General features: G+C 33.8%; 3 protein-coding genes across 7 annotated transcripts; 2 read left to right on the plus strand and 1 right to left on the minus strand.

Moving 5' to 3' along the window:
* The first annotated feature begins 62273 nt into the window (after positions 1-62273).
* Positions 62274-112580, plus strand: LOC128998748 (uncharacterized). The gene is made up of 5 exons (XM_054425081.1): positions 62274-62292; positions 109319-109457; positions 110676-110822; positions 111390-111474; positions 111868-112580. Exons 2-5 carry the CDS (start codon positions 109319-109321, stop codon positions 111908-111910), a joined length of 414 nt encoding a protein of 137 aa, XP_054281056.1. The 5' UTR covers positions 62274-62292; the 3' UTR covers positions 111911-112580.
* Positions 112581-117126: 4546 nt separating this feature from the next.
* Positions 117127-212644, minus strand: LOC128997891 (erbin-like). Of its 5 annotated transcripts, none has more exons than XM_054423675.1 (14): positions 212553-212644; positions 204343-204503; positions 203809-203944; positions 191495-191784; positions 185175-185249; positions 170139-170264; positions 169404-169623; positions 157723-158007; positions 153597-153811; positions 146094-146183; positions 142748-142886; positions 129061-129689; positions 120570-120632; positions 117127-119562 (listed from the first exon to the last, which is right to left on the minus strand). In XM_054423675.1, exons 2-14 carry the CDS (start codon positions 204490-204492, stop codon positions 119389-119391), a joined length of 2592 nt encoding a protein of 863 aa, XP_054279650.1. In that variant the 5' UTR covers positions 204493-204503; positions 212553-212644; the 3' UTR covers positions 117127-119388. The 5 variants fall into 5 exon arrangements, with proteins under 5 accessions (XP_054279650.1, XP_054279649.1, XP_054279652.1 ...); XM_054423674.1 differs by having other exon boundaries at positions 204343-204500; positions 212553-212639; XM_054423677.1 differs by lacking the exon at positions 212553-212644 and adding an exon at positions 210219-210269 and having other exon boundaries at positions 204343-204500.
* An 8073-nt stretch (positions 212645-220717) lies between these two features.
* LOC128998486 (WASH complex subunit 3-like) lies at positions 220718-232212 on the plus strand. The gene is made up of 3 exons (XM_054424635.1): positions 220718-220807; positions 229532-229841; positions 231801-232212. The coding sequence occupies exons 2-3, from the start codon at positions 229554-229556 to the stop codon at positions 232086-232088; spliced, it is 576 nt and encodes a 191-aa protein (XP_054280610.1). The 5' UTR covers positions 220718-220807; positions 229532-229553; the 3' UTR covers positions 232089-232212.
* The last annotated feature ends 17903 nt before the right edge of the window (positions 232213-250115 follow it).

Here is a 250115-nt window from a genome sequence, read left to right on the forward strand (position 1 = left end):
GTTACACTGAATCTGTCACAGGGAAAATAATTAATTGTAACCTAACTTACTACTAGCACTAACTTAGAGTGTTGCAATTAGCAGTGTGGGATGATTGCACTGGATAATTTAGCTATCTATTTCAGAAAAATAAAATTTAAAATAGATCAAACACTAGGATTTGTTCTAAAGTTTAAGCCGTGTTGAGATGGGTCCTTTCAGGTTATCCTAGCCTGAACAACTGGGTTAGTAACTTAGCTTGACTTGGTTGTTCATCCATGTTTTGTTTATTCACACTAATCAATGGCTACTAGATTAAAAATGCCTTGTTCTGTTATGTTTTGAAACCAATATCCATAGGCCTTAAGCCCTAATTTTTGTTTTGTAAGTACTGGCACTGGGTACATCATTAGGTAACTCGGTAAGGTCGATTTTTATAAATGGATAATTTCATGAATCACTAATATTCTATATCTAGGTGTGTTCAGTACATAATGAAACTCTAAAAAATTACTAATCCTAACCCAAATAAAATATAGGAAGCTTTAGGCCTACAGAGGATGAGTGTTTATATTACTTCTCTGTGGTGTAAGTTACGTATGCCTTAAGATGGCTATAAGTTTATGACTAGATATTAAATAAACTCCCAATTAACTTATAGGCCTAGCTTATTATTTGTCAGTGTCAATAAAATAGTGCAATTAGGCATATATCGAGGACAGCCAAACTTGGATATACAACCATGTTTATACCTAAGTTTCCTTTTTGGTACTCACCAACATGGATCAACCCGGGAAACGTTTACCCCCTAGTCGAGCTAGACCTAGCCTATGTGGCTTAGCTACAAAACTTTACGTTTTCAAACTGAGCTAAGTTTGGCAAATTGATATGATATAACATATCCCAAGTTAAAGCATGCGTCGCCTGTCATAAAATGTTACAAACCGACAAATGTCACCAGCTCGAAATTTCTCTGGAGAGTGGAGGCTATCTATTGTATTTTAAGCATTATAGCCTATGTTATCTGTACCCTACCCAAGACTGTGATGATTTTGAAAAGTGTGTAGGGATTTTTCTCCTAAACTGCCTAAAAAGTTTTAAAATTTTTGTGTTGCAGCGTGTCGTGTGTTGACAAATGTTACAAAACGACAAACGTCAAAACTTGAATTTGCTCTGGAAGCTATCTATCCTTAAGCATTATAGCCTATATTATCTGTAGGCATACACAAGAGTGTGATGACTTTAAGTGTCAAGGGCTTTTCTCCTAAACTAGACTAGGCTACCTACATTTTTGTGTGAATAGGCCTAAGTAATACAACTAAACCGAGCCAAAACAACAACTAAATATCCAGGAAATATTTGTCAATAGAAACCCCAATCAAGGGCTGCAAAAGATTCTTCAAGGTTAAAACTACTCATTATCCAATCCTAAAGTGTCTTTTGTATAGATAAAATAAATACATAACTCTTGATTTGATGTCAATCAATATTTTCATTAATTATGCCATATACACCATAACGGTGTTGTTATTAGGACAATTTGTTCTATGAAAGCGTGTAACATAAGATATTTTAAATTAAAGCTTAAATTTATTATTATTTATTCTTTAATGTTTAGTTTCCCGAGCAAAGCTCGGTCCCCAGGTACTTTTCCTTAATATTCCTAGCTTTACTTAGTAACATCTTCAGACTTCCAGTATTTTACTCCAGCAGTCCTGTCCCTGAATTTTCTTTGTTTCTTCCGTTGCAATCTGGTTCTCTTCCTGTTTATTGCTGTTGACTTAATTTTGTTCAGAGGTATCCTTACTATTATAGGGCTTCTGTTAGTCGGGGTGTTTCCCGAAAGGGTTACAACTCGTTCAGTAGTTGAATGGTTTTCTTCCGCTGGGTGGATTGTCTTCGCCACTGAATGTTCGCCTACTTCTACGTAGTTTGTCCAATGCTTTGAGTCCGAAGGGGGAAGGGTCGTATCTATGTTTCTTCCAGGGGTTGGTGGGTATTCGTCTTCCACTGTGTCAGTGTCTTCCAAAATGTCCAAAACTTCCCAGTCATCCATTTCGGATTGCTAGCTCCTTTGTCTTCAAATACCTCATCGACTAATGCGTCTAGTTCTTTTTGTAAATCTTTATTTTTACAACTCCCTTCGCCCTCCCCCGACGCTACCTCTAGAGGGTGCCCTGGTTGCTTCTCGATGGGAGTGGGTCCAGTCTCTAATTTTGTAACTGTTGACGAAACTGGTATCAGACGAACTGTCCGATGTCGATGAGCTGGCGGAACTTGCACTTGAGGATGATGACGATCTGTAAAGCTTTTGGGGGTTTCTTTTTGCCGTCTTCCGCTCGTCCTCTCTTCTTGTGGTCCTGTCTTCTGCATCTCTCATCCGTCCTGTCAGTTCAGTGAACATAGGGGAGGTGCGCTTCTCAATATTCCTCTGGCATTTCTTTACTGGTGGGAGACTAACACCGGGTATTTTTGGTGGTGGCTTCTGGTGAAACAGTTTTACCACTTTTTAGTTCTTCTACCATGATCCGTCTCAACTATTGTATGTCTCTTTGAGTAAACCCGAAGGTTCGGTCTGCGGCGTATGCTTCCACTGTGACAGAGAAATACCCCGCAGTACAGATTGTTGAATTGGCGTGGCCCCAGATTCTCTTTAATCTTTCATTTTCTAGTAGTTAACACTTTCTTGTGTTTGTTGACCGCTACATAACGCAGGAAGTCCAACAGCTTATTTGCAGCTCCCGTATGATTGCCATGTAGGCTGTCGTACACCAGGATTTCTTTGGTTCGGAAATCTATTATACATTGAACCCAATGTCGTATTTCCTTAATAAAATAGGGGATGAGTACCATGTCGAAAGAAAAAACATCTTCATTCTTCACCCAACGTAATGTATCTGCTGGGGAACTTTTTAGCAGCTTCTCCATGAAATGCGTGTTGAGGGGAAGTATGGAAGGCCATGCCCTTTTAATTTCCTCTTTTTTGTAGTAGGCTTAAGTAGGTACTTATGACCCTATCGCTCGTCCGTCTTCCTTCTTCTAAGTCTGTTAACTCATTCTCTGGGAGCACCGACATTTTACCTGACCTTCCAGACACCTCTTTATTACTTTTAGTATCCCTTACTGGTTTATTGTAAGGCCTTTTACATGAACTTTTGCCGGCCTTCCATCCTTTATTATTTCGACTACCACTGGTGACAACACTTTACTTATGGAATGAGGACCTGATTATTTCGGTTGTAATTTTGCATTTATATCCTTGCTTGCATCATATAAATGTCGTTCCCTACAATAAACCAAATCCCCTACTTTAGGGCTGTAAGGTCGTCTTCGTAAATTATAATAATGCCTCTGATTTCCGTGAGACTGATTGAAAGAATTACAGTTCGGAGTACCTTTATCGGCCTAATACACCTGTTTGCTTGACACGTCTATCATAACTCCCCAATCTTTCATTGTTTCCAAACCAATAATTATGTCAACATTTAGCCCGGGAAGGATAAACAGCTTAATATATTTATCTGTTTCATAGATTCTACATCTAGCATCAAATGAACGAGCTATTGGAACAATCTTGCCATCAGCCAAAGTAGCATGGTTATTATATTCAGGTTTGTGTAAAACTCCTAACTTTTCTATTGTTGAAGCTACCAATTTACTAGCATAGTTTTTAACTGCTCCAGAGTCTAGTAGTGCCCTAAACATTTTCCCTTTTATGTTAATATCCAGCAATATTCTAGGGTCTGTGACTGCGTTGTTTGTCAAATCGCCTGCCTGATTGACTATTTTATTGGGGTTTATCAGCCTCCTTGCTGGTACCTGGAGTACCCCGATTCCTCCGTGCCCCTCGATAGTTTTCCGCCCCACTGCATTTGGAATTTGAAGTCTTTCCCTCTGTTCTGCATGAGCTACACCTATCTCTTTTAGGTAGCCTACATTCACGAGAGAAGTGTCCAGACTGATTACAATTCCAAAAATTCATTCGGTTATCATATGAAGGGTTCTGTCTTCTGATCTGGGAGATTTCATTATTAGTTTGTCGCTCACTTATCCCTCGTAGGTTCTGGGGTGTAAATCTTCTCCCCGAGGTAGTTGTTGGGTCCTGTTTATAACCAGTTTCGGGATAGAGAGCTTGAGCCGGCTCTTTTGGGGGTTGATACTCCTTAGCTGACTGTTTAATTGCCTCATATTCCCGAGCTGCAGTGATTAGTTCTGTAATGTTCGACACGTTCCCTCTTAGCCCATATTGAGCTTATACTCAGCCAACATATTTTCAGAAATTTGTTTGAATTGTTCCTCTGTGCTAAACCAACCGTGTCTTCTCATCAATGTCTGGATGGCTACTAAATAGTCTTGGAAAGGTTCATTTGGTCCCTGTGTTCTAGCCCTGATCTCAATATAAAGCTTTTCTCTATAACGTTGAGGGAGAATGGTAGCTTCAAAATATTTAAGAAACCCTTGCCAGGTGTTCCATAGATCTTTAGAATTTCGATACCACAAAAGTGCTTTACCCTTTAAGAGCTCTGGGAGAGCCTGTAAGAGGTCATCGGCTGGAATTTTATAAGCTTCTCTTAGCTCCTCAATTCTCTCTAAAAACAACACCAAGTCTTTACCCCCATCGTCAGTTAGGTTCCATTTTCTTACAGTATTACCATTGACTATACACTTCTACCGGTAGAGGTGTATAGTCAATGGTATTACATATAGAAACGTTATCACTAGCACTCACAGCTGCAGCTTTACTCCCTGGCTCAGTGTTAGAAGGTCCTGAGAGACTGAATCCTCCCTTTAGGAAAGATGATAGGGCTTTCCTCCCTTCTCTTACGTTGCCGCTGACGGGAAGGCCGAATTTCTTCAGCTCCACTAATAGTTCTGCCTTCTTTAGGGTGTAAATAAATAAATAAATAAAAATGCCTTTTATTAGCAAGCGCTCCTCAGTACAAACTGTTTTACAGCATGACTCTTGTCAATCAACTAATCCTAACTTAAAACTAAAGACAAAACAAAATACTGATCCCAATATTTACAAGATTTTAGCTATTTACAAAAATACACTTCCTTTAGCCTGTAGATCAATCCTACTCGGGGATTCTGTCTTGTTTCGTCGGGGATGCTTTCTGACTCTGAATCAGTCATTATGTTGGCGTATTGGTCCTCCTGGGAATAACAATTAATTATTTTCATAAGCCAGTATCAAATTACTAAAAGTAATAACTTAGAGGTCGTTCCTTTGTTCGTCAAAATCTTTAACTTTTTCAAAGTTCTTAATTCCTTGAGTTAATTTGTACTGAGTTTACATTATTATAGTCCCTGTTCGGGCGCAAAATTATGTAAGGAAGTTTTCCCTTTTGAAAGGAGAAAAGTCCCTTTCACACTCTTACAAAGTATTTCTAGCTTTTTCCTAGAGGGGTTTTTCCTGGGTTAGTGACAACTCATTGACTACTACAAACTGATCTGATTTATTGTGCACGATTTACAATATTTACAAAAGTTTCTTCAAAACGTAATAGGCCTTTTATTACAAAGACAACTATCAATTTAGCGTCCAGAGTTCACCGTCATACTGTCCCTTGTGATCCTCTGGAATGCGTCCCAACATCGTACTTCCCAGAGAGCAACTTATCGTTGCTGTCACCTCTCGTCGGCTGTCTGGCTCCAACTGCCCAGCCTTCTAACAGTGATTTAGATTCGTTGAAGAGTGCGGCGCTGTCTCCTGCTGACACCTCTCGTCGGCTGTCTGGCTCCAACTGCCCAGCCTTCAAATAGTGGTGTAGACTTGTAGCAAAGCCGCGCTGTCTCCTGCTGACCGTTCTCGTCGGCTGTCTGGCTCCAACTGCCCAACCTAAAACAGAATTTCCTATTAAATAGCGTCCACTATTGTACGGAGTGGAAGGGGAACATTAAAAGGATGGCTGGGGGCTCAACACGCCCGTCCAGCCAGTGCGGGCTCAGCACGCCCGTGCACTAAGGTGCTGGGGGCTAAACACGCCCATCCCGTACCGGAGAGAGGGAAAAGTACTGGGGGCTCAGCACGCCCGTCCTGTACCGGAGAAAGGAAAAAAGTACTGGGGGCTCAACACGCCCATGCACTAGGGGAAATGGAATAGTACTAGGGGCTCAACACGCCCATCCTGTACTGGAGAGAGGGAAAAGTACTGGGGGCTCAGCACGCCCGTCCTGTACCGGAGAAAGGAAAAAAGTACTGGGGGCTCAACACGCCCGTCCAGTCAGTGCGGGCTCAACACGCCCGTCCTGTAATGGAGGGAAAGGAAAAAGTACTGGGTGCTCAACACGCCCATCCAGCACCCAGGGAAGGGTCACAGGGGCTCAACACGCCCATCCGGAGGGGTCGGGCCCGAAGGCCCAACTGACCCATCTGCCAAAGTTCGCTCCCTTATATACACGGATTTTACCCCTAAAGGGTGGGGGAAAGTACTCAGTACCGGGCCCTGGTACTGAGCTCCTTCCCCAGCACATTGTCCTGAGAGAATTTACCTGAGTGAAAAGTACTGGGAGAAAAGTGCTGAGGGAAAAGTGCTGAGGGAAAACGGCACAATTATATGTGTATTTATATTACTTTATTACAAAATCTAACATCAAATTCATAGTCTATAAAAAACGACAGAAGTCTTCGCCAATAAAGACATCGATACATAACGTTAACATTTTAAAACAGAGAAAACATTTTAATAGACTGAACATTCTAAATCACAAGACAAACCGACGCAGGCTGTAGGGGGGCACGACGCAACTAGCCGATTGCAATTGCTGCTTTAACAGTTGGTGCTTTAACCTTGGGGAACTCTTACAAAAATTTCTTTCTTTGTGTATTTCATTGGTTGAAATGGCCTTGAGTTTTGATCGTTATTGTGCAAAACATAATTTGTGCCGTTCTCATCTGAGATTTTGTCTATCCCTTTTTCAGCGCCGAGTATTTCAAAAACTGGGAAACAGCTGATTCAGTTTCTTTAAATTCTGCTGCTTAAATGTACTCATTCAAAAAATAGATAGGTCATAATGATTTTTTGTCAATACTGTACGTGCTGCTTGTTGTTTGACTAATTCGTCTTTTTTTCTGGGGTTTAGCCTTTCTTTAAATTATTTTGGCGATTACATTCTGTATAATGGAAAATTCCTTGTTACATTGAGCAAAGTTAATGACGTTCACATTTAATTTGCGTTTTCTAAACAAAGTATTTAACATGTTCTTCTTTGTGTATAAGAATTGTATTTCTTTTTTCCCAAGGTTTAAATAAACACACCGTATATTTTGTCACCGACTTGATCTGACAACGGTTGAGATATCACTACCGGTGAAACCCTTACATTTCAGTCCAAATTATTGGGCCGCTAATGGTACGACACCTACCCTCTAGGCGCAAGTCTTTCAGAAGAAGACACTGTCATATGCACAGAAGAGAAGGTTGCATTTACAGAGAGTATTCTCATCCAAAAAGCGAATACATTTGATGAGTAAATATTATAGTACAGTATATTCTTGTTTTCTCCGTACAAACATCGAACTTGGGCGTCATTTACAGTTTATTAACTAAGTAAGTCAGTACTTACAACATTGCCGATATTGAGCTTAGGATGATCGACTGCCTCAACAAAACTTGTGTCAATTCAGGATGTTCTGTAATGTGTAATGTGTTGCTTAGACTTAAGTCCTCGATCCGTCAATTCATGAAACTTAATTGTACCGCTCCAACTTTGGCTATTGCTATTGTTCTCGTCGTTCCATATATTATCAACACAATCCCAGATGTACAAAACATATGCATCATGTATACTAACATAAACATCTGCCCGCCTCCCGCATTATGGCAACCATTTTGATTCGGGTTTTTGGACGAGAACCCCATTTATACTATACATATAGCTCTTAAAATATGCCAAAAAACACTTAAAATTGAAATCAGTGTTTTATTCATTTGTATTTTACTCATAAATATGAATCATTCTTTAATTCTTTCAAATACATGGTTACATGATTCGTTTTGTAATGATTCGTTTTTTCACTGATAAAATACGCTAGTACATGTGTTAAAAGGTAAAGCAAATATCACAAAGTATATTTAAATTTTATATCAATATTTGGATCTCTGTTGATCTGTTCGTCGTCATCTTCTTCGTTCACATTTTAATATGCTCAAAACATAAGACAATTTGTAATGGTAGGTTTAAGTTTTCTTCCCACCAGTAAACATTGACTGTCGCATACAAATTCAGCTGTTTCATTTTTCGTATTGCGTCATCTAGCTTTAATCATCTATCTTTAAATTTTGTAAGAGATCACATTTACTTTCAGAAGAAACGATACATAAAATACAATACAGCACAGTAAAAATATATTTAACCACGTGATCGATGGTCGATTGTATCAATCAATACTACAAAAAGAATGTATTTTTGTAAATGGAGTTCTAATTTTTTACTGCAACCACATATACAGATGAACCTGGATACAAAATGAAAGCTTTCGATCTCTAGATGCAGCTTTTCTTGTTAAGACGCGTCCTCGATAAAAAAAACTGTTGATTTTATTTTGTAAGTTTTGAGTAAACTCTAAACAAAAAGGTGTAGAATTTATAGTCAGCATGTTTAGTACTTATGATGAATCTTTTTGTATTTTTAATTTGTAGATTTGAGTAATTAAGTCAACGACATCCATACGTAAAAATATATGACGTAAAATCCATACAATTTTAAATACCCGAATAACAAGTAATTCTTCACCCGACAGTTACTTCTATTAAATTATGTAAAATCATAAACCTTAATAAACGATTTTTATACATGTTTTGTCTATCCTTTCCACGATACCTTATCCTATCATGTCACATTTTGTCTGAGGATTTCAAGCCTTACAATGCGTAAAAGAGCATAAATGTATATACCCTATATAATGAACTATATACAGTATATGCTGCAAAATGGTCTTTGCCTGATATTGTAAAATTATCAAGTGAGAATGAAATAGCTTAACTCCTTGAGGATAAACCATTTCAATTGAATTCAGATTCAGATAAAAGGAGGGCGGATGGATAGATTAATTTATGGCTTCTTGAGTCCAAGGCTTACTCAGGTATTACAGACCGTAGGCTTTAGGCTGTCGCGTCACTACCTTTCCTCGACTGTCGAGTGAGAATATATGACTACGTAAATACTGTGGATTCAAGATGTGCCGGGACTTATAAATAAAATAATCACCAAAATAAAGCCACTTAATTTATCTGCTGAATTTTTTGATGTCATGTAATTTATTTGTTAATAAAAATTTAAATGATAATATTAATACAAATCGTTCTGTATTGATATCATTGCAGTCGTAACGTTGTTGGTAAGACTTCCCAATGCCAATGAGTGATACATACATTTTTTAAAAAGTTTTGGATTATAATATAAATAATATGTACCATGCTCTGTTTACTACTTCTACACATATCACTAGATGGTTTTCAGCTATATCTTTATTGTGTTCACTAACTTTTATTAGGTTATATGCATCGTATAACCTCGTTGAGGTAAGGGTCTAGAATCTTAAAAGTTGTGAACACTTGTGTTGGACATTTTAGCGTTAAATCTATTTCGAAACCTTAAATTGATCATTACTTTCATGTTGAAAGAGGCAATGCTAAAGGTTATCTCAATTTCCAGTACAGGATGAGTCCGTTACACATGACGTAACATACTGACCGTAAGTCTAAATATTGACCATGAGAATGTCAGAATCGGTCGACGAAAGCACCAATTACAATACTATAACAAGCAAACCTAACCTGGCCTTCGTAGAGTGCGTTGTGTAAACTGGTACTCTGTTTATGGATTATAGCTTGCTTTGCTGTAAAATATTCATCTTATTTGACGTTACATACAGTTGTTTACATAATACACAGATTGGTGGATTTTGAAAAATTTGCATCCATACGTCATGGATCTCATGTAACAACCATTTAATCGATCATGATCTTGCGGTATATAATATATATAATAGCTGTATAATATAATATATTATAATAGCTGATTTCCTATAAACTTTCCTTCCACTTGTAGTTTTTTTCACATGCAGATCAATTAAATCAAGTTAAATAAGTAGAAATGCGTAAGAAAAACTTTTTTAAATGCTCTTTGATAATTGCGATGAGTAACAATTTTTAACTATTTCCTTATTAAAGAACTCGTATTTGCACTTTTAGTTTGTAAATTTTTAAATCTATTTGATTACGGTACAAATTAAAGGAGATAAAGTAAATAGTCTAATTGCTCTAAATAGTGTAGAGTAATTTTACCTGTGTTTTATCGAATTGAATGAACTCCGTTAAAGAAAAAGTAGGGTGATCTCCAATGCCGCTGAAGTGTTCTAGGGCTCTCGACCACAGGTCAAAGTTCACGCTTTTACCTGTCAAATGTGGTCACCTTATGTGTATTCTTGTGTTTAATACCTTGCCAACAACACTCAATATTAACCGTTGTGCGTTAAAATGTTATATTATTGATTCGTTTGATTTAATATTTAAAATAAAATCGGAATATTTCATTAAACCCTAATAAACTATTTTAAACCAATTATGTAGTGGCTCAATAAACATGCTGTAAATAAACTAAATGCATGACTATTTTTGGCTTCCTTTGTTATTTTTGTAGAATTTTTATTATTATCGCAAACTATATGGAGCTTTATTAATAACGCTACATAAATCCTCATGCTTCCCTTATTCTGTCAGTTGAGACAAGATATGTCAAAAATTACCGCGAAAGGAAGTGTTTTCAAATTAAGTGCTTCAATTTGTGAAACAAAGCATCCATTCTGCGCTTACACTAGTAGTAATTTCGCTCGCAAGTTTCTCTGTTACATTGCAGCTCGTTAGGAAACATGTAAGATACATCTAAGAGTAATTTTGAAAAAAATTGGTTTAGTAATTTCCTTAATGAACCACTTCATGATACAAAAACCTACCTTAAATTTAATGGGCAATAGTCTATGAGGAAGGATAACTCTATATAGTACATAAAACTTGTCAGTGGTCCTGTTAAATATCTCAAACTCATTCTATTAAGTCATGGCATTATACCATTGACTATATACCATAACATACAGTCAATGATTATACTCTCCCTATAATCGGACACTGCTACAAAGTATCCACACGAAATCAGTCACAGTAAATTTCGTCTTGTATAACGTAACAGTTATATTAATTCTCATCAGGTCAGTTGAAGTATGAGTATTCGTATTATATTGACTTACTAACTTAGGCCAAATGTTTAATTCACTGTTAATGTATCATACCTAGTTAACAATTTTATAACTGAACTGATGAATAACTGAAACTCCTATGAAACACAGCTCACTACTTTTGAAGCGAAACACTCACATAAGGATGAAAATAGTTCGTCATCTAACGAGGACTAATTCATAGTGGATGGAAAGTGAAAATCTGATATGCAGAACCGACAATTATGACGGTATATAATTCAATTGTTATTTAAACTGTGAGTAGATCCGAGTATGACACAACCCAGAATTGTCTGTATCACTGATTAAAGTATCCAACCAGATTAGTCTTTCCTAGGATCTTTGATGTCCTGTAGAAAGGCTCTAATATACAGGGTGGTAAAAAAGTCCCTGGACAGTTAAATATTTTAAAAAATAATGTAGATAGAGCTACAATACTTGGTACAAAGTTACAGGGCATAAAACGCTATTTTAACACATATTCAGTGATCCAATAACTCTTCAGGGGGACGGCCCACAAGGAGTCGGAAGAAAATCTTAAATAGAAGCATAGGTCAATATGTACATCAAATTAAAGGTCTTTTTTAGTAGAATACAATGCCGCAAACCGCACTTCAAAAAGTTGATCCTGCGCAAAATGGCAGATGTTCAATTACTGGTAATAGTAGTATATATTCTGTGGTATGAGTCAATTCTTTTCCTTATGTGTTGGTTGTATTCCTGGGGTGATATTAGCATATTTATTCTCATATGCATATGTTCTGTTATTTAAGCTGAAACATTGCAATGGTCAATAAATAAACTTCACGTCAGCAATGTAATGTTGAAATTTATAACCACAAACCTAAACCGCAAGTGTAGATAAGGTCATTATGTACACTCTATGAGCTTCAAACATTTTCCCCTTGTTGTGTTATTCTAAAGATATATACGAGTTGCATTTTGCATATGATTGTCTAATGACATTAGAGCACATTTAAGGTTCCTGGATCAAATGATCTGGTTGGATACGTTAATCCGTAGATGTTGACACATAAAGTCTAGAGTGTGTCATCATTGACTATACACCTCTACTATATAGTAGAGGTGTATAGTCAATGGTGTCATACTCGTATTTAAACACAGTTAAAATAATGATTGGATTAATTACTATCATAATTGTCGGTTCTGTATGTCAGCTCATCCGTGGAGATTAGCAATCTCATTTGCATATTTGCATTTGAAAGAAGTCAATTTTGATTTAGTACCTCTTATTGTTTTGTGTACTCTGCATTATTTATTTCCATTATTGGGACTCTATTGTATGTTGGTCTTCAGTAGCCTACTAGATAAGCGAACCTTACTACCCAAACGATTTTACGGGACGGTGTCTGCTTTCCCAAAAAAGTGTGATCCTTATAGAAAGCCTGCCTACCTGGTTCTTTCAAAATAGCAGAATTTAATAAGTTTGTAGTATTTAATTACACTCATTAATGATAGTAATTCAATAAATGCGTCTAAATTTGTTAATTATATGTTAGATATACAGTACCGGAACCTAATGTTTTAAGACGTATGTGTATAGTACGCTAATTTGGATATTAAGAATCGTTAGATGCTACTAGCAAACAAGTTGTTCTACCTTTTGATGTTATACATTTCTTTCATTTATTACTTTGGTTGACTATTAAACTGAAAAATGATTCCTTACTTTCGGTTTGTACGGCTTGGTTTAAATAATTTTTTAGATGTGAGCCTAAGTATAATACTGTAATAAGACAAGGGATAGAATGAAATAAAATTCACACAGAGTATTTTTAAACAAATGAAGACGTCGATTCATCAAGAGTACTCGAGACCTGTTATGGAAAATTAGAATCGCTAATGTTTTATTTAAGAGTCGGAATGCGGGAATATTTCAAAATATGCTCAGCTTAAGTCACTGTTTTTATTATTACAATTTAAAAATCTTCCCTCTTCATTAAATATTCTTATTTGTTTACTGGTTTTATCCAAACTGTAAAAAAATTAAATAAATAACATTATAATGTGGTTCGTACGCTCAAAGTTGGTTATCAGGGTTAATGGAATAGGTTCAGAGGGTTAATTTAGTTTAAAGGCATAATATATTTTCTAGCGAGAGCGTTGAATTTTAATTCAAACAATCTGAAATAAATTGATTATTGTCACCATTTCCAGTAATTGTTTGTTGTGAAATTAATTCGTAGTTATGAACAGAATATAGTAGTTACAATGATTGCGTGGTATGCAAATGTTAAACTAATGGTTTGTTTAGTCATTAGTACACTTGGGCCACGGAGCGCGTGAGGCACCTCTCCCATAGCGTTCGCTTATTGTCACATAACACATATTATGCGCATAAATCATAGCAAAACATCCAATTAAAATATACGTATCAATTCATAATTGGGGTTTAGTTTTTGAGTTCGATTATTGGCTACTTCATAATTTTCTCGAATATCGAATATTTTTAGCGAATATTTTCGTTCATTATTATATCCACAAAACAAGTTCCCAATTAAAGGCTTTGACTTATACTAGGGTTTATTGTCCAGTTATTAACAAATATAATATTTAACGTTACACATTTCCTAATTATGGCTGTATGTTTAAATGTACAAGTAAGTCAAATTTAGTTTTATTAAAATATTTTGAATATTTATATTTGTTCTTAATAATAATAATTGTATAAATATAAAATACCAAATATCATAAAAACTAAGGAATTTACGTGATGTGTCGGATTATACGATTTCTTGTATTAAACCTTACAGAAAGGTGCCATCACACGGAATCATTATATTGCAGACAGAAAAATGCACATATACTAAACCGTAATTTAGGATTTAGAAGATAAAATATAAATTCTAAAACAGTTATCACTTTTTAATTTTAATTTTTAGGCCCTGCCTTTTAAACAAATTTAATGCTGAATGGCTCAGAGTGGCTTTTACACATAGTAAGGCTAGTTTTGACATAACATTTTAATGAGTTTCTGTGTAAGATACGACAATGCCGTTGCCAACAACACATTTCCAGTTAAGAAATTAAAATATACTTGTGGCTTGTAGAGATAAATTCATTAAAAGAAAACCATATTTTGTAATATAGTAAATAAAATGAACTAATTTAGACATGATTTATTTGTCAGAATTCCCTAAAAGAGGATATAGCATTGACTGAAAATGAATGAATGAATGAATGATTATTCCGTTAAATTTGCTACAAAGTACAATGTTTACATTTTTTACTATACTATTAAGTTTACAACATAAAATAATCAAGAACAGAAAAATTTAACAAAGTTGTGAACTTAATGTTGAATTATACAAAAAACTAGCAAAACGGACATAATAAACTTATAATTTTGTAGCTAATTATAATTGATTGGTCTTATGGAATCAGCAGCCATAGACGAACTCTGGCTGTGCGTCTGCATTGTTTATGAATACTACTAGTTTCACTAAAATTAATAATACGAGTTTTCCGTTGCTATATTTTCCATATAAAGTGACAGCTTAAATTATCCATTCGTACTAACAGCTTCTCAAACTGTTTTTATCAAAACGCAAATAAGATTGAAATAATGATTGGAAAGGGAAAATGCAAAAAGGTGGAATAATTCAGTTATGAAATTGAGGGTAAATATTTAGCTGCTTAAGGCACTTTCAATATTTGGCCATGGAGGGGTGTGCGCCTGCGTACAAATATACTTGTGAACCCAAGAGGAATTTCCAATAGTAGGTTTAAGGAGACGTGGAGTTTAAGTGGGTGTAACAAGTTTAAGTCAGAAGTGGCTTTCAATAAGAAGTTCAAAAGCGCAAGAGATGCGAGGCGCCAGGATCCCGGGGGCCCGGGCCACTTAAACCCACTTTTGAACGTTGTCTTACTCATTTCCTAAGTAGATTCGACTTAGTTCCCATGAAATAAAATATTTTCTTCTGTAGAAACTACTTAGTTCAATAGAACCGGTCAATGTAGAATTGTAATGCACTGTAATAATAATAAAAAAAATCTTTGACACGATTGTAATTTTTTTTTTTGAAAATAAGCTTGGCTGGTATGTTTCATCGTATTGATAACGAGTTGGAAGCTATTTATTTGAAAAGGTTTTAAAACATAAATTAACTTTTAACATTAACTCATTGAATGGCTGCAGTTAAATATATAAACGAGGGCAATGTTTGCTACGATACTTTGTAATACTAATTCAAATCGTGCTTATTTTCATAAAAGTTATGTCAAAGAAAAGGTTTTATAAAATAAAATACAATGACAGTAATTTGAAATGAATATCTTAAATTTTTAAACTAAAATAAAATTGAAACCTGGAAAACAATAAATAATCAATAAAAAATATGAAACAATTTCACGTTAGGACTACTAGGAATAGCATGTTTCTACTAGCTATTCCGCATGATGAAAGACAACTCTTCAACTACTTGAAAAACAATCATATTTAGAATGAATAACTATCATGTTCGCTCTTTACCTGGTTGAACGTCTGCAAATACCATATAAAATAAACATCTGTTGGAATATAGTATAATTCAAATATAAATATGTTGATACAGTTCTAACCTATGTTACAAAAAAGTGCCGCAGTCCCAAAAAAAAAAAAAAAAAAAAAAACTCAATTATTGTATTTGTGAATAATGTCCTGAATTTAAAGCAACAGTATTGGATGTTAAAAATTATGAATTGAAGCACAGTGATAAAAAAAATCTTATACAGGAAAGTCTCAATGATCCTATTATTTATCCTTTAATACCATGTCCGTCTACCATGTATATCAAGGCCGAATAGCACGGAAACTAATGGGAAAATAGTAAACCCATTGCAAACATGTTGAAAATCATTAAATTGATACATGTTTTCTGTTGTCAAAACTATATAAGGATTTTGCTTCCATTGAAACCATCATCATAAATATTTAGTTTACATACTTAGGTGATTTCTGGATTTATTATGTTATGTTGGATGGTTCATTTTTTACTCTGAAGGCTTACTGCTCGCGATAAGGATGCTACGCAATGTATAGACTTACTCTGAGTTATATTGAACATATTTCAGTGACAAATGCGGAAAATGAAACAAGTATGGAACCACGAACTTGATTTGCTTTTGGCTGTGTTCAGTATATTCAGTCGAGTGTTTTCATAAAGTCTATCTTGTTTGAAAAAGGTATTACGCGATTTATTATTCCTGGGCTGTTATATAAGAGGGAACTGCCTACAACTATTAAGTTTACTTAAGTATCCATTGCATATTTTTTTGCATTTACATTATTTCGATATGAGTTTTGGACGTGTAAATTACTTATTTATAGATTATTTGTAGCACTTCATTCGATATTCGTATGTTTAAAAATTTACTTTTTCAGAATAAACCATAGTATAGTACCGGGAGGCTTAAGTCATGTTCGGTTGTGGTTAATTTGTTTGGGTGGTTAGAAAATTGTAATAAACATGTCCATAACTGACAAAAATGTTTAGTGAACATAATTCTGGTTTATAAGTTTGATAAGTAAGAACACCTGTATGTACCCAGACCAATCAATAACATTAAGAACCTTCACAGAACTATTATAAATATTTCGATGAACTTTGTAGGTTAACCTCTGCTTATAAGAGTTTCATGTGACAAAATAATTATATAGTATTTGACGGGGAAAAGAATTGTCAAATTTAATAGATTGTCAAGCAGCTGGAACTAATGAATAAACAAACCAACTAATTAATAAAAGAAATTGCAGTGCAGTTATGTTTAAGCTTTTTGTGCAAACTAATTACAGAAGTCCATCCCTCGATGGTAACCTTTATGAATCTTGATTTTCTTTGGATTTTTCCTTGACCTTCTTCTTGTTCTCTACACGTTATCCCATGGAACCTCATGGACAAAAATAACAGGGCTGGACATTAAAACCATTAGTGGAGGCTTTTTCATACTTTACACAGCATCCGATGCTCAAGAGGCTCAAAGTGGGAATTTCCAATTCCTTCAATACCCACGACAGCGCCTTTGGCCTCTAATTATACTTAAGTTTTCGTTAGACACTCTCTGTTTAACTTTAGGGCCTCATGGTTAGCTGTGGATTATTACAGTGGCCTTATTTAAATGCTCCTCATTTCCAAAATAAGATGAACAACAATTCTTTAAATATGGAACCTCGAATTTGATTTCCTTTTGGCTATTTCCAGTATGTTTTACAGTATTTGGTTCTCTAACCAAAGAACAAAATATACTGGGAAAACTATGAAACCACTAAATGTTCTATGTACCTCATTAGTGTTCACCATCACACATACACACCTTATAGATGGTTTTTGCACTAGTACAACACACACCTACCAAATACGTAGCTCTAACCTCATTAGCCTGGGTCAAGACAGGTTGTACAGTGAATGATAGTGTTTTACCTGGCTGGACGAGCGCACCGAAACTGGTCTTGCGCGATTCCTACAACCTTAAAATCAAAATGGATCGACAAAGGAGAACAAATATTGACACAGTTTAAAATACACGAATTTATTTCCACTTCATATTAGGAGCCAACACATTCAGTAAATGTGATCAGGTCGATTAAAAAAAAATTAGTTGTATTTTATTATTTAGAAATCCTGCCACAAACATGTTTTCTTCAGACTTTTCGGCTCTTCACAATAGGACGCAATATCAAGTCTAAGAGTCCACTGGCATGTTGAATGTGGAAAATTTGTCCTTAAAATTATCTTTTTCTCTTCGATTTATCACTTTTGAACACGTTTTAAACAATACCAACAAAAAAAAAACTAATTGAACAGTTGTTCATAAACTATAGACACAACTACTATTCACTTCTCTATACTAGGTTAATATTAGGGCAACTTTACTGTTTACTAGTTCAACCAGTAACTAGAATTTGTAATCTTAAGTGAAAAATTACGATTGTTCAAAGTACCCAGTTGCGAGTATTATTAAACATTTTTGGGGATTAAATCGTTCAGCATAGTTTAGGCGTTCCGAACTGGATAGTGCCTCCACTGTCCATTACACCAAGCCCTATGGTAACTGATACGACAGGTCAGAGGGAACCTGGTTGCTCCACTGCCGTGGTCTGGAGAACAATATTTTACACTTTCCTTCATCCAGGAAATTAACTTTCAGGGTACACATTCAGGGGTTTTGCCGTTCCCAGAGATGTTACAGATTTCAAATAACTAAACACATGCGGATTTAAAGTTTATTATATTTTACGGACCACAGAACTTTGTTATGAAAGCTTAAGGTATTAACGGGGTAATTGTGTTTTCAACTTTCACGTTCAAGTGTAAAACTGTAATTACAACAGACGTTTCAAAAAATCTGGTAAAAAGTTTTAAATATGTTACTTTTGGTATTGTGTTATCGCCTTTTATTCTGAAACAGTTTTAACACATTCACTCAATGTACTGTTTGAAGTAAAACTGGCAAAAGAACCTATTTTGGAACCTCTGTAAATGAAAAATCAATTTTTGGACTTTTCGCTATGATATACTATTGATTTATTTAAAAGTAATCATTTTTATGATAATTTCGTTTAAATAATATATTACATGCGTTTTTCTAGAATTACTCTGATGATTTAATATAACAAAGGATCAAACCGATTTGTATTTGTATTTATTTGTGTCCATTATATGCAATAAGTGAAACATTCTTGACTACATTGTGATGTTATTAGTTAAACGTGTGCAGTTTTCAATTAAAGTTAATCTAGTTAAAAAAATTATACTTACAATTCACAAACTAGAATAAAGAACGAATTAAATTGTATTGTGTTTTAGCACTAAAGTGATTCGTTGCAATTGTGTATGGCCAACATACAGCCTTCAAAGGTTTACAAACACAGATTGCAAATACATTACTGTACTGGTAAAGCATTGAACATTCTAAAATCAAAAATTATTAAACTGATAGTAAATTAAATTTAAACATAACATGGGTCGCTCGTTCATCAGAAATCATAAACCAGTGGCTAATCGACAGTCAATCACAATCAAATCCTTTAATCGAATTTCATGATGAAAGAGGCTTGAATATATTCATTTTGACTTTTTCAATTAATCTAAACTTTTGTCAACCCGCGCTTGAGTACTGTGTTTGTGTTATGTATGATCCGGCTATAAACGTCGTTTTGTGAACGCCGACTCTAAATACTTAAAGTGGAAAAGTACATTTATATATTAGTAGTCCATCTAAACAATGTAAACTAGATGTGTTCAATGAATGAGATTTTTATGTAAACATATTATGTTAGTTTGTATTTAAGCTGGTCTATTTTACATTGAACAGATTTATAATTGTCTGAAAGGATAAATACTAATGAAAGATAATATTACTACACGAATACTTTTTTTAGTCATAAAAGCCTTTTGTGTGACTTTATGTGGCTGTTTAATTCGAGATATGAATGCTGATCTCCATTTTCATATGTAAATGAAGGTTGCAGTAATAAAAACCCAAGTATAATCAATCACTGTTCCGAAATTATACTATATTTCATATAAGTTAGGAATAGACACATAAAAACCTTATATTTACTAGGAATGCAATGAATATATTTCGTACAATCCTACACAGATTGATCCCATGGAATTTTGCGTGAGGAGATCAAATATTAAAAAAGTCTATGTTATTTCTCACTACAAGTTAGTCAACGACAAATAAAAGTCTTATGAAACGCTCTGGCCTTTGACAAGTAGCTCTATTGGTAGTGTTAAAAAACAGAACATAATTCTTCCAAAAACTTTATTTCTTCTTCGAAAATCTTTATTCCTTAAAAACTATTTTATCGTTATTACATAATTTTATTAAACTGCATTATTTTTCTTATAAGTTTATTGAGTATAATACTGGTTTTATACTTATAATAATATAGTTTAACAAAATAACATCATGCACAACAATATAATCAAAACCGCTGGTATATACAAATTTTTAAAGCAACTCAAATAATTGCAACAACTGTGAGCCTGTAGTTAACGAAAAAACCAGCTTATATGATGTTGGTATCCCTGTTTTCTTTAGGAAGTTCATTACTGATCAGCTGATATGCATTGTTGCATAGATATCTATGAGGTTTAGTGTTATGATAATTTATTGTAAATAAGACTCGACGTGGTTTTTCGCAACCTCAAATTGAGTGTGTATAAGTTTTAACTTATTTTCTACACGTACGGTTTTTCTTAGATCTTTACAATTCTATGAATAGTTAATTTTTAGGTACTTGCATAACACATTGGAACATAATTTCAAACTTTTCTTGGAATTAAACCATTGATTTACTTTTGATGCACAACACAATAAATACTCTTTGAGCTTTGCGAAATCACATAATTAATGAATTCTCAATAACACTAAAACCACAGAAAACATACTACTATAACTAATATAGGTTATAGTAGTATATTTTCTGTGATTAAACTCTTTGATAACAAACTATGTAAAATGTGCATTTCAGCTGATTGACAATGAGATGCCAACAAGTGAGCTTGATTTGTTGATAAAATGCGTCTTACAGTACTTGCAGTTTGGGTTTCGTTTAAATATTAACTGGTATTTATGCAAGTAAATAAATATATATATATATATATACACACACACACACAGTATGATAAAATGGAGGTGATGTTTTACTATCAGCAAAGAATTGGTCTAAGCATGCAAAATGTCATTTACTACAAACTGTAACCTACAGTAAACTTTTTATGGTCAAACTTTCAGCAATAAAAACCGTAACTTCTTCAAAATTCATACGTTTCGATCCATGATAATAGTGGTCTGGACAATCCAAACACATCAACTTCAGATTCAATAACCTTTGTAACCCACGATCATAAAAAATCAATCACAAAAGAAGACATCGCAATGTAATAATGCTAAGCCAGGGTAATGTATGGGTACTTTTACCCAAATAAAAAGCTACGCAGTCTATGAGTTAGTTAATTTCCGACAAACGCGAATATTCATAGCTGTCGTTCACTTCTTTACGTGTTTATAGGAGTTTGACTTCCAGAAGACACAATCTAGGTTTCATCCTATCTTAGTTGTTATTCTTTCATTAAATGCATTGGTTTGTTTAACTACTAATGTATTACCATGGAATAACAATCCATTTTACAGTCTCTCGACACGTTATATCCAAATTTTCATCTACAACATGTTGACTAGTTTTTTTTTTCACATTTCGTTGGAACATTAGTCAACCATCTACGGAACCATGTCCCTTCCGAGGCTGTAGTGAAGAGGGGTGTGCCACAGGGGTCCGTCCTGGGGCCGATCCTCTTCCTTCTGTTGTTCATTAATGACCTGCCATCTAGCGTAAATGAGGCAAATGTATGCCTATTCGTGGACGACACTTCCCTAACTGTGTCCAGACCGAGTATGGAGGAACTGGAACTTGAACCTTTCTCGAATCAAACTCCCTTCTTCAGTGGTGTGAAGAAAATTACCTAATCTTGAACACCCAAAAAACCCAAATAGTCCAATTTTCCATTTCTAACCGGTCAAAACGGTCCCACTATGACTTGAACATTCTCCTCGACGATACCACTATCTCCCCTTCTTCAGAAGTAAAATTCCTCGGTCTTGTCCTTGATGAAAACTTCAAATTCCATTGCCACATAGAGCACGTCAGCAAGAAAGTATCGGTAGGTATATTTATGCTGAGAGTTCTCAGCCAATCAGCCATCACTGATGTCCTATTATCAGCCTATTGTGAGCTTGTTTACCCTTATCTGACTTATGCGGTTCCTGTTAGGGGGTGCGAAAGTGAGAGGACTAGGTTCTTGTTTAGGCTTCAGAGAAGGGCAATTCGAATTGTGTTTTCTATTTCCAAACAACAATCATGCAGAGATTATTTCAGAAAATTTAAAATTTTAACCTTCCCATTTATTTACATTCTCGAAACTCTATCTTTCCATAGCAAAAATACTTCCTTTTTCTCATCTGCAAAAAATTCCAGGTATCCATTGTGCAATACTTTAAATCTACCAATTCCCCGGCATTCCACTTCTTTTTTTCAAAGAAACTTTCATTACAATTCCGTAAAACTATTTAATAGTCTTCCACCTCAACTGAAGGCCGAACAGGATCCAAAAAAGTTTAGAACAGGTCTTAAGTCCATGTTGTTAGACAGATCATTTTACAGCGTCCGTGAATACCTACTTTAGTTGTAATTCACAAAGTCATGTGCGCATGTTTAGTTATTTAGTTGTATAGTTTTTTCAGTAAGGAATTTTTGTTACTAAGATGTGCTAAATTTATTTTTTCTTGTATTGACTTGGCTAATGCAAGTATTGGCAGTTTGGCCCAATAAATGACTTAAACATTAAACGAAAAAAAATAAAAATTAATTTTTTATAAAAATTTAAAAAAAAACTGAATGATTTTTTAAGGAAAGCGAACCAAACCCCTCAACCCTTTTGGATATGTCGGGGCTCGTACTTGTCCTTTTCACACCAAAGGTCAAGACATTAACAGATAAGCTATATGCCCATTCTTATTTGAACCTCAAACTAGAAGCCAATTTTCTGAGCTTTTAAAGATTTGATATCATGGGCTTTTTAAATTTATGGTCATTGAAATAATAAGGTAGATCATAGAGGTTGGCCTAGGTTCGACACCTGAGGGACTGAAGGATCTGCCTCTATACTGGCTTGTGAGATTCATCATAGTGTTTAAATTTTCCGAATGTTCTCTGCCTCAAACCCTTCACTTTATGATTTACTTCTATCTTCTAAATACGCTTAAATATGCAGGGACAAAAGATTCAGAAAGTATACCCCTATTGGCAACAAAGGCTTTTTGATTGTGTAAATCACGAACCCCTGTTGGCCAAATTTGAAGCTATCGGACTTAATAGTCATTGGAGGCTAGTAGCCATCTTGGATAATTTCAAACAGCTGCTGATGAGTTATTTATCGTCCGAAAAGATTTTTCAAACACCAAAGTGATAGTATTTTAAAGTCGGGACCACGTAAGTTTGCAGTTGAGGCAGGAGCCTATTTACCATATAGTTTTGAATGCACCAATGAGAACCGTGCGGTGTTGCCAAATCTAATAATACCAGCTGATTAGAAAATATTGCTTAGTATATTTTAATTAGTGTTGTCAACAGGTGATGTGGCAACGTCGCACTAGCCTTGTCTTGTGATTGGTTGCCACCAGCTGCAAACTTACGTGGTCCCGACTGTAAATATCTAGTATAGCCTACTGTGAAATTAGAAATGTTCTTTTTAGTTTTGAATTGTTCTCCAAGGGAGTCCATGGAAGCTAGCAGCCATCTTGGATTTGTCCGCCATGAGAGCAATATTAATTTTATTAATTTCAAACAGCCACTCGAGAGTTATTTACTGTAAAAAATATTTTTTCAAGCAGCAAAGTGATTGTAATTTAAATATCTAGTATACTGTGGGATTAGAAATTTTCTTTGTAGTTCTCGTAATTTAAAAATGTTTTTATCTCCAACCCTTCAACGCGCTCAATTTTTCACATTTTGAGATTTTCACACACCTAGTAGGTTGAAAGTTAGTGCAATACAGGTTTAGGGATCTTAAAACATCACAAAACCGATGTTATTAACAACCTTAAACTAGATTAAACAGGTACAATTCTATTGTTACTTAATGTAGTTTGGATTGCTAGTATTGTATGTAATCTGTAGCGACATGCCTCTATATAAGATCTTCCAACAAGAATTTGATATATTTTCCATTTAGAAAATTTACTGACTTAATTTTCCCTTAAGACGGTTATCATTTATTTATATTCTAATGGACAGTTTTGTATCACAGAGGTGAAAATCTGTGTAATAATGTCACCCGTTAGATGGTCAATAACAAACAACATAAATTGTGATCTGGTTTGATATGCATGGAAGTGTCCATTTTTAAGGAATGCTGACTTTCCATTTTCTGTCAGAAAACTCACATTTTATTATGTTTAATGATTTAATACCCCCTAAATATTTAACAGGGCATTATTTAATTATTTTTATAGATAATTTAAAAGCTCTATTAAAATCAATTTATGTAAAGCTTGCTATATAAAAATTTTAAATGTAAGTTGGTGTTAACATGTTTGTTTAAGTTGGTCAGATTTTAATTAATTCATGTATCCTCTAAGCAAGGTAATTGTCATAAGCACTGATCTTCAAAGAAAAATCTAATTGTTGCTAATTTAATTATACTAAGTATAATAAAGGCGTTATTGTTCATTATACAAGTAAAGTTTATATGATAACAGATTTATTAATACTCTATTGCCAAAACCGATAACTAATATTAAGGAAATATTATATAGTAAATGTATATCTGCTCCTTGAGCACCAAACGCTACTTGAAACATCTCTATAGTAAGATCAAGTTGTACGGTTGTCCAAGCTTTTGCATTGAAATGAGGTTATTTCATATTTTGTAAGGAGTCGTTATCGTCAAAAGCATTTTAATTGGAATGTATGGCTAAACTAGGCTCTTCAGAAAGATACATTCTCAATTGGAGATTAATGGAAACCCTAATGACCAGTAAGGAACTATATACTTATTTTTATGAACGTATATGCGATATTATACTATACATAACATTTGGGTTGGATAAAGCCGATTACTTTGTTTCCTGACCACAGGTTAAATAAATTAATCCAAATTTTTGGAAGTATGAATTACAGTTCTGAGTTTCAAATAGCTATACAAATTTAACTCATACTATCCATACACATATTTGACATTTTATAATAACTGACAATATAACATTTTTCTGACAAAACTACATACTGTAGCTAATAATTCTTGCTCCTGTTTTAATTTATTTACCTGAAAGTAACTTGAAGTAGGTTTGGTCTGCGATTTTATGAAAAGCCACTGATTTAAATCGGTAAATGAGTCAAAACAATGACCAACACACAATTAGACATCCAAAAGGATCGGTGAAATTCCTAATATTTTAAAACCATCTAAATGTTTAAAAAAATTATAGTTAGCAGTTTGAATCAAAACTATGTTAATTAGTATTATTCATCACAATGTCACCATAAGATAACTCAAAATTTGCTTGTTCTCTTTGTTTTTTTTTTTTAAGAAGTTTTAATCGAAGAGTCGATTTATTTGGTCATGCGACCTTCACTGCGTGGCCACGGCCCCCTGCCGGTCACCATTGTCTTGAGTCTTTGTTGCCTCAAGTGGACACCTCTCACCTCTACACTGCTTTGTTCATCATCCCTGTCCCAAGCTCTTGTTATTTTTACTACGTCCTAATGCTCTTCTAAGTGAGAAATTAAAATACAACTGTTGCCCTAAATGACAATTGTTATAGAGTATGATTATATTTAGTTTAATTTAATGTTTTTATGTTTAACTCACTCACTCACTTATCAGGTATACAAGTTTTAACATATTTATAGAATAACTAGAGGTCTGGATATTGAAAGATTGTATGTATCTATTTATATAAACATATAGGTACTTACTGGAGGAAAAATGAAGAAGTCCCGTGAAAAATATAAATACCACAGTATTTTAGTTTAGTTTACGGTACCTGACAATGAAGTAATCTCCGAAACGGCTGTAGTGCTATAACTACTGGATTGGATATTTATATTTATACACGCTATCTATCTGCCACACTGAAAAAATCATCATTGTATGTATTGGTCCAAACTAACAGAAAAATTCCATCGAGTGGCATTTTGAAATTTGTACCCCCAAAAGAATTTAAAAAAAGGCCCATTTTTAGTTTAAAATGTGTTTTATACAACACTTATTTGGACTTAACCTTTGTTCTAGTACAAAATGGGAAGCCCCTAGCGTCTTTTATTTAAAATTAGCTACAACTTTGTAATTTAACATTTTTTCTATCTCCATCCCTTCATCAATAGATAGCGCTCGATCTTTCACATTTTGAGATTTTTACTTAAATATATCCTTGTTTAGGGGTGGTTTTAGCCACAATACTAAATATGTTAGCTCAATTAAAGAGCGTAATAACAATATTTATCCTTATTACAAAGTGTTTGGTCATTTATAAGTTATTTGTATCTCCATACATACCTTATATTAATATCTGTCAGATATAAATTTTAGGTCACTTTGGAATCCTGTACATATCCCCCTTCACTCAAAAAACGGGGGTTATAGTTAAAGTGGAATTGAATTATAACCATTTTGCAAATTACCATCAATGTAAAAGTGCATATAAATAAGTTTATATAAATACCAATACATGCCTTGCATGTACTTCTTCAAGGCCACCTTTAACTCCAGGCCGCGGCCTGGTAGAATTGGCAACGTCGCAAGTAGGGTTGTTTAGTGTCAGACGTCCCTTAAGATAAAATGGCAGACAGGTGACATCAGCTCATTAATACGCACTTTATTGATTTAAATTCGAATTTATGAAAATAAATTTATTAAAATATTGAAAATAAAACCTACAGAATTGAAAACCAAAACAATATGTATTTAAAATCTATATCTGTACATTTAAAGCGGAGTCAATATTTTCATATTCCAGTAACCAAGCTTTCGTAAATACAAAAATACCATTAGCTGCTTCCAAACAAAACAGCTGTTACAACCCTACTTGTGACGTTGGCACTTCGAAGGCCGTGGCCTGGAGTTAAAGGCGGCCATGATTTCTTACTGGTGTACATTTTGTTCCGTTTTTTTTTACATTTTTAAACTATCTTCAGACCCAATCCCCTCAAATACCCTACGTTTGAATGTTGCCTCTTTAGACCTTTGGGGCCTCCCGGCCAACTAAGTTATAGCAAAGGTACAATTCCAAAATTTGGTAGGGGTGGTGGTCTTTGGCATAAATTACCCTAGAAATTAAAAAAAAATTCTAAATTAATTAATTCGGTCCACATCCCCAGATTACAAACGTCCCCCATAATATTCTTAAGGGGAAAAGAAATAAATGCAGTTTCAAGCATGGTATGGATTTGTCACTTTAGGTATCTTGGTCATTGGCATAAATCATCAGGAAAAGTTCAAATTGCCATCGCATCTCAAGCCTACCATACTAAAAAATCTCCTCATGGAGAATTAATGTTGAACTGGTCCTAGACGTGCTAATTCTCTGACAGTTTACTCGTTTTTGATCGTGGCACTGAAGTCAGCTCCCTAATCTTTGTCCCGGAGGGGCCCAATTTAATCCCTCCCCCCCAACCCTGGAGGGGACCTAAGACTGTAGAACATTTGTCCCCTCTCCCTAGTTCCTATTATCGTAACTATTTTGCTACTAATCCATTTAAAGATCGTTTTCAAGTTAATCCATCCTTAACACATTTCAATATGTACTGCTGCTACCCTACATCGGGACTCTAACATGTCAAAACTTGTTTACTGTTCCACTTAAATGACCCCACAATACAACTTTACGTCTTGCTCTGTGGGGTCAGACATCCAGACCATATACTCGTTCTTGGCCATCCCGAACGTGTCCGAGAAGGGTTCGTATGTGAGAAAATGATAATCCATACTCCATCCATACTGATCATACACGGCTCGTGTATGATGATCCCCTTCCACAAAACCGAATTTGACTTTAGCAGTAGACAGTAGACAGGGATCTGACAACAGGCAGAATGATTGGGGGCCTGCCTTGTCAAAAGTCCCCTGTCTTGTACATATTTACTTTCTTTCTTATTTAGACATAAACAGTAGTGTAAATAGTTTTTACTTTTTACGTAATGTGTCTGTATATATATTCCAAGCTATATTCATTATATTCTATTTTCTTATTTTATTTGTGGTGTGTTTAGTTTCCAGTTTAGCAGTACGATATGGGATTTGCTAAGTCTGCTGATGTGGGTTCTGATAAGTTCCCGATGATTTGTAAATAGTGCAGACTGTAAGCTATGACGCTATTATGTGTTTTCTATGTTAGTGGTTTTGTAAAAAAATGTAAGATACAAACGTTTACATAGCGTATAGGGTATCTTTGTTAGTTCGGTTTAACACTCAACTTGGGTGCATTTTTAAAGTTTTGATTAAATAAAATTATCTAAAAACTAAAATATTGAGTTATTCTTACATTACATGATTTACAACAATCCTGTGTAATATCTTGTGATATATATTGCATGTAATCTCAAGTCATTAGTATTGTTGTTAATTTAATTTTTTATTATTGTTGTTCATTTCTTTATTTATTATTGTTACGCATTGCATTGTCTATTATTGTTATCAATTTCGTTTTTATTTTTGTTAAACTAGTCATAAGCACAAACATTCACTGTCGAAGCTGTCAAACTACTGATATCTTTGTAAATTGGTGTATTGCCGTTGGTAAATAAAATAAAAAATAATAAAAATCTTCATTTGATTGGCGAAAAAATGCGTATCATGTTAAATGTAAACTAGTAAGATGGTACATTTAAGAGATAGCCTAGTTATTTATTTCATAATATTGGTGCATTAGAAAGAAATTGTAGGCTAATGTTTCTAAGATGAACAACCAACAAACTATAAATAAGCAAAAGAATTAAATTTATTAGAGCAAGCTAGCGAACCAGTAGAAGCTAGTCACAGTGGTAATGTTTTATTACGCATTTATTTACTTATGTTAACGTCTTATTCTGTTTATATGATGTGTTTTATAAGATTTATTATAGACTAGCAACATAGGATTTTCCCACTTGGATAAAAGTGATCAAAATTTCCCGGAATAAGCTGCTGTAGCGGTGATAGACCCTTGATATCGTAAATTATAACTTTTATTCCGCAGATGTTTCCTCCAAAGTTTTGTGTGCTCAGAGCTCGCGAATTACAACAGGTTCCTGAAGATTATTTGTTTTTGATGATGTTGTTTTTCAAACGTAAAACTTAACAGGTGTGATTTGCTATCACATTATAATGTTTATATTACATTATAATTGTTGACCGAGAAGAAATAGTCTTGACCTTGTTTATTAGTCCTCAGAGGAAATATTAGGCAGTGCCATTATGCCCATTTACCAAAGGAGTACTCATAAGAAATTAATAAGGGATGAGCTATAGAAGATAATAATTGTCTATATGATAAATACATCCCTTTTGTAAAGCCAAGTGAATAATCGATACTATATAAAACATGCATACTGATAATGTATACTGTAAATATGTCCTATAAACACACTATAGCAATCCCCGTATAAATGTGTCTAAGCTCTAAATAAGTTACTACCTGTTCAACCATAATCTGCAAGTTGAGGTCCCTTACTTCATTTGTAAGTCATTACATTTCAGATAAGATATCCGATTACGGAGCCAGTACAATGTATTATGCGCATGGCTTAAGACAGGTCGAGTGTCTTGAAAGTATCGAGTTATACAGTAATGTTACAAATGTTTTGTAAGACAGATAATGGATTATTTGGGATGGTATTTGTAGTATATTTGAAGAACGGTGAATCGACGAGAGTTCTCTTGGCCCTACCGAGTGTTCTGTATGGTAGCGTCAACAAATTAAGAGAATCTGGTTATCGTCTAGCTGCTTCTACTGGTATACTGAATTGTCAGTCTTTCTCAACCCTAGAATTTAATTTGAAGAGCTATACATACTTTTTAATGTATGCAATATTTTGCTAGTAGCAATTTTCCCATATAGAGAATAAGTTATTACCGTATTACCGTACACTTTTTCGTTTTTATGTCTCCAAAGGCCAAAACCACCATACTTTCAAATTCATACATATATATTGAAAATATCTTTAATTCACTATTGAGAACTAATAGTATTATTGACAAATAAGTTAAGTAACTAAAATGTAGCAACCATTGTTTAACCAATCGGTCATGTCTCGGCTTTTAGGCTACGATCATAGTTCGTTGAGTAACGATGAAAAAATAATTAAGTATAGAGAATGTAGATGGCAATCATAATTAAACTATCATATGATTTTGGGATGTTATCTTCTTGTATGAGAACTTTCTGTTCATTTGCTTTGTAAAGATTTTATACAGGGCGTCCTATAATTAAGTACAAAAATTCAGGAATAGGTTTGGTTTATTGGGTCAAATTAAAAGGAAATTAAAGTGTTACATGTTTTCCAAAACGTGTCATTAGCAGAACAGTATATCCGCCATTTTGTTTTTTGTGTTTTACATTTCTTTCTCAAAAACGGTTAAAGATATATTTATGAAAATTAGTATAAAGATTTTTAAAATTTAGTATATCTTGGTATTTTACCAGAAATAATGATTGCAGAATATTTTTGGTTTCAAAATGGCGGTCATATTAATTTTATAACTTAAATAACTAAGAATCGGCCGATCTTGTGAAAATTGCCAAGAACACGTTTATTGAGCAATTAAAATTACGTATCAAACGACACCAAGCTCAAAAAGATCAAATAATAAATAGCTGAGAATAATGATTTTCAGATGTACTGGCCTAATAAAAAAGCCTTGCGGTCAAGGTTCGCCTCATTTTGCGCCAAAAATTGTTATTTCTCAGCTAATTATTATTTTATCTTTTTTAAACTGGTGTCGTTTGATAGGGGATTTTAAATGCTAAAAAGTGTTCTTGGCAAACATTATCCGATTTAGATGAAATTTGGGATAAACTTGTGAACCTACATTTATTCGAACGATTTCGCGAACCAGCATGATCGGACCATGGGAACGGAGGTTTATGGGGGGTTTTATGGGGTAAAAATTGGGTTTTCTCATTTTTTTACCCTAAAAACAAAAAAAAATAGCAATTTCTTTCCAAACCATTTTGTAGAGCTTAAAAAACAAATAATTTAGTATATTGATGCGTTATTATGCACCTAATGGTTACGGAGAAAATTCAAAAAAATTTAATTTAAAATTCCCATATTATTCTTATGGAGAATAAGTGAACTATTGTTGTTTGCTTGTTTATGAGCATATTTTGATCACATTCTGAAATGCATTCATTTCATACTAATCTATTAACATAAAAAAAACATTTACCCTCCCTGATTCAGAAACCCTAGAGTATTCGTTAAACTAATGCTATTTAAAAAGGGATTTTTAAAGAGACATTTTAGTGTAAATCCAATCAGGCAAATGGAAATTTGCTTACTCTGCAGGTTTGCTGTGGCAGGGGTATTGTTTTGAAATTTAAGTTATAAAATTAAAAACTGCCACCGATTTGAAACTCGGAGTAGAGAGAATTTTTCTACTAGAAGATAAACTGCCCATACAAATAACTAAATTTAAAACTTTTAGGCATACCATAAATTATTTCAAAATTAATTCATTATCTTCATATTAACCTGACAGATTTCCCTATCAAGAGCCAGATGCAGTAACCTAACATAAATTGTGATTCCCTGAAACACCAAAAATATTACCCCTTATTAATTGTATTCCTTAATTAATTTTGAGATTTGTTGAACTATTATAGTAAAATAATTTGTGTTGTTTACTAGAAATATACTATCATTTAATAACAGTAGTCAAATAAAATGATTACAAATTATGAAATCATAAACAAATTAACCTGAAAAACAATCACTTTTTGATAAAAGTTGCAGTTAAAAAATTTGATGTTCAGATGTCATTGAGTCATAAATATTTTTTTTCCAAATGAGAAGGGATGTTAAAAGTAGATTCAAAATCATATACAATCACACAAATAAAAAATAATGACTATAAAATCAAACTATGCAGAAAACTTTAAAAAACTAAAAAATAAGTATAAAGCATAAACAAATTGTTGCAGAGGTTGAAATGAAAAAAAAAAACCATTTGTTTGAATTTATCATTGAATTGTTTGAATTTTGTTTTCCCAATATTGTTAGTTATCCCTGTGAAATTACCCTGAGTCCAGTAACCTACCCAAAGACAAGAGTGAAATCCGGAAATTCCGAAAAACCTTTAGTGTAGGTTGATCCGATATGTTTGAAAAGTTGACAAGTAGAGATCCGACACAGATATGACGTTGATGAGAGTAATCTTAGTAAACGTTGTCGTCGTTTAGCCACTAGTGAATATTTTATAAGACGGAGAACGCCTGCTTAGAATTAGCCTATGCAAAATAGATGGTGTCTTATGATTACGGTGCGACAAAGTAGGCGGTGTTTGAGTAAGTTTATTGACAAAAACTAGCACAGTAGTAGCTTCCCGTTCCCAACACGGCACGAACCGAGCCTGTGACAAACAATGATTTGGCTAGTCTTATTAACCTTCTGAAAAAACAAATCCAATCCAATTAACACCATGGAATCTATTGTGCAATAGGAGATATGCATTAATTTGTGGGGGGGGATGAATTGTGCAAACTAACCTGAATCATTTTTGTTATTGAGGTATGTATTCTGAGCTACGCGCAGCGGCCCTAGTCAACTTAAGACTTGTTAACATTTAAGAATGCATCAGATCCAATTAATGCCTTCTACATATTTGCATTGTCATAGATCATGTGTTCTATAATAAATAACCACAGTGATAGATGTTTATAAGTGCAGTAGTTAATATGGTAAAATTGGCAAACTGACATATAATGCTTTATCCGATACTAAATAATAAATATGGAAGAAGGGTAATTTCCTTTATCGACATATGAATGGTGAGGACCAACGTTCTGTGTTTACCCATAATACTTCTTATGTATCAAGTAATATTCTTATGTTACTTCTATCGTATCAATTATCTCAGCATATTTTAATTTTTGTAAAATGTTAATTGAAAACAAGATCAAAGTGTTTGTTATTGATGCAGGGGCAACAGATATACTCGACATTAATTTATCAATTTATAGATTGTTAAATCAACTTGTTTGTGCATACATTGTGTTAAGTAACAGACATAATTTTAACAGACGTTATTGTGGATAATGCCTTCTTGTTTATAAATTAAAGTTGTTTCTCCTGCCGACTACTCACTCATAACTAAACTATTTCTGTTATATAAATTGAACATATTTTATGTTTAACATATTTATATTTTATCATATTAACATATTTACATGTTAACATATTAACATGTACTCACAGTTACATAGTTACATGTTAACATATTTTATATTTTTGTAACATTTTTTATGTTTAGGCAGATTTAGATTTCCTATCATTTATACCTCATAAATATTTGGCTTTATATTGCTCGTAACTCTGTTGTAAAATGACCACCGAATTTAATTTGTAAAGAAAGCCTAACTGCTTCAACAAATTCACACAACATGCTTCAATAAAGTATAGTTTGAATAAACATGTCAACGTTTTCATTTTTATTTCTTTATGATTTGATTTTACCTTAAATTTAATCTAATTTTGATGCTTAATACGTTATTAGGATATTTATGATATTGTTATTTAATGTAACGTTCCTTTGAATGTAATAATTTAATGCCTAGCTAACTTGGAATGAACATGTTAATTTTCATTAAAGAAGACTTAAAATGGATTGTTTCTTCGGAGTGTTACATACAGTATAATGAAAACGTTACGTTATTCTTAATACATAGGAGGGAAATTATTTACTAGGAAACACCGCTAGTCAATCAAGCAATCAATATTCCAATCTTAACAATTAGCCGTGCTATATGACTGTTTTGGCATTCATCCGTGTTACGTGTTCCATTTGAACCCGATATTTAAATGTCTTGGACTGATTTTTCAATTAATTTCTTAGTGAAACCAAACAGCATACGTTTAGAAAATTATAACAACACGAGTGAAAAGTTTTCTTTGGCATTGACATTAATTAAATCCAGTGAATGCTTTGTTTGCTGGACTATCACCGGCTTCACAGGCATAGAAACAAAGTGGTGACTGTTGTAAAGAGTTGAATAAATTACATTTCTAAAAATATATAACCAATTTAAATTCTTATAATTGAACTGACTACAGTTTACATTGTATTAGCTTTCTTTCGACAAAAGTATATCTTTAATGAACATGTCTACTCTTTTGTAACTGCAAAAAGACAACCGTATGATAAAAGGAGAGTTTAGATCTATATGGAGTAAAAAACATCGTAATTGGCAGATGAAATAGCTGAACTATATTAAATTAAGTTTCCTATTCATTTAGCTGCGGGAAAAGACGAAGTACTGTTTTCAGGGTAAAGATTTAATTTACATTTACTCTCACTAATCTTCTTAACACAAATCAAAGCCCACAAAAATACGTTAAACTAAAAATATATTATAAAACATTATATATATCATAAATATACTTTAAGCTAAATCTCAATTCGGTTTTGAAAAATTATCTAGTCATCCCCGAAACGCAACAAGGCAATTTAGAAAATGAACATTCGACTGTGGCAATCTCCGATCACGACTGCAATGTTCATTTACCGACTGACAATCGCAAGGTATTAATCGTGCAGTTCCTCTTTTTACTTTTTAAATAGGTGCATTATTGTATTTATATAATATTTGTTATTCATGTTATGAGCTTATTCATTAAAATCCGTTGGGAAATATGATGCGAATTATAAATTTATAATAATTATACACAATTAAGGGCGAATTGACTGTGTTTATTTGTATTTGAGGAAGACAAATAAAAAAGGTGTTGTGTTTGTCTTTTCTTCAAATTTTTGAAATTAAAATTAACTTAAGAGATTTTAAGGAATTATAAATTAATAAAATGCATTTTATTTTGCTAAGTCGTATATTTTACATGGCGAGAGGGCAATATGTCCCAGGCACAGTAGGGAACTAGACAGTTCCCTCATGTAGACACAGCGAGTAATTTATTTATTTTATTTGGGGACGTGAAAGATAATGTCAATATAATAAAAGCGAGAAGAGTAACACTGATCTATAGAGTATTTGTAGGCATTGAAACCCAACGAGGTTTTCATTGCACCATTTGTAGCCCTTTCAGTTGACCTTTTTAGGGGTTTCCTTCATTTTGGGTTTCCCCAAATCAGCAATGCTATATGTCTTAGTTTCCATAATAATCATTAGTATATTGTATATAATAATATATAATATATATATAATATATATATATAATATATATATATAATATATATATAATTGTATATAATATTGTATATAATAATATATTAGTATTGATAAGGTATCGAAACGATTTTCTTCATTATCATTAACAACATATTCCCAGATATCGTTAATCAACACGTCTGGCTGGTAGTTTAAACTCGTCATTGCCGTTGTCAAAAATCTGGTAATCTGTAGATCACCGTCAGAGAAAAGGCTCCTCTCAAAATCGAGGTGGGTGCATTATTTCTCCTCTTTTATAAAGACATTTGCTTTCTTCTTCACAGTGAAAGGATAGTATACAATGTAATCCTTCATGTTGTTAGTCTCCGGATCACTGGTATAGTAATAAATAATGGTTTAAATACCTTACACTGTCAAAGTGATCCTTTGTAGTCCAAATATAGGCTACTGCAGTTTTTTCCCAATGATGGGAACTTCATCAGGCAGTCAAAGACATCAGAATGAAAACATCAATGACATCAATGAAAACACGAACAATAAATTTATTTATTTATTGTTCGTGTTTTCGTTTGTGTGCTAAATTTATGACATCGATGGATTTTCATTTTAACCTTAACGACTTCCTCTGGAACGAAATTTGATGTCTTTGACAGCCTGATGAAGTTCCCATCATCGGGAATTAAACTGCAGTAGCCTATATTTGGACTACAAAGGATCACTTTGACAGTGTAAGGTATTTAAACCATTATTTATGAATGTAATCCTGTTTGTCTCGGATTTGGACACGTGTAAGAGTAAAGATAGGAAATTAGGTCCTTCTTGAGTTTCTTGGCAAATTCCTGGGGTTGAGTCAGCTTAGATGACGGTGAAAGTCGCATTGTTAGCTGTTGATATTCAAAATAATGTATGGTCAGCTAGTATGTTCAGAATTGTATGAGTGCCTCCATATCTGAAATGTGCAAATTGCGAATTAGGCAACGATGATCTACAGATTACCAGCTTCTCCGACAATGATGTGTCGTTGTCATATGCAGCCAGACGTTTCGACGAATGATATCTGGATATAATTGTCAATTATTATGAAAAAAAATGGGTTTAATACCTTATAATACCAATAGACACGATGGAAACTAAGAAAAAGTGATACTTCCTTATTGTTGAATAGAGAAAACCCAGGTTGAAGGAAACCCCTAAAAAGGCTACAAACGATAGGGCTACAAATTGTGCAGTGTTAATGCTTACTATAGCGATTGGCGCTCCTCTTATGGTTTTATTGTTTTACTTACATTTTTTTACAACTCTAAATTGCAAATTGACATTTCTCGCTGTATATAGTGGAAGTCCCTATAGTGGAATTGTTCGTTTTCTATACGTCATGTAAAATAAGCCTAATCAATTCATTGAAAACGCTCTCAAAAATATATTTGGCTTTTTATTTCAAATATTTGAAAGCAAGCTTTTTTTAAATACTTAACGCCTTTATTTATTTCGTGGGTTACAACCATATTCAATGTAACAACCTTTACGATATTTTCTAATTGGAGATCAAGATTTTTGTTGGGTTAAGCTTAATTTTTTTTGGATGGATCAGTTGGACTAAATCGTTCTTAGTTTTCAAAATATCTAGGTTCTTTGGGAATCGCCTGTCATTAAACGAAGCTAGAAAGCAGTGAAACGGATGTTCTGCTCTCTCAAATGATATTGCTAGTTTTAGAGTCATACTCTTTTTCTTTGGTAAACTAATTATGTAAGGTAGTGAAGAGACACAATCGATGTGCATGAAACAATTAATGCTTTACTGCAGTTTTGCACTATTAAATCTATTTTGTATTTATTTTACTTATTGCTGGTTTATACTAAATGTATTTTTCTGTTTTTATTAGGCATTAATATCTTTATAGGTATTTTGGAGGTATCTCGCGGAAATGTGGTGGCGGGGAGGGAAGGACTGCTATTGGCTGGCGTGTATTACTACTTGAACCGGAAGTGTGGCTAAATTGATACAAACGACGCAACCGCTTCCGTTCGGTCGCTACAAAGGCAACAATAAATACAGCGTGGGTCCTAACAGTGAACTAATAGTACCTTTACGTGGGGATAGTGGAAAAGTTGCTAAATATACATTGGGGACCAGTAAACTTGTCTTCCTACATTCTCAATATCACCACATCTGAGCCTTATATTAGTCACGTATTTGTCCAATATCTGTTTCTAAACATGCTTCATAACCATTGTAGGCCTATGGCTTTTGGTGGGCGAAGCTCCATAATACAGTTTTTCTCGCCCGAAAGATTTATTTGACTTATTTTTTTAAAAACATAGATTTACAATTACAACTTAGAACTATTGGTTTGCGATATTTTACAGAGAAGTGGATATTTTAACAACATACATAAAACCCATTGCAAATGCAAAATGTTGAACCTTTGTTGAAAAGACGGGAGTTACGAACCGATAGGTTTTTGGTAAATTGAAAATGTCCTTCTGAAACGTTATTTGTTATGTAAAATTTGGCCACATATATTTTAATATTTACCTATTATAGTAGTATAGTCATTTAAAATTTACCCTAATTATTATAATTTGTAATAGCTATTGGAAAATTTCCATTCCATTAAATGTTTCGATTGTTTATTTATAGCACAATATTATATTGATCAAACTATACTTTGGTACTCGATGGCTTACATTCTTTGTTAGATTCCACATCCGAACCTTTATTCACAATTTACGAACCTTTTACGTTTAGTTTCACATTTCAATTTACAATTGTTTAAGTTGCATTAAATTATTCCGTTAGAACAGGTTCGTCTTCGGTGACGGAGTGAATGGCCGTCAAACATTTGCGAACTGTTAACGCCACCAGCTAAAGAGGATTCTGGTTGTAATCTGAGTTTGTAGTCTGTCACAACGCTATACATCATGTTTTAATACTTCAGACCTGAGTCAGAATTATAATTATTGTTACAATACATGAACACTGAATTTCCAACAATCAAAATAAATGTCTCATGTATGTAATATTGACACTCTGAAATCAATAAATGTATTTTGCTCTGATCACTCACATATGGCTCACGGTATGCTATACATAGCGGGACTAGTAATAAATCCGTATGCAAATTCTGAAACCGCAAAAGAAAGTACGGTATTAGGCCTACAAATTATTTTGGTTATTATATTTAATTTTTTAATTATTATTATACAATTATTTTTAATATAAAAATCCACAAAACCATATGTTTCCAAATTAGGCATAATGACTGTTTACGAACTACGAGGCATGTTTTTTTAAGTAAGTACCGTTTTTATATTTCTACGTTCCAGCTCTGCGATTGGCATTTTGGACATTCTCACTGTGTATGTGAATCTATTGGCAAGCTCTAGTCGGAAATTTGGCAACAATCGGCCGTGTTTACATCCGGTTTCGAGCATTCAAAATGGTGCCGCCAATTTGTCGCCGACTGTGAAGTGCGCGCTGTAATTCGATTTTTAAGTGCTAAAGGTGTGTAAGCCATTGAAATTCATCGACAGATTAGTGAAGTGTAAAGCGTGAATATTTTGAGTGACGGAATGGTACGCAAGTGGTTAAGGGAATTTAAAGATGTTCATTAATACATTGTTTACTAACACATTAATACATTATACATTAATGCGTTGTTCATTAGGAGCAACGCGCAACGCACTGTGCGGGCATCTGCCATTACTGATGAATTGGCGCGTTAAGTCGATGAAAAAGTGAGAGAGAACATACAGTTTACGATCTCATCATTATCTGATGAGTTTCCTGTAGTTTCGAGAAGTGTGCTTATTAATATTGTGACTGAATTAGTACCGAAAATTGTGCTCACGCTGGGTGCCGAAAATGTTGACTGAGATGCACAAACCAATCGTCTGGAAAGTACATTGACTTTTTCAGCACTGCGAAGAGAAAGGCGATGATTTGTTAGTTCAAATTGCTACAGGCAACATGGGTGCCTTATGTTACGCCAGAGTCAACATGTTGGTGGTCAGCGCCTGGACAACGATGATCAAAACGGCAATGACACAGTGGTTATCCAGTCAGGCGGCTGAATACTTTGAGAAAGGAATGCAAAAGCTCGTGGAACGATATGATGTATGCCTTAATATTGATGAAAACTATGTTGAAAATTAAATAAAGATACTGGCTTTCAAATAAAAATATAATTATTACAATAAGTAGATTGGTTTTATTTGTAAAAAATCAAACAAACAAAAATATTGTAAAAATTCACATTTATTCAGACTGAGAAATCACATATCTGAGGAACAGCATAAAATATTACAGATTTTTAAAAAGAAAACTACTTTTATTGGCACTAAATTTCTTTATAATCTGCCTAAAAATACTTTTACACCACACTACATTATTTTGACGAACTTCCCACGCAAGGATTTAGTCCGGAAAACAGCTGTTTGCTGCCAGCTTGATCAAATAAGGTTTCATTGTGTACTACTGTACACAATAAAATGATAAATGAAATGAGTTTTACCGGACACCAATCAGCTGATTATATTGTATTTGGGGGGCAATGAGTAGTTATAAACAAAAACATAACCTCTCTTAGAGGTTATGACTAGTGATTTTTAGTCCTTTAGCTGGAGGAAATATATAAGGATTTGTACAGAATTAGTAGTATGGCGTAAACTATCGTACGTAACTCGTTCAAAATGTGTGTACCGGACTCGTATGGTAATCCCACTACCACACTCGTCCGGTAAACACCTATTTTCATAACTAGTAACGTACTATACTATTACATACGACCGTTTTTTTTAAGTAGCCGTTTCAGTTCATTTCTTAGAATTGAAAATTTATAACAGCACAACAGCATTGTTTACTTTTTATTTATAACAGCATAGTTTTACTCATAAGAACAGATTTTAGATTTTTAGATTTAGATTTGTTGTCATGAGAGCCGAAGCCCCCTGACTGCTTACCCGGTACCTATCCTACAGGACATACCCGGGCCCCATGATGTAGGCCGAAGCTTACGCATCAACCTTTAGCACATCATGGGCGGATGACTTAAGGTCATCAGGCTCGCCGGCTGCCGAAGCAGACCCTTCGGAAAGAGGGTTGCCCCTCAATCCTAACCAGGGATTCCGGCTGCTTGTTTAAGCGTCACTCCACCTGGGTTCCACTAGGTCGGAACCTAGAGGTCCATAGTAGAGCGCCCCGACGCATTTAGTGCAAGCAACACTCGGGACCTATCTCATCCCTGACAGGCAGAACCCGCCATCTATAGCCAGGAGGAAGGGGACCATCAGCACGCTGACGGGGGGAACCCCAACCTCCCATTTACACCGCTGCCCGATCGAGGCCTGACCCATAACTCATAAGAACACGGGTAACGGACCAATGAGGTTCAAGGATTGAGAGAGAAGAAGTAAAATTGTAATGATTCGAACTTCAATTAATCAGCTCTTCAGGCCAATTTAATTGTTGAGAGGTGCAATTAGTGTTTGGTACAATGTTTTGTTGCACCAGTGTCAGTGGCAATGAGAGTTATAAATGAAAACATAACCTCTAGAAGTTATGAGAAGTGATATTTAGTAATTACAACACTGTCGTACATAAAGTAGTGTACACAACTAGCGTAAATAGTTTTAACGACACTCGCAGAAGTGTTTAAGGTACTCGCCAAGGCTCGTACCTAAAATTTTCTACTCGAGTCGTTAATACAAGCTTTACGCAATCGTTGCGTAGACTACTATTACCGTGCAGTCCACGGTAAAAGTACATTACGTTACTTTTCCGTGTGTAGGAACGGCAAAGGGCAACTTTCCAGCCTATCAATACGGATGGAAAAGTACCCGTTTCTGTGTAGTATGATGTAAAGACTTGTGTTTGAAATTAAATCCTACGGTAATGAGTACTTTGTAATAGAGAGATTCGCTAAAAATCTGTATAAAAACAAAATAGGAGTAGTCTTCCTGTATATCTAGACCAGCATAATTATATCCGATGTCTTACATATAATGCCGTTATAAATAGCTAAAACGGCAGTATTATAATAATAACCCTCCACAACAAACCTGCAGCCTTTGCGAATTTTCATTTACCTAGCTGGAATTCCACTAAACTATTCTCTTAATTGTCAGATTTATTTCCTATTTTAACATACAAAATTTTAATGAGTACTTTGGTTTGTTGCTACAGGGAAGACAATAAGGTAGGGTTTTCAATTGAAATATTTATAGCTTAGTATGATACAAACAAATTTGCCAAATGTCATCAAAATATGTCCATAAACAAGCAAACTGCAGCAGTTAATTATTCTCCATAATAATAACGTTAAGATTTTAAATTTACACTATAGATTTTTCCCCTAACCATAATGTAACCGAACAACGCTTCAATATACTACATTATTTTAAGCTCTAGAAAATGGTTTGAAAATTAATAGTGAAATTTTAGGTTTTTAGGTTGAAATTGGGAAAAACTCATTTTTACCCTTATAACACCCCTATAAACCCCCGTTCACATGGATTATGTGAATTAAAATTATATGATATCGGACTGATCATGCTAGTTCACGAACTTGTTAGAATAGATGTAGGTTTACACGTTTATACCAAATTTAATCCAAATTGTCCTCTGGGGACTTAAATACGAAAAAGCAAATCGGTCTCCAGTCCAGGTCTAACCCAGCGAACACAGTCTAACCTTGAGACCTACGGCAATAGCTTATTCCTTATATGGGAAATTTGCTAAAAACTTAACCACATTAATTTATTTATCATCTTAAAAGTAAATTTAACCTAAAAAAAAAACTTGTTACACAATGCACTAAAACAAAAGTGAGTTAAACCCGATTTTAGCGAAGTGTCAGCAAGCAATAAAACCTTTTTCCTGACGAGAAGCCTTCGCTTAGGTATTTCAACTAGGAAAACTTGCATCTAACACTAGACGTATTTCGTTCAAACGTTTATGGCATAGTTTGACTGTAACGGTGCTTAACTACTTTTACCTTAAGTACCATCTTAAAAGGCTATAAAAGTCTCATCGTTAACGCTTCCTATCTTATTGTTTTCTTTTTTTCATTATATTATTCTCATAGTAAAAGATATAAGCAGACTCCTAAAATTATCACGGTCTTGTTCTTGTTTCTACAACCATACGGACACTGTAAACTTAATAATAACCTTTGATAGTTATTAACAGTTTTAATTCCTTGGGGGAAACAGCATTGAGCTCTTGAATAGGTTACCGGTATACGCCTCACAATACATAATCATTCGTTCTTTTATTTTAAACAAAATACAACGCTGTTGTCTATTGTTCTTGAAAAAAGGCTCGACGATGCGTGTACACACTTTTATATATATGTGTGACTATGAACCTTAAGACACAATCAATTTATAGTAAATTATATACAGCTATGCCATAAATTTCCCTCAGCACGTTATGTGTATTTACCAATTTACACCAGTAACATTGGGCATTTTTACAAAATCATGTAAAAAGGGCTGCTACAAATTGTATATGTCAGCTGACTTAGCTAGGTGTGATAAACAACTACCTCGATAGTTTTATTTCGTTCTGTGATTATTTTCAAGGTCTAACTAACTTCCGAATAGCTTACGCTATTGCAGAAGTAGGTGAGGTGAATCCTTCTCGGGAGGAGTTGCATTTCCTAAACCACTTCCGCACAGGGAAGGGAGGTGTGATTGTAAGATATTTCTGATTGCAAAGTTTAACTATGGAACTCATAGTCAACGATTTTTGTCTCACAGTTTTTTTTTCTAGAGTATTATTTTGTCTTCACTATATAATTGATGCAAGACTTTGATGGCATTATATCTTGGTTTTAGCTCTTTGAATGTAACAATTTATAAAATTTATTCTGTTCCTTTCTATTTCGGGCTTTTTATATATTTTTATATCAATATTGTAATTATAGCATGTGTTGGATTAAATAAGAACTTAATTTTGACCAAACTATACATATTTATTAAACATAAATAGAAAGACAATATTTGACGTCTACATAACGAAAACCATTTCATGAAGAAGGATGTAAAGTAACCTTCTTGTTCTCAAATCTAATACGCATTGTAAAATAACCTAAGTATGTATTTATAAAACAGCATGGTGTGTAATTTTATTTATAATATTAATTTACCGAATGCACAATGGATCTCCTGATGAAATAATTTGTTCTCCAATGTTATTAAATTTAATCGTTTTCATGCATCGTTAACATCTTTGAGTAATTAATTGCATTAAGTTAGTGTTTGTGGGCCAAAACATGGCGGTAGGAAGGAATAAGGTTCTGTAAAGGTCGCCGTTTAGATCAGCGTTCAGATAAGGTTACCCTGTGATTATTAGAGCTCTAATAACTAATCTCAACTCTTTGGGGAACTACTATTTTAGAGGTTAGTTAATTTAATTGTTTTAATCTACGACAAAGTTTGTATACGTTGTTTAAAAAAAGCTTATTCGCATAGAAGATTAACAATGTCTAAACCAACCCCGATGAATCACAATCGGAGAAAAAATAAACTTTAACAGTATTTGGGGCTTAACTAAGTCCATACACACAAAGTTACTTTTAGTGAATGAGAGGGTGGTATAAAGTAAACATACCTATATGCCTATTTGTATTTATAGCCTTATATTACCCTGGGGTCGTTGCTCAACTGCATTTGCGTTAATAATGGAGCTGCATCGCGTATGTGAGCAACAAATACAAATTCAGTAAAGATAAAATTAAATTGTAGAAGTATTTCATCAAATAAAATATCTTATCTAGTTGGAAGTAATGAAATTTGCATCTATTTTCTTCAAATGCTAAGAGCTGTTTATGTATAATTAAATTGAAATGAAATTTTCATAACGAGAAGCCTGACTTAGCTACCAAAATGGCCTCTCGTAGCTAGCTCAAATTTCCATAAAATTTGTCTCAATATTCCCTATTGGGAATTATAACCCCAAAAAAATGGTTATATCGAAAAATATTGTTCATTGCCAAAAATGTTTACCGGCCCTCGCTCGTATTATGATCATGGTAATAGTGTCATGTCATATAGTACCCTCCTTAGTTTGTTGAACAATTTTCATTTAAACTCAACAATACTGTATGCCGGGATACTGTATCAAAACGCAGTTTTAAGCGACTATGCTATTGAATTTAATCCACTTGTAATAATAATACATTCTTGAATTCAAATAAACACATAGCTTGGCGTTTGGTAAACTAAAAACATGATATATTTTATTTCCCATAACTCGACCTGAAAACTAAAACACCATTAGTCAATCAATCATTGCCAGATGAAACAAACTATTATTAATACTTGATGCTGGAAATGATACTCGTTTAAATTGATTCCTTTGGGTTGTTTCAATAAAACGCTCCCCGTTTGGTAACCATAAACACATAGCACAGTACTCGATCAACGCTGACTAGACAAAAGTCAAGAGATTTTCGTAATTAAAATATAATTGAAACTAGGATAAACGTGGTGGAGGTTTTATTAGAGTTGTCCTTTGCCCTTTCTGTTATTGATATATTCGTGTTTGCGAATTAAAACGCAAAGCGTCACGAGCAAACAGCCAGTAGCGATTTCAGTATTCATTGCGATCTGCTAATAAGGTTTTCCTTTTCCTAGCATGTGGAGTAAACAGGAACTAACTACCTGTCATTGTAGTTAACTGGTGTATATTGAATTCCTTTAAATAATTATGTTTAAGTGTAATACTGCAATCTGAAGTCTTAACAACTCTTTAAAAATGAAGTTTTGCTATTACCTGCATAATTTAGATTTATCTCAAGTATCGTTTCTAAAATAGAACAAATCTCATCGAACTTGGAATTAAAAGCTTGGAAGCAAATTATCGTACTGATAAAGTACAGTATCAATAAATTAATTTAACTGAGAATGGCAGATGAAGACAATCCTTGCATAATCGTTAGTCTTATCAAAACATGGTACCCGGCATACCCTTATTTACGCGGTTAGTAGGCCTACGGACATTTGCCATTACAGTTAGTACAAAACAAAGTTCTCAAAACGTTTCGGATCAGGAATCTATCTCGTTCTCTTGTGAGGAAGTACCTAAATAAAAAGGTTGCCACACAAACCCTGCCAAAGCTGGAAAATCACAAAAGACAAACAAAACACAAAACTGTACAAAAATAAACAAAAATCTTTGTTAAGACTATCCATTGTGTTCGCCTACACTGTATACTGTATTTTATAATTATTCTTATTTAATTAATTAAATCGTTTAACTTAGCAAAATAAATTTAATACATTGTGTATTTTGTTATATTTATAACCTCTAAAACTCTTTTTGGGCGTTGTAAGGATGCTATAGGAACTACTATAGAACTCGATTTAAAGCTTCACCGTTGCACAATGAAACGCTAAATTTGCTGTTTGTGAGTAAAAGAGCGCGTAATATGAGCCTAGTAAACGTTTAGTAAAAACGGAATGACATCTTTTGTCCATGACGCCATTTCATCTGTACGCAGCCCACCGCCGCGGTCTGTGCCATTGTACTTCTATAAAGGCAATGTACGTTGCTTTACTCTTCACTCTTCTGGGCTTGTCGGGTAGAACGGCTAGATTAACAATCCGACTTAACTTCATTGGACTTAGCTTTTGCTGTTGTACAAAATAGCCTAAGAGCCTATAAAGATAGATTGTATTGTATACTTAGAACTTAGGTATTGGTAATACGTTTTGTAAGGTATTGGTAATACGTGTTGTATTAGCCATTGGGTATTTTTCACTTTGTTGTATAGGCTTAGTTGTTTAATATTTAACTATGGTTTAAGATATTGGGTTTTTTTATTTATTTCATTCCCTCAATTTGCAAACATGCTATACACCAGGTAAATGTAACCAAATTACTGGATAACATAATATACACTTCAGATTTGGAACTTAATAACTTACTCCACATTACAAAAACACAGATTAAAAACAAATTAACTGTAAACAAATAAGAATGATACAGATTATATAAATACATATTTGGATAAACACTATTAGGCCCAAGTGTGGGTCAAATAAATTCATATTATCAATATACAGGGTAGTATATAAATACATATTACTTCGGTTCATGTCACCATTAAGACTACGGTAAGTGTACAGCTTTCCTGAAAGATAAAAATATAAATAGAATAACATACACTATCTGATTGATACAAAATTTTAACCATATAAATGGTTTTGAAATCATAATCCTACGTAGCATAGGTAAAGCAAGGGGTCATTCCTATTACTTTTTTCAACCTAATGTAAATCGGGTTCTGTGGTTATGGACTCTCATATATTAAGGTTTATTCAATTGTACATAAAAACTGTCTTATTCTACGACATGCATTCAAATTAGTAAGACGATGTTTACAAATTCATTCTATGCTGAGTTTTTAATCACCCTATATTAGTTTGATATTTTGTGAAAATATTCCAGAAAACTGATAGCGATTTGACTCTGACGGATTCCCTTTGTGGTACATGTTTTACATAGAAAGGTTGCCTAAAGCTTAATAAAGTAAACAATATGGCTAAGACCTTTGAGTTGAAATTTGCAAATTCTTTACCTCTGGACTCCTTCATACAGTAAAAATATTACAGTTATACAGTTAAATACAGTTATATTACACAGATATTACAGATACTATACAGTGCAAATTTTACTGTATGGATTCAGATAGGATTCAGCTGAAAAAGCATTATGGCGGACAACTTTACTGTACTACTTTAGCGGTTAAACAATCTTTAATACATCAGTCGATGTAAAACACGATATTTTTTTTATAAACATTCTACAAATATGTACCAGTTGTTTTGCAAAACAATGTTTTGTTGTGTATATTTAAGTGTAGTGTTGAGATCAATGCAGCGATGGAAAGTGTGCAATGGTAAAAGCGTTTGAGGATTTGGAAACGTATATTCGTAAAACATTGCAAAAATCATTAAAACCTTTTGTATCACAAAGGCATCAACGAAATACTCTAAATAATGTACATGCATGATAATGACTTTCCAATTGGGATAGGATATCATTATTTAATTGGGTATTCGATTAAATAATGTAGTTCATGTAGGCTCAGTTTTGGTAGGGTTATTGGACAATGCAATGAATGCTGTGCAGCAAAAGGGGCTGTTTCCAGAATATGCTTTGCGAGTCTAAAGTAGCTCCTTTCCCCCCAAAAAATGTGATATCTTGGTTATTCTCAATTGGATTTTCAAGGTATTTAATAAGTTTAAAGAATAGCGTATTACAACTCAAATAGTGTTCATCACATAAACCAAAATCCACTTTCAAAACCTTGTCCATTTTCAGAGATCTTGTATCACATCACCCCCCCCCCATTCCAAAAGGAGGACCCTAGTGATAAAATATACTATTAACTTGCTGTAAAATGTTGTAAAACACTTAATATGTCCCACTGTATGGCTTAGCTGATTTAAGTTTTAGAGTACATTTTTAACGCTATATTTTTTTTAAATGATCATTTGGAAAGGATTGAAAATGCATTACGCACTGCGGAAATTTAGATAAATCAGTTCTTTACCACATGATACTCGTACTTGATGCAAACAAAAAATCAAATTCTTTCACCAATTTTGTAAACATCATCAATTGTGGATGCATGGGAAGCGTGCTCTTTCGAAACGTTTTAGTCCTTATTTTCGTAGAGAAAGAGGGGAAATAAAGACACTATAAATTAGGTTTTAAGAAGAGAGGTTGACTGAATGTTAGGCATAAGCAGATTGGCGACGTCAAATTCTATCTACTAACGTAACATTCACCTCCTGCCGCGAAAAATAAGCGATTCTTTGAGAAACAGCGAAAACTTCACGTGCTCGGTAGTGTATTTGCCAATTTCGTTCATTACGTCACATGAACATGTTGTCTTCTTTGACTTAAATCATATCACTATGGTATTTATTTACTTGGAATTGTAACTGTAGGTTAATGTACTCTTAGGTGAACAGGTTGTCACATAATCATGGATAAAAGGTTTACATTTTCCATTATAAAAACCCTTTCTAAATTATCTTTACATTTACAAAGTAAAATATTTCCCACACGTCTCAGGCATTCAATTCCCAAAATAAATGAAAATTGTAGGCTGTGATTAACGTATCGGTACTTTAAATAAAAATATAAATTACCCAGCATATTGCCTAGTAAAACTACTTTGTATAGTTGCTACTTTGTAGTCTTGGCTGTAACAGGATTCTCAATAAGGTTAACATCCATTAAAATCAAACTAAAGTATTTTGTGAAGTTATTATTTTGAACACTAAATATCTCTGTAAGATTTTTCCAGACTCTCCTTAAATGCCCTTAGGAACATTGATTCTTTAATATTTGCAGCAAACGTAGGAATTCAAAAGACTAAATTCATGTTTGATTTACACCGTTATATTTTTATTAAAAACACTTCATAATGATAGATGGTTTTAAATAACCTACAAGAAAATAGCTTAAAATTAAAGGACGTTACTGAAACTAAATACTGCTAAGCTTTTTATTGTGCTAATTGTCGCAAAATATATCAACGTCCAAATTATTTAAAAATAATAGCAAAAGCTGTCGATTTTGCTAACAGTAGTTAAGCTATGTGTTTACAAAATTTAGAATTTATAAGGACAAGAAATCAACACATAAACAACACAATCGTATATTTAAAAAGAACTGCTTGGATCAAAAGTTGAGGAACAAGAACTATTAACGGGGGCGTATCAGAAAAACAGTCTAACTTTCCCACCCACATGAATGGACTCATACAATCATGTAGGAGCCGTAACAAGCTTAAACAGTTTCCATTTAGTTTAGTTCGCTTCAAAAAATAACTTGGACGCTGGTAATGCAAAGTGTCCATGACGCAATAATGGAGCTCTAGTTGTATGTAAACTGATTTAGACGGATTATGCAAAATTAAAGAACTGTAGGTGCTCGGTTACAAGTAGTAAGTCTTTCATATAGCTAAAAAAAACTATGTTGTTTGAGGTGTAGCCCAGTAATTCTAGTTTTCATTCATGTGATACAAATGTATAAAGCTTTCTGGCAATTTGGGTGTGTTGCTAGCCTAGTGGTTATCGTCTCGGACTTAGGTGCGGGAGAGACGGGTTCAATTCCCGGCAAATCCACAAGTGGGGGTTGGACTGCTTTCCCTAAAAGCGTTTAAGTTCTTCCTCCTGTAACTCTTCAAGTAAAATGTCAGCTGGCGTATACATAAATAAAACGAGTTATAGAATTATTAAACTTATAGGAAAAGACTTATGATACTCAGATACAGACACGGGTTTTTTTAATCATTCGGCTTTTCGTAAATTGTTCTGGACAAAGAAACAGCTTATTAGTCAATACCTATCCATTCTAACTCACACGCCATTCAAAATCAGTTTTATATACGCACACACGAGTACGTAACAGTCTTGAACATTGATTAATCGCTCACAAAAAAGATTATTGACACTCGTGTTCATAATCAAAGTACATAAAATTGAAAGGGTTGGAAAAGTAATGACTGTTTGGCCATCCAAAATATCACGTATCCTAGTTTGGATAATCGTTCTACATCTAAACGTAGTATTAGGATATATGTTGTACTCTGGTATGCTCAAAACAAGATTTGATTACAGTGTCCATCCCTCACATTAATAGTCCGGTAATAAAAAATGCCACCTGATTGGATATAGGGCCAAACAAAAGGTAAACGGTTCGGTCCCGGAAAAAAATCAGTAGATTTTAATAGTATGGTATCCCAGTATGGTATCCCAGCTATCCTTGATTATTTGCCTTTTAATAAAGGATCCTGGTCAAAAAGAACAAGCATCTTAGTCAATACAAGCATAGACAAAAAGAATTAAGTCCATTAACTCAACACTCATCCATAGTCATCTTCGTCTTAGGCCTATTTCACATACATCCGGCTGTCGGTTGTCGTTCAACCGGCAATCGGGTGAAGAAGCATAAATAAATGGGACCGTTCATAAATGCACGTCATGTGCCTACAAAAGCTTGTGTGTCGGCGTCGCGTCGTGAAATTTTGATATAATCTAATCCTGCGAGGTGATTAAGAGCCAGTTTGACAATGTGTTTGTTTAGCCTGCTCTAGGTTAGAGCAAAGGCTCACTACCTTCTAACACAGGCTAAAGCCAATAGAAAATATTTTATAATTTGTGTAATCTTACTACATCTACAACATCCCATAAGAAAGAACCCTATACTAAATTTGTATTAAGATTTTTTTTATCTTTTCATTGATTTTTTTGTTTTATGTTTGTACATACATTTTTATACGCAAGTTTACACCCGAAATGTTAATTAATAGGAAATTCACTGCAGTTTATATTACGATTTGTTTACAATTTGTTGTTGCACTGTATGCAGCTTTATCAAAATCACAGTCCACACAACATTTATGTTAATATAGATGTCATGTTTTTAGCCTTGTGTTTTAAGGCTAAATCTATTTTGCTTGGTGTTTCATGTACTCCATTGTTTTTTAAACTATACGACTAAATGCCCTCTATGAACGTCGGAGTAAAGGACAATACACGATTATTTTCTCGACGGCGCCAGAAAACCCATCAATTAGATTACATAGGCAATCAAAGCCATAATTTGTTATATGTGATCCTCTAGACAGTAATCACTAATAAAATGTATTTATCGTGTCCAATGATGACAACAATGTAATATAGCAATATTACAATCCATACATACAAGCTACTAACCCAGAACGGTTATTCAAAGGTTAATGACAGTACATGAGCGTGTGTTGCACATGTTTTGAAGAGTTACGTTTAAACTTGGTGTAAATCATCCTGGCCGTAAACTATTTCATTTGTTTGTTTAAGAAACCTGAGTTTTAACTCGTTCTGATTTCACGTTTATTAAAAAGTATTAAAAAATTCACATTGCATAAGTGTCCTAAATGATATTACAATTCAAAAGTTAAGTTTACTTTATTTCTCAATACAAATTAGGATCGATAATTTACCTAAATACAACTTCTCAGTTTTATGGTATCATGTATTTTATATTTGCCTGAATACGATTTCACAATTTATTTCTAGCAGATGGTTTTTAAAAATTCTATAAAAATACAAGTGTACAAATGTTTATGTAAAAATGATTTTATAAATATTCTTCATGTTGTTTCTATGTTAAAGGTACATCTTTAAACATTTCATTTGAAAACAACAGGTGCAATTTTTTATTTTTGAGAAAGTTTACAATCCTTCACATTAAATGAAATTATATCTTTTCAATTGTGCTTGACAATTTACAAAATGTATTACGTCCTCTTGCAGAGTTTACCGTTTTCACTCCGTCGCGTAGCATCTTAGCAACTAGTGCCTTATTGAAACTTATACTATTGTACAACTACAAAGAATTTGGAAGCATCCATTTCCCAAATATAGGAAGTTTTTCTGACTTCCCACCGATCTGTTCAGCATACCAAGTGAAGGGGCGTGGAGTTCCCAGTTTGTAGGTACTAAAAGGTTCATTTGCACAATTCACAAGGCTCACGCCGTTAAGCACATTAACGCCCTCAATCTGTTCTCTTTCAGAAACTGGAAACTAGGCTAAGTAAACTGGCGTACCAATGTATAAACAGATACTGTATCCAGTTATACACTAACATTAATATTCTGCATACTGCAAAACGTGATTTTTATACGCTGTAGAAATAAAGTAATTATTTTCATCACTATAATAACTAATCATCAGCTGTTCATTATCCACTTGTTAACATCACCCCCTGGTTTTTGACAGATAATATGCGATTAAACATTATTTAATTATTCGGGTTATGCTTATAGTTATTTTGCATCGTATATTTACACCTATTACTTATGCTATTTTGGTACTATAGCAAATACCCATTTATCAATATTGATCGGTTACGGAAATGTAAAATATATTTAGTGAAATTTAATTTGGCATTTAAGTTGCGTTGATGGAGTAATATCTTACACATTCACCTTCTACAAAAAATTAAATCAACTAAACGTTTTTTGTATACCAAAACAAGATATAAGAAATTCTGGAGATAATTAACGAAGATGAAAAATATACAACATTTGTTGTATGACTTTGTCATATTTACACGATTCAGTATGATGAAATATACAGGGTGATCAACTCAAGGAGGCCACCATTGGGATATCGGAAACGGTAAGAATTAGAGAAAACTTTAAATGGGGGACATTCCTTTATTTTTTGTGGCAGTTAAAAATATGATTTTAGTTTTTCAAAATTCAGCCGCCATTTTCCAAAATGGCGGCCAACTTTGAAATTTCTTAGGGAACACCCTGTATTTTATCATGTTTTCGGATAGAAACTGCAATTTAAAAACTTTTTTATTCTTGACATTTCTTCGATAACCACTCGTTTAGGAGTTACAGCCTATGGAAAAATGATTTCCGGTGTACATTTTACATCATGTAGCTCCAAAAAAGTAGGTTTATAGCGAAAATGCGAAGAGAAAATAAGTCAAATAAGTCTTAAAATTGCATCCACATTCCATTAAGACCATAAAATACACAGTTTTCCACTTTTCAAGTTTGCCACCATTTTGGAAAATGGCCGCCATTTTTAAATAATAGAATTAATATTTTTAAGGAATTTTATGGACTTTTTGGAATGTGGATGCAATTTTAAGACTTATTTGACTTATTTTCTCTTCGCATTTTCGCTATAAACCTACTTTTTTGGAGCTACATGATGTAAAAATAATGTACACCGGGAGTCATTTTTCCATAGGCTGTAACTCCTAAACGAGTGGGTTTATCGAAAAAAATGTCAAGAATAAAAAAGTTTTTAAATTACAGTTTCTATCCGAAAACATGATAAAATACAGGGTGTTCCATAAGAAACTTCAAAGTTGGCCGCCACTTTGGAAAATGGCGGCTGAATTTTGAAAAACTAAAATCATATTTTTAACTGCCACAAAAAATAAAGGAGTGTCCCCCATTTAATGTTTTCTCTAATTCTTACCGTTTCCGATATCCCAATGGTGGCCTCCTTGAGTTGATCACCCTGTATAGTATAACTTGAGCCTCCATCGGGAAATTCGATTGAAATTAAGTGATGAAGTAAAAATATAACATTCCTCAAATAGGAAAAATACACGTGATGGTATTAAAATGCCATTTAAACAACTTAACTGAGGATTGATAATCCATTATACAGTATTAGGAATTAAGCAATCTTAAAAGGAAATTAATACTAGTTCTTTAATTCGTGATAAGGTATATAAAAGAAATTCAAGTTTTTTTTACAGCATATTAGTAGTAAATAAGTTTGATGGGTACAAAACTACCGGACGATAAATGATGCGAATCTTACCTTTAATAAATATATACTTACAGTATGTATTTAAGAATAATAATGTTATAGTACACTATAGAGTCCATTATAAAATTGTTTTTGATTCGTTCAAATACTTCCCAGATCCCTTTATGTTCCCCGGAAAGATTGTATACACCTAAACACCCTGCTTCTGTAAAGAAGAAAACTTTTCTTCCTCTATCACCTCATGCTTTAAGCATAACTTATAATTTACTAAGAATATTTGCTAAGTAGATGTTAAGAACGTTCACGCAAACGTTTGTACCATAAAAACCGAAATTTTACAGTTTAATTAGTATTTGTTTGCTACCAAACCTACATTGCAACCTAAACCTATTACATACTACATTTTAATACCAGATTAATTTGTTAGAATGGAATGAAAACTCATAAAGTTTAAATTATAGCCTATGTTTGAATGTAATAAATGTTATAAGGATTACTATTTACATCACTTTGAAACTCGGTATGTGTTTTTAAAGTAATATAGGTGACTGCTTCTTTGAATTCAATCTTAAATAACCTTCCATATATTAAATTGATATAATTTCAGTCAATAGACCCAAAACTGCTCCTTGGAATAACACAAATCTATTAATATTGTATTTATTTATTTTTCCGTAATTAATTTACTAATATTTTCTTATTAAAGACTGTAACATTACTACATTTCTTGTTTTGAAATGTTTCTCGCTGTTGTCTATAATGTTGTGTCTTAAAAATACACAAATTTACTGACTGATGTTTGAGCTTTTTTAGTGTTATGTGCATACATTAGTTTTTATTACTACATTTTTTAAGAAAAAAAAAACAGTCAATGTGTATCATTTAATATGATTTATTACAATATATTGATAAACTATCCTACGAAGTATTAAGAATCAGATTTAATAATTAATTCGTGATTCTACCCTTTTTAAACTTCACTCTATCGACTTATTTTATATTATACATTTTCCACTTTATATATTTTCCACGAAAATAAGTAGTGATGTACACAATAAATAAGATTAAAGAAAGAACTCTCTAGACAACTTTAAAACTTAATCCATAGATCAAGTGGATTATGAGTAAGTTGAGTTTCTAAGATGCAATGAAGGTTGGTTAAACACAAGTTGCCAAACTCACTAGACTTAAGTATCGGCTCCTTTAAATGTTTAAATGAAACGTCCACTCTAACGTTTTCCGTCTTACAAGATCCATTAGTGTGAAGCAACAACCAACAGAGCCAATGGTGCAGACCAATATATCCAATGGCGTGCTGCAATCCAATGGCGTTTCCAATTTTCAATCAATTTTATGAGAAACTCTCGAGAAATTACTATTGTGTTCATTTAATTTAACCTTTGATGTATGTGGTCTGTTTCCGCTTCTTCTAGCTATGAAGTAGGTTTGCGTAAACTTGTATGCTTTTGGTTCACATATATAAAAAAGTACGGGGTTGTTAGGTGCAGAGAACCATGTCTGTTTTGTAAAACCCTGTGCACTAAAAGCCACAACATCGTTTAATTTTCACAAGTTCTTGTATTACATGCAAAAATAAACTGTTAAATTTGAACTATAAATTGCGTTGATTTAACCTTTTAGTAGTTATTTCATCTATATTTCAAAACTGTTTCTGCATTTCTCAATATTCTCAAGTTTCTAAATTCACATTTTCAAGGTTTTAATTCCCTTCTTATCATCTTTTAACTTGCTTTGTACTCCCAAAAATGTATATGATTCGTAATATAATCAACAAGTACATGTACTAAAATATTTACAAATTTACAAAGATATTTCAAAGATAAATGTATATACATTCATTTCATTACTTATTCATTTATTTATCTGACGAGCCCAAAAACCACAAAATACTTGTTACTTCTATACTGAACTATCTTCAGTTAAATAATGTTTCAATAAAACCCTTGATGTAGTTCATTAAATATTGTAAACTTACATTTACCATTGTATTTTAATCTTATGTAAACACTATTTACCATCCCAAAAAAATGTAGTTTAAACGAACCTTCCAATGTTTATAAACAATATACAGAACCAAAGCTCATTACAGGCACCAAATAATCCTCTCACTGGGCCAGACAAATTACCTTGAATGCAAAACGATCCAACCCGACCGATGGAATAAAAGGTCATGATTGAGGTTGACTTTTTATCAATCAATCAATTTCGGTGGATGCGACAAGCTACTCTCTTCTCAGCTACTACGAGAATACAATTATTTGTTGAAAATAAAATAACAAGGCTGCTATCATGTTAAAAATAGAGAGGTCTAATTGCTTTTGCACAAACATCTTTGGTGATTTTATGATTCTTATGAGTATTCCTAATTATTTTACTGGTGAAACGATATTTGTTCTGCATTGTTTCTCTCATTAAGCAAATTTTAGTGTGTTGATGTCATAATTTGATCGATTTTAGTTTAAATGCAACAACTTATATGCAACAACAGCATATATACTGTTTTGTGATATTTTGTATGTGTTTGTGGTTTCCCTATTGATGTTTTTTTAGGTTAATCCAGGCAGTGCTAGATATTTTTCGTATTAAAAAAACATGTAATACTCTGATTGAAACTTTGTCAGTCACAGATTAAGTAGGTAGTTTTATTCTTTCAAATATTTTTGTGTGCAATAAATGGTCCCTCTAACACAGCTTTATGCATAGTTTTTTTTTGGGGGAAATTTCCCTATAGGGAAGTAGCTATTACCGTAAGTGCCACGGTAAGACCTGTAGCCGGGTCCGATATACTTTTTCATTTTGATGTCCCTAGAGGCCAAAAACACTATTCGTTCAATTTTTTTATATATTGTTACAAGTCAGGAGCCCCGCACAACAATAGCCAGGCGCCGTCTCAAAAGGGTTGTTTGTCAAAACGGGATTTCTCCGAACGCACCAGTGATAGACAATAGACCTATGTCAACGGACTACGTGAATAGGCCCTCCAGAACCTTCTACAGTTCTACGCCGGTTTGTAAACAACGGATACTCGAACTCTCCACTCTAGAATGTTCCACGGCAAACTTATATAAGGGACCGTCTTCCGGCACACGGCAGTTGAGTTGAGTCGAGCCTTCCGAGAATCGTGGCAGCAAGCGCCCGTCGGTGTTAGTGACCAGTGCTAGTGCTAATGGCAGTGACAGTGTAGTGACAGTGAGAGTAACAGTGTAGTGACTCTAGTGACAGTGTAGTGACAGTATTGTAACAGAAGTGATAAATCCTGTAGAGGCTAGCTGTAAGTAGAAACATTGTAAATTAGAATAGGCTTTAGCTAGGTTTAGATAGGGTTAGTTAGGTGCTAGGTAATTCTAAATATCTGTAAATATAGATAATAATTAGTGTAAATAAATAGTTATTATAAAATCGCCAAGTTTTTATTGTAAAGAACCCGTTAAGCCCGCAACAATTGGTGTCAGAAAGCGGCATTTTTTTGGCGATTTTATTTGTAAAAAAGAATTAAGGATTTTGTTAGATATTAGTAAGATTCAAGGTCTTTGTTACATATTAGTAATTTGTGTCGTAAATTTGTTTACAAAGGATAAAATCATTTATTGTAAAATTATTGTAATTGTTTTGCATAAAAATGGCTTTCAAAGGTGTAAAACTTGATGAATTAAAAGTAGCTGATCTTAGGAGAGAATTAGAAGAACGAGATCTAGATACTAGTGGAACTAAATCAGCCCTTCAGGCACGCCTTAAACAAGCTTTAATTGATGCAGGTGAAGACCTAGATAACGTTTTATTTGAAACATCTGATTTCAATAAAATGCTTAAAAACTTAGAGTCAAAAATGTCAGAAAATAGTAAAACTTTAGAAAACCTAGAAGCTAATATTGAGGCAAAAATGTCAGAAAACAGCAAAACATTAGAGTCAAAAATGTCAGAAAACAGCAAAACATTAGAGTCAAAAATGTTAGAAAATAGCAAAACATTAGAGTCAAAAATGTCAGAAACTAGTAAAGCGTTAGAAAACCTTGAAGCTAATATTGAAACAAAAATGTCAAATGTAGAATCGAAAATGCTAAACAAGTTAGATGAGTATTCTAGCAAAGTTGATGATTTAGAAAGTAGGATGAATGAAATAGATGAGAAATTTAATTGTATAGAAAAAAATCTAGAAGATAGGTTAGTTAAGCTTAGGGAGGAAATGGCTGCATCGGGGAGCTTCACACCTGCGTCATCGGCTAGCACTGGCGAACTTCAGCAGGATAACGCCCTAGAAACGATCTCCAAGCCAGCGCCCACCATTGCTGCCGTTGCCCCACAGAACATCGTTCCTCACTTCGATGGCAAAACCCCATGGGATGACTACATGCTTCTCTTCGAGACAGCGGCTATGGTACATGGGTGGACTGAGGAGACAAAGGCTTCAGCACTGTGCCTTGCACTACGGGGCGATGCGTTAGCAGTTCTGCATGCTATGCCAATGGCGGAGAGGAAGAATTTCCCAGAACTAGTGAGGAGATTGGACATGCGCTTTGGGCATCGACACATGGACCAGCTTTACCGATCTCAACTGCGGAACCGGATCCAGAAACCCAGCGAGTCACTTCAGGAGTTTGAAGCCGACATTGCTCGTCTGGTGAGAAACGCCTATCCATCGGTCACGGATGATGTCTACGAGAGTTTGGCAGTGGATAAATTCCTAGACGGTCTACGTGAACCTGAGACTCAACAGGCAGTGAAGCTCGCCAGACCTAAGACCCTGAGTGACGCACTGACACAGGCACTGGAGTTCGAGGCTGTACGGCAGTCGGTGAGAGGTCAGGCCCGAGTCCGTGTAGCAGACGCAGAACCTACATCTCCGCTCGACATCGAGGAGCTGGTGAAAAGAGTGCTAAAGGCACTCAAAAATCGTCACCGGCAGGCACGCTGTTGGAACTGCGGAGAGATGGGGCGTCCCCGGAGTAAACCTCATTCAACCCCTCCAGGATCGAAGCAGGAGTATGACTTCGAGTCAAATCATCGAACTGGGCCGAGCCATAAGAAGGCGGATGCACTCTTCAGAATACAATGTGGAGACAGCGGCAATCATTGTGCGCGCAAGGAAGACTATAGTGCATCGGTTCGTCGTGTGACCGTCATTAACGACGAAGAGGACAAGAAGAAGCTTTCAGAGGACCAGAAGGGGGACCCAGACTTAAAACACACCAAGCAATGGAAGATGGACAATAAAGGAAGATCATCGTGGCAGGATGTAGCTCCCTTGTCTAAGAACGGGAAGATGATAGACGAGATACATGAGCAAGTCCGTCGCAACATATCTGGAGCAAGCGACAGGATGAAGGAGAGGTACGACGTAAAGGCCGAGAGAGGAGGGTTCACACCTGGTGATCTCGTGTGGCTACATAATCCCCGAAGGCGTCGTGGATATTCACCTAAACTCCAGAACTCGTGGGAAGGACCTTATGAAGTTATTTCCCGTCTAAATGACGTCATCTACCGGATTAAGAGGCAACCATACGGCAAACCCATATTAGTCCATTTCAACAGGCTTGCACCCTACAACGGAGATCACGGCAAACAAGAGGAACAACAAGTTCGGAACCTCTCAACTGAGCCAAGAGACATCGTGCCAGAGAGACGTGGAAATGAAGGACCGAGGCTGTTATACAAGGACCTCTTCACTTTGCCAGTGGAATATGCCTTGGCCCACTGCGTAGCAGAAGACCTGAGAGCGTCGCGAGGTATAGCCACAGTCTTCAGGAAAAAGTTTGGAGGGACTGAAGATCTCGAGCGTCAGAGACCCGCCATTGGCACCACCCTTCACCTGAAGCGCAATGGACGGCATCTGTTCTACCTCGTTACGAAAGAAACGACAAGCCGGAAGCCCTCCTACGAATCCTTGAAGAAGAGTCTGCAAGACCTGCGAGACAAACTTCTTCGGTTAGCAATCAAAAAGCTTGCTATTCCCAGGCTGGGATGTGGTTATGACGGATTGGAGTGGAGGATCGTGAGGAATATGGTGCAGGAACTTTTCGAGGACACTGGCATCGACATTGTGGTCTGTGTATACAACCCGTGGGGGACCGGAGACATTATTGGTCCAGAAGAACTCAAGCTTCGAGAGAAATCTGTTCTGGGGCAGAACAGTCTTAAGGAGGGGGTAGTGTTACAAGTCAGGAGCCCCGCACAACAATAGCCAGGCGCCGTCTCAAAAGGGTTGTTTGTCAAAACGGGATTTCTCCGAACGCACCAGTGATAGACAATAGACCTATGTCAACGGACTACGTGAATAGGCCCTCCAGAACCTTCTACAGTTCTACGCCGGTTTGTAAACAACGGATACTCGAACTCTCCACTCTAGAATGTTCCACGGCAAACTTATATAAGGGACCGTCTTCCGGCACACGGCAGTTGAGTTGAGTCGAGCCTTCCGAGAATCGTGGCAGCAAGCGCCCGTCGGTGTTAGTGACCAGTGCTAGTGCTAATGGCAGTGACAATGTAGTGACAGTGAGAGTAACAGTGTAGTGACTCTAGTGACAGTGTAGTGACAGTATTGTAACAGAAGTGATAAATCCTGTAGAGGCTAGCTGTAAGTAGAAACATTGTAAATTAGAATAGGCTTTAGCTAGGTTTAGATAGGGTTAGTTAGGTGCTAGGTAATTCTAAATATCTGTAAATATAGATAATAATTAGTGTAAATAAATAGTTATTATAAAATCGCCAAGTTTTTATTGTAAAGAACCCGTTAAGCCCGCAACAATATGTATATATATATATATTTTATATTATATGTACATTTACATATAATGTGAAAAATAGAATAATAGGGCTACTATATATAAAGGAAGATTAAACATTAATAAACTTAGTACCCAAGTAAACATTATTTATTAAAATATTTACTGACTATAGTTTCGGCTCTAAGGCCATTTTCAAAGTTGACTAGGATCAAAGTATTTATGTTCCCTACAGCTGTAGTAGTAAAAGTTAAGTTTCAATCCACAATTATTCTGATTAGTTTAATGTACTTGTTTTAAAATAAGATTTAATATTCGTGAATGTCTCTCAATGGGACTTGGATTTGCGTAATCATAAAATTGAAGATACAGTAAACGTAGTGCAATGGCAAACAACTGAAAATTAATTATCATTCCGAATGTATACATAAGGAATTCACTCCTACTTGTTTACCGGTGAACTTCATTAAGTGCTTTTAATGCTTATTTAACAAACAAAACCTATTATATGTGATGTGTGATATTTTCCTATAACTACAAATAATATAGCCTACATATTCCTCGTCCTGAATAGATGAGTTTACATTATGTAAATTAAATTGTCCATAAGGTGCAGCACTATGGAAATTACAGTTTCAAAAATTAAGTACACTAATTTTTATAAAACAATAAATAAACACCATGTTTATTTATAACAACCAAATAAAGAAGTAGAAGATACATGGTTATTATATAAAGTAATCTAAAGTAATCTATAAATTATTCTATAAATACTTATAGAAAGCCCATAAGTGGGGTCCCCACAAAAAGGTTGCTATTTTACCACTAATATACCAGACGCATCGTACAATTCTTCAATAACTCCACAGCTGCTACAATCACATATGTGAAAAAAAAACACTCCCGAGTCCTTTTGATTATGACCAATCAAAGTTAGGATACTGGTAAACAATTAATTCAAATTAAACTGCTGCATAATTGCTGGCATAGCCTTTCATTCAAACTGGTGTACATAAAATAAACCAAACGAGACTTAAGGTTATTTTTTACGTCCGTGTTTAATATAACTATAAAGATAAAAGAGTCTAAGTGAAACAACCAAAGCCTTATATCTATAATACAAAATAATTTGTAAGTTTATCAATTAAATAAAATACTTGCAGGAATTTTTCGTCTTACTTCTATTCCATGAATTGAAAGAAAATAGTGAGAGATAGAGATACCATATGATATCTGACTCTTATATTTGAAGTCTAGCTATTTTCTAATATATTTGTAAATATTTATAATCAGCTTTCATTGACACAGCTAACATGATTGTGTATTATAGAACTATGTTGAGGAAGGTTATAATCAATAGGATTAAGAATTATGCTTTTAGGTTAATCAAAATTACTTAATGAATGAAATGAAAGTCCTTCATTTTTTACATGAACCTAGGACTACAGTCTCTTAACAGTATAAAGTAAAATAGTTTTTTGTAGCTAATTATTAAACCCAATACCATTACATTTAACAAAGTTGAATGTTCGTTTCAGAGGAAACATCTCGCAAAAGGAGGGCCAGGTTTTCAGGCCGACTGCCCAGAACAGGGACTAGCTGCGGCAACCGTGAGTATATAACTATACCCAGAAAAATTACAATTCGTTGAGCCTATTACCATATCAATATGCAGAACAGGGACTAGCTGCGGCAACCGTGAGTATATAACTATACCCAGAAAAAGACAAATTCGTGGCACCTATTACCATATCAATATGCAGAACAGGGACTAGCTGCGGTAACCGTAAATATATAACTATACCTAGAAAATTAACAATTCGTGGCACCTATTACCACATCAATATGCAGAACAAGGACTAGCTGCGGCAACCGTGGGTATATAACTATACCCAGAAAAAGAAAATTTCGTGACACCTATTACCATATCAATATGCAGAACAGGGACTAGCTGCGGCAACCGTGAGTATATAACTATACCCAGAAAAATAACAATTCGTGGCACCTATTACCATATCAATATGCAGAACAGGGACTAGCTGCGGCAACCGTGACTATATAACTATACCCAGAAAAATAACAATTCGTGGCACCTATTACCAAATCAATATGCAGAACAGGGACTAGCTGCGGCAACCGTGACTATATAACTATACCCAGAAAAAGAAAAATTCGTTGCACCTATAACAATATCAATATGCAGAATATGGACTAGCTGCGGCAACCGTGAGTATATAGCTATACCCAGAAAAAGACAAATTCGTGGCACCTATTACCATACCAATATGCAGAGCAGGGTCTAGCTGCGGCAACCGTGACTATATAACTATGCCCAGAAAAATAACAATTCGTGGCACCTATTACCACATCAATATGCAGAACAGGGACTAGCTGTGGCAACCGTGACTATATAACCCAGAAAAATAACATTTTTTGGATCCTCTTACCATTTTAATATGCAGAATAGGAACTAGCTGTGGCAACCGTGAGTATATAACTGTACCCACGAAAAAAACAATTCGTTGCGCCCATTACTATTTTTTTTTTTTTTTTTTTTTTTTAAGAGGTTGGCGGCCTCTTTTAACCTTGAATTTGCCCGTCCACATAGACTAAGCGCCCGTGCGTGGATCGTTTACAGCAAAGCAAGGAGTGAGCCGGTACAGTACAAAGGTGAACTGTACTGATAAAATGTTATCGGCAGTGACCAGGATCCGAACCCACGACATCGCTGCCTTGGGCCCGAAGTCCGCGACGCTACCGACTGAGCCACCGACTCACTAACTATATAACTATATAAAAAACTATATAAAATAATAAAAAACTATAAACTATATAAAAATGCAGAACAGGGACTCGTTATGCCAACCTTGACTATAATATGAAGAACAAGGGCAAGATGTAGACACTATGACTATGTCAATATGAACTTTAATAAGCTTATTATTATATGACCTGAGTAACACTCTAAAGCAGGTTGTGTACTAAGAGAAGTTCAGAAATAAATGCATTTTATTTATGCAGAACACTGTCGAATTTTGGTGATTGTTACCATATAAATACTAGTTTTGCTGACCGTGACTATCTTTATGCTCAATAGGGACTATTTGTGGTAACTATGGGTATACCTTCACAAAATTAAACTGTGCTTTCTCCAGTATGAAGTAAATCACAAGAGAGTAATTATATGCTAACAGTTTCAAACAAACAATTATTATAAAGTTTTTTTGCACGATCTGTAATGATAACAAATGAGAAATGGTATATTAACTTAAACACTCTAAATACAAGTTTTGCTAATCATTGACAATCAATCTTTAAGCCCCGTTATTGTTAATTAAAAGTATGGACTAATACAGTGTGTAAATTAAGTCTGGCACACATTTTTTATCTTTTTTCTATAGTAGATAGAAGAAATCAATTTGCGGGACTGATTAATAACAAATGTTAGGCACTTTTTACAAATTTTGAAAATAAAAATTCCCTTAAGGGCAAGTGGGGGTCGGGGGTAACTAAAAACTTTCAAATGACAACCCCCATCTTGTGACCCCTCATTTAAAAGATATTTGAAAGACAAATCTAAAGATGTGTCTGAAAAATTTTTTTTTGCACCCTATCCAAGATGGCGGTTTAAAATGTACTTAGGGTTGAACGGGTAAATTAGGTATGGCACACATTTCTTATCTTTTTTACTCTTTGTACATAGAAGGAATTATTTTGCGGGACTGAGTAAGAACAAATGTTTGGCACTTTTTCATAATAAAAAAAGAAAATACCCTTAAGGGTAAGGTGGGGGTGGGGGGTCATTAAAAATTTTCAAATGAAACCCCCATCTTGTGACCCCTCATTTTAAAGGTATTTGGAAGACAAATTTAACGATGTGTCTGAAAATTTTTTTTGCATCCTGTCCAAGATGGCGGCTTTAAATGTGCTTGCGGTTAAATGGGTGGGGTCTGGAACACAATTTTATCTTTTTTGCCATTAATAGATAGAACTTATCCACTTGTGGGACTGAGCCAAAATTAGGCACCTTTTTATTTATTTGAAAAAATCCCCCTAAGGGTGTTTCAGACTTAATTTACTTGTTCAACCCTAAGCACTTTTTAAGCCGCCATATTGGACAGGGTGCTTAAAAAACATTTTTAGACACATCGTTAAATTTGTCTTCCAAATACCTTTAAAATGAGGGGTCACAAGATGGGGCTTGTCATTTGAAAATTTTTAGTTACCCCCCACCCCCCCTTTGTCTTAAGGGAATTTTTATTTTCAAAATTTGTAAAAAGTGCCTAACATTTTTTATTAATCAGTCCCGCAAATTGATTACTTCTATCTACTATAGAAAAAAAGATAAAAAATGTGTGCCAGACTTAATTTACACACTGTATATTACAAAAAGGTATTGATAGATTTATTCCGTCGGTGTGCAAAAAACGCTGTTCAAGCAATTAATTTTATAAAATAAAAAACTTAAACTGTTGCAAAATATTTATTACTATATGAATGTTTATTACACTTTTGGATCCCTTGGATAAACATATTGGATTACTAACAAAATTTTACTAGTTAGCCGATTTTACATATTGTTGATGTGATTATAGTTTACTTTTGCACTAACATGGTGACTAATTTAACTTTTTCCATTAACAATAATTGCATTGCAAAGCCTAAATAAACGGCCACAATAAATACAATCCATATAAAATGTACTTAACGCTCTATACAGGGTGACCGTTAAGTCTTAGGACGACTTTATTACTTTTAAACGACAAACGATATCACAACCACATTCAGTATACCGTTACTGGAAATTGTAAGCTACTTTTCTGTGTACATGGTGGTCGGATATCACCTTTGGGGGACGGCCCGTCGGGGGTCAGAAGAAAATCTTAAATGACAACCTATGTTGAGTTGTATATAATTTTAAAGGTCTACTTCAACTGAAAATAATGCCGCAAACCGCACTTCAAAAGGTGGATCCTGCGCAAAATGGCAGATGTTCAAAGATTTTCAAAATTAGCCAATTTCTTTAAATTAAAACACTTTTTAAATCTCTAAACAACTGTCATTTTTTAACGGATGGTCCTTTTGAAGTACGGTTTGCGGCATTCTTCTTTGCTTAAAATTCTCTTTAAAATGATCCCCATAACTTCACATTCAGTGACCCAAATAACTCTCAGGGCGAAGGCCCACAAGGAGTCGGAAGTAAATCTTGAATGGAAGCATAGGTTGATATGCACATCAAATTAAAGGTATTTATTAGTAGAATACAATGCCGCAAACCGTACTTCAAAAGGACCATCCGTTAAAAAATGACAGTTGTTTGTCGTCCTAAGACTTAACGGTCACCCTGTATATCTATAGCAATGAATTTAGAGAACACTGTTTGTGCGTGACTTGTCACTTAGTTATATTAAGTTTATTTATAGCATGTTCTGCTGGTGAGTCAGAATTAGTTTCATAGACGCAGAACGCTTTGTGATTGCTGCGTTAGGCAGGCCCCCGAGGCGAGAGTGGCCAGCTAACTTTTACACTTTGAAACAGCATTATCACTAATTTGGTTCACAGCAAACAAAAATACCGTGTTTACCGTTGATAGTACACATTTATGGATTTTGTATTCCTTATTCCTTCCTACATTGACACCAAAATGTAACGGATTTCAGTAATAAACTATAAAACTTTGTTAATACGTGAAACAATACAATTTGCAATAATTTGAAGAAACTTTGTTTTATTAAAGTGATTTGTTTTGTGTTGTTAATACTTATTATGAATGTGTTGTTAATAATGATTATGAATTGTATTTTACATTGTGTTTTATGTAAGTTAGTCTAGTCTTTAAACAATATGTTCTCACGTAAAGTTCTGTTTAAAGTCAACATCCTCAAAACATCGTGCATACCTCTTTAGGATATTTTTTAAAAGTACTATTGTGAGTTTTGTTTTTATTTATTTTCCAATATTGGTTTTGAAACTTGTATGTAGTGGAACATTAACGCAAACGTTGTTTTAAACATTAAACATGTAACAGATTGTATTTGCTATATGTAATTGTATAGTTAAATTTTCAATTTAAGATGCATATGTAGTACTCAAAATCAGTACCACTTTGTCCATTCGTCTGTCAATTGTCCATTCGCCTGCAGTTCTATCACAACTTGTTGACCCTCATAAAATACTGTATCAGTAAGATTTTTGCAGTAATTCATTACAGCAGTACGCAGATAAATTGATGAAAAATTGTTAGTGCGTGATTTTTCTCTTAGTTATATTAAGTTTATTTATAACATGTTCTGCCTATAATGAACTATAGTTTCCCTAAAGGGAAGGATTTAAAGTATAGTGTGGGAATCCAAAGTACAAAAAAAATGAATTATAATTTTCTAAAGATAAATTGCAATATGTAATACAATCATCACATTTGACCCAATCCCAAACAAACTGATATATTTTTATGTGATTATTGGAGAGCACAGCCATAAATGTAAAATATACATTCAAAAATGCTTAATTGATTTACAACTATAGGTGATAATAAAAATAATACTCTAAAGTAATAGTTTTCAATTTTCCAGTTACCTCTAACTAAAACCATTCATATCAATGTTTAGTTGAAAAACAACATTTTATTTTGTAATCAAATGCGTATTCCTTAATTAGAGGGGGGTGAAATGGCACGACCCTATTGTAAAACAACACAATGTAAACATCCTGTATGCAGATGATAGCAGCTGCATTCAGTTGGTCTTAGCCTCTGAATTCGGTTTGGAAATGGGTGAACGATAATAGCAAACTTTATGATTAGTTAACTGTGCTTATAATTAATCTATAAATGGGTATGAGGAGCCGTTGGTTTATGTATGTATACATATGGCCTTTTCATTTGAGACATACCTACCTATATCCTAATATCTTATAGAGATACAAAACCTACCATACGATTGTTGGAAACTATGAATCGAAATTATTATAGTAGTTCCACAAAAACGTGGTCCATTGCAAACCGAAATGGTCATTTTAAAATAATAGCTATAATCTATAACATATCACGCCTTTTTTCTATCCCAGTTTCAAGAACTTTAATTATAAAAGATATATGCTCTACCTTTGTTGTACCTGTGATGCCTGAGTTCTTGTAGGTTAGTATTTTGTGTCGCCCTAAGTGTCGCGTTGTCCGATCGACCCGACCACGATAATAGGGACTGCACGTATAAATAGTTTTGTAAATACAGCCTATAGTGTTAGTGATAGAAAGGTGAATTCACATGAAGACCCCTGAAGATGCCTTACAAGTTGGCGAAATGCATAGGGTGATACAAAAATCTTACCTAGGAGAAATCAGGCAACAACAAAAAAGGTAAATCTAATATTTCAAGACTTGTTTTAATCCCTATATTTGTCTATTTCAATAATTAAAAAAAACCTGTATCATGTATCTTTTATTTACTTAGGAAATGTAATAGAAGAAAACTAATAATTAACAATGCCATCCCAATACATACAGTACTATAAACGTAATCACTAATATAATCAATTATACAAATTCTACATTAGGTTATATGGGTGTTATGGGGATAATTTAACCATGATTCGAATAGCATATTTAAAAATCGTATATTTTACGGATCGTACAAATTAAAATCGTACAAATTATATAGATTTTACTGTACCACAGTTATAAAACAACCCTGTAATTTTACTAGTGTAGCCTACTGCCCTCAGTTTTCATTCGCCGATGATGGTAAATTAACATGTGATTGGCATAGATTAAATACCTAATTCATATTTATCATGTTAAAAAGCGTACAACAATATATTTTGTACAATATATATATACTAGCCGAGCACCCGTCCTTCGTACGGGGTTGGCATTTAAGCATAAAATGTTTATTGCAGTTACTCAAGTTTTGCGTTTGCAATGGGGGGAGGACACAGTTTGATAAATTTTTTTCATAAATTTACGGTATGATATACACATCTACCATTGCCATAATGTTCTACCACTGCACCTAAACAATAGAAAAAATAAATTATCAAACATTCGCACAATATCTCAAATTATTCATTAAATTAAAAACTCAAACCCAACTGTAAACAATCCTACTTTGACTTGACAGTTATCGTTGTGTATCACAGCTTTTTGTTGCTGCTTGGTTCAAATTAGCTGTTGTCATATATGCAAAAATAAAATAATAATAGTGCTGCACCCTGTTGGGAAACCTTATAACTTTTTAAAGCTATTGCATATTATAGAACCAACTTGTAAAGTTGAAACAGCTGACTAAATTCTTCAATTCCCTTTAAATATGAATACTCATATGGTTAACATGGGGAACTACAGAGCCACTGGGGCGGAGTCTGAGGGATTTTTGAGATAAGAATGTGACTAAATGTTAATAGGGAATGTGAGCTATCGTCATGCCAAATTTCAGACCAATCCGTCCAGTAGTCTATGCGTGATTGAGCATACACACAAACTCACAAACTTTCAGATTTATAATATTAGTAAGATACATATATGATATATGTATATGATTTTATACATGATACATGATTATGAAGGGCCCACAGATATTATATTTCTTTCACCTAAGTTCACACCAAAAGATTCGCTCGATCTTGGTTGTTGGAGATTCTATAATAAATTCAACAGAAGCTCAAAGAAGACACAAGAATTAAGTTTCCCAATTAATAGTTGACACTCCCCCCACAACATCAAAGACGATATGCTAAGTAGGGTTTTCAATCTGGACCGATCACCCGGCCCGCGATCCCCCTTTAGAAAACTGGGTATCAAATCGAACGTCCATGCTCAACTACAATTTTATGATACGTATAAGGAGATAGATTAAAGTGATTTTACATTAATGAATTGTGAAACTTGAGGAAATTTTTAATTAGCTATGGAAATGTGCAATAATTTACTGTGAACAATTTAAATACCTATCGTACTAACACTGGTACGAATGGCATCGTTTGTACAAATGTTTTACATTATCCTTGTATAAAAATTTTCAATTTAATGTTATAACAACTATATCCTTTTTGTGGTTTGCAAACTTATCCTCGTGAATAATTTATGACGAATTACATTAATTGGATGAACTTTCTGGATCCAATTAGCTCATTGATAACATTTTCTGTGGCTTTCGAAGATATAAAATCAAAGACAATATTTTTCACTTTGTATTTTTCACTTGGAAAAGGGTACTACCAATATAAAAGAGTTATTACATATTAAAGTACACAACCCACCTTGTTTAGGGTAAAGATCTTGCCTATACTTCTTTAATTTAAAAGTAAGGTGCCTTAACTTTACTGTGTTTAGAGCTAGAGTAAAGCTGTCAGAACAGGTGTTGCTAATATGCAAACAAACAGTTAATGAAATACAACACAGATTGTTAGTACAGTATTTTCAACTAACCAAACTTTCAAGCTCGTAATTAAGAAAATCATTAGAACTGCGCTTAATTTATCTGTTTTCCTATTTCCACCATTACAGTGTAATACACGTTTAAGGTTCAAAATGCTTTAATATGAAGTTTCATCATAGTTTTGTGCCAAAATCTCTAGCCACTGCAAACCTGGGATTAACCATCCTTTCTTATTTAAACACATGTAAATGCAGTAAGCGTGACACTGAAACTTTGGGAGTAACTACATTTTTGTATTTAAGCACAGTTTAAAACAATAACTTTTCAGTTTTCTTTTAAAAACGTACAGGAAATAAGCTATTACTGTACGTCTCATTGTAAGAACTAAACCCGAGACCACTTTACTTTTTCCTTTTGATGTACCAGAGGCTAAAAACACCATCATTTCAAATCCATACAGCCCGATAACACACACACGGTGTCCGTTAGCACGATAACTGTACGGTAAACGTTCGGTAAGCAGTTGGCTGTCGGAGATTGGGCTCGATCAGTCTGAGACACTTATCAGTTCAGTATACAATACCTAACAATAATAAATACACAAGTACACCAAACAATATTTAGCGTACAACCATCAGTAACTGCAACTCCATTCACTCGACTACCTGTTACTTAGCAATTATTTTATTGTTGACTCGTGTGTTGCACATCTGTTTCGTGCCCCCAGTGCCAAACCTGTTTTCTTTTCAGACCACCATTTGCTATCAGTGCACTTGTTGTGTGAACGTTTTGGTGAGGGAAATGCAAATAAAACAGTGAAGAGGAAATTTACAGCCTCGACTTTTGAAGCCTTCCAAATTTTATCTAGCAGTGAAGCTTGGATGCCAGAACCTAATTTAAGAAATATTACCTCTAATGATTTATTTGACCACTTCTACGACTCGTTCATGTATGTTTTTAATGTTAGTTTCCCTGTGTCTACTTCAAAGACAAAGAATGAACATAGCTCTTCTTGGGTCAGTCATGAAGTATCGCAGTCGCATGAAGCACTCTTGGACCTGTACTGGAATACTAGGTCACCTCACTGTTCTGTAGATGGGAAAAATGCTTATCGCACAGCTAAACAACGCCACTCTGCACTTGTCAACAAAACAAAAAAGGCCTTTTTTGGTAACAAAATACTTAATTCCAAAAACACAAGCAAAGAATCTTGGGCAGTGGTCCGTACACTATGCGATGAAAAGTATCAGACCCAATCAAACCTGATTCTCATGATCGATGACGTGGAAGTCAAAAATCCTCAGACAATAGTAGACTATTTCTGTAAATCTTTTCACCAGGAAATATGTACATTGGCTAAAGATAATGTAGCCCCTGTGTTACCCACTGATCTCGAAGCGAGTCGCTTTGTACTGTCTCTTACTTCTGCCTCTGAGGTTCGTGAAGTTGTCTTATTAATAGGATCAAAAAAAAGTTCTGGCATTTATGAAGTCCCATGCAGCCTTCTCAAACTTTGCAATGAAAATATCTTTGAAGCATTGGCCTGCGCTATTAACAAGTCGTTTGAAACTGGTTGCTTTCCTGATTCGATGAAAACTTCAAAAGTTGTCCCTGTATTTAAGAAGAATGATCCCCTTAACGCAAGTAACTGCCGGCCTATTTCTGTCCAGCCTTGTTTTGGTAAAATCTTTGAGATTATTTTTCTTAAAAGACTGCTAAGCTTTATTGAAGCAAATAACATCTTGTCAAAAAACCAATTTGGGTTCAGAAAAAACATGTCTACCTGTGATGCCATTTTCGCCCTTTTAAAGGAAGTATATAACCACCTTGACATATCTGACAGCTTACTATGTCTCTTTTACGACATGACAAAGGCTTTCGATCTTCTTGACCATGGGATCCTTCTGGATAAGCTGCGAATACTTGGCATTTCTGGAAACCCACTGCGATGGATTTCATCCTATCTTAAAGATCGACACATGATTGTATCCTTGAAGCACAGAGGCCCTGACAACATCCTCCGGACATATAAATCGTCTCCATCACCAGCTCTGAACATCGGTGTCCCCCAGGGATCAAACCTTGGGCCCATCCTATTCCTGTTATACGTGAATGACTTGCCCGGCTCCATATCTTCTGGAAATTTATGGCTTTTTGCTGATGACGCCTGTCACCTAGTCCCAAGCCCAAATCGAAACGTCACAATTGAAAACACCCAAACTGGCTTACTTGAAATGTCAACTTGGTGTAGCAAAAATCATCTGGTCCTAAATTCTAGTAAAACCAAATTAATGGAGTTTTATAACAGGAAGAAGCCTGAACCACCTCCGATATTGACCTTGGACGGGGTGCCTCTTGAAACCTGTAGTGAAACCAAATACTTGGGTCTACACATTACGGAGAACCTAAATTGGGGAACACATGTCGATGCAATAGCGCCCAGACTGTCATCTGTCACCTACCTGCTGTTTAGACTACAAAAGCTGGTTGACATCGAGATTCTCCTTAAGGTTTACTATGGCTGCTTTCATAGCATAGTTTCATATGGTTTGGTATTTTGGGGAAGTTGTAGTGAGGCAAAACGTATCTTCATCCTTCAAAAACGTGCGATTAGAAGAATATGTGGAGTCCATAGACGGACACACTGTAGACCTCTGTTCCAAGAACTGAACATTCTCACACTTCCGTCTCTCTTTATATTGGAATCTGCATTGCTCGTTAAGAAGAATCCTAATATTTTTGTAACTAACAGCATGGTCCACAATTACAATACAAGAAGAGCAACAAATCCTCATGTACCACAAGTAAATTCCACCCTTGCAAGCAAGAGCCCTTACTTCAATAGTATAAAGATTTACAATAAATTGCCTCAGTACATTACGCAAGAGCCTTCTATCAACAAATTCAAGAACCTGCTTAAAACATTTTTAAGTCAAGCGGCCTACTACAGTGTTGATGAAATATATGTCTAGGCCATGTGCATGAAGAGGAAATGAATCAATTTTATATTAATTAAAAGCAAGAAAAGTATAAAAACCTGACGACCACGTCGCTGATGCGATACCAGTGGAAATTCTCCAAGTATCCAAGTAAGTATCCAAGTATCATAGAAACAGGGTTTTATGGGAGTACAAATTTTAGTTTTTTTCATTTTAGACATTCAAACCATACGATAAATTTGTAATGCAAGTAAAATTATGTAATTTAAAGAGCTGTAGAGCATAAAACAACCATACAAAAACGTATCATCAACTAAACAACTAACAAAGTATTTGAGAACTAGTGATAGTATATTTTTGTTATTCAAGTTATTATACACATTGCCATTCTTTCCTACTTGTTAGAAAAAGAATTTATGTCTTGGTGTTGCGTGTTAAAATCCTGCCAAACACTAATGACAATGCAGTGGCTCGTTCCCTCTACTGTATCTAGAAAACATAAAGCACAGAACTGTTTCTCCCTCAACTGAAATTAAAAACCATAGGTTTAATTGTTATCCATAACAGTTCTTCCATGATTTAATAGTTTTATTGTTGCCTATTGATTCATAGCTCTTATGTCACTTATGAAGAGGCAACCTTTGCGCACATCATATATGGGGAGAACTTATACAGACTGTCCCAAAAGTCCCGGACCGGTTTAATATTTTCTAAACGACAACAGATTTTCTAAACTAATACTTTCTATAAGATTTTGCACATCAACACCACACTTAAAAATCTACTTTTTTAAGGAACTATCAATTTTCTGTCATATCATGGGGACGTCCCGCAAGGAGTCAGAAGAAAATCTTAAATAGAAGCATAGGTTGACATGCACATCAAATTGAAGACCTTTACTAGTAGATTACAATGCCGTAAATTCAAGCTCAAAAGAACGCCTGAGTAAAAAATGGCAGCCGTTCAAAGATTTCTTGAACCTGCCATTTTGAATCTTTGAACAACTGCCATTTTTTACTCAGGCGTTCTTTTGAGCTTGAATTTATGGCATTGTAATCTACTAGTGAAGACCTTTAATTTGATGTGCATATCGACCTATGCTTACGTTAATAATTTTTTTCCGATTCCTAGGGCTGTGCCCCCAAATGCAAATTAAATTAATCTTTAAACCACTGTCATTCTTGACTTGGTTGTCCGTTTGAGTTCAAATTTGTGGCATTATATTCTGCTCTTTACTTTGATGTACATGTCAACCTATGCTTCTATTTAAGATTTCCTTCTGACTCCTTGCGGGACGTCCCCATGATGTGACAGGAAATTGATATTTCCTTAAAAAAGTAGATTTTTAGGTGTGGTGTTGATGTACCAAATCTTATTGATTTATCTGTTGTCGTTTAGAAAATATTAAACCGGTCCGGGACTTTTGGGACAGTCTGTATATTCGATTTAATGTCTGTATAAACAATGACTATCGGAGAAAAGGGACTTTCTCCGTGTTTGTAAGCACCATTTGCTAAAAGCCTCGGTTTTAAAAAGATTTGTAGTAATGGTTTTATGATCAAATAGCTCATAGTTCTATAGCAACAGCAAAATAATTCACATCTTTAGCTATAATTCTCTTAGATCTTGCTACTATACGATTAATGGTTCTCTAACTTCAGAATAAATACTAAATAACCATGTATGGGGGGGGGGGGGTAAATAATAAATCATAAAAGTAATCAGGAGTACATGGCATTTCATGAACGTACACTGCAACAACGGTCGGTCGTCACGTCTTTGCTGTAGTGCCTGGGTATGAGTTTTCAAGCTACATAATTATAATTAACACAACGGAATTATAATTTTGTAAAGTGTTTTGCCTGACCCTTGGTTAAATAGCATCTGTGTACCAAGTATATAGGGGATAAGCTGGACGCTAAATTTGGTCAAGTGAAGTGGCATGGAAGAAAATTGAATAAAATGGCAATTTGACTGTGGATTACCAAAACGCTGTCTTCACAGGTAGAGATTAAAAAGTATAGCATACTAAATATACGTTTTTGTTTTATTAGTTAAATTTCCCAAAACTTACGATTAGGCCGATAGGCTTAGAGGATAAGTCTCAGCACAAATTGTTTAAACGCCCTTCTTCGAAAGATTTGGCTTTTATACCTGTACTTCTCAGGGTAAATAATGATTTAGTGCGATATTTGTGATAAAAAACAATAAATCTGTTTCCAAGCACGGGAGTAATTGATTGTGATTGTGTGGAGAGGTTCGATTTGTGCATCAAATACCAAAATAAAACAATTAAAGTATAATTTTGACTTAATCATTGTTTTTCTTATTTCTGAAAGCTATTTGTAATTATTTATTTTCAAGTAAAAGATAATCATCCACAAGCATTGTCCAAAGATACCCTAATTAGTTTCTCTTTAAGTTGACATGAGCATATTTATTTTTACTCTACACATGTGTTATTTTCCCTGTTTCAGTTTATATTTTACACTTACTATAGTAACTTGTTTTTGTAAGAGAAACAAGTATCCGTAGATAGGTGAGCCTATTAGATGTATTAGCGAATTTCCCTATAGGGAAGTAGCTATTACCGTAGGTCTCATGGTAAGACTTAGGCCCGGGACCGATTTACTTTTTCATTTTAATGTCCCCAGAGGCCAAAAACACCATTCGTTCAAATTTTTATATATGTATATATATATATATATATATATATAGGTATATATATAGATTTATATATAGGTATATATATATATAGATTTATAAGTAGATATATTCATGTCACTTCTGGGCCAAAAAAGGAGCCACTCAAAAATTAAATGAATTTTCCTATTTTTTTATACAATATGCTATATTTTTTACCCTTTTAGGTCAATTTCTAACATATTCATATTTTTCTAGAAAAAGTATATAATTTTGATGAAATTTTCATGAATATGTCTATATTTTACATAAAATTGACTACAAACTGAAATGTTTTTAAAAACAAGTAAAATTTTATTTAATGAGTAGTTTTTATACAAATTTAACCAAAACAGTTTCTTTATCTTTGAATGTTTTAATTTCAGTAATAATTAAGTTTAAATCTTTTTTATTTAATTCTTTAATTGTTTTTTCATCAAATATATTAATAAATCTATGAGGTAAATGAACTTTACATTTTTCTAATTCAACAATAATTGTTGGTCCATATTTATCTTTAACTTTTTCAAATTTTTCTATTTTATATTTTGTATTCAATTCTAAACTTTTTATTGGTTTATATTCTTTGAATTTACATTCTCCAATATTATTAATCTCTTCTAATAGATCCATTTATTACAAAAAATAATTATAGAAATTTTAAACAGTTAATAATTGAAATATATGAAAAGAATTTTAAATATCACACAACAGTTCTAACAAACTGTTGTGTGATATTTAAAATTCTATTTTTTTTAATAATATCTGATGTATCACTTATGTTATCAGAAAAACCATTATGTTAATTTATTATGCATGGATCATTTAAAGTTGATAGATGTTTTAAGAATTTTAAAAAAATATCATCAAATTCTGGTTTTATATAAAAATTTTATTCTAAAAGTTTAAAAATCATTGGTAATAGTTTTTTAAATGATATATTTCTTTTTGTAAAACTGAAATATGCATTAAAAATTACTGTAATATTTCTTTTATCTTCAAAATTTAATTCAAAATCAATATTGAATATTTTGTTTAAGAATTGATAGTAAAATATCCAGTTTGTATAATTTCTTTGTTTTAAGAATAATTTTATATTTTTAGGTGTTATTTCAAAACTATTGTCTAAAATACATAACGTATAGATTTCATTGATTAATTGTTGTGTGCGATATGGTTGAAAATGATTAAATTCTCTTAAAATATTTATAAGATGTTTGTTTTTATTTTTTCGTTTATTAATCTTTTTTTCAAAAATAATTTTTTTACATATATTACATCCTATATAATTTTTAGTAATTGTAAAGTTATTAAAATTACGACATTTATAACATATATCCATTTATATATAAAATGTTTATATCTAAATGGAAGAACTTATTCAGTGTCATAAATGTAAGAAGAAAACTAAAAATATTAATCCAGAAATTGTTGAAATGAAGAATGGTTTGTTTAGAATTGCTACGAAGTGTTCAATATGTAAAACAAATAAAAGTAAAATAATAAAAAAGGAAATTAAACCAATAATAAAAAAGGAATTAAATAAAAAAGATCAAATAATTGAAGCTAAAGAAATTCATGCTCTAATAAGAAAAAAATTTCCAAAAAGAAAGATAGTTACATTAGGTATTGATGATTTATGGGCAGCTGATTTAATCATTATGAAAAATTATGAAAAAGAAAATGATGGTTATAAATATATGTTGAATGTTATTGATACATTTTCTAAATATGTTTGGTCAAAACCTTTAAAGAAAAAAGACTCAAAATGTGTATCTATAGCATTTGAACAAATTATAAAAGATGCAATAAAAATTGGTCATAAATCACCAAACTTATTACATACAGATAAAGGACTAGAATTTATAAATAAAGAATTTAATGGAGTTTTAAAAAAGTATAATATTAAATTGTATCATACAGAAAATGAAGAAAAATCAAGTATTATTGAAAGATATAACAGGACTCAAAATGAAAAAATGAAAGTTCTATTTGAAATTAATAAAAATTTTAGATGGATTGATATTCTTCAAAAAATAGTTAAAGAATATAATAATTCATATCATTCAACAATTAAAATGAAACCAATTGATGTAAATAAAGAAAATGAAAATGATTTATTAGATACAGTTTTTAAATATATCCCACCAAAAATAATTACAAAATCTAAATTTAAAATAAATGATAGAGTTAGAATAGGAAACAAAAAATCAACTTTTTCAAATAAATATAAAAACAATTGGTCAAGAGAAATATTTGTTGTTTCCAGAATTAATAATACAAATCCTGTTACATATAGTATTAAAGACTTGAATGATGAAGATATACTTGGTAGTTTTTATGATTACGAATTGAAGAAAACTAATTTGTAAAATTTTATACTATATAAATGGAGAAAGAATGTTCAAAGTGTAAACAATTAAAAAATATTAATAATTTTTATAAAAATAAAAAATATAAAGATGGATTACTTTCATATTGTAAAGAATGTGATTTAATTTATAGAAAAAAGTTATATGATAATATTATAGTAGAAGAAAAAAGTGAAAAAGTATGTTTGAATTGTAAGGAAACAAAAGATATGGAAAATTTTCATAAACATTATTATAGTAAAGATAAAAAATTTGCAATTTGTATTGAATGTGTTAGAAAAATGATGAGAGTCACAACCCATTGTGAATGTGGTAAAGATTTAAAATGGCTTAGTTATCTTCAAAAACATTTACAAACTAAAATCCATAATAAAAACATAAATAAATTAGAAAATTCATAAAAATAATATTAATTTTTGAAAGTATTATTTAAAAAAAATTACTGGTTTTAAAAAAGTTTAAGTTTTATTTAAAATACTTTATAATTTTTGAATTAACACATAAATATTTATCTTAATATTCATATTTTACAACAACAATTATTTTCAAATAAAATTATTCTTAATAAATCGTGCAAATTTTTCCCCTAATAAATGGAGCGTACAAATAAAAATATATTATGCCCTTATTGTAATAAGAATATATTATCTAAAAATTATAATAGACATTATAATTCAAAGAAACATTTTGAAAATAAAACTAAATATGAAACTGAAGTTAATAACTTAAAACTTTGGTGTAAACAAAATAAAATAGTTGATTATCAAAACGAAAATTTAGATCAATTAAAAGAATTAAAGAAGTCATATGATCCAACAAATTATTCACTATTTAACAGTGAAAAATTAAAAGAAATTGCTAACAAATTATCTGTTAGAAATGTTGACAATTTAAATAGAGATGAACTAATTAAAAGATTAAATAATATCAAACAAAATCCTAATAATCTAAAATATAGATCATTACAATTTATTCAAAATCTATCAATTAAAAATGGTATTAAAATAAAAGATAAAACTAGAAAAGAATTGATTGGATTATTAACTGATCATTTAAAAAATAAACCAATTCCAAAGGAAAATGTAATAAATATTCAGGAAGTGTCATCATTAAAAGGTTATTTTCAAGAGTATTATTTAACAAATTCAAATGATGATTTAGATATATCTGAATATTTAGAATCACAAAGAAATGAAATTAAAAAATTGATTGAAAAACAAGAATTTAAAAATAAAAGAGGTCAGTTATCATTATCTTGTGAATATGAAAGACAATTAGTAAATGGTGATAGTCAAAAAACCCAAATGTATTATCCTTTAAGAAGTTCAGATATATTAAACACTGATGAATTTATTGATGATCAATTTAAAAAATTAATATTAAGAGAAAATTTAAATCAACCATCAAAAGGATCTGGTTGGTCATTAAAAAGATGTTTAGATTTAAATTTAAAAATAAGTAAACATAATTCATTAAATGGTGGTTCATATGTTGAATTACCAATTGAAATAAAAAATAAAAAGTGTTGTATAAATTTCAAAAATAAAGATGAATATTGTTTTATTTATGCAATTAGATGTGCTATTGATAAATATGAAGATAAAAAGTTTGATCATCCACATAGAGTAAAACAATATAAAAATTACTTGAATGATGAAATTTTTAAAGAATTTGATTATCCAATGAGTTTAAAAGATATAAAATTTTTTGAAAAAAGATCATTTGATTCTAAATATAATTATCCATCCATGTCAATTAATGTATACAGATTTGATGAAGATAAAAAGATTGTTCCATTACAAATATCTGAAAATTACAATGCGAGATTAGATATTGATCTATTGTATATAAAAAATGATAATAATTCACATTATGTTTTGATAACAGATTTAAGTAAATTTGTTTCTACTCAATTAACAAAAAGTAACAGACATAAGAAATTCATTTGTAGAAGATGTTTAACACATTTTTACAAAAACAAAGATTTAAGTGAACATTTAATAATTTGTAAATCTCTTGAACCTTGTCGACCAATTTTGCCATTTCCTGGTGAAATTGTTAAATTTGAAAATTATTGTAAAAAACTTGAACATCCTTTTGTAATTTATATGGATTTTGAAAGCATTCTGAAAAAGATTAGTACTTGTGAAAATAATCCAAACAACTCATATACAAATAAAATTCAGAAACATATACCTTATGGATTCACAATTTATTTAGTTTCTAGAGTGACTAATAAAATATATAAACCAATTTGTTATAGAGCAAAAACAGATGAAGAAATGAAAAATGTACCAAATAAATTATTTGAATACTTAGATGAGATTTCAAAGTATATAGCTAAAAAATATAATTCGAAAAACAAAAAGCCTATGAGTTTAACTAAAAATGAAGAAATTGAATATCATAAAGCAAGTGTTTGTCATATTTGTGAAACTAGTGGTTTTGATAATGACACAAGACGAAAGGTAAGAGATCACTGTCATTTAACAGGAAAATTTAGAGGTGCAGCACATTCAAGTTGTAATTTAAATCTAAAATTTCCACAAAATATACCTGTGTTTTGTCATAATAGTTCAAACTATGATACACATTTGTTTATCAAAGAATTAGCTAAAAGATATGGTAAAATTGATTTAATAGCAAATACTGATGAAAAATATATAAATTATTCAGTAAATTCAGGATATGGTTATGAATTTGAAGATGATAAACCTAGAAAATTTGTAAAATTCTCATTTGTAGATACGTTTAGATTTATGGCCTCATCAATTGATAAGTTAGCTAAAAATCTGAAAGAATTTAAACACTTGACTAAATTTATAAAAAACATTGATATAATTGAAAAAGATGATGAAACATTTGAAATATTATCTTCTAAAGGTATATTTCCTTATGAGTTTATAGATGATATTGAAAAATTAAATTATGATAAAATATTAGATAAAGCACAGTTTTATAGTTCTTTAACTGATGAAAATATTAGTGATGATGATTATAAATACTATCTAAAAGTTTGGAATAAATTAAAAGTTAAAACATTAGGAAATTATTCTGATTTATACAATATTCAAGATGTGATGCTATTAGCTGATATATTTGAAAATTTTAGATCAGTTTGTTTAAAGAACTATCAATTAGATCCTGCACATTATTTAACATCACCATCATTAGCATGGGACTCTATGTTAAAATTAACAAAAATAGAATTAGAATTAATAAGTGATTATGATATGTATTTGATGATTGAAAAAGGTATAAGAGGTGGAATTTCTCAATGTGTTACAAGGTATTGTAAAGCAAATAACAAATATACCAAAAATTATGATCCTAATAAACCTGAAAATTACATGTTATATGTAGATGCAAACAATTTATATGGATGGGCCTTAAGTCAAAAACTACCATATAAAGATATTAAATGGATGAATCCAAATGTATATACAACTGATGAATGGAAAGAAACTATATTAGAATTAGATGAAAATGCTGATTATGGTTATATTTTAGATGTTGATTTAGAATATCCAAAGGAATTACATGATAATCACAAGGATTTACCATTAGCTCCTGAACATTATAATAATAAGCTTTGTACTACATTATTTAATAAAAAAGACTGTGGTTCATTCAAGAAACTTAAAATATTACTTAAAAAAAGGATTAAAATTAAAAAGAGTCAATAGAGTGATTGCATTTGATCAAGACAATTATATGAAAAAATATATTCAATTGAATACAAAATTAAGAGCTCAATCAAAGTCAGATTTTGAAAAAGACTTCTTCAAATTAATGAATAATTCCGTATTTGGTAAGACAATGGAAAATGTTAGAAATAGATGTGATATAAAATTAGGTAATGAAGAATATTCATTAAAACTAGCTAAAAAACCAAACTTTAAAACATTTAAGATATTTGATACCGATTGTATTGCTTCTCACATGATTAAAGAAAAAGTAAAATTTGATAAACCAATTTATATAGGATTTTCAGTTTTAGAATTATCAAAGCTATTGATGTATGAATTTTATTATGAAAAATTGAAGAAATTTGATCCAAATATAAAACTATTATATATGGACACTGATAGTTACTTTGTGGAATTAAAGAAAGATCCTTATAAAATTATTAAAGAAAATATAAATGATTTCGATACAAGTGATTATAAGAAAGATCATGAATGTTTTAATGAAAAGAATAAAAAAGTAATTGGAAAATTTAAAGATGAATTAAATGGTGAAATTTTAGAAGAATATTGTGGATTAAGATCAAAGCTATACAGTTATGAGTTTGATAAGAAAAATCCAGTTAAATGTAAAGGAATCAAGAAAAGTGTTGTAAATAAGTCAATTAGTATGAATGATTTTAAGAAATGTTTGTTTGATGATGTGGAACAATATAGAGAGATGACATGTATTAGAAGTTTTAAACATGAATTATACACAGTGAGAATTAACAAATTAGCTTTAAGTAATAAAGATAATAAAAGATTTGTATGTGAAAATAGAGTAGATACATTACCTTGGGGACATAAAAATATTACTAAATGAGCGATCAACCACATGCATTAATTATACCAAAAGAAGTTTTAAATATAAATGATAACCAAATAATATATTTATATCCAAATATGACTTATGGTAAAATATTTTTATTTAGATATAAAAATTATAATATATATCAGAATAAAGAAGATAAAAATTTAAAACCATATAGAACTAAAATTAAAGAATTTATTAAAAAATATTTTTAATAAATGGAAATAATAATTATACCAAAAGAATTAATAAATAGTAAAAATGATCAAAAATTATATTTATATAAAACAAAAATATCAAATAAACATTTAGTTTATCTTTTTAAGTACAACCAATATTATGTTTATCACTTAACATTTAATTTTTGTATTATGCCATTTTTACATATAGTTTTAAAATATGTTAAAGATAGTTTTAAAGAAAATGATCAAAATATAATTAATATGTAATATTTATAGTTGAATTATTACAATTTATAGGTATATTACTTTTTTCCAATTTATTAAATTCTTTCTCTTTTATTGAGTTGTTTTATATCATTTTTAATAGAACTATATAATTTACATTTATCATTTTTATAATTTATTTCTTCAAACTCTATATTATTTAGTTTTAAAACTTTTATAAACTTATATTTTTAATTATTTAAACAAGTCACAATATTAGTGACTTGATTATTTCTTAATAAATTCTATAAAATCTATTAGTTTATTTAATAATTAAACCTTAAATAAACCTTTACAAACTTGTTTTTTTAATCAATTAATCTACTTCAAGATTTTTATGATATAAAAAACTTTAATAATTTTGATAAATTTCATGTGTTTTAATAGTTTATTTAATAATTAAACCTTTATAAACTCATTTTTTATCATTTATTCACGCGTCGCGATTTTTGCGACGCGTCAAATATTTAATAAATTCCATAAATTTAATAATTTATTTGATAATTAAACCTTAAATAAACCTTTACAAACTTGTTTTTTTAATCAATTAATCTACTTCAAGATTTTTATGATATAAAAAACTTTAATAATTTTGATAAATTTCATGTGTTTTAATAGTTTATTTAATAATTAAACCTTTATAAACTCATTTTTTATCATTTATTCACGCGTCGCGATTTTTGCGACGCGTCAAATATTTAATAAATTCCATAAATTTAATAATTTATTTGATAATTAAACCTTAAATAAACCTTTACAAACTTGTTTTTTTAATCAATTAATCTACTTCAAGATTTTTATGATATAAAAAACTTTAATAATTTTGATAAATTTCATGTTTTTTAATAGTTTATTTAATAATTAAACCTTTATAAACTCATTTTTTATCATTTATTCACGCGTCGCGATTTTTGCGACGCGTCAAATATTTAATAAATTCCATAAATTTAATAATTTATTTGATAATTAAACCTTAAATAAACCTTTACAAACTTGTTTTTTTAATCAATTAAACTGGTTGCAATTTTAGTGACTTACATCTTAATAAATTCCATAAATTCAATAGTTTATTTGATAATTAAACCTTTATAAACTTATATTTTTAATCATTTAAATCTAATTTTATATAGAAGATTCTTTTTTTAATTTTAAATACACAATCGATCTTACATTTTCATTATTCAATAAATTTCCTTCATTATCTTGAATAGTAATTTTAATATTTTGAATTTTATTTATATTTTTTAAAGGAACATAATTAATTTCATTTGGCTTTTCACTAATCTTTAAACCATATTCAATATTTGGAAAGAAAGAATATAAAATTTCAGATTCTCTATGTAAATGTAAATGATCTTTATGATTTTCAATGCTAGGTTCAACTAAATTACAATGGATTTCAATAACATCAAAAGGTCTTAATTTTGGTAATTTTATTCCTTTTATTAATACATTTGGTTCAATCATTTCATCTTTTAACCCTAATAGATCAATTATGAAAGCTGTGACTATAATTTTAACAGGTGATTTTATTACAATAAAAGGACCATTGTTTTCTAATAAAAATTCATTTTCATTAAATTTATCATATTTATTTTTAAATTCTGTTAAACTTTTTGTAAATAATTTTTTTATGTCTTCTAAGGTGTAATATCCTTTCTTTATATTAAAATATTGATCAATTGTTTTGTTTTGATCAATAATACTAAAACCATATATATTTTTATAATCATTTGGTACATTTAATATAAAATTATCTGAATAAAATCCACAAAGACCAATACTATAATTTCCATCTAAATGAATTGGATGTTCTAATCTTAGTTCAATCTTTGAAGAATTGCCTATAATTTTAAATAATTTCATCTTATTTAAATGGAAAAATTTTTAAAGGAAAAAAATAAGATAAAATTTGATACATATGATGAAAAAATCAAGAATAATCAACCAATTAGATTGTTAATAATAGGATCAAGTGGTTCTGGTAAAACAACATTACTATTAAATTTTATCTATAAAAGATTGATACCATACACAAATTTATATGTTTTTAGTAAATCACTAGAGCAGCCTGCATATATAAAATTACAACATAGATTTAAAAATATTGAAATGAACATTAACAAAAAAGTTGCAAATTTCTTTGGTTCATGTGAAGATATAATTTCATTAAATGATTGTAAACCAAATTCATTAATTGTTTTTGATGATTGTATTTTAGAAAATCAAGATAAAATAAAAGAGTATTTTGTAATGGGTAGACATAAAAACATATCATGTATTTATCTTTCACAATGTTATTCAAAAGTTGACATTAAATTAATAAGGAATAATTTAAATATGTTATGTATTTTTAAGCAAAATAATCATTATGTAAAACAAATTTTTGATCATTTTGTAGGTTCTGATATGTCATTTAATGAATTTAAGGATATTTGTAATGATTGTTGGAAAGAAAATTATGGATTTTTAACTATGAATTTGTTATTAAAAACAAATGAAGGAAAATATATGAATAAGTTTTCTAATATAAAATTTTATTCTAAATAAATGTGGTGTATGCTTGATTTAATTGTTGATAAAGTATTTGTTATAATAATATTTGCCTTATCTTTAGTGTTTATTTTTCTTATTAAATTTACAGAAAATAAAAAATGATGTGTTTGTGTTTAATTTTAGATTTACTTATTATTTTTGTTTTATTTATATTAATCATTAGTGTAGTGTTGATTGTGCTTAATCTACATAGTTTATGTTTATGTTAACATGGTTTATGTTTATGTTAACATCATTTATGTTTATGTTAACATATTTTTTCTTTTAATAAATGGATAACATAACTGTCGACAAGGCTAAGAAGTTAGATGAAATTGAAAAAAAATTAATAAAAGAATTTAAAAATCAGATTAAAATTGATGAAAATTATGAACAAATTAAACAAAAAGCATATGAACCAATAACATCTGCAATTGGTAAAGTAGAAAATAAAATTGGTGATGTTTTAAATGAAAATAAAATTTAATGGATTTAGTACCTATTGTTAATCAATTTGCAAACATATCAATACCACAATCTGAAGAAGAATTTATGTTACCTTCAAGTACTCCATTTAGACCACTAAGAGAACAAATTATTGAAGAAGAATCAACATTTATAGATCCAAATATTGTTTCACCTCAAATATTAAATAAAATCATTGGTCCAATTGCACAAAAATATTTACCTAGAGCAAAAGATGATAAATTTGGTTTGTATTGGGATAAACATAAAAAATCATTTATGATTGGTGATAAAATAACAGTAATTGATAATGATGATTTACTTGTTAATGGTAAAACATATACTGGCACTCAAGGTTTATGGAGATTATTGACATATAAAGACAAACCAGATGATAATTTATATAGTCAAGATGATTTAAATAATTACTCAAAAATTTTATGGGAAACAGATTCAATTTATAAAAATAATGATCCAAGTACTAGAAAACCAAAATCAAGTAAAGGTAATAAATATATGAATTTGATTAAATTTATTTGGGATTCTAAAGGAAATATTGAAGGATCTGGTATAAGAAAATATTCAGAAAATAAAATTGAATACAGATATATTGATGATTTAAACAAATTAGAAAGTATAATCAATTATATATATGCTCAAGAAAAAGCTGGAAATAATAACTTTATCAATGAAAAAAGGGCTATTAAAGATTTTATTTCAAACAAATTAGATGAATTAATTGAAAAACCTGATGGTATAAAATATTTAAAAAGAATATTACCAACTATAACATCACCAATTATAGGTTCAGGATTATTAAATGATTTTATAAATAATTTACCATTTGAATTGCATGTACCTGGTTTTCAATATCTAGGACCTGGAACTAAGCTACAAAAAAGATTAAAAAGAGGTGATCCTGGAATAAATGATTTAGATAAAGCTGCTAAAGAACATGATATATTTTATAGAGATCATAAAGATACAGAATCTAGAAATGATATTGCTGATAAAATATTACAAGATAAAGCATGGGATATAGCAACATCTAGTGATCATGATATAGGTGAAAGATTAGTTGCTTTACCAACATCAGGTGCTATGTGGTTAAAAAGAAAATTTGGAATGGGATTAGAAATAGGATTAAAATTTTAACCTATATAAATGGAGAAAGTTAAGGTAAATTTAACTGATTATCAAAAATCTAAAATTAAATCTGCTTTTAAGAAAAATAAAAATTTGACTATACAATTTGAAATAGATCAATTTAAAAATGGTAATGATGTATTATTATTAACTAAAAGACAATTGAATAAATTAGAAAAACATAAAAAATTAAATACTGGATTAAGACTTGAATTTTCTTACAATCAACTTAAACAAATAAAAGATGGTGGTTTATTAAATGAAATATTAAATGTTGCTGATTATATTCCTGGCATAAATAGTTTAACACCAAAAGTTAGAAGAGGAGCTAAAGTAGTAAAAGACAATGTTATTCCAAAATTTAGAGAATTTATAAATTGGTTAGATCAAGAATTAGCTAATGTAAAAGGATCTGGATTAGATGAAAAAACATTAAAATATGTTAAGAAAAAAATTTCAACCCATTGACTTTAGCTGATTTAGAAAAATTATGTCAAAATATTAAGAATTTTAGAGGTGTTTTTATGAGAGATATGCTTCCAAAAACTGTTAATAAATTTGAATGTGGTGTAGTCAATTTAGATTCTTTTTCTGGTAATGGAACTCATTGGATATGTTATTATAAAAAAGATAAAATTAAATATTACTTTGATTCTTATGGAAAAATTGTTAATAAACCTTTTAAGGAAATTGTTAAATATTTAGGAAAAGACAATATATTTTTTAATGATTCACAAATTCAAAATTATAATGATCCACCTATATGTGGTCATTTGTGTGTTTTTGTATTAAATGAGTTGAATAAAAATATAAGATTTGATAACATAATCAATAAATTAATTCTTAATAAATATGGATTCATTAAATATATTTGATCTATTTGGTAGACAGAAAAAAGATTTAATTGAAGTAAAAAATGATTATATTAATTCAAAATTAAATTCCATTTTTAATGATATTAATAAGGATTTAAAAAACCATATTAAGAAAACTAATAATTTGGTTAATGCTATTAGTCTATCCAAAAATTATTTAAGTATTAATTCTAGAAGGATTGTTAATGTAAAACCAAGCATTAACGACTATGATGTTGTCATAAAATCTGAGTTAAATGAAGTTTTAAATTCTATTATTAAGGTTGGTAATGATCATTCAAAAACTAAACAGGATTTAAATGAATTGGTTAATTCATTATTTAATCTAAAAATGTATGTTGAAGATTTAGAAAAACAACTTGAAGATAAACTTGCTGAAAAAATAAGATTAGTAACTGCTGGATTAGCACAAATATTAGAAGATAAACTTAATACAGAAAACCAAGAAGATCAATAATTTTTACTATATAAATGGAGTTTATTTACTGTCTTAAATGTAAACAAAAAACCAATTCTAAAGACATTCAAGCAATAAAATTAAAAAATAAAAATATGATTAAAGCAAAATGTTGTATATGTAATTCAAAGAAAAGTTGTTTTGCAAAAATTTCTTCCTAATAAATGGCAAACTATAACTCATTTGATCTTTTTATTATCAGAAACCAATTTATGTTGACCAATGAAGATTGGAATATTATTTCAGAAAAATATGAATTGAATGAAGATATGATCAGATTGTTTCAAAATAAACTAAATTGGGAAAAAATTGCACAATATCAAACATTAAGTATACAATTTATTGATGAGTTTATTAATTATCAACTTAATGCTTATATTAATTTGGTTTGTAAGTATCAAAATTTAGATGAAGATTTTATTGATAAATATAAAAATGATTTGGATTGGGAAATAGTGTTACAATATCAAAATATATCAGCAAAATTCATCATAGATCATGCACTGAATATTGAACAGTTTAAAGAAAAAATGGATTATGACGAGATTGATTAAATTATTCCAAAAAGATTTATAAAACTATTCTTTATTACAAAAATTTTACTGGTTTTAAAAAACCTTTTTCTTTCCATATTTTTTTCATAAATTTCTCCTTAATAAATGGCTAATACTTATGAAATTGAAAGAGCTGAATATAAAAATTTTTATCCTTTATCTAAACTACATTTGAATGAACCAAACAAAAAAACTGAATTTAATATTGATTTTGGAGATGGTTTTTGTACATCTAAATTTCAATTTTATATTTCAGGATCATTAAAAAAATCTGATGATAAAGACTATAGTGCTACAGATAATGTAAAGTTGATTAATAATTTTATACCATTCTTATTTTCAAAAATTGAAATTAGAAAACATAATAAATTAATTGAGGAAATTGAATATCCTGGACAATTGAGTACAATAAAAGGTACTGTTACTTATTCAAAAACAGAAGCAGTATCCAACATTTGTAATGGATTTCAATCAGATTTCAAAAAAACATTTGAAGCTGTGGGTAATCTATCACATTTTGGATTAGGTTTCTTTGAAAATGTTAATGTTCCAATATACAAAGGAGGATTCAATATATGTTTTGTTAGATCTGAAGATAATGATGCTATTTTTAGATGGAAAACTAAAAAAGTTGATGGAACTTTTGATGATACTACATTACCAGGTGTTGGAAAAGTAATTATTGATGACTTTTTTATTAGAGTTCCAATAATTGAGTATAAAACTACAAGTAAAATTCAATATATTAATGAAATAACTAAAAAAGAAAAAATACTATTTCACTTTAATCATTGGCAATGTATTGAACAAAAGACAATAACTGGAAAAACAGTTAGTTTTGATATAACAAATATTTATCGAAACATCTATAATCCAAAATTTATAATAATTGGTTTTCAAAAAGGTAGAACTAATGATCAATTATATGACACTTCAAAATTTGATAGTATGTATATTAAAAATATTAGAGTAAAATTAAATGGTCACTATTATCCTGATGAATTAATAAATCTAGATATAAATAATGGAAAATTTAGAATTGTATATCAAATGTATCAAGATTATAAAAAGGTTTATTATAACAATAGTGAAATGTATTATGATCCAACAGAATTCATTGAAAATAGACCATTGTATGTGATTGATACAACAAAAACTCCTGTTAATATTTCTGGTTCAAAGAATGATATTATTATAAATATGGATTTTGATTATGATATAACTGTTGCTAGTAAAACTAATTGCTATGTGGTTGTTGTGTCTGAAAGATTATTAGAGTATAATGTGATTAAAAATGATATAACTGAAATCAAATAAAATTATTATAAAAACCACCATTTATTTACTACTTTTTGACATATTTTTCAAAATATTATTATATTTTATGAATAATGGGACTACTATTGTTAATTTAAAATTTGTTTCATAAAAAAATATTAATAAATAAAAATTTTTGATTTTCAAGGTCACAAGAAATAAATATTTTAAATTTTATTATTTAATAAATTTGTACTTACCTTATAGATATATCATACCAAATTTCATGAAAATATCTTTAAAAACAAAGAAGTTATTAAGGTTTTTAGTTTAAGGGTAGTTCACCCTAAATTGGAAAATTTTAGTAAAACATTGATTTTAAACATAATTTTTCATAATTTTTAAGTTTTAGAATTATTCAATAATTTTTTACATTTTTATAAATAAAATACAAAATAAGGGATGAAACTACCCTTAACATAAGTCAAAAACATTCTTTAATATTCAATGAGTGTATGTTTCAAATTTGGTTAAGATTGGTTTAAAAACACTCAAGTTATAACATACAATATATTTCAAATAATTTCATTCGATACTAACAATCGAATAATAAGTTGAAACATTCGATATTAACAGTTAAATTACTGAATATGAATTCAAAATAACTCACACAAACATAAACAAATAATATTTACTGAACATTTCAGATTTATCAAAGCGTGCATTCAATGCACGCTTTCGTTGAACATCATTTGGTTTGGCAAAAAAAACTGTCAAATAAAACAGCACAGTCACTTAAATTTTTCTACACAAAATATTTACTGTACAATTCAGATTTATCAAAGCGTGCTTTAGAAGCACACTGTCCTTGAATGTCATATGGTTTGGCAAAAAACTATCAAACAAAGCAGCAATCACTTGACCTTGAAAATTCTGATTGTTTTATAAACAAGTTATGATTACAAACAATAAAAATAGTCTATAAATAGTTCAATAAATCACTTTTACTTATTAAAATATTAGTTAAAAACACTTGAACAATCCAAATATGGTGATGAACACTTCAAACACATTTCACTTCACAACACGATAGTTTCACAATTTTCATAGTTAATCTTCTTTATACTTCATCTTCAATCAATAAATAATAAACTTTTACCATCAATAAACTCTTATTTTAAATATTTCTTCATAAAACAAAATGAGAATATACATAGAAAATCAGCCAGTCGACAGAGCCACACCCATTATGATAGCTAATGACGAGATTTTTGCTAACTTGACACTTTTTTTGTTCAATCGGCTAGTTTCATTAGCTAACTATTTAACCATTGATTATACATTTTAAGCATTAATTATAAAATACTTTTCGATTAGTTTAGATAAATCAAAATAATTATTTTAATCCACACTGCATTTTACTAACATTCTATTAGTTATTATTTTATTCAATCACTTATTTTCATCAAAAGATCAACCAAACAAATTAGGCCATAGACTAATATTCCTTCAATAACATTATATTTACAACGCAATTTGTTTTTGTTGATTTTTACATTATCTTTAATCGTACAGAAATGTATAATATATGAAATAGCATTAATTTTTAACAAGCTTTTCATTGGTGATATTTATTTTCAATTTAAATCAATACTTATCTTTTTATCTTAAGATTATCATTTTTGATAACATTTCTTTTAAGTTTAAAATTATTTAAAATGAAATATGGACTTGTAATACATCAAATATCATTAGAATTTTCTGAGAAATTCAATACTTTTGATAGATTTTAACTAACTCAAATAGGAAAAATATTATTTACAAAAAACAATAATTTAAATAAAATATTTAGAATATTTGAATAAAAAATTTTAAAATTTTACTTGTTTTTAAAAACATTTCAGTTTGTAGTCAATTTTATGTAAAATATAGACATATTCATGAAAATTTCATCAAAATTATATACTTTTTCTAGAAAAATATGAATATGTTAGAAATTGACCTAAAAGGGTAAAAAATATAGCATATTGTATTAAAAAATAGGAAAATTCATTTAATTTTTGAGTGGCTCCTTTTTTGGCCCAGAAGTGACATGAATATATCTACTTTTATATATATATATATATATATGTGTCCGTGAACACGATAACTTGAGTAATTTTTATCCGATTTTGATGAAATTTGGTTTGAAGGTGTAAGGCGGGATAAACTTGAATGAGTTCGCGATCCAGCATGATCGGACCATGGGAACAGGGTTTTATGGGGGGTTTTATGGGGTAAAAATTGGTTTTTCTCACTTCTTACCCTCAAAACACAAAATTTCCCAATGTTTCTCTAAACCTTCTTAAAGAGCTTAAAAAAAACAAACAATTCAGTATATCAAAGTGTTTTTGTACGGATATTGGTTACGGAGAAAACTAAAAAAATGGTAAATTTAAAATTCCCATGTTATTCTTATGGAGAATATTGTAAAATGTTGTAGTTTGCTTGTTTATGGATATATTTTGATCAAACTTGGCAAATTTATTTATTTTATAGTAAGCTATCAATATTTTACTAAAAACACACTACTTTATTAGTTTCCTTGTAGCAGCAAACCTAGGTACTCGTTAAACCTAATGTTATTTAAATAGATCAATTGAAAATCAATTCGGCCAAATGGAAATTCGCTTAGACGGCAGGTTTGCTGCGGCGGGGGTATTTTTATTTAGTCTAGTAAGAATAACGGACTTTTTTAACTTTATTTTTTTATCAAGTAGATTTTTTATTAATTTGGATTTGAATGTATAATAATATTCTGTGGTCAAGTAGCATGTAAAATGAGTAAATATACTAATATCCTATTAAAAGGAAAACCTGGACTCTAGTCCATCTATCAAAGAACGTACATACACACGTTAAGGTATTAATATCGTTTATTCACTAATATAAAAGGATATATTCTCTTTGACATTTTATAAATAGACTTATTTAATAGACGGTGTCTCAAAAACCCCCGTAACAATATTACAACTGTGTATAGTTAGATGTACCCAGCAAAGCATTGATCGCTAAACGTTGATGTTTGCTTGTGTTTATAGCTTCATCGTAAAGAGAGTAACTCACAGCTTCAAGAGTTTATTTAACAGATTCAAAAGGCTTAGTTGCTATAGAAACTATGATATTGCACGAGTATTTTGAATCGAATTAAAGAAACACAGCATGACATTTAGAAAAAATATCATACATGCTACAGATTATGAAGTTACTTTAGCCATTTACAATATCTTAAGAAATTGGTGTTAGTTTATATCTAAAATCTACAATAAAAAGTATAGTAGTTACTAAACTAGAGCAAGCGTGAACTTTTCCAAATATGTTTTAGTAATTAAATATAGAAAGGGTAATACATTAAATAAATTGGTATTGTATTATTTATGATTTTTGAAAGAAGAAAACTACGTCAAAATGTCTATAAGTCTAATATTTATAATATTTATTTTTTCCAAAAATGATTTTATGCATTCAATAATTAATCTTCAACAACTTGCGCTTGAGATGTATAAATCATAAGTATAAATATGACAGAGAAATCAGCTAATTGAACAAGAAATCGTAAAATTTCATGTGAAATATCTATTAATATTGCTTTAGGTTCAACCGTTAATATCCCAACTAGAAACCATGATAGTTTAATCAGTCATATACATGTTTGATATTAATCATCAATTCGTTGTTATAATTTTGATAATCAAATAAAAGATACCCTTTTAAGTTGTGATGTTGGGTATATATCGTGCGTTTCATAACTAATTATAATACCCTTGGTAAAAAATCATAACTTTTCTGCAATTTGATGAACGAAAATGATTTATACAACAAAAAACTATTTGCCAAAGATAATAAAACATTCCCAGTCCTCTTTGACACAAGGTGTTTTACCTGTGACAGAGGAAATACTAAATAGAATTGAAACAGATAAAATCATAATCTGACATGAAACGGGCTTACAACGCGTCCATACCTTGGTGACAGTACCGACGCCCCCAATGAAAAAATAACACTTTTATCTCGCGTGATGAAAATATACTGATTCAGTAAAAAAAAAATGTTTACTATTGCAGAATTGTTGCCAACTTAGGATTTTTAACAGGCCTATTTTCATGCAGCTATGAGACTAAAATATTAGACTTCACTATTTTTATTGAACTGCAGAAAAAACTGCTGTTTTCGATACATGCTTTGTATGGCTAAAGCAGTATTTTCATCCATAACGCGAAAGAGTTTGTACAAAATAGTTCATATATATATATATATATATACAGTATATATATATATATATACAGGGTGTCCATAAAAAAAACGTTTCAGGACTTTGGGAAATGAATCCCCATACTAAAAGGAAGAAAAAAGTTTATGGGAAGGTATGTTCAAAAATCCATATTAACCCATATATCCGCCATTTTGTTTTTTATACAAACATTTTTTTATCTGTTAAGTTTTTTATCCGATGATTATTAAACTTGGTAAACATGTTACCATAAACAAGACCTATAATAGAAAAAATAATAAAGTTGTTCCAATTGTTCGAAAAAAAAGATCGAACAATAGATAACTGAAATATAATGGTTTTTGGGTAAAAATAAAGCAAAAATTAAGGGTTCCCCGACTAACTTTGCCTTATTTTTACACAAAAAGTCCGATCTTTTTGATCTTGGTATCGTTTAATAGGAAATTAAAAATGCTAAAAAAAAGTATTCTTGACATTTTTCATAGAATTAGCCGTTTTTGAGCTATTTAAGTTAGAAAAATTCAAACGGCCGCCATTTTGAAATTTACGATCGGAACAACTTTATTATTTTTTCTATTATAGGTCTTGTGTAGGGTAACATGTTTACCAAGTTTCATAATCATCGAATAAAAAACTTTACAGATAAAAATATTTTTGTATAAAAAACAAAATGGTGGATATCTGGGTAAATATGGATTTTCGGACATACCTTCCCATAAACTTTTTTCTTCCTTTTAGTATGGGGATTCATTTCTCAAAGGCCTGAAACGTTTTTTATGGACACCCTGTATAAGAATATTTCAGTAATTTGAAATGGAATTCATTGTGTTGGTGGAATAATATATAAAATATCTAGTATTGCCTGTGTATTTCGTACCTTCAATTTATCATTTTTTTTGTTAATGTTTTTGCTTATGGATTTAAAATTAGTGTCTCGTGCATCCATTCTAGAAATTGAGGAGTCCAAATTTCAACCTATAGAAACAATAACTAATTGTTGTTCAGGGAGAATATCATACTGTTTGGAAGTACTTGAACAATAGTAGTAAATTCGTTTTAATTGTAAGATTGATATGTCAAATTGCCTTATTTTGTACTAAAATTTTGTTTTATTTTTAATGTCTGGGTCAACAACATTTTATTTCTTTCATTTTTAGTTTGCCAATGCTATAGATAATAACTGCATGGCAAAATGTTATCTGATTTTTTAAAACAAAAGATAAATAATTGGGTTGTATGAATTAAAAATACGTTATTGAGTTAAATAATACAATATTCGTATTTGAGTGATATGGCTTAAATACTGTTTAACTTTAACAAATATTTCTCCAAGAGAAAATAGTCCCGGAATACTGTTCCACTGAGTCTTACCTCAGAGTTTTCCAGATGTTAAGATAGTCCTAACCAAGTAAAATAATTCCTCCTTATAGTATAAAACTGACATGTGAATTAGATTTGAATGACTCTAATTTCATCCTAAACTCAATCTCAGATTATGTTTTCTTAAATCTTTTCCCCGATTTTTCCTACTTGGTAAAATTCAGATCATAACTGCAATTTGTGTGATGATCTAGAGTCCCAGCGACCAAACATAGTTATTCATTGGAAGATTTGTTTAGAGGGAGGAGACAAATGCCTTTGCGCAATCAGGTGGTCAGCCAGTAATGTGAGACTCCTGAATTTATCAGAATACTTACTAAAAAAAAATAAAAATAAAATAAAAAACCCACGTCTGTGTTTAACAGAGTACTATTTTTCTCCGTCCCATGGGATTGTTTGTTATATTTCTTCAAGTCGTGTCAACATTTAACCAAGCCCTAAAGGCTCACACTGTTTCTGGAATTCAGCTCTTTTATGACCTAAACTGCATCTCGGTCCGATTGTCCTCACCGGGGGGTCCGGTCCTCCTTTATTTTTGGGGAGACCGTATATCCACCCACAGCATCTCATACATGGCATTGAGCCTCCAGGCGGGACCTTTCCTAGTCAAATCATCAAGAGAACACAGGCAGTAGATGCATATGAGCGACACGTCCTTGTCCATCCTGCAAAGGTACTACCGAGAATAGCCGTTACTTGTCAAAAACTGGGTGAGGTAATAGCCATCCTCCTCTCCGTACCGCCGATTAACCCAATGTTGGATTTGCTGAATCAGTCACCTGGTCCTTCGTCCCCATATTTCCTATTCCCATGTCAGTAAATGCGGGTGCACTCCTCAGTTCTTGGCTCGACACCACTGATAAACTTCCTTCCTCTTCGCCACCTAAATTTCGACATAGATGACTTCAGTGACCACCAGGACGGTAGGCTCGGACAATGATCGGTAGGCGGATGTGTGCTGCCTAACGTTGCATGCAGTCGAGCCGCATGCTGTATACCTCTTTACTGAGCCTGTATGCCAACACTTCCACATCGTACAGGAATACGGACTGAACCACAGACATAGACATCAACAGCCTTTTCCAACTTGACGAAACCTCCGAAATTGGCCATTAACCGACCAAGGGATGAAACCACCTTAGCGACCTTGTACGCCGCATGGAAAATCTGGTCCCGTTAGCTTACTGTTCACCATTACCCCCAAGGTACTTTGTGGCACTAACGGTTCAGCTTTTGACGGCCCCTGTCCACAATGGTGTATAACCGCTTCAAGGGTTGAACCATTGACTAGTATAGTCAATGGTTGAACCCATATGGAGCAGAGCCATATTCGTGGAAAAATGCATATATTTTATGAGAATGGCAAATATGTTTGACGTTAGCCACCCTGTCACATGGCGTACCCGAACGACCGAGAAGGGTATAATGAAATGAAATGAAATGAAATGAAATGAAAATCGTCTTTATTCTTGAGCGTTTTTCATATTACAACATATGTTTTTCAAAACAACTCACGTCAACATAAATAAATAATATAAAACAAAAGCAACTCTCAAATCTTAAGTTAGGCTAATTAAAAATTAAAATATGTTCTCTATTCCTAATTATTTTACCATTCTTCAAACCATTTGTAATATATTTTTTAAATGACTTTTCACTGTCCAACACCCCTGGCTCAGTCCTGGATGACAATTTATTCCAGATTTTAGGGGCAAAATAAGAAAACCCACAACGGTCGGACTCACAGCGCACACGGGGCATCTCCAGCATGTCATCCTGCCGTGTGCATCGGGATCGCATCTCAGAGCGAGCTCTCAGTCTTACCTTCAGGTACTGAGGTCTCTCCTCTGACAGTACCCTCCGGATGATGCAGGAAGTGCGTAAAAGGCACAGGTCAGCCATAGGCAATAAGCCAAGAGATGTGAGGTCTGATGAAATTCGATCAAATTTTCGCAGATCGCAGACGTACCTGACGCACATGTTTTGCACCCTCTGCATCCGACTCATGTCTCCCAGTGATATAACATTACCATACACCGGAAGACAGTAATCAAACACAGACAGTACAAGTGCCTGCACAAGCCGAAATATGGTGGGTTTGGGGAACAAGTCACGATGCCTGTACAGCATTCTCAGACGACCTATTGCTCTCTGGCATGCGTAACTCACATGATCAGAAAAGGAGAGCTCAGGATCGAAATGAAGCCCAAGAAGCTTGGGAGCTTTACACTCTTTGAGCGGAATTCCGCCAAGGCATACTCCAGACAGGGGCTCGGACCGAACAACCCTGCTGACAGAAAAAGTCACTAATGAACATTTGTCTCTGTTCAGCTTGATGCCATGGGACATAGACCATGCAAAGACAGAATCCAAATCAGAATTGAAATCAGAGACTGCCTGATTTGCTGGGTCAGCGTCATGCTGAAAAGCCAGCTGAGCATCATCAGCGTATGAATACAACCGACAATGACGCAAATCTCTTCCCATAGATGCGGCAAACAAAGTAAACAGGACAGGTCCAAGACAGCTGCCCTGTGGGACTCCTTTGGACTTTTGCATGGGGGCGGAGATCTCAGATACAACTTTGGTCTTTTGGCATCTTCCGTTCAAGTAGGAGTGAAACCACGACACTACCTGCTGGTCAAATCTGTAGTGATACATCATGGCCAACAGTAGGTATAGCCACCAGTTGGTATACCCTCTAAGACAAAGCCCCTTTCCCAGTTTTAGGTGCCGGGACTCCGTTTGCCTAGTACCAGAAATCCTGACATACCAAGGATCATCCTCAGAAGTGCAGAACCAATTTCTGCACCTATGTCGCACTCCCTGACTAGGGATCGTAGGAACTGGTCTCTGACTTCCCACTAAAGGGTCCCTTAGACAGTGCGATGCACACACCAGCCAATCTGCACAAGAGGGACACTCCCAGAGCCCCATAGTGCGTGCGCACCAGTTGAAAAAGGACAAATTCCGGAAATGTGGTTGAAGAAAGAAGGAGACAGGATAGAAAAGAACACGTTTTCGAGTCCCAGCTGAAGATAAGACAAAAATAGCCTTTAAAGAAACTTGAAAGCATGAAAATAAGTATCTTCCAACCCCAGTTAGTTGCCTGAAGACAAGCCAGAGAAAGCTGCGGTACTAATGTAACCCGTGAAATTACAAGGAATTATTCATTAGCAATACATATATTATATGAAAGTAAGTAATTATAATCCAGTGTAATAATATTTTTATCTTACGGTGAAGTTATTTGTTTCCCTTGCTTTTATTATTTAGTGAACTAAACAAATCGATTCATTTACAACTTTTTTAAACTATTTCAATATTAAAGTACTGATACCTATTGAAATTATAAATAGGTAGTCCCATTGACTATATAGGTAGTACATTAGTATAGGTTTACAGTTTTTTTGTTTTTTTACCAGACAATGAATAGATAATTACTTTTTTATTCTTTCGCTTTATAGGCTGGTTACTACTTTCTGCTTATCGAACAGATACAGACTTACAGTTAGAATTTTAATAATCTGATTATAAATATCTCCCAAATAATGTTGATATTCATATGAAACTCAGGTGAAATCAAAGACTCCCTCCTTCAATCGGTAATTCTCTTACAAAGCCTGTCAACATGTAACAAACTGTCAGATGGAGTTTTACCCACTTTTTCATTCCTGATGTAGCAAAACAAACAACATTTGCCACTCCCCTCCTCCTCCCTTACCCCCCAAAACACTACAGACACTTCAACGTTTACTTAAACAAAGGGAACCTCAGCTAACAGCTTTTACATTTGAAGAGCTGTTTTCAAGTAGCTGTTGGAAATGTTTAATTAGTTGTATGGTAAAAAATTAAGTAAACCCGTTCTATATGTCAGTACCTAGGTCAGATAAAAAATGGTGGTTTGGAAACGTGTGTTTATATTTATTACAATTATTTTTTTTCACATCAACACTAAAATCGGGGGAAATGAGTTGAATAGTTATTTGTTTAACTAGTGGGGGAAAAGGCACTTTGCTGTACACGGCGAATGTTTACAAACGTGCCATAGGCGAGTGTGGAAAGTTTCTCGAGTGCAGCAAAGGCAATTTGCACTCCTATTACACATTAAGTTTTTCCTGAAGTTATTATAAAGCATAGAAATAATTCTTTCAAACACTAAACAACACGTTTTAGGTAGGTAAATCCAAGCGTTGAGCGAAATGGGAAACGCTGCAACAGCTAATCGTAGTCGTAGTATATTTAAGTGTTGCCAACCTATTTCCAAGAGTACACGGATTACGTGCATAACAAAAGCACGCTGTTTTGTGTTGCTTGGCTGGAATACTGGTGTGTGGCAAAAAAAGCGTGTGGCAAAAGTAAGTAAATGCCGTAATTAGCAGCTTTCTGTACTATCATCAGTGCAAGGAAGCCCACTTTGTCGGGTGACTTTTGAAAAATAAATTTGATACATTGAAATAAAATTTCAAAATATTCACAAAATAGTTAAAATACAATATTTTCCTCTAAGCAATTGTAAAGTTTTTTTTTCAAATGTCCACCCACAGGCAATAGCGTAACCTATCATTGTCTATGTTACTGTGCTACTATTACTGGTTACTCTATTGTCTGTGATCCAAGACTATCTACAGATATATGTGGCATCTATGTCAATTTACACAGGGAAATCCCGCTACAGGTAAGGTACTCGCATTAACGGGCATTTCGATTTCTGATGGCACAAATATTTAAATCATCAAGTGTTGTCATTTTTCTGTCATCCCTAGCTGTTGTTTAACTGTTTTAACTGTTGTTATTTTCCTGTATTACAATTTAAAATATTTTCCTATGGATTATATTACCTTAGTGGTAGAGTTCTCAAAGACAGAGAGAGTTCTTCTCACCTAATCTTTTGTTGTTGTTTTCTAGACACTGACCTACAGCTTAATGTGGGTGAACCACTGAGTTAGGGCAAATGTATCTAGCTAAAACAAGTGGTGATTAGCAGGATTCAAACCCGGACCATAGAGAATTAACAACTATATTAACCACATATATTATACAGTCACAGACATATATTATACAGTATATTAGCCTACCACAGACTGTTATAGTAATAGAAATTTATAATACCCAACCGTTTAGGCTTGATAATCTATGTACGGGTTTTTCTTAGTTAAAATCATCTCGTTAAGAGTTATACAATTTCTTCAGACCAAAACGCAAAAATTACACTCTATCAACACATTTTTGGATTAAAATTAGCGTAGTTTGCTGACAAAAAATCTTTAATCTCCCACACCGTCCAATTGTCACGCTCAAATATTTATTTAAATTAAATATGAAGTTAAATTAATAATAATTTACTAAATAACAATACATACAGTTATTTATTTTAGAAATAAACAATACGAATTTGGCAACTACAATTATAAATTAAATACGATATGCGTTCATAAACATAATTATGAATTAAATCTATAGCAATCAAAGTAAATTGCTAAAGGTTAAATCAACCTATATATACTAAAACTATTATAATGTACTTTAAAATACTATCTGTTTTACACCAATAAATAATTTTTCTCTGAATTCAAAATTGTTAGAAAAATGTAAATTAAAAAGGAATTCATTATTATGGAGTTGATTTTTTTTACTGTTTATTCTAAATAATTATTGTAATATGAGCTTGAAATTGTAATCCCAGGCTCACGTAGGGTATTATTTTAAATTCATATTTGACGTAAGCTTGTAAGCTAAACGTTACATCCTCTTAACATATTCAAAACGTAGTAAATTAGCTAATACATCTTATGAAAAACTATCATGGGTAACGCGATGTTTGTATGTACTTTTTTATTGCGTTTGTTAACGATTAAGATATGTTTTAACTGTTTTTTTTTTGTTTTTTTTTTTTTTAAATTCATACATGCGAAGAATTAATGTTGGTATTTACTACGACTTAATCAGCGGGTTATTTCTTTCAGATAGACAATGCCATTAATTTCATAGATGCTTCGATGATAAATAACGTGTCTTTAAAAAATATAACAGCGTTCGTTGATAATTAAAAATTGAACTTCCTTTAAACAAGTTACTTTATTTACAAAGGTTAAAGCCAGAGGCGTCATCCAAGGAGGGGTGGGGGTGAGCTAAGATGTATGGAGTAAAAGCATGAAATTTACCCCATGCATCTTGGGGGTGAGCCCCCCAATCATCTTTGAAAAGAGTAATAGTTGGGAATTTTTGGGTATTTGAAAGTATGAGGGGATTTTAGGAAGTTTGAAACTGTCGTTAAACTGTCGACTTAAAGGTTTATCTTCAAACTAAGCAGACATCTAGCCTTCTGAATATATTAATAATTAAAGTAAAAGGTGTTGGAAATTTCATATGTTGAGTAACTACAGTACGTTTTGTAACGTACACAGTAGTACAAGTAGAACACAGTAATTCAAGGTTTTTTTTAGGAAAAATTTCTTTCTTAGCTGTAGGTGGAGAGGAGTATCCACTGAGTGTTTATTAAAAGATATATTTTAAGAGGCTGTAAACTCGATTATTATTATCAGTAGGCCTACTGTATAGTGTAATGATAGTCAACTTAATGATGTGTGAGAAACCTTAATTTCATTTTAGCGAATATCCCATTTGGGAATAAGCTATTACCGTAGGTCTCATGGTAAGACCTAGACCCCGGACCGATTTACTTTTTCGTTTTCAGGTCCCCGGAGGCCAAAAACACCCTCCGTTCAAATTCACATATATATATGTATATATATATATATATATATGTATATGTATATGTATATGTGTGTGAGTGTGTGTCTGTTGGCGTGATAACTCGAGCAAAAATGATCCGATTTTGATGAAATTTGGTGCAAACGTGTAAACCTACATTTATTCGAACGAGTTCGCGAACCAGCATGATCGTACTATGGGAACGGGGGTTTATGGAGGATGTTATGGGGTAAAAATTGGGTTTTCCTATTTTCGGCCCTAAATACACAAAATTTCACAATTTATTTCAAAACCATTTTATAGACATGAAAAAAGAAACAATCTATCTATACTATTATATAAAAATCTAATGGTGTCTGTCTGTATGTGTGTTACTAATAGGTGCAAAAACTACTGAACCAACTGGGCTTAAATTTTACAAAAATATAGCTACCATACCAAGGACCATTATAGGACTATTCACATTTTGATACTGACCGTAGGCTTTGCCCCTTTGGCTTTAAAAGTTCTGAGGTGAGGATTTTAAAAGTAAATATTGATTGGTCTCCATGGCTGCGATGAGAACATTAACAATGTTTGTTTACCTTTGCTTTGACATTTAAATGTAAACAAGAAGAACTGCTAAACTGCATACATTTAACAATTTCAGACAGCTGATACAAAGAAATTAAATATAATATTTTCCATCACTATGAAGTAGGTTTATTTTAATCTAACCTTTTATCATGGATTATTTATTCTAAATCTATGTCAATGGTTATAGAAAAAAAAAGATTCTATAACCGTTGCTGTATCAACTCCGGCTCTGCTTTGGATTTTTTTTAAAGCGTCTAAGTTATGAAAATAATGTTATTGATATGTTTTCATGGAAACAGTATGAAAATTACAATGTATGGATGTTTTGTATGAATTTTGAGGCTACTTTAAATAAATTCTAAATGCTTAACATGTGTTGGATTAACTTAACATAACTTGCACATCACATTGTGTTTTATATGTATATTTAGGTAAATTAAGTTTTTGTGTTTTGCTAAACCTATGCTTAAATTAAACTAAAGAATATCACCAATAACTAAATTGTAGTCGTTGATTTTTGTTTTCTAAAATCTGTTGTATATGTGTAACTATATTTAATTATCAAACGGTAATACAAAATACTCTTATTTTATCTTAACATAGCTTTCAGTTCACATTTCCTTTATTTGATACATTTATTATTTGTGTTGTGCCACACCACTGATTAAATTAAACTAAGGAAAATATCATAAAACTAAGCAGTACACAGTGTTCTTTTGTTTCTAAAATCAATGAAATATCTATTACTATGATTACTTAATGGTAAGTGTGAAAATTTAATGGCAATGGATGATGGAACTGCTTAAAAGAACTGGTTTGTATATTAAGTTGTTAATTGATATTTTTGTAGAGTAGAATCAGAGATGCAATGAAACATATACTGTATTTGCTATTACATTTTTTACTCCTTGATTCTTTGATAATCATATTAGTTTTGTCTGCTGTCTTAAATGCTAAATTATTTGTTTAACATTTTTTATAGTACCTATAGATATAGTTTCTTTAATATTTCAAAAGACTGTATTGATAAGGCACAGCAATATTTCTAAAGTTTATAACAGCTGACTTAGTTTTGCTAATGATTTATTGTGAGTGAAGAAACTGAAGATGGAAGGATTTGTAATTTAATATAAAGAAGAAAGAAATTTAAAAAATGTTCATTTAAATTCAATAATTAGTATTTTTGCAACTTCAAAATTGAAATTTAAAATGTCAATAATAAATTAAAAGATAAGTAATTAAGGGAGATGAAGGTAAATCATGTATGTCAAAGTTTTATTCGAAGATTTGTTCAGTTTTTCTCATATCAGTCTACACAAGATTCAAAATTAATCAAAACCAAAATGGTGGTATCCACTACTTACCAGATATAAAAGTCATAACTTAAACGTTTCTATTAAGGCTATAAAAGTTGAATTTTCTTTCTAAAAGCAATGGCGGATGTGTAACTATTATATTCAACAGATGTAAAGATTAAAATGTTTCTATTTTGTGTCCTCTTCCCGTTGCAAAGCACGGGTACAACAGCTAGTTTTGTATATTGTTGTATGCTTAACGGTTACGGAGATAGTTAAAAAATTGTAAATTTAAAATTCCCATGTTATTTTTATGGGTAATAAATAAACTGTTGTAGTTTGCTTGTTTATGGATATGTTTTAATCAAATTTGACAACTTTTTTTATTTCATAATAAGCTATCAACTCTTCAATGAAAAAAAATAAAAAAAAACACCTCAATACCTCCCCTGTAGCAGCAAACCTAAGTACTCATTAAAATCATTTAAAAAGGAAATACATCTGAACATTTTAAGGGAATACAGTATTTTAGTAGCCAGGTAAATGGAAATTCTCTTAGTCTGCAGGTTTGCTGCGGCGGGGTTATTATTTGTGTATCTCATCTATAAAAAGGCTGCAAATATAATCTAACCTTCTTAGGTAAAACTTTATATTAATTAGTTGGTAAATCTGAAATATAGTTTAGAAATTCAAAGTTTCTCCCCCTCCCCCCACATTTTTTTTATAATAGTGGATATGTGATTTTTATTATAAATAACAAATTATCAGGTTTTAACATATGAATATGTACGGTTTTCATACTGATAGTGTTGCAGGAATATTTCATTTTATTTATTTACGAGCAATACTATTTTTTAATCACACACCCGTTCAAAAATCTAATTAAGAAACAAATTTAAGTATTTATTTTCACTAATAATTTTTATGATTTAAGAAGGGGTGGTGTTGCAACGAAATATTGTCATAAAATAAAATTGACATAGTAGGATATTTATCCAGTTAAACATTTCTCCATCCAATCCTGCTCTTAAGATTGGATGAGTTGTATTGTCATCAAACAAAGTATTAACGTTCGTTATTCGTCATTGGTTATTTTAGATCAGGTGTCTTAAATTGGAAAGTAATAAAACTTGCAAATGGCTAAACATAGAAACAACTGCCTAAGAAAAAAGTCTTAAAACTGTAAAGAATTACTAATGCATTTCAAATGTCGAGATAGACATGAGCCTACATTAAAAATTAAAACTAGTAATGGAGGCTCCACTGTGTTTTATTTTCGTTGTTTCAATTGTCAAGATAATGTTTCTTAACTTTGGTTAAATTTTTCAATAGGCTATTTTTTCTAAGAAACCAAATGTTGAAATGTGAAATGAAATATAATAATATCATTAATTATGCATAAAAATGCAGTTCCACGACACAATAAATCCAATAAGCAGTTGTTTATTCTCGTGTACAATGCTTGAAAATATTGACAATTTAAAGCGCTTATATATTTTATTACGAATTTGTCATTTTATCATACAGTACTGTAATTACTAATCTTAAATCAATTAAGAGCAGTTCATTAAATGGGAACAATGAACAATTATTATAAAACTAAATATATGATATAAAGAGAAAATTCATCGATGTCCATATTAATAAAACCAGGGCTATAAGAAAGACGTGTTCTCGTACCTTTATAAGAAAGTTTCCACGAAAAGCATTTATTCAAAAACAGTTTAAAGGTAACTGTCATCATAGCATAAATGGGCCTACGTCAATTTATATTTTACACTATGTTCCTTGAATTTTTTCTCAGTTTGTGTGCATCACAGGGAAAATCTATGCATTCTCTTAGAAAGATATTTTCCCGTAAATGTGTTGAATCCCTTTATAAATTTAAATAGGCTCAAAAAATAAATTTTAAATCAAACAAAAATTAACATTGACCTTATGCGTTGACATGCTGGTAATGAAATAACAAGGAAATAAAAACAGAAAATAAAAACAAATATAATAAATTCCAATCACATCTTTTATTTACAGCATGTGGTAAAAATATATAAGGTTGCACAAAACATCTTATTGGTAGATTTTTCGACCACGGGGCGACCTCTAGTATAAGGAAAATGATTATCGTATTACTTTAATATATAATTCGATAATTATTTGCTGTGTAAAATTTGACAACAATTAATTTCTGCATAATAACCAATTAGAATTGGTTTTGGCCTATGTGGCAGGTTGAAATTCCACGAAAAGATTAAACTAAGTCATCTGCCAAAACCAGAAAATAATTTTATAAAGGAAATTACAACGCGCTTGTTTTACTTTTAAATTTAAAAGATAAATTTCATGTGCCTATATATATATATATATATATATATACATGTATAGTTTTTTTGTTTATTACTATATTTCTGGAAACTTGAATCTGCTGACTAAAATGCCTGTACGGTACTGTAAAATAACAAAATGTAAATCAAAAGGTGTAACTTAATTTATCATTTGGTTTGAAGTGTAACTACATTAATAATTTATTACACTAAAAAGATTAAAATGTTGACTGAATAGACAATATAGTGCGAAAGATGAGCTGAGAATTTAATGCCATAGAGAGTGGTTCAAATTGCATCCCGTTTACATGGGTCTGTATAAAATAACCTGTTAAATAATGTATACATTTCTTCTAAAAATGTTATTTTTGGTCGAATAATAACTGTAGGGTTGTATCAGGGAAATTAAACTCATTATTATTGTAACAAGGAAGTAAAAAATACTTTTTGATCTGTAAGACAATTTTGGCCGGGACCCCAAAATGGGGTATTATTATAATTATAATTTATTATCTGCTTTGTAAAATTTGAGAACAATTAATTAAATAGGTAACCAATTAGACATAGGCCTAGGTCGCAGGGTGATACCCCACAAAATGATGAAACGGAGTCGTCTTCAAAAACATCAGAAAATAATTTTACAAAAGGAAATTACAATACGCTTGATTTACTAGTAAGATAAATAACAAATTACATGTGTATATATATATATACATGTATCGTTTTTTTATAACTATATTTCTTTCCATTTTAATCTGCTGACTAAATTACCAAAAGATTAAACATTAATTGTTGTGTACACTTTGACTATACTAAAATAACCAATTAGGCCTTTGTGTTGAGTGGAAAAGATGAAACGCGTGCGTCAAACAAAAAGACTAGACTTCATACTAATTTAGAAAAAGAAATGACAATTCCGTTTATTTACAGGTAAGTTGAAATAATAACTAGGTAAAATATAAGGTTGCCTGGTCAAAGTACTCCAGCTAATTATTTTTAGTAAATTATAAAATGAAACATGATCGTTCTTCATGTTTCGTCACTTCTTCAATTGAGTGTACAGTATTATTCACTTATACGGTAGATAAACGTTTTTCAGGCCTAAAATAAAAGATAAACTTTAAGAGGTCAAAAATATATTTCTTACTTTAAAATTCTCTTGAAAAAACTTATAGGCCTGGGCCTAATCAGTTTTATAAATTGATAACCTAATTAGATAAATTGATTTGTTGTGGAAATGTATTAAAACAAAATTAAATGTACAAAATAAACTATGATTACTCATTAAAATTGAAAAGGCGTCTAATTTAAAAATTGGTTGTAAAAGAAAATAATATTTTTGAAGAACGAGAATATGATGGAATCCACGTAATCCCATTGAGTATATGTGTATACTCAAACGAACCTCGATACCTTGAAACTGAAAGGAGAACGGTCGAAATTCCATTGTTGCATTCTAACAATTAGGTACAACCTTCGTAATTCAACTTTTATACGCTAACGCCTTTTACAACTAGAGCTCAAACATATTTTACTCAAGCATCAATTGCAATCCAAACAAGGCTTTACCTTTGTGTTCAAAAATGGTCTTATGGTCTGTTAAATATTTATTAGAATATCGTTAACAAACAAAACCAAACATTCATATAAGAAATGTAAAATTGTAATTGAACTGTACCTGTTGGAATGAAAGGAAGTAAATATAACTAAATTAAGATATGTAATAGAAACCTCAATAAACTCTACAAACATATGTAAATCATGTTAAAACAAACACACAGAATATACTAGAATGACCTTTTGATATTTGACATATTTTAATCGGTTAAGGCATTCAGGGAAAGTTGCGGGTTACTCGGATCAGCAAAGTCCCACAGTTTGCTACTGCAACAAGTTTTATCATTAGATTACAGGAGTTTAATCATGCACCAACTCAGGACCTTTTGGATCCCAAGAGGATGAAGACTTCAGGAATTTCATTTATCTTTCTAGTATTGCTTGAATGTGCAATATCTCTTGAAATGGATTATTTGACTTTCAAACAAAATTACACAGTTACAATGGCAATTACTCTATGTTTAATCACTTTCCTACATGCATCTTATTTGTAATACATCCTTACATGTGGTAGTATACATAAAAAATAGCAGATCCAAATTTTTCTTTGTTGACTATTGCTATTGCTAATCCGTTACTTAAGGGAGAAGTAGATTACCAAAAGTGTCAGATTATCGAAAATAGTATAAAACTTTATCTATAAGCTAACAAAAGTCAACTTGAGAAGTTTAATTACCCCTTGACTATTAGGTGTACGGATATATCACTTTATTGAATTTTAAAAGCCATAATTATTGAATCTAAAGCTTATTTGATCCAGCTCACCAATTATGAGTAATAATGGCAAAACGTATCTTGTCGGACAATCCTTAACATGTACTTTAGTGTTGTATTTTAAAATTGGCTTCATATGTTTAGGTGGTTATTTAACTCCACCATCGTCAAACCAACAAAAGGATTTACTTCTGGAGGTGCCGTCAGAATAAGTTATAATCATTAGTCATAAAACACAATCCTGGGGCTATCAAAATGAATTATAATTATCAATTATCCTGTACAGCCGTATATTTTAGTCCAAAATATTAATAAGTATAACCACAGAGTAATTTTTATATTACTTCTTTGTGGTATAACCTTGGATCTAAATTAACTCAGACCTACCTGTATTCTCTAGAAAATTCAGGTACGGTACAACAGCTCAATTGACAAATTTAAAAAATCAGATTGGTAGACTACACTTTCATTACAGCATCGGATTACCAAGTGTGTTGGACCATCTATCTATTAAAACCAATGTTTTAGCTCCTGAGCTGTGATATAACTGAAAATAGGTTTTATTACCTTTCGTCAACAGCTCAATAGTCTGAGATACCATGATTCTCACAGGTATATCATTGTTATTGTTGTTTGCAGATGGTGAGCAACAGATGTGCCATGTGTCTGCTGTGCCTCGCGTCCCTCGTGGCACTATCTACGCAAGACATCTACGCCAACCATCGCAAAAGAGCAGAGCTCCTGCAAGAAACATTCTTGCCGGATCATCACTTCACAAGTGAGAACACCTTCTTAATAAAACACTATGGTTCTTTGTTCTTTGACTTATGTGTCATTTAACTAAGACAACTAACAGTACCGGTATGTACAGGGTGAGTATAGAGTGGAGTGAGCTGACTTGTAGGCTTGGAGCTTGGTTATGATTAAGATCAACCAGCAATCTTCTGATGTTTAAGCAAGTACCACTCAGCCCCCAGCTATAAAACAGATTCAACCATACCTACATCAAATAATTTGTGTTAACAAATCGTTAATATTTTCATTTTTGGAGTCATTAACTTTGGCTGGACTCATTTTGTAAAATTTTAGGTCTGTTCTGAGGTGTGTTCATATTGGATAAGGTTTTAGTGTGTTTTTATAGACTATCATATTTATCTCGTGAGTTGTGAATTCTTTCACAAGAACTTCACTTTGGACTTCTTTCACTTTGGGCATGCCAAAGGACAAGCAACCATTCATACATATTACTGAATTTCCTTTTAGTAAAGAAACTATTACCGTAGGTTACACGGAAATATCCAGATCTGGGACTGATTTAATGACTTTTTCATTTTGAGGCCCTCAGCTGAATCCACATTATTTTTAGGATACCAAAACACTACAAAATGCATGATGTAGAACTTCCAAGTGCAGTGCCTTTTATTGCACTACATAATAAAGTGGGTTAGTTTGGTTTAGTTAAAATCCAATAGGAGAAATTGAAATCCGTTTAGTGTACAGGTATTCTGCATTGGGGGTGGATTTTATTTGTTAGTAAAATAACAATACACGAGTACTAGTATATAAATATTTAATAGGAAAGAATGGGTGAAATGGGATTTTATCAATATTTGAATTTAATGTATAAATCAGTACAGTACTGTACAAGGGAAAAATACTTTGACTGGCTGAACACATTCTTATTTATATTTCAGATGGTTCATTGTTATTTGAGCAAAGAATACAAATTCTATGTTATGGTACAAAGGTGTTAAAGTCTTCAACTATTAAATCACAGACCATCAATAGCAAAGCTTCTTGAATGGTCTTAAGAAAAATATTTCCTTTGTAAATATAATAACATTTGGTGGGGTTTGAGAGTTTACCTCAAACTCAAGTGCCTCAAAACATTCCTAAGTCAATAAATGGGTTTACCTTGTGAAATATTGTTACTATACATATAACATACATCTAAGATTTTTGTGGATATAATGTTACTCTTGTCCTGTTTCCACAGATCGCGACGTCAGGCAAAGCAAGTTCTGGAGTGGGAGTCGCTACGGTCGAGGGGGTCACGATATGCCTCAGCCGAGACTGGAGGTAGAACCACGCGGAGATCGTTTCTTCATGGGCAGTCGCTACGGAAAACGCAGTACCTGGGCTGGTCAGTATTCTTCACTATTGACTAACATAATTTGTTGGGGCCCCAACAAAAACACGTTGAAAACAGCAAATTTATAATAAATATTTTAATTCCAAATTTAAGTTTATTTATGAGGATAAAATGTCAAATCTGAAAGCTAGTGAAGCGGGGTTATAGGAATTTCAAAATAAAAATAGGAATATGTCCACCTCTGGTATATTGACTCAATTCCTGCTAAACTTTACCTCAATAGGTCCAGAGTAGTTTTCGTGTGATTGTCTATGTGACATACTCACAAACATCCATAATTTCAAACTCATAATATATGTAAGATAAGATAAGATAGCAGATTTCAAACTATTCCCATAAAATTAAATAAATTATTGTAAAAGAAACACCATACTATGAAGAGTTAGAAAAATTACTTAATTCACTATTTAAAATAGATACGCCTAACAAATATTTCTTTTACTTTTTTAATGAACATAAATAACCCCCAACTTTAAAATTAATCCGCATCAAAGACCTTAAATCCAAATATACGTAAAAAAAATAAAAATGAAATTGCTTAGTATACTTTTGTTGTAGAGACAGAAGATGGATTGGTACCAGAAAAAGTCACTTGCCTCTACACTGGCATAGTCAATTTCTTCCGCTGCACTAAATTTAACAGGTAATCATACATGGCATACTGAAGGATTTTCTTGATATTTATTACTAAAAATAAATTACTCTCCCTTTCTTGAAACTTAAAAAAACAAATTTGCAAATCGCCTATCTATTATCCAATTAATAAAGAATGCATAGAAAACAGTTTGTAGGCAAAGATTTTTTTGTATGACAGACTGATATACAGCTGAATTAAAAGCAAACAACATAACTCAAGCTTATCGAGATAGCCTTATAACAAACAGTAGGAGCATACACATATAGTACAAAATTGTAATCTGAGGTTGGCCATGATGATGACAAGAGTGTGAATTGTCAAACATGATTCAGTATAATATATTTTATATGAATCATGGACAGTGATTATTGTTACTTATGAAAGATGCGTTTGTTGCAGCAAAATTACAAGAGAAGATTCAGAAGAGGATGATGTCAAATAAGTCCCCCTTTCTCACCCCCCAGCTCTTGCATTCTCTCCTAAAGACAGTGAAACCATCAAGTGAGAATGTGTATTAAGTTGTTTTTATCATTAAAAGTAAAAAATGTTGTTTATTTTCACAATTAATCAATTGTTAAATATGTATTATATTTATAAAAAATTATCTTACTTGCTCATTATGAATAAAATAGTGGAAATTAAGCACTCCGTTCAATGAAACCTTTGGTAAAGTAATAATGAGGGAAGAGATATATGGTACTTCAAATAAATCAATACCAATCACCTGTGTTATAGTCCATTACATTCATAATCTAGTCTGACAACTTGGGGAATTTATTAGAGGTATATCTAAACATATCAATCTCAAGAGATATAGAAAAGGTCAGCCTGTTAAGCGGATGGACAGTCATCAAGATATGAAAATGGCTAACTGGAACATTCATTTATAAATCCATCCATGATAAAATATTTATTATTATCAAAAATCAATTATTCAATAATTAATTGGTTGAAACTGATTGAAATCTTCAGTGGTTTTGAGGATTTTGTAACAGAGAACATATTAGCTGTTTCAAACCAGAACTTTATTAGAGAATTTGACCCTGTCTTATTTATATTAGGTAGCTTATAATTATGTTTGTATTAACACCCTAAAGATGAAATAAGTGGCACAAAATTATAAAATATAAGAGTGCATTTATATTGTAATCATATTTTATTTCCTATCAGTCTACCACTAGAATAATTGCAGAGAGAAAAAAGAAGATACACTAGTAATATAATCATATAAAAAACACTTATATGATGAGGTACAAAGGACTTTCTCTAAAAAAAAACTGTAAATGAATATAATTTAACTACAATTTAAAATAATGGTACATTGATGGTACAGTGTCTATTCAAATACCATGAAAAGAAGCAATAACAATCACTTACAAAAAAATGGCTACTCTACAGAATCAAGGTATTTCCCTGCAGAAGTGGTGACCCTACATTCTTCATTAATAAAGAGTATTGATTTATCATCACTATAAATATTGGAACTTTTATCAAAGGATTTGTTATGGATAAACTTATTGAGTGTTTGTAGTGAGCTACCCAAAATAAATTCTTACAGATGCTAAAACTAAGCGTGTCAACATAATCATTTATTCATGTTGGCGTAGCCAATGTATTTTTGCCAAAACCCTCCTTGTATTCACTATGCATAACTGGATTTTTCAATCCTGAAACTGTTTTGAATCTTATCATGTAAATCAGTGGTTGTGGTTGTGGGATTTATATCGATTGACGTGGTAATACCCAACATATTATAACAGTTGTGCAATGTGATCATGACATGACATTTAAAGAAAAATCTAACTTTACTTATCAGACATGGAAAGGTTTAAGATATACGAGGGTTGTCAGTAATTTAAGATCTCCATTAAGCTTCAGTCATAGCCAAACAAGAAATGAGACCAACGTAGTTTTTCTTGCTTCACCTTCTACTATTCTGATGAATTTCCACCACTGTGGGATGATTTGAACTTGCCATAGTATTAAAAACGTTTTGAGAGAAAATTGATGCTTTTGCAATGTATGAATCACATTCTGTGATAAGGTTTCTGTAGGGAAGGGGTCCACCCCAGTTGATTACTATTGCCAGTTGACAGATGTGCATGCAGAAAAGTGTTTTGGAAATACAAAATGTGCAAGTGGCTTAGGGAGTTTCAGAAAGCTGTACACACATTAGCACAACAGTCCAGAGCAATGGTGATCATCTGTTTCTATTGAGGCAGTGATTGAATTAAGCTCATCGCACACTACAGACAGACACACCACCTCGCGCCGCGCCGAGCCGCCGTGAAATAATTCTGGCCGAATAGTTTGTATGGGATTCAGTGATGTGATAGTGCACACACTTGAGTGTGACGCGCCGTGCAGCCGTGAACACCGCGGAATAATTCCGTTTGCAGAACTCTCAAGAGAAGTCGCAAGGAATTGTTGTTCTGAAGGCGGTGAGGCGCGCTGTAGTGTGCGATAGGCAACGGAACCGATTTCTGACTGTGGCCATCTTCGCGTGTGCATCTTCGGTCAGCAAGGAAAACTCACTGATCACAGTCACAGTCTGTACCTGAAGTCATTCTGTTCTGTTTACGTTCACGTACGTGCTTATAGCGATTATCGAGGAAGTTATTTCAGGTAACAGTCTGAACCTGAAGTCTATTCTGTTCTGTTTACGTTTACGTGCTTTATAGCGACTATCGATTAAGTTAAATAAAATAATAAAAAATAAAAGAAAGACATATCTTTGTCCTCAGAGCTGCTCATCTAAAAAAATAATAAAAAAAAATACACTTAACAACACAATCACAAGACACACAACTGCACGCCAATGTAGAACTAGAGGCACTGCCCATGAGGTGCGGAGAGGGACGGCGGCGACTGCGCCCAGTATGTGCGATCTCACAACGGAAGTTTCCACAGGGGGGTGCGGCGCGTTTGACTGTAGTGTGCGATGTGCTTTAGAAGAAACTTTGCTAACTGATTGTGTGTTTAAGACTTTGGCTGATCATTGGCCTTGATAAGTCTTAGAGACATCCTCTGTTTAGTTCGCCAATCCCTCTCGTTCAGTCACAACACAATCCACATGCAAAAATTCTCTTAACTTTAGTCTTGTTTCAAACGAGACTGATGAACAATAGCAGACAATCTACAGCAGGAAAAATATCATGCAAGTTTCTACAATAAACTGTGATCTCTCTCCACCTATTAACACAGAGCTTGGATGGTTACTGGTTTGTTGAGTAGTTTGGCTTTAAAATACTATCAACAAAGTCATCAAAAAAAGGAACAGAAAAATTCCTCTTTTCATCAAAAAATGCTCAGCACACTAAGACATACTTACATCCTCTGAGGAACTTCCAAGTCTAATTTTCTACCACAAAAAAAAATCTAAGCTCAAACCACTTGATCAAGGGACCATAAAGAACTTAAAAGTGAACTACAGGAGAGAGGTGGTAAAATGGTCTTTGAGGGATATGGGTAGCAAGCAAAAAACTCAGATCAATCAACTTGATGATCTTTGGGTGGCGTCAAAAGCATGGAACTCTGAAACCATTAAAATTGCTTTCATGTTTGTGGTTTAAAAGTATCCCTACCATAGAAAATTAACCGGATGAAGAGGTAGAATCATTGATTGCGGACATTATTGAGACACCAGACCAATAGAGTGTAATATTTAAACTAAAAGTCATAGTTATGTATTAACTCTTGCATATATAAAAAAGTAAATCTTTTAAAACACAACATAAACAAATGAACATTAAATTAAACATATGTTATTTGTCATTTTCCCCTTGATTTGCCCCATATTTTTTTATGAATCTATTATTTCTTCTCTTTAAACCCTTATCTTTAATAGAGACTAAATAAGATCTGGGTTGTTGAAGTTTCTTCTCTATTACTCAAATTATTAAATTATTTTGAACTAAGGAATTTATTATTATTTCGGCATACACTAGCAAAGTGTTTGGCTTGCCACATTTTTACAGATTCTTCCTATTGCAGGACAGATTCCATGATTATTGATATCAACTAACATTTAATTAGTTGCGCTCGCAACTAGGGCTCATCACAGCTGGCAGCCGCCATCTTGCTGAAGATTAGTGAAAAATCACTACTATACTATAGCCTACTATAGCCTACTTCACTACTATAGCCAGCTTCACATCGCAGCCAACGTGCTTCATCTATTGGTCTTATGTGATCGTTGCATGTATCACAGCTCCATGACCAAATTAAATTAAAAATCCCGCCGCAGCGAACCTGTAGACTAAGCAAATTTCCATTTTCCTAATTGGATTTACACTAAAATGTCTCCTTAAAAATATCACATTTATTCTTAATTTAAATAGCATTAGTTTTAGACTACTCTAGGTTTGCTGCAACAGGGAGGGTAAAAAAGTGTTTTTGTAAAATTTTAATAGTTTGGTATGAAATAAATGCACTTTCCAAATGTGATCAAAATATGCTTATAAAGAAGCGAACAACAACAGTTTTGAGTTTACTTATTCTCTATAAGAATAACATGAGAATTTTAAATTTAAAATTTTTTTGAATTTTTTCCGTAACCATTAGGCGCATAATAACGCTTCAATATACTAAATTATAAGTTTTTTTAAGATCTACAAAATGGTTTGGAAAGAAATTGTTAAATTTTATGTTTTTAGGGTCAAAAATTGGAAAACCCAATTTTTACCCCATAAAACCTCCCATAAACCCCGTTCCCATAGTCCGATCACACTGGTTCGCGAACTCGTTTGAATAAATGTAGGTTTTCACGTTTATACAAAATTTCATCAAAATCGGATCATTTTTGCTTGAGTTATCGTGCTAACTGACATATGTAAACCAACTATTTTTGTTTTTTATATACAGTTGAGCCTTTATAAGACGAATTTCAAGGGGTACGGGAAAAATTCGTACTATAGAGGTATTCTTAATAAAGAGGGTCGTTTTATCGAGGTTTAATGCTGCTGTTATTCTTCTTATAGAGGTTTCTCCTCGCTCCAAGTTTTTTCCAAACAATGACTGAGGAAGGAGGAGGGATGGGTGGGGGTTTCATGTTGAGACAAGCTTCTGTTTGTTTTGAAAACTACGTACTATGGAGGTTAAGATTATGATAAATTCGTCTTATAGAGGTCACGTTCGTCTTGTAGAGGTTTTGTGCTAAGAATATTTGTTGTATAGAGGTTAATCAGTCCTAGCCCATGTCACAAACAAATTCGTCTTATGGAGGTTTTTAACTTAATTACTACGTTGTATAGAGGTGTTTTTAGCATTGACCTATATGAAAGTGTCAAGGGGATTAAAAAAAATTCGTCTTATCGAGGAATTCGTTTTATCGAGGTTTGTACAAACGAGGTTCAACTGTATATGAATTTGAACGGTTGGTGTTTTTTGGACTCTAGGGACCTCAAAACGAAAAAGTAAATCGGTCCCGGGTCCAGGTCCTACCATGAGTACTACAGTAATAGCTTATTCCCTATATGGGAAATTTGCTAAAAACTTCTTCAATCTTAAACACAGATAAAAACAAAAACAAAATTCAGCGTCAGAGGTTTCCCATGCATAGAAAAATTAAACCAAAGTTCATGAGAAATGTATTTATTCATTTAATTGAATTAAATGGGTAAAAGAAAATCTTCATTAGAATCAAGAAAATAATACATTTTTTAAGTTTTTATTGTAAAATAAAATTGTTTCTTCTTCTTAGTAATAATTCAAAATATGAAACCAAAATATCTATAAATCACAACCAATCTAAATTTAGTCACAACCAGTAGGTATATCTATTGGAACTTAATACAACTTTTTTAATTTGTTTAAACAATAGAACAACTTTTAAGGTTTTTAATTTAAACAAAGAACATGAAAAACAATGAAAATAAAAACTGTTTTGATAGAAATTAAGACACATAAAAAAGAAAGTTACATTAGTCAACAGAATGTAAAAACTCTAGGGATTACAAACTAAACTTGACTATACATAAAAAATAATACTATTAGTCAAAGCACACTTATGTTTTAAATACTAGTCATTTTGTTAAAAAGGTGAACATAACGACGTTTTGTAGTCATATTATATACTATCTAATACTGTTAGTTTTCAGACATAACTTTTATTAATCAAACTAAAAACATTGTCTACGCATTAAACTAAAATCAATAACCCATCTTTAAAATGTATGTCCAGCATTATTTTAGATTTAAATTTAACAATTGTCTTTTCTGAAGTTACAATAAACAAAACAAGGTTGTTTGGATAGTTTCTCCTGGCAATAGAATATAAAATTGTATTTATTTATAAAAGAGGTTGTTTGAATTAAAATATACCGACAAAAAATTCAAACTTTCAAATTTTTACAAAATCTATTTACCAATGTTGGTTTTGTAATTAACAGGAAGTGATCCTGACTAAATATATCATCAAATTGTCAAGTTAATTGAGTCCATGCTGGATAAAGTAAAGTTTAGTTAAATATTTCAAAAATATACCAATGTATACAAACAATCTATGTCTTCAACATTATTGGTTGGTTGTATTATAGTTGGGGTTATTAAATTTTAAAACATAATCAATATAAGACAAATAAACCTTAACTTTCAGAACAATTAGTTTTCAAATTGTTGAATAAGTACTCTTTTATCAGCCAACATAGAGCTGCTACTTTTAGTAACAGTCACTGTGAGGGCTTTTTTTACACATAATGAATTTAGAGAGAACATATTAACTTCTATCTCCTCAAGAGACACTCACCAAGTAATACCTCAAGAGAACTGAAAACCTCCACTTGGGGTAATACAACATAGACTTAGATCTCAAAACTGGTCATCTAAATAAAGCTATCTTACAACAGGGTTGAGTCCCCTAATACTTAGAAGGAATGAATTAGCTAAAATGTTAATACAATTACATAATAATATGTACAGAATTCAAACTATTTAACAAGTACTAAATGCACCCTGGCACTTAAAAAAAAATTGTATTAAAAAATATGTATTCACAAAAATAAATTACTTACAAATAAGTACCTTTTAACTACAAAACAACAAAATATATAACAAAACAAAAATACTGCTAAGATTCCCTCACATTTTATTGTGACCTCAAATTAGTAAGATGTTGTTTGAAAAATATTTTTAAAAGCACTATATAAATGTATATCACTAAACACTAAACAGTTTAGAATAAAATTAGCCTAGATTCTGGATCTGGACAAATACAATGGAGGAACACCAGTTGGATGGAATACAAATTATGAACTATTTTTTTGGCCATCATAAAAGTCAATATGACTGAGAAATTTTTAAAATGCTTAAGGTTTTGGATTAAAATAAAATAAAAATGAAAGCCTAAAATTAGATAAAAATACACACCTATTCATATGATAGAAAATCTTTTAAATTTTCTAAACAGAAAAGGTTAAAACTAAGTTAATTGACAAGAAAAGTTAAACAAAACTTACTTCTTATTACTTGCATCAACGTCACCTTTTTTAGGTTTAACGAATGTTCAGCCTTTACCTCATAAAACCATTACTTTCTAAAACGTAGATCTGTAATAGTGTTTAAAATAAAATTATACCTTTTATCTTTTCTTTTATCACAGAAATTTAAATCAAATCCAAACTAAACTTAGAGATCCATCCCTAACAAGTACTGAATAAACTATTATGGACTATATTGATGTTAAATCAAATTATTTTTCTTACAACATTAATGACAAATACTGTTAGTGTTTACAAAAACATGTAAACAAATAATACAAACTAGAGATTAAAAAATTAATAAATTTAAAACAAAGTCTTACTGACCAACAAAACTACACAGACATATCTCAATATGTCAGTTTCAACAAAAAAAAAAACACTATGTCAAAAATTAATACTTTGGTCATTTGTTAAAATAGTTGAGACTAGAAGACTAACCGAGTTACGTTTGACGTGAGATCATCATGGAGAATGGACCGACCATACCTTTAAGGGCATTTAAAATTTGTAGGATGTTGCTGGCATCATTCACCTCAGGACCCTCTACCTGAAGAATCTTGTCCCCCTCCTTCAATTTATCCATCAAGTGTGGCGAAACATTTTTTATGAAAACACCCTAAACAGAAAAACAACAAAACATCATTAATATAGTTTGCACAGTAATAATGATTACAAACATTTGCGTCCAATATCTGTTTTTTGCAGTAAACTATACTTAAAGAGAATTGCCCACTGAAGGATCTTGTCCTGTCGTTTGATTTATTTCCCAAGTGTGGTGGATCATTTTTTGCAAAAAAAAAAAAAAACAACAAATAATCATTAGCATTGTTTGTAGTGAGAGCAAGCTGGTCAAGTGGTAGAATGTGAGGTTTCAGTCCCCGAGGTCTTAGGTTCAAAGGACAATGCCGCGAGGCTCAACACCATGTAGGACTTCTGTTGGACACAATCATCGCAATGATAGAGGGTTGCTTACAACTGGACCTGTGTGTCACAGTTCCTCCAGGGTATTCTCCACGCCAAGAAGCTTGACCTTGACTGGAATGCGGTATAGGACATAAAAGAACTGAATGCTAGAAGAGTTGCGAATCTTGAGGGCTTAGGTCACACAAAGACCTGACTTGTGACAAACAATCCCAGATCTGTGTACAACAGAGTAGGTTTTTTTATTGACTTGTCTGATCAAATCAGGAGTATCACCCTGCAAGCTGTGTGCATAAAAGCATTTGATCTCCTCTCTCAAAAAAAGTCCCCTACATGACATAGCTAACAACTCCTACCCTTAAATCTGTATTGTCCAAAACAAATAGGAACGGATTACTTTGCCATTTCACATTCGTTCATTTCACTGTATCCATAGATTTTGTAAACCAAACATTGCTAATAACATAAGGTAAGGACTAAACTAAAGACAGATATTTTTTTAGAAAATGCATGACATTCACCTATCTGCAGGAAACGCTGCACATGAAGTAAAATACTTAACTAATAGAACAATATTTATTCAGTAGGCCCTACTTATTAATTAAGTAACTTATTATTTCTTTTGTTTATTTGTTTGGACATATTGCAAAGATGAGTGCAATAATAAACATAAAAAACACAAGTCAATATTTGCATACTTACAGCATATGAAGCTGAGATCTCGAATCCCAAGTCTGGTCCAGTTTTGTTGATTACTACCTCTACCTGAAAAAATAATAGGGCAATCAAAGACAAATACCAGCCACCAGAATTAGCCATTTTAATAAAATGTAGCTCATGTTTTGAGGACACTTATAAAAAAAAGAAAGCCCCATTCAAAAACCTTCTATGGACCCTTTTATGGTATGTCGGTTGATATGTTTTAACATTGGTAATAATTAACTAATCCCGTATAGGTAGTATATACAGTTAAGGATACATTTTATTTGACGAGTTGTGTGAATTGTACCTTCTGAATTTAAAACATGGCAGTGAAAACTGCTGTACAGAATTATCTGTGGTGGACGGTGGTACATAGTGTTTGCGTTTTTACTAATGACAGTACCCTTAGGCCTACATTTTTAGTTTTCCCTAGTAGCACAAATATGTATTTTATAAATATTTTATATATTCAAAGTTGTATTTGATATAACTTTGAATAAAATATATAAATAATCTTTAGTAATAGTTTGATATCTACAAATATATATTAAAAACTCGCCTTTGGCTCGCCCCCTTTTTTGGTCGGGGTATTGTTGGAAGTTCCTCGGAGAAAATCTATTATTGAGTAAAATAATACAATAATAAGAGGTTTGTAAAATACTAAGCACTGTAGTCTAGTGCAACTGAAGTGTTTTTGATACAGATATATTAGGGGGGTTGATTTAGTGGGGGGGGGGGGGGTAAATTGTATACACTTCTAAATTATTCCTTGATTTTAAAACGAAGACTAGTAACTGAAATATTTCAAGTCTTTACCACGACAAAAGACAGTGATTCAAGAAGTTGAGGGTTTTTAATTATTTGGTATGGGGTAAACATAAAAAATGCTAAATTCCTTTAATATAGGGGTTTTATTAAATAGGGGGTTTATAAGAAATAGGTGGCTTTGAGTTATAGAAGTTAAAAAACATAATATGACGTTTTCAGACATCCGCCATGTTGGATTTGGGGGGGGGGGGTTAAGACTTTAAAATGGGACTTTTGAAAATCGTTAGGGTTATTTTTTGGTATCGTTGTACCATTGTTGTACACTATTGTAAAGTTTTAAATCCCTAGCATGTTTCCAAATGGTTTAGATCCGCATACCTAAATGGGAAGGATTGGCGTGTCTTTACAAAACACCTTAGGGAAGCTTGGAAGTATAGATGGGAACTTATAAGTGAGTTTAACTTCTAAATTTTAGGTAAATAAAACAAAAAACAACCTTGAAACTCGTTTACTTTTATCTGATATCCTTAATTCTGTATTATGTTTTGTAGTCTATTGAGTACTCTAATTATGTTTTATTATAATTTATTTTATGTATAGTCAAACTTTTTCATTTCTTTTTGTGCTAAATGTTTTTAAAGACTCTTATTTATTTTAGAAGGCAAAAAATGTGTCAACCAAACAAACTGTTGTTATTAAATCATTGTTTCAAAGTGTTATGTTTTTGGATGTACATATTACCTTATCGTTTGGTAAAGCACTTACTCATTTCATTTCATTTCAAAAGTTGTAAAATATTTCAAGTTTTTAACATAAACTTAAATTTTGAGGGTCAAGGAGTAGGGTTACGAAATAACCCTACATGTAGTACCTGAAATTCCAAGTAAACTAAGGAAAATAAAAAGCGTTAATAATATTTGAAAAAGAAAATACTCTGGTAGAAATAAGAAGCAAAAACCGTAAAAACTTTTAAAGAAATTTAAAAATTTTTGAAAGTATGACGTTTTTGGTGGTAAAGTGGTGCGATTTTCGGGAAACGCCTGAAAAAGTTTTGTAGAAATAGTTATTTGTGTAACTAGTGGTGAAAGTGGCACTTTGCTGCACACGAGAGCAACGTTTACGCACGAGCCGCAGGCGAGTGTGGAATGATCTCGAGTGCAGCAAAGGCCTTTTTCACTCGTGTTACACATTATATTTTTCCTACAGTCACTATAAAACATAAATAATTAGTCTTTCAAACACTATACAACACGTTTTTAGGTTCAGCTAGCAACACAATTACACAAATGGTGCCCTGGAGAAAGTAGTACCCGTGGTCCGTATCACTCCGCTATTTTTCCTCGGCAAGAAATGTGCTCCGTCTTTTGAGAATATAGTTCCGTATGTTTTTGTAATTTGAAGTGGTTTCCGCGCCTAAAAAAATGCTTTAAAGGTATTTTCTTGTTTATTAAGACCGTAGGAATGTTTTAAAAACGTTTAAAAGAAAAGTCCAGAAAGTTCAGAAATACCAAAACTATAAACACGAAATGACAGGTTAAATCGTAGTTATAATAGTCAATCAGCTGTTCATAGTATTATTATCTTTAAGTGTTGCCAACCTATTTCCAAGCGTACACGGATTACGTGCATAATAAAACCACGCTGTTTTGTGTTGTTTGGTTGGAATCCTGATGTGCGGCAAAGTATAAACCGTGCGGCAAAGTATAAACCGTACGGCAAAGTATAAATATGCAGCAATTAGCAGCTTTCTGTACTTTAAACTTTGTCGGGTGACTGTAGGAAAATGTTATTCCTGACCATGAAAGTTCTTTAAAATATTGGCTAGCTCTTACCGTTTTTGAGTTAGAGCCGTTAAAAAAACGTGTATTATCGTTTTAGGATGTCGACCATTTTGGACTTTTGGAGGGTTAAAATTTTAAAATGGGACTTGAGCAAATTTTACCATTAATTTTGGATCCCATACTAGAATACTAACAAAATTCACGTCTCTAGCCAAAGCGTTTCTAACCAATTCACATGATTATACCTAAGTCATTAAATTTCAATGCTTTCTCCAGATAACATAGGGCTCGCAAAAGTTGTAAAAACCTTCAAATTTTGACATTAAACTTAAATCTCAAGGGTCTAGGAGTCAGTGGCGTACCAACGGGGGGGGGGGGGGGGGGCGGCGGGGGCGGTCTGCCCCAGGCCCCACACCAACATAGGCCCCCAAATCAGGGCCGTATTCTCGAACACGGCCATTGCTGAGGGCCTCTTGGCCTAGGAAGGGGCCATACTTGGGTCTCAAAAATTGGAAAATAAATTATGCTGTTGAATATAATCAATTCATCTGTTCTCACAATCACCGGAAGCGTCTGCAAAGATTGCGCGATCAAAAATTACGACTCCCAGCGATCGCGGGTGACGATAATAAGGTCTCGCAAGCGCAAAAGATGTTCTGTGTTCACGATTTCGCCGCGATTGCGGGGGACGATAATGTTGTCCAAGCATTCGCTGGAGATGTTAACGATTTCGGAATGTAGAATATATCCCTGCTTCCGCGAAAGATGTTCACTATTCCACCGTAAACATAGGGCATGTTTACGATTGCTCCGCCGTCTCGGAGATAACCCGCGCGACCGCGGCAGATGGAGATTATAACCCCACAAACACGGACGCTCAAGATTTCGTCTTCACCGAGGATAATATCGTTCTTTTTTGCCCCGATCACAGAAGTCGTTTGGACCAATTATAGTAAAATATAATGTATAATATAAAGATAGGCTAATATAATTATATAATGTATTTTATACAAAAATAGTAGGCCTATCTCCTAAATAAAAAAAAATTGAAAGAAGTGTCAGAAAAAACCTGATTTGTATTAATTCTTGGAGTGCTCGTGCTTATTTTGAATCTCCAACTCATAAAAACTTAAAATGTTAAAAACTTAAAGGAAAACTTAATTTAGCATCATTCAATTTTTCTAAAATACAAAAATAAATTACATTTAAAATAGTTGAAGTAAGCTCATTTAATTAGTGATACAAAATACATTAAAAGCGTATATTTCTTTTTAGTTCTAATCACTGTTTAGGGTTACTTTTTTAATAAACACCATGGTACCCTGTTTAAAATAATTTTAAACATAAAATTATTTTAAACAGGGTAGGCCTACTATGGTATTTATTATTTCACTTGTATATATATGTATGCAAAAAAGGCCCTCTCATCTAAGCCGCCCCAGGCCCCCAACTATGACAGTACGCCACTGCTAGGAGTAAAGTTACAAAAAAAAACATGTAGGGAGTAAAATTTTAAGTGAACTAAGGAGAATACAAAGCATTAATAATATTTGCAAAAAAGAATTATTTAGGTATGTAAAAATAGCAAAAACCGTTAAAAATTCGAAAGAAATTAAGTAGTAGGGCGTTTTTTTAAGGTGAAGGAATGTGATTTTCGAAAAACGCATGATGGTGTCTTGTAGAAAATTTAATTCCTGACCGTGAAATGTCTTTCAAATCTTCGCTAGCTCTTACCGTTTTTTTAATTATAGCTGTAAAAAAAAGTGTTTTGTCGTTTTCAGATGTCCGCCATTTTGGATTTTTGGGAAAGTTAAAATTAAAAAATTATATCTTCAAAAATTTAACGTTACTTTATGATCACGTACTACAATACTGCCAAATTTAAGTCCCTAGCATGTTTCTAAATGGTTCAGATGAGCATACCAAAGTCGGTAACTTTCAATGTTATTCCATGTAAGAATAACGTGGGGGGAAATTCTAAATTTTTGAGGGGTTACCTAGTTCTTCTAGAAGTATGCTTATTCTTCATAAGAGTTCACATATTGGCTTAAAATGCATAAACAAACTTAAAAATTTTTTTTATCATCCACTATTTAAAAATTGTTGGAGTCACAAATGTCAAATGCAACTTTTTGGACTTTTCTGTCAGTGTTGGGAGCATTAAAAGTACACATATATGTCCGAAAAGTAGTTAAAACAATTAAAAAAGGTACTTACTAAAAAAATCTGTGAAATTTTAAATATTTTGGGAAGTAGGGCACTTTTTGAGGGCGAAAGGGTGAGATTTTTGAAAAACACATAATAGTGTCTTATAGAAAATATCATGCCTAAACATGAAAATTATTTTAAATCTTTTCTAGCTCTTACCATTTTTAAGTTATAGCTGTTAAAAAAAAAAACTTTTTTAGTTCAAAAATTCGCTATTTTGAAATTTCTTGAAGGGGCTAAAATAGGAAAATGTAACTTTTTGGAAAAATTATTTTTAATCTGTTCTAGCTCTTACCGTTTTTAAGTTATAGCAGTTAAAAAAAAAAAAAACACTTTTTTAGGTCAAAAATCTACTATTTTCAAATTTTTGAAGGGGTTTTCATGCCCCTCCATGTAATTTGACATGGAGTTTTCTGGTTGGTTTAGGAGACCTTTACAGAGACCTATATTCGTAGCTAATTTAAATGTCTAGCTCTTCTAAAATTATGAAAAAAAATTAAAATAACTAAAACGTCTAGAAACAGTTTTACAGTAAATGAAATTTAAGTTCTTAAAAGATAGATTTTGTGGGTGGGGAGGGGGCATAAGATGAGAATGGCTTCTTTTTTTCACTTTTACAAATGATTTACGACCATGAATAAGTTACATAATGGTTACCAAGACCTTAATATGCTTGAAATCGCATTTTGTTCTCTGCACGCTTATTCTCCATAATATTAACATGGGTGGTATTTTTAATCAATGGATGAGGGTTAAATTAAGAATGTGAGGATTTTAGAAAATGTTTAAGGTAATTTGGACCGAATACCAACACCCCTAACAAATTTCAAAGTTCTAGCTCTAATAAGAGTGGGTAAGTGGGCTTATGATTAAATTCTAAGGACACAACTATCAAAATGGTGTTTTTTTAGGGGTTTGGAGAGAAGATACGTGAAAGGCGCAATGGAACAAAATGTACACTATAAAAATTTGTATACAAAACATTAGTTTTATTTTATGTAATCTTACGTTTGTGTAATTTTAAATTGAAGGAAAACTTCAAAATCGGGATTTTCATAAAAACTTAAATCATCCCTCCCAATTTTGAGGGTTGAGAAGGGTGATTAAAAATTCCAAAATCAGTTAAGAATAAACTTTAGACATATGTAAAAATAAGTGTTAGGTCAAACATGCCAAAAACGTTTTTTAACCAAATACAGGGCAGCCAAAACCCCCAAAAACAGGGGGAAAAGGCAACATTTCAAGTTTACGCTTGAATTTGGGGGCGAAAGAGTGAAAATTGAAATAAATGTTAAATTACAAAGTTGTAGATCGTCATAAATAAGGAACCAAGTTTCTCTTTGTTTCTTGTTTAGACCTACGGTTGAGCCGCAACAGACGTTTGAATATAAAAAAACATGAGGGAAATACCAAAATTTGAAGTTTAGAGCGATATATAAGGATGAAGGGGTTGAGATAGAGAAAGACTTTATATTACAAAATTGTAGCTGCTAATTTAATTCTAAATACCGGTACAGTAAGTGTTCTTCGTTTTTTGATTAGACTAACGGTTTAACCACAACAAACGTTTGAAAAAAACGCATTTCTAATACTTAAAAAAACCGCCATTTTGAATTTTTGGGAGGGTTAAAATAGGAAAGTGTAACTTCTTGAAGTTTTCTGGGTGGTTTAGGGCCAAGACCTATTATAATCGTGCCAAATTTCAGGTCCCTAGCTCTTCTAGAAGTATGTTAGAATTTGTATACCTGATCAGTGAGTGAGTGAGTCAGTGAGTTACACATGCAGCTGTATATTTAATTAGATGTTACCAAAAAACAATGCAAAATATCAATTAAAAGTTTTGAATATATAAAATAGATTCATAATATATATTGATAAAACTAGAATAGAATCTATAATATACATATTTTATATGTATATTTTTCCTTTTAAATATTTAACAAAATTATGAGTTGAAAATATTTTAAATATATAATAATTTGCATCTTTTTGTTTTTTATAGTGTCTATCAATTTATACGTGCATTTTTTGTATGACAATTGCTATTGTGAAAGCGTTAAAATTAAGTAAATAATAATACATACTCTGAATGGTGTCACCCTATCATGCACGTAAAGAAAAAATTATGCATATAGTTAAGAGGCAGTATACATGTTCGACAGCTACATGTGGGTCAAACGAAAGAGTGTTGATAGGTTTTATTTTTTAATTGCAATATGTGACAATGAATGTGATCATATGATTAGCTAGAAAAGTGTGCTAGTGACTCTAAGAAACTAATTGTATATGGTGTTCTAAAAATAATTATTTGATTTACTTATGTCATAAATTACATAATATTTGTCATAGTATTTAAATTAATTTTTGTAGTTTACTGTATTTGTATTCGTGGAGACTACTCACTATTCACTACAGCACTATTCAACTCAACTACTTGATGCCAAAACAGATTAACAGTATCATATTATACTGTAGTATCAAAAATATTTTAAGTATTGCAACCATTGCAACTGTCGGCTACTCTTTGACCATTTGAAAACTTAGACTAACAACAATCACAGACAGCTCGGAGGTAAGGTAATAGGCTCATGTCGGAGGACCCAGGTTCGAGACCCATCCGGGCCAATAAAATTGTACTGTATCTAGTTTATTTTTCAAAATTTGTTTTTATGAACTATTTAATCAATTTACTCAACTGATAATTGTGCTTTTCATACTAAATCTTTATTATTTTGTGTTTTTATGTTTAGGCCCCATAGGATGTTTGAAAGTGTAAAAAGTAAGTGTAAAGTGTAAGTATTTAAATATTATTCATTAAAATATATTATTGGAACATATTTTTTTAATATTTAATACATTTTAAATATTATATAAAAATGATATTAATACACACTTGAGATATATTAAATAGATTTTAAATATATTTATTCATATGTATTTAATATATATATTTGTGCTACTAGGGTTGGCATTTCATAGATTCTAACACATTCCATTTTTATACTTTCAGTATTCCTTTATATTACAGAAGTGATGAATTAAGTGCTTTCAGTATGTTGTACGGCACACAGCTCAAACAAGTTGGTAGTTATGCTTACATTTGTATTTTGATCGTGTATTTTTTCATTAATGAAAGAAAACTGGTAATGCTAAATCTAAATATATTAAGTTTTGTGGTGAAATGTAGTTTTAAGTTTAAAACCAAGTTTTATAATTTTTAAATACAAAAATTAATTTAATTAATTTTTATAAATGTTTTCAATCAAATTACAATTGAATATTATTACATATATGAGCTTTTAGTACAAACATTTTTCTACAAAACTAAACAATAATTGAGGTTATATCATATTTACAAGGGAAGTTAAAATAACTTTATAAAATCATCACATGTTTTTGCCTGGCAAGGACATGCAGTGGCCATATGCTAAATAGTGTTGGCAGCAGGGTAACACACACTGCTATATCCGTTTGGCAATTTTGCGATGCAAAATAACAATATTCCCCCCCCCCCAAGGATTAAAGGATTATTTATTATTGAGGCTCTGTCAAAATCTATTACTTAGAATAAAAAACAGTAGCCTAACTGGTAGACACCCCATTGTATTCATATTAAATAGAGCTAAATCAATTAAACTGGGTTAGGCTATGGTAATTGTTCAAATGTTTTTGAATTTTCAGAATTTACTAATTTAAATTTAAAGTCAATCTCAGTTATTTAAAAAGTTACTTACAACTTTGGGATTCTTATGAACTCCAAACAGCCAAGGCTTGGCAGGCCTTACGACGTCTGGTGACAGAGGACATTCTTCCTGCTTCTTATTGATCACAGCCATAGACGAACTCGGACCTTGAACTTGGTTGCTATCATTTTCACGGTTTTCACACGGGTACATATTTATAAACTCGCAGCCGCTTTCAGTGTTCACCGGACTTTTGGTTTTTGATATCAACCAACTACTCACTTTTGAAATGGGGTAGTTGCTGAAGTCATATTGTAAATCATTGTTTTCCGAAGGTAGATCGTTGGACGGACTTTCCGTAATGACTATTCCCGGGTATGCCGAGTATGTCCCGTCACTCACGTACTGACACGGCCCTGGAGTGTGGTTCACAGATCTGCTTACTTCTAATGTTCTGTAATTAGAGTCGACATTGTCCACAAACGCACTGTCGACGTCACTCATCGCCACAGAACACACTCGGTCGCTGCTGGTTTCGTTGGCCGGAGGGTAGATCAGTTCTACACTTCCTGACTGTTCAGACTGTGACATCTGGCAGTCGTTGGGAGGCAGACTTTGTAGTAACTCGTCTTTTAGAGTGGACAGAGCTTCACTGTCAAGATCTGTCCTTCTTTCTTCTTCTGTAAATAAAAATTAAAAGTTCAGAGAATTATCTAATGTTTAACAGAGAGACACAAGATGTAGCCAACAAACTATGAAAGCATACGAACACACAATGAATATTGTATTGTGTAAAGCCGTTGTGCTTTAGACATCTCTTAGTTGTCAACATAAAATATGGCAGAGTTGTGCAAACTATATTAATGTGTGGTGACTTGTCAAAACAGAAACTCAAACCTCCACTGAGAATGTGAAAAATTTGAGGGCTTTCAAAAACACACAGTTGCCAGTTTCATACACAATTTTGACAAATGGATGGATGACCAGAACTCGTTTTTCGGAATGGTTTCATAAAAATGTTGTTCCATCGGTAAAATATTTTGAAAACACAGAAATTGCCTCAAAAAGCACTTTTGTTGCTTGATAATTGTCCTGGACATCCAGATGAGATGAGTTAAAAAGTAGGGGTGGAAAAATCACTGCTTTATTTTTGCCCCTTAATTAAACCCCGATACTCCAACCCAATGTGGTGAGTGGCAGACAAGTTGTTGTGGGTTTGTGTCATAGGCGTTACGGTGATTCTCGTCGCTGGTTCGTGTTTGCGACATGAAAATTGATATTTAAGCGAACGTAGTGTTGTGTTAATGACAGACAATAAGATAATCAATTACTTCTCGCCTTCGCAAAAACCTGTCAAACGTCCGATATCGCGTTCCTCGCCAGCATCACTGGAGGATTCTTCTACAGTTTTGATGATGGTAATAATGGAGAACGACGACAAAAAAGTTTGTGATTTGACTAATGGACGGTTAAGATTTTCTCTGAGAGATGTTATGTCCGATCTCCTGAACTTGAAATTGTCTAGGTTGGCCACAAAATCTGACTTGGTTATCCTCCAACAAAAAGTGTCACATTTGGAGGAAGAAAACCTTTCAAAAATTGAACAGATAGGCTAGGTCACCTTAAGCGACAAAATAAAGTAATTTTGGATAAACTTTTAGATTTAGAAAGTCAATCCAGAAGGAACAATCTGGGATACAGTTTGAGGAGTTTGTGCCTTATTTGAATGGGAGAGATTGGCGGGGCCTTGGGAGTTTTTTTAAAATTGCATGGAAACGTAGATAAGAGTTAGTTAGGGAATTAATTTTTTTTTTATTTTAGGTACTTTTTGAAAACTATTTTGAATGATTTATATAATTATGTAATAGACGATATAATTTAAATATGTTTACGTCTGTTTAAAGTATACATATATGTGAATGTATGCATACACGTGTATGTGTAATTGTGTATATATGTATGTATATATGTTGTCTAAAGAAGGGTGGTTTTATTTTGTTTTAGTGCTTCGTATGTTAATTATATGGGACAAATAATATTGAATGGACATTATGCCAACCCAGCAGACGGCCGTAAGACCATTATGTGCGCTATATAACAAAACTACAGTATTTTTATTTTTTATTTTATGTACTGTACTTTTAATACTTTTCAATTTCAATTGTACATTATGTGTAATCAATTAAGCATGTTTATATTCTATTCTTCTATTCTACTCCAGCCCATGGACCAAAATGTGATCCAAACTATAAAAACAAATTACCCCTGTTGTACAGTGTTTTGTCAAAAGAGGGGAGTGTTTACAGCTCTGAAGGAAACCAACCTGAATGATGTTTTTAATCTTGCAAGTGCATGGGAATAACTTTCAACAAAAACAATTGTTACTTCATGGGCGAAGTTGTGGCCTTCTCTTGATTTATTAGAGGATTACAAAAAACAACAACAAAAAACTCAAAGGGCAGTGACGACAGATGACAGTGTTACAACATACGCTGAGCTAAATGACTTGAGAGAAGCAATAACCGAACAATTAGTAGACGATCCAGTAGATCTGACATCAGCCGATGTTACCGCCTGGTTAGAAGGAGCAGACGACAAGCAGTGTCAAATCATGACAGACGATGAGATCATCGAAGATGGTCTAGACGGCAGTGACGTTGAGGATAGCGGAACCAGTACATCGTCAGCTGCATACACAGTTAACATGGATTCGGCACTCTGTGCCGACGCAACTGCAATAACTTGGGCGGAAGAAAACGGTGCTTTGGCTTCCGATATTATGACACTAAAGAGACTCCAGGAAAATGTTTTAAAACTTTTTTTTAATGCAAAGAAGCAGAAAAGCATTACAAATATTTTGCTGTTGTTTAAGTAGGCCTACAGATCTGTAATTTTCATTTTGTACACGTACAGTTTTTAGTGATTATCTTTGTTCATTGATTGAAATTGTACTGTACTGTTGTTTCCTGTTTCATATCACTGTTTCTTTTTCATAATAATACACTAAACAAAATTCCATTAGGCCTATACTGTACAGAGTTTCAAATTATTGTTATCATAGTTTTCGTAAGCAATAAAAATGTTGTTTATTGTAAAACTACTTAATTTTCTGATGCGTTTCCACTAATCCGGCATTTTCTATAATCCAGCCCTACTAATCCCCATATAGGGCCGGATTAACGAGATCCTACTGCATTTGGTAAAATTATGAGAGAAATCATTTGAATAATCTTAATAAGACAATGTTTAGTTTTCATAATTGTACCAAGGCAAGCAAATAGGGTTTCATGGTTTGAATTTTCTGGTTTTGACGATCACTAATCCATGCTTATCTTTTGCTTATTATAAACCATCGGCTTTTTGGTTTCTTTTATATCAAGAAGCCAACAGCTGCAGGTATTAAGTTATTGTATCAACTACCAAAAGAAGTATTTGGTATTATTATTATTAGTATTATTATATAAAAAACTTAAACTGTTTATAATTGATAGAGCATTTTACTCATTATTACTCATTAGAAGAGTTTTACGACATGTAATTACATTAATAAAATTTTCCTGTTTTATTTATTTGACGCCATTCTGTATTTTTTTATGCATATGTTTCCTCACCTGTGTACATGGTGAGTCTTCTAAGCTGTCCTAAACAGAATACAGACGAACAGCTTGACATACAGAGATGAAACAAAACTTTTCCCCACTAATTCATACCCAAGGAACAGCGTAAAAATATTTTTACTATTTTTAAAGTACAGGGTGTTCGAGAAACTGGGGGTCATGGGTTCAAATCTCAGAGTTTTCAAACGTAAACATATGTCATGTTATGCTTCAATTTAAAGCTCTAGACTAGACAAACAATTTAGTGAAAACAGAACTCATTTATCTTTGTCCGTACCAAAATGGCGGCCATTTTTAGTGAAAATATTGATATTTACAGAATACCCTGTATCTTGGAAACCACTAAACTTATTTTCATTCTGTTTAAAAATTCTTAATCCTCGTGAGTTTAGCTTTAATTCGATATACGACATGTCAACAATTTTCAAACTAAATATTTTTTCAATGATTTTAATTTTATTTATGTTGGTAGTAAATGAAAAAATTTAAATTGTAACATATGTCAAATTGCGTATCATTTTGAAGGTCTTGCAAAAACAAACAACTTTTAATTTTAAACCCACCGTCTATCTTTGATAGTTTTCTAGTAATTACAAAGAAAACCCAATTGCCCTTTAAAACCCATGTTAAACATGCAGTACTGGAGATTGGTGGATGCAGATACACTATTCCCATGGTACCGCACGTTTAACATGGGTTTTATATGGGCAATTGGAGTTTTTGGTAAATTTTTGGACAAAGATAAATGAGTTCTGTTTTCACTAAATTGTTTGTCTAGTCTAGAGCTTTTAAATGATGCATAACATGACATATGTTTACATTTGAAAACTCTGAGATTTGAACCCATGACCCCCAGTTTCTCGAACACACTGTATTTTAAAAATAGTAAAACATTTTTACGTTGTTCCTTGGGTATGAATTAGTTGGGAAAAGTTTTGTTTCATACCTGAATGTCAAGCCGTTCGTCTGTAATCTGTTTAGGACAGCTTAGAAGACTCTCCCTGTATATTGTATAAATCTTGAATAACGCTTTTCTGATTCTGATTCCGATTCTGGTATTATAGCAAAGTCTCAGCTATTGTCCAAACTTTAATGAGGACTTTCCCAATAATGGTACGCCTACAGTAATGTAAAGGTTACCTTGATGAGTGAATAGCGACAACTGGTTCGCACCCTTCACTGAGTTACCCTATCATTTTCAATAAAGGAATTTGATTGAACACAGACGATCGATACTTTAGATTATTTGAAACGAAATTAATATTGAGTCGAATTTCAGAACAACAATATTTTGTTGATTCATATCGACCCCTGGAAATTTAAACCCAGCACTGCTGAACTATCTTTGGCAATAAGGTAACTAAATCGACACACACACAGAAATTCCCTCACATATTTATGGCGCCCGAACAGGGACTACTGAATAAGTAGTTATTGACGAGAATTTGGAAATAGTTGAGTGAAAAGTAGAAATATGGATTTTAGACGATTTATTTGAGGAACAACGATGTTCTATCACGTAGAGAGATTCCTTAGACCCTTCAAGATTCTCCTGGCATTGAATATAATGGAAGAAGGCGACAACGGGAGCGCTTCGTCACAAGGAGGCGAGCAACAACCTATCGCTTCGGTCACAACCTCGTCTGGAGGACCTATGGACATCCACCACTACGACTACTAGCTCTACGGCAGCTGGAACAGCTCAACGACCACCTTCGGAGACAGAGGTAAGGGTCAGCTGGGTCTACAAGTTATCAAGATCGCAGCTTGAAGACGAGTTAGGCAAGCTGGGAACTGTGCCAGAAGGAAATGCTAATCAGCTTAGAGCAGAACTTGTTCGACGGTTACGACAACGGGCTGGAAAGGAGGCGATTGAAGAGGATGATGAGTTCCACCACGCGTCTCAAGAAGTACCAGCGAGTGCATCCTTGGAGTTAGAAGCCGTGAGCATCCGAGAACTTCTGGGTCTTCCACCTGATGCCGATTTTATTTTAACGAGGTCAGACGGCTGATGACACAAGCTTTAAAGCCACGCCAGCGACCTTGTCAACTACACACCAGACAGCTCGATCAATTGAGGGGGTTCCCGAGAGGCGAACCTCGGTGCTTACTCCGATAAGGATGAAGTCTTATGCCCCAGTCTTCACACGCACCCAATCAAACGATGAAGGTGGTTTGGCAGAACAATTGGATTTTGGCTTTAACCACACGAGTGGACGCGAAGAGGCAATGGTGGCAGGTGACGTTGACTCACCATGACTATCAAATACTGCCTCCCTTTGTAATACCGTTAGGAAATGGAATTTGAGATTCGATGGAAGGAAAGAATCGGATGCCATCTCTTTCTTAGAGCGCTTGAATGAATTGATGGAATCGTATAGTGTAGGCCCTGAGTTGATGTTGAAAGCGTTGCCTGAGCTGTTGAAAGACAGTGCGATCCTATGGTATAGGAATAATCGGGAATTTTGGGGTGACTTTATGGACTTTGTCAGGGATTTTCAAATCCAGTACTTACCTCCCTATCTACTTCACTTAGATGACGAAATTAGGAAGAGAACACAAGGGGAAGGGGAAATGTTCAAACTCTACGTTGTAGCCATTTCGACCTTGATTCGAAGGACAGGAGGATATTCGCAGCATGAAAAGTTAGTTTGAATTTATAGAAACATGCACCCGAGCTATAAAACATATATTTGTAGGCGAGACTTTGTAAACTTGCCAAGTCTGATCAAAGTCGCTGAAGATTATGAGACCTGCTTACGAGAGCAAACTGAATATACTCCCCCGCCGAACCCAGCCCAGGCATTGGTATCCGAAACTGCCTACCATGGACGAAGTAGATTGGCGCCGAAATTCTTGCATCACACAGCAACAGTTGAATCCAAGAACCTATGAACAAAGACCGATATCCGGCAAGGACCATGGCTAAAAGGGGATATCAGAATCGAAGGTACGGCGAGTATGAGAGGCGACCGGCTGATTTGAGGACATGCTGGAACTGCAAAAAGACAGGCCACATCTTCGCTTTCTGCAAAGAACCAAAAGTTATACGGTGTTTCAACTGCAAGAAGCTAGGAGCGAGAACAACGTCTTGTGACTGTAAGAGTTTGGGAAACGAGAGGCGGACGATGGGCCGAGGAGGTCACCGGAGTCCGAACCCCGACCAAGTGCGACGACCTCCAACTTCCAGTTAGGGACTATGAAGAATGTTGAACCGGGGAGGGCAACGAACGATCCTAGGCCCTATATCAGTGTCATGATGTTTGGGAGAAGTTTTAAGGCGTTAGTCGACACTGGCTCCATGATAAACCTGATAGGTGATGAGGTCTCTGATTTTATCGAACGATATGTGAACCCCGAATATAAAGAGGTCAGAGTTGCCATGGCCAACAATTCTGAGACAACGTTAAATCGATGCTTCTCCCTGCCGTCCGTGATAAGAGGTGCCAACCACGAACTGAAAGTCGTTCACCTTCCGGGTTTGGGGCCACCCATAATTTTGGGGATAGACATAATAAGCCGCTTGAACATAATAACAATAGACTCGGACAGGGATGGCGACCCAGACCGATGCTAAATGGTTTCGCACGTCATCGACTCCCCGAATTCATCAAATGAACAAAGCAAAGTGGAAGAGGCTGCGATGCGTGATCTCGAGGACGACCAAAAGAAAACATTGAACGATTTTTTGGAACAGGAGTTGCCAAAATTTTAAAGCACGACGGGCCGCATGTCCTTGGTGGAGCATACCATCAAGATGAAGATCGATACACCGGTGAAGCAGTGATTGACGAAGAAGTAGACCGAATGTTAGCTGAAGGCGTAATTGAGCCGTCTTCGAGTCCATACTCAAGCCCAGTCGTTCTAGTTAAGAAGAGTACGGGGAAATATAGGTTTTGCATAGATTTCAGAAAGATTAACCAGATGAGTGAAAAGGACGCGTATCCCTTACCTCAAATTAATTCGATCCTGGAAAAGCTACGAGAAGCCCGAATTATAACCACTTTGGATCTGAAGCAAGGATATTGGCAAGTACCCCTTGCCACAGCTTTTACCGTCCCTGGGAAGGGACTTTATCAGTTTGTGGTCATGCCATTTGGGTTGCATTCAGCGGGGCGACGTTCCAGCGGCTGTTGGATAGAGTTATCGGTCCCGAACTGGAGCCACGGGCCTTCGCCTACCTAGACGACTTGATCATTGTTAGCAAATCGTTTGAGGAACATCTTCAGGTATTGGGAGACTTTTTCACCCGTTTGAGGACTGCCGGCCTGAAGCTTAACCCCGACAAATGTCAGTTCTGCAAACGTCAATTGAAGTACCTCGGGCACATCGTAGACGACCGAGGGATCCGTACTGATCCGGAGAAGGTTAGGGCGATCCAGGAATACCCCACACCACAAAATGTACGGGCACTTCGAACCTTTCTGGGTCTGGCATCATGGTACCGGAGGTTTGTGGATAACTTTGCGAAAGAAGTCACACCGCTTACCCAACTGCTGCGTAAGGATGTTAAATGGGACTGGACCGATGAGCAGCAAAGGGCTTTCGAATCTATGAAACGGAAACTAGCCTCCACGCCAATACTAGCTTGTCCGGAATTTGAGCACCCATTTTGGCTACAGGTGGACGCTTCAGGCGAAGGTTTGGCGGCCGCACTCACACAGAAAATTGATAAGGAAGAGGTGGTCATTGACTACGCGAGCAGGCTTTTGTCCGACAGTGAACAGAAATTCACGGTGACCGAGAAAGAGTGTCTTGCACTCGTCTTGGCCGTGAAGAAATTTCGCCCCTATTTAGAGGGTTACCGGTTTGTTGCGGTAACCGATCATCAGGCACTTAAGTGGCTAATGAATCTCCAGCAGCCCTCAGGACGATTAGCTAGGTGGGTTCTCGAACTACAGCAACATGACTTTGAGATCCAGTATCGGAAGGGAAGTTTGAACAAAGTGGCAGATGCACTTTCTCGCCATCCCGTTCGAGAATTAGTCGAACTCCAAGTTTGTAAGGTAGAGGAGGCGGTCCCGAGAGATAAAGGACGCCGGAAAGATTGGTATGAACGAATGTTTTATAAGGCCAAGCGAAACCCTAGATGCTCGGAGGATTGGGCCATTAGAGGGGGCCAGCTGTATACCAGGAGGAATGCAAAAGAAGGAAAGGTGGTGGATCCAGCTATAGTGTGGAAGCTTTGTGTTAAGCGTACCGAGAGGGACTTGGTCCTTCATCAAAACCACGACCTCGAGACCGTCGGACACCTTGGGGTACGGAAAACTGGCAAACGAATACAACAGAGAAACTATTGGCTCGGGAAGATGAAAGATGTGCGGTCATACGTAAAGAGTTGCAAAGTATGTCAAGCTCACAAGGTAGAGCAAACGAAGCCTGCGGGTAAGATGGCCTTCCGTAAACCCCAGGGACCGTGGTACACGGTTACGGCCGATTTGATTGGACCCCTGCCACGTTCAAAGAAGGGGGCGAGATTTGTGCTAGTGGTTCAAGATGTCTTTACGAAATGGATAGAGTTGGCACCCCTCAGAGCCGCAACTGCTACCGCTGTCTCCGGTGTGTTTCGAAATATCATATTATTAAGATATGGGGCACCCGAGATAGCACGGATTTGATCGGATCCAGAGACACCATAAAAACCTCAGTCTTTGACTTTGACATAATCCTCGTCCCCGTCCATGAACCTCGATTGGGTCGTGAGGGACATTGGTGGCTGATGGTGGCAGACATCAGGACGAAAACAATCAGTGCCTACGACTCCGTGACAGGGCGGGACCAAACCAAAGATTTGGAGGTCATGAGGGCCTATCTGGACTTCCAAGCAGAAGTTGCGACTCCAACTCGCGCCAAACAGGAATGGCTATTGTGGAAAGGGCGAGAGTGTCCACCAATGTCGAACACCATGGATTGTGGCATTCTACTGTGTGCTGTGGCTGTGGAAATTTCACAAGGTAAATTAGTAAATTTTACTGTAGATACGAATGAGATGCGACGGAAAATATCCAGGGCACTGCGAGTTTCCGCCATCTGGGATGACCAACCCATGGAAGAAGACTTGTTCCCAGGGGAGGTCGATTGGGACTATGAGACGTTAGCACGGGAGTTGGAACGTATCGCACCACCTGTCCCAATGGTAATTGTACCGGCAGACATAGATAGCCAAAGCGAATGGGACGATTGCGCCCTGGATGACCCTTTGCCTGATGTCGCAGCGATGCCCGTGGAAGGGGGAAGTGATGCTCAGAATGAGAAAGAAGGTTCACAGACGAAACCGGATTTACTGGAGATGGCTGGGATGACGGAAGAAGAAGTCCGCGTGGAGCAGATGCCGGCGTCACCTACCCTGTCGATGTCACCTGGGAGGCTAAGTGATTGGGTCAGCGTGACTTCCACCGAGAGTTTCGAGATTATAAGCGAACCGGAAACCAAGTCGAGTCAGCTACCTACGACCCAACCCATGGAGATCGACTTTGAACCGACAGCAATTCCTCCAGAGATTCTGATGCAAAGATCAGCAGTAGGAGGCGAGAGTACTAGCACCCCAGCCGCGAAGCCCGAGGAGGGTGCCACCAACCGCCCTGCGAAGACGCGAGGGAAAAGAAGAACCATGAAGGGGCAAATTCCTGGTACCAACACCTTCAAGAGGATTAATATTCGTAAGTTGGGGCTGGTGCCCTACAAACGATGAACCCGTCAGAAGAGTGAAGAGTTTTGTTTTGTTTGAGAGAAGTTTTATTTTATTTGCCCCGTAGGAGATTGCGGAGGTTTATCAGATCCTAAGGAATTGGATCCAAACAGCGAAGAAGATAGCTGAAGACGGTGATTTTGAGTTAGAAGAATTTTTATTTGTTGATTTAGAAGAAGATAAGGAGTTTTTTTTTTCTTTTCTGTTTCTTTTTTTTCTTTCCACGAAGTGAGTGGAGGATGTAAGGGTTGTTTTTTTACATCTCACTTTTTTAAGAATATCACGATGGAAGTCAGAAGAAAATGTTTTTAGTTGAGCGTCATCGAAAGTAGTACGAAAGACCAAAGGGTTTTGAGGTTAAACACAGTGAGGTAAGGCTCAAGCAGTTAGCGCGAGCGCCGATGGAGCCGCCGCCGAGGCCGAGTCGGACTGCCAAAACTGGTTTCTGCGCATGACCGGCCCAGACGTGCAACAAAACCACTGGGACCGGGCGCCGCCAGACAGTCTGTGCCATTTTGTGACCTGATCAACACGTCTCTCTCTAAGGTATAGTGCCTACTTGACATCATTTTATGATTCAGGGAAACTAGTTGTTTTACGTTTGGATATTCACGATCGATATTGATTAATTGTTTGTGAAATTAATATTGAGTGGAATTTCAGAACAACAATATTTTGTTGATTCATATCGACCCCTGGAAATTTAAACCCAGCACTGCTGTACTATCTTTGGCGATAAGATAACAAAATCGACACACACACAGAAATTCCCTCACAGTAAAAATATTTCCGTCCAAAAAATGTTAAAATCCCGCCCAAAAAATAATTACAATTTTTTATTAAATTCCTAAGATTTGTGATCTTTCTATGAAAAACTGCTTATTAATTTTTTTCTTAGCTGTGTAGTAGGAAATCAGTTTGTTTGATGTATGTTGCATTATTTTTTGACAGTAAAAAATTTGTGAAATAAAAAAAAAACATACAGTTTTATTGGAATGAATGATTAGTTACACAGATGTTATACAACAGGGGTGCCCACAAGGGGGGGCTGTGACGCAGACTGTGTCATTAAAATTTTGGGGGGGTTGCAAAAAATTCAAATGGAAATATATTACAAAGTCACCAGATAGAAAGTCTATTAAGTATTAATTAATGACAATAGTTATATTATTGAATTCAATTAGTTAAAATAGGATTCTTGGATAGTTTAGGGTTCGTGTAGGAAGTTATTATTCAAGATTAGCAAGACGTGAGATCTAAGAGGGAGGGCACGGAATGACTCAACTGCTGTGAGCTGTGATAGATAAAGATAACGCGTGGTACAGACACGTCCAGCTACACCGCGACTTAGCACAGAATGCTTTGTTCAACATAAAGCTCGTTAAAACACAATCAAGTAGCATAGGCTACAATACTTTACAATATTGTGTAGATACCTTCTCGATTACATGAGTTAATAGGGAAGGGCATGTAAATCATTTGGGGGGTAATGAAAAATATGGTTAATCCAATATAGTATAAAAACAGATGACAAACCCATTAAAACGCTGTAAACAGCCATTAACGTCACGATTTGCATTTTTATAAACAAAATTCAATATTGCACAATCATTTTAAAATTATAGCTAACTCAAACTCAACTAATAACTAGCCAAACACTGCATTGATATAAATAACGTAAATATTAAAACTTAGAAAGTGTTGTAAGCTACTGCTCATGATAGACAGATAGGCTACCGGTAGGTGCAGTATAACAACATAGGAATTGATAGATAAGTAATAAAAAAGTGTAAAATTATTTAGAGATGATAAAAACACTCTTAAAAAAGAATGTAACGAGAACAATCTTGTTATTCTTTTTCTTTGTTTTTCTGTTCTTTATTAGGTTTCTCTTCAATTCATACACAAATTCAACAAGTCGCCAAATTTAGGCCTACTCATTGCCCAATCACAGCCTTACTAAAGTTGCCATGGTTACTAATCACACTAATGGTCACACAAATGGTCACTCAATCACAGTTTACTAAGCATTATAGTGTATCGTCATCATTCCCCAGCTGTTGTATCTGAAATCTGTTGTAACATAGCACAGAACAGACAGTAGTGTAAAACAGAGCAGACGATTGTTGGCGCAAGCGTTGTTTCTGTCATATGTTTGTTATTCTGTAATATTGATTTGGTAATTATTAAGATCATCTGGAGATTGTTTTGTATTTACAAATAATTCAGTATGTAACATTTATTCCTAAAATAAAAGTTTTTAATGCACTATAAAACTTTATTATTTGACAGTTTCCATTTCGTTTTCATCAAAGGAGCTGTGATGTTTCCAAAGGGAGGGAGAGGGGGTCGTTATATCAAGAGAAAGACGCTGACAATTCGTTAAGCAGAGGTTACGAACGCTATATAGATATTCTGGCAATAAAAAAATCATTAAATTGAGGTGACTTAAAAAACTCTAATTTTATTTATATAGAAAGATAAGTTTTCCAGTCCTGTACAACACTGACTCACGGTCTTTTACCCGGTATTCAAAATTCAAGTACAACTTGACACACACAGAATATCCGGTTCCCGACCTGGATGATGGCTAGTTATTTAATTTAATTTACAGTTACATATTAGTACCCGTGATAAATAAAACCTGTTAGGTAAGCCAAAGCCACACTGTTATTAATTTCACTTGGTTTTGGATTTGCTTACAAACGTGATCAGAAATGGTTAGGGCCTACACAGTATCCGTAAAAAACATTTATGTAAACATATCAGTCACAGCTAGAAAAAGGAATCTTTATCAAAACAGCTGTTCGTAATTTCATATATGACGTGTTTTCTCAACAGATTATTAGTATTTCACAAATTGTAGTAAACATGGAGAAAAAAAACTTGAAAAATCACACAAAATTGGGTTTTTGATCGTCCGTTATTTTATTTCCAAAATAGTGAGGCCATATTTTAACGGCTAAGGACACCCTCGCCAATCCTGTGAGTGAATACAATTAAACCATTAGAATCATAATCGGTACTCTAGTTTTCTTTAGAGTAGGCTGCGTAAAATGCCTTCTGGGCCGTGACAGAGGGACATAAATTGAGATAAGTACATGTTTCAACTTCTTCAATGTATAAAACGTAAAAATAACCCAAAATATGTTCTGAGCAATTCTGAGCAATGTACAGACAAAACTAAAACTTTTTTTAATATAGATTATCTGGGTTTGAATTTTCAATATTAAAAAAAATGTATAAAACTTCTTTTAGTTTTACAAAATCGAAATTATGCTGGACATTGGAATAATGTTTCTCATTTGTTGTGTACCTCATTTATGGTGGGGGGGGGGGCTGTTGCTCAATTGGGGGGGGGGGGGGTGTGACATGAGTCTAGGGGGGGATGGGCACGCCTGTATACAATTATTGAAAGTAATGACTAACTTACTGTGAAATGAGCTGTCGTTCTGGAAGAGGCTTGCTTGTTTGGAGAAGGTCTTGGCTATGTGGTATGGCGGCGGGTGATGACGCCTTTGTGCTGGAATTTCTGAACCTCTGGGTAAGTCATTCGTTACAGAACTATTAGCCTAGAACATAAAGTCAATTAAATTACTACCTTTGATCTAATATATACATATACTATGTATTTAAAGCACCGTAGTGTTTTATTCAAAGTTTTGAATATATATAATACAGGGTGTTTCAAAACTCCCTACCAATATTTTAGGGCATTGTTCCCGGGTAAGAATCATTTCTAAATATCATTAAATCGTCCGGAAGTTCTTAATTACTCACACAGCTGCCATTTTGTTTTTTCACTTATCAATTTTTTCCTACATAATGGTTGGACGTAGGAAATTGAAACTTAGCACAAACATTTATGACAACTAGACAAAGCTACAGAAACATTAGGACAACATTTAAAATTCATAAAACAAAATGGCGGCCATTTAAACCTTTTAGACTGAGTGTACACTTTAAAAGTGAGTGTAAAAAGCTAGAGGAACATTGAATAAACAATAAAATCTTCATACAACAAATAAATCAGCTGATTAGTTTTTAAACGAGTACGTTGACTTTCACCACAGCTGATATAAAAGGTTTCGTTGTTTTGTGTGAATTTTTAAGACAGTAAAAAGGTGTGCAATTTGTAAGCCATTCTAAGATAATTGGAAAAAATACAGTTTTGGGGTTGTGTAACATTTTATTATTGTTTTAAATAATCTAAAATCGCTTAAAAATAACTTTCAAAGAGGACGGTGATTGTTGTATTGTTGGGGCAGACGTTATCCGTATGCCTTGGCATGCACAGCAACTAACCTCCAGCGGTCATGTATCACTAAAGCTGCCATATCTCAGTTAATATTCGTCCAATATTAATAAATAAGGTGTCAATAGATTTGTAATTAGATTTCCTAAAAAAAGTTATTCTTGTAAAAGTTTTATAAAATCAACGGTTTTTAAGTTATTAAAGAAACAAAAATGTTAATGGCCATTTTGTTTTATGAATTTTAAATTTTGTCCTAATGTTTCTGTAGCTTTGTCTAGTTGTCATAAATGTTTGTGCTAAGTTTCAATTTCCTACGTCCAACCATTATGTAGGAAGAAATTGATAAGTGAAAAAAACAAAATGACGGCTTTGTGAGTAATTAAGGACTTCCGGACAATTTAAATATGATATTTAGATATGATTCTTACCCGGGAACAATGCCCTAAAATATTGGTAGGAAGTTCTGAAACACCCTATTATTATTTACTATTTTAGATAATTATATTACAGTAGAGTCTCAATCGTCTAACCTAAGCCGGTTGTAGCAAAGACAGATAAGCGAAAATGTCTGATAACACGGAATATAACAAAAAAACCCATTGTAATTATGCTAAAAATTATTTAATTAACGTTTCTCTGATGCCAGCCATTTTTAAGGTTTTGTATTAGTCTCCTTCTGTAAAAACTAACATGGATTTTTGAAGCTATCTTTATAAAATTACATAAAAAAGTAAGTGATAAAGTAAAAACACTACTTCTGCAACTTAAAAAAAATAAGAATTGTTATAACGATACTCAGAATATACTAGAATGGATTGCAGAAAGGTATGCATATACAACGAGTGGACAACTAGATTGTTTTGACGTACCCACTTTAATGTACAGTCATACTAAATAGAAATAGCACACAATTTCAAAGTTTAATCGATCGTGCGCAGGGAGGGTTCGATAACCGAAGGTTGAATAATCAAGACTAGGCTACTGTATTTGTATTCTATTTAACAATTTAGTCTTACAAACAGTGTATCCACACGACCAAAAAAAATAATCCCGCTTGCCGGGTCGAGAAATTCTGTTTAATCCCGCTTTTGAATGATGAAATATCCCGTTTTATCACTATGTTTTTTTTTTTTTTTTCAATCCCGAGCGTTATATTTGACGTACCATGTTTAAATAGTTGTTTAGACATTGCTATTATCTTCTGCTACAGTAGTTTAATCTATCGAGTTCGTTTTTACCTCAAATTAAATAGAAAAAAATAAAAATTTACTTCATAGCTGAAAATCCCGTTTTATCCCGCATCCCGTTTTAATCCCGAGAATGGAAACACTGCTTACAAAGTCTTTTTTTGCAAATATTTCCATGTAAATAACAAAAGTATGAAAATCTGTGATTTTTCATACTAGTAATTTTTTATGATAAATCTACAGTTTTATGGGTTATTTTTCCCTTAGAGTTAATTTTGTTTATAAGAAGAGATATTAATTTTTTTTAAGAAGTTAGTTATTATTTTGTGAAAGAATAAATGTTTTATTCTGTTTCTTGTCTTTAATTATTCCTATGGTTATAACCCAATTGTTTAGTTAGAAATAGGATTATTATTTAATCAAATTATTCTGGTATTATTGGTACATAACAATGGAAGTTTAGTTGAATTGTTTGAATGAAAATAGTGTCAGTCTTAGAGAGAGAGAGAAATATAGAGTTAGAATTAGAAGTAAACATTGAGGTAGCGGCCGAGCTTATCAAAGGCCGAGTTAGGGCAAAGGTCGTGCGGCAATGCAACTGGGCTGCCAAGCCTACCTCCCCTATCTTGGAGGGTACATACCCTGCCACAGCAAAGAGAAGGTAGGTAGTTTGAGAGAATACATCGCGGCGATGCTAGGCTGCTTGGTGGGGATGTACCCCTCCACAGCAAAGAAGAGTTAGGTACCGTGAGGGAATACCTCGCGGTGGAGATGAGCTGATTGGAGGGGCAATACCCTGCCACAGCGAATTGTGTTCGACCGGATTTGGACTATGGAACGAGGTAAGTACCATCTCATGACCGAATAAGTCGTGACACACAAGTTAGGGTAACGCATAGTTACCTTAACCTACAAATCAGTCGGTAGGGTCACGGTAAACATTAGTTACCACGAAAATTTGATCTTAAAGACCATATGGTCAAGTCCAAATTCGAAAACTCGAGGTGGGCGATGATGAGTCCATTGTAGGCGTACTTTGTGGCCGCGGACTAAGCTTAAACCTCGAGATATATAGGGAAATCGATAATTAGGCTAACTTTAGACCCCTGGATAAGACAGCCATACTCTAAACTTTCTGGGAAATTTGTAGAAATCAAAATTTATCGTTAAGGGTAAAAATCCTTCACACAGTCTAACCATTTAAAGCGAAAATAATAGCATAAAGGCCTATCAAGCTCCAATTTAATTCAAACTTAAAATACATATGACAGGGACTTTATGAATTGAAACATAATTTTACAGGGTATAGATTGATAGATATAGTGTAAAACTTTTACCACTGAAGGAGTTTGTTTCTTGACAGCAGTCCGAACTTGATCCACTAATGGGTTGGTACCATTGGCATTTAATACTTGAACTTCTCCTTGCTGTAAAAAAGGTGGAATGATTATAGTTTTATGAGTTTAACAAAAAAAAAGTTTTTCCAGATTTTCTCTAGACCATTTTGAAGAGCTTAAAAACCAAATAATTTAGTACATTGAAATGATTCTATGATTATTGGTTTACGGAGAAAATTGTTAATTCAAAATTCCCATGTTATTCTTATGGAGAATTAGTAAACTGTTGTTTTTTGCTTGTTTATGGGTATATTTGGATCAAACCTTCAAATCGATTTATTTTATACTAAGCTATAAATATTTTACTAAAAACACACTGTATTACCCTCCCTGAAGGCAGCAAGCCTAGGTACTCGTTAAACCTAATGCTATTTGAATAGATTTACAATAGAACCTCGCTAATCCGTCACCGACAGGACCGGGAGCATGGTCGGAACAGCAAAAAGGTTGGATTATCAGAGGAACACGTTTATTGACATAAAAACGTAGTAAAACTGTGTTTTGAACAGACCACGGATAACTGATAACCACGGTTAATCCAACATGACATAAAACAGTTATTTCCAACTCATAAACTAAATGGACGTTAATGTAATATTTTGCATATTACATCTAAAAATACAATTAGTAGGCTATTGTGAAATCATGATAATTATGTTATGTCATTTCCTTGGTTCAGTAATAAAAACTTTAACGTTTATAATCACAGCTTTTTCAAACTTTTACTCAAGCAAACAAATTGCCAAAACAAACATTGTACAGCAAAGTAAAGAACAGAACATTAGAAACTCTAGTAACCTACTGCTAGTTATAGGCTACTGCTACGCTGGGGGTAGCGAAATTCTACCCCCGGATATTTACCCCCATGAAAAAACGCCTACGTCATTTTGACGTCACTAGGGGCGGGGCCTATACACGGTCGAGAATCAGCCCGCGACTGGAAATCTACCCCTCGACATCTACCCCCAGAAGTCTACCCCCGGACATCTACCACAAGACATCTACCCCCAGAAATCTACCCCTGTGGTCAGCTACGCTACGTATCGGCCAAGATGCATTGTTGTAATTGATTTTATCAATTGGTTTATGTAAATCAACGGCCCTTCGGTTAATCATTAGCTTCTAATATCCAGTAAAATATAAGTTGAAAAGATATTAGGAAGACAGATAATGTTAAACAAGACAATGACATATCACATGCTTAATACTAGATATTAGAGGGTAATGATTAACCGAAGAGCCGTTGATTTACATAACGCAAATAATAAAATCAATTATGTCGTAACCTAACGTTACGCTAGAAAAGTGGACAGTAATTATAAAAGAACCACTTACGATCGCTGTTGGACATAGAAGAAGGAGCCGTGACGAATCATCCCACTTCAGGGCTCAGTGCACAGTGCAGCCACCCCGCAAAACATAATAACTCTTCCGTTACTAATAATTATGACTGTTCATATATGAAACTATAATGACTTCTACTACACTCGTCTTCCCCATAAAAAAAGTCAATATCATAAATTCAAAATTAACTCAACTTTCAAAATAAAATAAATTCACTTTCAATAAAATGCAACCAAAATTTCTTCTTCCCATTATTCATTAATAATTTTACAAGTCCAGCCTGTGAGGCTTTCGCACAGTCCGTGCAGACTTCCTCAGCGAGGGTGGTGGGCTGCACTGTGCTAGCGGCGACGCAGGAGTTGGCTGAGGCTGGGCTTGCCCTAGGCTCTCCCTGGGACTGGTAGTAGGCCTAGGTACAGGTGACATCATCATGGGACTAGTTGGTCGATCCTCCGGCGGGGGTGAATTCTTGGGTACTTGGGGTGATACAACGGGATCCTTGGGTGATACAAAAATCTCCTCCTCTTCTGCATACCGAGCTCTCAAGTGATCCGCATGACAAAATCGGGGTTTTCCACCAATAACACTCACCAGATAGGTGACCGGACTTCTCTTTAGAATTATTTTGCCAGGAACCCAAGATATCTTTTCATTTCGGACAGTTTTGACATAGACTGCCTGACCTTCTGAGAAAAATCTGCTTCTTCCCCTAAGCCTATCAGCTGCATCTTTTTGTTCCCTGTGTTTTTGATCAATGGATGACTGGAGATTGGGTTTTAACATAACCAACTGAGTACGAGGCTTCCAAGACAGGAACATTTCTGCAGGGGTTAAGCCAGTAACTGTATTTGGAGTGTTGCGGTACGCAAACAAGAAATTATCTAATTTCATTTGAAGAGTGGTACGCTGAGAACGCTGATGTTCCTCAATCACTTGACGCAAAAGGTTTTTCTTGACCTCCTGAACACTTCTCTCCGCAGATCCATTTGAAGCCGCATGATACGGGGGAGTTAATGTGAACTTCACATTGTTGTTATGCAAAAAGGTTTTGAACTCTTGACTAGTAAAAGATCTTCCGTTGTCCGACACCAGTTCGACAGGCAATCCATACGATGAAAACAAGGTACGGAGTTTCTCAATAACCTTGGAAGAATTCATGGAACTCATGATAAATACCTCTAACCATTTAGAGTATGTGTCAATCAAAACTAAAAGTTGCTGTCTCGACTCTGGATCCTCCGCAAAGTCAATGTGTATCCTCTGCCATCGGGTTGATGTTGTAGGCCATTGCTGCAACGGTACTTTAGGTACCGAATTCCTAGTTAACTGACAAGCAGAACTAGAAGCCACTACGTCCTCAATCGACTTTTCCATGCCTGGCCACCAGACATAACTTCTCGCCAGCATCTTCATGCGCGTAACTCCCGGGTGTTGATCATGCAACATTTGAAGCACAGATGAATACAGTTTCTTTGGAATCACTACACGAGAACCCCACAGCAAACAACCTTGTTCCACGGACAACTCGTCCTTCTTCCTTAGAAAAATAGCTAGTTCCGGCTCAACCGAGCTCGTCCAGCCGTACATCACAAAATCTCGGACCTTCGAAAGAATCGGATCCTTATCCGTCATTTTACCTATATGCAAGGCAGTAATAGGTGCAATGTCCTTGACAACACAGAAATTGTTCATCACTTCTGTACACATATCTACATGTGAAACAAAATTAGCATCCAGCTCTATAGGTTCCGCTTCTGCTAAGGGTAACCTAGACAACGCATCAGCGTGAGGGACATCCACTCCCTTCCGGTACCTAACCTCCAAATCATATGCTGATAGAATCAAGGCCCATCTCTGCAGCCTAGCTGCCGCCATACTAGGAACGCCCTTTTTAGAGCCAAAAATAGCCGTCAACGGCTGATGATCAGTCTGTAGAATACAGTGTCTTCCATATATATACTTATGAAACTTTTTGACTCCAAAGATCAAAGCCAGAGCCTCCCGATGTAACTGGGAATAATTCCGTTCACTGGAACTTAGCGTTTTCGATGCGAAGGCAATTGGCCTTTCCTGCCCATCGATAAGATGAGATAGAACAGCAGCCACCCCTCTGGGACTCGCATCACACGTCAGAACTATGGGCTTTTTAACATCATAGTGAACTAACAAACTTGAGTCCAACACCCATGATTTACTCTCCTGAAAAGTCTTAGAACACACCTCCGACCACACCCATGGATGATCCTTATGTAATAAGTCATAAAAACAGCTTATTCTAGCAGACAGGTTAGGTATAAATGCATGATAATAATTTATTAGACCAATATATGCTCGTAACTCTTCCTTAGTACTAGGCTCAGGCGCTTTACGCAGCGCAGTTAACAAACTTTCTTGTGGACGGAGACCATCTCGAGTAATCACATGTCCTAAATACTCTATTGAAGATTGCAAAAACTTACACTTTTGTTGGTTTACTCGAACACCAAACTCATCAAGGCGTTGCAGCACCTGCGCCAGACGGGCAAGCCCCTCTTCCTTACAGCGAGCCGCCACTAAGACGTCATCTAAGTACGCCACCGTTCCTGGAAGACCTGTTAAAATTTGGTCGATGGCTGACTGAAATATTGCAGGAGCTGAAGACAAACCATATGGTAGCCTTTTTAAACGATACAGACCCTTATGGGTAGCTAGGGTCAACAGATGTTGCGATTCATCCGCTACCGCCAATTGCTGATACGCATTTGAAAGATCAAGGCAGCTAAAAACTGAGCAACCGCCTAGAGTTGCAAAAATATCTTGAGCCTGAGGAAGCGGATAATGTTCCATTTCAATACACTGATTAAGAGTAATCTTATAATCGGCACAAAGCCTAACACCATTAGGCTTAGGGACAACCACAAGTGGAGTGCTCCACTGTGAATTAGTAACTCTGTACGCAACATCCTCTTGAACCATGCGGTCCAACTCACTCTCAACTTTCTCCCTTAACGCAAAAGGCACTGGTCTCGCCTTACAAAACTTAGGGACTGTCCCCTCCTTTAAGACAATATGAGCCTTAACACCCTTAATTTCGCCTGTTCCAGGCTGAAAAACTGACTTAAATTTACTCTTCAATTTAGCAATGTCCAAATCAGAACTGTGATCCACAGTGGCTTTACATGAAAACACATTTTGCCAATCTAACCTCAACTGACCTAACCAGTTTCGGCCCAACAGAATCGGTTGACTCTTACTTTCTAAACTAACTACTGTCAAAGGCAAACTCGCCTGCTGATTATTATATTTAACATTGACATTCACTTGTCCCAGAACAGGTACATCATGACCTGAATAAGTAGTAAGTTTCACATTTGCTGGCCTAAGTTTGAGGTTAGAGAATTTTTCATAAAATATCTCAGAAGGACATATAGTCAAGGCACTGCCTGTATCTAGAATCATTTCTAAATATACATCATTAGCCACTAGGCCTACCTTATAGCCGTTGTCTGATCCTGATTTAAGGTTGTACAGACCTATCTCTGCCATTGGAACTTCTAGGCCTAGGCCCACCTCTTCCTCCACTTGATGGACCCCCATCCTAGGTGTCGACTTTTTACCATGGAAACTAGAAGATTTCTTGGCTTTACACACTTTCTTGAGATGACCTACTCTCTGACAACCGTGACACTTGTAACTGGCGAACGCACACGCACTAGGCCAATGACCCGCAGAACCACACCTCCAGCAAGAGTTTCTAGAATTTTGATTTTCACTACTCCTATGCATGAAAGTTTTAGGCCTATTTTGACTTTTCACATTGATTTTCGCAATGTCCCCACGAGGTTGCACAAATAGGCTTGACTGCGATTCGGCCTGTTCTAGCCTGAGCGCTGACGCATAAGCTTCGTCAAAGTCCAATTCCTCCGACAACAATTTCTGCCGGATAGTTTCATTAGAAATGCCGGAAATCACTTTGTCCCTCAAAGCGTCTTTCAAAAAGGTACCAAATTTGCACGAACTAGCTAAATGTTTTATTGAAACCACAAACTCCGCTATGCTTTCGCCCGGCTTTTGCACACGAGAGTAGAATACATATCGCTCCGCCACAACCAACTTCTTGGGCGCATAATGTAATTTCAACAACGCTGCAAGTTCATCATAGGTCTTAGAATCTACCTCTACCGGTGATAATAAATCGGATAGGACCGATAAAACCCTGGGACCAATAACTGTAATTAAAACCGACACCTCGTTCTCCTTCTTGAAACGTTGTTCGCTTTGAAAAAATGTTTCAGGCGCAACAAATAGGGCACAATGTCCTCCTCACTTGGATTAAATTCAGAAATCCTGCCAACACTAATACTCGCCATTTTTAATCATCTCAACTATAATACGCACTAAAACAACAACTGTTATCGCGTACTACCCTAACTATGATAAAAAGGTTTATTACCGACTGCGCCAAAATGTCGTAACCTAACGTTACGCTAGAAAAGTGGACAGTAATTATAAAAGAACCACTTACGATCGCTGTTGGACATAGAAGAAGGAGCCGTGACGAATCATCCCACTTCAGGGCTCAGTGCACAGTGCAGCCACCCCGCAAAACATAATAACTCTTCCGTTACTAATAATTATGACTGTTCATATATGAAACTATAATGACTTCTACTACAAATTACAACAATGAATATTGGCCGATACGTTGCAGAGCTGACCGTGGGTAGATTTCCGGGGGTAGATCTCCGGGGGAGATCTCCGGGGGTAGATGTCTGGGGGTAGATTTCCAGTCGCGGACTGATACTCAACCGTGTATAGGCCCCGCCCCTCGTGACGTCAAAATGACGTAGGCGTTTTTTCATGGGGGTAAATATCCGGGGGTAGAATTCCGGCGACCCCTACGCTGTTTCAGGACGGAAGAATGTCGATAAAAACATTAGATAACGCATAAAAAAAGTGTAAAATACTAGTAGTCTACTTATAAAGATAACACTGACATAAAAACATTGCGTATTCTTTCTCTTTGTTCTTCTATTCTTTCTTAAGTTTCTCTTCATCCACCCATTCAACAAGTTGCCATGGTTACTTAACACCCAATCACAGTCCACTAAGGTTGTCATGATTACCAAATACCCAATCACAAATGTTGTGACATAGCAAGCGCACAGCAGATAGATGTGTCATGTGTAGGCCTAAGGAGCAGACGATTGTCAGTGCAAACGGATAGCTTGACCTTGAAGCTTAGATCGGCATTCCTTTGTTTTGCTTCCATTTTATTTTTATCAAATGAACCGTGATTTTTCAAAAACAATAATGTGGGAGCCTACTTAATATTAATAATGGGCAGACATGGTTAAATATACAACGAATTTCAACACATTAGACTAAAAAAAAACACAAGTTAGCGGAAGTCTATTATGTTGGTGGCACCGTTGGACCAAGCAAGGAGTTGGACCATCAGAGGTCGGATTAGCGAGGTTCTACTGTAATTAAAAATCAAATCAGGCAAATGGAAATTCGCTTATCTTCAGGTTTGCTGCGGCGGGGTATATTTAATATTTGATATTATACTTTGAATATTTGATATTATTAGCTTAACAGGTTTTCATGATGATTTTGGATTTTTTAACTTGCATAGTAAGAGAAAAACTAAGATTTATGTCTGGACAGATTTAAAAAAAGAATATTCACTCTAGGTCTAGAAAAATTACTAAGATTCACTAACCCCAAGGTAATTTATACGAGTACCATAAAATGAAAACTATGAGACAATGGACAGAACTCATAGACTTCTCATCAGATTGTTAAGCTCGAGGCCTGTTTTGATATATATATTTCATGTTGGTAACATCTGAGTGTGCTTATTTCAGCAAATATTCCTCTCTTATTTTAGGGTATATTCTATTATTCTATGGTTAGTGTTCTATAGTTTGATTAAGCAATAGTTTACAAAGAGATTATATTCAGTTAATCTAGTTTCAAAATTTGAAGTTCGTTAAACAACAAGATAAAAATCGTAAACAAACTCTACATAACCTGATAAACCCAACCTTAAAAATGTCTTTTTTAGGAAGCATTATTAACCTGTGTTAATGATAACATTAAAATATCACAACTCACTTGTTCAAGCTGTGAATTATTTGTTTGTGATGTTATAGCTCGTGCAAATTTAGCCAGTTCTCTAAGTTTCCTGGGATAAGGAGTTGGAGCTCTCATCAACACACTTTGCCTCTCCTGAGTTGTACTTATAGAAAACCTTATCTTTGGTCTGTCGAGGCTCCTCTGCTTCTGAGCTCTGCCAGGCGTTTCATCGCCAGGAACATACGTGAAGGAGTCTGGAACACATTGGAAGTTAGAACAGATTACTTTATAGCTTATAACTATTCTACTGTGTTTCATTCCACAGTAAAATTTAAATTTAAATTAAATTAAACATGAAAACTAAAGCTTTTGGTTTCAACTTTAAAAAAGTACAATGTTTATTTGAACAGATATTGCAAATTGCAATGCAAGAAATAATAGCAACCAAAGCTTCTGGGTATCAAACCAGAATCATGATACAGGGTGAGGCAATGAGAACACCACAATTTATAAATAACACAAATTTAATATTATTTACACTATACACATAAATAGAATATTAAAGCAAAGGTTATCTAATGCCATTTAAACTTGATAGTCATTTGTTCATTTCTTAAAAACTACATCATTTAAGTGACGACCTTGAACACGTTGACATTCCTCGACTCGCTTGGAAAACCCGTTGAATATTCGTTCCAGCATTTCTTGAGGAATTGCTTGAACTTCCTCGGCGATTCTTTGCAAATTTAAGCAAATCTTTGGGACATATTTGATAAACCTTGAACTTTAAATAGCCTCATAGAACGAAAACACAAAAGACAAATCTGGTGATCGAGCTGGCCAGGGTATGTCACCAAATGTTGAAATCAAACGACCTTCAAATGACCTGAGTGCGGTCATGGAGTTATCGGCTGTGTGTACTCTCCATCCTGCTGGAAGTAGAGCTGCTCTGTGTCGATTTCCAACTCCTCCAAATGTAGGATAAAAAAGTTATTTAACATGTTCACATATCGATCTGGATTCACGGTTACTGAATTACCACCATTATCTGTAAAGAAGTAGCGTCCAAAAATTCTCTCCACACCAGACTGTCATTTTAGGGCTGTGTAAAGGCTTAAGGCGGGGACACACTTGTCATACACCCTTCCGATCCGACTCCGATCATACTGTGGTACGACTGTCGGAGAGGGGAATGTTACTTAACTTTAAACGCGGGTGTTTACACCTCTCCGACACGCGTCACGTCATGCTCCGATACTACTCCGATTTTGACTCCGATCATGCACCGACACTGCAGTCTATTCGTTTGTCGGATGCAGGACGGGTTGTTTCTTAGAAATCACCTTTATTCTTAAGTTTTAAGAATAATGATTTAAGATAAATATATGCCGATCCTTGATGTGAAATCTGTGCGTGCATACCTTAAATTTGAGACCTCGATCATGAAAATCGGACGGGTAGAAGAGCCAAACGAACTTGAGAGAGAAACCCTAATGTGCTTAATATATAAGATGGGCACTTAAGTAAACCACCTAACTTTCTTTGCATGCAGAATGAACCCAAATTCTTCGTTTTCCACTGCCCTCCAGAGATGTCTGACTTTCTTCCTCTTCATCTAGACAAACCGCCATCATGGCTGAATCCCAAAGTCCAAAGTTTTTGAACATGTTTACCACCTTCTGCACGTAGTACACAGAAGCAGCAGCGGTTCTGTTGTCGCTGGTTGTTTGGCAACAGGCTGGCGATTGTTGGTCGACCCGGTGGAGAAAATCGGAGACGGGTCGGAAGCGCGTATGACATGTGTGCTCACCCCCTCCGATCCCTATGTTTCTTGACGTGGCCAAAAAGGTAAAAATGTGCTTCACGTGCTTCATGCTTCATCAGACATTATTAACAGGTCCGACAAATTTGGCACTTGATTTTTGACTGTATGTATTTGATCACAGAATATTACTCTTCGATTGTAGTCTGGTGCTTTAAGTTCTTGCACAAGTTGAATCTTGTAAGGATGGAAATGAAAATCTTAATGCAAAATTCTTCATAGAGGTCTGTTGAAAATCTGAAGTGCCAAAACTTGTTTCCTGGCGAACCTCTTTGGACTTCGGGTTACAGCAACTAGCACTTTTTCACCATTGGTTGGTGTACGTAGAGTCTTGCAGCTTCCACAATTTTTTTGTGTTGATGCCGTACTTCTAAGGCCTACCATACACGTTCCGGTTTTCCTTCAGTCCCGGACTGTACAGTCCTGGACTGAAGGAAAAACTGAACGTGTATGTCGATTCCTTCAGGCAGATCGTTGGCCAGACGGCCTTGAGGCCGATTTGAACGTGTATGGCGAATCCCGCAGTCCAAGACAGTGCTGCTTCCCCCTCCCCCTATAAATTTTAAGCATTATCGCTTTCGCACACATCCTTTCTTCATTGTGAGTCAACTACTGATGAAAGCATAATCGGAGCTGTGTTGTTTGTTGTTTTGTTGGTATAGTTTTTGGATTTTGGCGCTGTAGTGTTGTGTAGTGATTTCGTTAGTACTCCACATTAATCATGTCTACCTGGTCAAGAGCCTTCACACTGGAATTCATTGAGAAATACTGAGGTCACGAATGCATATGGAAAATTAAAAGTAAAGAGTACCATAACAGGGAAATGAGGGAAGCAGCCTATCAATAATTATTGGATTTTGTGAAGAAGGCTGACCCAAAAGCCACAAATGACACTGTGGTTAAAAAATAAATAATTTAAGAAGTGCGTTTAGAAAAGAGTTGAAAAACTCCAAACTGTGCAGTTCCGGACTGAGCGTGTGTTCCCCAGCACCAGTCTTTGTGTGTGTTATACCAGTCTTTGGTCACGACTCCGGCAGGCCTAGTAATTTTACCCAGTTCCCTATAGTTTTCCGATCTGGAACAGCACCATGTCGTTCAACGTTGAAATATGTTCTAAAAAATCTCTGAGTCTGTCTTTACAAAAGAATCACTATTCTTTAAAAAAGTTTCCACAGCAAAAGAACGATGTTCAGGACTCCAAAGTGCCATGTTTACTAAAATGGCATAGCATAATTGTGGTTATAAGAACAGCTGTTAATTCATTGTTGCAACAATTAACATGTGACAGCTAAAACAAATTGTGGCTTTCTCATTGCCTCACCCTGTATTTATATTAATGGATAACTAAAAAAAATAAAAAAGATTATATAAATGTGAAGTTTTATTTATGAAAAAGCTCATTTGTATATGGGTAGGGAACTCTACAACCAGCTCCCTAACTAAATCAAGTTGACAGAAAAGATGGCTATTTTTAAAAATTATTTTTACTAATTACTAATTACAATAAAATCAAATCCATGATATAATGTATTTATTTGTGAATAAAATGACATTTCATATATTTACTAGTGAACACTACTCGTATCACTCTGTATGACAAAAAAATATTTCATTTAATTTTTCATTAATAGGAAACAGCTTGGTCGATTTAAAGAATGGTATATGGTTAAATAATAATTCATTAAATGTGTCTTAAAAGAAATGTAATGCTACAATTTTTAACAATACTAAAAAAGATAACAAACAATGATTAACAACAATGTGATCATCTCTAAAAGAGCAAGAGTTGACACTTTACTTTGACTGTAGAAGCCTACTTTCCAGTTTAATAAAAGATAGCAGATGAAGTAAATACTTAATTTATTTGAAAAATGAGAAACTTGAGAATATTTTCAATGTAGGAAACCAAAATGTGTCTTCTATGAAAAAAAATAATTCAAAGCTCACGTAAAACCCACCCAACTTGAACACACCCAAAGAATTATTGGTCTTAGATTATTTCTATTTGGTTTAACAAAACATAAAATCTTCTTTTGATTATCTTTGTGAAGTATGAATAATATGAGTATGAATATTATGAATCATAAAAAGGGTTTTTTATGAAGTGGTATTAAAAACACACCTCTACTACATGTCTCTATGTCTTGGTTAACCAGTTGGTACCTTGCAGCATAAAGTGTAGTACTACTGAGAAAGTATGTACGGTGTTTGAACTGTTGTAAACAAAAAGGTACTTACAAATCATCTGTTAAAACTGTGTTCTTATAATAAACAAGAATTAGTACATCATATTAAAGTAAAACCTTATTTGTACGGCATTTTTAGACAATGTGTAGTTTTTACCTTGCAGATAGTCAGTTTGAGGCAGCAGGTAGCAGGTGAGCACCATGGAGTGAGACTTGGGGTCGTACTCCTTGACTAACGGAGTCAGAGGCTTGCTCTGGTTGTAGACTAACCATAGAGCCTTGAGTCGTCTCAACTTGAGTACAGACATAGGCAGACTTCGCAACTTGTTGTTGGTTAGGCTTAGTACAGTCAGGTTAGTCAAGTTGCCTATCTCTGCCGGAATGTACCTCAAAAGGTTGTTTTGAATTGTGAGTATCCTGAGGCTGATGCAGCTCCCTAGTTCTAAAGAAAATTGTTTGAGTTAAAAATATTGTATTAAATCTTGCGATATAGACTTATGGCATTCAATAAACATGACATGATTTGTTGTGTGTTGTTTGGAATGAAACTTAATGTAGAATTAATTATAATTACTAAAAAAACCGTAGAACTAGGTAAAATTAAATATTTTATACAGATAGGCAGATTCTTTCACATATGCTGTTCCACATGAGCCTTGGGCCAGTGCATATAGAAGATGTCAAGCAAAGCAAGGGAGGAGCCGGTAAAGAACTATAATTAACTATACTGAGACATATTAGTATTTAGTGGCATAACTCTAATATGACCCTACGACATTGCTGCTATGGGTTCCTCCTCTATTGCACTACCGATTGAGCCGCCAACTCTTAACCAAGATTCTCAAAGTTTTCACTTTCACAATGTATAATAATTGCATACCAAATTTTACTTTCTTCGTAGAATACAACAGAGAGTGGCAACTGCATATTACCGCAAGTATAAATTAGTAATGTTTACTTCAGTATCCAACAATAAAGGATTAATATTTTAATTGAGATTATATTTTAGAAACATAGCAATAAATCCTGAACGAAATTATAAAATTAGAACTCTACAGAGAAAGTTTAACTATCATTTATCACTTTGAAAGGTTTCTGAGGTAGATTTAACTTGTCATATTTTTCCTACCAAATAAAATTTCATTGGCTGCATGTATGATCATAGTTAAGTTGCTTAGCAGAAGATGCATCCTTAAAATATAAAACTTACAGTCAAGAAAATCCTTTGGCTGCATAAAGAAACAAAAAACTATTAAAAGACTTCATCAACAGTCAAAGCATTGCAATTAATACACAACATATATTAAATAGTATACACTTACTGAATAAGTTAATAACTTTTAGCTTTTTGTATTGCTTAACAATGACTTGGTGATTATTATTTAAAATGACTGTTTACTTTCTTCATTAAGGTCACCAGCAAAAATCTTATTATTATACTATAAAACCATGGAATAGTACATACATAATTAAGTAACTGTGCTAACTCTGTTCCTTCAGCTATAAAAAATTCTGTTTGCATTTGTTCCCATGAAAATATTTTACGATACAGTACTATTTCATTGACAAGTGAGAATGTAATATTTCAGAGAAGAGAAGAGAGGGAAACAGGTCCTCGACGTAGGAAGTGGTGAAGGAACTAGTAAATGCGAGCGGTCCGGAGTGTGGGAACTGTTTATGACGATTAGATTAAGGTATCTGCGATCCTAAAATGCCGTGGGAAGGGAGGGAAACTGGTCCGTGACGTAGGAAGTAGTGAAGGAAGTAGTAAAGGTGAGCAGTCTGGAGTGTGGGAACTGTTTATGACGATTAGATTAAGATATTTACAATCCTAAAATTCTATGGGAAGGGAGGGGAAACAGGTCCGCGACGTAGGAAGTAATGAAGGAATTATTAAATGCGAGCAGTCCGGAGTGTGGGAACTTTTTATGACGATTAGATTAAGGTAGCTGCAATCCTAAAATGCTATGGAAAGGGAGGGAAACAGGTCCGCGACGAAAGAAGTGATGAAGGAAGTAGTAAAGGCGAGCAGTCCGGAGAGTGGGAACTGTTTATGACGATTCGATAAGGTGTCTGCAATCCTAAAATGCTATGGGAAGGGAGGAAAACAGGTCCAAGACGTAGGAAGTGGTGAAGGAAGTAGTCAAGGTGAGCTATCCGGAGTGTGGGTACCGTTTATGACGATTATATTAAGGTATCTGCAATCCTAAAATGATATGGGATGGGAGGGAAACAGGTCCGCAACTTAGGAAGGGGTAATGGAAGTAGAAAAGGCGAGCAGTGTGGAGTGTAAGAACTGTAAACAGTTTGTAGCAGTTAGAATAATGTATCTGCAATACTGAAATGCTATGAGAAGGGATGGAAACATGTCCACGACAAAGGAAATGGCGAAAGAATTAGTAAAGGCTAACTACAGTGCGAAGTGTGGGGAATGGATTCATGTATCTGCAATACTATGACTGCTTTCAGAGTAAACTAATGATTTTCCCCGAGCAAAGCTCGGTCCCCAGGTACTGAAGATTTATATGAGCATTGGTGATCGTTTTTGTCCGAACATTTTCATATTTAATTTTATTCTCTAAATTTTTCTTTGAATTATAATGTCTTGCATAGTTTGTAGAATATATATTTTTAATACAATAAGGGCATATAAAATATTTTTATTTTGCCGTTCCATTTATTAGGAGAAAATTCTTCTAATTAATAGAAATAATTTTTATTTAGAAATTATATTTTATAAGTTTTATAACATAAATAGTATACCACTAATTACTGGTTAATTTATGTTTTCTAGAGTATATTTTCAATAAAATCAGCTATCAACTTACTACTGGTCAATTTATATTTTAAAGAGTATTTTTTTAATAAAATTGTAACTTTTTTTAAACTAGTAAAAATAAATAGTAGTAAATATTTCAGTTATGTTATTGAATTTTTGTTATATTTTCTTTATGAATTTTACTTTCTAAATATATGGAATAGTTGTTGACCCATTTAATATTTCTTCCACGCACACAAAATTGTGGTTTTAAAAACATATGTCTAATAAATTCAATACAAATTTCAAACTTTTTATTTTTACTATAATAAGAGTTATGAAAGTTTACTATACCTTCAATTACTTTACAATTTAAACACTCTTTTTGATTTCTTTCAATTACTTTAATATTATTAAATAATTCTTTTCTATACAATTTATCACATTCTTTACGATAACAATATAAACCATCTTTTGCTGAATTTCTTTCTGAAAAATCAGATACTGTACATTTTTATTTAATTTACATCTTGCACATTTCTTCTCCATTTATATAGTGGAAAATTTAATTTTCTCAATTAATAATCATAAAAACTACCAATTATATCTTCATCATTTAAGTCTTTAATATTAAATATAACAAGATTTGTATTATTGATTTTGGAAACAAGAAATATTTCTCTCAACCAATTGTTTTTATATTTATTTGAAAAGGTTGATTTTTTTATTTCCTATCCTGACTCTTATAATTTTTTTATTTAGATTTTGTGATTATTTTTGGTGGGTTATATTTAAAAAATGTATCTAAGTCCATCCTTTTCATTTTACATCAATTGATTTCATTTTAATTGTTGAATGAAACAAATTATTATATTCTTTAACTATTTTTAGAAGAATATCAATCCATCTAAAATTTGTATTAATTTCAAATAAAACTTTCATTTTTGTCATTTTGAGTTCTGTTATATCTTTTTTAATAATACTGTACTTGATTTTTCTTCATTTTCTGTATGATACAATTTAATATTACACTTCTTCAAAACTTCATTAAATTCTTTGTTTATAAATTCTAATCCTTTTTCTGTATGTAATAAGTTTGGTGAATTATGGCAAATTTTTACTGCATCTTTTATTATTTGTTCAATTGCTATTGATATATTTTTCCCATCTTTTCTCTTAAAGGTTTTGACCAAACATATTTGGAAAATGTATCAATAACATTCAACATATATTTATAGCCATCATTCTCCTTTTCATTATTTCTTATAATAATTAAATCAGCTCCTCATAAATCATCAATACCTAATGTAATTATTTTTCTTTTTGGAAATTTCTTTATGATTGGAGCATGAATTTCTTTAGCTTCAGTTATTTGATCTTTTTTATTTAATTCTTTTTTAATTATTGGTTTAAGTTCCTTTTTAACTATCTTACTTTTATTTGTTTTACATATTGAACATTTAGTAGCAATTCTAAATAATCCATTTTTCATTCAAAAAAATTTTTGGATGAATGATTTTAGTTTTCTTCTTACATTTATGACAGTGAATAAATTCTTCCATTTGGTTCTCCCATTTACATATAAGTTTTTTTTTATATAAATGGATATGTGTAATATGTCATAATCATAATAATTTTACATTAATTGGAAGCTATGTAGGATGTAATATGTGTAAAAGAATTATTTTTGAGAAAAAAAATAAGAGAACAAATAATAAGAATAAAAATCTTAGTATATGGATATTAAGACAATTTTATCATTTTCAACCATATCATACATAAAAATTAATTAATTAAATTTATGCATTAGGCCTATGTATTTTAGATAATAGTTTTGAAATAACACCTAAAAATGTGAAAGGAATTATACAAATTGGATATTTTACTATCAGTTCGCTTATATACAAAATATTCAATATTGATTTTGAATTGAATTTTAAGGATGAACAAAATATGACATTAATTTGTAATGCATATTTCGGTTTTACAAAAAGAAATATATTATTTAAGAAATTGTTAACAATGATTTTTAGACATTTCGAACTTTATTTTTGTATAAAACCATATTTTGATGATAATTGTTTAAGATTTTTTAATCATCTAACAAACATTAATGATCCATTTATAATAAATCAACATTGTTATTTTTTTGAAAACATAAAGGTTACATCAGATATTCATATAATTAAATTATTAACTAGTTTGTTGGAACTGATGTGTGATTTTTCTAAATCTTTTTTTTTTAATAGATCTGCTAGAAGAGATTAATAATACTGGAGAATGTAAATTTAAAGAATATAAACCATTAAAAAATTTGGAATTGAAAACAAAAAATATTGATGAATTTGAAAAAGTGAAAGATAAATATGGACCCACAATTATTGTTGGATTAGAAAATGTAAAGTTCATTTGCCTCATAGATTTATTAGCATTTTGGATGGAAAAAACAATTAAAGAACTAAATAAAAATTATTTAAACTTAATTATAACTGAAATTAAAACGTTTAAAGATCAAGAAACTGTTTTGCTTAGATTTGAATAAAACATTATTATAATTTTACTTGTTTTAAAAACATTTTGGTTTGTAGACAATTGCATGAAAATGTAGGCATATTCATAGAAACTTTATCAAAATTGTATGCTTTTTCCTGAAAAATTGTAAAAATGTTCAAAATTGGCCTAAAAGAGGCAAAATTTTAGCTTAATATACTAAGTGAGGCCTGTAACTTAGCCCGCGACGGAGTCAAAGAGGTGCCTCTCGCTTAGGTTCACTGATTGTGGACCACATTTCAGCAACTTTGGATCGTGTGAGAGCTCTCTCCCGTGGAAAGATGATGTTCCGGAAAACTGACAGTGAGGGGGTGTAAGGGGAATCTCAAAGTGGCCCATGTCAATATAAGGTCTCTAAACACAGCCTTCAATGAGCTGTGCTCAATTGTTGATGACTTTAGTTTTGACATATTAGGGGTTACTGAGACCTGGCTCCACCCAAACACACCCACAGACAGTTATGCTATACCAGGATATTCAATGCTTTGTTGTGATCAAATTGCTAAAAATGGTTACCCAGGAGGTGGTGTAGCATTGTATGTGAAAGACGGCATCGACTTTCAGCTGTACCACTTATCTGACTTCATCGATCCTGGTATCAAGCATCTCTGTGTGGTGGTGAGTTTCAAAGGCAGTAAGTTTGGTATATGTGTGGTTTATCGTCCTTCCTAAGTTGGGTACACTCGCCTTTCGGATCTGGTTCGCTCCCTTGTTATTGACCATGCGGTTGAAGTTAAATCAGTCATTTATTTGGGGGATACTAATATTGATATGCTGTCACAAACCTGCGAAACAAATTACTTGCGTAGGCTGATGAAAGAATCTAACACTATTCAAACTGTCAGCGAGCCTACAAGGGTGATAGAAACCTCGGAGAAATTAATTGACCACATCATAGTAGACAAATCGGCCGAGATTGAAAGAGTTGGAGTCATAGACACCCCCAGCATAGTTGACCACAGAGGAATGAGGATGACTGATCATAAACTATCAAGATTGATGTTGTATATCTTGCAAGAAAGACGAAAGGGGTCGAAGCTAATCACATTTAGAGATTTTTAGAGAAATTTAATGCAGATACTGCACTAAACATAATTGCTGATACTAACTGGAATTGTGTGTACAAGCTAGAGTCTCCTGGCGAAATATAGCAATTTATTGCTGATCATATAAAGAAAGTGTTTGATGAGGTTGCTCCTATTGTTTGTAAGAAGGTAACACGGAAAAAACCTCCTTGGATAAATGAAACCATTAAAGAATTGTCAATTGTTAAAAATAAACACCGTAACAAATATTGGAGGACCAGAGATTATTCAGACTGGTACGAGTATAAAATTATAAGAAATAGTTTGAATGTGATGATCCAAGAGGCTAAGAAAATATTCTTTTCTAACAAGCTTGCCTCGTGTGAAAACCCTGCAGAGTTCTGGAATTGTTTAAAAAGTTGTGAGATTGTAAGTAGTAAGAGAAATAGTAGGCTCCCCCCTGATTTAGACATTAATAAGATAAATGAATATTTTGTCAATATGGGATCTGGAAAAGATAGACATTGGATTGCTGAATAAACTTCAACAAGATAAAAAACATGGAGAAAACGATAAGTTTGAATTTAAAATTATTCATTATATTGAATTTTAGCCTCCTGATCACATTTAAATACTAAATAATGGTGTAAATACATGCATTTATGTGATCAATGTGTTGCTAAATTGCAACCGGTTTCGACTCACAAAGGAGTCATCGTCGGGCCAGTACAGATGTCTTCTTGCTTCATTCGAAGTTCGTCAATTCATAATAAATAAATACATTTAACACGCACACGTACACGAACACAGAAACGAACATTTAGGGTTAAAAACTCCCCCGTCTAGACATAACCCCCGCCCGATCACGTCGTGTCCCATTACCGTTCCTTCGTTTTTAACCCTAAATGTTCGTGTACGTGTGCGTGTTAAATGTATTTATTTATTATGAATTGACGACCTTCAAATGAAGCAAGAGGACATCTGTACTGGCCCGACAATGTTTGTACTGCGAGTCGAAACCGGTTGCAATTTAGCAACACATTGATCACATAAATGCAGGTATTTACACCATTATTAAGTGTTAAAATTATTACAGAAAATGATGTTAAAGAGGCAATGAACTCAATAAAATCAAAAGCTCTAGGTGTTGATAGTATATCGTACACGTACAAATGATAAAATCTGTTAGCCCATATGCAATTGGAGCAATAACACATTTGATAAACATGAGCATGGCCTCTGGTGTTTTTCCTAAAAGTTGGAAGATTGCCCATGTGTAACCATTGCCTAAGGTTGATGCGCCAAAAACCGTCCAGCATTTAAGACCTATCTCCGTGTTACCTGCAATGTCAAAAATAATGGAAACGATAGTAACTCTAAACAGATTGCTTCATTTCTAGATGATTTTGATAAATTGCCTAACCTACAATCAGGGTTTAGAACAAACCACAGTACTTGTACTGCACTGACTAAGATGTTTGGGGATCTATTCGATGAAAAAGATAAAGGACTCTACAGCACATTAGCTATTCTAGATTATTCCCAAGCATTTGACTCTGTTGATCATGAATTAATATTGGCCAAAATTAAGTGCTATGGCCGCAGTGAAAAAGTTGTTTGTTGGTTTCGGCCCTATTTGGAGTCCCGACTGCAGGTTACAAAAATTGGGAGTGAGACATCACATCCACTTTGAAAATTGTGTGGTGTTCCTCAAGATAGTTGTTTAGGACCTATGCTGTTCAATTTATACACACACATCTGACTAGTCCAGAAGTGTAGAGTATTTACAGCACACTTGTATGCTGATAACTGCCAACTACACTTTGTCATACAAGTCAGACATGACATCAGAAGCAATACGGCTCATCAATTTTGATTTGCACAGCATTTTTCAATGGTCTGTAATGAATAGCCTTGGATTGAAAGTTGACAAGTGCGTCGTCATGCATACTGGACTAAACATTATGATCCAGAAATTGAGTAAATCTGCTATAGAAATCACCCTTGATGGCATGTGATTGTCTGTTTGCGACACTGTCAACACGCTCTAGGTGTTGTACTTGACAAAGACCTCTCCTTTTCTGACCATGTCACATCTGCAGTTCAACGCGCAGTGGGTAGACTGAGAGGTCTAATCAGATTTAAAACTCTACTGCCGGAAATATGCCAAAATGCAACTCATGCGGTCCTTGGTCCTCCCAGCCTTTACATATTGCTTTCCTGCATATGGGAACAGCATCTCTAAGGAGGATATGGCAAGAGTTCAAATAATTCAAAATTCTTCCATAAGGTTTATTTTTTGCCTTTACCGCTTTGACCACGTGTCCTCCTTCCGAGATGCTGCAAAGCTCATCCCAATGGATGACATATGCAGGAGGCTGACCTGCTGCCTGGTCCACAAAGTGCTCACGCTGGGAGAGCCTCAGTACCGGTACAGTACAGGGGGAAGATCTGTCTGCGTGGTAATCGTTCCGACCGCAGGCTTAACTTTCCTAAAGAGAGGCTTGAGGTTGGAAGAAAGTAATTTTCTTATTTCAGCCAGCAGTTGTATAATGGCCTCCCTCAGGACATATAGAACTCCAAATCATATGGCTCATTCAGAGCCGCAATTAAGAAAAACAACTGTAAAATGTAAATTGTTAATGTTTTTTCTTTGTAATTATTTGTATATTATATTTGTGTATACAGGGTTAGGCAAAAGTCTGGAACCCCCAAGTTAACTTTTTAACGCGTTGCAGTATGAAAACCAAACTCGGCACATATTTATAACATAAGAAATTGTACTTTTTCATCAAAGTTACAACTTAGCCCCAGGGCAGCCCCAAATTTGCAAATGTAAACATCTATCATGTGACCCCTCATTTTAAAGGGTTTATCAACAGAAATTGAATGGCGCAAACCAGAGGTCAATATCGCACACAACTTATCAAAATGGCAGCCATTTTAATTTAAGATGAGCAAGCAAGATAAAGTCTGGACACCCCCAGTTAACTTGATAATGTGTGGCAGTGGAAAAACCTAACTCGGCTCATGTTTACAACATAAAAAATGCACTTTTTCATTAAAGTTAGAACTTGTACCCGGTCCCCAAAATGGGGTGTTTTGGGGGCAGCCCCAAATGTTCAAATGTAAACACCTATTATGTGACCCCTCAGTTTAACGGGTTTCTCAAGACAAATTAAATGGCGCAAACTAGAGGTCAATATCGCACCCCTAATCAAAATGGCAGTCATTTTTAAATATCCCCTATTAACTTTTTAACAGGTTATAGCAGGAAAACCAAACTCAGCATACCTTTATAAAAAAGAGAATTCACCTTTTGGTCAGGACCAAAATATTAAATTTTTAAAGTTAACTGGGGGTGTCCAGACTTTATCTTGCTTGCTCATCTTAAATAATTAAAATGACTACTTTGATTAGGTGTGCGATATTGACCTCTGGTTTGCGCCATTCAATTTCTGTTGATAAACCCTTTAAAATGAGGGGTCACACGATAGGTGTTTACATTTGAAAATTTGGGGCTGCCCCCAAAATACCCCATTTTGGGGGCTGGGGCAAAGTTGTAAATTTGATGAAAAAGTGCAATTTCTTATGTTGTAAATATGTGCCGAGTTTGGTTTTTCTACTGCAACGCGTTAAAAAGTTAACTGGGGGTTCCAGACTTTTGCCTAACACTGTATATTAGGCTAGTTTAGTTTTAGTTTAAATAATGAAATGATGAAATAATGATTTATTCCACCATAATAACATAAAATACAAATGAAATAAAAACTCGGAATTACGTTGCCACAGCATCCAGTTTGACTTAAGTAAGTTTGAAAAACGTGTATATGAAACTCCCTTGCAAATAAAGGCCTTTTTATTTATTTATTTTATTTATTTATTATTGTTATGTAGCTAATGGATACGGAGAAAGTTCCAAAAAAATTTAAATTTAAAATTCCCATATTATTCTTATGGAGAATAAATAAGTATCTCTTGTAGTTTGCTTGTTTATGAACATATTTTGATCGAATTTGGAAGATGCATTTATTCCTTACTAAACTATTAACATTAAAAAATCACTTTTTTACTCTCCCTGTGGCAGCAAACCTAAGTACTCCTTCAACGAATTCTATTTAAATAGGGAATAAATGTAATATTTTTAACCTTCCATCGGGCGCATCACGGAAGTTACCTCCGGGTCACTACTTTTTTCATTATAAAAATCATAGTATGTGTTCGGCAGGGCTGTGGCCTGATTTATCTCACGAACCTCTTTTGCAGAATCGGTTTTGTATACTCTTACCCCTTTCCCAGTTGTCAGTCGACCTTGGGGGGTGGTTTGCGTCACTACTGGAAGTAGCTTCCGTGAGCGCCCTGTGATGCAACGGGTTTCCCAGAGCCTAGTTCCGTGTGCGCCCTTGTGTGTGACCTTATTTAGTGATATTATAAAATGGATAAAAAAGAACTAATTGCAAGATTGTTGTCTAGTGTTGAAAGGGAAGACATTGAACAACATTTAGTAGAAAGAACTAATGGTACGTGAGTTCGGAAACCTCTTTTTCAAGAAAAAGAGCTTTGACAAAATGTGTAGTCCTTCTAACAAATTATTTTTTTGCATTAGACAATAGGTGTTTTATTTCAAATACCATTGCAATTTTTTCTAAAGAGCTTTGACAAAGTAAGTTGTCCTTATGAAATAATTATCTTTTTTCATAATACCATAGCCTAGGTGTTTTTATGTCATACACTGATGCAATTTTTGTCTAAGAGCTTTGATTGAATGAGTTGTCCTTGTACAAAATTATTTTTATTATTAGACCATGTACATGTTTATATGTCATACAATAATAAAATTTGTTTTCTAACATACGATAGTAAGTTACTTTATATGTACAAAAACAAAAAGTAAATCTTTTTAATCCACAACACTTACGTATTTTTATTTTTTTACATAACATTTTCTATTTGATATACAAATTAAGTAATAGTGTAATAACTCATAAAAAATGTTATTCTTACAGTTTTATTGCTATTAAAATGTTTTTACTCATCATTGTATAGCTTCTGTACTCCCGGAGTTAACTTCCGTGAGCGCCCTTTGGTGTTTGAAAATCAATGCCCCCAACGGAAGGTTAAGGGGAATTTTTAGTGTTAATCCAATCAGGTAAATGGAAATTCGCTTAGTCTGCAGGTTTCTCTGCGGCGGGGGTATTTGGCTGTTTCCATGACTTTCCATGACTATCCCTGACTTTCCAGAATGTGAACACCCTGTATTTACAATGGGAACAGTGCCAATTAAGTGTCATTCTACTTCATCCTGGAGAAGTCATCTAGGAGAGTGAAATATCAAGTTTAATGTGCTATGAATGTTATTTTTTATCAACTGCTTACTCTTCTTTTCTTAGGCAAGTAAGTTGTTTTAATTTTATTGAGGAATGATAGAAGATGGATTATTAATTATATTTTACTAAAACATATACAAACCTTTCAAGACATAATATAATTTTAAATTAAACTCACCAGGAGGCAGGTAGCTGATGCGGTTTGAGTCCAGCTCAAGACAGATTAGATTGCGCAGCAGTCCTATGGATGTGGGCAAGGTCTCTAGTTTGTTGGCGGATAAGTAGAGTTCTTCCAAACATGCTAGTTCCCCAATGGAATTTGGCAGCATGTGAATATCATTAAGATCGAGCTTCATTGTAACTAGATTTTTAATCTTCCCAATTGCGGCTGGCAAGCCCTGAAAAGTTCATGTTTATTTTAGTTTGGTTTTTTACAGAAATCACCATTAAATGTATTCTAGTAATGGGTTTCTGATCTCAGCAGACCTAAATAGTTTTGTGTTTTCAAAAGATAATATATTCTCATTTTATAAAACATTTTTAACTTAAAATTTTACTTTACAGAGTAGTAAGGAATGATATTTTCATACCTCGGGCAAAGTGTTTTGCAAGTTTTTTTTTTCTCAAAGTTTAAAGATAATCACAAACCTGTAAAATCTCTTCAGCATTGCCTCCAGGATTGATTTACGAGAAATAAAATAGGTTTATGTTGTCAATCCTAAGGTAAGTAAACTTATTTTATCCATGCAAAATCTCATTATTGGCTTTTGGCACAAAATATTTACTGTATTGCATAGAGATTAAGTTTGATTTATTTAGCATTTTTTACTAAACTGAAAATAAACTTAACCTTCCTAGATATATATTTTGTTAAAAAAAAATCTTGCAATGAAAAACCTTGTGCAGCACTTACTCGTATGTCGTTTGACGTCAGAGTTAGTTCAGTCAACTGCGAACATTCACCGATCCCCTCAGGAACATCTTCAAAAACATTTTCGCTAATGTCTAGATGATTTAACTTCTTCAGATGTCTTATAAACTGTAAAAAAAAAATCCCAACTCCTGTGTATCAATTGTATTAGCTGAAACCTTTACTTACTAACCATTGCAACTTGAGTGCCAGATTAGTAGATAAACCAAAATTAGTTCCTGGCCAAGTGTAATTGCTTATACTGTTCATTTATTGTCTGGAACTCTTTTTGTCCATACAATGTTGAATTTTATCAATGCTCTAGGCCTAATCATAATTAGGAGTTATAGTTATGGATATATGATTATAATAGGACAAAATCTTTGTAACCCATGTTATATCATGATTGATAAAGATTTGATTTCATTTGAATTAAGTTAATAAGCATAAATATGTGTACTGCTTATACAGAGAGGAAACGCATGTTTTTCAATATTGAATTACTGGGACACAATGGATTGAAAATAATTAAAACAAGTATTAAATTATAGGTTTTTAATGCAGTTTTTGAAATTACATACCATATTTAGTTTAGAAAAATCAGGGTGTTCACAAAAAAATTTTCATTAATTTCTATGACTTTCCATGACTATCCATGACCATTTACCATTGATTTCCATGACTCACGAACTATACACGCAAATTATAATATAACATACACACACAAATAACTGTCTGGACATGTTATTTTGCAGAAAATACTGAAATATGTAATAACAGATAACAATGGAGTACAATAGGTACAACAATGAACTAAAACAAACCGAAAACTCATAAAATAATACAACTGTAATAAATTGAATTGTCGAACATTTGTGAAAAATCCTGAAAAATGCTACAACAGTCCGGGTTACGGCTGACTAGAGCATTGAATGGTCCCCTCAAATCCATCCATAATTGGAAATTTCTATGACTTTCCATGACTTCTTGCCTATTTCCCTGACTTTCAATGACCAAATTTTTTTTTCCATGACTATCCCTGACTTTCCAGAATGTGGACACCCTGAAAATAACGTCTTTGAGATGACGTCCTTCTTGTTGGATACAAATTTCGATCCTCTTCTGAAAATTACGGACGGCTCACTCCAACATTTCATTCGGCACAGCTTCAATTTCCTGACAAATGGAATTCTTAAGGTCATCGAGTGTGCGAGGCTTGTTGATGTACACTTTTGATTTCAAATACCTCCACAAAAAGAAGTCACATAACGACAGGTCGGGTGAGCGAGGGGCCAGTGATCATCACCAAATCTCAAAATCACATGTCCTGGGAACATTTGTCGAACCACTTCCATGGATGCTCTCGCCGTGAGAGCTGAGGCACCATCCTGCTGAAATCATATGTCTCTCATGTTCACTTAATGCCATTCAAGTTCTGGGCGAAGGCAGTTGTTTAACATTTCAACGTAGCGAGCTGATGTAACAGTAACTGCAATTCCTAATTCTTAAAAAAAATAGGGTCCAGCAATCCCCAACTTTGAAATGCAGCACCAAACTGTTACCTTTAAACTGTGCAGAGGTCTTTAGTGTAATTCTTGTGGATTCTTTGATGACCAATACCGACTGTTTTGAACATTGACGTAACCGTCAAGATGAAAATGTGCTTCATCACTCATGAAGACTGTAGCATTGGGATCTTCCGTAAACATTTCATCCCTTATGGAACAAAAAAGTTCTCTGCGCTGTACAAAATCCCCTTCTCTTCATTAAGCTGCTGGACAGTCATTATGGAAGCAAACGACGTGACATACCCAGCGCTACAGCATGTCGTCTAGTCAATCGTCTAGGACTAGTAACAACTGCCGTTCTGACTCGGTCTACATTTTCCGGAGTACAAACTGAACGGGGAAGACCAGGTCACAGAACCAGTACTTCTAAACGCTGCAACCCATCGGAGTACGGTAATTCGATCAGGCACTGCACCTCAACGTCCAACTCTAAAATGTAGACGGAAAAGACGTTGCACTGTGACTACAGAGTCATTGTTTCTAAAAAACTGCTCGACAATGAACACACGATGTTGTACGCACCAATGCTCCATAGCGACTGTGAAACGGCATTGTATGGGACGTCTGCCAACATTCGTTCAAGGTTAATACCGTCTCCCGTCACCGTGTACTAGTGGTTCGAAAAACACGCGTTTCCTCTGCACCACCCATTATATAGGGTGTCCGGTCATAAGTGTTAAATAAAATTATCTGTCAAACTACATCATAATGGTGATTTAATGATGCCTATTTGAGGTTTCCAACTCAAAATGTAAGGGAATAAAAGATAAATTGAGATTTTTTTTAATAATGGCAGTTTTTATGAAATAGATGTTTATTACTATGTGTGAAAGACATACATTATTAAAATGAGGTAATTTCTGAAACCCTCACAAAATTTACAATACATTTGAAAAATCTGAATAATCCAGAAACATTGGGGTATTGAATGAGATTCTACTTAAATTCCATCATAACAGTTAAAATATTTAACTAAGAAAAAACTTAATAAATATTAAAACCCTTATTTCTAGGTTGTAAAGTTCCGCTGAGGTATCAAATATAATCAAAAAACTTCCTCATCAAATAGGCTTTAAAATTATGTATAATAAATAAGTAGTATGATATATAATAGAGATAGCATAATATAACAATGATATATATGTATATATATAATATGATAGTATATTATATTTTATACACTTTTGAATGTATATTATATTTTATACACTTTTGAATATATATTATATTTTATACACTTTTGAATGTATATTATATTTTAAAACTAACTCAAAATCACAAATCGAATCTACACACCTCTATAATACACGGAGGAAATTTGGAACAAAGTTAGAGAAACACTGATTAGAATTTTAAAGGAAAAAACCAACTATATAAGGAAATAATTTCTCAAAGCTCTTTCAGATGAACTAAGATTAGAAAACAATGCAAACAAATTTAACGCAAAACTGAAAACTGATCTTTACTTGTATGTGAGTTTGCATTGGGAGCTGTGTAGGTTTGTCTGGGGTTGGTGATGCTACAAACTACGTTGATGGTACAGTATATTAGGTGTGTATATATATATATATATATATATATATATATATATATATATAGGTGATGTATTATTATTTTTTTTCCAATAATCACATAACATCATATTCAGACTGGTGATTCGTCATTGTTGCAATATTTTATAGTCTCTATTATACTAAAATTATTACTAAAATAAATTTCATATGCTGAGCCTTAACATCTACACAGCTTCCATATATTCCTCCAATGAGAAGAAGGCCTTCTCCAAAAGGAAGTTTTTTTAACTTCTTTTTTGAATTTAGGGAATGAATCAGTGTCCCTAATTGAGGAAGGTAATTTGTTATATATATTTTGGGCCCATGTACTGAGGAGATAAATGGAATACTTTAAGTCTGTGTTGAACTGGTTTTATATATTTTTTTTTATCTAGTGTTGTGGGGATGCACATGTTGATCTTCCATGAATGAGTCAAAATCACTTTTAACCATTAAAGCCAGTTTAAAGATATACAAACTATACAAAGTAAGAATTTTAAACTGAATGAAAAACTCTTTACTGTGAGTAATTCGAGACACTTTCGTTAAGAACTGCTCTTTTTTGGAGGATAAAAATTTGTTCGGCATGACTAGAAGAACCCCATACCGTTAAACCGTAATTCATAATGGAAGAAAAATAAGCGTGGTATACTGCTAATTGTATGTCTAAATTTGTAGTATGTCGAATTACCCAAAGAACAAGTATAGCTGATCTGAGTCTCTTTGATAGATTCTTAATGTTAATTTGCCAATTAAGTTGCCAATCTAGATATCAATTCCCAGGTAATTGACTAAATTTTGAGAATATATTGATGTTTGGTTCAAATTTACAACAATGTCTATATTCTCATTAGCAACTGAAAAGTGAATTAGTTGTGTCTTTGACACATTCATAGATAGACCATTTACTGTGAACCAGTCTCCGACGAGTTGAAAATCATTAGTAACTAAGTCTTGCTTATCCAATGTGTTTTTGTTTTGTTGTTATGTACATGTGACGCCATTTCTTGTATTTATGTACAAAGACAAATTCAATTCAATTCAATTTATTTATTCAATACAAACACAATTACAAAAGGGCATTATAACACTAAGCTACATAAGCATCATAAAATGCATGTCCGTAGCATTTCTTGATTTAACTTAAATGTCTTTTTCATGCATCTTGTTGAGTCATCCGTAATTTAATAGTTTGCTCTTCCTAAACAGTAAAAAAGCTTGAACCAACAAACTTAACAACTACATAACATGATTAGAAACATATAAAATTGAACCATAAAAATAGTTGAGCAAAGAAAAACAGTAACAAAATCGATACAAGTAATACTGTAATATTTTACCTAAAACTACTTAACAAGAGTATAACAAGTTTAAAAATTTAAATATCAACAGTAACAAGTAATTAAAATGCCTATAAAGATGTATCATAACATTCAATTATAGAGATGAAAAAGATTATGATGATGAGATGATGATGATTATAAAAATGATTGATTGATAGTACAGGGTGGTCATAAATTATTGGACACATTTTAAGATTACATAAACCAATAACCAAGCAACATAGAAACTTGGGAATTGTTTTATTGAATGGCAAATTTAAAATAGTTTCATACAGTAACTGCAAAACAATAATTACATGAATGTGAATAATTATAAAAAGTGGTTATAAAAAATGTGCAAAAATCACTCAAACAGTTTGTGTAAGTTTTTTTCCTCAATGACTCGTGTTGTGGCATATACAGCATGGATAGCATGGCATAGTTAGCATAACAAAACCAACAATGGACCTTTCTACACCAGCTGTGTATGATATTTGGGAGGTTTTGTTTAGAGTATAGCCGTAATTCCTTGTGTAAAAATTTTATAAAATGGTGGTACAGTCAGTTCGAACGACTGGGAAGTGTCCAACATATAGTCTAAAGGGTCCTCATCTCAAAAGAACATAACTTACAATAACAGTTTAGGTGATTTTGACTGTGTTTTTATAACTACTTTTCATAATTGTTGGCATTTTTATAATTAAATTTTTGTAGTTACTGTATAAAACTGTTTTAAATATGCTATTTAATGAACCAATTTCCATGTTTCTATGTTGCTTGATTTTTTATTTATTTAATCTTAAAATGTGTACAATAATTTATGACCACCCTGTATATTAATTACGTACAGTGTGAGGCAATGAGAACACCACAATTTATAAATAACACAAATTTAATACTATTTACACTGACTATACACCTAAATAGCATATTGAAACAAAGGTTATCTTATGCCATTATAACTTGATAAAGTCATTTGTTCATTTCTTAAAACTACATCATTTAAGTGACGACCTTGAACACGTTGACATTCCTCGCCTCGCTTGAAAAACCATTGAATATTTATTCCATCATTTCTTGAGGAATCGCTTGAACTTCTCGGCGATTCTTTGCTTTAGTTCAAGCAAATCTCTAGGACGACTTTGAAAAACCTTGAACTTCAAATATCCCATAGAAAAAAAAACAGAGATAGACAAATCTGGTGATCGAGCTGGCCAGGGTATGTCACCGAATCTTAAAATAAAACGACCTTCAAATTATCTTCTGAGTGCGGTCATGGAGTTATCGGCTGTGTGTACTCTCCATCCTGCTGGAAGTAGAGCTGCTCTTTGTCGATTTCCAACTCCTCCAAATGTGGAATAAAAAAGCTATTTAACATGTCCACATATCGATCTGATCTCACAGTTACTGAGTTCCCACCATTGTCATAAAAAGAAGTAGCATCCAAAAATCCTCTCCGTCGAAACTGCACACCAGACTGTCACTTTAGGGCTATGTAAAAGCTTAGGATGAAGGTCTTTAGGATTATCAGCACTCCAGTTACGCATATTGTGTTTGTTGACGTGGCCGGAGAAGTAAAAATGTTCTTCATCAGACATTATGATCAGGTGCGACAAATTTGGCACTTTATATTTTAGTCCAGGACCTGACTAGGGTTCTGTGTGCATGTCGTGTATAGAGAATTTTGCTTTTGCATTTCAATATAGGTGTCTTAGGAAGTGTTTTCCACTCGGGTGTCAAGTTCGCACCTGGTACGTTTTCGAGCTATGACGTCATCAAAATGGCGGCCATTGATTTTTTTTAATCGTATATTTCGCAAACTATTTGTCGGATCGGAATGAACTTTTTTTTGTTTGAAAGATAATTTTAAATGCTACCTGTTTTACATTTACACATTTGTTGTATGTTTAGTACATTCTTCGTAATTTTGCAAAAACCTGTATTTTTTAATATTTTTGTGTCATTTTTGTTTGTAACGTTTTATTGATACAATTTATCAAAAACCACCAATGGGAAAAGTTGTAGAACGTTTAAAAATCTTTACAAAAATACCAAATTCGATATGTTTTCCTCAAAAGATTACGTCAAGAAACTAGATAAATCTCATGAAAACACAAATTTTGGCGCAAAAACGCCTATTAGTCCGGCATCTAGGGCAGTTCGCAAGTCTTATAAAGACAGTTTTACCATTCAATGTTGATGTATGTGTCTAAATAAGTGTTTTCAACTCGGGTGTCACGTCTGCACCCACTGCAGTTTCCGGTTATGACGTCATTAAAATGGCGGAAAGGGCTATATTAAAAATAACTATATTTTACATACCATGTATCGGATCGGAATGAACTTTTTTTTGTTTGAAAGATAAGTTTACATGCTATCTTTCTTACATTTACACTTTTGTTGTATGTTTAGTACCTTTTTCGTAATTTTGCAAAAACCTATATTTTTAAACATTTTTGTGTTATTTTTGTCGATAACGTTTTATTGATACAATATATCAGAAATAACCTAAAGACAAAGTTGTAGCACGTTAAAAGAGCTTTACAAAAATACCAAATTCGATATGCTTTACTCAAATGATCACGTCAAGAAACTAGAAAATCGTACAAAACAACCTAATTTGGCGCAAAAACGAAAAAAACAAAAAATTAGGTTGTTTTGTACGATTTTCTAGTTTCTTGACGTGATCCTTTGAGTACAGCATATCGAATTTGGTATTTTTGTAAAGCTCTTTTAACGTGCTACAACTTTGACTTTAGGTTATTTCTGATATATTGTATCAATATAACGTTATCGACAAAAATAACACAAAAATGTTTAAAAATATAGGTTTTTGCAAAATTACGAAAAAGGTACTAAACATACAACAAAAGTGTAAATGTATGAAAGATAGCATGTAAACTTATCTTTCAAACAAAAAAAAGTTCATTCCGATCCGATACATGGTATGTAAAATATAGTTATTTTTAATATAGCCCTTTCTGCCATTTTAATGACGTCATAACCGGAAACTGCAGTGGGTGCAGACGTGACACCCGAGTTGAAAACACTTATTTAGACACATACATCAACATTGAATGGTAAAACTGTCTTTATAAGACTTGCGAACTGCCCTAGATGCCGGACTAATAGGCGTTTTTGCGCCAAAATTTGTGTTTTCATGAGATTTATCTAGTTTCTTGACGTAATCTTTTGAGGAAAACATATCGAATTTGGTATTTTTGTAAAGATTTTTAAACGTTCTACAACTTTTCCCATTGGTGGTTTTTGATAAATTGTATCAATAAAACGTTACAAACAAAAATGACACAAAAATATTAAAAAATACAGGTTTTTGCAAAATTACGAAGAATGTACTAAACATACAACAAATGTGTAAATGTAAAACAGGTAGCATTTAAAATTATCTTTCAAACAAAAAAAAGTTCATTCCGATCCGACAAATAGTTTGCGAAATATACGATTAAAAAAAATCAATGGCCGCCATTTTGATGACGTCATAGCTTGAAAACGTACCAGGTGCGAACTTGACACCCGAGTGGAAAACACTTCCTAAGACACCTATATTGAAATGCAAAAGCAAAATTCTCTATACATGACATGCACACAGAACCCTAGTCAGGTCCTGGACTATTTGATTGTCAGTATTTTATCACAGAACATTAATCTTCGATTGTAGTCTGGTGCCTTAGGCGGCGGCTCCACTTGCCGTAGATTACCGCGCTGCAAATTGTAGCTGGTCAGTTGAGGAAATGGGAATGCAGCGATCAAACGAAGGTGGCTCCACTAGCGACAGTCTGCAGTGTGTTACATTTTACGGCGGGCCGTAGAATGTAGTGTCGCGCGGGAATGGAACTCGGACCATTTTTGCGCTACATTTTGCAGCTAACAGGCAGCTCCACTAGCTGTAGATCGTAGTGCCGCGTCAAGTCAGTGTACGTAGAAGACACACGCTACAATCAGTATAGACCTTTTAGTGTCCTTAGTTTCCTTTTAGTTTATTTTTTATTTTTGTGGACTGGTTTGTAATCAATGGAGTCTGAACTGGACTGTGAAATTATTATACTAGAAATTATTAAATTATTACATTGGGAGTGTGGGAATCTTGTTTTATAGAGGTTGTGTAGGGGTTTCCTACTTTATATTATAAAGTAATACAGTAGTGATTGGAGAAACAAATACGTGAAAATATTCAATTTGTTTTTAAATACAGCAGTCGTACAATTGTTACAATTACTAGCCCTATAAAAAGCTCCTAATGGTTGTTTTAGATTATTATTAATAGGTACAACAAAAATTCACGAAACTCATTGATGTTCACCTTACATTGGTTACTTAGAAATATTACTTCTGAGGGTAAATGAGTGTAATAAAATTCAAATAGAATAGAAATAGAGATAAAATGACCATTTAAGTAGAGTAATTCGACACACCAAGGATTGTTGGAGAGAGAGTTCATTGTTTAAAATTAATTAGTTAAATTTCAGTACACTAAAATTACCTTAATGTCACTGAAAGCCTTTCCTCTACTCGAATTGGTTCTCTTAGTTTGGTATCCTTCTTCTCCAAACGTGTTGATACTGATTCTATTAAGTAATCAAATGAGTTTTGGGACATTCGATAATATTCAAAAAAATATGTCTGAACACTTTTGTAGTTTAGTATGCAATGTGTGGAACATCCCTTCGGACTTTCCGTTGCTTAATATTGGATGGATCCACCATTTTCCTACTGTGATCGGCGTCGTTTTGATAAAGTACACTGATAACATCACTACGAATATTAATTTGCGGCATGATCCCGGGTCACATTTACCTCCGCGCTACACTAAACTGCTAGTGGAGCCACGGTGCATGCGAGGACGCTGCAGATTGTAGTGCTGCTAGTGGAGCCACCAACTGTAGCGTGTAGCGGCGCTATAATTTGCAGTGTGACAATTTACGGCAAGTGGAGCCGCAGCCTTAAGTTCATCTTGCACAACTTGAATCTTGTAATGATGGAAATGAAGACCTTGATGCAAAATTCTTCGTAGAGATTTGTTGAAAATCTGAAGTGCCAACGCTTGTTTCCTCCCTTTAAACCTTTTTTTGTTTCCAACGCCGGAGCTCTTTGGACTTTGGGTTACAGCGACTCACACTCTTTCCACATTGGCAATCTCTGAGTTTTAACAAAAGAACACTATTCTTAAAAAAAGTTTCCACAGCAAAAGCACGATATTCAGGATTCCAAAGTGTCATGTTTACTAAAATGGTTAGTGTAATTGTGGTTATAAAAACAGCTGATCATTCATTGTTCCAACAACTAACATGTGACAGCTAAAACAAATTGTGGCGTACTCAGTGAGCGCGTTCTGGGAACATGCACCGGTGCACCGGTGCAAAAAATGTGTCGTTCTGGGAGACCGGTGAGTTAACCTAGCAGACAGCTATTTCCTCTTTTTCCTCCACCGGTGCAAGATTTATGCACCGGAGAAATTGTACGGTGCATAATACACCGGCGGCCTCTGATTGGTCAGTTTTTTGGACAACGACAACAGCATGAAGCTACGGCAAGATGGCGGGTCCATCGAATAATTTAATAGTTCATCAGTTTTAGGTTATGTTGCGTAATGAGTGAATAATTTTAAAATAATGTATTCTGTGAGGACAAGTTTGTTTAAAATATTATAAAGTAAATAATAGGTGAATGTGTAAATTATAATCCGATGTGTACCGTAAACCGGTGAATAACCGTTCTGGGATACCAAGACTCTTGCCCCGGGGCGGTACCGGTATATAAGTCACCAGTTAATCTGCACCGGTGCACCGGTACATGTTCCCAGAACACGCCCATTGCTTCAGCCTGAATAATCTTTAATTACCGTCACATTGCGTAGTGAAATTCATGTATCATTGTGAAAAAAACACAATCATGCTAAAAACCGGTAATTTAAAGAATAATGGATTTAACACACTATTTTAAGTGAAAACTACTGATGGTTATGTTTTTCTGGTATTTGGGTACTACGATAAATACCAATTTGTTTATTGTAGTCGACAAAATACATTGTATTAAAAACGTCAGATAGCATAATACTCCTCCTTAGGTCCATAGGTATTCATATTAGTACTATGAGCGTACCAATAGGAATAAAAGTATCAAAGAATTCTTTTACACCCTTAGTTTCATTGAAAAAATAATACATTTATATACCACAATTTTGAAGTCTGGATTAACTATTGGTAATTTTTATCGGAGGTGGCACCAAATTCTAAACTGGTATGTTTACCAAGAAACACATATCTATTGGTAGTTTTTGTGCAAGTGAGGACTTGTAGCTATTCTTTTTTTAGTGTACCTTTATTTTATATGGAATTAGAAAAATTCTAATAAACTCTATTCTAATTCAATTGAAATATTTTTTTTAATACAGGTATTTTTTAATAAATTCAGGTATTAAAATAATAACAACAGTTTAGCTAAGAGGATGAGATTAAAAAAAGCCTGAGTCCTGAAAAAAGACATTTGGTCAGTCACAAATAGACAGTCAACCAAGTCTCGTTCAATTCAGAATTACTAAAAATGTATTTTTTATGATTTGTGGAAATGGAATTTGACAGCTGCTCGAAAGGAGTACCAGACACGATATCCTGATCACACCATCACCAATTCTCAGGTGTCTACTCAGGTTCAATAAAGTCGTCTGGAAACCAATTCAGTTGAGAAGAAGAAGAAAGCTGTATGTCCATCACATGATGTTGCAGCCAAAGAACACTTCAATTAACAAATGGTAATAATAATACTACAAATATGGAGCTATGATATAAAAATGGCATAACCCAGCCTGGGGATAATAGTTCACTTTTTATACAACAATCACTTATGTCCATATCATTAAACAAATGAATACAAAACCATGAGGGATCCATACTGTTGGCTATTTCAACGGGTTAAATTACAAAATTATTAGTCTACAATTTATAATTTTTGTAGTGCATTTTGCAAAATTCATTTTCCGAGGAGTGGAGAAGAATGCCTTGATGATTTTTGTCACTTACTATTGGTATGACTACAGTACCCAAACATCAGAACGAAACCCAATTTTGAGTCGTTCGCGCTTAAAATAGTATGTTAAATCAAATCCATTATACGAGGGCTATCCAGAAAGTAGATTAGGTTTTGATTAAGGCACTTGTCGTAGTGACGAACAAGGTTAGAAATTCCTTCATCGTACAATTCGGCCGCCTGCGTCTTCAAACACTTGGTTACCTCTTCTTGAAGCATGTGGCATGATCAAAAAGCTGCATAGCCAGCCACTTCTTCATTGCTGGGAATAAGTGAAAGTTATTCGGTGCCAGGTAGGGACTGTACGGCGGATGAGGAAACGGCTCCCACTTAAACGATTCAAGAACTTCGCGAGTGACATTTGCAGTGTGGGGCCGGGCATTGTCGTGAATCAACAGGATTTTTGAGCTTAACTTTCCCCTGCTTTTTTGTATCCCTCTTTTAAGGGTTTGCAGAGTTTGGCAATACCTTTGAGAGTTTATTGTGGTGCCTCCTTCCAGGAAGTCCAAAAAAATTACACCCTCCCTATCCCAAAAAAACAGATGCCATTACCTTCCTTGCCGACATCATTTGCATGCATTTCTTGGGTTGGGGGGAATTGTGTGACTCCACTGCATTGAGTGCGATTTCATCTTGCAGTTCACATGTTTGTCCCATTTTTCGTCAGTAGTAACGATGTGATCGAGTAAGTGAGTCACCATTTTTATCATAAGCGTCCAGTAACGTTAGTGATGCAGCATTCGTTGATTTTTGTGACACTCTGTCCAGATTTTCGGTACCCATCTAGCTCAAAACTTGTGGTAACCAAGCTATTAGTTAATGATCTTGTGAACTTCGTGGAATTTGTGGAAAACCCATAGAGAGTTCTGTTATTTTGAATTTTCGAGTTTAACAGACTTTTGCATCGACTTTTTCAACAAGTTCAGCAGTCACAATGACAGTGGCTCAGTCGGTAGCGTCGCGGACTTCGGGCCCAAGGCAGCGATATCGTGGGTTCGGATCCTGGTCACTGCCGATAACATTTTATCAGTATAGTTCACCTTTGTACTGTACCGGCTCACTCCTTGCTTTGCTGTAAACGATCCACGCACGGGCGCTTAGTCTATGTGGACGGGCAAATGCAAGGTAAAAAGAGGCCGCCAACCTCTTTTATTAAAAAAAAAAAATGCTGGGTTTTCCACTTCCCTCTTCGTCGTGAACGTTAGTTCGACCATTTTTAAATGTTATGACTCACTGACGCATTCCACCTTTAGTGATGATGTTTTCCCCCATAAACTTCACAAAGTTGCTGATAGATTTCTATCGGTTTACAGTTTATACAGTCAAAACTGCACGCACTTCACAGTTAACAGAATTTTCAATCAACACAGACATTTTAAACTGTCACAGTAACTCAACCGAGTACAACAGAAACCTCTCACTAGCACGACTAAATGCCGACCGACCAACAAACTGACATCATGATGACCACGCTAGCCCCTCCCCTTGCAGACAGAAATGTAATCTACTTTGTAGGTAGCCCTCGTTCTTTATATTACTAGTCTTTAGAATGACCATGTTTTTTTTTTTATGAGGCATGAATTTCACTATGTAATGTTATGGCCATTAAAGGTTATTATACATCATTTTAAAGCTTATTTAAGGAGGAAGTTTTTGATAATGCTTTCATAAATTAATCATCTCACACACACATTACATACACTTAAACACAAACATACACCTTCATCATAACAGATAAATAAGGTTTTTAATATTTATTAAGTTTTTGTCTTCGTTAACAATTTTAACTTTTACGATGACACTTAACTTAAGTAGACTCTTATTCAATACACCAATGTTCAGATGCATTGTAAATTTTGTGAGGTTTTCAGAAATTACCTTTATTTTAAAAATACATGTCTTTCTCACATAGTAATATTCCTTCATAAAAACTACCTTTTTTATCTGAATTTATTTTTTATTCCCTTGCCCTTTGAGTTGGAAACCTCAAAAAGGCATCATTCAATCACCATTATGATGTAGTTTGACAGATATTTTATTTAACACTTATGACCGGACACCCGTTATACAACACTCTTTCAATAGCGATGAACAGTTTACTCCCAATACAGTAGAACCCCTCATATCCGGCCACCACGGGACCAAGTCCCTGACCGGATAACGATTTGGCCGGATAAACCAACCTACTATGAAAATGACAATTCATACCTAATAATAATGGGTAATCAACATATGCAATCAAAAGTATCATTTAATTCTGTTCTGGGATCATTTTTAGAAAAATAAACATGTTTGTAAAAAGAAAAAAAAATATTTGTAGGTTAAAGTCATTAAGTAATAAATGTACAAATATTATGATTCTAGGTAACAAAACCTATTAAATGGAGGTAAAAATGACAATAAACTGTACTTAAAGATCATTAGGACTTAAATGGTACATGCATTTCTACTCAACATTCTTAACCATTTTGTGAAATACAAAAATTAATGTACTCGTACTGTACTGTACTAACCCCACTTTGGAAATAATCAACCAACTGATAAGAGGTTAGGCCTACTAGCTCAACTGAGTATAGTGACTCAGCAAATAAATGTATAAACAAACAGAGTGAGAACAATTTATTTTATGACTTGAGCAGTCACAAAGACTAGTGTTTGCATCTAAACGTCTGTAAGCTGAGAGAAAAAATTTTGATATTGGCTTCCTGGAAGGGGCCGGATAAACAGAGGACCGGTAAAACCAAGGCCGGATATGAGGGGTTCTACTGTAATCTAATCCCCAGTTATATATATATATAAATATTACTGTAGGTCTTTTGTATATAAAAATATTATATATACACTTGGTCGAATAACAGTAATACTATTATTAAGGCATGTTTCTGTTTAAGTAAAGAGAGAGAAAAAAATTATTATAATCATTACAAGTAATATTTATTACCATTCAAGTAGTAGTATTAACAATCCGAAACAACCTAGAAAGATAAAATCACACAGTTAGCCGCCAACTATTGGCAAGCTAGATGGTGAACATAAACAATAGCAGTGGCACTACCACGTGAGCATTATCAATTTGCCTCAGGGCTTACCTCAAGTTAAAACTCAAACAAAAAGTAACTTCATGCTTTTTAAATAAGAAAGATTGAGCTTGTTCGATACTATAAGTGTTTTCGTTTAGCGTAGTTTGAATAACAGCATAGTGGATTTCAAGCTATTCAAGCTATATATTTTACAAATATTTGACATCCTAATGTGATAACATAACACCTAGCCTCAATATCTAAGCAACCTCTCCATGTTATTCTTGATTCAATGTGAGATTCCATGTGAACCCACCCTCAGTGTTATTATTTGGGTTGTGTAAAATGGGCTTTCTTGGCATTTCAAGTGCTTAACATAAAATCTTGTTACAATAGGTAGAAAGGATAAATAGTTGATCAGTACAAGAGAGCGAAATCATGTAATGTAATCTCATTAAATGCTATGGACCCTACCTCTAAACAAACTAATGAGTTTTTGCACATTTAAAAAATGTAATCAACAAGTACTTACCATAGGAACTTCAACCATTCCATTGAGATCAAGCCATAACTCATGTAACTCAGTTAGCTCTCCCACCACCTCTGGCTGAAAAAGAAAGGATGCATCTTTTTAATTTATATTAGCTTTATAAATAGACCTAATGTTTTGTGATTACAGATGACTGACCAAAATAAGATTCATGAAAAACAATGAATCTAAGTTAAATTTTTGCCTTCTCTCTAATACTGGAACATAGTTATATGAAGAAAGTTTGTTTTGTCAATATTTTGAGTTTGATTTTAGGGTAGAAATATGTGTTTTCAAAGTGATGTCTGTGTGTGACTGTGTGTGTGTGGGGGTAGATGTGTAGAGAGCTAAAATGCACACCTGTGGTACAATTTTGATTAAATTCGGCATCATGTTTCAAGGCATTTGTTTTCATTTTATTTTCAATTACGAGTTTTAATGGTGATTTTTCCTACAAAATAAAGGACAAACTGGATTTTCACAAAAATGTTTCAAAAAAAGGCTTTTGATTCAAATGTAATACTTAATGGTCCTTTAAACTCTAACCAAAATGGTATAGCCTCCAATGCTGTTAAAACTACAGCTCAAAAGTTATTGTATTTTTTTTTTTTTCATTTTATTTCCCCTGCTCAAAAAATGTATTTAGTCTAACCGCTTACTTATTATAAGGGTTATTGACAAGCTGATGGGAGAAAGTATGTGTGAGTTTGCCAATGATAAGCCTACCGTTTTGAGTTTATTTTATGACAACTAACTGACTAGTGACAACAGCTGTTTCACATTGTAGTTCAGTCATTATAGGGAAAAATACCCCTTCTACCTGGAAATTATACCCTAAACGGTGAAACTTTGGACAGTGTAATACTAGTACCCAGTAAAAACATATCACAAATCAACATTCATGCATGCTGTGCTACGGCCGCCAACTTGGAAAATGGAAAGTGGAATATTTCACTAACCGTTGGAACACAGAAATCTTGTTCAATGAAAAGTTAAAGAACACACAAAAATACATATTTTACTCATTTACATATTTGTCCTATCTCTTAACAATTATTGAGAACAATTGAAATTATATTTTAAAAACATTAATTTTCTTTAATTTCTGTCAGTTTAATTTTTTTCAAAAAAATATTCCACTACAATTAAAATCCCCCCTGCCACAAGGAAAATTCCTTAACAGCAAGGTTTATATATGCAATTTCCATTTTCTTGATTTGATTTTCAATTAAATCTATTTAAATTACATTAGGTTTAATGAGTACCTATGTTTGCTGCTACAGGGAGGTAAAGGTAAATAAAGTGTGGTTTTAGTAGAATATTAATTTTTTTTTGTTTTTTTGTCCTAGGACGCTAGGCACGAGCCTGGGATTGTTTTTCACATTACTTCAGGTTTTTCACATTACCACTTAGATAAAATCCATCCAGTAGAATATTAATAGCTTGCTATAAAATAAATAAATTTACCAAGCTTGATCAAAATATATCCATAAACAAGCAAACTGCGATAGTTTACAACTAGGGGTCCCAATCCCGGTCCTTCAATCCAATCCTGGGATTTCGGGATTTGTCTCAGCTGATCCCCGGGATTATATTATTTTATGATTATAACTTTTTAGGCATTTTAAATGAGCATGGAGTACCCTTGTTGAGTTCTCTAATGTTTTAAACTGGCCTTACCAGTGTTAAACTGAGCAATTTTGCCGTTTTCTAAGTAAAAAAATATAACCACAAGGAACTTTCACTACCCGTCTTTCTTATTTACAGTTTATAAATGTTGATATGTTAGTCTAGAATTAAATAAACACATCAAAAAATAAACGGTATCAGCATTCTGACACATACTTTCTCCCATAAGATTGTCAACAACCTTTCTCATGAGTAAGCGGTGAGAGTAAATATACGGAAAGGGGATTTGTACAATTTTCTTCAGAATTTAAAGGACTATAACATACTAAATTTTTATCAAAATCGTTCTAGCCAATTTTGGGAAAATCCGATTTTCCGTTATTTTATGGGGATTTTTATGGGAAAATAACATAATTTACCATAACTTTTGAACCGTAATTTTTACAGAAATGGGATTTGTATAATTTTATTTAGAATATAAAGGACTATAACATAGGTACTCAATTTTTATCAAAATCTTTCGGGACATTTTTTAAAAAATCCTATTTTTCCAGTTTTTTATGGGGTTTTATGGGAAAATCCCCATTAAAAATAAAATTTTCTAAAAAATGAAAAAAACTATCAAAATTGTAAGGATCATAACATACTCTGTTGAATCAAAACCGGATTTTTGTCTAAAATCCTATTTTTTGTTATTTTATGGGGGTTTTATGGAAAAATAACATAATTTACCATAACTTTTGAACCGTAATTTTTACAGAAATGGGATTTGTACCATTTTGTTCAGAATTTAAAGGGCTACAACATACTAAATTTTTATCAAAATCGTTCGGGCCATTTTTGAGAAAATCCGATTTTTCCAGTTTTTTATGGGTTTTTATGGGAAAATCCCCATAAAAAATCAAAATTTCAAAAAAATGAAAAAAACGCCTGGAGATACCATGGATTAGAACCTACATACCAAATTTCATTGAAATCGGACCACAGGTGTAGTCCCTAGCTCTGTACACATCCAGACACACAGACACACAGACACACACACAGACACACGCACACACACACAGACACACACACAGACATCACTTCAAAAACCACTTTTTTGGGTCCAGGGGGACCCAAAACGAATATATCCACTCAAAACTCAAACTCGAAAATTTTGACGAAAACAATACTTTCTCCATATACTATGGTATAGGGGGAGAAAGTAATTAAGAGCAACCGCACTTGCATGTAATACATGTCACGCTAATATGGAAACTAAATAAATCAAAATATAAAGATAAAAAGATAATATGGGAAGAATCATGAGTCGCTGCGTAAAAATGTTATGTTGACTGATGACAATCAAACAATTTACTACTGTACAAACACTAAACCAACAAGTGTTTGTGAAAACAATAATCCATCTGCTTGTGTAGTAAAGTAAGGTGTGTTCAAAAAACGTAATTTAGGATAGTAATAGTGTATTTTACTACTAGTCTTGAAAGTGTTTCCCATGCTCGTCTTCAACTCGCATGTAAACAACGATCACATTAGACCAATAGATGGAGCATGCCTATCTAACTAACATTAAAGCAGGTGAAGCCAGGTCTGCCATCTTATTGTAGGTTAGAGGCGCTAGATGTCGATGAAAATGGCACCAAAACTCAATGTTCCGCTTCAAAATAACTCGACATTTAGCCTACTTAGACTAAAGGTAAATTGTTGAAACATCGTATGAATGATATTAATAAGTCTAGGACACTATTGGTTTTAGTTAAAAGCTTAAAAGTTAATATTTTCTATTTTTAATCTTCAAATAAAGTCGGTACTTTTAAACGAGTTTTAAAATATGACTTGAAAAAGCTCGTCGGCTGCTACTTTTTTATTTTTTGGTCAGGCAAGTTAAAAAACAGTGGATTTTGTAGCTAAAGAGTTGAATTTTTTTTATCATATTTTTTAAGATTTTTAACTGGTGTAGTTTGGTTGTAATTTAAATTGTAATATAGGGGCTACCAGCCGCGCCGCGTTGCGTCATGCGGGCAGATTCTGCCTACAACCTCACTTGTAATACAGTTTAGATACTCAAGTTTGGAGCTATACAGAAATGTTACTAAAATAATTAGAAAAACACAGAGTACATATCTCTTCGTTTTACTTTTGTAATCATCTAAAAATTCATATTTTTTAGCTCTTTCACAAAAATTAATATGCCAGTCGGATCATAAAGGAGAGTTGTATAAAGAGTTTCAGAAACCATCTTGTGACTTTGAAAATTCGTACATTGTAAACCAAATGCCAGAACTTTATCAAACTTTAATACGATATAGATACATATATTAAAAATTAATTTGTAGCTTTTCAGAATTTTTCTTTTGCCCAAAAAGTTTTTGTTGTTTATTATGTAAACTAACTTTTTCTAAGAAATGGTTAACGCTAGAAAACAAATTAAAAGCGTATTTTGAAGGTAATTGTGTTAGTAATAAAAAAAATTATAATATAAAGGCGTATTGCCACGGATATCTTTTATATAAACTAACATTTAATTTGTTGCGCCCGCTATTAAGGCTCATCACAGCCGGCAGCCGGCGTCTTAGTGAGGATTGGTGAAAAATACTGGCTTCACGTCGTGGCCAACATGCTCCATCTATTCACATAATATGTGATCGTTGCATGTAAAACACTATCTCGCCCTGAAATGGGACTTTCGTGATGAGTATTGAACGATACTTTTTATCACAATGAAAAAAACTACTTCATCAAACTTATAAAATCATCTGATATTTCATAATCTATTCATTTTTCTAATCTAAACACAATACAGATGTGCAATTAGTTTTAGTGTAAAATTCAGCTGATTGTAACTTTGTTGATATCAGGCAAAGTATTTTTTGTGTAGCGAAATTAATGTTTATGTAGCAAAAGTAATGTTTGTCAGGAAAAGTCAACTGATCACTATTTGTTTTTGGTGTATGGAAATTGAAGATTTTCGAAGATCTCAGCTGAAATAAATTGGCTATTTTCGAATACAGAGTGATGAAAAAGATTTAATCACCACACTAAAAACGAAATACAGTAGAACGTCGATTATCCGAAGCCCGGTCATCCGAAACGTCGGTTAACCGAAAGGAAGAAAGAAGCAAAAATCAATAAAATCGCGCGCCAATCACGACTGGCCGTAGCGCTACGCCACCGCACGGCTGCTAAGGCGGGAGGCGGGGCGGGCATACGTGACGAAATTGTCGTGCGCTATGGCCGTGTGCACCACTCCTACTCCCACTGACTCAGTCTCCGTCTCTCTCAAGTCTCAGTCGCCTGTGAGCATTCGACAGTGACAGTTCGTATGGGTTTCTATTGTACTGTTTCATTCTACACTGACTATGTCGTCCAAACGTAAACGTGAATGTGTTCTTTCTGTACACATTCTGATAGTCCAGTTCTAAGTACTGTTGTACATGTTTGTTGCTGTATTGTAAAAATAAATCTGGATGTTAATTAATAAAATTTATATTATTGTACAGTAGGCTATCCACAGACGCGAAAACGGCAAATCACCGCCGGCCGCTATCCCTTCCCGTCATTTCCCGTTCCCCGTATTTTTCCAGTCAATGACCGATTATCCGAAAAATCAGTTATCCGAACACCCCCAATCCCCAATTAATTCGGATAATCGACGTTCTACTGTACAAAGATAAAAGTTATAGACAATAAATTAGCAATCTTAATAATAAAATAATAATGGTGTGTTTATAGTTCATTTTTAGGCCTTTAATATTATTAAGAAAATGATACTTTAATTACCGATTACCATGTTATATTTGCCACATCAATTGTTTTGTTTGCGATGTCAAAAGTAAAACTCAAAATAACCTATTGGCATACAGTAATTAACTTCTAACTAATGTAATAACGTTTACAGAAAGTAAATCCAATTCGTCTAAGAACACTTAAAAACATTATCGTCCTAAAAATAAACAGTATAATATATGTGTTTCATGCGTTATTGGACATATTTTTTATTTATTTTCCGTGAGTAAAACTCCTCAAATTCACAAAAAAATAAATAAAAACATAGGTTTTGCAATCCCGTTAATCCTGGGACTAAAAGACGTCAATCTCGGGATTTGTGGTTATCAAAAATCGACCGTGATTCCGGGATTGAGACCCCTATCTACAACATTCTCCATAAGAATAACATAGGGATTTTAAATTTACATTTTTTTTATTTTCCCCTTAACCAATAAGTGTACAAACAACTTAAACACACTAAATTATTTGTTTTTTAAGCTCTTCAAAATAGTCTAGAGAGATTTTGTTTTTTTTTTTTGTTTTTTTTTTTAGGGAAATTTTGTGTTTTGAGGGTCAAAAATGAGAAAACCCAATTTTTACTCCATAAAACCCCTTTGACATGGTCAGAACTTGCTGGTTCGCAAACTCATTCAAGTTTATCCCGCCGTACACCTTTAAGCCAAATTTCATCAAAATCGGACATACATTCCTCGAGTTATTGTGTTGACGGGCACTCCATGGTCAGTATTTTCACTAGTTCAATGACTAACTCCTGATAACCAAGATCTGTTTAGGTCTATTTTGATCTGCCTTATGGTTTAGTTCTCTAATTATTGAATTAGAAGAGTAAGATTGTATTCAATTCCATAACTGTTTAATACAAGGTAAAACAACCTTATGTTTAAAAGCAAAGAATTGTTACTTACCAGATAGGTGAAATCATTCTGGCCTATATCAAGCCTAAGCAATCTAGTAAACCTAGCAATAGCGCGAGGTAGGGTGGACAGTCTGTTATCTCGTAGTTCAAGTATTCGTAGCTTCACCAGTCTCCCGACGTTGGCAGGAAGATAGTCTAGCGTTGTGTCATTAAGATATAACTCCTCCAATGAAATCAGCTGAGTAACAGGTTCAGGAAACTGTCTCAGCGGATTCATGCTAAGATTTAGAGAACTTAACTTCTTACATCCTTTTATGGCTTCATTGACTTGCTCTATACCTGAAAATAAGACCAAACAAAAACCGTTGATATCAGGACATTTTTTAATTGAAGGTTCCTAACTAAACTTTTAATTACAAATCACACATACAAAGATGGAGTGTTAAATATTTTGCATTAACAATAAATATTGAGATAAAAATTCCAAATAATTTGTGTGATAAATAATAGTACGGTATTTTATACCATTTTTTCACTTGAACATAACATCTTTCGCATGAGAAATCACATGAATTCCCATGATAGTTCTCATAAAAAACAGGTTAAATATACTCATTAAATAATTTTGTCCCTCAATAATCTGATATTTTGTAATTCTTTTACTCAGTAGTCCGATACACCGCCAGCAGTCTTATCAGCCTCCAAGGATAAATTCAAATAATCTTTATTTGTAAGTACGGTAGCATATAATACATACATAAATAGTGTCAAAATACAGGTATGAAAAATTATAATCAAAGGTTTCTTAGAATTATCAATGCAAAAATTAACATTACTTCCTACAACTCGTCGAAAGAAGCGTTGGTGATACATTCATATTAGTTTATTTATTTAAGAGGGAGGTTTAGAAATTCATTCAGTGAGTAAATTACTCCATTAATTAAATAAGCTTTCAGTTGTTTTTTAAACTTAATTGAATTTTTTTTCATTTTTAATATTTTCTGGGATTAATTTTAAAAACTGTTCACCAACATATGTTGTTTTTTTTCATAGAGCTTCAGTCTGTGATGATTTTGCCTTGTAGAGTTATTTTTTCTAGTGTTATAATGATGTGTAGGTTCGTGCGGTACATCATTAGGAATTTTGTTCTTTGCACACAAAACGACGTCAAGAACATATTGGCCATAAACCGTTATTATTTTTAACTGTTAGTATATTTTTAACTGTATGAAATGATCTCTGGTGGAATCATCTTGATTCAATTTCAGCATTAAGTCAAGAATCAAGACCTCAAGAAGTCAAGAATTACTTTTATAGACCTCTTTTGGAGTCTTAACATACCATCCAAATTTGCTTTTTTTGTTGCTCCAAATAAACAAATAACAAAAGAAATATGAGGATGTATTTAAGCAAAATAAATATTTTTCTATGTTGTTAAATTACAATAAAAAGACATTTTTGAAAGCGCATGAATTCCAGACTTCATTTTTGTCAAGATCTTGTTTACGTGTTCATTCCAGTTAAGGTGTTTATCAATAGTCAGGCCAAGAAAATTTGTACTTGACTTTGGATCAATTATGTGGGAATCAAACACAATCATTGGTTCTATTTGACTTCTACTTTGTGTAGTTTTAAATGTAAAAAAAAAATTGATTTTTCCTTAATTTATATTTAAATTTTGATACGTTAAGTAATGCCCAAGGTTTCCAAGTTCTATGAAGGCAGCCATTTTCGTTTGTTCTATTTTAGGTGTTGAAATTAGTAAATTAGAATCATCAGCATACAGGGATAGTTCACTGATAGGCTTACATGAAAGTGCTTTGTCCATGACCTTAACATAAACAAGTCAGGATTTGGTTTGGAGAAGTGGACAAGATGACAGACAGCTAATAGACTCTTAAAAGTGCTCTGTTAATAAGTTAAATTGAACTAGTATTTACCTTAAATTTTTTGCTTAAGTTGTGATATAAACATAGCAGTAGCGTACCTCTATCAATTGATGATACAAGTTCTATTGAAGAAGAATGTTTTTAAAAGGTCAACCCGGTTTTAACTACTAGACACTAAGAGAAGGATTCACCGAAAATGGCGAAAATGTTGCTCAAGAACGGACTATATTTAAACAACAGTTTCTTCTCTTTCGAAAAACTACCAAAGCTGGTAGTAAAAGTGATGAAATTAAAGTTGCCCAGTTGTTGAATGTGATTGGGAGGGAGGCATTGGCCATTTTTCAAACTTTTAAGTTGGGGGACATTGATGAATATTCAATGTATTATGACTCATGTTATGTGTATTTATAGTTCTTTTTTTTTAAAGTAGGCCTACTACTGATGATTGTCTTGTTAGTATAATTTTTTAAATCCCTAAAATCTTTTTGTGATTATTATTACTACACAAATAATGTTGACACAATTTATTAACATTGGCGTGAATAATAACTTAGCATTTTAATTTTGAACTCCGTTATAACAGTTTTTGCCACGTCTGCAGCATGTGAATTGTATTGTTGTAGTATCAAAAAAATAATGTAAATATTTTTTTTTTAGTAAATAATAAAGTTGAATAATAAATAATAGGCTAAGTAAATACCTTAATATTTTTATAAATAACTATCTGAATTTCTCCCTTCTTATAAATACCAAACTAGTGAGAAAAAAACTTGTTTACAATGAACCTAATCAAAAAATAATCCCCCGGTAGAGGGCCCCTTCACAGCATATAGCTGAGGGCCCCAAATAGTCCCAGTCCGGGCCTAATACCACAACAATCATACGTTTTGGAAACTTTTAGAAATCTTATTAGGCCTACCATAGCAGGCTTCCACATCAATTTAACTTTAACAGACATTTTCACACAAGACTTGTACTTTAACACACAACGGCAAACATCCACTGTTTAAAGACGACTTACCAGCAACTGTGATTCGAAAGCACTGTTGGCAACAAAAATAAATAAGCTAATTAATCAGACTTGTGTGACCAAGCCTTTAAGTTAATAGGACGACACAATCATTGGGAAAGTGTTTCATTTATTTCTTTAAACAGTTCAGATAGTGTCATTTAAATAAAAGCGTAGGCTACTCTCAATAAGTCCAATCTATTAAACTATGGTACGGGTACGGTACCTAGTACTATGCTTTAAGTAATAAGTAATAGGTAATGGTAGGCCTAACTTATTAGGTGACACTTAAGTAATAGTATCCTATTATATATCCCGGATACGTTAAATACCCACCACAACCACTATGCTATGTAAAGGTAAATTGCCAAGATATATTTATTCCTTAATTGCTTAATATAACCACAGACAAAAAGAATTAAATATAGACCGTCAGCTGTGCTGCAGTTACCATAGGTTCTGATGCACTGGGAACGCCATGTAATTACGGCATAAGTTACAGGCTATGTAACTAAACGGGCGCTTCAAGAGGTCTGCACCAGAGCCTATGGTAACCATGGTAACCGTAGCACGGCTAACAGTCTATATTTAATTCTTTTTGTCTATATAACTTAAGTTGGGAATTTCTTTTACCTTAGTTGGGCCTTAAGTGTGTGACCTGTGGCCTAGGAAAGGTCATAAGTATTGTTATAAGTTGTGTTATATTGTAATGGCTCATTACTCTATGTTGTTCCTTTTGTACTTTATAAGCAACGACTTGCAGTTTATTCTTTTTTTTTTACTAATGGATTTTGGAGCGAAACCGCTAACTCCCTCTCTCTGATTTTGGGCTTCATAAAGAGAACATGTAATCTGTGAATTAAATATTGTGTTATGTTAATAAACGTTATGTTGAACCAGTAGAATCTGAGTATTTATTATTAAAGCCCCACTTGCAACTAAATAATTAATTAAATGAATCCAAATTAGAATATGGCGCAGTCTTTGAGTTATTGCAAGTGGGTGAAAATTTTAAGCAAAAGTAACCTAGGCCTAGTAAGTAATCGAGCCTATTTGGTAAGTACGGTACAGCGACAGCATGGCGAGCATAGGATTTTTAAAACCACCAGAACCATTAAATATCACCGAAAATGTTGCTCAAGAATGGACTATATTTAAACAACAATTTCTTCTCTTTCTAAAAGCTACCGAGGCTGGTAGTAAAAGTGATGAAATTAAAGTTGCCCAGTTGTTGAATGTGATTAGGAGGGAGGCATTGGCCATTTTCCAAACTTTTAAGTTGGGGGACATTGATAAACTTAAATTGGACGATGTCCTTAAAGCATTTGATAGGTATTTTAACCCTCGCAAGAACATTGTTTATCAAAGGTTTTTATTTTTCCAAAGAGTTCAGAAAGAGTCCGAGCCCTTCATACATTTTCTGACAGACTTGAGAAAACTTACGTCCTTTTGTGACTTTGGGGAGCAGGAGGATAGTTTAATAAGGGACAGACTAGTTTTGTGCATTAAGGATGAAACTTGCAAGAACGTTTGCTCAGGGTTCCGGACCTTTAACTCGATGAGGCAATTAAACATTGCCAACTATCTGAAGCAAGTAGGGAGCAGTTTTCAGCTTTGTGTGGAAATCGTAGGCCTAATCTATTTCAGTCCAATGGGGATATACTAGCAGTACCGGTAGTAAAGCCTGAACAAGAATCAAATATTACGCTTGGTTCAAATGGACCGAGTCAAGTCAAGGAAGAGGTGCATGCAGTTGAGGGTGGTCGCGGAAGACATCAACAGTACCATAGGCCTAAGCCTAGTACGAAGGTAGGCTACAAAGGTAATGCTAAAGGTAATGAATATAAACTTAATGTGTATCTGTGTAAATGTTAGATTTAATTGACCAGCTTATAAAAGGCAATGCCTTAATTGTGGGGAACTGAATCATTTTGTAGTGGGATGTACAGAGCCTAAAGCTAAAAATAAACCTGTAGGAATGCAAAAGCCTGTTAATGAAGTGTATGGAGTTGATGCAGACCCACATAACTTTCGAATTGATGCTCTCGATTCTCTTAAACCTAATTTCAACCCTCCAAGTATTAATTGGTATTAATTGGTATTGTATTGGTATTAATTTCGGACCATTTATTGCACAATTGCAGGGTTTTATTAAAATGTATCTTAGAAACTTAAAAACACTCTAAAGTATACTGTTTTATATATCATTTTGTTTGGAAAATTATGGGCTTCAATGTAATAAATAAAACATTATAAAAAAAATGTCCAACAATTTTTGTGGGGTTAACATTTTTCAAAAATTATATAAATGAAAAAATGGTATGTTTGCGCTAAATAAAAATTTTATTATTTTAACTTAGGTCTACAAATATTTTAAAATAGCCATTTGTTCTAAATTTTATGAGGATTCCAAAAATATAATAATATAAGAAAGTAGGTTTGCAAATAAATAAGTTATGGGTGAAAAACAGATTTCATACATTTAGCGTTAGCTAAGAATGCATAGCCTAACCATAGCTAGTAATCTGGCAGATAATTTACATCAATATCACTACCTACTTCTTCAGGATCATCAACCAGCCCTTCAAAATCACTCAAATCTTCTTATAATGCACCACATATATCACTACTTTTTATTTTTAACACTAAAACAATGATAAACGTAATAAAACACATCAGTCATTGGTGCGAGGTTAACCAAGTTGTTTACAAATACGCACGTCATCTGTCTGCTACAATATTTTCGGAACTAAAATGAAAAGCGTCTAGAAACAGACATCAGGAGAAAGCTTAGAATCTGCTGAAAACAACGATACCAATCTCGATCCAGTATATTTATGTGCCCAGCCCTACAATGTCTGCGTATGAGATCCCTTGGACTATTGATGGGAGATCAAAGGGAAGAACAGGTTACCATAGTCAAAAGGCTCTCACGGTTCACCAAGGACCTGGGATTTGACGGAGAATGAGGACCTGTGAACGAGGGTGCACAATAAGCTGTTTTCTAGCTGTAATGCAATCCCATGGTGACTTGTAAGCCTGGCCCTCTGTTAAAAAAAAAAAAAAATCTCGATCCAGTTCAATCTGATTTGGTCAGTCCCAGAGCCTTCGCCGTAAACTATGTTTGTGCGTCGATTACGCGACGCTTAACACTCGGAAGGTTAAGGAGGAAGTGAAAGGCTGGTTACAAACAGTAAAAATCAACAATACGGATGTAATTTTTAAGTTGGACACGGGGGCGGAAATAAATTTACTGCCATTAGAAACTTTGAAGAAATGTTCACCTGAGAGTAAACTTGAAAAATGTGATTTAAAAGTTAGAATCCTATGGCGGTTTCAAGTTGGTTCCCGTAGGAAAAGTAACTATAAGAGTATTTATTATTAAAGCCCCACTTGCAACTAAATAATTAATTAAATGAATTCAAATTAGAATAAGTATGAAATATTTTTAAATGGTTGTTTAGTAGCCTACCTGAAGTAGGCTATTATATTAGAAGCACAATTAATTGAACATATCTAGGTCCTACCATTTATACTAGAAATCAAGATGGCCTTGGTCTACGCAATATCATAGTCTTAACTTCATTATGTTAACAATAGGCTATTATTGAAAAGGCACTGCATTAGAGTTGCTTATTTGGATAAACCCAAGTGAAAAATTGCCAACTATGACTTCCGGCTTATTTTCTAACTCTGTCAACCATTAGTATAGGCCCAAGCCTAGGCCTAACTTGGTGGAATATTAGAATCAAGCTTAACATGTATAAAAAATGTATTCATGGTGATACTTAAGCCAATTCAAACCCTAGAAGTATGCCTAGGGGTACAGTTCCGCAGAGAACCTGCAATGTATTATCAATTTAAATATCAATACGGTAGGTACCTATATCGATTTTGGTTCGGTTTGATATGAGCTATTGCTTCTACAATATTTGTGTTGTGTAGGCCTAAACGTGGAATTGAGTTATTATTGATTTTGTAACTCAACCAAAATCAAAATGTATTTTATGAAAGTAAAGAATAAAACAAACAATAAGATAACTAAGGTATCTTAACCTAACTTAAAACTTATTAATATAACTTCAGTCAATAACTGCATACGGTTTGAAAATTTATAATTTCTTCCGTTTTTAGTCGCTCAAATTTAAAATAATACCCCCGCCGCAGCAAACCTGTAGACCAAGCAAAGTTCCATTTGCTTGATTGGATTTACAATAAAATGTCTCCTTAATAATGTCATATTTGGGCTATAACCTATTTAAATTCAATTAGTTTAACGAGTACTTAGGTTTGCTGCAACAGGGAGTGTAAAAAAGGGTTTTTTGTTTTAAAAATGTTAGTAGTTTAGTAAGAAATGAATGTATTTTATGATATTCAACCATATACAAAGCACTTTGATCAAAATATGCTCAAAAACAAGCAAACTGCCCATAAGAATAATATAGGTATTTAAAATTTACAATTTTTTTGAATTTTCTCCGTACAGTAGCTATTAGATGCATAATATAATGCTTCATTATACTTAATTATTTGTTTTTTAAGCTCTACGAAATGGTTTGGAAAGAAATTGTAAAATTTTTTGTTTGAAGGGTCAAAAATGAGAAAACCAAAAAGCATGGGCAAAAGGCTTGAGGCAAAACAATGTGCGCATGCGACAACACCACGTTCAGCGCAGTGACAGCCCCAGTCAAAATCAGTGTGAGCTTCCAACGATTAGTAATTATGACATTTTTCCGGATCTGCTCTTAAGGCAGCTCTTAACCTCTCTGCTCTTAACCTGCAATGAATGGTTTCAAGTTCCTTTTTTGGTTGATGGGATGCACCCACGATTCTCTGTTAGGGAGATCATCCATTACATTCATTAGGTACCATATAGCAGCTATGGCAGCAGCCTCTTCTTCGCCTTCTGCATTCATTCTCACAAAATGTGTAGTAAAAAGAGTCAAAAAATGTACAAACAACCTCACAACACACAGTATCTCACTTTACTGAAACCATGGGATCGACCATGTGGGTGCTCAAGTCGCCTTGTCGTGCCGTGCCGTATGCATCTCAAATCTCCATCGGGCACGGCAAGGCGTGGCAAAGACGTCTCGCCTCGCCTTGCCGTGCCGTGCTGTATCAAGTGTGCGGCCGGCCTTACACTTGATAGTTAGTGTAACTAAGTTAAGTTAAATAGCTTATAGCTTACCGGATAACGTTAAGTTGCCTAATATTAAATTCAAAATAACACTTGAAAGATCATATCTCAATAATGACAGTAATTTAAGTTCCTTCCTTGCCTAGTCTCTAACCAATGGCCATGGCTACCTCAGTTCCTAACCTAGATCTCGTGTTTGCCAATGATAACAGTCACAAAGATAGGAATAAAGTGAATTAACTCCTTCACCCTAACTACGGGGAGTAATATTTGCGTTTTATTCATTAAGTGAAATGATTGTATAAAAATGTTCACTATTTTATTTTTTAGCCAACATTAACAAAAATAACAAATACACCCAACAGAAAACACAAACAACAGACGACAATATGTAACTTAGCCTATGTTTGAAAAAAACTCTTTAAAAAAATCTGATTGGCATAGGCAGAGTATGTTATAACAATAATGTTGAAAATTAATAATATAAAAGGACAATGTTAAAACCACTTAAGTATTTTTAGAAACAGAAACCCATCATGCCGCCCAAGTGATACAGTTCACACATTATTTTAACAAGCAGCCCAAGGACTGTGGTCTTAATTAATTGAAGCCTAGGCCTACTAAACTAACAACCATAAACACATGTAAAAAGTTCAAACATGTCACTACCTAAAATTGTTATCGATTGTAATACATTTCGGTGAATATTTTTATATCCCATATTTATTTCCTCATATGAATAATTTTTTTTAGAATAATTATAATTTAGAGACTTATTTTGCATAAACCATTGACTAATATAATATACCTACAGATATTAAACTGTTTACTCCATGGATGAAAGAAATAATAGAACTCACTTCAGTCACTAGAATTCACAAATTTAAATTTGTTTGGCTAGATTTCCACTAACATATTCACTTAAACTTGTCGGATATATTTCCTATTTAAATAAGATGAATTTAAATGAATAGGGTTTGCTGGTACAAATAAGGTAACCTAATGAGGTGTGCTTGTTAATTTAAATTTGGATAGCTTAGTATGAAATTGAGCACATTTTTGTACCAAATTTCATTAAAATCTCATCATTTTTGCTCAAGTTATCACGCTAATGGGCACATAGACCTATATAAACATAAATATATACACTGCATATCTATATAGATACATATGTACATATATATATGAATTTGAACGGATGGTGTTTTTGCCTCTGGGGAACTCAAAACGAACAATTAAATTGGTCCCGGGTTTAGGTCTTACCATGCAACCTAAGGTAAATATTCCCTAAATGGAAAATTTGCTAAAAGGAAGAGAAACCAAAGGTATGGAGTGAATTCTCTGAAATTACATTGTTTATGGATGGCGTATTTTAATATTGTAACTTTTTTGTAGTATTTTCGGATGAGCAGATGAGCATAACTTTGGCAATCTAATGACATTGAAGACGACGCACGACATTTGAAAAATACACTAGGTTTTGGATTCTTGTTATACCAGAAGAGTTAAATGTCATACATGCTACAGGACACATGTTGACATTTAGCCACCTATTTTGTCGATGAAAATATTTGTATTTTAAAAGCATATTTTCCATATTTAACAATGTCAATCCAAAACTGAACAATATGGATATGAAAATAGAGCAGTAAAGGGTGTGTGAGCGAGCGACTTCTCGCCTAGTATGGCCGGTGCCGTAAGATAACATGGGCAGCATATTTGTCGCCCTAACCAAAAAACGCTCCCGGTCGCGTTTATTTTTCTGTCGCCGGTGGTCGGTGGTCGCGAGTCACTTAGTGTGGCCGCCTCCATTTAATTTAATGCTACGCACTTTCATTCGTGGTCGCCGCGGTCGCCAAGTGTGGCCCTAGCCTTAAGGAGAAGACCGGCATTTTAAATTAGAAACCCTACATCCTAAAGCCCCCTGGTTTCTCCCCGGCAACCCCTAACTGAACTTAAACTATTTCATAATTATAATTGGCTTCCCTGATAATTAATGCAAATTACTTAGATACTAAATACTTATGTTTAATTTGGAGCTGGCAGCAAAAGATTCCGGCGATGTCCAAGAGCCAAGGCGAACGAGAGAAATTTTTGGTAAGCTCGTTGTTTTATGTTCTATTGCCGTTGACCGCTGATACGCTTCGGCCAGTAAGTTGTTGCTCGCGCGCTGAGTTTATATATATAAAAAAGACGCGCACGGCACACTGTACAAGCAATGTATATTTTAGACTTTTTGCCCTTTTGGCCTTTTTTTGTAAAAAATAGTTTTAGTAAAACAGACACACATGAATATGTACACAGTTACAACACACGAAACCGTTGCAATTTTATATCTAGACAGTGTCGATACAGCACCACAGCTACTAGTTTTATTGTAAAGTCCAAACAGTATTATAATATGTTACCTTATAGAACAAGATGTTTTAATTGTTCTAAATTTAAAATAGTACTTAAAAACTACCTGTTAAACCTGTGTCCATATAGAGAAATAGACTTCATAAATGATGTTAAATTAAACCTAAGTTAAAACTTTAGTTCTAAGACATTTCCTTGACTGTGCCATGCATGTACACCTGTGTAACGGCAATAAAGCATTCTTATTCTTATCCTTATAGCACAGGAAAAGCAATGGACCAAGAATAGACCCTTGCGGACCCATATTTTATTGATACTAAAGAATAGACCCATATTTTATTGTCTTTCAATCTGATGCTGTCTTACGGTAATGATTTTATTGTTTTTTCGATGTGTGATTTCCACATATTGAGTTCTATTTGTTAGATATGAATTAAACCATTGCAATGAATTATTTAATACAGTGGAACCTCTTTAATCCGAACTAATTGGGACCAGGGGTGGTTCGGACTAGTGAATAGTTCGGATTACAGAACATATTGTTGTTTTTACATAACAATAGCTAAAACATGGCTAAAATGGATCAACATTATTTTGGTAAAAGTGAAAAAATTGTTTTATAATTAAAATACAGTGTTTATTTTATAAAGTAGTAAACATTGTGAATAAACAGTACAGTACATTAAATACAGTATACAATAAATAACTGCTGTACTGTGTATAGAGTACAGCAATGAGGGGTTCGGATTAGTGGACGTTCGGATTACGGGGGTTCGGATTAAAGAGGTTCTACTGTACTCCAATAGTTTCTATTTTTTTTTTTTCAAAAGTAAAGCGTGTTTGACACTATCAAAAGCTTTAGATAGGTCCATGAATATGCCAATTATATTTTCACCTTTATCAACACGGTCAATTACTGACTCTATAAATGAAACAGCAGCAGTAACAACCGATCTCCTAGACCTGAATAGTGTTGGCTATGAGATTAAAGTGAATTTATTTTATTGAAAGTTCAGCTTGAAGGTACAGTCCCGTAGACAAAATTTAGTAAGTTAAATAAATATTGATTTGTGTATCAATCCTGAAATGACAAGATACCTGAAGGTTACCATCCGGTCGTGGAAAATGGCGAAGGCGAAACTAAGTCTGAGCACACATCACGTTCACGCTTTTGGGCTGGAGCGACGCGATGTTTTCTTTCTTGACATCGGAATGTACGTATCCCACTTTAGTTTATGGGAGTTTGTGGCCAATTTACGAGGAAGACGCGGTAGAACGTTTGTGGACCGACCCACATTTGGCACTGACTTTAATAGTATTTTGTAACTCATTAGGCTTTTTACAATGTTTGGCACATGAAATAATAAAATAAAACTGGGGAAAAACTTGTTTATTAAAACGATACACGGGGGTTAAACTGTAAAAAAAACTATTAAATGATTAATTGAAGAATGAGAGGTGGCCGGTACAAAACCATTTAGCTGGCCGAGATCATGTTGTTGACTGACAAGTTTGAATAGACTGAGGGGTTTTCCGGCGGTCAGCTTACCGATAACGAGAAGAATGGAGACTGATGCACTGAGGCCAAGGACTTTGCTTCTTTGGAATGAATGTTGGCGGGTTGAGTTTGAATATTGAAAAATAAATTAAATATTTCCTTTACATTAAAGAATGTTATTATTTAAGTTCAATACGTTCACTGAATATGTAACAGATAGGAATCCAATTATAACAGCACTAAACTCTGATTTCAGTACTTTTTGCTGACAGCATTTTGTTTTTAAGCTGTGCCAAATGCTCAATAATAAAAATTAAAAATAATGGCCAAATGTTATCTTGATCAAATTCGTTGAGAAAAAAACCAATCTTGATATCAACCCCACATTCTTTTCAATCCGACAACATCCTGGTCCCTTACCCGTCAGATTATCGAGGGACAACAGTGTTTATAACAAAACATTACTTACAATTTCTACTCAGATCTAGATTTTTCAGGTGAACAAGAGATCCTATGGCAGTTGGTAAGTGAGCGATGTCATTGTCGCTGAGATTCAAATATTGAATACTCTGGCAGTAAAATAGAGGCAATGGAAGGTCGCGAATCTGCAAAACACAAATTCAAAGTTAATAATATGTTATGAAACTTGAAATGTTGTGATGTTTCTGTATTGTGTTTGTGGGCTAGTGTTGTGAGACCATGCATCTCAAAGCAAGAAAGAGCTGTGGCTAAAACAGAGATCTTTCCAATGGAATGTGTATCCCGTGAGTGTTAGGGAACAAACCTCTGCTAGGAGTGTGAATGGAGCCAAGTTCTTGAACACCATTTTCTGTCTATAGGACCGATCAAGAGAACAAAAGCACAAATCGGGAAAATCAAAGATACAGTTTGTTGATTTTAATTGATTTTAGATGATTAAGTTGCCTTCTCTCAAAGCCATAAAGTGTCCTTTCTCACAAGAAACTGAAAATATTAATACCTACACTTGAATGATAGCACTTACCCTATTAGAACTCAGATGGAGAGTATCAAGAGTACGTTCATGAAGAAAAATTGAGGGTGGGACATCATGAAGAGCAGAATTTGATAAATCAATTTCCCGAATTGCCTTTTCTTCAGTTGACTGACACCACGAAAAGCACGACAGTGGCATACTGAACCCTACTGGCAAAAACATAGGCTTAAAAGTTCAAATCCAAAAAGTTAAAATATACACAACTTAAACCTACAATTAAACCACCTAAAAGTGAAAGGACCATTTATTTGTGATCACTTTTACCTGCTTTTAGATATAGCCAAGGCTAATTCAGAATTTAAATCCTTAGATGTGGGTATTGTTTATGAGTTTGAAGTCATGATTTGTTATGTCAATCGTAACAAATTTAGTCTTTCAATAATATGTCCATATTTAAAAAAAATAAAAGAAAAAAAAATCCATGTTTTCCTCCTCTATACAAAGAAGCAATACAGTTGATGTATGTATTCTCTATTAAACTCACTATTGCTGTAAACTTCTACCCAAGCCATCCCACTGGCTGAACCCCACATAAATAAGCTTAATATGGATATAGAGTCCAAGATGACGGATACCGATATTTAAAAGTGTTCTTTTTATCATTTAAAACAGTTCAAATTATTTAAGGTAAATGCACCAGTAGCTGACAGTGCTCCAGAAGCTGACAGTTTGAGTTTCTTAACATTATAATGTGGTCTCTTAAAAATATTTACACATGATTGCATTGTTAGAAGAACATATGTTTATTCTTGATTTGTTTACAAAAAAATCAGTTAAATTTAGCCCATACTTGCGGAATGGTGGTGGTTTGAAAGCGACCCTGTCCGTACACATCACATTTAGTCGATTCCCTTAATGAAATTGTTAAGAAAGTTAGTTTAGTTTTTTGTCATTTCGCTAAATTTCTTAAATAGTATTAATGATTAGGCTCATTATTTTTATCAATTAAACCTTTGTTGACAATTTCATGAAAAAATTGGGGCGTTAGGGGTTTTGGAATTAAAATTATATCAATGTCAGGCTTTGGTACACAAAAGCCATACAAGTTCCACTAGCTGACAGGGGATATTTGCTACTTGCACAATATTAAATTGGTTTCACCCATCGAAATTTGCATGCTATTTATAATTTATGTGATCTCACATTTTTATAAAATGATTTTAATTTTTTAATTTATAAGCCAAATTATCTTAAAAAATGTATATTTTTTTAAAATATATATAAAATATATACAGGGTGACAAACAAGTCTGGAAACGGTTTAATATCTTTTTAAATAAATCCGTTAGAAAATTCAAACCTTTCACATCAACTTACATGTATGAAAACTACTTTTTCCAAGCATTATCATTTTTTTACCTCTACCAGGGGACGGCCTACGAGGAGTAGGTACATAATCTTTAATGTAAGCATATGTTGATATGCACATCATTTTAAAGGTCTGGTCAAGTGGAGTTCATTGCCAGAAACTGCGTCAAAAAAGGTTCATCCGTTACAAAATGGCGGCTGTCCAAAGTTCTTGTGGAATATACCCGCACAGGCCTTAGTATTGGTAAATACTCGTATTAAACATAAGCTTGAAAGCTGAAACTGAATTTTTAAGTCAACTAGCTCATAGATTAATATTATAAAATCTTCAAAACAAATTTTACCGAGTTTCAGATTTCCCGGCTAATGTTGAATATGAGTATTTACCAATACTAAGGCCTCTGTAGGTATATTCCGCAAGAACTTTGGACAGCCGCCATTTTGTAACGGATGAACCTTTTTTGACGCGGTTTCCGGCAATGAACTCCACTGGACCAGACCTTTAAAATGATGTGCATATCAACCTATGCTTACATCAAAGATTATGTACCTACTCCTCATGGGTCGTCCCCTGGTAGAGGTCAAAAAATGGTAATGCTTGCAAAAAGTAGTTATCATACATATAAGTTGATGTGAAAAGTTTGAATTTTCAAACGAATTTAGTTAAAAAGATATCAAGCCGTTTCCAGACTTTTTTGTCACCCTGTATATATATTTTAATGTAAATATTATTTATTTTAAAATATGTAAAATAAATTTTCTTAATAACGTTTTATGTGATTTTATAATTTAATTATTAAGTTAGATTTTATTCGTCTTATAAATTATAAAACCTTTAGGTTTAGCAGCTAATACATTTAAGTTCCAGTGTCAGCTACTGGGACAACTGACTGTCAGCTACTGGTACAAGCACTTTTTTCACTGTCAGCCACTGGAACACGTACAAAGGTTGAATTAAGTTTAAAAATGTTATAAAATATATTTAAAAAACCCTTTTTGTATGACAAATTTGAAAACTACACTAAATTTAGAATCACATAAAATCCGTAATATCTCTTTAGTTCCTATTTATTCAAAACCACGGATTATTAAGTGCGTATAGTTTCTTATACTGTCAGCTACTGGTGCGTTTACCTTACATGCATTTAACTTTTTACAGTTAATATTTGAGAGTTAAATACCAAGAACCCTTACATTTATTGGTTATTATGATTAGTTTTGTGAAATACCTAGTTTTGGTGAAAGTAAAATTCCAGGATTTCATCTGTTAATGCACTTGGAAAGAACTTGGAAGCATTTAGTGCAAAGATCATTCCAAGTGCATTAATAGCCTAGATGCCTAATGACAATAAAACTTGAATAACTAGAACGACCTCATCATTTACAAATCGTCAATGCAACTTGTTACCGTAGTCTATTCAGCCACCTTGTCACTCTTGGCCAGCCAGGAGGAGTGCCACTAAAGCCTAAAAGCGACACTAGTGCTCGCAGCCGCAAAATCATCTGTAGATTGGCTGGAGGGAGACTGCGCCACTAAATGCCTTGATGAGCTAGGTAGTCCTCGTCACACCGTCTTAAGGGTTTATTCGATGTTGGGAGGAATCAATTAAATAACATATTAGACAAGGCTGAATAAAACATGAGCAAGACGTTGGAGAAATTTTGTAGCGAGTTTTGTCGTCATTGAATGTCACCCTAGGTTATGTGTGGAAGATTTATGTTAAGTAGGCTATTTGAATTTCACTAGTTTTTAAATTATTATTGATTTGGATGGACCTGTTTCTGAACTTTCTGGACCTTACTTTTAAACCTTCCTAAACCTTTCCTAAGATCCTAATAAACAATAAACTACCAGTACCTTAAAAAGCGGAAACCACTGCAAATTGCGGAAAAGTACTGAACTACTTTCTAAATGCGCGGAGCACATCACACACACCAAGGAACAAGAAGAGATACAGATCTGCTTTGGTTGAAACAAAACAATGATCTTATTTAGGCATGTGGGGAAGGCAGGTAGGGGGTTTATGCGGATTCACGACTGCATTAAGTGTTGGTTAGACGACGAGAGAATTTGAAAAATACTTGAATTTTTTTAATTGTCTTGTCGATTAACCATTAATTCCAAAAGATAAAAAACAATGTAGGCGTAACATCAATAAACAACCTGATTAACTATAACAAAGCTATAACCTACACACCTTAACAAATGGTTTAAGGTATTTTATTGCGTTTTAGGAACGTAGGAATGGTTTAGGAAGACTAAAAGAAAAGTCCAGAAAGTTCAGATTTGGTCTAAGTTACCTTGAATTGCTGGTGTCACCAGCTTAGGAGCATTTAGGCCTACCAAAGACAAAATAGCTTATTCCCTATATGGGAAATTCGCTAAAAGGCTTTGTTGCTGAAAGATATAGGCCTATAGGATATCAAATTCTTCCTCCTCAGAGTCAAGAGTTGGCTTTGAGAATTAATTGAATTAATTAATTCTGTAACAGCACATGGACCCTCTGGAAAACATAACTGACATCTCACACATACACACCCTTACACACTGGATAGAGGTGAGTGACTGCCAGGTACTTAGTATAGTTAAAAGGTTTTAAGGATGACAAATTAAAAAAAAAATGTTTTTTTCATTATTTGACCTATTTTGAACACTTTTTACACTTGACACTTTTGGGGCAAACGCCTATTTCACCCTGAAAATAACATTTGAAAATCGCAGAGTGCCAAAAATTGTTTTTTTTATATACTTTTAATGTATTTTTACTAATACTTAGGACATTTTTTTACACTTTTCCTTTCTAGCACTTTTTCGGCATCTGCCGTTTTTACCCGGAAAATCAGGTTTGAAAAATCATTAAAAAATGCAAAGTGCAGAAAATGCCCGGCCCACTCCTCTAACAAACTAAATATAATCCAACCTAACCTAACGCAACCTGACCTAACCCATGCTTAGGTTAGCAAGATGCCAAAAATGACAGACTTTTTGTGAAATCAAGGTTAGGTTAGGTTAAGTTATGTTAAGTTAGGTTAGGTATGCAGTGCTGGATTTAGGGTACCTGCGGCCCTAGGTCCAATTAATCGAGCGGCCCCCACCCCTAAGGAGAAAATTCCTGGTGATTGCAGCTTAAATACAGTTGAATAGGTGATTGCAGAAAATAAATTGTGAACATCTCCCGTGGGCTGCAATCACGGAGACATCATCATCAACAGCTTACTTGTGTAGTAGGGGTAGCCCTTTTGAGTCCAGGCTAGTCGGCATCTAGGTAGGTCAAGGAGATGGCCATGTCGTGTTTGATAGGAATGCTGGTCCTCACGTCGAGCAAGTTTTGTCGAATTTTCTTTAAGTAGCACCATGCTATACGTACTGGCTATAGATGGTCAGAACCTTTAGGTCTTTGAAGATAGGTCTACAGTGGTCACGATGTCCGGCGGACGTAATCACCCTCAAAGCCATTTTCTGAAGAAGCAAGATGTCATGTGCTGCAGCTGTATGGCCCCAGAGCAATGCCATAGCTGACATGGCTTTGAAAGAGAGCATGGTACACTGTGACTAAGTACGGTTTAGTGATGACCAACACAAGTTTCCTTAGGAGATAGACCACTCTGGCAAGCTTGACACATACCTGGCTAATGTGGTGTTTCCAACCTAACCTGGAGTCGATCCAGAAGCCAAGGAGTTTAACAGCTTCCTCACCCAGATAGTTTGGCCTGAGTGTGCACAGCAGTGATTGAGTCTTCTCGTCATTTATCTTTAGCAAATTCTGGTTGAACCACTCCTTTGCATTAGCAAGAAGGCATTCTGCATCAGTGCGTATTTGGTTTAGGTCCCTGCCTCTCGTGATCAGAGTGGTGTTGTCTGCAAATAGCAAGGTTTGATTGTTTGGATAAATCATTTATAACGATAGTAAAGAGGAGATGGCCAAGGACTGAGCCCTGGGGGACTCCGTGTCTTAACAGCTTTACACCAGATGTTGCACCGCCGTACGAGACTACTTGCTTACGACCTTCAAGATAAGAGTTAATTGTCTGCAGGACCACGCCAGTTACCCCATACTTCCTGAGCTTGGACAATATGATTTCATGGGACACCACGTCGAAAGCTTTGCTTAAGTCACACATGTTAAGCAGGACTGAATCTCTGGCTTCAAAAGCATCTGTGATTTGGTCGACCAGGCTAACCAGGGCTGTCGTGGTGGATCGTCCCTTTCTAAAGCCGTGCTGGGCATCTATAAGTAGGCTATTAGACTCAAAATACTCAATCAGCTGTACCTTCATTACAGACTCAATTACTTTGGAGAGAGCAGGCAGAATGGCAATAGGTCTGTAGTTAGACAGCTGTGAGGGGTCACCTTTTTTAAAAACAGGGATGGCCCGCGCAGTCTTAAGCACATCAGGGAAACAGCCGTTTCTCAAACAGTGGTTGATAATATCCGTGAGAGGATCCACAATGGTGTTAACAACAGCCTTTAGTACTGAGCAGGAGACACCAAAAACATCCTGGCTATTTGAGCTTTTAAACCCTCTAACAAGTTTAATAATAAAGCTAGGGCTCACCTTATTCCAATGGTTTAATTTGTAGACAGATGAGACATCCAGGAGGGAAGCCGCTGGGTCAGTCTGCAAAACAGGTAGACTGACTACAACATTATCAGCAATTTGGGAGAAATAGTTGTTGAAATCGTCAGGAGAAACAGCTGCTACAGTCTTAGGTCTAGGAGACCGATGAGAATTTACAATGTCCCATGCTGCTTTCCAGGTGTTGGACGCCTCCTTTATTTTAGACACATTGTAGCTTTTTTTTGCTTCATTTACTTTAGAGCGATAAAGTCTTTTAGTTTGGAGGTACAAGATATGGAGTCTTTCTTTCCGTTCAGGAACAGTAGACGTCTTATAGAAATCATGTAAGATACAGATATAAGAACGTAATTTGGCCAGTTCCTGGGTGTACCAGGATTTATCAAGTTGGGATTTGTTGGTTAAACGGGGCTTAGCCTTCACAACTTTGAGAGGAAAAACTTGGTTAAAATTTTCTATGAAAATGTCAAAAAAGTGGTTAAATTCTACCTCAGGTTCGGAACGAACATTTGGTACGGTTCAACAAGCATTGAACAATTTGTGGCACAATAGAGGCATATCATTGTCATTAATGGCCCTTTTAACACTAACGTACTTTATAGACCAATCAGGTTTATTTAAGCTGAGGCTTACCTTGTTGGAGCTAATAGTAACCAAAACTGCACTGTGGTCAGCCACAACAGGTTCCCTGATGTCCACTTTCCAGTCCCAGGAGTCAATGTTAGTTGCTATGGAGTCAAGGCACGCCTGCCCACGAGTGGGTTGTCTGGTAGTGAAGTATAGCCCATAGCTGCGAAGTAGGTTTGAGAAAAGTTCTTCATCTCTGGAGCGACACTCGAGGTGAATATTGAAGTCTCCACATAGGACTATTTTCTCAGGTTTAAGATTGTTTAGCAGGTAGTGTAAGCAGGAGTTCAGCAGATCAAGGAAGAGATCCACTTTACCGTCTGGGGATCTGTACACAGACAGCACAACAATTGAGAAGTCCAACAACAGGACTGCAGTCACTTCAAGTTCGAGTTCTACACAGAATCTCACAGTGTCTATTTGTTTACATGCTAGGTCACAGTTACTACAAATAGCAACACCACCATGGAGTCTTTCACTTCTACTGAAAATATTTACAAGATTGAGGTTAGCTAAGTTTGTGTAATAACACTCTTCGCCATTTGCTAGCCAATGCTCTGAGACACAAAGGATATCGCATTTGATTTCTTCTACAAAAAGGGACACAAGTTCACTTTTATTCCTTAGGCACTGGACATTAAGAGCACAAATAGTAATAGGCCTATCTTGGTGCTTGCCATAGATTACAATGGTGTGAGTGCTATTTTCCTCAATAGGCTTGGGCGAGTCGTCTGCTTTCACTACGTGTGAGGTTTGTTCCCCACTCGGCGGAATAAAAAACGCTTCACCAAGGTGTTTTTAGGCCATATGGCAGGGTTCATTAGCTCATCCTTTCGGTCAAAGTCAACGGAGAGTCGAAAACTTGCATTAAACCCCTTAGTTTCCAGCTTTTCTGCAGTCACTGCAATGTTAGGAAATGACTTTTTCACAAAGTCACTAACAGCTTCGGTAGTTGTATCTCCCTTTAATCGGCCTACAAAAATCCAGGTTTTCTTCTGTCCAGCAGCTATTATTTCGTTTCATCAGAAGTTCCGATTACAACATTGGAATTGGATTTTGCTTTTTTCCTATTTTCAGTGTTGCCAACACTCCGTCTAGCAGGAGTAGTTTTGTCATCGTTTTTATTGTTCAAATCAAAAGAGTTTTGTTTTTTTCCTGCAGTGACATTGCTGAATGCATTTTTTGTAGCAGAAGCATAACTTCTGTGCCTACATATAGAGAAGCTACAGGTAGAGGTCCTTTAACTAAATGATTCCTTGATGATCCAACAAAAAAATAATGGATTTAATGAGCTAGATGGATCCTACGAACAACTGGCATAAATTTAAGTAATATATTAATGGGCCTTTAACCTACTATTATACTATCAAAGTAAAAATAGGCTAACCAACTGATGAAATCTACAATTCTGTTTTAGGCTGTAATAAATTAAATGCCTTAGCTTATTCTATTGCATAGTAAGCACAGTGGTGTCCACCAATTAAGTTACATGAAAGATAGGCCTATGTTAACTTTATGCTAAGATTATTTATGCAAATACTTCTGTACTTTGAATAAGAAATTTTGATTACGATAGCCTAGGTAGAAGATTCAGTATTTAACAGATAGACTATCATAAGACACAAATTATATTAATTATTAAACAAGCTCAATTCTTATAAGACCGTTATGAGGTAAAATACTTACTGATTGTTTTCAGCCAATAAAGTTATGAATTTCCAATATCAATCATTTCAATTTAGGGTCATCATAGCGAATTAGGTTAGTATTTACAAAAGTCCATTCATGAAATGACAAGACAAGACAACAAACAAAACAAAACAAACTGTAACTGGATGAAAGTTGAAATATGCATTACCAACATGACAGTACAAAATATGTCAGTGGAAATTAAAAGTGTCACATTTTATTATACAATGTGTTTTAAAAATCTTATTTTTATTTTTAATGGAGCATTAATTATTAATGTTAATAGTTGGGTTGTTTAGCTTATTGCCAAAATATACTGACTTTCTTTGGTAATGTTATATAGTAAGCATAATAAGTGATTTTATGTTTCTAATGACGCCATCAATCCCCCATGGGATAAAAAGTGAAGAACCGGTGATAAGGTAATAAACGAGCAAAGGGTTAAAATCCATTGGTCACATTTTTAGCCTTACAATTGATATTTTATTTTATGCTAAGACACGTATTAAAACCTTTTGTTCTACATGATGATAAATAGAACTTAAACCAACTTTATTATAAAACCGGTTCAAAATTTTCAATATGCCCAGTTAAAGAGTAACTTAAACAAAAGATAATCTACCTCAGGTTTCAACCAAGCAGACCTTCTGTATAAATGAATAACTGAAGTAAAAAAGTGTTGTAACTTTCATATTTTGAGTAACTACATTACCTTACGTATCGTACCTGTTGACGTTGTAGTACGCAGTAATTCAAGGTTTTCAGGGAAATTTTCTTCTTCGCTGTGAGTGGGTGAATATACTGAGTGTTTATAAAAAAATCGAATTTTTAGATGCTGTATATCTATCGATTTAATAACTTATATTATTAATCGGTACAGTTGTTGCAGACAGAGGTCACACCCGATATATTATAATCACGTACAGTTAATTAAAATTCAAATTTATGAACATACATTAATTTGTTAAAAGAATGAAAATAAAACTTGTGGTCTAGTGTGCTCTAAACCAAAGCAATATAAATTGAAAATCTATTTTTCTAGATTTAAAATGGAGTAAATATTTTCATACCCCAGTACAGTGACCAAGCTTTTAAGTATTCTTAAATTCCCCTGCTAAACACTGCAAACTGAACGAATTTCTATACTTACCTACTTTCCTTTCCATTAAAATGTTCAGATTTATTTCCTATTTTAATAATATTGATTGTTAATGAGGGGGTAGCGGATTTTTATCCCCCTGGAATTTTACCCCCTGGGCAAAACTGAAGTCCCAAACCTGAAGTATATATAAATATCAACACTAAGTAAAATTCCAGCCGAACTTTTGAGTTGCACGACATCTGTTCGATGAATTAAAGGTAGGATTAAATGTATATTTTCACGGTTCTGAATTTAATCATAACTCATAAAATTATAAAAACCAGAGTGTGGGACGGAATTTTACCCCCGGACCTTTATCCCTCTCATGAGGTCAGCTCAAAATGAACCCTGGCCTGGTTTTTTACCCCCGGAGTTTCACCCCACCGAATTTACCCCTGGATTTTCACCCCCGGAATTTTACCCCCTGGCTAAATATAGAAATAAGTGAGAATGATTATTTTTATTCTGTCAGTTTTAATTTAATAATAACATGTAAACATGTTATTATTAAGTAGCTGGGAGAAAATGTATCAATATTGCTTGAATTCCGTAACAAAAAAAGGTTTAATTATTTCTAATGTTTATTTTCAACCAAATTCTCCTTTGCATGTTTATTTAAATTATTACGAACAATTTTACAGCTATAACTTTAGTAATGGAGATATTTTTGTTTTTGGGGGATTACAATCTTCAAATTAGTGGTAATAGTTTAAATTTAGCCTTGGGAAATGATGCATGCAAACATCTATTATTTTTTTGTAGTATTCTAAAGCTCAGTCTTAAAAATTATGTTGGAAATGAAAGTGAACTTTAGATTTAGTGTTGTCAGACATAGATAGTATAGATGTGACTGTTGATAACTGCCCCCTTGTAAATATTGATAAGCACCACCCACCTTTAGTTATCAGTTTTGATTGTAAGGGTATTCATCACGATCTCGAACCTAATCAAAATGATGATTTCTATAATTTTAAAAAGGCCGATTTTTTCAGTTTGTACAATGAAATAAAAAAAACTTGACTGAAATTAGACTTATTGAGGATGTTAATTTATCTGTTGATTTTTTTATACTAAATTATATAATGTATTTGATAAGTTTGTTCCAAAAGCTAAAAAATCTATTTCAAAGTATCCTGTTTGGTTTAATCACAACATAATATCCTTGATCAAAAGAAAAGAAAGGTTAAGGAGAAAGCTAAATAAGTATAACATGATTGAAACATTAAATGAATACAAACTGGTGAGAAGTACTATTAAAGTAAATATTAAATCAGCCTATAAAGAATATATTTCAAATTTAGAAAACAATGTGTTGAGCAATCCTCAGACATTTTGGAGTGCGGTAAAACGTCTTAGAGTTAATGATAACAGTCCAACTGTTATGAAATTAGACGGTAGAGTTGTGGAGGGTGGGAAAGCCATAGCGGACGAGTTTGCTACTTACTTTAAGTCTGTGTACAAGCACAGACAATATAACCATTGTCTGTGGTACGAGCCTTGTCAGCTGGGCAGCGACGACCTGTGTCGGCGTGCGCTCCGCTCATCGACCCTGCCTGGCGTCTCGTGCCTCACTGTCTCCTGTGTCTCGTATCTTAATGTCCTCTCTGCACTCAAAAACCTCAAACCTAAAAGATCTCTTGGTCCAGATGGAATACCGCCATATATTCTCAAAGCCTGTGCAGATTTGTTTGTTGAACCGCTTCTAGCTATTTTTAATCCCTCGACTACCAGCAGTGTTTACCCAACGAAATGGAAGCAAACTAAAATGATTACCATTTTCAAAAAGGGCCGAAGAAACATCATAAAGAATTATCGTCCAATATCAATTTTGCCTGCTCCTGTTAAAGTATTTGAATCAATTCTTCATCATAAAGTGTTCAGCCGTGTCAGTAAATTTCTATCTTCAAAACAGCACGGATTTCTGTTAATTTTTTTATATTTTGTATTCCTGTTATTGATAGTGGTAATCAAGTTGATGTAATCTACACCGACTTTGAAAAGGCCTTCGACAAAGTTGATCACCTGGCTTTGCTTTCGAGATTGAAGTACTTCGGGTTTTCTGAAGGACTCTTAAAATTCTTCTGTTCATATCTCAGGGGTCGAAAACAATTTGTATCTTTTGAGGGACACCTATCAGAACAATTTTGATTAAGACTCAGGGGTGCCTCAAGGTTCAAATTTGGGGCCTTTGCTGTTCATTTTGTACATTGATAGCTTAAAAGATTGTATTATAAACTGCGAGTTTCTTCTATATGCTGACGATCTCAAAATATTCACTATTGTTAACAACCAACAAGAAAGATTGTGTTATGCTACAAGATGATCTCAATCGATTGTTTCTCCTATGGAGTCTTGACAATCTAAAATTTCATGTGGATAAATGTTCTGCTGTAACATATTCAAAGAAAACCCCTAGCAACCTCATCATGCATAATTATAATATTGGGGGTAGTCTTCTTTCGAGGAAAACTTCAATTAAAGACTTGGGTGTGACATTTGATTATTTACATATAATGATCATGTGATTTCCATTTGTAAGACTGCCTTCTCAATTGTTGGTCTTATCCACAGGTTGGGCATTATTTTTACTAATCAGAGAAGTATTAAACTGTTATATTGTTTACTGGTCAGATCAAGATTAGAATATGCTTCTGTGGTATTGTATCCTAGTGTAAACTATTTATCCAATCTCATAGAGGATGTCTAAAGAAGGTTCTTGAGATTTCTTTATTACAAAACATTTGGTTACTATACGACGCTGGTCCCATACTCAGAACTTCTCACACTGTTTGAAATCGATCAGTTGAGCACTAGGCGTAAAGTGTCAATGATGTTGTGTATCTGAGGCGGTTGGTGTGGTGAGCTCGACGACGCAGCGCTGCTGTCCCGTGTGCGGTTCACGTTGCCCAGACACAATTCACGTTCGCGTTTGCTCTTCTCGCCCCACTTCTAGAGAACGAACCTTGGAATGTGTTCGCCGCTCAACGCAATGGTTAGGCTGTTCAACTCAATTAATAACGATCAAATAGACATATTTTTTAACTGTCACAGTACGTTCAGGAAATACGTTTTTAGATATTTAATTACCCCCTAATAATTATTGTTATTAAATGAATTATTCTGTTCAGACTTTGTTGTTGTATTTTATTTATTTAATTTGTTATTGTTGTTATAGATATTTAAATAATTGCCAATGTTATTTTTAAGATATTTATTTGTACGTTATTTATTGATATTTATTCGTTTTTGTCATATATTGTATTGTTGTGAGTGATTACACTAATAATTATAATTTCTTCAGCAATATGAACTTTTACCATATTTATTATTTATTATAATGCATGTCAAGATTTTGTTGTTCAAATATTAATGCTACAATGTAACTGGGTTTATCCTGTTTTGCAGCATTGTAATGAAAGAAAAAAAAAGAAAATAAAGAAGTAGCTTATCTTAATTTATTTGTAACCTTGACTAATGAAACAGGGTTTGAATTTTAATTTTAATATTTGAGTTTTGGGATTCGATTTTAGGGGCCAACTGTTGGTTAATATTTATATCCAAATATTTGGGTTTCCTTGCAGTAGTCAACACAAAAATTGGTCGAATACTTTTTACCGGATGCCTACAACTACATTTTACAACGGGTATTTCTTATGATCTTTCTCAGTACAAACCACAAATAGCTCATGGTTTGTGCCTGAAGAAACAAAAAGGCATATTGTGTTATCGTACAACAGAAACTAAATACTTTTTTTCAACGGCAGTATAATAAATTGTTAAACAAATGTTCACCCAATTATCATTTAAATGTTATAAGTTACTAAGTTTATTATACATAATTACGTATATTAATCAACAGTTGGCCCCAGACCCAAATCCCGAATATCAAAATTAAACAGCGAAACCTGTTTACTCAGTTGAGATTACAAATAAATTGAGATGGACTACTTACTAATAAAATAAATGTTTATTATTAAATTAAAACTGAAAGAAGAAAATTGATCGTTCTCAATAATTTCTATATCTGGCCAAAGGGTAAAATCTCGGGTGGTAAAAATTCTGGGGTAAATTTCGGTGGGGTGAAATTCCGTGGTAAAAATCCGGGCCGTACATCTACAGTTGTCTAAACGCTAGTTATTGTGACAGGGGGTGTAAAATTCCGGTTTTTATTGCTAATATAATTTATTACGCTCTGTCTTTTTTCATTAGACTTCCAAATCCGCGGAGGTAAAATTCTGTCCACGAACAAACTTTAGAGCGCTCAGGTTACTGTCATATTGACATCAGCTTTGCCCAGGGGGTGAAATTCCAGGGGGGTAAAATTACGGTGACCCTTCAGGCTGATTCTGAACAGGTTTGCTGATTCAGGGAAGATATTTAGGTGTTTTATTATTTTTTTATAGCTTAGTATGGGCAGTGTAGAGTGTGGGAACAATTTGTACTTTGTATTATATCTATAAACATTTTTTCTTGGATCGATTTATTAGAAATCATGAAACATGATTGCTACGCTCAACTGGCTTTCACTGCTATGAAAGCAGTCCTAGTATATGATAGCAAAGACACAGCATTGTGACAAAAACCAAAAGACTTAGGTTTGCCGGTTTGCCAAGTAAAACAGATTTATGATTACAATTTTAACAAAAACGAGTTTATTTATAATATTGTATTCTATTTCTATACATTGCTTGTGGATCAAAGTACCTGGTAGAATTGGCAACTTCCCAAGTAGGGTTGTTTAGTGTCAGACTTCCCATAATCAGCTCATTAATTTGTCATGTATTGATTTAAATTTATAAATATAATTTATTTAAGTATTGAAAATAAAACATACAGAATTAAAAACCAAAACAATACCAATTAAAATCTATATCTGAACATTTTAAGCGGAGACAATGTTTTCATAGTCCAGTAGCCAAGCTTTCGTAAACACAAAATACCATTAGCTGCTTGGAAAAAAACAGCTTCACAACACTACTTGTGACGTTGCCACTTCGAAGGCCGCTGCCTGGGGCCCGTTTAATAATAAACTACAAACTAATATTATTTGTAAATCAGCTGATTCACGGTCGCCTTTAACTCCAAGCCCCGGCCTTCGAAGTGGCAACGTCGCAAGTGGTGTTGTATCAGCTGTTTTGTTTGGAAGCAGCTAATGGTATTAATTTAATTTGTATTTTTGAAATATTGGTTACTGGACTATGACAATATTGAATCCGTCTAAAAATGTACGGATATAGATTTTTAATTCATATTGTTTCGGTTTTCAATTCTGTATGTTTTATTCTAATAAATAAATTAACTTATGTTCACAAATTTAAATTCGAATCAATAAAGTGCGAATTTATGAGCTAATGTCGCCTGTCTGCCATGTTATCTTATGGGACGTCTGTTACTAAACCTCACCTCTTGCGACGTTGCCAATTCCACCAGGCCGCGACCTGTAGTTAAAGGTGGCCGTGGCTGATTGCTCAAAGCAAATCTAATGGAAATTACAAATTATTACAAGTAGCTTATTATGAAACGTCTCTGGAGTTAAAAGCGGCCGTGGTACCATTCAATTATTGAATTTATAGTTCAAATGTATAACATTAGTGAAATGTATACCTAACTAAATTTACAAGTTCAACAAGACCAATATATAATAATTTTTTTCTATCCACAATGATTATATATTGGCCTTGTTAAACTTGTAAATTAAGTTAGGTATACAATTCATTATTCATTGCCAATATCTCCAATATAAGTTATGTATAACATTAGGTTGGTTATATATACAGGGTGAATAAAAAGTCAAGACCCCCCCATCTAATATTTTTCCAAGTAAATATACAGAGATATGCTTATGGTGGTCGTTCAATCTTAGCAGGAAGTTTTATTTTATGATTTTGAAAGTCCCCCCAAAAGGGGGGATTTGGGGGGCAACTCAAATATTTTAAATGTAAACCCCCTGCAAGTGACACCTTATTTTAAAGGATTTACAAAAACTTAAAGAATGGTGAAAACTAGAGGTCGCTATCTCTTTTCTATCCAAAATGGTAGCCCGTCAAATGTTGTGGAAAATCAGTAGTAAAATTGGGTCGTAATGGTAATATTGGCTACCATTTTGGATAGAGAAGAGATAGAGAACTCTGGTTTTCACCATTCTTTAGGTTTTTGTAAACACTTCAAAATAAGGTGTCACTTGATGGGGGTTTACATTGAAAAACTTTTAGTTGCCCCCCAAATCCCCCTTTTGGGGGGGCACTCAAAACCTTTAAATGCAAATCCCCATTTAGTGACACTTCGTTTTGAAGTGTTTACAAAAACTTAAAGAATGGTGAAAACCGGAGTTCTCTATCTCTTCTCTATCCAAAATGGTAGCCAATATTACCATTACGACCCAATTTTACTACTGATTTTCCACAACATTTGACGGGCTACCATTTTGGAAAGAAAAGAGATAGCGACCTCTAGTTTTCACCATTCTTTATGTTTTTGTAAACCCTCCAAAATGAGGTGTCACTTGAAGGGGGTTTACATTAAAAATATTTGAGTTGCCCCCAAATCCCCCTTTTGGGGGGACACTCAAAAATTTCAAAATCATAAAATGAAACTTCCTGCAAAGATTGCACGACCACCAAAAGGATATCTCTGTATATTTACTTGGAAAATATTAGATGGGGGGGTCTTGACTTTTTATTCAACCTGTATACTAGGTCAATGGTGAGTGATTATAAACAAAGTACGTTAGTTAAGATAGCATTTACTGTACATCTCTATAGTCAATGGAACCACTGACGACTGCTGGATTGACCAAGAGGTTTTGTTAAATTCCTATATTACCTAAGGAATAGCTAGTTAGAGCTAACAAACGTATTGCATTTAATACAGTACATATAAATAGCATCGACCTCCCCCACTTACGCCTTTAACTACAAGGCATTATGGTCTTGCCGGAAAATAGTTATTATTCTTACCTCATTTCCGTTCCATCTTCCACCATAGATACCCGCCTATTCTTCGTCTTCTCTTCTCTCTGTTGTACGAAACGAAGAGGCTAGCTTATGTTTGTTTACTATAGTTAACTTTATTTAATCGCCTTTATTGTTGATTTTACATAGTTTTTCTTTCGGTAAGTTGAATGAAATCTTTATCCTACAATTAAAAAACTAATTTTCGTTTATAGAAGAATAGATTTTTGTTTTTTCAGCTCCCTTAGCTTTCTGAACCTGATTCATCCATGCAGTAGGACCTATGTTTTACCAAGCTTAGGCCTTAGTTCCATTTTAGGCCAAAATGTTCCAACAAAGTCGTGTAATGGCAATATTGTCATGTCTTTGAAACTCTATAGAATAAGCTAACTCTATGTTACATAAGTTAGTAAAGTTATAGGCTATAGGCCTAGGCCCTAAGTTATCACTAGATTATACCTTAGGTAAGGGTTAGTCAACCAACCCAGATAGGCCTAAGTAGCCTAGGTCGAAGTAAAGTGAACTCTTAAAAGTTAAGCCTTTCCTAATCTTAAGCTAACTTATTGTTTATCAAATTTCCCAAGTAAGTTAGGTACGGTGAAACCTTATTTATTTACTTGACACCCGGTAACTCGGCAGTCCTTGTAACTTGACCGAAAGTCAAAGACCGTTTCTCTAACAGGGGACACAGGCGGTTGCAGAGGGCCTCGTTTGGAGCCTTAACTTAAGTTAAATATTTTATCTTGATACCCTACTGTAGGGCCTAAATTTAATTCATCGATAACTTAATTTGTTTCTCCGTAATCGCAGGAGATGTTGATAAAAAGGTGACCGCAAAAGATCTTCACCGTTAACATAACTTAAGTTAAGTTGGAGTGTAACTAGGCCTAGTCCTATTTCCTCGACCGCAGAAGATGTCCAGGGAACGACCTTAGGAGTCCATGATCATGCACAGTACGCACACTCTTCACAATTTTGTCATGATCGAAAAAGATGTTAACTATTCCTCCTCGGCCACGGAAGACTTTCATAACTCCGCTGCTATCGAAGGAGACTAAGATGATGTCTCTGTGATCGCGCAAGATGTTCACTATTTTTCGCAACCAGTGGAGACATTAGACATTCATGATTTTGCGATCACAGAAGATGAAGATAGTGTACCTATCTGCGATCGTGGGATGTTATACAATGCATGACAGTCAACAGCTGTCAGGGCGAAAGTCTAGCTGGCTTTGTCTAAAGCCTTTGAACTTACTAGGTAGGCTACTAGGTTCCACTTTTCAAGTTTCAATTGTTGAATATTCAACGCATCTTCCAAGATTGTTTAGCCTACTAGGCATGTAAAAATACCCATGAAATTAATAAATTTATAAGTCTAAATGAAAACTAGTCTGTCACTTATTTAGCCAAAATTTTTCATTTATTAAAACCTATTAGGCCTACTCACTGTAACTTAGGTACTTTCCTGTCCAAGGGAACATTCATTATTATCGATGATTTCTTTTTGATACATCAATATATTTTTTTATCCTTCTTACGATCCATATTCCTTCTGTTTCAATCAAACACATTTAAGTTACAAATTAAGAACTAACCTTGTTTAGGCAAAAAATAATAGCCTATAAGGCCTATATTGGATTGAGAAATGAAACTATCCTAAACTAACCTAGCATAACTAACCAAACTTGCTGTAGGCTAAGAAACCGTTTCAAAATTCCATTTGATAACAGAATAGGCATATGGGGAATAGGCTATAAAACGGAATTTTGAAATGTTACAGCAAGTTTAGTTGGTTAGGTTAGTTCAGAACAGTTTCATTTCAATATTACCTAAGTTATATTATTTTTAAATTGTTTTTTGATACTGATCAATATTTATTTATTCTTAACTTAGTTGTCAGCTTAGCCCTGTTAAATGTCAATACTTATATCGGATAAAAAATAAAATATCGATAGGCTATATCTATATTATAAAAGAAATCATCGATAATAATGAATGTTCCCTTTAACGGGAAAGTACCGTAACTTAAGTCCACAAATTGTCAAGTTAGTGAGGTTTTACTGTTATATTATTATAACATTAAGCGAAGAATTTCCCATTGCTTCAGTTAGGCTCTGAGTAAAAATAATAAGCTAAGTTACCTAGGCTATTAGGCTACCGCAAGTTAGTTCTTAAGTTATCGTAAGACCTGGACCTGGGACCAATTTAATTTTTTTGTTTTGATGTCCCCGGAAGTAAAAAACTCCATCCGTTCAAATTCATCTAGGCCTAATAGGCCTAACTTACGTGGCCATTAAGTTACTTAACATGATTACACTAGTTATATTGATCTGATTCAATTTGGCATCTGCAAAAGTTTAAGCCTACACTTTGTCTAACAAGTTTACCAAACATGATCGAAGACCAACTTAAGTAATGGGAACTGATTTAAACTTAGGCTAATAAGGTATAACTTAATTGGGTTTTCTCAGTTTGACCCTCAAAATATAGAATTTTCCAATTTCTCTCGAAACCATTCTAGGTAACTTAGGCCTATAAGGTATTTCTAAAAAAGATAAACACAAATAAATTAGTGTTTTAAAGTAGTGTTTTGTGCAGTCAATGGTTAGGGAGAACATTTTTAAAACTTTAGGCCTACTTAAATTAACTTAACTAAAGTTAAATTATAAATTCCCATTTTAAGCTAGCGAATTTCCTCTTAAGTAACTTAATTTGTAGGCCTAAACTTAGGTAGGCGTATGCCTAATATTAGAGAATTTCCCATAAGTATGAATAATTTAAGCTAACTAACTTAATAATAATTTAAGTTGCTAAATAATAAGTTAAGTATTTCCGAAAGACCTGAACCAGTGGCGTAACTAGTCTGACTGTGCCCCAATGCAAGTATTCCTCGTGCTCCCCTATTCATACAGTTCGGCCAAAGTTTTTTACACACGACGAGATCTGCTTGGGTCTTGGCGAGGGGGTTGGTGGGGGTACTTTTGTGAAAACATTTGTGTCTTACTAATCACTCACCCCTACCCTCCAGCACTGCAACAACCGTTACCCTTATGTTTTAGTTCTGCTAGTAGCAACCCGTCTGCGAGCACAGAGGTTTTGGCCGAACTGTACACTCATTCTCCAAGTTGTAATAAAGGGGTAATAAAGTTGAGGCTGCTTAGCCCTTTTGCAAATAACTTTTAAATGGAGAGGAAATCGACCAAAGTTGAAGTTGAGTGGTATTCAGAAAGAGAATAATATTTCCTACAAATTAAAACTTTCTTGAAAATACTCAATAAATGCAGCCTAAAGTTGGCTACAAACAGAAGCTTGGAAATAAAAAACTTGAATAAAGCCATTTTTTATTGTATTCTTGTTTTTTTTACTTTCTCCCCCTATACCATAGTATATGGAGAAAGTATTGTTTTCGTCAAAAGTTTCGAGTTTGAGATTTCGGTGGATATATTCGTTTTGGGTCCCCCTGGACCCAAAAAAATGGTTTTCGAAGTGATGTCTGTGTGTGTGTGTGTGTGTGTGTGTGTGTGTGTCTGTGTGTCTGGATGTGTACAGAGCTAGGGACTACACCTGTGGTCTGATTTCGATGAAATTTGGTATGTAGGTTCTAATCCATGGTATCTCCAGGTGTTTTTTTCATTTTTTTGAAATTTTGATTTTTAATAGGGATTTTCCCATAAGAACCCATAAAAAACCGAAAAATCGAATTTTCTCAAAAATGGCCCGAACGATTTTGATAAAAAATTAATATGTTGTAGCCCTTTAAATTCTGAACAAAACGGTACAAATCCCATTTCTCTAAAAATTACGGTTCAAAAGTTATGGTAAATTATGTTATTTTCACATTAAAAACCCCATAAAATAACAAAAAATAGGATTTTAGAAAAAAATACGGTTTTAATTTAACATAGTATGTTATGGTCCTTAAAGTTTTGATAGTTTTTTCATTTAAAAAAAATTAATTTTTAATGGGAATTTTCCCATAGGTAAAACCCCATAAAAAACTGAAAAATCGAATTTTCTCAAAAACGGCCCGAACGATTTTGATAAAAATTTGGTATGTTATAGTCCTTTATATTCTAAACAAAATGGTACAAATCCCATTTCTGTAAAAATTACGGTTCAAAAGTTATTGTAAATTATGTTATTTTCCCATAAAAAAACCCCATAAAACAATGGAAAAATCGGATTTTCACAGAAATGGCCCAAACGATTGTGATAAAAATTTTGTATGTAGTCCTTTAAATTCTGAACAAGATTATACTAATCCCAATTCCGTATATTTACTCTCACCGCTTACGCAATATGATAAAGGTTGTTGACAAACTTATGGGAGAAAGTATGTGTCAGAATGCTGATACCGTTTATTTTCACTACAAATGTTCATTAAAATCAAACTTTCATAATTATTTGCAAATCCTTACGAATTAGGTTTTTTTTAAAACTCATTAATTGACAAAATTGATCCAGTAGAACTGTAGATTTATTTATACAAAGTTTAACAAAAATTACTCAAATTCAGTATTTTTTAACAACTAGGTATTAATTTGGAATCACTTGGCTTATTTCAGTGGAAGTCTAGATTTAGCTGTACAAAAATATCACTAACTCAGTATTTTCTCACAGAGGCGAGAGTTAAGAAGGCTCACGTCCACAGCGTTAAAACCAAATAGATTACTGTTATTTTAATTTATTTTTAGTACTCAACTTTATTAATATTGTAGAAGTACGTAATACATATGTAGCCTAAGTCAAAATGGCAGGGCAAAATAATTAAAAATTGAATATTAACTTGAACTGGCCCTTGTATGAATACTGTACCAAAAGTATGTATTGTGCAAACCTCTTTATTTTCACCCCACGCTATAAATAAAAGATGTGATTGGAATTTCTTCAATTTGTTTTGATTTTCTCTTTTTATTTGGTTTATTTCGTCACCAACAGGGCAACCCATAGGCCCATGTTAATTTTTTTTTTATTTCACATTACAACTAACAATTACACAAACGCCCAACCTAAGTTGGAATACACTACAGAAGGTTGCAGTCAAAAATATGCACTGTGGTTTTTTTAAATAAACTATAGTTTTTTTACTGCTACCTTCTGTAGTGTATTCCAACTTAGGTTGGGCGTTTGTGTATTGTTAGTTGTAATGTGTTAGTTAAGTTTTTTCACCTGAGGATGGGATCAGATTCCAGATCCCGAAATGTTGTGTATTGTTTTTTACAACCGTGATGGAAAATGTCCGCAATAAACCTTTGAACAACATTAACTCACCATCACCAACAATGAACTTTGTCTTTCTTGTTTATTTTTGAGCCTATTTTAATTAATAAAGGGATTCTGCACATCTACAGGAAAATATCTTTCATTTGGTACCAACCGCGTGTAATTCGGTACAGTAGTAAGGTCAGGCTAGCTGTCATAAGTTTTGCGAACGTTTTTTAGTAAGATTTAATAGAACAATACATGTTCGTGTCAAATTTCCGTGTTGTATATTCCATAGTCAAAGTGCATGGTTATACTTGTGGTACACTGAAGTAACTCAAGCGATTGTCACTGTATTACTCATCTGTTGTCGATGTGACAAGTATTCGACATGCATCACTCTGTGAAATGTGAAAGCATGAGTTGCACCTGCAAACACCGCGCGGCAACATTCCAACATTGCTGCGTATCGCTCTGGCTCAGAAGGCCTTCTTAACTCTCGCCTATAGCACTATAAATTCGGAGGTTGCTTAGCTTTTTTGCAAATTACTTTTTAATGGTGAGGGGAAGAGAATAAAATTTCCTACAAATTGATATTTAAAAATGCCTTAAAAGGCAGCCAAAAGTTGCATCAAAATTAAAAATGTGAAAACCCCCGTTTTCAATGTATTTCTTATGGAAAACATGTCTTTTTTAATTTTTCTCCATAAATCATAACAAAAACAAACTTTCATAATTAACTTATTTGTAAATCTACACGAATTAAGCTTTTCAACGACTCATTATGTAATAAAATTGGTCCAGTAGAACTCCAGATGTTTAAAACTGAATTATATATAAGTAGGTATATTAATTTGAATGGAGGGTGTTTTTGGTCTCTGGGGACCTCAAAACGAAAAAGTAAATTGGTCCCGGATTTAGGTCTTACCATGAGGCTTACGGTAATAGCTTATTCCCTATGGTAAATTCACTAAAACCAAATAACTTAAGTTATTTTGTATTTTAAAGTGTTTTTTGTACGGTTATCGATTACAGGGAATGGAATATTGAAAAAAATTTTAATTTAAAACTCTCATGTCATTTTTATTGAGAATAAGAAATAAATTTAAGGTAAGTTAAACAGATGTAGTTTGATTGTTTATGGATATAACTTATTTTGATCAAACTGGGAAAATTTATGAATTTTATGCTAACTTAAGCTAAGCTTATTCATATTTTACTAATTCTAATCTTTATTACCCTTCCTGTAGCAGCAAACCTAAGTACTCGTTAAACCTAATGTTATATTAAAATTCAATCAGGCAAATGGAAATTCACTTAAGCCGGGTTTACACTATGTAGCAAAACCTGCTATATAGCAGATTTGTGTAATATCTAGCAATGTTATATAACATTTGCTAGAAGTAGAAAAAGTCACTTTTCAAAAGTGCTATATAACACTGCTATATGTAGCAGATTCTGCTATATATAGCAAAAATTGTGCTATCCATCGGGAGTCGGTAAAGATCAAAAGAGATGCATGCTACATCTAACATTGCTATATGTAGCAATGTTATACAAATATTTTTCGTCTAGCATCTGCTATATGTAGCATTTAGTGTCAACAGTTCACAAAAGTTCACAGTTGTAGCCTCCTGTGTACGGACGTTTTTGCTCGGGGATCTTTGTTTACAATGGAAAGACTGTAAAGCGACAGTGCGTGGGATCGGGATGCTATTATAAACTTTAATTGAACTGTTCCGTGGACAACCGGCGTTGTGGTCATACGTAAAACATTTTTGAATCTACCATCGTCTTATTTCGCGTTTTAATTATGGATCGCTTCCGCTTCTGACTTCCGATCACCGTGATAGCTGCCTCGAACAATGTTCGATACATAATGTAAATGAGGTTGTGCTACATATAACATATAGCACGGGCACCGGAATCACAAAATTGTCTGTAACTTTTTTGTATCGTAAAAGTTATATAGCAATGTTATATAGCAAAAGTTATATAACAATGTTATATAGCAGAAGTTATATAGCAGTTTTTGCTACATAGTGTAAACCCGGCTTAAGTCTCTAGGTTTGCCATGGCGGGGTAATTATTCTTATAGAAAAAGTTAACTGGTTTAGTTTGCTTGGTTATCTTATGGATATATTTAGATGTAAAATTACTTACTTTGTCAATAATTGAAACAATCTTTTTAGATATTAATACTGTAAATTTTCATTCTGTGAATATTAGAACAAACATTATAGGCCTAAAACAGCTGACATGAAGTTGAATCAAATAATCAGCTTAATTTAAAACAGTATAAAAAGATACTTTGATTATAAAATCCAATGGAATAGTATTACTAGCCTATATGAAATCCAATTTAACTAAACTTAGGCAAATTCATATATTTTATACTAAGCCAGAGGTTCCTAAACTTTTTGGTCTGGCGACCCAACATCACCTTGGAACTTTTTGCGACCCACTTAATTTTAATTGGCTAAGTTTTATGCTATAACTATGTATAGGCTTATTAGGTATAAACATATTAATATTATAATTTATACTGAGAAACATTCAACTAGGCCTATTTTAAATCCCCTATCGATTATTAATGTCGGTATGGACTTATTAGCAAGGGAAACTATCTTCGTTTAAGACTGAGCAATCGTAGACAGAAACTCCCAAGTTGGCTTCTAATGTTTTAGCTCAGCGCTCTCGTTGATTTTATTTTGTGTTTTCATTTTCGTGGTTGTCATGTGTCTGTGTTGTATAATAAAGTCAAGTCACAACACTCTACCACTGCAAGTCACTGGCAGATGCCATGATAATTTTAATCAATTCAATATTGTTACACTATAGGTACAGATTTAAAACCATATTCTCTATCTGAAATGTGTATGTACAGTGGAGTCCCGATAATCCGAACTTCTGTAATACAAATGTTCGCTTAATCCGAAACAAAAAAATATATTTTTTATATAAAAAAATTAAAATTTTTTAAATTTTTTTGAACATTTTTTGAAATTTTTTTGAACATTTTTTGAAATTTTTTTATTAATTTTTTAACACAGTTAGCTGTACCTCGTCAAAGTATTCTGTAGCGGCCGGGCGAGATAGACTTTTTTTTAGAGTATTTTAGTAAATATTTCACCATTTTTGTTATTAACATTTTTCATTTTCGTCCCGGGTTCCAATCCCGCCAAATCACAAATGGAGTTTATTAAGTGATAATGATGAAGCCACTAGGTCTAGCCTTAAGTAATGTGAAAAACAATCACGGGCTCGTGCCTGCATCCTAAGAAAAAAAAAATTTTAAATAAGATTTTTTTCATACAAAAAATAGGCTATTAAAAAAACTAAAACAAGTTTAATCAAAAATATTTGGTAATCCGAAATGGGGCCGGTCCCAACCATTTCGGACTAACAGGACTCTACTGTAATTACTTAAATACGTCATATGTAGTGTGCAAAATATTTTTTCTTTTAAAGTAAAACGCCAGGAAAATAGCTTGGGAAAAACTTAGGCTACTTAGACGAAGATTAACTTTAGTTCCATTACTTAATTACTAACGTAACTGTCTCAGCACATTATTGTTTAAACAGAAAATGCCATATTTCCACAGTGTCATACTTCAACCAATGCCAAGTTTATCTGAATGTGATTTTATAAATTACTTTTTAACAATCTATGTTGATTTCAGATTAGCTGACCTAAAGACTGATATGGCAAGTAACGGCAACCATAATGGTACTCCCCGTGATGAAGGAAGGGGTATGCCGCTTAAGCGATGCCAGGGGCACATCAATATTCACCACCCAGAGGAGGAGGACCCTGTTCCCAACATGGGAGAAGAAGTACCTGATGGCCTGGTGCCCTATGCTCCTCCGCAGAACAGTCCTCCTCAGAACCCTCCTCTGCAGAACGTTCCTCCGCAGAACGCTCCTCCGCAAAACCCTATTGAACCACAGCACGCTCAACCACAATGCTCATCCTCGCAGGACCCTCCGCAGGTCAGTATTATTATTGAGCAGCAAGAGTTGCCTGCAGCAGAGGATGTGGTAGATTCTTTTTTGATTTATTATTCTTTCTTTTTATCATTTATGTATTCCAAAATGTTCTACTATCTTATCTTCCTTTGTTCAAACAGTTTTTTAAACCTGTGATCCTATTTTTGATTCACCCTGTATATCCCAGACAGCACACAACAAGTATACCAAGTTAATCTGATGTCTACATATATATATCAATTAGATGCCTGCGTTAAAATGTCAAATGAACATTCAGACGCAGACATCGTATATACATCCATTATGTCGCACATGTAATGTATACATCTATCAACATATAATTGATGTATATACAATGTCTGCGTCTGAATGTTCATTTGACATTTGAACGCAGACATCTAATAGATGTAGGTATATAAACATAGTCATCAGATTAACTTAGTATAGGCCTACTTGATCTAAACACAATTAATTTAACTAACAAACAAAATTATAACCAAACATATGGCATTAATTATTGATAAAGAGTTCTCAATTTTGTCTACTTATATTATTTATTATGCTTACAAAAATATATAATTTAGAATGTATGTTTATATAATTTTATCAACAAAGACAAATATTAACAAATAATACACAATAATAGTATTTTTCATCTATAAATAATATGCCAGAGGCGTACGTAATTACGCTGCCCTCTCCCCCCTAAATGTAAACAAAATTAGTCTTATTTATTGCTATTTGATCATTCACGAGGTATATATACACTATACCCAAGTAGCACACATTGTTGGCCCAACGTTAGGAAATGGTCAGCACGGTTGGGAAATAGTTGGCGGAAATTTTACCACCTTGCCAACGTAGGCCCAACGGGAACTTGTATTCGCGTTGACCCTACAAAGGAAAGAATCGTTGGGTCTTTCTTGGATTTAAGTATAAAACATTCTAAAACACATTTTAACAAATTAGTTTATTTATAACATAAATGCTGTGGCAGCAGAATATAAGACGATGTTGTGTTAGTTGTGATACTAGATACAGTGGGGAACACCTGCTTAACATATAATAGTTAATGCAAATATTTTTTAAAATTAATATTCTTTAACTTATTTGAGCAAATTTTTTATAGTTGAACAATTTTAATTAATCATATAACAATCAATTATAATAACATTATGAATAATGGTAATTAAATCATCTATATTCAAATACCAGTATCCTCCCCAACTCCTAGAAAAATAATTCAACTACTTGATGCATAAACAGATTAACAGAATCATATTATTTACTGTAGTTTCAAAAATGTTTAAGTATTGCGACCATTGCAACTGTCGGCTACTCTTTAACCACTCTAAAACTCTCAATATCAACAACTAATGAGCCTCTTACCTTACACCTGAGCTGGTGATTGCATCTGTGATGATAGCTCAGGGGTAAGGTAAGAGGCTCATTAGTCAAAGGTATCAGGTTCGAAAACCGTCTGGGCAAAAAAATTTTGTTGTAGTTTTTTTCAAAATTTGTTTTTATGAACTATTTAATCAATTTACTCAATTAATAATTATGCTTTTCACACTAAATCTTTATTATTTTGTGTTTTTATGCTTAGTTTAGGCCCCATGGGATGGTTAATGCTATGTTTAAACATAGATGTATAATTAACGTTCAGGGTAGAATAATAACATCTAATAGACATCTACACAAAACATAACACACATCTATTTAACGTCTTTACAACGTGAAAAGTGGTGACATATTAACGTTGATAAGAGGTTCATTACATGTTGAATGCCAAAGTGATAACATCCAATAGATATCGGCTTAAAACATGAGAAACGTCTATCGAACATCTATTAGACAGGACTGTTTATGTTGCATTTTTTACCACATGTTAAGTGCAAGAAAAAACATTTGGCCCTAACTTTGCCTGTTTAAATGTTTTGAAAATGTTCTTTTCATTTCAAGGACGTTGGGAATGATGTCCGCCAGAGCCACTCAAGCCCTCCTCCCCTTGGCGCTGTAGTTTCTTCAACAACGAATGAAGAACATGATGATGATCTTACAGTTAGCGATATGTCTGAGGCGGGATCAGTTAGCTATTTGTCTGAGGCAACAGATGATTCTGAAGATACTAACTCTGCAAACTCCGAAGATGATGATTCTGTTATGTCCGAAGATGATGATTCTGATGAATCCGAAGAGGCACAGGACGTGCTTCAGAACAACTGGAACCACAGTAACAGTAATCAATAATTTTTAAGGTGGCCCTTTTTTCAATGTTTCATGTTTTCTAAACAAAGTACCTTTTGTACCAAAACACCTTTACCTGTTACCCAAGTTTGTTACCTTTTGTAATACCAATAAATTTAAAGTTATATTCATGAGTATTTTTTCCTGGTATCTATTAAGAACTTATGTTCCCATTTCTAACTTATGTTGGTATTTCTATAACTTAAGGGGGGAAATGTCAGGAATAAAAACATTTTAAAATCACATTTACAATCTATAACATAAAATATTGGGCATTCCATTAGAAATATTTAAGTTGTTGGCCATAATGGAAAATGGCTGTTATATTTTTGAAATTCAATACCACTCCAACAAAGGTATTGAAAAATTAATTGGAGTGTTTCATAAGAAGTAAACTCGACTTCTTATGTTACAAATTTAGCTATTGTCACACTATCCACGGCTGTATCTCATAATTTAATTTTCTACCAATAACACTTTTTACAAATATAGCCTCAACGGAGGCTCCTCACGTAAAAACATTTACTCATAAAAATGCATTTCCTTATAAAAATGCCCTAAGAATCTTTTGAGGTTCAATAGGATTCGGGATTGTGATGGTAACTACAATGGTCCATAAGCTAGACAAAATCAAAAGTACCAGACTTAGATATGGTGAGAAAACTCGCTACTAAATCAACCTATTTAATAATAAATTTAATTGACGTATCCATGTAATAACTTGGGCACAATTGAAGTGTTTCACATAAACACTTGAGTGTAGGGTTAAGAATTATTGCATCACATGATGTGGTGAGTGCCTTGATACAGCTGGTAAATGAACCATAGTTGTCAGTTGTCGTACACCAAAGTCAACAAGGTCTGCTCCACTTATACCATCTCCCCCGCCAGGAGGAGAAGATGGGGGAAGGAGGAAAGTCACGGACCAGCTGTCACTGAAGCAACATCATGTACAGGTAGGTTACCTTAAGGGAACGTCTAATTAGGGTCTTCAGATTTTCAACTAATTAATACAATTGTTGTCATTGTCAAAATTCATTTTTCTATTAAATGAACCATGCTCCTTGGTGACTAGCTTTTGTTAAAATTCAAAGCATAATAAATAGTGGCAAGGGTTGTGGAATTAAATAAAGAGTTGGGGAGTAAATATTACAATTTAAACCTATATAATACAATAAACTAGGGGTCGTCCAGTGGTTGAAAATTCAACCAAAAATATGTAGGCCTACAATTGGCCTTTTTAGCTAGAAGTGGTTGAGGTTTGAGGATGAACCTTTTTGGCTGTGGTGAGTGTGATCATGTGTTCAATGTTCACATATCAATTTTTGAGGTTAAATCAAAACAAACAAACTGGTATGTTATCAAGGGACAATGTTGTATTACTTACAAAAGAAGATTCATTTAAGATCAAATAAATTAATTTATTATATGTCATTGTCTGAGTTATTAGAAAACATTAAGTATTTTGGCTACTGCATTTTATAAACCAAACTTGAATCTTGCTTCCATGGCCTATCGTATAACGTTTTCCTGTTTGGTACCTGGTAAACGTATTGGATAAGTGAATTATTAACAATACAATTTAGCTGTTAATTAATTATAATTTAAATGGGTCAAAACTCAAAACGTTAGTCTATGGCTTATCTCGTCAATTCGAGAGTATATAATTCTGACCCCTAACTTGAAACCCTTAAAATATCTCTGGTCTGGTCTTAAGATATTAATTTCCAAACGAAACGTAAATCATTTTTTTGTCCCAACAGTTTATAAGCCCAGTCAAAACAACCACATTATTCTATTAATATTATGATCAACATTAATTTTGCAAGAAGATGCAATATTTAAATATTTGCTCATGTTAAATAACTTCTTGATCAGCATTGTACGAGTTATTAAATTTATGGAAAGTAAATAACGATACGTCTTTTAACACTTAAAACATATATTTATGCTTATACTGTTACTCACAAGACGGTAAATATACAAAAGATGGTAAGTGGTGATCGATTTCGATTGGACAATCCAATCATCATCAGACCCAATAGGCGAATGTTGGGTTCGCCTATTGGGTCTGATGATGATTGGAGTGTCCAATTTACCATCTTTTGTATATTTACCGTCTTGTGAGTAACAGTATAAGCGTAAATATATGTTTTAAGTGTTATAAGACGCATCTTTATTTACTTTCCGCTCATGTCAAATTAATTATTTTTAAAGTAACCATAACTTAATTTGGGGACAATAATTAAATAACAATTTATTCGTTACGGTAGTTGATTTGGAATTAGGAATCACGTCTCTATTTCATAGTAAATATCTCGAATGACCAAGTGATTTATTTAAAGTATATTTAAATATTTTAAATTGAAAGAATATATTATGCCAGTTCGTTTGTTTTAATTTAACCTCAAAATTTGACACTATGAACACATGATCGCACTAAAAAGGTTAATCTTCAAAGACATTCCTGGTTAATCTTCAAAGACATTCCACCACACCTTAACCGCTTCTAACCAAAAAATCCAATTGCACTGTACAGGCTTCTCTATTTTTCACCTCACACTGTAAATAAAACACGTGATTGGCATTTCTTTCGTTTGTTTTGATTTTCTGTTTATATTTCGTCACCAGCATGGAAACCCATAAAGCCCATGTTAATTTTATTAAAATTTCAAATTCATTTTTTGTGCTTATTTCTGAGCCTATTTAAATTATTAAAGGGATTCTGCACACCTACAGAAAAATATCTTTCTAACAGTATGCGTAGATTTTTCCTGCAATGTACATGAGCTGAGAAAAAAGATTTTAAAGAAACATGCTTGCCTATTAATATATAGATGGATTAATTAATTTCCAATGTTAAACACTAGACTATATAATGAAACTATTAATCATCAGCAAAAGTTGGCTCTCAGAGTTTTTGAAGATGGGAATATTATTCTTTGCAGGTCCTGGACCAGTTCGACATGTGTGGTCGGTCTATTAGAAAGTGTTTAATCATATTAAAATAAACATCCAGCATCGCAGTGGAGATAAATATTTCTGTATTGAACAGAAATATTTTATTTAAATGTTACTGTTTTATTTGGTTATTTATTGCCTTTTGTTCTTGATGTTGCTGTTCTAGTCCCTAATATACTGTCTTTTAGTTAAAACATAAATGTCACTATTGACAAGTTTGTGAGGCACCATTGTTTATGTGTAATGGGTAGGTAATCTGACTAACTGGAGGTTTTGGGTGACATAGGTCAGGAAATAAACTTGGCACTCGCTTAAAAAACCCAACTTTATTGTTAGCCCACAAAACATACAAGGAACACAAAGATAAGTAACATCAAAAAGGCAGAATTGTGGCACAATTCATATTCTGTTTTTCCTATAATACTGGCATTTACTTAAGATAGAAATCATAAACATTTAATTGGCATTTGGCATTTAATGTGCAATTAAATACAAAACAATAACTATTTAATGATTTTTAAATTGACTTAATTACTTTGGGCTAGGTAGCTGTTTTAAGTGGAATTGATGATAGTAAAAAACCAATAATAATTATCTTTATTGACACTGACATTTTTAAATACGGCAGTGTACAATAATTTTGTCGTACAAGGTTGGCAACACTCCGTGCAGTGGGCGCGGCTGGGTTAGTGATTTCCAGAGTTAGCGAATTCCGCTAAAAGACATAATCGAGTTAGCAAGTTCCAGAGTTAGCCAATTTCTACGTCTCTTCAAGACTTAACATTCTTTCTTCTTTATCTGTACAATCTTGTTTTGGGGCCAGTTTGTAGACACATCATCAGGCCCGCTTTTATAAACAGGCAGACTGGGCATATGCCCAAGGGGCGCTGGTGGTTGGAGGGCTTCCCCCACTTTTTTTGATCAGCCAGGATTTCATAAACTAAAATGGGTGATTTCGACTTGTAGTTAAGTGATCTTCCCTTGTTGCAAATATAAATAAATAAAACAAAATACTCCTTCAGATTATCCCTCGTGTAGTCAGGGGTAAAGCAGGCAGCAGTGTAAATGTGAACCGGGCGAACTCACTATTCACTAATAAGGTGGTAGCGGTAGGCTTGTAGTCAACACTATACAGTGATGGCGATAGCGGGCCCGCGGTGCGGGGGGCCCCTGAGCTGGGGGCGCCCGAGAGCCTTGACCGGGAATATTACCGGGACCCAGGAGTTCGGACCCGCGACGGGCCCTGCCCAGTATTGCCAAGAAATTACAAAAATGAGGTAAAATCTAAATGTCTTCAGACAAGGTTGTGCATATAAAACGGCCATATGAAATAGCCATTTTTTTTTTAGATAGCACTATTTATTATTTAATATCATGTTACGAAGTGGTGTATTGTTGTTTCTCACTGGCAATAATGCATCTATCGCTCACTACGTAGCGAGTTGCACACTGCGGTGACTCACTGGCCAGCAAAAAGATAAGAACTTCCGGCATACGGTCCGGAAGAATAACAATAGCATTATGTGATCAAATAACTTTTCATATTTTTGTGAATCTTTTCGTTATTCGTATTCGTTAGTTGAAGTTGAATTTCGGATCGGTACGGTTGATTTATTGCGTGCGGACTGGCAAGTGTTAGAAAGTGTGTGATCACTGATCAGTGTCGAGTGCGTGTGTCTTATATTTGTATTTTTTAGCTATGGCACAGCAACCATATAAACATTTGAGTGGTGCTCAAAAAAGAAAGCTTCAGAAAGAAAGGATAGAAAAGACAGGTAAACTACAAAAGGATTGACTGTTTTTTAAAAAAAAAACCAATTGATATAAATAATACACCTAGTAATTCTAACGTTGAAAACACAGTAGTTTTCAGTGATGAGGAAATTGAACAAAGACGTTTAACTATTGGGAACCAGAAAAATATACAGATGATGACATCGAATCTACTGATGTTTCCAATATTAACGAACGATGCGAACAATGTGAGGTTAACATTAACAAAACGCTCCAAAGTGACATTGCTTGTTTTCCGGGGCCCGTTTCTGTGGAAACTAAAGAAAAGGTGTTATCCATGGAACCTTGCCGTCCACTTGGCCCCTTCCAAAAGGATGCTGTATCCAAGCGATCATTTAGATTTAGCGTGGATTAATATGGTTACACAACTTTAACTGGACAGATGGTGGTGTTGGTTATTTAGTAACTGCCCAGAACCAACTGCTTGGGCTACTGGGATTCGGGATTGTCAATGCCTTGGTAAAAAAATAAAAAAAAACATGAATGTAGCAAATCACATTTAAATGCGTGCAAGGTTTATACATTGTGGAAGAAAAATAAAACCATCGTCGACCAACTCTCCGATGAACACCGGAAGTGGAAGGAGATTTTCATTAGGATAATTGATGTAGTTATTGTATGTAGTGTTCATTGCCCTTTAGAGGCCACAGGGAAAATATTCAAACAATTGGACCTGAAAGTGGCAACTTTTTGAACATCATCGATTTACTTAGCAGATATGATTCGCTACTTTAAAGCTCATTTTTGACCAATGAAAAAAGCAGAAATAAGTATTTACATCATAATATACAAAATGAAATAATCGGTTAGCTTGCATATTCTGTATTAAAAACGTTGCTAGGTGAAATAACATCTGCACCATTTTACACACTAATTTTGGACTCAACCCAAGGCATTTCTCGTAAAGACCAATTAAGTGTAATATTTAGGTACATAACGCTGACAGAGAAGAGTTTTGGGGAGAGCAAGCTGGAAATAAATAAATCGTTTTTAGGTTTCACAGAAATCTGTGACCAAAGTAGCGAAGGGTTTGAAAACAAAGTTCTAGAATTCGTCGACGAAAATGGAATTGGTATTCAAAAGTGTTGTGGACAGGGTTATGACGGGCATCAGCCATGAGCGGAAAGTGCTCAGAGGGTTGCAAAGTAGAATCAAGAAGTTAATTCCAACAGCTGACTATGTACATTGTGCAGCTCACAACCTGAACCTTGTCCTCAATGATTCAGTTTCTAACATATCTGAGGTGAGTCAGTTTTATGACTTAGTTCAACAAACTTATGTCTACTTCAGTGGAAGTCTACCGCGCTGGCAAAGCCTAACACAAACTATACAAGAGGAGTCTCTGAAAAAAGTTGAAGATAAAAAAAGTATGCCCTACGAGGTGGGCGTCACGCCATGATTGCCTCTTGGCGATGAAAAATGACATCCAAGCTGTACTCAAATGATTGACCAAAATAATTTTGTTTGGTGAAAAAAACCCGAGGTGGATAAAGCTGTAGCTTTGAGAAAACACCTAGACTCGTTCGACTTTGTTTTAATGTTGACCCTTGAAATCAAAATTTTGAATGCAATTAACACGGCCTCGCAGAGTTTTCAGCATAAGTCAGTGGATCTGGACAAAGCGTGTTACTTCTTAAACCGAGCAATGAAAACATTAAAAGACCTAAGGGCAAATTTCTCAGAGTTTCTTTCAGAATCAACACAGTTCGCACAAAGATATAAAACAGGGTGTTTTTAAAAGAATGCCGGGATTTCCAACGGTCGTTGCTCGGGGACTATTGAAGATAATTTAAAGATTTAATCGTCAAATTGAAGGGAAAAGAATAAAGTTTTTTCTCATTCTTTAATACAATTTGGAATTATTTAATAAAATTCAGATTTTCATCAATCTTATATGAGCATAAAACTGGCAAAGTCCTTACGCTTAGGGCGATCAGGGGTTTATCTGATGTCTTAACTGAATCTTTTTCGGCACAAAAACTCTATCTTTTATAAATAACATCATCAAGTGACCAATTTAGGTTTGTTAAACTGAAGACTTCATCGGGCAATTGATTCATTCGGGCTTCTGATGCAGAATTGTCGGATTTCTTCGACTATGTCATCGCTTGTTTTTAGCTGGCCAGGTGAATGTCTTTTCAAAACGCTTTGGTGCCACGAAACTCATTAAACCAGCTTCAAGTTTCTATATCATCAAAGAGATTTAAATTCAGTTTAATTTAGCAATAGATACAAACTCTACGAACTACAAATTACAATCTGTGCCTTCTGTTGCGCCGTAAATGTCGTACTGGCAACTGGCGTATGAGTCACAATAGCGGCCTATCACCCCGCACCTGTTTTACGCATGCCAAGGTCTAAGTTTCCTCCCTTGCTACACGGTAAACAAAACTTAGTTACTTTACCTTCAATTTGACGTATAAAATGCTTAGTTGCCTTTAATAGTATCCAAGCAATTACCATTTAAAATCCCAGCATTCTTTTAAAAACGCCCTGTATATCAACTGAAATGAAAACAAAGCAACAGAGAATTGTGAAGAGATTTTTTGACAAACTTGCGTCTGATTACGGAATTGACAACCCTGTAAAATCGTTTGAGATAAAAATATTTAATGCCTTGTTGGATATTGCTATTAATCAGATAAAAAATAGATTCTCAAGTTTACAAACGATAATGGAAACCTTTTCTTTTTTGAGGCCGGGAAACCTGACAAAATAACTTCCTGAAAACTATATTACGAAAAAAGCAAAAGTCCTCATAAATAAGTATCCTGATGACATCAATGAACAGCTAACAGGAGAAATTATCGTTCAGATCATTGTTGTCCGATGAGATTTCCAGAAAAAAAAGTGTCAGAGACATTGCAAAACTGCTAATAGAAGAGAATAATTTGCTCCTACGTAGCTTTCCAAAACCTTGCCACAGCAGTGCAACTGTACCTCACCCTTCCGGTAACAACTGCAACGGCAGAAAGAAGCTTTTCAAAATTAAAACTTATCAAGAATTATTTGAGAATTCTTAATAAGTTTTAATTATAACTCATAGTAATGAGTCAAACAAGACTTGGGGATTTGGCGATCCCTCAGTATCGAACAACAGGTAACGCGAGAAATTAATGTAGATAAAATTGTGGGAGAGTTTCTTCTTTTGAAAAAACGCAGATTAGGACAATTACAATAACTCAGTGTGTGTGTGGCTTTAAAACTATGATAATCTGTCAGTATTTCAATTATTTAACCATATTTGTAAATATTAAGTGATCTAATTGATTGTGTAAATAGTAGTGCAATTACCTAAATAACTTATACAGACGATTACTATACAGTGAAATACCCCCGCCGCAGCAAACCTGCAGACTAAGCGAATTTCCATTTGACTGATTGGATTTACACTGAAATGTCTACTTAAAAATATAACATTTATTCCCGATTTAAATAGAATTAGTTTTTTTTTTTTTTTTTTTTTTTTTTTTTTTATCTACGCCAGTGGCATTTTTCTAATGAAGTCAAACACTTTTAAGGGAAAGCGGTCCAAACCCATCAAAGTTTAGTGGATGTGCCGGGGATGGAACCCGTCCCTCCCGCACCGAAGTCCGAGACGCTAACCACTAGGCTAGCAACACAACCAACAACAAGTACAACAACAAGTTTTAACAAGTACTTAGGTTTGCTGCATCAGGGAGGGTAAAACTGTTTTTTTTTTGTAAAATGTTAATAGTTAGTAAGAAATTAAAAACATTTTCCAAATTAGATCAAAATATGTTCATAAACAAGCAAACTACAACAGTTTACTTATTCTCCATAAGAATAACATGGGAATTTTAAATTTACAATTTTTTGGAATTTTCTCCGTAACCATTAGGCGCATAATAGCACTTCAATATACAAAATTATTTGTTTTTTAAGCTCTACAAAATGTTTTTTTGGGTCAAAATTGAGAAAAACCTATTTTTATCCCATAACCCCCCCCCCCCAGCCCCCGTAAAACCCCGTTCCCATGGTCTGATCAAGCTGGATTGCGAACTCGTTCGAATAAACGTAGGTTTACACGTTTGTACCAAATTTCATCAAAATCGGATCATTTTTGCTCGAGCTATCGTGCTAACGGACACATATATATATATATATATGAATTAGAGAGTGAAAATTTAAAAACGTACGTTTTCAGGAAAAGCACTTTGCAAATTTTTTTCCCCTTTTTTCAAAACTTTTATTATTATTTTTATTTCATTAACATTTGAAGTTTCATAAAATGTCCATGGTAACGCAATATCTTTGGTATTTTTTTTTTTAAAGAGCATCTTTAGTGGAAAAACACAAAATCCTGTCACGACCATAACAGACATTTAAATGAATATTAAAAATAGTTAATATTATTTTTATAACTATGTTTTGCTATAAACTAATTTACTTTTATGACCATTATACAATAAAAAGGTCACTGAGCTTTTGGTATATTTGGTCTTTCTAGAAAAAAATCAAAAAAACTCAAAAACTTGAAAAAAAGCCAATAAAATCTTTTTAAGTTTGTATAACTCCGAAAAAACTTACCTGAGACCCGAAAAATCGTTATGTTTGTATAGAGGTGTGCTTCTTTTGTGTATAAAACATTGAAATATGACGATATTTTAATTTTTGAATTTTTTATGATAGAAATCATAAACGTGATGGTCAGGGACAAGCGGTACGGTCGTGAATTTTCTGAAATAATCTAAATCTTTCTAAACAATCCTTCAATTATACTGTTAGTTATAAAAAAAATAAGTGTTTCAATTGAACTAAACTGTTCAAATTACAATTATATTAAAGTTATTGTCACGACCAAACACACTATAATCCATAAGCCTGGATTGGTCGTGAAAAAACCCGCGATGGTCGTGAAACTTTGGTCGTGAAATTACGTGTTATTCGGCTCTGTTCTGGCGGTAGCCCTGCACCTCATGTTCGAGGATACAAAGTGGACTTCTAGGTTAATCTAGCAATTGAAATATCTTATAAACAAAAATTAACACCATGTCTACTTCATCGAATGACTACTTACGGTCATGGACACACCAAAATTACAAAAAACACAATCTTTCCTTTATTAATCTTGTAATTCCTCCTTTCAACTCGAAACGACCGGCACTACAATCCTGACGTACACCCCGAACTAGTCTCTAAAACCAACTGACTCTATCAACGCCAGGCTTGCCACTGTCGTGCTCCAAAGTTGAAAATTTTTCCCAAATGGTCGTGACGCAAAATCGAGGGACAGACTTATTTTGTCATGGTAGTCAGTTTGCATAGACAATAAAATTATAATATGCTCCTTTTTTGTAAGTTTAATAACCATTGATGACATAAAAATATGGCTTTATATATTTCGGCATGAATAATTAGTCTAAAAACAGGGTGAAAGTTGGAAAATTTACCCTAGGGACACGTCATGGTCGTGAATTTCGAGACTTTAAAAATACGAAAAAAATACCTAGAACCTATTTAAAACCAAATAAATGTGTGTAACATGTTGCCCCCGTCCCAAAAAATATTAAAACACATAATAATGAACTACAAATCCAGTATCTACGAAGTAAAAGGCCAGGGACATGAAAACGTACGTTTTTAAATTTTCACTCTAGAACGGATGGTGTTTTTGGCCTCTAGGGACCACAAAACGAAAAAAAAAATCGGTCCTGCGTCCAGGTCTTACCATGAGTACTACGGTAATAGCTTATTCCCTATATGGGAAATTCGCTAAAAACAACAAAATACACAGTTCGAGGCATTTGCATTGAATAAACCAAGGACTGGAGATAATCCGAAATGGAGTACAAGGAAGCGACCAGGGCAGAATGGATTTTTGTAAGTTCACAAACTTAAAAGCCCGAGTTTACAAGCTACAAGCCGGATTTTTTACACGCAGCTAGTAAAATAGCTCAGTGTGAACGACGTACTCGCTCAAAAGCTGCTTGTAAAAAAGCTCTGGAAAAAGTTGACGGTGCCGCTACTTTACACGCCAACTCGCCAGCTTTTGAGCGAGTAGGCGTGTTAAGTAGCCCAGTGTGAACACAGTTGCTTGTGCTTGTGCGCATGTTATTCGAAGATGTCTGAGGATTTAGTTCAAGCCAGCTACTGAGCGAGTGGAAAAAGCATCGTGTGAACGACTACAAGCGCACTCGCCAGCGTCTTTCTACACGCTGGCGAGTAGCGTGTAAACTCGCCCCGTGTGAACAAGGCTATACATTGATAGTAAGTGTTGTATTTAAGATTAAGAGATAATAACATTATCACTTGGATTTTTCTATGATACTAATTAATTTGTTAGAATAATAATCTAATCTCATTAATACTATATTACTGCTTCATTTAAGAGGATGCAAATCTGATTAATAAGGGTTTTTACGATGAAAATGTGTTAAAACCAGTAAGAACTCTTGGACTAGTTTTACTGACACTTTGATGGTCAATAGAAATTCTCTACTATCTAGGTAAAAAACATGGTCTGCAGCCACGTGGATTGCATCAACTGTCATATCCTTGCGGCATGAGTGATGGCGCCAGAATAAAGCGAAATAATATGATATTCTATACGAAATATCTCTACGAAAATACCTGTGTGATAATGTTTTTAAAGATTACTGTATTAAGATAGGGGGGTCCGGCGAACTAACTCGCAGGAGGGCCGCGGGTTCTTATTGCCGCCACTGACACTATATATATATATGAGGGGGCTTCTGCTTTGTTGGGGCTTGCTACTTGTTTGCCCAGGGCTCCACTGACCCTTAACGGGGCCCTGCACGTCATCTAACATTGTTCACTGTTGCTTTTAAGTTGACTGTGATTCTACGTTTTTAGGGCTAATTAGTCGGCTACTATCAAACGCTCAACAGCCTGATTTCTCTTTTAACATGCCTCGCTTCTTACATCTACATTAGGTTCGTTAACCTCAATAGGTAATTATTTTTAGTTTTACATTATTCTTTAAAATCTTTTTCTGCGGCAAACCAAGAATGATTTTTTTATGTCATCAACGGGTCCACAGGCAGGTGGGTAGTCTGCCCCGGGCGGCAAGTTTGGGGCAAACGAGAAACGACAATACAAAAATTATTTTGCATAGGTACTAAAGTGGTCTAGCCATACAATGAAACGGGTTTTGAAGGAAATATTTATAAGAACACGGTGGTGAGGTTCAGGGATGGGGCCGGCGGACATGACTGCTTAGGGTCAAAGTTGTTTCTTGTACTTACAGAAGTGTGTAGAGTGGCGGGGTAAAGTGTAGTGCCGCCGCCCGCGCCATTCTACCTCTGATCCTCTCTACGCTCCTTTTGTTGACACCTATATTTTTTATAACATATATTTTTCTTAAATTGCTTCTATTTCTATCTGAAATTGTCTTGGTTCCCAAACGATCATTAGCAGAGGCGGATCCAAGAATTTGTTGAGGAAGGGGCTCTTACATTTCACTTTTTTCCATGTATTGACAATGTAATGAACTTTATGAGGGTTCAAATCAAATTAGCCCTATTTTTTAATGTTGGGTATCGGTTTACTGATTTTTTGATTGAGGATTGGTAAAAAATGTTGGTTTTTGTCTACCGGTTAACATGCATTTGCCGTGGTAGTATGTGACGACAACGAGTTTTGGTATTTGCGGCGATATCGGCGGACTTCCCACTAGCTAAAGACTAGCGAAAGTCGTTGACGATTTTTCCTTAATTGCGGGGGACGATAATCATGTCGCCGTGTTAGCAGGATATATTCACAATTTTACGGTGATTGTACGTGACAATGATGATGTCCCCGTGATAGCGGGAGATGTTACAGATTTTTCCGCAATTCCGTGTGATGATAACGATGTACCCATGATGGGAAAGACGTTAATCATGTTTCTGAGAGAGGAGGATATGTTCACGAATCACGATTTAGTGGCAATAACGATGTCCCCATAATAGCAGGAGGTTTTGCCGCGATCGCAGGCAATTCTTTTCACCCTGGGACTCCTGGCTGGATCCGCCACTAATCATAGACCAGACAATCAAAGACTCAGTAATTATCAGCAAGTGTCATCTCAATAAAACATGTAAGAGTGACAAATATTCCATTTTCTGAAATAATCAAGTCGTTTGCTGCTAAAAATCAAGAAAAATCTAATTTAGTTATTGTTTTAAAATTATTGAGGAACTTTATGTATTGAGAGCTGTATGCTCACTGTAATTAACCAAATTTTAAAGAATTTGTTCTACTTGTTTGTATAAAAATTGCACCTACAGGTTTAAGAATTTAATAATACACCAATTATTAAATTTTAATTAACAATATAAAAGTATCATTAAACCTTTTGGCCATGTTCTTAAAAAAAGTGTGTGTGCCTGACAGTAAAATGCCATTGGCACTTAGAAAGAATCCACAGTTGCATTGTGAAAGGGTGGCAAATTTAGGACTAACCCCTCCTAGAAAAACTTGAAGCTGCGGGGGGCGGCCCTGGTCATCAACATAGTTATTATGGGTGAAACGGTAACTACAAATTCTAGCAGTTTCTGGGCTTAAAAATGCATCAGCTTACTTGCACTTGACTAGGCTACAAACAAACTAATCAAGGGTGGTATACCTCCTGTAAAAAGGAAGAGAACCGGCCCAGTCAAAGTCCTACAGGCCTTTTGTCTTTTAAGCTAAAGACAATGGAAAAATTGTAAACCGCTACATTCATTACGGATGGTTAACTTGAGAGATAAATTCTTTTAGTGCAAATCAACACGCATTCATGAAGGGTGAGTCGACATCAACAACCTTAATACAACCTAGGGAGGTGATAGCAGAAATTGGAGGCTGCTCTGCAACAATCATAGCCTCCCAAGGATGAGTCATCTTGTAATAATGAGAACGCAATTTGAATAATATACGCAATAACGCAATAATAAATAATGGCAATTTTTGTAAGAAAAAAAATACTCTTGGCATTGGGGAGCTGCCCCATGAGATAATACCATAGGACGTCCTAGACATCCTTATCAAGTTACTATAGGAGAAAGGAATGACTGGCAACAGGAAGATCTCAAGATGACTTGTATTTCATACAGATGGTAGTCGAAAGGGTTCAGGGTGGGGGGTGTACGGTAACAAAATCAATATCTCCCTAGTCTTGGGAAGCACAGCGTCAGTCTTTTGATTATTTGTCCTGGTGATTGAGTGCTGTGCTAAAACCATCCTGGGCAAGAACCTGAGAAAAGAAAAAAAAACTGATTCTCTCAGACAGCCAAACCACAATAAAGGTGCTTGGGTCTTGAGATGTAACAGTGTCACAAACAGTAAAGGGGTGCAATAACACCCTCAAAAAACTAGCAAAGCAGAACCAAGTTAAAATGGCTGGGTCCCAGGACACCAGGGGTATACGGAAAACACATACGGATGAAACAGATTGGCAACCTTTAGTTTAGTAACTAAGTCCAAATACAATGACAAGCCTACTGTTTCAGAATATGACGAAGCATTTGCCCAGCTTGAATAACACTTGAAAATCCATGAGCTCGAGAATCTTGTATGTTCACCTATGGGCTTTGTCCGAGACCTAATTGACCTTATAAACATATGGAAATTTTAAATTATTTTTTTAAATTATTTTTCTTTACGAACTCATGAACAATAGAAAACGTTCGCTGACCCCTCATAGAAATAAAAAGTAAAGATGATCGCAAGATCTCAGGTTCAAGTCACGTTCTCATGGGCAAAGACCTGGCTGAGAACAAGCCAGGCATAGATTGAATTTCGATCTGGAATGCATCGTAGAAGAAATTGTAACCGATGGGAACAATCGACGAGAAACAATATTGTTCCCATCGATTCCAAGAAATTATACATGCATAAAGAAATTATTCTACTTACGGTCAGCACCACGCCCTCTGGAGGCTGGACATGAGGGGAGAAGCCAATGAGGACGATGATCGAAGATATTCCACCGATGATTGGAGGGTAGGCGTTTCCCGAAGACATCGGGGGAAGAACCAAACATCGAAGGAGGGAAAGGAGGTCTTGGAGACGAAAAGTGTTAATCAGTCTTGGAGAGGTCGGAAGAAGTAGCACTTCAAAGAAGAAACCGCCGGGAGTCCCGGATCGAGTAGGGACAGTGACTCAAAACAGGATAGTCTGAAGCGCCTGTTAAGATCCCGACCAGACTCGAGACCACGAGGACACAACAACCCCACGGCTATCTTCAAGACCCAAGGCCACCAGCACACTACCAAGCTACCAAGGACCAAAGCGACCCGAAGAGGACGGCCCAGGACGAGCGACCGACGACGAGAGGAAGGACTACGCTTCGATCAACCCTTGTGTCCCGAGCGAGCAACCCCGGAGTCTACGCCCGCACCAAAGGAACGCCCCGGGGAACCTTTCAATCGTTGCCCAACTGCCTCGTCTTGTGGTATGTCAAAATATCTTCACTCATTTGGTCCTAGTGTGCACAACTTAAATGTGAGGGTAAAACTCCATAAAATATAACAAAACATATATATAAATGAAATAAACAAACTATAAGAAAGATAAAGTAAATTGAAGTAAACATATATAAATAGAGTTAATGAAGTAGAATTACGTTAAAGTTCATATAAATATTAACCCTTAATTAAACTAAAAGGGGTCAACCTAAACTAGAGCCATTTGAAGTTTGAATAAAACAGGATTCAAATCGAATCCAAATTTAAATAAACCCGTTAGTTGGACTACATATAGACGTGTATATAATAAAAGAGACAATTTCAAATATGTATAAATAATTAAAAATCAGGGTGTTAAACACGTATTTTAAATGTTTGTTTAGTTTGTATATATTATCAGAAGGATGAACTAACTAGTATGTAAATATCGGTTTTGATTTAGGATAGGACATTGCAAGTGTTTACAACTTATATTTTAAATACATTTAAGTGCCAAGGGAAATATTTAATTTCATATCATTATACAGATAATAAAATCAAAACATAGGGTGTAAATATTCAATCATATAATTTCAATTGTATTTGTGTTTTTGCTATTCTCAATTATTATTATATCGCTGTGTAACAATTATTTACTCTTTATTTTATGTACTTATTTTATGTGTGCACATTTAGTTAGCCTTATTAAATCATAGTATTATACTGCACTAGTGTTCACTTATTCCACGATCCTAGAGGTCCTCCATTTAGTGAGTACTCTACCCTAGCTACATTTTTCCCCCTTTGAAGTAAGTTTTGTTTGGTGAAAGTTTTCGTAAGTTTATTTTACCTCTACAGAGGAGTAGAGGCTAGAGAGAGTTTTACAACCTGCATCACTCTGTTTAACAATTTTGTTTAAACTTAATAAATTGTTTAAACAAATTTTGTTTGCAACACATTTTTAATTGAAATAAGCTACAATTACTATCGCTTTCTATGATTAGCCATCAGCAAAGAGCTCTGTGGAAAGGCCTTTCCCACAATCACTTCATTGAGGTACTGAGAGAAGAAATCAAAACATCAAATGTCCAGTTTGAAGAGTCTTTCCTACAGCATTATGAGCCCCTGGGAGAAGGTAGACACCCACATGAAAATTAAGAGCAACCTACTGGCTGCTCCAGCCTTTCTGAGCTAAATCTTGGTACAGTTGAGATAGAACGTTTTAACCAAACATTTGAATTATTATTTCTTAATAAATCAATATGCTCTAACTACCACTGCAGGGGGAGAAGCAACGGTTTTGGCAGAACAGAGTTTGAAGGGGAAACCGTTTGTCTCTTTAGAAGTAAATACCCTTTACGAGGATAAAATATTTGAATGTTGTTTTGCAAGTTTCAGAAAGGTAAATTCAAATTTGTAACAGCAGCAATACACTTAATTTCCAAACAGCAGAATTTATCAACAGGCTTGATATAGTATATTACATTACTAGTCCTGAAAATAAGTGTTTACCGGACGAGTGTGGTCGTTCCCGTGCGAGACGAAGTCGAGTACGGGATTACTATACGAGTCCGGTACACACATTTTGGACGAGTTACTTACGTTAGTTTACGCCATACTACTAAATCCGTACAAATCCTTATATATTTCCACCAACTAAAGGTCTAAAAATCACTAGTCATAACCTCTTTATGTTTTTGTTTATAACCACTCACTTCCATCTAAATACAGTATAATCAGCTGATTGGTGTCCGGTAAAACTCACTGCAGTACAGTAGTACGCAACAATGAAACCCCATTTGAATAAGCTGGCGGCAAACAGCTGTTTTCTGGACTAAATCCTTGCGTGGGAAGTTCGTCAAAATAATGTAGTGTGGCGTAAAACAAATTACTATTCTGCTGAAAAAAGAAAAAAATATATTGTGATTGCTAGAGATTTTAATACAAATATTTAAAAAAGCTCTACTGAATCATTTGAATTTAAAAATGTCCCATTCCAGCCTAAAGACGGGCGCCCGTCCTAGCGCGTTAGGTTACGAAAGACTAACCTCATGCATAATGCATTATTAGGCTTTTTATGCATTATTATTGACTTACCTATTTAAATATTGATTATTAATTAATTATTAATTTACCTAATTTTTACAAAAACAGCTATAAAATGAAGGATTTTATACAGGGTGCGGCAAAAGTCAGTATACCAAAAAAGCAGTTAAACTGTAGCTAGCATTAAACATAACTACTATAAAAGTATAATTTTAATGTACCTGTTAGAGAAGCTGCTCAAAGTGACCACCATCATTGTCTATACACTTGTAGCACCTTTTCAACACTGACTTACAGATTTTGTCGCATAGTTGTGGTGTGAATAAAACATCAAAATGTTTTGTTATTAATTCTTTTAAATGTTCTAAACTTTGAGGTTTCTCCGAAAACACGTGTTCTTTTAACAAACCCCACATACTGAAATCGCACGGAGTTAGGTCTGGGGACCTAGCAGGCCACTCAATAGTTCCTCTACGTCCTATCCATTCATCGAAGTTATCATTTAAAAATGCTCGAACATTTAGGCCATAGTGTGGAGGTGCTCCGTCTTGCTGCCAAATAATCGAACGACGACGCAACTGTTCAAAAGTGAGACTGTTTTCCAACTCTAAGAACACATCTAACATCCGTATAATCACGATCGAATTTCCACCAATTTTTCAAAAGAAAAACTCGTTGCTCTAAAGTTAGTTTACGATTCATGATTAAAAACCCCAATAATAGAAGTTAATAATACAAGCAGTACACTCACCAACTTAACTTCACTGTCACTAGTGGCATACTAACAAAACAAACATTCATTGATAAAGAATAAACAAAGACAAAATCAACCACGCCT

This window comes from Macrosteles quadrilineatus, unplaced genomic scaffold, assembly GCF_028750875.1.
Source record: "Macrosteles quadrilineatus isolate MER2022 unplaced genomic scaffold, UCM_ALF_1.0 Scaffold_7__1_contigs__length_78375512, whole genome shotgun sequence".
Taxonomy (NCBI): domain Eukaryota; kingdom Metazoa; phylum Arthropoda; class Insecta; order Hemiptera; family Cicadellidae; genus Macrosteles; species Macrosteles quadrilineatus.

Bases quoted from the DNA above. Each gene is read 5' to 3' on its own strand.
- LOC128998486 (XM_054424635.1), top strand. From the start codon at position 229,554: ATGGCAAGTAACGGCAACCATAATGGTACTCCCCGTGATGAAGGAAGG. The intron at 229,842-231,800 runs GTCAGTATTATT...TTTCATTTCAAG, and splicing joins CCTCGCAGGACCCTCCGCAG to GACGTTGGGAATGATGTCCG.
- LOC128997891 (XM_054423675.1), bottom strand. From the start codon at position 204,492: ATGCCACTGTCGTGCTTTTCGTGGTGTCAGTCAACTGAAGAAAAGGCA. The intron at 185,250-191,494 runs GTAAGTAACAAT...TTTCTTTTTCAG, and splicing joins AGAATGATTTCACCTATCTG to CCAGAGGTGGTGGGAGAGCT. The intron at 170,265-185,174 runs GTAAGTACTTGT...TTTTTTTTACAG, and splicing joins GAATGGTTGAAGTTCCTATG to TTTATAAGACATCTGAAGAA.
- LOC128998748 (XM_054425081.1), top strand. From the start codon at position 109,319: ATGGTGAGCAACAGATGTGCCATGTGTCTGCTGTGCCTCGCGTCCCTC. The intron at 110,823-111,389 runs GTCAGTATTCTT...CTTTTGTTGTAG, and splicing joins AAAACGCAGTACCTGGGCTG to AGACAGAAGATGGATTGGTA. The intron at 111,475-111,867 runs GTAATCATACAT...CGTTTGTTGCAG, and splicing joins CGCTGCACTAAATTTAACAG to CAAAATTACAAGAGAAGATT.